Source organism: Parasteatoda tepidariorum, chromosome 5 (genome assembly GCF_982258835.1).
Source record: "Parasteatoda tepidariorum strain Cologne lab strain chromosome 5, Ptep-v5.0, whole genome shotgun sequence".
NCBI classification, from domain to species: Eukaryota; Metazoa; Arthropoda; class Arachnida; order Araneae; family Theridiidae; genus Parasteatoda; species Parasteatoda tepidariorum.
In genome coordinates, this window is record NC_141759.1 from 70783809 (window position 1) to 70986516 (window position 202708).

At 27.3% G+C, this 202708-nt stretch overlaps 5 protein-coding genes and 1 long non-coding RNA gene across 11 annotated transcripts; 3 read left to right on the forward strand and 3 right to left on the reverse strand.

Moving 5' to 3' along the window:
- Positions 1–15061: 15061 nt before the first annotated feature.
- LOC107442316 (uncharacterized) lies at positions 15062–31627 on the reverse strand. Its single transcript, XM_016055850.5, has 4 exons — positions 31345–31627; positions 29968–30071; positions 20266–20513; positions 15062–19457 (listed from the first exon to the last, which is right to left on the reverse strand). Exons 1-4 carry the CDS (start codon positions 31465–31467, stop codon positions 15637–15639), a joined length of 4296 nt encoding a protein of 1431 aa, XP_015911336.4. The 5' UTR covers positions 31468–31627; the 3' UTR covers positions 15062–15636.
- Positions 31628–33655: 2028 nt separating this feature from the next.
- LOC107442317 (low density lipoprotein receptor adapter protein 1) lies at positions 33656–47039 on the reverse strand. Its single transcript, XM_016055852.4, has 7 exons — positions 46898–47039; positions 44421–44566; positions 41920–42032; positions 38718–38925; positions 36998–37144; positions 34876–34916; positions 33656–34752 (listed from the first exon to the last, which is right to left on the reverse strand). Exons 1-7 carry the CDS (start codon positions 46962–46964, stop codon positions 34602–34604), a joined length of 873 nt encoding a protein of 290 aa, XP_015911338.1. The 5' UTR covers positions 46965–47039; the 3' UTR covers positions 33656–34601.
- Positions 47040–47204: 165 nt separating this feature from the next.
- On the forward strand, positions 47205–155483 carry LOC107442312 (serine-protein kinase ATM). 3 transcript variants are annotated; one of them, XM_043051168.3, is made up of 60 exons: positions 47205–47553; positions 50489–50573; positions 52103–52267; positions 53204–53330; positions 55089–55253; positions 56527–56692; positions 57484–57646; positions 58416–58597; positions 60510–60710; positions 62069–62176; positions 62828–62947; positions 63275–63387; positions 64098–64385; positions 66521–66732; positions 68412–68537; positions 69510–69752; positions 70586–70721; positions 71283–71494; positions 73432–73511; positions 73593–73745; positions 76636–76711; positions 85066–85287; positions 85808–85963; positions 86067–86227; positions 87489–87705; positions 91232–91317; positions 91548–91671; positions 93497–93696; positions 111143–111233; positions 112855–112929; positions 113308–113466; positions 114325–114451; positions 115300–115397; positions 115899–116062; positions 116857–117001; positions 119521–119706; positions 121046–121205; positions 124474–124561; positions 127304–127438; positions 128368–128656; positions 129415–129557; positions 130968–131063; positions 131146–131265; positions 132133–132361; positions 132662–132820; positions 134128–134250; positions 135238–135449; positions 136093–136309; positions 138332–138439; positions 141088–141234; positions 143755–143893; positions 145717–145793; positions 145951–146091; positions 147190–147306; positions 149084–149230; positions 150816–150984; positions 151316–151402; positions 151972–152086; positions 153048–153205; positions 155236–155483. In XM_043051168.3, the coding sequence occupies exons 2-60, from the start codon at positions 50499–50501 to the stop codon at positions 155403–155405; spliced, it is 8868 nt and encodes a 2955-aa protein (XP_042907102.2). In that variant the 5' UTR covers positions 47205–47553; positions 50489–50498; the 3' UTR covers positions 155406–155483. The 3 variants fall into 3 exon arrangements, with proteins under 3 accessions (XP_042907102.2, XP_042907104.2, XP_042907103.2); XM_043051170.3 differs by having other exon boundaries at positions 69510–69746; XM_043051169.3 differs by having other exon boundaries at positions 47395–47553; positions 50463–50573.
- Positions 104027–108561, forward strand: LOC147809493 (uncharacterized). Its single transcript, XR_015433779.1, has 4 exons — positions 104027–104168; positions 105723–105760; positions 106418–106494; positions 108450–108561. It is a non-coding gene; the product is annotated as an uncharacterized LOC147809493 (long non-coding RNA).
- A 3600-nt stretch (positions 155484–159083) lies between the features above and the next one.
- Positions 159084–168293, reverse strand: Sod2 (superoxide dismutase 2). Its single transcript, XM_087164189.1, has 5 exons — positions 168136–168293; positions 167605–167801; positions 166402–166515; positions 165626–165805; positions 159084–159411 (listed from the first exon to the last, which is right to left on the reverse strand). Exons 1-5 carry the CDS (start codon positions 168168–168170, stop codon positions 159266–159268), a joined length of 672 nt encoding a protein of 223 aa, XP_087020315.1. The 5' UTR covers positions 168171–168293; the 3' UTR covers positions 159084–159265.
- A 193-nt stretch (positions 168294–168486) lies between these two features.
- Positions 168487–200622, forward strand: fl(2)d (Pre-mRNA-splicing regulator female-lethal(2)D). Of its 4 annotated transcripts, none has more exons than XM_087164182.1 (9): positions 168487–168579; positions 169104–169800; positions 175484–175522; positions 177264–177319; positions 179492–179556; positions 179645–179769; positions 182142–182320; positions 198187–198341; positions 199257–200622. In XM_087164182.1, the coding sequence occupies exons 3-9, from the start codon at positions 175493–175495 to the stop codon at positions 200210–200212; spliced, it is 1566 nt and encodes a 521-aa protein (XP_087020308.1). In that variant the 5' UTR covers positions 168487–168579; positions 169104–169800; positions 175484–175492; the 3' UTR covers positions 200213–200622. The 4 variants fall into 4 exon arrangements, with proteins under 4 accessions (XP_087020308.1, XP_015911330.2, XP_087020306.1 ...); XM_016055844.4 differs by having other exon boundaries at positions 169104–169645; XM_087164180.1 differs by lacking the exon at positions 169104–169800.
- Positions 200623–202708: the final 2086 nt, after the last annotated feature.

Genomic DNA, 202708 nt, shown 5'->3' on the forward strand with positions numbered 1-202708 from the left:
TTCCCAAGTGATTTAAATTAAATCAAAACATTAACATTACTTTTTTTAGAATAAATTCAATTATGTTAAATTATCATAAAGAATACCTTTCTTTTTTGAATGTAAATACTAGATTTAGGAAAAACAATTTATGAAAAATGAAGGGAGAAAACTAAATTATAAAAATTAACGAATTTGTCTTAAAATTAGAAATTTAATAAAATAAGCTATATTTTAAAAGTTGAATAAAATTCTCTTTTTAAGCAGGGTGCATTATTTCCTATCTGAAATTGATCTGTTAACATTTCTCTTTAGTATCTCATCTACAAATTAATTTTTTTTGAAAAGATAGGACCCTTTTATTTCATAAAATTGCTTACTATGTATAAAAATTCTTGTATATTTTATTTAATAATGTCTCTTTCATCTGTAAATATTTTTTCTGGTAGAATAATAAATGTGATTAGAGATAATAGTAAACTTATACATAATTATTCATTTAAATTATGCTGCATATAATTTATTTAGAATCTCATGTTTTGAGAATGTCAATGATTTAAATTTATAAAGATATTAATTTTTTGAAATGCATCAAGAAATTTCCTGGATTTTTGAGTTGGGCTCATAATCATCCCTGATCTTTGAATATGTAAATCTTCTTTAATTTTTTATTTGACTCAGGATTTATTTGAAATATAATAAATGGGTTTTTGTATTTGCAAAAATTTTAAAAGAAATTTCATTGTTGTTTGCCCAAGGGTGTCTAAAAGTTTTTTTTTTTCTGTAATGTTTTTTTTTCCTTCTCCCTCACATGCCATTGCTTGTTTTCTGCCAAAACTTAATGATAATTTTTCGCAGAATCAATATGAAAATCTTCCCTTTTTAGATTTCTTTTTCTTCTTGTTGAACAGTCTTGCAGTTCAGTTGATTTAGGTTGGCAGGAACATGTACCAATATGGAAATATTACCCTCAATGTGCAGGTTTCTAAAAAAAAAGAAATTGAGTTCATGTATTTTACTGGAATTGATATATATTGCCCTCAATGTGCTGAATTGTTTCTACAAAAAAGAAATTGAGTTCATATATTGTACTTAAAATTATATTACTTTTTACTGTATTACTTTTCACTTAAAAAATTAAGTAATTTAGCAGTTATGCATAACTAATTATTTTATGACTGTTTAAAATTATCCTGACATAATTTGGCATGTGTCAAAGTGAAGTACTCATATTCGTTCCTGGGTGTAGGATGCAATGGCACTGTGATCTCTAAAACATTTTCATTATTCAGCAAATTTCGCTTGGCCATTTGGCATATTTATAAAAATCCCATTTTGTCTCTCTTTATTTAGAAAACCTAAAAAAACTATAAACTTTTCTAAAGCAAGAGAACAACAAATTAGAAATGAGAATTTAGTCAAAACTTGTATTTCCAAAAAAAATAACTGATTTTTTTCTGAAAACATTTAAAAGACTTTTGATTTTTATCTTTTTCTTGTGAATTTATAATTTAGTAATCAAAGATTGTAATCGCTTGATCTTGACATGGGGTCTAATAGAAATTATTTTTTATAAAAAAATAAAAACTAGACATTTTCTGGTATAGTGTTTTAAAATGTTTGTACAGTAACAGTAATATAGCTTCTTAACAGAAGCATGACAAAATATTGCCTACAAAAACTTTCTAGTTTAATGTTTTTGTCGCAAATTTTTTCTTTAACAAATTGAGCTTAACCATCTAGTAGGTTTGCATGTAAAATGTTGTAATTTTTTATCCTTCTAAATGATAGTGCATGTGAAAAACCCCACTCCATTTTTTACCTACAAAATGTTCTATTCAAAGATAAAACCTCAGATATTTTTGTGCCGAAATACCCACCCCTCTAGAGTTAGATAGGAGGCTATTTAAAATTCAATAGCAGTAAAATGGCCCTTCATCACACAGTTTTCTGATTAGACGGCAAGAGGAATTTGCCGGAATCAAAGATGTATAGAAAAAAAGTGTGAACATTTGGTAGCAGTAAAAATGAAAATGTCAAAACCATTAGTGAGTTAAACAAACCTTGGGAAAAAAATTACCATTCAAAAATTTTAGAACTAAATGTGTGTATATACCAGTATTAAATTAAAAATGCTTCATAGTTATGTAAAATACTATGTGCAAAATTTGAGGTTTCAAAAATGTTGAGCAACTGAATTATTTGAACTTGTAAGTTTAAAATTTAACAAACATTTTTATTCAAGTGAAATCAATTTAAAATAATAATAAAAAAATTTAAATGTGGTGGGGAATATATTTTGACTTGTTTTATTACTGTCTTTAATAGTATTAAGCACTTATTTTAGTTGTATGGTTTAACATATAACTAGAATTTTAACCTGTTCAGCTGCGAATTAACTTTTGTTCAACTCGTTTCACAATAGGGACTATTTTTTCCTAGTCATAAGTAATATCACACCTCAAAAAATTTCCATGACAAAAGTTGTTGCCATGCCCATGGCAGTTGTAAATTTTGCATGAAAAAATATTTCTTCATACTCAGTTATCAAAGATCAGTTACACATTTTTAATTAAAAACGTAAGAACTATTAGATTTTTTTAAAGCTACAGGGACTCATCTCAATTTATAGTATAGTTCATAGATTTTTTCTAATAAAAAGAAACAGGTACATAGTTTAAACATTGTCATTCTACAACTTGAAACATAACATGATTAAAACTGTTATGATAAAATTATGTATGTGAAATAAGTTATTTTTTGTGTTCCAGTAGAAAAGATAGGTGTTAATTTTTTAGACTAAGGCAACGAACTCTTTTTTTTTTTTTTCCAGTAATGAAAAAGTATTTTAAAAAAAGAAGAAAAAAGCAAGTTTGTAATGAAGTCTTTTTGTAATTACTTTGAATATATGAATTAAATGAAACACAAATTTTGCAAGCAACAGTTTACTGGGAATATTAAAAATTTGTATTCTTAATATATGTTTAATAAGCTCTGGTTTTACTTGCTTTGAAACAGGTACAATCAGACTTTTGTTTTGAGCAATTTCGTTTTTCCTGTATTATGATACTAGAACATGGTGCATAGCGTTTTTAAAAAATGCTTGAAGGTACTTATTTTCGATTTTGAAAGTGCTGAATTTGTTCCTATAAGTGCGAATTTTTTCTCTACGCCACATATTATGTAAAAGAGCGCTTTTCACATTGTTCTATTCAACCTTTTAACACTTCCTTCGACCACAATCCATTTTGGCTTACATTCAGTCCGTAATGTTTAAAAGTGCCAATCATTTTGCATGTTTGATAAAATACTTTGGATTCCACAGCTGCATCTACTGAGCTGGGTTGGGTGAGATTATTGCACTCATATGGGCAAAACAGCTGCATTTTGTAAGATATTCTCAATTTCAGGCTTCATTTTCCATCCTCTGAAATCGAACCGATAAATTTCTCCATTTTATAATGGCTAATATAAAAAAAAAAGAAGTGTTCTTTAGTTATTTTATCATGATCATGTAAAGTTTTTGAAAATTATTTAGCATATTGTTAATGTATATAGTGCTTAAAAGGTGCTTATTTTTTGTTGAGAAATTTGGCTATTCACCTTGTAGAATCAATAAACAGATAAGGTTATTATTTTATGTAATTTTTTTTCTGCTATTTATTTTTATGATTCTTTGCTTGCAGATACCTGTAGATTATCTATGGATGCCTGCAATCTAGCTACTTTGTTTTTAACAAAATAATTTCTTTAAAAAAAAAAAAAAAAAAATTAATGCTACTGGCAAACTAGGAGCGTGACCTTGTTTAGAAGTTAAATCTTTGGATATAAATCTCTTATTTAATTTAGGCCACATTCTTTCTGCAATTATTTCTTGCACTTTTCACTGTTGATCATTTATTCAAGTAGACCTAGTGAAACTCACCCAAAACATTTATTTTCCGAAGTTGGAAAGGCTAACAATTTTCTCGATTTAATTAATATGCTGACCACTATATATATTTAACTAAATTTAGTGATTACTGGTACCAATTATTGCATTGATTCTTTTGTTCACTTCATTTCTTTTGTGATGATTGACTGCTACTGAATTATATAATCTTAATTATCTTGGGTTAAAAAAAAAAAAATAAAAACATGTTTTGAAATTATATTTAATTTAGTCATAGATTGTTACTCTAACTACTTATTGTTTTACTCCAACACCGTTTTTTTCCTTTTTGTTTATTTAGTTCAACACCACTGAGATTCTAATCATTAGGTGTTGTGCATTGTAGTAGGTTAACTGTGTTTATTTTTTAAATTTAAGACTGTTATCTCTCAAATTAAAACATAGAGAAATCCAGCATTGCAAATTAAATTAGCTTTCAAACATCCAAACACTGAAATTATTGTTGTAGAACAGTGGTTGGCAAACTATGTGACAAAATTTCCTCGCCTCTGGTTAGTCTAAATGCAAGCCCTTATCAAAATAACTAAATATCACAAGTGGCAAAAATATCATAATTTATAATCAAGAAAATATTGACAATCTGCTAGTCATACAACAATTTTCTCAAAAATGTTACTTTTTTTTTATTTTACAATTTTTTTTAATAAAAAAAGGCATTTAAACAATTTTAAGGATCTGATGCTACAGCAATAGATTGCAAGTTGAGCCGAATTGGGGAAATTTCTGCATCAGTATCTATTTGTGCCAACAACAATCACTATGATGTCAAAGGAATTGTGAAGGAAACTTAATTTTAAAAAAAATATATGTAGAAGTTTGCTTGCTGGTGGCTATGAGTGGGTCCTCTTGTGATTTTTTTTTTTTTTTTTAAGTTTCTTGTAGATTTCTGCCCAGAAGTCTCCAAAACTGGGTTACCATTTTGGCGAAGGTACCGATACAGAAATCTTCCAATACTTGTAAACCATTTTTTTTGCATGCATATTTTTCTTAAAGAAAAAAATATAGATTCAATTCCTAAACATTACTTTGACAGTAGAATAGAAAAAAAAAACCCATTAAAATATCATTAACTCAGGGCCGGTTACCCATTAGGCCAGACTAGGCCATGGCCTGGGGTCCCCAATGATTAGAAGCCCCCTTAAAAAAATTTTTTTTGAAAATAAATTTACAAAAATTAGGAAAAACAATGATTTTTTTAAAAAAAAAAATCAATTTCAAATATATATTAATAAAATATGATAATTTTTTTAGTTCTAATTTAACAAAATAAAGTAAAATTTAATTTATTATTAAATTTGCTTTCTTAAATGAAAAGATATATAAATACTTTTATAGTTGAATAAATAAAAAAAATAAGAGAAAAAAAATTTCATCTAAGGGCCTCAAAAATTTGAATGGCCTAGGCCTTAATCCGGCCCTGCATTAACTATTGTCTTAAATCCTCTATGATGGTCATAATATTTGATTCTTTGCATATTATGTTATTGTGTTCGGTTGGTGATTGAATCAATCAATCATAATGCTTAGATACTCATCCATCCATGTTTTTTTTTTATCCATTTATACAACTGGATTTTACTTATTTCTTATACTAGAGTTCTAATTTTAAAAAAATGGACTAACAATTAATAAAAGCTACTTTTAATAGGCATATCACACAATGAACACAGTTGGCATTTAATTTATGTTACATATGTACAATGATATCACTTGTGAAGTCTTATTTAAAATGTTTTGAAATAATGAACAATGAATATTGCCTTATTTAGCATTTATAAAATGAAACAATAAAAAATAAGTTTTTTACAAAAATGATAATACAATAAGACTAAGTGAATATTATTTTCTAAGAAAATATATACATATTAAACATAAATAATACAAATAACATGTACAATTATATAAAACACCTAATAATAGTGTCTTTGTCTTCCGAATTTCTTGAACTAATCTTTTTTTTTTTTTTTTGTATATTGATTGTTAGAAATTATTTAGATGTGCATGTTTGCCTTAGCCAGTTGAATCTTATGCAGCCTGTAGTTCTGTAGATTAAGCCTAGAATATGAAACAAAAATAAAATTTTTAAAAGATAATTTGAACAATTATTACAATTTGTTGTAATTTTTATAATTAATTGAATAAAACCTTGCTTAACTTGATCATTATTAGTTAATTGACTGAGAAAAAAAAACTATAAGTAATAAACAGGTCTATTCAAGAAGAAATCTTTCTGTGATAAGTAGTATGAAAATGACTAAACACATAGGTAAAATGTTATAAATTTTAGGTACCTACGATATCATTTTTATCTTTATCATTATATTAATCTTAACATTGAACATTAGAAAATCGAAATTATATGGATCATTCGCCAGAAAATGTGACATTAGTGTCCCTTGCCTTTATTCAATTTATTTTTTTTATTAATAATTTTTCTATGTTTAAAAAGTTATCCAATTACATATTTTAAAAGGAAAAAATTTATTATATGATTAACAGCTCAAATTGAATGTGTTAAATGTCGCTTCTTTCCCCAGTTCTTAAACTTATAGTCAGATAATCAAGGTAAATTTCCAATATAAATTCAAGATCAATCAATCAATATATATATTGTGCATGTTTTTGTAGTCATAAATTATGGTTACTAGAAATTATATAATATATTTTTCACTCGCCATTTTATGATCCCTCAATTTGTCATAAAACCATCCCTAGTTTACTTGTTACAACTGTTCCCCACTATAAAAATAATTGCATTGGCCTCTAAAATGCCATATATTTGAACTAAATAGAAATTAATTATTTGTATAACTCCTTATTCTTCATGTATGGGAAAAATATTTTGGAGTTAAATTTTTGGAATATAAGTTAATGATTTTTACATCCAAATCAGTTAAAAAATAAAATATTTTCATTAGTTATTACCACAGTCCCACTCCTATATTTTATTTTTATAATTCAGTTTTTAAATTACTACTAACAGCCCTTCAAAATGCTATTTTCAAAAAATATTTAAAGATGTTATTGATCTAAACTAGGCTTAGGAAAAATACTATTTTTCAACGTTTGGTCACATTTGCCCCTGTCATAACAGTCCCGTTTTTTTTTTTTTTTTTTAATAGTATAGATACAATGCAAGAGAGACATTAACATCAATTGGTAATTTTTTCTGATTTTTTTTTATATGAAACATTTTCTAAATGAAAATAAATTTAGAAGGCAAGTAAAATTGAGTATTTTATGTATATTTTGTTGTATGATGAGGCACATTATATGAATTGTTTTGTAAATACAATGAAAGTTTTTTTTTTATGTGTATTGCTACAGAACTGTGCAACAGTTTCGGTTTGTACCACAGGTTACCCATCCAATTCTTCTAATTTAAATTTGGATGAGATGAAGGTTGAAACATCAGTTACTGACATATTTGATAATTTGGGGTATCCAGGACTTAAAAAATTAACGAGGATAAACTAATAAATTTTATTAGTAGTTCTGGAAAGAGATTTTCTTTGCCCTTATAGTCAAACAAACAAGTTGCCTTTCATGCAAAATTTTTTCATTGCCCTGTCTCAACCAGATATTTTTAAACAGAGTATTTTGAATTAATGAAACCTGTGCAAGTTTTTTTATTAGAATAAAAATTTACAATGTATCATTAACAATGTAACTTGAAAATTCAATTACTTTTTTAATTAGCTCCTAGGTCACACCTGTTCCTCTTTTCCTCAGTAGTCACTAGCACTATTCCTTAATCAATGAAAAATTAAATATATGATTTTTATTTATTAAAAACCTACACTAAAAACTTTTTAAAAAAAATTTGCTTTATATGTTATTTGAGATAATGAATAAATTTATTAAATAACACCTTTTAAATAAATAAATTTCAATAAAGTATAAAATTTTTTCAGTATGTGTTTGAAAAATTTGTTATACTATTAATACTGCAAATATTTTGAAAGGTGAACTGCTGAATATTTTTGCATTGTCGAATTTTATTTTGAAAGAATTTATCCAACAAATAATAAAGAATTACTAGAGATGAAAGTAGTGACATTATTTTTTCCCCAAAGCTAACACAATTAATTGTTTCATCAAATATATGTAGGAGTATGTAGATTAATTTTATTAATAATTAGTATTTAAAATAATACTTCAAAAATTATGTTAACCACTCCTCTTGAATGTCACACTTTCTGAAGAATCACTAATGTAAACATGAAATTCGATTTCACTCACATAATACTAGTAAAAATTAAGAAACTTTTGAATTAATATATTGCTAAGTATTATTATATAATTCAGATCTATTCAAATATTTAAGAGTTTGAATAAATATTATAAATATCATAATCAAAATAACTTCATATTTTACCACTTTGTTATTATTTCCTTTCAGGATTCACAAGAAGCATCATCAAAACTGTAATTCATTGAAGATAAGATGTTTTCAGAATAATATTTAGAATTTGGCTTCTTCTGACGATTTGATAATCTTTTAGATGGTGAGGTATCAGCATCTATGAAAAATATGTAATTGACTTTATTGCAAACTATTATTTATTGCAATTTGAACAATAAATCAACTGCGTTATTTGTCAATGGCAATAACTGTAAAAAAAAATTCACCAGCTGAAATGTAACTACTATATTAAATTTTGCTTTAATTTTTGTATAATTAACTTTTAAATTACAGGGAGTAGATTTTGAATCATGAATGTAAAAAAAATCACAAGATTACCAGGTGGGCATTGGCATTATCATGAGTAACTTAAATCAACATGCTCAAACTATTTTAAACATTATTTTTTAATGAGGCTTAGAACTAATCTATTTTTGTTACCATAATGATGTGTTGGTGAATTGAGTAAAAGGTACATAATTTACAAAATAAGCTAACCACAATATTACAACTTTGTGATCAAAGCTGTGACAAATTTCTATTTAGTGTTTGGTTGCTATAAAAAGTACTTTTATATCACATAGAATAAAATTCCAATTTATTCACTGAAGGTTGACTTTTAAGCTGGGATCCCAGCTGTAAAATTGCTGCAAATGTTTAAACATTAGCATAATCATTTAATATGTTCTGTATGTCCATTCATTTTTAGAACAAACTCAAAACTAGCAGCTGTTAATACGGTTTTGGATTGAGCTAAGACTGGTAAAAATATTTGTTCATTTAGATAGACATATATCAACACCATCTTCAGTAGATACAGTTAATAATTATGAAAAAAATCTGATAAATTAAAAAAAAAGAAATTAAACAATATACTAAATTTTATTTTTATAAAGATCAAAATACTTGTAAAATATTATAAACATTTACATTTTTGTGCATTTTTATTTATATGAAATTCATTCTGTAAAATTGCATCCCATCATTATTAAATTTTTTTTAATAGGGAATTTTAATATATAAAAAGAAATAAAAAATTTTTAAGTTTAATTGTTCACAAATTTTAACAGGTAGCAATTATTTTTCAGATTAATTTAAATAATGGTAAAATAGACAATACTTAAAAATGTAAACAAAAAAATAAATACAAAATATGTTTTGTTAATATCATAGGTTTCTGATTATCCGGCCGTTTAAAAAAATTTTTGGAAGGGGGAGGCACAAATGAAGAATGCTAAATTGGTCGCCAGTACATTTTGACTCTTCCTTATCATAAACATTCTTTTTTTTTTTTGCACTTTATTAATAAACTTAAGAGAATTTTTTCTGTTAGCTAATTAGCTTAATATTATTATCTAATTAAAAGTGGATAGAAAGTGGAAATTTGTTCTATCCGGCTATTTTGTTTCCCAGCAACCCTTATGCTTAATTAAACTAGTCTGAAGCCTACTGTATTTCTTATTGTAATAATAATTTAATAGCTTAGTTACATTTGATTTTTCTTTTTTTACATAAGATATTTTTTATTTATGTCTTTATCAACTAAATATTTCCCCAACATAAAATTAATTTTTTTCTTCAGTTTTAATATTTTTATTATATTTGATTTTAAAACATGTGCATTTTTTTATTTAATTAAAATAATGCACAAAAAAAGACTTTTAAAGTTTTAATGAAATTTTAACAATTCCATATTTTGTTTTCTAACAAAAAGTAATCATTTTTTATTTACTAAGCAAAATTTTTTAAAAATATTTTACCAGTTTATTTAAAAAAAAAAAACTTAATCAAAGTTAGCTTTAGTTTCATGTGCCACTAGTTCTGGAGGAAAACTGTAAATGACGCTTTCAACTCTTGTTTCTTCTTTTTGTGTTACATGATACTTATACAGATGGCAGCACAAAAGACATAAATAATTTAAAATAAAACCTATATAAATAAATTAAAAAAATCAGTCTTACATATGATTTAAGCTCTTACATTTGGTACGCATAACGTACCACAACTAAATGTTTAATTGGCTGGAATACAAATCACGATGCTTATAGTGCGGCTTTCAGGAGAACTCCTCCAGACAACTGCGAGAATGGTTACGAGAAAAAGACACTTCAAATAGGGTTGTAGGGTGAATAATTTTATCTTCACCTTGGCATAGGTTGTCATGAGTAACTCCATTTCACCCCCATTAGAAATGTGCTCTTACTTGTTACCATAGTAGCAGACAGTCCCAAACTTTTAGTCTGGAGGAGTTCTCCTCAAAGCCGCGCTATACATACGTAAGTCGCAAAAATACAACCGCGATGTTTGGTTAGCAAAACGCAATAATGTGATTTCAAATAATGATGGAATAAATCATAATATATGATTCGTTAACAAGACTGCGGTTAGTGACTTTGCAAATCATCCGATTCTGATCACAATCAGATAAATGTAAAAATCAGAATATGAATTGCGATTTGAAAATCAAGTCATTCACCGTCGGTCGGAAGTGCGTGCATTTAGTTGGATTTTTTTTTTTAAGTGTTTCTATGATTTAATTTCCAGGCATTTGTTAATATTATTTCTCCTTATTAATTATAATTTCTAAAGCTCAATAGATGGCGCTCTGCGCAGTAATGTAAAATCATTAGTTTCTAATCAGTTTCCTCCATAACACTGTACCATTATCATCATCTTTTTGTTATTAAATATATATTATGTTAAAAGGCATTTGTTATGATTGAAAACCCTGAGATCAGAGATCATATCACCGTATTTAATAGCATTCATATTCTAAATAATGTAAAAACATTGTAATAATATAAAATGTTACTTTTGGAAGAAAAATTAATAAAATTCTACAGAATTGTGATTTTTTAAACTCAGCAAAGACTTTAGTTTATAAACAACAGCTTAAACTAAATTTGGACTTTCAAACAATTTGATACTTTAAAATCCGATTTCATGGTTAAAGATCACAAATATTCTGCTTATTTTCAGCAATTAGTTTATTTCCAAACTAATTAAAATTATGTGTTTTATATTCCAAAATATAAAAGTTAAGTTTTCAGATTTGCGTTTCAGTAAGTAAATAACACGTATTCGGGATAAAAGATTTACAGAGGATGAAAATCGTACTTTCGCGTAAATGCGATATGCAAATCAATAAATTTTTTGTGCTCGATTGATCGGTACCAAAAATACGTATTTAATGCAACAATTTATGCGTTCAATTTGGGGACTAGCAGCATTTATTTAATTCAACAACAGATGCGTTGAATTTGAGGATAAACAACATTTATGCAACACATAAAATGCATTTGTGATTACTCCAAAATTTGCAGAAATTCAATTTATTGGTTGCAAACTCAAATTCTGAGCACGATTCAATCGTTCAAATATTTGCATAATTTGTGAATCGTATAGTGGGAGGTAAAAAATCACATTTTGTGATTCAGAATATATTGTCTATTTTCCCACAGTAAATTAAAAATATACACTACTCAGGTTTAAAAATATATGTTCCCAGCAAACTTGCAAACATATTTAGCATGGATTTTAACAAAATAATTTTGCCAAGCAAACTACTATTTCATTGGAAACAGTTAATTTAAAATTCGTTACCATAGTAAAGTTTTCACTTACATAAAAATGAATTTAAAGAATATAGTTGGATTTTCTTTTTTAAATGATCCGAATTTTTAAAATTATTTTTTGCTTTCTAACAGAATCACAATCCCCTTTTCAGGGACATCTAAACAAAGAGTTTGCCTGATGCATCCACATATCTCAGTGTTTTCACTACAGCGCGAGAATCTCACATATTTTTTTCTTTTCTCGCAATAAAAAATTATTAACGTAAGAAGTTTGCGCACTCTATTAATCAATTTCAAAATGCATGAGTTTTGGAAAAAATTTCGCCTTTTGCCATTTTGAATAAAATGCGTTTCACTTTTCTTCCTTGATCTTTCATTATTTTGAACATCAGTCCTTGTTATCTAGCTTCCCTATTCATCAGTATTGTTCAGAACCGGTGCGAACAGCAGAACACCCCCCCCGAACCCCTTTCTCTGCAACCACGTGTTCACCGTAGGTAAGGTTTCTTCATGTAAGACGTTTACATTTTTTGTGCATGAATGTAAGATGGACAAATACCTTGTTAAGGCGAAATCTTCTACTCCGTAACAGACAAATGAAAATTAAACAAATGTCAGTAGAAACGGTCAAAATGAAACAAATGTCGGTAGAAATGGTCAAAACGAAACAAATACGGATATTTTTCAGCAAAATAAATATAATAGCCGATGAAAAAGTAGATATAGAACATTTTCCATATGATGATGCAGCGAAAATATTCAATTAGAAGATGGGAAAAATGTATTATAATTAAAGAAATAATTTTTTTCCAAGTCTATTCCTGTTTTTGAAATTTTTAAAAATCTCATTTAACTTTTTGAAATCTCACCCTGTTTTTGAGAAAGGGTGAGAAATTCTCCCATTTTTTTTTTCTGTAATGAATACACTGTATCTGTACCACTGAAATCTATACTGTACAGTGATCTGCACACGTCACTCACTGAATAGTAAAGAGAAGGTATTGATTTATTTCTAAATAACTTAAATGCAGAACTTCATAAATCACAAGCTTAAAGTTGGGTATTTTAAAAAAATTTTAGAATAACATTTGACTGTTTTTAACTCATGAGACTTGTTTGAGTTCTATTATAGTTCTCTCCATTCTGCTTTTTATTATTATAATCTCTCTCTTTTTTTTTAAAGATTTTTATTTGCACTATCTAAATTAAAAATCAGACTTAAAATTACTGAAGTTATAATTTTGAAAGAAAAAAAGGCATTGAAAGTTTACCCAGGTCCATATATAGAGAATTTTTGATTAATTATTTCTTTTCTACCATAACATAGTTTTCAAGATAAATATTTTTAAATAATGAGAAATAAATAGAATTTTTTTTTTTAATCTTGAAAATTTTGTTTTTGAAAAAGTTCTAGAAACAGTCATATTTGACTTTTTTAGTGTGTTTTTAAACAGTTAATAATGAAGGGTACTCAGATATAGAAAGATCTTGTATCTTCCATAATGCATATGCGCTGTATTACTATTAGAGAAGTTTTACATTTTTTAATACACGCTCTGATCTATCTTCTGATCAGAACCAACACCGCAGGAGCTATGTCTTGGAAACAGTTGTGGTTGCACTGTATTGTTCTATTTAAGACAAAAGAAAAGCGAAGAGGGTAAAAAAATTTTGAAAATTTTATCATAATAATTTTTCATTATATGATATTTTTTAAAGAAAAAAAAAACACTCTTCAGTGAATGATTAATCATATTGTTGCTGCTTATTCTTGCTTTCCTCATTTATTTTAACAGTTTCAGTGACAATAATTAGAAAAACTGCATGTTAATGCTTACGTGGTAGGGTGATTTATCAATTAAATAGAAGAAAGATGTAAATTCATAGACATTTTCTAACTTCGAATAAAAATACTAAAAATTTTGGGAACAAGCAAAAATTTAAATATTTTTTAGTTGTACTCTAACCATGTAAGAAATAGAAATTTACCCATAAACAGAATAAAACAAAATTACGGCTTGTCAGGCATTTTTTTAATAACCTTGCCTTATTTATTTCATTATTTTGTTATCTGACATTTCATTGATTGGCCAATAGTTAAACCCTGAATTTGAAAGCACACGGACCTTCGTCTGAATTTAAAAGCAATTGTATACATATTCAGATTTCTCTCATTAATTATATATTTTAGAATTATACCTAATTTCTGACAGTTAAAAATTTAGCACTTGAAAATATCTGCTGCTTGTATAAATAAAAGATTATTACTTGATACTTTAATACAAAACATTATGCAACTACATTTTTACATGAATTTGATTATCTATTCTTGCATAAACCATTTAAAATGGGAAACATTTTGTTTTTTCAAACATACAATTGGCCAAATAGTTTCACATTCGACCAACGGAGCTAAACTGAAGTAGTGGATATTGGCAATGGTCTAGGAAACATCACTAAGGATGATCCGAAAACATGCCATGACAACGTTGATCATCTGCTGAGGGGATGCCTCCCCTTCTTTGGTCGCCTGAAGACCTGCGTGTGAAGTAAAGCATTTAATGGTATATTACAGTTTAACAATGACCTACGCTGTGACCCCTCTGTTCCTTTTTTAAATTTACTGGACACAGAGTCTTAAGACCAGTCCAGAGTGAAACAGAGTCAAACGGAAAGGAAACCAAATATTCTATGCTTTTCTATTGTAAAAATTTTATTAAATTATTTTTTGTATTAGTAGATTTTTATAGTAATAGATTTTTTTTAAGAATTAAAATATAATTTTTTTTAAAAATGAATTAGCACCTATTTACCCACAATTCTATTGAAATGAAACTGAAATTTTTCAAAAACATTTGCTATATTTTCAAGTTATCAATTTTAACGAAACTAAAATATTTAAGTGGTAGACACATTATTTATGAACAAACATATTAAATTTCAAGGTTTAAAAATTGTCTAATGACTTGTGTTGCAAATAGTTTTCATTATAGTATTTAAACATAAAAATGACTAAAAAATTTAATTCATGGCCCAATTTGCAGATTACATGAATATAGCATTAATAGATAATACATTATATGTAATTATAATGTAATTTAATATAATATAATTAAATTAATAGATAAGCATAAAGACAGTAGAGAAAAAAGCAAAAATATTTTTTTATTCCTTGGAAATAGCTATTAAATTCTAAAAACACATAGCAAATTTTAGATGTATGTATATAACAAATGAATTATCACTAATTTAAACATGATTTTTAAAATAAATTTTTATAATATGATGCACAGAAAGAATATTTGTAATTAAGCATTCAGAGAAAAATGTTAAATAAATATATACAGAGGTAATTTAATATACATGTCAGTAAAAAAGAGAGAGAGAGAGAGAAACAGATTTTTAATGAAATTTTTTTAGTTGAATGTAATCTTTTATAATTGTTTTACGTACAGAGTATCAAATAAAGAACATTATATTCATTTGATTTGGCTAAAAAATGACATTAATAACAACTAAATGGAGTTTATAACATTTTCAAAAGTGTAATTATAAAAAATCAAATTTTTTATTGAAATATAAAATTATCTTAAAATCAGTGTTAAATTTTTTTTAATCACGTATCATATCATTATCACATCATTTTATCATGAAGTTTTTTATTGATCATAATCTTTATTTATGAGCTTGGCCTTTTTAACACAAATTTATTAATTACACTTTCTCTAAGAATAAAGTATATCTTTATACAAATTTTTAAAAGAATGAAGCCACGTCCGGTTATAGTTGCAATCAGTTTCTAATTTTAAGTCAGAATGAAAAATCTTTGCTTGATTCCTCAACATAGGACCAGAAACAGAAATACCTTCTCTGGTACATTGTTGAACCCATTCAATGAGTGACTTATCAACAGAATGGTTTGGTGTCATTATCTCGCTTTGTTTAGTACCTTCCACGCAATATTTTCTTGCTTCTTTTCTTCGCTGTTTCATGTCATAAATAGTGGATCGACCCACACCATATTGCAAAGAGAGGCTTTTTGCAGAAATACCCATATCAATTTTTTTAAAAATTTCAAGCTTGTCAGAAGCAGATAAAACCCGTTTAGGTCTAACGGGATCTTTGTCAGTTAATTTTGAACTATCACATTCACTCAAAGTATTGATTTCATGAGTATCTTTACTTGGATCATAAACTTCTGTATTTTTGAATATCGTAGCTTTTTCATTTGTATTTCCTAAAACAGTACTGCTGACTAAATTGATTGGGAAACATACTTCTTCAATACTTTTCTTTTCTAATAAATCAGAGGATGGTAATTCTACTTTAACATTTTCAGAAAGACTTTCTACAGATAAAATCTGAGGTAGGTTGTCATTGATGGATGTTTCTTCAGGATCCAGATTATTCACACATTTTTGTGACTTTTTAAAGAAATGTCTTTCTAAAGCAGGAATTTCACATAATATTTGTCTATACTTATTTTTAAAATGTTGAAGCCATGTCTTATTTAAATGCTTACAACTAGTCTTTAGTTTCAACTGAGAATGGAGCAATTTTGCTTGTTTTATTAACATAGCACCAGAAATAGAAACTCCTTCACCACCACACTTCTGGCACCATTCAATGAGCGCTTTATCCACAGAAATGTTTGACGATGACAAATTTTCTTCAGTCACTTCTGTCTTAATTTTGCCATAATACTTTCGTACCTTAGCTCTCCGTTGTTTCATATCATAAATTGTAGACGTACCAACACCATACTGCATAGAAAGGTTTTTCACAGAAATACCCATGTCAATTTTTTTCAAAATATCAAGCTTATCATATACAGATAAAATACTATGTCTACGTTTAATAGAATCTTCATCAGTTAATTTCAAATTGTCACATTTAAGTAAAGTATTGATTTCATGAGTATTTTTGTTTATATCAAGATCATCTGTACTCTTGGATAGTAGAGTTTCTTTATTTCTATTGTCTAAAATTTCACTGCTTACTAAATCATATGGAGATAAGTTTTCAACATATAAAATCTGAGGTTCCAATTTTGTTTTGCTGTTATTAATGGTCGTTTCTTCAGTAGCAAAAACCAAATTATTCCTGCATTGTTCTGATTTTTTAAAGAATAGCCTTTCTAAAGCCGGAATTTTGGATAATATATTTCTATATTGATATTTAAAATGAGGAAGCCATTTTTTCTTTGTATATTTACAAACTGTTCCTAGTTTTAATTGGGAATGAAGTAACTTTGCTTGTTTCACTAACATAGCACCAGAGATAGAAATTCCTTCTTCACCACATTGTTCACACCATTCAATAAGTGCTTTATCCACAGTATGGTTTGATAATTTTAATACACTTTCTTTAACCATCATTCGATTAGAACATTTACTTAAATATTTTTTTGCATTTACCCTCTGTATTTTCATATCATATATTGTAGAGAATCCCACACCATATTGTTCACAAAGAGTTTTGACTGCTATGCCTTCATCAAGCTTTTTAAAAATTTCAAGCTTTTGAGAAATACTCAAAATTTTATGCTTACGTTTACCAGTTTTCTTTTCATTAGATGGACTCGTATTTTTTCCTGTAGCATTTTCAGGAATTTCATTTTCGGCTAAACCATCTGAAGAATATGCTATGTTTGTTTCCTGAAATTGTAAAACCGAATTTTCACAAAGGTTTTCTACAGAGGATATTTGCGGCAAACACTCCATTTTGTGGCCATCAATAATAGTCTGTTTTATATTGGAGACAATATTGTTTTTATCTTTCTTAGAATTAAATAAAGTCATTACGTCTATAAGCCTAACTTCACATTTCATTAAAGATTCTTTAAGCTTACTATTCTTTGCATAATCTTCTTCATCACATTTTTCAATCTTATTTTCATTATCCTCTTTTAGTGTAGATGCTTTATGCTTTGGGACATGCTTCTGTGTTAAATTAAGCAAAATTTTATTTTGACGTTTAAAACAAAATAGCCATTTGTTGTTATATTTGGGCTCAGTCTTCAGTTTTAATTGAGAATGAAGTAATTTTGCTTGTTTGATCCACATATGTCTAGATACAAAGATATTATATTTTCTACATTGGTTAAACCACTCTATAAGGGCCTTATCAAAAGCTGGGTTCGTTCTCTTTTGCATAGCTTTTTTAGCTATCATTCCTTCAGGAAATTCACTATAATATTTTCTTAGTTCTTCTTTTTGCTTTATTATATTATATATTGACCATTCTTTAATGGCATATTCTTTAGAAAGAGCCTTTACAGAAATACCAGAATCGAGTTTTTCCAAAATTTCTATCTTATATGCAATCGGTACAGTAACATACTTTTTTTTAATATTTGATTGCATCATTGTTTTTGTTTGAACAACTGCAGTCAAAGGTGGTCCTACCTCTAATTCCTTTAAAGGTGTTTTGTCTGAAAAAGGAAGTTCACATTCAATTAATGATTCATTAGATTCACTAATTTTTCTATCACATTCTTTATCATATCTTTGAGTTTCCACATTATTTTCTAAAAATTTATCATGTTCAAGGACCAATTCTTGGATAGGATGGAAGAAGATTCTATTTAGGTCCTTGAAACGAAAAAGCCATTTATCATCATATTTGCACTCAGTTTTTAACTTTAATTGAGAATGAAGTAATTCTGCTTGTTTCATCCACATATGATTAGATACAACAATGCCATCTTTGTTACATTGCTTAAACCACTCTATAAGTGCCTTATCTAAAGCAGGACTTGTTCTTTTGCGCATGAATTTCCTAACTATCATTCCATCAGGAAATTCACTATAATATTTTCTAAGTTTTTCTTTATGTTTTTTCATATCATATATTGTACGCTCTCCGATGTTATATTCTTCAGCAAGGGTTTTTACAGAAATACCATTATCATATTTTCTCAAAATTTCTATCTTATCTGCAATAGGTAGAGTAATACGACTGTTATTACCATTACATTTTTCAAATTTAAAAGTTTTTTTATCGAATTTTCTTTCATCCAAATATTTTTTTGCCATTCCTATATGATTTGAGATATCTGTAAAACTAAACAAAGCTCTATTTCGTCTTTTGAAGTGACGAAGCCATAGATTGTTATATCTGCAGACCCTTTTCAATTTTAATTGAGAATGAAGTAAATTTGCCTTTTTTATCCACATATGATTGGATACAAAAATACCTTTCTTCCTGCACTCTTTAAACCATTTTATTAGAGCATTATCCAAAGCAAGAGTCATTTTTTTATGCATAAACTTTCTAACTGTTACTCCTTCAGGGTATTCACTGTAACATTTTCTTATCTCTTCCTTTTGCTTTTTTATATCATATATTGTACGCTCACCAATGTTATATTCTTTAGCAAGAGTTTTCACGGAAATACCATTCTCATATTTTTTTAAAATTTCTATCTTATCTGCAATAGGTAGAATAACATACTTGTTTTTAACATTAGATTGCACTGTTGACTTGGATTGAATATCTGCAGTCAAATGTGATCCTACTTTTGATTCCTTCAAAGAGGTTTCACCTGAAATAGGAAGTTTAGAATCAACCAATTTTTTAGGTTTACAAATTTTTCCATCACTATTTTCTTCACATTTTGTTTCATTCATATTCACATATTTTTATGCTATTCCTATATGATTCGGGATATGTTTCTCTGCACAGTTCAACAAAGTTTTATTTCGACCTTTAAAATGACGAAACCATATACTGTTATAACTGCAAACCTTTTTTAATTTTAGTTGAGAATGAAGTAAATTTGCTTTTTTTTTAATCCACATATGCTTAGGTGTACAAAAATACTTCTTTCCTGCACTTTTATATCATTCGATAAGTGCATAATCAAAAGCAAGATATTTTTTCATGCATTAACTTTCCAAGCGTTTTTCCTCCAGGATATTCACTGTATTGTTTTCTTATCTTTTGCTTTTTTATATCATATATAGTACTTTCTCCAATTTTATATACTTTTGCAAGAGTCTTCACAGAAATACCATTCTCATATTTTTTCAAAATTTCTATCTTATCAGCAATAGGTAGAATTTAATTAAAATTTTACCAAATCTTTAAATTTTAATCTAAAAAAATTACATTAACAAAATTACTCATTGTTTAATTTAAGTATCAACTTGTCTTTATTATTATAAGGAGCAGATTTTTAACAATATGATTTTTTTTATGCCTTATTGTGCGTAAAAATATAAAATTAGCGAAAAATTTGAGCATGTAACTGCAATGTTGAACATTTAAAACTAATGTGAATACATAATATTGTTATATACAAATTATTAGAGAAAAAATTTTATGATTAAATATTGGGAAACAAAATTTACCTGTATTTCCCTCAATACATCTTTTTCTGTTTCTCTTATTTGGAGTTGAAGAGTAAATAATGTGAGATCCATTTTGCTTAGACAAAGAAGTTTCAGAATATTTCATTTCTTCATTATCAGAAATTTTCATCTCTAATTCTTCAATAACAGCTTTTGAGGTAGCATATATATCATTTTGAAGAGCAAGAAGTTTCTCATGAAGTGTTTTAGTTAAAGTAGAAGCTATGCAGTCAGATAAATATCCAACACTGAAAAAATAAATTAATAATAAATAAACAAATAAATGAAACATTGTAGAAAACTGAAAACATATTAAAAACTTTGAGCTTCTGCCTTCTTAAACAAAACAAACTTAAGACATTTAATTAAAAAAAATCAAGTTATGTTTTACCAATAAATAGTAGTACTTGGAAGAAAAAAAAAAAATTTTTTTTAACCATTCCATTAGCTAATTTTCAAGGTTAAATTGAAACTGCTTAGTCAACTGAAGTTGCTGAAAAGTGATGAAACCAAAACTAATAAATGCATTTTAGCAATACTGTTTCAAAAATAGCAGCACTGCGAAATAAAATGTTAAATATAGAAAGGTTCAATTGATTCTATTCTTTAATTCAAAAAAATATTAAATCTTAATGGTAGCCATATGAAACAGGTTATTTTGCTTGCTTTTGAATATTACTGATGATGTACAGTCAGCAAAAAAAAAAGATATCACCCTGAATAACTTTTGTTCTAATGATCGGATTTTCACGATCTAAGTGTCAATCTTAATGGTTCCCGGGGGTGACCTCAAATATGCTAATTAATTAGTGCTAACTATTAATTAAGTTACGAAATCAGACACAAAAACGTACTTTCTCTGAATAAACATGTATTTTTTTTTTACATATTTGGATTCCTGACCTTCAAAATATAGGGGGTAGCCGCAATCTGGGAAATGTGGTCCCCATAGTTTGGTCAGGAGAGCGATCCAAAGTTCGTACCCCTTAATGTTAATTTCGCTTTTTGCGTTTTCAGTCATATTTTCAAAACTAATGAAGCAATTCAAAAAAAAATTTCACCCACTCATAAAACTCATTTACCCAAAGATAATTTCATGAAAAAAATAATTTTTAATATTTATTTATTATTTTTTATTATTTAATTAAAGTGAGGATGAAAAAATATTGAATTATAAAGTATGAATTTTTTTATACCATAATAATCTACATATTTTTCAATAGAAAAATCTAAAGTTTCAACTGTTTTTATTTATTAGAATCTGAAAAAAATTAAAATTAATTATTTTTAAAAAAATAATTTGGCGACAATAAAAAAATGATTAAATGGGGCGATTAATATTAAAATGTGATAAACTTGCGAGGAACTTGACTTCGCGCGCGTAGTGTAAAATTTCATTCATATTTTTTTCGCTAATAATCGTTTGCTAATCTTTTTATTTTTATTTCTTTCAAACTATAAAATACGATGTTTCTTTTTAGTCATTTAATAATTTATTTGTAATTCAGTAAAGAAATTATGAATAAAACATTTTGAATAAAAAACACTTTATTCAACGAATGTCTAGTTTTATAAAGGCGTGCATCTGATAGAATATGATTATGCACCAGATTGTGCTTACTTAATGTAATTATTTTTTAATTTTTGATTTTCTTTTTCAATAACTGATACAATTTCAATAATATACATACGTATGCATAGATTTGGAATAATATATTTATCAATTTCTTGAATATATATTTTATAATTATTAATACGAATGCGTAGTCAACATTTTTAATCATCTTAAAACTTCGCCCGGTGGCTGAGCGGTAGCGCTTCGCGATGTCATTCCTCGGACCGGGCAAGGCTGACTCAGCCTTTCATCCCTTCAGTGGGTCGATAAATAAATACCAAGCATGATTGGGAACTAAACACTGGGGGTTCCGCGTTCGGCTGACCACCTGACCGGAACATCTGCTCCTGCACCCCAGAGCCCTAGGTCCAGAAAACTGAGGTGGGCACAGTAGGCCTTGGCCCTCCATGGGCTGTCGTGCAGCTGAGTTTAGAGTAGAGTTTTTTAAAACTTCTTTACATCTTATATATCGCCTTAATCTTAAAATAAATTTGTAAATTACCTGTCTGTGCGTGTTTCGCAGAATTATTTTTCTAACTTTTTTATTGAATTTTAATGCAATTTTTTTTAAATTCTATTATGTATATTTTTTTCCAATAATATACTAATCAATCATTTAAGTACTTTAATTTATGTTTTTCTTTAAAATAAAATTACTTTTTAAATTATTGCTAAGTTCTTATTGAAAGAAAACTTAGAATTATTGCCAGCTATCTGAGAATTAAATCTTGTTAAGAAATTAAAAATATTATACTGATCACACACAATATCATTCGAAGCAGAACAGCTGACTATTTACTAAAAATACTATTGTTTACGAAAAATGAAGATAAATTATTAATTTTATTTTTTTTTATTGCTTCTTATTTATTCGAGTAATGAAAAGTAAATGCGTATGTGCGCACAGGGGAAAAATTTAACAGATTGTTTTGTTTTTTAAATGAACAAAAAACTATGGGCATGCAATTTTAATTCAACATTCAAAGTTAATCTTGTGCGCTAACCCTTTAAGTTACCCTTTTGTCTTAAAAAGTTGAAAATATTTTCTTTAAAAGTTGTTTGTATGATTTCTCAACTTTTGCACAGTTCAAAAAAATATTGCTATATCAGGAAAATGTTCGATATGCCTTGTTTTGTTAAACAACTACTAAAATAAAAAATTGTAAAAAGATTTGAAAAACGTGCTATTTTTAGAATCATCATCTCAAAAATTGTTCTTTTACTCCATTTGACTTTTTTCTTCTTAAATAACTTATAATCATAGTTTTAACACACGTTTTGAAGAAATTATGTATACAAATTTCTCCTAATATTTCGTAATAAAAAAACTAAAATATTAATGATTTATTTATACAGTGAAACCTGCCAAGTTGACCACACTTGTAAGTTTTACACCTGAATAAGTTGACCTCAATTATCAAGAACGGAAATTTTCCTACATAATAAAGAAGCAAAACCTTTGTAACTTGACCACCTGTCTATCTTGTATGTTGACCACTGAAATAAGTTAATTTTGTCTAGGAGTATTATGAAATTCTATTCTAAAACCCTCATAAGTTGACCAGAAAAAAAAATTCAGAAAATTTTCTGTCATTTTGCAATGTATGTTAATATTTCACTTGTTTGGTGAAATAGTGTAAAAAGCTAATCTAAACCTTTTTGTGAGTTGACCATCTGGGGAAACTGTAGGGAGTCAGCTTTTGACCATTTCTTTCATTCATTCATTGAAAACAGGTGTGTTAGTTGAAAAGTTGCTCTTCCAGTTGCAATAGTGAGCAAATAGGCTTGTATGTGTAGTAATAACAGAATAAATTTTAAAGCGTTAAAATAATTTTGTTTTGTTAAAATTTTCAATGTTTTCGTGTTCTGATATTTTAAGAAATTATTTTTATTAAACACTTCACATGCATAACTACCAAAATAATTTTTTTTAAAAAGTTAGTTAAATATTAAAATTATTTCTGTGTAACAAATTGAAGTTCGTTTAGGTTTAAACACATTTCTTGAGATATTCATTTGGCCATTTGCTAAATCAAATTTTTAAGTCAAGTAAAAAAAAAATTTAAATGTATAGCAACATGTAGGAAGCGAAAAAGTAAGCAATGTCCCACCCCTTCTATAAGTTGACCACTTGTCTACGTTGGCCACTAAAACAATGCACATGAAGTGGTCAACTTACACAAGTTTTACTGTAATTGTTTCATTGAACCAGAGTAGTTAATTGTTTTCGTAATAATCGGCCTTACAACTATTTAACTTATATTCTTTGGACTATGCGTCACTTCATGCATGTCTTTCGAGATTGAAATTTCAAAGATAAAATGTAAAAATTACAAGAATACGTAAGCTGGTTTCAACTAACAAAAAAAAGGGACAAAATCGTTGGCAAAAGAAGTTATCTCATGAAAAGAGTGTCAGAGTTGAAAAAGTATTGAAAAAAATTGTAACAATTGTTACTCTTGTTTAATTAAGGGTATTATAAACCTAATTTTCGTTTAATCATGTTTTTTTAAAGAACTAACGAAAGGAGTGTGTAAATAACATCAACTCTTTTTACTGCAAACTAAGTTTACTTAATATCATTTGCAAATATTAAGAAGTACAAATTCTTGACTTGCTCCTTAAAATAAAGTTTTATTTTAATCGTAGTTGAAGAAGTACGGATATAGTTAAGGGAGGTATGCGACATTCGGAAAAAAAAAGTCGTGTGATAGAGATAGTTATCGTTCTAGTTCATCACTTTTAATTTATGATCTAGTTTATCGCTTTCAACAGTTATAGCTATTTTAAATAAGTATTTAATATGAAACTTTATTTATCCAAAAAACAAATCGAAAAACCAGGTTCGAAATTTGATTAAAAACAATAGATTCCTAACTAAAGTAATAAAATTTGTTATATAATATCATTGAGTTAATCGTATATTATTGTAGATATATTTACCAAAATATTTCTTTGTTAATTTATATAATTTTTTCCCGCGCAAATCCATGTCGGGCAAATCTGTGGCTAAAATTATGTGCGAAACAGGCAATTCATGTTTCTTTCTCCTCTCTATTTTTTTCTCTTAAATAAATATTAATTTTTTAAATTTATTAATTGTTAACTTCTTTAAATTATCCAGCATAATAAATATTTCCTTGCTCACATCCATTTTCGGGCCCATCCTTGGTAACTAACAAATCAAACGCACTACAACACTGCAGTAAGAATGCACTTTAATACAAAACCCCTCTATTTAAGCTTTTAGCTCTATTTCCGCTTTTGGTTTCATATTTTGTAATGTGGCTATCTTTTTCGAAAATATTTTAAATCATTCTTTAAAAATTTCACGTTCATGTAATAAGTTCATTTGAATTCGCAGCTCGCTTTATAGATTTCGTTTCATGTTTTATTCTGTTTCTTCTTTATACTTAATTTTCTGATTTCGCTTGATATTTTTACTTATTGTGTTCCATTACGTTTGTAATTTTTTTGTAAAATTTTTTTGAGTGCTTCTAAAACTATTGCATTGATATATTTTACTTTGGCTATATTGATACAATAATAGAAAGTGCTATTTTTTTGCTGATATAATCGTGTAAGCTGATGAAAAGATTATATCTTTTATTTTCCGGATATTTTTAGAAATTTTTTTCCTTTTTTCGGAATTTTTTTTCCGGTTTCTTGCAGTTTTATTTTTTATTATTATTTTTCTTCCCCCCTTTTTTATTGTTCTGTAATTTTTCCCAAGTTTTTTCTACATTTTGAACTTATTTACTTATTTTATGAGTTCTATTTACTTGCAGCTTATGCGCAATAAATAAAACTTATTATTTTTCGTAATTTTCTTCGTGTTTTTTTTTGTTTTTACTAAGTTTTACAATTTTATCGAAAATAAATACCGTGATTTCTATAAAATTTTGCGATTATGCATCAGAATAGCTATCTTTTTTCAGGTCCACCTTTGCTTGATCGCTTTTTTTTTTCTTTCCTAAGAAACTCGAAGTGAGGGGCAAAAGCATTTAACCCTACAACTCTCAGGGATGAGAGTAGTCAGAAAGTAAAAAAGAGGAAATCCAAAAAAACAAAAAAGAAGAAGAAAAAAAAAGGAAAAAAAAATATATATATATATATAAACAAAAATTTGACAAAAAAGTGCGATTTTTAAACTTGTAAACCATGTGAATATAAATTCCGATATGAGACTTTTAAATCACGTAAATATGAAACTCTACATCGAATTTAAAAAATGCGAAAATACAAATCATGATTTTTTAATTTTTTGATCCCGATGCATAATTTTTAAATCGCGCGATATTACAACCACAAAAACGAATCACGATATTGGATTTTAAGCTCACGTGAATACGAATTGCTACATAGGGCTTTAAAAGCTCGTAAATACAAATCGCGATATTGATTTTTTAAATCTCGTAAGTAAGAATCGCACTGTACAATATTTAAATCGCCTGAATAAGAATCGCAACGTTCAACTTTTAAATCAGGTAAATACGAAAATCGAGATTTGATAATAAAATCGAGATTTTAAAAATGCATAAATACAAAACACGATATTGGATTTTTAAATGTCGTAAATAAGAATCATAATATACGATATTTAAATAGCGTAAATAAGAATCGCAATGTGCAACTTTTAAATCAGGTAAATACGAAAATCGATGATTGATATTAAAATCGCGTGAATAAAAATCGAGATCTGAATTACGAAAATACGAGCTATCCAGCCGACGGATAAAAAATACGGAAAATCTTATTTTCTGTGCTTGAAATCGGAGAAAATAGCTAAAATAAGTAAAAATGCGGAAGGGTTAGCAGCTAGGTCGTAGATTGAATTTTCTGTTTATCTTTGAAAATCGTAAATAAATATAATTATTTTACTTCAATGACTGAATTTAAAAAAAACGGGATATTTATTTAAAAAAACGAAACTTTTAGAGAATCGGAGTTTTTGATAAAAAGGCTGAAATTCGAGAGACAAAAAAAAATCTCATCCCTGTATAAAGGTCAACCAGTTTTATCCCAAGGAAATGATTTTTAGAGAAACTTCAGAGGGAGGAAAAGGGACTTCAACAATTTCCCTCCGCGGAAAATTAAATTCCTCATAAAACTTGGCATCCACTTGGCAAAAAAAAATTTCAGCGGAAATTAGCGGGAAAAATGGAAAAATCTGAAAAAAAGCGGAAATCCGCGAATCCGCGGAAGAATCTCATCCCTGAACTCTTCATAAATTTATGATAACTTATGAAAATTTGGTTTTAATTCAAAACTGTCATACAAATTACATTAAAACAGCTTTAAAAAAATAAATAATGTCAGATAAAAATTCAAAGATTCTGTAATCTTGGAGAATCAAAAATAATTTATTAATTTATTTAAATTTCCTTTTTAAAGGAGATTTAAAAAAAAAAAAAAAAAAGCCCAGAAAGCAACGCGAAAATTTTTTTTGGTTGCTTAGCAACGAGAAGCACTATCTATTCCCATCTTGTCATTCATTCAGTTTCTTTATGGTTGTTATAAATTATTTCCCCTTCTATGGCGAGGTAATTTGGCATATTTTTAAACCATCGCCAGATATATAAATCCTTATTGCCACCTAATTTACAACCCATTTTTTTCGAAATTTTGTCTATTTTGAAGGTCAGGAATCCAAATATGTAAAAAAAAATACATGTTTATTCAGAGAAAGTACGTTTTTGTGTCTGATTTCGTAACTTAATTAATAGTTAGCACTAATTAATTAGCATATTTGAGGTCACCCCCGGAAACCATTAAGATTGACACTTAGATCGTGAAAATCCGATCATTAGAACAAAAGTTATTCAGGGTGATATCTTTTTTTTTTTGCGGACTGTACATAATATTCTAAATCAGTTATGCAGGTACAAAGTGAATGATGCATTGAAGTTATCTACAGAACTCTTTCACATTTCTAAGCCCATTTAATTGGTTAATTAAAAAAATGCTTTAAAAAATAAATAGATATAGAATAAAAAAAATTTAGATCACCAGGCTCCCTTCTCTGTCTGAACATGAAGGAGAACACAAGACAAAATGTCATTACAAAGCAAAAAATTATTTTCTATAGGAGAGGGTGGCTCCCCTTGGGACATTTTTATTTTTGGTCTTATATTTCAAATTATCTTTTAGCTTTTTTAGATTCAGATATATGTCAGTATCACCTAACCTTGGAACATATTTTGAATTTATTGATTAGGCAGGTAAGAATTTATTCGAATTTTTATTTTTCGAAGCATGTTTATTCATTTTTATATAAAAGTTAAATTAGTTGTAGAAATAAATTTTAATAAAAATTTTTTTAATAATGGGTAATATAATGAAGTATAAAGCTTTTCCTTTAGAAGTTATCAAATTTAATTGTTCCAATGCTAAGCCTAAAAGTATGATATTTTAAAATATCCTATTAGGTATGTAGTGCACCTTGGGACACTAAATATGCATAATTAATCCTTATTAAAAATAGATTTTTAACAAAAAGACATTGTGCATGCAAAGTATTTTTTAATTTATTTAATCTGTGTTTATTAAATAGTTATTATTTCTTATTTTAGGAACTTATTAGACTTAACTAATCACAAGAATTGGAAGCAAAAAGTATAAAAATAATCCAGCAATTTGTGCTAACAATGTTGAAAAAGCAGCTGAAAATTTTATCAAGGGAAATGACTTGAAAGAAAGCTGTGGAATTCTACAGTATTAGTAAGACCACTCTGAACCGCAATTTTATTTCCTTTAAAAAAATAGAGAGCAGCAAAATTCTAAATTTATATATATTTTAAATATACTGAGTCGCAAAATATTCACAGATGAGGAAGAAACAAATTTCGTACACTATATGTTACAAGCCTCCAAGTACCATTCAGGATGAACAATATGTGATGCACATGCACTTATATATGAGTGTGGTTCGCCAAACCAAATGAACATTCCTCCAAACTGGGAGAATGTAAAAAAAAAATCTGGGAATATGAGGATTTAATGCTCTCAGAATTAGTGAGAAATACATCCAGAAGAAAACTAGTAATTAGTGATTTATGCAATAATAACAGTGATGATGATGATTGCAGCTTAAATGAAATGAACATTGAAAGTGACAACAAAATATTTTTCACAATAAGAAAAAAGTACATCTAGAAAAAGTAATGAAACAAGATTACATATTGGAGATTTTGCTCACATCAAATTAGCTGGTAAAAGATCTGTTTTTTGCCTTCGTAGGATGCGTTGAAAGAGTTGATGTAGATGAGTAAGAGTTATCAGTTTTTAGATGAGTGAATCAATCTGCAACATTTATTTGTCTCAAAAAAGAAGACAACTCTTACATAGATTCAAATTATATTTTGCTAAAACTTAAGCAGAGCAAAGCTTTGAACGTTCTTTAGGTTTGTTATTTGATTCTGAACAGTTGGATTGGCATACAAGAAGTTGAAACTAACAGAATAAAACTTTATTAACAAAATTAAAAAATTTAAATTTATTTAGTTATACTTATTTAGTTTTGTTAGAGAATTTCTACTTAACTTTTCACATCTTTTTAACTGTCCCAAGGTGCACCATTGGGAGGTACACCTCGGGATAAATAACAAGGTCACTAAAAAAATTTAAAAAATTTTTTTATGACAGATACAAAATCAAAACCTAGTTAAAAATCTTTTCAAATGTTATCATTTTCATTCAAATGTTATCATTTCAAATGTTATCATTCAAATGTTATCTTTTCAAATGTTATCATCACAACATTATCATTTTCTTTAATTCAAGAATAAAAAATGCCATTGCAAAGGCAAAAAATTATATTTATCAATCGATGTGAAAGATTAAAAGAGAGAAGAACTAAAAACTGTTCAGATAGTTTATCTCTAAATTGCACCAGTAAATAACAACAGTGATATTTAAAAATAGAATCATTTTGTTTTTATTTACGAATTACTACCTTTAAATTCAGGGTGAATATTTATGTTCTCAATGTAGCAAGGTCAGCCTCGTGTTCTTAGCTAGTTTGAGATGAGTTAATGGAATCTACTGTAAAAGTAAATAATGTTATAGGAAGAAAAAAAAATACTTACTCATAAGTTTGTTTCTTTTTTCTTTCAATAGGTTCATCATTTTTACCAGTCTCAATAGATGCAAAATGACAAATAGCAATTTCTTTTAAATCTGTATAAGCCGTCTAAAACCGAAACACATTAATTAGTTCATAATTAAACAAACAATAATGAACAATTATTAATGCAGTGCAACATCGAGAAGTTTGATTAAAAAAATTATGCTCTATTAGTTGACACTTTCTTATTTAAGACTTGAATACCCCCCAAAATTTAAACGTATACAGTGTTCTCACTACAGCGCGAGAATCTTGCATATTTTTTTCTTTCCTCGCATTAAAAAATTATTAACGCGAGATGTTCGCGCACCCTATCAATTTCAAAATGCGTGAATCTCGCGAATTTTGGAAAAAATTTCGTCTTCCGCCATTTCGAATGAAATCCGCTTCGTTTTTCTTTCTTGATCTTTCATTATTTTCAATATCGGTCCTTGATATTTAGCTTCCCCATTTACCAGTATTGTTCAGAAACAGAACACCCCCCCAAACCCCTTTCAGAACACATTTTTCTGCAACCATGTTTTCACCGTAAGTAATGTTTCTTCATGTGAAACGTTTAAATTTTTTGTGCCTGAATGTAAGATGGACAAATACATTGTTAAGACAAATGTCGGTAGAAAAGGTAAAAACGAAACAAATACAGATATTCAAAGTGTGTGCACAATGCTACAAATTTACTTAATGTTTTTGAATAATTCAGCATCTGTTGCAAGGTCATTTAGCACCCAAAACCGGATTAAGACAAAATATCATAACAGATTGACTGATAAGCATTTCAGCAACCTAATGAGAATAGCTGATGTAAAAGTAGATATAGAACATTCTTCACATGATGATGCAGCAAAAATATTGAATGCTTTAAAAATTAGAAAAAATGTATTATAATTAAAGAAATATTTTTTCCCCAAGTCTATTCGTTTTTTGTTGAAATTTTTAGAAATCTCATGTAATTTTTTGAAATTTCACCCTGTTTTTTAGAAAGGGTGAGAAAATCTCACCCATTTTTTTTCTGTAATGAAAACACTGGTATATGAGTTTGTTCTATGTGATGTATTATTTTAGAAACTCCACTGCTACTGTCCAGAACTCTACCACTATAATTCTAGGTCCTCAAAAAAAAACTGTTCGCCACACACCTTTGCTAATAACACAGTTACTAATATGAGAATCTAATTAGAAAAAAATACCATTAAAATTCGCATTTTTAACAAAAAATTGTTAGACTTTTATAAATATTCAAATTTTTTCTCCCTCTTTAAAAACCAAAAGCATTCCCCCCCCCTTTTTTTTCCTAACACCTGAAAGTAAAGAAAATAAAAAAACTTGTTAATATAATTACAGAATTTTTTATATCTTGTAACATTCCATTGAGTAATTTATCAACAAATTTTCGGGATTCCAGCACTTCATATACATCAATAGGATTTATTTCAGTCAGCGATACAGAACTCTCGGGTTCCATTTTCGAATCTGTAAAACAATAACCTAAGCACGAATTGAAAACTCGAATTATATAAAATTATTATAAACAAAAACTGAACTCATAATTTTGTTTAAATATAGTTAAAAAAAGCTTTTTCTTATTTAGTTAAGTAAGTTCTTACTGCTTATTTCTACCTGACAATAGGCAAAAATTTTTAATTTTTCGAGTTTTAAAATTTAAGGAGGATTGTCACCGTCTAAAATTTAACATGAAATCACACGCAAAAGCAGTGCACACGCGTCTGGTGCAATCGAATGAATTGAAATTGACCTTATGGGCCGTTCAGACTGTACTCATTTGAACTAGTTGCTTATGAACTAGTTGCACTGGCTACGGTCAGTGTGCGGGTGGGTGACCACTTGGATCAGTCTGCGTAGGGACCGAGGGTGTGCGGTATTGGTCCTCGTTAAACTGTGCTACCGTAAATTGCTCGACTTCGCGCGCAGGTCGACGGGCTACCGAAGCGGAGGTGTCATCGTCTCTGCAGTAGATCAAAATTGTGATGGCATGTCTTCGGATCATCCACAAGGATGTTTCCCAAACCGTCGCCAATAGCCCATTGTGCAGCTCTAGTGCGACGTAAATTAACAACAACAACAACAATAAACAACATTTTGTATTTTAAGAGCAAATGAGAAAGGAAAAAATCATGAACCAGCTCAATGCTCCCTTTAGTAAACCTGCAATCTTCGGCACCATTGCTATTGATCGGTAAAGTCTTCATCAACTATGGTTTGCACCGGGGTTCGAATCCCGTGCTTCGAATAGAGCCTTTGATCGAAATGCACTTTCTCTGATCGTATGTTAGTGGTTCAAGATCCACTTTATCGTAATCCTCGGTTCTTTCAAGTAACACGGTCCGAAAGCTGGAAAATTAGGAGCAAACCATCATCTGCCCTCCAATTTAAATTTTGAGAAAATTGTGCTTCCATGCGACGGTATTGTCCTTGTCTTCAAATCATCAAAGCTGTCAGCCAATCATCGAAGTAGAATTAAAGCTGCTTTATAAATGAATGATAATAAATATGATTATAATAATTGTATCCACATGGTAAAAAAAGTTAAAATTTTGACTCAATTAAGAAAATTTACATGGAGTTGGTGTGGATTAGTTCACAGCAATATTAAAATCGTATTTCAGGCTTACGATTTCCTTTAAAAAAAAAATTTTTTTTTTTATAAAATTAACGAAATGAGTCAACCACGTATTACTACGAGGATCTTTGTGTATATTTTTGCTGAAAATGAATAAAATAATTTGCATTATAGTTTTTTTTAAAAAAACAAACTGTTCTTAATGTTACCAATAGTTCTAAGAGAAACGTAATTCCCTATTCTTGAACTTTTTATTTTACTTAGAATCGAAAAGCTTCATGAGAAATAAATGTTAAATCTTTTATAAATTATATCTTTTTCATAATTTATTCTATACAGTGTTATTGAAAATATTGGTTTAAAACTTAGCAAATTATTTTTAACTCTTTGAAGCAGATGGGACACCAATATCTCTTTAATATATTCTTTTTCTGACGCTTTAATTACAAACAAAAATATATTTTGGGTGTTTTTTAATTATAAAAAAGACTCAGTTACTAAAAATAATCTGTTAGACTATCGGAATTATATTCGCACTAAAATATAAAATCCCCCCCCCCCCCAAAAAAAAATCAGAACAAACTTTTTTATTTGCTGTGCTTCTACTTATACTTAAATTAATTCTTTGGCCTTCAAATTACTTATGCAGTTAATTGAGGATGCATTTCCCTAATATAGTTAAATTTTTAAATTCTAAAAAAATTTAAAAAATACATTTACGATATGGTGTTGGTGACAACTTATAGTTCTTACTTTAATTTTAAAAATTCACGCCAAAACTATCAAACAAGTCGTGTACATTTTCACTACACATTATTTTGCTTTTACTGGGCCCAAAATTTATTAATTTTGCTATCACCTTTTCATGATAAAAACAGTGGTTCATCACTGTCTCATACTTGATGAGATAGTGAAAATTGGTCAGTATGTACTTCTTATTTATATTAAAATAACAAATGCAAATTATATTTCTGAAATTCAGTAAGAAATTTAGAAATACTAGTTATTTATTTCTTAATAATAGATGCAATAAATAAGTTTATTAAAAAAAAAAAAAATACACACACAAAGATTAAGAAATTGCACTATAAAATTTATTGGTACAGCAATATGTTGTAAACAGGTTTTCATTATGAGCAAAGATATGTACAAGTGTACATGAATACTTGAAAACACATTCAACAGGTATAGAATTTTCAAAAGAACAAGCATATAGTACAAAAGGTGTAAATATTATTTAACAAAAAAACTAACAGATATTCACACAAATGCTAAGCGAAAAATTAAATTACAGTGAGATTCAACAAGTTAGATATTTTGGCAAAAGTTTTCAACAGTTAAAAGAATGACTTAGATACGCTACTCAATATACAGTATACATATGTTCAATGTAATATGACAATTTCAATCATATAACTTTAAGCTTTGAAAAGATGCTTATCCAAAATATAAAAGCTAATCTTGTGCAAATACATTTTACTCTTAAAAATATTTGTTTTTTTAATATAAAATTTATTTTTTAAAAAGACATTTAGGTTGCAACATACTGAGCCACCTATTCTGAGAAAATAGATTTCATATAGTTGTTGCAAATTTAAAATGAATACCAATACTTTTTTGAGTAACATACATAATGCAAATGTAGACTTTAAAAACAATGAAGTAAAAAAAAAAGTAGATTAGAACAAATTAATAAGATAAAAAATGCATAACATTAAAAATAGTTAATTTATATTAATTTCTGGTAAAACATTAAAAAGAAAACTTGGAAAAATGTCTATTTAAAAGATCAGTTAAGTGAAAACATAAACACTATCATACAGTTTCGTAGCAGACATTGCATAACATTGAATCTCATATACTTGGAACAAACATGAAAGCCCAAGTCAAAATAATATAATAACCCAAAAAACAATTTTTCCACTTTGAAGTTCCAGCCAATTTTTTTTAAAATATCTTTTTTGTTTTAAAAACAATACAAAAACTTCAATTCATCATCAAAATAATATTGAACTTGATTACAATAAAAGATATTCATCAAATTGATCATCAAAGAAACACTCTTTCTCAGAAACTTGTCTTTGATTATTAACAAACTGCTGGATACTTTCAAGCTCTTCCGCTTTCAACGCATATCCAAACATAGGATGCTTTCTTGAATGAGCTAATCTAAAAAATATTAGTATAGGAATGAATAAAATTTGAAGTAATTTTCATTTTTATAAAGTTCCTTAGCTTGAAAATAAATCCACGATTAGATATTTAAAAAGAGAAAAGTATAAATTTACTTACTTTGAAAAGCTGTCATCTAAATTTTGATCATTTTCAAACCCCTAAAAATGAAAAAAATATAGTTAATAAAATAACAAAAATAAGAGCTCTCCATAATCTTTTAAATCTAAAATAAATATTATAAAATCGAAAGTCTGCATACAAATATATGACAACTCAAGAATGTCTGTGCATACGAGTCTTTTTGTTAACAAATATTCCATAACACTGGAGTGGTTAATGTATAATTGCCTTTTTCAGCAAACAAGTAAAGCAGCAAAGAGTAGTTTTAGTACAATGTATAAAAAATGACGCAAATTTAACTTTTCTAATTATAGAATGTCTTCACTGACTGATGTAGCATTCTTTTCTTACCAACTAGCTCACAACTTTTTCCTGTTACATTAAATTGCAATATTTAAAAGACATGTTTTTATTTCAAAAAGTAAAGTTAAAGAAAGAGCATTTTTACAAGATGCATTATAAAAAGAAGCAGAGAAATCCTACAAAAAAACTGAAGTATTAGATTAGAACTCTCTAAACTCAAAGATCAATTTTGATATTTTCAAAAATTTAAAATGCAAATTTTACCCTTTTTTTTTTTTTTTTTAAAAGATTTGGATAAGGAAATCACATTTTAATAGCCTCAATGATTACAGATGTGGGAAATATATGCTAAGATAGTTAAAAGCTTTTCCCTTTATTCAATTTTAAAATGTATACAAAAATAAGATTTTTTTGTCCAGGCTTTAGATTTTTTTTAAAAATTTATGGCAAAAAACTATACTGAAAAAAAAAAAAAAAAATGAAAAAATTGATTAGTGAATGATTTGAAAAAATTAAATCATTAAAGCTAGTATTCCAGTTGACGTATATAAGTTGCCATATCCAGTTGACGTCCTAATATTCCAGTTGAGAAAAGAGTATCACTACTGAACATTTTTATGGATTAAAAAATTAGTGATTTTTTTGCAAGATGGAAATTTATTGTAGTTTGGAAGATTGGCTCCCTTGAGCTCTAAGCAATCACTTCATCCTCAGCTGTAAACATTAAAGTGATTGCCTTAAAAAAATATTTTTTCCTTCAGAAAAAATTGTCCAAAATTAAGTTTTAAACACACAAATTTTTTACTTACTGTTGATAACAAATAATTGAGAATCTGCAGTATACACAATATACTTTTTATGTTATACAAAACAATTTATAGCTTAATCTTTTAACACAAGGAATGTTTTGAGAAATGAACTTTGGTTAACAGAAACCTTTCAAATAAGTAAGATTTTAAGAGCAGTAGTATGTTCAACATAACTTTAATTGTTTTGCATCAAAAGTTTAATAAATCATCAATCGAATATTTTAAAGAGAGTTGAGAATTTAAAAAAAATTTTTTTTTTGCATCCTATAAAGTAATAAGAAAATACTAGGATATACACCCTTGTGCAAATTAATGGAAAGAATGTTTTTTTCTCGTGTTTTTTAAAGAAGATGTTTCGGGGTTGTTTCGGTTACAATGGGGTTGGACCTTTGCAGCCTATTGACGGTATGATGCGTTCTGAGCAGTACATTACTATTCTGGGTAAAAAAGTTGCTCTAGAGTTGAAGAAACGATACCATGATGGAACAGGGATTTTTCAACAGGGTTTAGCTCCTTGCCATATGTCCAAAATTGTCAAGAAATTCATGTCTGAGAATCAAATTGGGACATTGGAATGGAAAGGGAAATCTCCGGATATCAACCCAAATGAGAATCTCTGGGCCATATGCAAGAACCGCCTATTAAATCTGGACTGTACAACTATGGAGAAGCTAATCACGGCGTTAATTCATGTGTGGTACAAGGACACAAATATTATAAATGACTGTAAAAAATTAGTGGAATCCATGCCAAATCGTGTCCAAATGTTAATAAAGTGTCGTGGAGATCATATTATGAACTAAAAATTTTTCAGTTTGTATAAATTTAAATAAAATAGCATTTTCTCTCAGTTTTCTGAATTTATTGAGTTTGTTTCAATTAATTTGCACAAGGGTGTATGACTGTAAATTAAAAAAAAAATTATACAGTTAAAAATAACTTGATAATCAGTTAAAACATGTCACTTAATATGATGGTTGAAGTTAATATTGAAATGAGTGTATTACCCATTTTTTCATTGTTTGAGATGCAGTATGACCATCCATACTAAGGTCTATTAGAGCTCCTTGATCTTCTGAACAGGAATTTCCATTATTACTGTTATTGTTACTGCATAATTTTATATTATCATCCACTTTCATGTTAATCCTTTCCTGTTAAAAAAGAAAAAAAACTGCCATTTTATTACAAATATCAAATTCTGCCAAAAAATTAAATCAGCTTACAATACTTTTTAAATATCCCAAAAATACTACTCAGTCGTAAAAATATATAATCATAATTTTTTTAAAAATAAAGTAAAGCATTCTCACAACAGCGCTTTGTGGACCAGGTAGAAGGTCATGTAGATTAAGGCTCCATAATTTTGTGACCAACAGCATAATTGTGGTAATGTGGTCAGCATTGTGCACAGGCCATCTTTACTTCCCAGAGAAGCAAGTACTCATACATATGAAGCTGGAAGGGGCTTCAAGATGCCACTGGAGATCGAACTCTAGTTCTTCCCAATGATAGTTCATTAACTACTGAATTATTACTGAATATATATATAACAGAATTTTTAATAAGAAGAAACTGTGCTATGTAAAAAACTAAATAAAAAAAATTTGAGGAAATTTTTTCAGCGTAATTCTTTTGATGAAAGTTAATTTAATTGATCTAGGTATGAATTTGATTAGAAGAAAACACTGATCCATATTATAGGCTAAGATACATATATACTATATATATATGGGTGATTCTCACGAAATATGACAATTTACAGTCTCCAAGATCTAATACTATACTACTAAAACAACTTTTTTTAATAAATAGCATTTCTGTTAGTATTTTAAAATGACCTTGTAATAGGATTGACTGTTTTGCATATTTAAAAAATTTAATTGAATTTCAAAATGTCATTTTCCTGGTATGTCACAAACAATATTTCCAATGATAACTAGCTTCAAAACTTCCCATAAATTTTTAAATATCCAATTTTTTTTCCATCTCAACTGCTGTAAGCATTTCTAGAATAATATATGCAGATAATATTCACAAAAACTTCGTTAAATTTTTTTTTCTTCCCCCGTCAATAATTTGTTTGCCACAAGAAAATCTGCCATTTTCCTGGCTACTTTTATTTAGTGATTTATTATCAAAATAGATAGTGCCAGCAATCAAAATCTTATGTTAATAGATTGATTAGAATAGCATCTTATCTGAACATGTCTTGCTGCAGGAATAAAGAACTAACATTATGGTTCAAAACCTATTTCAAAAATTTTTTCAAGGTGAGCAGGTTTTTATGTTGTCATTTTCCAGTCTTCTTGATTAATAATATAAACTACAGAGATTTACCTGAGTTATTTCAAGAGATCCTGTTGTTTTCTGCGGATTATAAACATCTTAGGCAGAAATGTTAAATTAAAGTAAAGTTAAATGCTATATAAAGGCAAATTGTTATTTTCCTGGCTTATGAATGCCAAGATATTGAAACAGTTACCAGAAAATTTTTTAAGCAGTTGAATGTAAAGAGAGAAAGCAAATATTAACCTAGCTGTAGAGAGCAGGGTTGGCGAGCTGTAGAGAGCAGGGGGCAGAGCCCTCTAGTATATATATATTTGCAGATTTGTTTTTATCATATATTTCGTTTTTGATATAATATCCTATTGTTATAACTTACATTACAGCAATATAATTGTACCAGAAGATTGTGTCAGTTATAACTAAAGTAAGCACACTTACATCCTCATTCTGACTAGATTTTTCTTCTTTGGAAAGTTCCCACAGTTCATATGCTATATTGAAAGCTTGTGATATTGTTAATGCTGCAGCCTGTGCAACTTTGCGCTTAGAACACAAAAATGCATGGCACTCTAAAGTTTCATTTTTATTTGTTCCTATAAATGCTACAACTCTATCATAATTTGCATCTGCAGAACAAAAGGAGATCCTAAAATATGTAAAGCAAAAATATAGAATTTGATAAAATAAAGATAATATAAAAACAACCATCAGAAAAATTTGAAAGTTAATACATATTATTCTTAACTATGCATTAAATAGATTTTTGTATTTAAACATAGAGTTCAAAAAATTAATTAGTTTTAAGCTATTAAGGGGCTTGGTGCAAAAAACAAGGCACACTCAGATTTGCAAAATTTTGGTGAGAAGCACATGAAATAAAAAAAACAATAGATTTATGAAGTTCAGCACACATTTTTAGCCACCCTACTATACCTAACAAGCACTCCAACTTAATCAAATGTTCTCCTCACCAAGCAATTTCTAACATATTTGAACAGGCTATCAATGCCAAATAAAAGTTTCACTACCTGTACTTGCACAAATTTTTTTTATCATAGTTATCAAGGTCAAATTAAAAGATTGCTTTGTCGGAAAACTAAGACAACATGGAGGAGATTGGCTGGAGAAAAAGAATGGGGAAATAAGTAATGGAAAGACAAAGGGTTTTGGATACTACGAATCATTCAAGATAATGAGGAAACTTGTTCAGCATAAGGGCATATACCTATGTTCTCATTTTCATAAAAGAAAGTGAGGATGGCTTGTTTCTTTTGGTAAACCAAGAAACCATGAATCTTAATGCTCAGTGGTTAAGGCATTAATATCAAAACCCTGAAAAGTCATGAAATAAAATTTAATAATATATTTTTTCTTAATTTTATTTGTTTATTGTTAATTATTTGGTCAAAGTTGCAATTGTGCTGATATCTGTCCTAAGAACAAAAAGATAAGAAATGCAGTTATTAAAAGGTATCTAAGATAAAATATATTTCAGAAACCTATTTTTGTAATTAATTCCTAAAATCTATTTAATTAAATTATTTGGTTTCATTTCTTGTTTATCTTTCTGATGATTAAGATCATTAATATTTTCAATCAACATCATGTTAAACATGTTGATTTTGTAATATTACCAATTTTAATTGTGTTAAATTAGTACATACTTGTTTAACCTACCCCACAAAAACGAACATTTTCAACTAAATTTGGGGGCAATATAATTATTATTTTGTGGTACACAGGCAGGGTTCGTTGATTTAAATCAGCTTGATTTAAATCATGATTAAAATCAAATGATTTTTTTTAAAAAATCATTGATTTAAATCAACTGATTTTTATATATATATTATATTGATTTTAAAAGTTGAAAAACAGTGCTTTAAATTATTGATACTTTTATTATTTTCTTTTCTTAGTTTTAAAATTTATTTTAAATAAATTGCTGCATTAATTAATTTTAGTTAACGAAATTACTTTCTTTCTTGGAGTGTGTTAAACACATTTAAAATTACATGTTTAAAAATCTTTTGATTCTTAACATTGAAAGTACAGATTAAAGTAAATATTTAATACTGTCTTAATATAGACTTGCATAGCTGTAGAAAGTAAATAAACATGCTTTTTTTTTTCAAAAAGCAAATGTTAATTAAAATTCTACCTTTTGATTAAAAAAGCATGAAATTCAAATCTACATTATAGTTTATTGATGGAAATTTCTATATTTCTAAAGCTTGAGGTTATATTAAAAAGAAATTACCTTAATATTCCAAAAGTAGAAAAAAAAAAAAAAAAAAAAAAAAAAAAAGCTGAGTTCACATATTTTTTTCCTGATATAGTGTCATTCTTCCCTATCAAAGTCTATTTGAAGCAGTAGGGTTATTAACTGGTTTTTATTTTTCTTCTCATAATATGCTTACGGTATCTTTGAAATTATCAGATTTTCTTTTGTGAAAAAAAATTCCAATGATACATAGATTTTTTTAAAAATGTTTTTTAGCTTAACTTATATATTTTGATAAAGGATTAAAAATGAATATTTCAACATAAAAATATATAGATTGAGTATTTATTTTTTGATGAATAACAACATTTATAAACACATTCTGTTGCATTTATTTTGCAATTTTATAAATCATGAGAAAAAAAAGAGATCACAATTTTAAATTAAAATTATGCTGTGCTAATTGAAACTTTGTGTTATTAGTTAAAGTAGTATTCTTTAAATTATCTATTTTATCTTGTCTTTTAATTTCAATCATGCCTTTGTATCAAAATGGTCGCTATGCATTATAATGAAAAATTATTTTAGTAAGTTAGAGCTTCTAAAATATTGTTATAATATAGTTTTAATATTAATTTAATTTTGATTAAACATTTATAAAGTTTTTTTGATCATAAATTAAAGCTCTTATAGTGTATTTAAATAAAAATAAAAAAAATCTGAATTTTATTAAATCTGATTTAAATAAAAAAAATCCGATTTAAATCAAAATAATCCGATTTTTTTGATTTTTTTAGAAAAAATCACGAACCCTGTACACAGGAGAGGACTGACTTTATATTTTGACCTAGTTCTTGCTCAAATTGAAGCAGCTGCTATGCCCTAAGTTAAAAAAAAAATTTTTCTTCTTCAAAAATTGGCCTAACTTCGTTTTTACACTGGGTCCCACAATTATATACATAAATTCATATGAATATTTTGCAATTATTTTTAAAAAATATACAGAGGAAATTCTATACATATTTGAAAGTCATAATTGTAAGCAAGTATTTTTTTTATACAGCATACAGATTTTTTTTAAAGAAATTAAAGAAAATATTCTCTGCAATGATGCTTTCGTCTACTTAGAGAATTTTTTCAAATTTCACTTTACTATAGCAACCAAAGAGAAAGTGTTCTTAAGTGCTTGCAATAAATGAATTTTGAATTAAGTTTTAGTAAAAAAATAAAAATCACCTGTTTGAATTAGTTTGCGATAAATTTTCCAATCAATTGAAAAATAAAAAGCTATAATGTTAAGATAAATTTAATAAAATGTTTTTATATAAGGTATGTCAAGAATACAACAAAAAATATTTTTAAATAAATTAAAAAAACAACAATAAAATGTAGATAAAAGTAGTTCTGTACTATACAAACCTATAAATTGAAAAATCTAAATGCTTTTCACCAGTACTAAGATCTCTTGTTAGAATTCCTTTTGGATTCACCATAAGAGCAACTCTTGGTAATTTCTTAGCATTGGATTTAGCCTTAAAATGGAAAAAAATCAATAAATAAAAGTTTTTCCATGCATACTTTTTCATTACAAAAAAATAGTATACAAGAAAGACTGCAAAATTATAGTTGTAGTAAAAATTATTTATTAAATATTAACGTTTATGGAATCCCATAATTTTTAAAATATAATGAAATCTACTGCAAAAAAATATAATTATTACAGAACAGCATAATCATTTCATATCCCGTGAATTAGCACGTAAAAGCAAATTAAAAAAAAAATTCTTATTTATTTTACAGCTGTTTAAAATAATTTAAAAGTTTGTTAAACTATTTGTTCCACAAATAACCTGAGAAACTTAAACAAATAACAGAAATTGCTAAGTAAAATTTATATCTTTAAAAATAATCGACACAAGGCCTATAAAATTAAGTCTTCATAGCAATTAGTTGGAAAATTTTTCTTAAGACTATCAGAAGAATAGTATGAATTTATAGGAGGTATAGTGTGTATGCCCTTCAGGCTAGAGATTAAAAAAAAAAAAAAAAAAAAAAAGATATGAAATTACTTTGTTACTACTTTAAAGAATTAAGCAGACTATTTAATATAAAGCAAATTTATTAATTAATGATACTTTTGTTCAATTTTTTTTGTTATATTTGTTGCTTTGAAAGAGTCAAAATTATCAGATTTAATTACTACATTACAATTTATAGCAAGTTTTTTTTTAAAATTATTTATTAGAAATAGATGAACAGCAAAAAGAAATTAAATAAGATTAAATTAAAATTTAAAACTAAAAATATATTCATGAAAGAATTGACCACACAACAAATTTTATTAACATGACTTAGTACCATGCCAAGATGGGGTTTTGGGGTGTTAAAACCATTCTGAAAAATGAAATTTAAGTTTGAAATCATTTGCTAATTGATCAGAAAAGAAATTTGATTCCCAAGAAGATGCTCATGATTATAAGAAATGTGATAAAGTAAAAATAAATACATATAAAAATTTTCTTCAAACTTTCAGTAATAAAAAAAGAAAAAAAATTGTTAATGTTTACAAAGCTTTTTACTTAAATCCTCATGTATCAAGTGGTATTAGTAGTATCAATTAAGAAGTGCAGCAGTACAGAACAGAAAGAGCAGTAGCAAATTTTTTTTTTAAACAAAAGAGCATTATTTCCAATTACATTAGAAAATGCAATAAGCTTTAGAAAAAAAAAAAGGTATAAAGCTGATAAAAGAAAAAAAAAAGGACAAAAGTTAAAAGGGTTAAGATATTTAAGCAAGATGAAGATAAAAATTCAAATTTTGATTAAAAAAAAGTACTAGATATATTCAAAACTGATCTACTCATTTGTTTCATATTAATTTATAAAAGTTATTCTGTAATTTTAGTTAAAAGCTGTTCACTGTTTAAGTTTTCTACTTAAATTATTCTATATTGAAAATTTAGACATTAAAACTAGCAATTTCAATACTCCATCCAAAACAATTTGCTGGATGGGCCACTAACATAACATAAATTACAAAAATAAATAAATAAATAAATAATAATAATCTGTAAAAGGCTACTAAGCAACATAAAAAAAAATCTAGTTTGCAAAACAAAAAACTATATTTTTCATTTTATTAACAGATTTCAGAAAACATTCTATAATTGGTCCTGGTATTTTAAATAGAAAATTTCATAACAGATACAGAAATTGTGTGGTGTTTAATGATGTGGATGACTACAGTTTTTGCCTTTTACTATAACCACGTTTTAAATGAACATAATTTGTAGCTAATTTTAGCCAATACACAAGCATTATTATACGAAATCATAATAAACAGATAAAAATGAACAACTAATTAATCTTCACTAATCATAATTTGAATTAATAAAACCCAACACTCCTTTCTCTACAACTGTTTATCTTCGGATATTCAGCCAAAAGGACTTTCTATCTCCAGCTATAGTCATCACTTCAGGGCAAGTAATACTTTGAGGCTCTGGCTAGGTACATGACTAATCTTTTATTTCTGCTTGAATTAATAGAGTTGAAATGTGACACAAGTTATACTTTTTAATTTTACATTTTTAATGGCAATTGTTTATGTATCATTTATTGCAAATAAATTGAGGTGCATAAGTTTAACTATATACAAATCAGTACCGTAACTAGACTCTCGAGTGTTACAGAACAAACATACAAAATCCTTCTATCCTTGGAAATATGACACGTAATGAAATATCTTGTAAACTAGAAAGTATTTTAAGGGCTGTGCCATTTATCACAAAGGTAACTATGTTCCTGATAAAAACAATCAATAAAATTTTTAATGGTAAAATTTTTTAATTTTGGTCCATAAAATTTTTTAAATAAAATATACAGTCTAAATACATGAAATTTATTATAATTTTTTTATACCATTGTAATAACTGATTTGATAGCATCGGCTGTTGCTTGCTGATCATTAGGCTCATCCACTAACGTACTCCCAAGATATTTCACATAAAATGTAATTCCATCTAACACAGGTTCTTTAATAGAATCATCCCACTGCTCTGGTAGCTCTAAAAGTAAATTTAAGCCACAAATTAGGACATAGAATTGTAATTTTCAAAAAATCCAGAACATATTAGTAATCATAAATATTATTTATATTTAGTATGTTCAAAGAATCTTTATACACTACTCCACATTCTTTTTATGCTTACTCAACTTTTAATAAACTTATACAAAAAAGAAAAAAAATAAACTAACTAAAAATAAACTAAACTTAGTGGGCTGTCGCGCCACTGAGTTAATTTTTTTAAAGTAATTAATTAACTTATTATAAGATTAAAAGCCTTTTCTATTGGGAAAGAACTAAGAGTGTAATTTATAAAGCTTTAAAGAAATTTACTCAACATGACTAAAAACTTGTAATAACTATTAACTAGTCCTGAATTTTTGGCAGCCCTGGACGGTTGTCTAGTTAGCCTATCTCTAAGCACTGCTTTTGATTCAGTACTACGAAGACTTCAAATGAAAAAATATAAAGTTTTCCAGAAAACTAGATTTTCTATCGATTCATTATGAAATAAGAATTAAATTAATAAGTGACAAAATAAAGTGCCCCCGACAGATTTATTTATAACTCAATTTTAGTCTTATTAAAAAATAAATAAAATTAATACATCTCCTAATGTAAATCTATTTTACATAATCCTTGTTTCTTTTTGAAAATGCTTTACATAATTTTGAGAATCTACATGGTAGGATTCAATGATGAGCATTCCAGAAAACATTTTTTTCGAAAACCCCTACTCTACTTAAAACGCCTACAAGATAATATAATAGAAAAAAATGAGATTAAAAAATATACACTCTAATTCAGTAATTCATACTAAAAAAGTGACTTCTTCAATAAAAGATGAAATAGTTTTTATCATTATTGTCCATATAAATTAGATCATTTGACATAAAAATTAATTCTAGAAAAATTTTAATACATACATACTTGAGCAAAAATTACAACTTTAGTATCAGATTGCTAATTGATCTCTTTATTATAAGCTTATAAAGTTAAAAGAAATTTTTATAGTAAAAAGAAAAAATAAATAAACTTTTACAATAAAAACTAATATGTCTAGATAATTTAGAAAAAATCATTTACATAACAGACTGCAATGTAAATGATAATGTGTATAGATGCACTGTTATTAACAGTGCATGTATACACATTATTGGGGACATTTCTGTATCGTGATCTGTGGCGCTAACAGCTATCGCCAAGGAGCTAAATAGACTTTAAACTTGCAATTGTTTTTTTTTAAAAAAACATGTAGACTTTTGCCCGGGGGTGGTTATTAGTTATACCTTTAGAGTTGGTCCTTTTTTGTGATGTTTTTTTAAATTTCTCTCGGGCCGCCACCCGGAAGTTGCCAAGACTTGGTGATATTCTGCCACAGATCACCATACAGAAATCTTCCCACATTTTTTACAAGGTATGAAGACAAGAAATAGAAAAACTAATTTTTTCTTAGATGGATTTAACCAACATTGAAGACAACCACAAGGTTCGGCTGAAAATAAGGTGCTTGATGATTAAGAGGTTGTGGCTATTTCTACTCTATTCCAGCATCACAAGGCTCTTGACTTTTTAAGAGTGTTTGAATCAATCTAAATTAATCAAGAAGAGTTTTTTAATCAATTAAATCAAAAATTTACTTAATCCAAAAATGACAGAAGAGTTTAAAATAAAATCAAATTATAAAATTTATTTAAATTTTTTGAAAGAGACCCTAAAGATTTTCTGAACATTAAACATTGTCACTTGAGCATTTTCTCTGCATTTAAGAAATAATGCAGATCACTGGTATAACTCTCATAGAAAACTTTTTGTTTATATATTTATAATACTTATGCAACTGTTCCTATTTTTCGAAGTCAATTAAAACAATAATATTTGCCTATTTAGCATAGACTTCATCATATCCAATAAGAAGTTTATTTAAAAATTTTTTTGCTGAGTTTTAAATGATTAAGAGAGAATTTCAAAGTATACTAAAGCAATATATCACAATATTAGAATTAAAATATTTTTTAAGACGTAAACATTTTTATGTCTTAAGATGCTAATACTTCAGCCCATACATAAAATCATATGTATGGCATTATTTTTGCACATGCTTAATTGCATATGTATAAATGTTATAAATAAAGGGATAAATTTACCGCAATGTTCAAGTATTACGAGAAAATTTACATTATTACACAAACATATATGCAGAATAAAGAAAATTGACTACTGTTACACCAATAATAAGCTAGAATATAGTGGATAAGATACACATTCAATTTCAAAGAAACTGAATATGTAATGAAAAAATTCAATTCTAGTAATATAAGAATAAAATTACTTTTATGCTTTAAACGTCCAAAAAGTCCAGATGAACCAACACGCACTGCTTTTAACAAAGATGCCATAGTATTTCCTTAAGCAAGATTGATACTAAAATTTCAAACAAGAAACTTTTATGCCACAATACCGGTACAACACTGCTTTAAAATTATATTATAGCTTCAAAGCGGCTCATCAAAACTCAATAAAGTCTAAATTTCCTATAAAAAGCATGCTATTATGATTAGCGCCCTCTTTGAAAATTTTAATTACTTTTCGGAGGTTAAGGTTTTATGATGAAATCTCCAACTGGTTTTAAACAACGGTACAAAAAAGTGAATGCATTATTTGAGTGCGTCATAGATTCATAAAATATGATAAGGAAATTGTTTGTCTTTTTATAATTTTTTTTTTCGATACGGAAAGAGAGGATGGGACGAGGTTCAGTTCTTGTTTCGGTTTCTCACTGTTTAGAATTGCATTTTGAAAGATGGCAACGAAATAAGAGAAAAATATAAACAAATGAATCCAAATTATTTGTTCAGGCGGGAGCCTGTTGTTCATTTAAAAAAATATTTTTGTTTTGAAATTAGAATTGTTTTTTATTGAAAACTTTATATAAATTGCCATGCCGTCAAACACATTTGTTTCCAAATTATCATAGAGGTGGAATCTGTAAGTTAACATTGTCTTTTATTAAGTTTTTTATTCGTATTAGTATCTTACTTGTCAAGCTAGTTTTGCTTAAAACTGAAGTTCTTTAATACTGTCATTTAGATGTACGATTTTTCTTTTATCCATTCAATATATTTCTATTAAAAACACTTGATAAATTGTCTTCTTACTTATTAAGAAAATTAATTGCGTCATGTTTTAAATTCAGGATTGATTTGAATTAAACCTTTAGGCTCTCCATAAAAAACTTCCTGTTCTAAAAGTAAAATCAGTTTATCTACATAATGCATTGTAATAGCTTTTGCTATTCATATATCTGTTTTTAAATCTCTTATTCCCTATTTATTGATTTGCTAAATTTTTTTAAAAAAAATATTGAAACTATTTGTGGTATGTATACTTTCGTATCAGTATCAGGAGATTTCCGTATTGTGATCTGTGGCAGAATAATCTCCAAGTCTTGGCAACTTCTGGGCAGTGGCCTGCGAGAAACTAAAAAACTCTCTTTTTAAATCTCTTATTCCCTATTTATTGATTTGCTAAATTTTTTTTTTTTAAAATATTGAAACTATTTGTGGTATGTATACTTTCGTATCAGTATCAGGAGATTTCCGTATCGTGATCTGTGGCAGAATAATCTCCAAGTCTTGGCAACTTCCGGCCAGTGGCCTGCTAGAAACTAAAAAAAACAACAGAAAGGGACCAACTCGAAATGTATAACTCGTAGCCATCCTGTTGCAAACATCTACATGTTTTTTTTAAAAAACATGTAATTTTGCAAGTTTAAAATCTATTTGGCACCTTTGCGATTGTAGTTGGCGCGACAGATCACGATATGGTGGTTTCCCCGGTTCAGTACCTTAGCCAAAATAATCATCTAACTCTGTCGTGTCTGTGACACGCCAGAAACTAAAAAAAGCCCATCACAGATACAGATATAATAGACGGGTATGACTTTATCTCCAGGCAAAACCTCTTTATTTTTTTAAAAAGTTTTTGTAATTTTAAAATTATTTTGGGCATCTTATCGATTGTAATTGGTGTGCACAGGTGCCAATGTGAAAGTTTCACCATCACGAAGGCATCTTTTCCGTTTCTTACGGGAAGATTTTTGTGTCAGCATCAGAATATGCGCCAACTTTTAGAGACTTCAGGGCAGTGACATGGAGTAATTCTAAAACACCACTGAATGAGACCAACTTGTAGTATGTGACTCTCAATTACCCTGGTCAAACCACAATGTATTTTTTATTTTTACTTCTAAAACCCTTTGGATGCTATTGATTTCATGAACAGAGGTAATAAAACAGAAATATCTATTTCCTCATAACTGTAGAGGTTTAAATATATTTCTTATTTAGGGGATATTTTCATATTAGTATCTTTTCGTGAAAGTTTCAATCACGAAGGCACCAAAGAATTTTTGTATTTGCTAAAAATTTTAAGAAATGTGTAATGTAATAGCTTTTCTATTTTACTATCCGGTTAAGGACAAAACTCAGTACATGTACCAATACTGGTGCATGTACCAATACTGTAATCTTTTCTTAATTTTTTTATTACAATTGAAAATTTCTTACTGAAAATATGTTTGGAAAAATTGAATTTTCATTCTTCATTGATTTATATGAAATGAACTTTAAATTTAAAAAAAGAATATCTTACACCACTGTTATTCAGTTTGACTATAGTCATTTTCAAAAGGGTAGTGAAAAAAAAAAGCAACTTGACTGATCAAATTGTAAAAGTGTATCGAAACTTTAAAAAAAGAAATATTAATATAAATATATATGCTTTTTATACAGTTTATCAAATTTTTTTATTTTTAAAGCTCATTGAAATATATATATTTTTTAATTTCTATAATACTTTAGTAAAATAATTTTTAAAATATTTATCATCATTAAACATGTTATGGGGTTTTAAAAATTTCTAATATAGGCATAATCATTGATAAAAAAATTAGTTTAAGCTCTGTTGAATAATAGGGTTTTAAACTATAAATAAATGATTAAATGTTTTTAAAAAGTAAAATTTTAAATTCATTAATTTAAAGTATTTTTTATTGATTTTTTAATGTTAACCCATGGTTGCAACTCTTTAGTCCTGGGGACTGAAATCAGTTTTGAGAAAAAAATCAGTAGACTAAATTTAATTAATTAATATAATTTTCCCATTTGTATTTATTTAAATATTTTTTTATTATTTATTTTTAATTTTTTTATTTAATTATTTTTTATATTTATTTTTGCTTGCTGTAAAAAAAAAGGAGTTTTTTTTAATTACATAAATTAAAAAATTCCGAGTTGATTATGGTATATGAGCCGTTATACAGGTATATTTTGAAATCAGTGAGCTATAAATTTAGAAAAATTCTGGTAAACAACGCTAGACCTAATTAATTGGTAAAATAATAAGTTCAGTCTTGAAATTTTTTTAGAGTGGCACCCATGTGTTAACCTTTATATGAGAAATCTATATTTGGGATATAAGTAATGTAATATAATAGTGTAGATAAAATACATTAAGCTTGAATAGTCTATGATGTAGAAAGTGTGCAAATCTACTGGATGTATATCAAAACAATTCAAGTCTTGACAGTACAGTTTATGTTTGGAGCAGGTGCTGGTGATAATTGCCTTCTAATACCAATGTAGAATTCCTCCTAAAATTGTAAATCCCACAAATAACCTGCAAACTTCCTGGCTTTTGAGATAAGTATCTTACCCCTAGGTAGCAATTAAAAGAAATTACCTATTATTTGTGCAAATCACATTATAATGCTAATTATACCTATTATCTCAAATTTTAAAAAAAGTGCTTTTATCTTGATGACTTAGTTTACATTAGTTTAAAATTTTCTGTCTTGATATTAGTTTGTCTTTTTTGATTACTATTTTTTATTGCAGTTTTTTATAAAGTTAGAATCTTACAGATTTCTCAGCATGGGAGATTTTATTGAAGTAAAGTTGCGAGATTGTCTTCAGCAGCTGATAAATGGTAAAGCAACAGATCGTAAAGTAAGTAAAACACTGCTTTTTGCCACTTTTTATCATGACTTTTCCAGTTTTTTTTAAATATATCTGTATCTTATTTTTTTAAATTAAAAATTTATTATAGATTTAAACCAAAAAAAACTTGTCTTTATGTGAGGAAGATAAATTTTGCTAAGTCTAGGAGTTTTAGTCTTTCCCCCAGATATCCATTTAACCAAAGCATAAAAAAGGCACAGAATGATTGACTGAATTAAGTGTTATAGCTCTAAATTCTAGTAGCTGCTGTAATTCTAACTTTTACTAAATTTGATCGATAGATTTAGATTTTGTACTTGATTTATTTAAATATTGAATTACAATGGAACATTAAAATACTAAATTAATTATTGATATTGTACTCACCTATATTTTAAAGTTTACAAATTAAAAGGAATTTTTCTTTTCCCTTGGTATTATCTTCCTTATTTGTGTTATACAATAAACAAAATAAGAAATTTGTACCCTAAAATACTTTTTTAATAAAAATATTAAAATTTCATTTACAAATTTCGCATTCTGGGAGTTAACCTTAAATATGTTATTTAATTAACACAGGAATTAATTACAAAATGAGAAATAAAACTGTTTTTTTTGTTTGTTTAAAATAAACATATTTGTTGGGACAGATTCAGATTTCTGATCCTGTTAAATATGAAAGAAAGTTCTTATCTGTAGTTAGGAACCTAATTAATTTAGATAGGTATGTTATCTTTTTTGGTTTGTGCGATTTGTTCCTTTTAGCCATATTTTTACTTTAATGTGCGCAGTTTCATTAATAGACTCTACCAGTTGCACCTATAAACAAACTTTACTATCCAAAATTAAATTCATTTTGGGTTTTATTTTAGGTTTTAACTTAACCTGTTTGGGTGAGCATGCGGTCTGCCGCACTACTGAACAGGGTTATCGAATACTGCATCATTCTGTGTGTTTGTAAGCCATGACTTAGAATTTGCACATATTTTTTAATCAGATGTAATCATAATGGTTTACTTTTTGTTAAGTTGTGTTGTTATTATGTAAATTATGTGACAGTTTAAAATAGAATCTTCTTCAGTGTTTATGCTCATTGGAAAATGTTTGTGTTTCTAATACTGTTTTTTTTCCCCAATCGTCTTTAACATATCATCATTTTTATTTTATGTGTTACCCGTTTGATATTCCCCATTTCTATTTTGCGTGGTATTTATCATTGAAGCAATGGTTGCATCATCATACGCATCTGAGTTTTGATTTATGTACAGTTCAGCTGGCCCTTAGCATGAACCATGCATAAACCTCACTGTTACTGTGTTGTTTTGGTTATTCTTTTTTCCCATGTTTTTGATGAAAGTGGCAAGGCAGAAACCCAGTTAATTAGGTGTATTCCGTGTAACAGGGTTTTGCTAAAGAGAGAGTGGTCAATGTTTTGTTTTGTTATTTTTTGCAAATATATTTTGCATGTAAACCGTAATTCATTTTTATGTCTTTATATTAGTGCTATCAATAGATTATTTTATTCTTTTTCATTTTAGAAACAAGTTGATGCCCTGAAAAATTATTTAACACAAGCTGCATACACACAATATTTAACTAGAAGTTCCACCTTGAAAAGAAATGCTCCTAATCAACCCCATCATGGTTCCATTCTTATTACTTGGAAGATAGTATTTCATAAAATTAAGTCATACCTAGAACAAGTAAGTTTTAGCTGGGCTACCGATAATGGGAGGATTTTTGTATCAGTAGCTATGCTAAAGTAATCACCAAATTTTGGTGAATTCCGGATGTTGGCTCGCTAGAAACTAAAAAAAAAAAATAATTACGATATGAGTCCAACTAAAAAAGAATAATTCGTAGTTATCTCCAAAGCAGTACAGAATTCTTTTTACGAGTTTAAAAGCCCTTTGATGCCACAGCAATTGTAGTTAATGCCAACGGGTCCAGATACAGAAATATTCCTTCTATAATCTATTTACAGGGTGACAAGAAATGAAATATTGAAATATTTTTATTAAAACATATTGCAATGAAGATATGAATATGTTAAATGAAATATTTTTATCAAAACATATTGCAACTAATTTTGAAAGAAATTGTGTTTCTTTAGTTACAAAGTTCTTTAAAAACCAAAAAATAGATCATCCAATAAGGTTCAGCTTTAACACACAGAGGTAAAAGCATTCAAGAGTGAAGCAAGATCTTATTTTCTAATTTCCGTTGAGCACAATAATAACTATCTTTTTTACCAGACTTGGATCCAACGTATTTTTTGGTTTGGTCTATCTTGGAGGTAAAAGTTAATGCTGAATTAAATAAGGCTTTGGCATGTCTAAAAAAATCATTTTACGTGAAATGCAAAATATTTGCATATAGCTGTGTCCCATGGTAGAAAAATTTGTGGTATGTTTATAGCTGTGCATAAAATTGGTCATTTTGAAAATTTGTAAATATGTTATGGATTAGAATGTTTATCATATTATTTTAATAAGTTAAGTTGGGATGTCTTAATGAGCTTTTAAATAATGATGCAACTGTTAATGCATCCTTATTCTGTATTTTATTGCAGTATTTGTTTAAAAATTGCTAGTCTCTGTGTAAAACTTTAGAATTTGAAAACAATGATATCTTTATAGGAATGCAGACAACTGCAAGAAAGAGAGAACTCCAGCTCTCTATCTGATGCTGTGCGAAATAATATAAACAAAGAAAAAGGAAAGTGTTTGAGCTTGTTTCGTACTTTCATTAGAGCATTACACTCAAGTAAGTACAACTAAAGTTTTATTTGTGTTTATTTGTTGCAAACAATATGCAATTTATGTGATATTATGAGGAAGTTTTTACTCTTTCTTTTATTTTTTATTGAATAAATAAACAAATATTGTAATTAATTTTATCAAAATATTTAAAATTTTTTTAATCATTTATAAAATGATTGCTTTTTTTACCTAACTAGTTATGATAATGTGCAAGTCATTTTTTTGAATATTGTTGATCAGACCATACTTAGGGAGTGGTGAACTGAATGATTAATAAAGAAAAGGGGGTGCTTAGAACTTAAAAAATGCCGTTCAGTTCTTGAGTTTAAGTTGATTAAATATTGAAAAATGGAAGAATTTGTAATATTTTACTATACTATTACATTACAATCTAATTTTTATGTTATTATTATAATTGTATTTCATGAACATTAATATAACAAATTTAAAATATTTTATGTTTGTAATATATATTTCTTTATAGAAATTCCAGGGTATTTTGTAACAAACCATGTGAAGATTCAGTTAATCTATTTTGTTTTGTCCAAGGCTGCCAAAACCCTTATATATTTTCAAAAAAGCAATATTTTTTAAGTTTTGTTTCTCAGAAACTATTTGACAGATTTTGTTTAAATTTTGTATTTACATAATTTAAAATTGCATTTACATTAAAATTACAAAAAACTACATAATTTTCAATGATGTAAAAATTTTTATGATCTATATGTCAAATTTTTTTTTACCATAATTGAAAAAAGTATTAAATAATTATTAATAATAATTTTTTATATTGATATCTTTGGCTAAAGGAAGTTTTAAAATTGTGAATAAAAAGTTTTATAATCAGCTTAAAATGCTTTGATATATGGCAAAATATTTAAAAAGTGAAATTAACAATAAGGGGCCCACATTTTCAACAGTTTTCCAGGCAAAAATAATGGAACCACTTTTTTCAGATTGGAGTTTCTTTTTTTACTCTGATAGTTAAATATCCAAATATGTTAAAATTAAAAGAGATGTTTATTGACAAGAACTTTTTGTGCGTGATTTTGTAATTTAATTATTAATTAATACAATTTAATTAGCATATTTAAGGCTAATCTTTTAAACTGTTAAGACTGACTTTTGATATGCAAAAATCCTATTATAACAAAAAAATTTCTGTTTAATATTTGTCTTTTTTGGCTTAATATGTATTTTTATAACTAAATTTATTTGTTTTCTTTCATTGATTCATCTCTTGGATGATCTATCTTTCAATTAATGTCATGTTCTCTCTTTTATCTTAATATGATAGTTTTTGAAAAAATATATTAATTATATCTCATTACAAATATAAAACTGTATTTTTTCTTGGGACATAAAACTAACTAATCACTAATTTCTTAGAATTTTTCATTCTAATTATTAATTAAACTAATTAAAACTATTTATTTCTCTATTGCTTTTCTCTATTGCTTTTCTCCCTTAATGATACAAATATTTCACCTGTTCAGTACAAAAAAAAAAAAAAAATTCTTTTAGAAATATTTAGGAAAAATAAAATATTTTTTTTAATTATCTGAAATGATTTGATATTTATCTACTGAAACAATTTCTTTGTTTTGATAATATTTGTTTAGAATTTACTTGCTTAATTTTATGGCACTATTTTCATGTTAGTTTTGTAAGGTTTGTTTTCTACCTGTACAATTCATAATCTTTCTGTACAATTCACAATCTTTATATATTGATTGCCCAATCTTTTTGGTTTTTATTACAGATAAGCAGTATGATATGGCTCAACCTATAATGGACCACATGTTGTCAATCTTTCAAGAACACTTTACTAAAGTTTCTTTTGGGTTAGAATATTCAAACATGTTATTAAAGTATATTTTGACTGATCCTTTTATGTGTCAACAAATTCCCGCTACAACTTTTGATGGTATGATTTTATGCATTGAAATTGTGAATATTTTTTACACTCATATACCTACATTGTTTTTCTTCCATAAACATTTTGCTATTGTCCTAGAGGTGGTGGGTAAAAAAAGTTTAACTGTATAATTTTTTTATACTAATTAAAATGGCAACTTTATTTATAAAAAAAACTTTACCAGCCTCTTAACAAATTAACTGCTGTGTTTTACCATATGTGCTCTTAATATTTATATCCTTTATATTGTTTAAATTATTGTTCCAGCAGGGTTTGGAGCAGCAGCTCGAATTGCTCCAAAATGAAATTTCTGCTCCAGCCTGTACCAAAATGTCATTTTTTCCCCAAAGTAATAACATTTTGTGTTGCATGTAGTTAAAAATATTACAAAATAGGAAATCACCTAAAAATATCTAAAAAAAAAGAAAAAAAAAAAGATTGAGAATTGATGGACTTTTACGATGGGGGTTAATACAGCTGTTCAAAAAGTGATAATTGAAATTTTGTGGTCAAAGCTCTTTGGAGAAATATTTTTCCAATTCTTTCTTATCCTAAATTTAATTCTAAATTTGAAAATTTTTCTAATTTAAATTTTTTTTGAAAATAAAGAGATTTTAATATCTTATGTAAGGATTGCTCCCCCATGTCCTCTCTCCTTGTCAGCAAAAATAAGCAAGTCAAAAAGCTCCCCTTCTTAAATGCTTACATAATATTTGAATGGCCCCTTAGAAATATTTAAAATTAATTTTTTCTAGAATATTCTTACTTAAATCTATCAAAATACTAACAATAATATTAAAGTACAAAAGCATTGTATTAGAAGCATGGGCTTAGGTAATTAATAAATAGATACAAGGTTAGGCAAAAGTGTAGAAGTAATTAAATATCTAAATATGGAACAAAAAGCATTTTTAATAGGAGAATAATTATGAAAACTATAATAAAAAATCATACTAGTTTTTTTTGTATGTATCTAATCTTGCTTGATATTTAAAGTCTTTAAAAATGTTACTTTGGAAATTGATTTCTTTACTTGAAGATATTAAAAGTGTTTATTATAAATAATTTATCAGGAGATTCTCATTAAAAATTTAATATGCTTTATAGATCTTTGTATTCTAAACCATAAACTTTATACAACTTTATAAGTCAAGAATATGAATTAGAATAATATAACTTTCATTAAGTTATGAATTTGAGAATTTAAGGAAATTAATTTTGTAGTTTTTTTTACTTCTCTGCAATTTTAATATTTTTTAATGTTCTGTTTTTATTTTTATAGATGCCATATGGATTTATTGCAAAGTTATAAAAAATCCCCCATCAGGATGGGATAGGACGTCTCTCACACAAGTTTTATTCCATTTATTAAATACAAAGTTAAATATAGGGATTTCTAACTTTTCCAAGCTTTTTAGGTTCTTCTCTTCAGTATTTGAAGCTGTAAGGTAATTACGTTTATTTATAGTTCTTTTTAATAAATTTTGCAATATATTGTTGCTAATATACTCTAGTGTAGTTATAGATGTTTTAATGGTATTTGAAAATACATAAATCCAATGTAATTCATAGAAAAACAAAAGTTTCATTATATGAATCTCTTTTAAGATCAATTTTAGCATGTGCTTGTGAAACCTGGACCATATCTTGTACGGATGAAGTTATCTTGGGTACCTTTGAGAAAAAGGTCTTGAGAAGTATTTTTTGGAGTAATTTAAAAAAAATGGTTTGAGGCTTAGAAGAACAAATTTAGAGCTTTATCACTCATATAATGAACCATACCACAAAGAGAGTTTTCAATGCCAGACCAATTAGTTTGCAAAAAAGAGGCATACTGAATTTGAGATGGATAGATGGCCTAGAAGAAGACCTTTTGATCTTAAGAACTGGAAAACGCTAGTAGGAAAAAGGTTAACCTGAAAAATACTTCTTGAGAAGGCTGAGGCCTATCCTGGGCTGTCGACACATTGATGAAGATGATGAATATACTCTAGTATACTGTATTTACTGTTTGTATTTTTTATTAGTCTGTTGAGGATATCTGGGTATCGTGTAAAATAAGTATTGTAAATATTTTTGACTTCTGTCAGTTTTAAACTGTTTCATCAAACGGGTCTCATCAAAAGTTCGGCATAATAAAAACCTGTGTCGAAAACTGTTAAGAGCCTAAGGGTTTGCATGAGTGTTAATCTTTTATTTTGTAGACTATTTTTAAAATATTGTGAATTTTACTTGCTAGGTCTGAACGAGCGTGTGGGCACCATGAGAATCTTCTTAAATGTTTAATGTTGTTTTGCCGAAGTTTAAATAATGACCATCGCTTACAGCTTTGTGAACTTGGGGAGACTATATTGCCACCCATAATGCAATTGTGGAAAACCCGTCCTTCTGACTCTAGTCAAGTAAGCCCATTGAAGTTTATGTTTATTTTAATTGTTTGTAATAAAAAAGTATTTTTCTTTCTAATTGTATTATAGGCTTTCTTTTAATGCGATATTTGCTTGTGCAATAGAATTTTCTGTTTTGAATGCTTCATTTTTATGATTTAAATTGGAATGTTGTTTGATTAAAGATTTAAAAATGAAATTATCTTTCATACCATGTTCATTAGTTTCAAGTAATTTGTTTGAATGAATATTTGTTCTTAATATATCCTTAAGAGAAAGTGGTTGCCATTGTTAGAAAGCAGGTCCCTTTCATGACTTTGAAGTATCACCTTAATTTTTCATTTTTTTTATACTCTGTTCTGATTCTCATTTTTGTCTTCCTTTTTTAATAGAAAATGTTTTAGCATGTTTTCTTTTATTTTTAGCAACCACATTTTCATACTAAAAAATTAATAAAACCATCATGTAACTCAGTAGGAACAACACTATTAAAAAGAAATAGTAATTAAAATTTATAAAAATATTATTTTAATCTTTGAGGCTTATACGAAATTCTATTGTATAGATAAATAACATGAAATTTACTTTTGGCTTCAAAACTTCTTGTTATTTATTTAACTTTAAGGAATAATTTAAGCAAAAATTTTTTTATTTTTTTTTTTGAATTATTTTACATAACTTTCATTGAGAAGTTACTTTATATTTTAGTTTTATTTTATTAAATTGTGAAGATTGATAGATTCTTTAACATTAATGCTTAATGCAATTGTTTTTCCTCCTTCAGGAATTAATGTTGGAATTCATAAGTTTTCAATTAACTTTACATCACCCAAAAGGACATGCCACTGAAGACAAAGGTGCTGTAGCTCATGAATGGTCTTGTTGGAAGAATCTACTGTTAAATCTTTATAAGTTAATCATTACTGAAATAATGGAGATCTGTGAGAAAAATAAGTATTCTTCCAGGTTTGTATAATTTGATGTTTTTAGCACAGTTTATGCTCTATGGTATGACCCTCCCTAAAAAAGCCACCCTTCTGTAATAATGACTGATTCATAAACTTGAGTTTCTTTTTCTTACGTTTATTTTTAAAAATTGTTTTCATTTGCTATTCCATTGAAGCATTGTTATTTTAATGTCCATTAGAACTTCTGTACTAAACTCTTTATTCGCTTGTGGTAACTATAATTTAGTAAGTTGGTTTTAAAAAAGTTATAAAAAAATTATTTAAATCATTATTTCCTTTGATATTACCACACAATCGGGAATTTAAGGCTTGACACATCCTCCACAGGAGTGGGGTGCATCACCATGATGTTGATTTCTGTAACATTCAGTTTTTTTTTACGAGACTGGTTTGTTGACCCTGTGCTCAACCCCCTAACTTGGAGGACTGGAGTGTTACAGTTCGTCTGGAGCCTTGTGGGTCACCTGTTGGTCTTTGGGAGGCCCTACCAGTAACATAACTCAAGCAAGTCCTAAGTCCACTCTAACCCCTTCACCATGGCACAATCCCTAAATTCCTCCTCTAAGCCTTAAGTAGTTTATGGTATTAATTTATAGTCATTCATAATTCGTGCAACTTTCTTTTCTAAGGATACAATGAATTTATCGTTATCAATCATACTTTTCTTATTTTGAAATTATATTCACTCTACTTGAGAAATGTCTATCCCTTTGTGTGGTTTATTTTCAAGTTAAAACATGTGGTCTTTGTAGTTATCTTGATATATATTATATATCAAAAATGGCTGCCCTCAACCAGCATATTATTTTTTAACTTATGAAGTGATGTTTTAAAGGGTACTTTTACGTATCTATTAATATAGAAATAAAGTTGCATTATTTCCAATTTTTTTGTTAGTTATTGAATTTTTATCAAGGAAAAGTATTGCTTTGTTAAAATTTGAACTGTATTTTTTAGCTATGAGGTAATATTTGCAGCATTCTCAATATAATGACCTCTCATTTTGACATCTGTTTTCACACAGGCCATGAAGGTTCTTATATCCAGCGTCGACAGTGTTATAAAATTTGCATTTTAATTTCTGTGGATTCCTAATGATTCAATTTATAAAAATTTTTAATATTTTTTTTATGTACTTTATCTTATTAAAACTTTCTTACTGATGTCTTGTTGGAGCTTAAAGTTTTTTTTACCTTGATTGAGATTGATGATTTCCATGGCAGTTATAAAAATAAGTTATAAATGGAGATGAAACTGGCTTAACGGGGTGCAGCAGGGATTTAGGTGCATCATGAAATTTTTTTGCACTTTCTTTCTTTTTTCAAAATAACAGATACTTAATATTAATATTTGATATTAAGTATCTGTTAATATCAAATAATTAATTATGTAATTAATATGTGTAATTAATATTTGAATTGAAATACTAGCCAACTTGAAATCATGAAGTTAGGAATTATCAAGTTATTTATATAAATGAGAATTAATTCATTTTTATGAAATATTTTAGGGTTATTACATCAAATTTTCACTGTGCTTCATGTTAAAAAGATAAATAGAGCACTTAAAAAAGGACACCTTTAAGTATCCTTGCTAACTTGTGAAATTTTATTTTAAAAGTTTTATATTCACATTAATTAGCTATTATAATTAAAAAAATTTTTTTTTTAGTTTCAGTAAAAATTAAGCAAAAAAAAAAAAAAAAAAAAACGGTTTTAATGTTGAATTTATGTTTATGTATTTAAATATTTTTATGGAATTGAGTTTATTTTAAAAAATTCAAAGCACTTTTATAATATTTTTTACTTTTTGATAGCATTAATTAATTAATTTAACTCAAAGGAACTAAATGTAATTTCTTTATATGTTGATTAAAATATTTTAAAGTGTGATGTTTTCTTTTCTTTTAGTAAGGAGACCATTTTAAAACCAGTTTTCATTTCCGTAACTATTGAAATTTGTGCTCAAGTGTTTGATGATTCTGTTGGTGCTTTAGATGTAACACAATCTTCTTTCCTCAATGATGGATCTTTGCCATCTAAAAAACGGCGAATCGATGTCTGTTTTCGCACTTTGATTGAAAGTTTATCATCATCAAAAATTGTTCCCTGGTAAAAATTTTGTTTTATTGTAAAATATTTCTTCTTTATTTAATTTTTTGTATTATACACATAATATCTGTTTTGAAGTTCTAAATACAGTAGTAAACTTTGTAATTTTTTTTTCTTTTTTTATAACTGTTTGTATTTTTACAAAAATATTCAGATTTGTTAATTATATTTTGGCAGCATTCTTTGATATATATCAATGAATATATATCTAGATATATATCATATCTACCCAATATTTATATTAAAATAAGTATCTGATATTTGCAAGTTCAAAATATTTCTATGTTTTTCACAGTTTTTCATTATACACTGTACAAACACATGCTGTCATTCTTTACGGATAAATACTTGTTTTAGACTGCAGCAGTTCCCATCCCTTACTTACTTAGAGAAATACATTCTTAGATTGTACATTCGCCCCTAATTTTAACTAAGGTAATGAAGCTGCCTCTTAATGAGAAAGATGTCAAACTAGATCTAACCAATAGTCTCAATTCAGTGTACAGGTATTGCCAACTAGTATTTGAATCTGTATTGTGCAGAGATTTTTTTTCCAGCTGTCCCTGTGTCTTGTAAGATAAATTTATTATATGTCTTAAATTTTAAAATAAAAGATTAAAAAAAAATCATGCCAAAAATTATCATACAGGATGACTTTCTGAATGTGGAACCTTCAGTTTTGGGAAAAACTGTTAAGTTAGAACACAAATTGAAAGATAAAACAACTAATCTTTTTAACCTATTAGTAACTGACTCTTCTATGACAGCTGAGTTAGAAAGAATATGTTCTAGCTTTGGATTTGTTCAATCCAAGCTGCGTATGTGCTTACTTTTATGTTTAAATATTTTAACAAAAAGAAATAAAGAGAGAATTTATATTTTAAAATTTTTGTGAAATAAAAATGTCTTTACACTTGAAGTGGAATATAATACTTCTGTGACAAGCATTTAATTATTGAGAACTTTGAATAAAGTTTCGTTTTATAAAGTTTTGTTGAATGTAAAAAGGAATTTAAAACATATTATGAACATAAATAAAGTGGATTTTTTTATGTTCCAATTTTGATATGTCTTAAAATATTTATCAACAGTAATATTAACTATTTTATTGTACCAAAATATTGAACCAAAATATCGTATAAGTATCAAAATATCAGATACATATTGAAATATATGATAAATATCAAAATGTGGGATATATATCAAAAAATCAGATATTTTTAATATTTTCTGAAATGTCATATTTACAATCCCTGTATTTTAGTTCTAGTGTAAAATATTTTTAAAAACTTCTTGACTGCCTTAAATTGTAAGACTATTAAACTTTTTAATGAAGTTTCGTTTTCTTTTTATTGCAGGTTACAAATTATATCTGCATTTTTGCTGAAATACTCTGATGTGCTTTCCAAAATTGAAGCTGAACAGCTGTTTGATACTTTAATTGACATAAATTTATCTTGTAATCAGTAAGTCAAATTTTTCTTTTAATTACCTATTATTTTCAAAACAATTTATATTTTATAAGTATTATTATTGCAGTAGCTTTTTTTAATCTGGCCATTAGAAGTAAAAAAAATAAAAACATTTTACTTGCAGTTATAACTTAAGTAAATTTTTAATTTCTTTAATTTTTTTTTCTTTGATAAAGCAAAGCGAGTTCTTTACTATAAGTGCTCGCATTGCTTGATTACATTTGTTTTACTTTAGCTTGTTTTGGTAGGTTAGAGCAAAGTAGGGTAATTTGTACTTAGCAGATTAAGATAAAGTCTATAGATGTTTCAAAATTTTTATTTATTTTATTTTATCCAGCATTTGATTCAAATTAACCATGCCAATAATCTTATATTATTAAATAAAAGAATAAATGAACAATTATATCAATCATTGTTTTTTTTTGATACACATCAATTTTAAAATTAATAATTTCAAATGTAAATATAAAAATTTATGTATGTACCAGAAATTTTAAATAAAGTAAAAATCTTGATATACTTACCATTAAAGTATCTCTTGCCATAACAACTATATGCATGTGTTACAAACCATAAATTATTAAATAAATGCAATATAAATAGGTATCAATGTTCTTAACAAATTCTATTTTTATTTCATTTCAGGTTTGAAACAAAAAATTATTTACTAAATTGTTTTCAGTCTTTTGTTCAAGCATTTGGAGCTAAATCTAAATATTCAAAATCACAATTTAATTGGCAGAAGTTTTGGGATATTGGAATCAAGTGAGTGTACTAATTTTATGTTATGAAACTTCTGTAACAATAAAGAGGGTGTTCAGCAGAAGACTGGCTGATTTTAAAATTAAAAATCTCCGCAACAAAAGATACTAGAGAATCTTCTAGAGATATATGTAGAACCTTCTTTTTTATCTCCTGACATTTAGTATTTTTTAATTTTAGGTCAAATACTGTTATAAGTCAATGTCATTCTGCAGGACCCTTATAGCTATATATTACTTAAACTATATTTCTTAAATCAAATTTAATGTTATAAATGTAATTCTTTTTTTTTGGTTTTCATCTTCTGACATTTAATATTCTTTATTTTAGGTCAATAGCTCTTATGAGTCAATGTCATTCTGCAGGTCATAAGCTGCTTCAAGTTCTCTTAATGCATGAGCTTGTTGTTCCTAAAAATGATTTTCTTGCTTTATACACTTTAGGTAAGATGCCATAGGTAATTACTTCAGGTAATTTTTTTGTACAGTTAAAAAGCTGTGATATGTGAAGTAATAATGGTGTCTTTGCTTTAAATCATTTATTCTTATTCACTCTGAAGTATGCTTCTTTTAGAAATCATTAAAGAAAGTTATAAAATATGAGTAGATGTGACTTATATTTTATAGAATGTTTGGTTTTTATTTGCTTATAGATTTGCATTGAAAGAAATTACGTGAAATGATTTGAAAAAATTTCTGCATTTTGAACTGCGAAATTGAAGTGCCTAATTTATGTTTTTCTTTTCTTATTGTTGAAATTTTCAAATCTGTTAATATTGTACTTTATAAATTTGGTTATTGGCAGTTTAGTCTGAAAACAAATATTGAATGACAACCCTGCAGCATTTATTTTGAATGAAATATTTGAGCTTCTATAATCTTTATTTTTTTCTTTTATATTTTTGATGCTGCTGAATTCTTTCTTTTCATCGATAAAATTTGAACTAATATCAATAAAAAAAATAAAGAAGTGCTTTAACACAAAAAGTACATTTACAGGTAACATTTTCTGATCATTTTGCGGTTTATGCATAAAATTTTCTTATTTGTGATTGTTTCTGCCAAATTTTGTATATAATCGCATAACCACTCAATTCTGCTTATAATTTTGATCTTAGTTAGTAAGTTAGTAAATTTGAACTATTTTGTTACAGGTTGTAGTAATCGAGTGTCTCATGCATCTTTAAAATCTCTGGAAATATTTTTGAAGTCATTTGCTTCTTCTATTTCAAATAATAACTTAGGACTAAAAAATTCTGTTGGTCATGAATCAAGAATTCTGGAATGGCTTTTTTCTAAAAAATCAGAAGATAATGCGGTGTTTCAAATTCTCTCTGATGATCTTGATATCAATGTTTTTGAAGTATTTGCAGAGGTAGCTGCTTCTCTCCTTTTGCAGTATAATGAAAATTATGAATGTTTTGTAAAAGATGAAATGCCAGGTAAACTTTTTTTCTTTGATCAATAACCTAAATGTTACAAATTATTAAAAATTCTCATTTTTCCATGTTATTTGTTTTAATTAATGTATTTTTATTGTTATTTTTTAATGTAATAATAGAACATAATTTGTTAATGAGGATATCAATTAACATAGGGACTTTAAATCCCATTTTTAAAATATAAATGAAACCATATTTATTTCAGCTCTTTCCCTCTATGACAAATTAAATTTTTTTTATTTAATTCTTTAGAAGTTAAAAAGTAACTAAAACTTTTCTTTATTGTGACAAAGTATTTTCACTTCTAGTTTGTCATTTTTTTTTTCTTTTTTCCAGCAATTTATAATTGTATGTTCATTATTTATGACAGTTTCAGCTCTATTTTTTTAGTGGGTTCTAATGGGTTTATTGCAGAGATGTACAGAGCTCTTACTTTTGCCAGGTGCCTAGGGAAATTTAATTTTTTACTCAGCCGGTTTTGGGGAGTCATCAAAAATTTTATTTGTTACTAGGCTGGTTTTGGGTACCCGATATAATTTGGAGTTATTACATGGCGTAGATAGATATAGTTTTAAGAAATTTATTGTGTGCCTATATAAATAAAAACAAATTTTATTTTTATACTTCGTTAAAATAAATTTCAAAAAATATTTCAATGAAATCTGGATTGACTATCCAGATGTAAAATGATGAACCTTGCTATAAAGTTTGTTTCAGTGCTAATAAATATTTATTTAACCTAACAAGCAAGTAAAATTATTGTTTTCACTACAAAATTAGTTAAATAATCTATCACTCAGTATATTGTTTTAAACTTCCGTAGCTGCTTTACTAAATACAGTGCACCAAAAGAAAAAAAACTGATAATCCTGAATAACTTTTGATCTAAGGATCGGATCTTCATGTTCTAGGAAACATTCATAACGGCTCAAGGGGAACTAATAACAAAATTTGCAGACGATTTTAAGTTACAAAATCAGACACAAAAACATACCTTCACTAACTAAACATATTCTTTTTTCATCGAATTTCAATTCCCGACTCTCAAAATATATGGGGTAGCCGCAACCTGAGAAATATTTTCCCCCTTTTGAAAATTTTGAAGCCCTTAATGTTAATTTTACTTTTTGCTGTTTTTATTTTTTTAATTTTTTTATTTTATTTTTTAATTGAGAAATTGATTTTTAAATATTTGACTTTTTTGAAATTCAGTTTCTCAGGAACTATTAGACTGATATCGCTCAAGTTTTGTATTTTGTCATGACTGCTACGCTCAAGTTTTGTATTTTGCCATGACTGATATCGCTCAAGTTTTGTATTTTGTCATGACTGATATCGCTCAAGTTTTGTATTTTGCCATATAAAATTGCATTATTTGAAATGATATAAAAATTGTTTACCTTTGAATTAAATTTTTTTTGACCATTCTTAAATAAAATAATACGAAATAATTATTAACAAAAAGTTATTTTTTGCATTGAATTATTTTTGGATAAACGAATTTTAAAATTATGTGCAAAGATTTTTCAATTTGACATAGCGAAATACACAAAAAGTAAAATTAACATTAAGAAGTACAAACTTTGGAGTGCTCTCCTGTCTAAACTATTTTGACCATATTTCCGAAATTGCGGCATATTTAGGGGATCAAAAATCCGAATCTGTTGAAAATAAGACATGTTTATTCAGAGAAAGTACGTTTTTGTGTCTGATTTCGTAATTTAAAATATCATCTGCACTTATTAATTAGCATATTTGAGGTCACCCCCTCTAGCCATTTAGATTGAGTCCTAGAACGGGAAATTCTGATCGTTATACCAAAAGTTATTCAGGGTAATTCCGTTTTTTTTGGCGCACTTAACAGGTTATAATGCAGAGTTAAAAATTTAAATAATTGTTTGATACAAAACCAGAAAATGTATTCATTTTATCCTTTTTATAATAGTATTTCATTCTGTAAATTAATTCAATTTCATCGAGGGCTCCAACCCTTCATAATTAGCTATGATCATGCTTAGCAACTCATGGAAAATTTCAGCCATTACTGAAGGATGGTATTATCTACTTTAGGAATCTAAATTTACAAAGAAGCATTTAAATTTGTAAAAATATCTACCCTTACTTATCTTTTTTAGACCATCTCCAGTGGATAAGTAAAATGGAAGATGAATTACTTCAATTAACATTTAATTTACCAGTTCAAGAGTTTAAGACTCCAAGTTGTAAAACACAGCTTACCCAATCTTCATTTTCTTCTATAAAAAATTCAGCTATGAAGGAAAAAGTTCTTAGTTGCTTTATTGAGGCCACTAGTACTTTATTTGAAGAAAAAAACTATAATTCTCAAGTAAGTTTTTCTTAAAATATTTTGCACTATTTTTTTCATAAAATTACTAATTAGTTATTCAAGGAAGTGTTCTAAATTCTTTTTTATTTATTAAAATTTAAACAAATATATATTTCGTTATTAAATTTTAGTATTCGATTTATTTTCTGTTTTAGTGAAATTTTGATTTATAAAATATAGTTTTAAGATATCCTAGAATAGTCTGAAATTATTTTATATAATGATGCATAGAGTTTTTATGCATGATAATAATAGCCTGAAAAACAATAAATTTTTTAAAAAAGATTACTTTCGCACAGTCGGAAATTGTTTTTATTAATCGTTATACAGTGTCCCTTTTTATAAAGTGATTACTTTAGTATTTGAAGATTTTGATTGCAATAACGGGGTGAGTTTACTAACAGAATATCTTCTGAAAAATTTGATAGCATTTTCTCAGTATCGTATATATTAGTATTCAGTAACGTTATTTCACTTATATGTAATGTAAGTGTTATAAGTTTAATTTCTAATAGAAAATTTTGAATGATTAAGATAAACTGTATTATTGAAATTTAATGTAAATAAAGCTGAAGTTAAACAAATTAAAGTTCTCTTCATTGAATAAAAATTAACAAAAACCTTTGTCATTCAAAAGTTAGACATTTAAAAAGTAAGCATTCTAATGCTGAAAATAAACCTGATAAGCCTTATTTTTCTAAAGTGATTAAAAATAGTTATTTAAGTGAAAGTGAATAAAAATATGATATTCCTGTGAACAGATGATTTCTTTGAAAACAGACTCAAAATATTGCTGCTGGACAATTCCTAACTCTCCAAATCAATCACTCTTTTTCACTTTTAGTTATATTTCTATGAATGACCAAATTGCTTTGGTTCAAGTTTATGGTATTTATAATTCTGATTCTGAAGAAATTCAGTGTTATTGTATATAAATGATTCGATGAGCAGCTGATGCCACCAACCAGTGAGTTAACAAACTGACACTCTGTAGTCTTATTTATTCATATTAAAAAGCTATAAAATGAGCTGTTTTAATTTTTTTACTTGTCCAAATGTTATCGCTTAGTATAAAACTGTATGATAAATATATACATTCTTGAGATTTTAATTGATGGAGAAGGTTGCAGTCATTTGAAGTAAGGGGAGATTTATTATTTTTAATGTAATTACTATTTTTAATCTAATTATTATTTTTAATTATAATTTTATTTATTATTTTTTGCAACATATTAATTTTATTGTAATTTTCTAACATTATGCATTCTTTTAGATGGTATTTTTATGTATATATTAACATAAAAAGAACAAGTTTTGTTATCAGTTTCCTAATTCCCATTAAAGTCATGCCATTCAATTTCAATATTTTACAGATATTTATATTGTTAACAATTTAAAAAAACTAACTTCCCAACGTCTATTTTTGTTTTCAAAGTTGCACAAAAACTCTATATATATTTAAATTTTGATGCCACAGTGTTGAAAATTAAATTATTTCAATTTTATGTTATAACATATTTATATATAAATGCTTCTCTTAAATGTAATAGTTCAGCAATAGATATTATTTAAAAGGGACTTAATTATAGTGTTTTTAAAATTGGCAACTAATTGGCCTTAATATATTTTTTAAATAATTTTTTTTCAAAGTATAAAGGTTGATTTCCTTCTGTTTTTAGGTTTGTTTCACTCCTATTTTTGTGAAATATGCTCTCTTACTGTTTGAAATGCTCCAAACTTTTTACTTTAAAGGTGTTTTAAAAGTAGAAGATTTACAATCCAACCTTTTTATTTCTCATTTCAAAGTAAGTAAACTATTTGACATTTAATATGTTTTTTTCACAAAAAATTACTTCGCAAAATTTAATATATAACTTCAAAACTTACCGAAAATAACCTTCTACATTGGTATTGTAATATTTGGTAGCCTTTTTCTGTGTGCTTTATTCTCTATTCTGGATTCATTTTGTGCCTGCCCTTTGATGAATTTTAAACTGTGATTAAAGAAAAAGGAACACAAAGAAATTTAATTACATCTATAATTTTTATTTTATTTTATAACCAGTGTTGAAAAGATGCCCCATTTCTGGTGTAAATTATTTACTGTTTCTATAAGAACTGTAGCCACACATGCTTCATGCCAGTTTCCACATCTCTGTTAAAAATGCTTGATTCTTTCTCATATACCCTGTGCTTCAGGCCAGTCTGTGGAGGTAAAAATGGTAAAAGGAGGTTAAAGTTAAAAATTATAAATCACTGTTATGAAGCACTGTTTGGGGGGTCCCTGATGAAGAATTATAAAATACTGATGTGTCCTCAATGTGACGTGTCACTCAGATTCTTTCTTTTTTTTGTAAAATACGAAAATACATATGATAATCACAAAATATACTTTGCAATAAAATTTTTTTTTTCTATTAAAATGAAACATGTATTATATAGTTATTTTTACAGTTGAATACAGTTACAGAATAGATTTTTACTGTTGAATATTGAGTATGAGTTGTATTGAAAATCTGGGGTACAGACTTTATGTTTTAAATCCTCTATAGAAGGAATAGAAAGTTTTATAATCTTAAAGATGTTAAGCACACCTAGTGTAATATTATTTTCCTCTAAGCTCTTATCAGATCTTAAGTTTTACTGAAAATGAAGGTAAACTTTATACCTATATTTCAATGCTTAGTTTATATTGGAAAGTAATACAGTTGAATGGAATATACTTAATTTAAATAAATAATATATTCCTAACTTATGAGTATATTTTTATATTTTAGAAAGTTTTCCTTGCTGCTTTTGAACTAAATCTAAAAGAAGAACGAAAACATCCTGGAAATAGCATTGTTGTTCTCTTCAAAAGAACCATTGAACGTATTGTTTCAGTTTTCAAAAATAAAAGGGACTCTCTTGAAATTGAAGCTTTTGATAAATTCATTTTTGCTGTTGCCAGTGTGATACCTTCTGACATTTTACAACTTCTTCTAAGTTTTAGTTTAGAGAAAATTAGCGATTCAGTAAGCGTAAGTTGTTCTCTTTCCTATCGTTATAAAATATAGTTAAACCTCAATACTATAAACTTAAAGAAAAAAGAAAAAAAAACTGAAATATCAAAAATTTATCATAAACCATAGATTATTAACAGGTAAATAAAGAAGAAAAGCTTTATTTACTTATTTTTATAGAAAGTGATTCATTTTTTTATTTACATAAGGATTCCAGTGCTGTTTCCTTAAGAGAAAAATGAGATATTTTATCACAATGACACTTTCTAATTGGACAAAAGTATCTCTACTTTTTCTAGAACTTTTTAGAATAAAGGAGATCATAAAAGGATGGTTGGTCTTCATATATGTATGTCAATTAAATGAAAAGAGATAAGGAAACAATAAACAAGGTAGTTCCTTCCCCTCTTGTGATCTTCTTGCACATTTTTGTGGTGTAATGCAGAAATGTAATGATTTCAGATTGTGAATGTCTGCGATCATTGCAGTTCTGCGCTTCAAATTTTCTGCACGATTTTCCTCCTGATATATTTTCAAATAGCATTTCATTTTTTTAAAATTTCCTTTTTTCCAGAATTTTATTTTTTATCTTTAAATTTATTTTTATTTACTACTTTTGAAAAGAAATTCAAGTTATCGAGAGAAGAGGAAATAAAATTCATCGAAGCAGGATTTTCTGTTCATTGAGTCCTTGGAAAATTTGAAGCAACATTCGTAAGAAAGAGGTTTAATTTAGTGAGGTTTAACTATACGTGTAATGTACGCATTTAATAATAAGGTTTTAATCAATTGTGTTGTAGAGTTTTCTTTAGCTTTTTAAAGATATTTTATGTGCTTTTTTTTTTAAATAGAACTCATCATGTGTTCCTACTGAAGTTCCTGGAGAAAATGGTAATGGTTTTATACGTAAGAAAAATAGATATGCTATTGTAGATGAAAACTTAGATGATGAAAGTGAAACTTTTGAACCCAACTTGAAATTTATAGGTACTTTAAAACTAACCAAAACTCAAATTGTATTGTATTTTGTGTTTTTAAGTTTTTATGATTTTTCTGTCTTCCTATTTTCTTAAACAAGAATGTTCTACTTAAGTTATTAAGTGACTTATTTAGGTCTTAAGGCCTGTATTTATTATTTTTATATTATTATTGCTATTGGCTTTATATTTAAATATAAAATTATATGAAGTATTTAAATGTAACTAAATATTGTTTTTAAAATTTGTATCATCAAATATTGTATTAATGGAAAAGGAATTATCAATCTGGTAATCTGTTGAAATATCTAAACCAAACCTTTCTTTTTGTTGCAATTTTTCTTTAACACTGCAATTCAAATCACATAAAGATTATTTTTATTATTTATGCTTTTAAGTTATTTTTTCTTATTTGTCCCTTATATTTTAATGAAATGCATCTAATTATATTTAAAATATTTAAAAAAATGGATTTAAATTGAAAGTTTCATATAAAAAAAAAATCATTTTAGCTTTGAATGTTAATGTATATTATAATATTTTCCATAGTTCAATTGATGCTTAATTTTAGATGCTGCTGGATTATTTGATTGGGATAGTTTATCTGAAAATTTTAAACAGCAGATTCAGTGTCTTGAAATTCTTGGTGAATACTGCAGTTTCATCACTGCTAATACAGCTTATAAAGTTCAAGGCAGCCTACCAGAACAATTATTACAGAAACTGTTACCCCTTGTTAAAGAAAAAAGTCAAAATGTTAAGACTGTTTACGATATTCATTTAGTAAGTAATTTTTTATATTTGCGTAGGTGTTTTGAATTTTTCTTTAGCTTTAAGTTTATCTTGCTCCTTTAACTTAGTTTTTGTTATTTCCTTTGACTTGTGAATTGCTATTTCTTTTATTATTACTTTATCTCATATGTTTCTCATAGTGGTTATGTTACAGTTAGTAATTTTTGCATTTCATTTTGTATATTGATCTATGTTTTATAAACTAATTCTAGAAAAATGTGTTATTTAACAAATATACTAACAATTTAAAAAGCTTAAAAAATGTTTAATCCTTTAAGCGTTTTTTTTAAAGCCTTATTGACAATCCTGAATTGAGCTTAGGATAGGATTGAGTTATTATTATAATTTTTTTGCACTGAACAGAGGCTTTTTTCCATGTTACTCATTATTATTCATTATATTTCCATACTAATTAAAGAAATTTTGCTAGCCATGAAAATTTCTGTAAATTCGTATCATGCAGTTCTATAAATTTTAGCATCATGGGGCATGCCAATTAACAAGGTAAAGACAATATATTTCATGCTTTTATGCTTAAAATCTATTTATGTTTAAAAAAAAAATGCAACTTGCTCATTTTCATGTGTACATGCTGTAAAGCATTATTTGCATTAAATTTTTTATCAATATTTATTAACTTTTTTTATTTATCTTAGATATATAAAGCAATGCTTTGATGAATTAGAATGTGTGTAATTACCAAAATTAGTCATCCATGTGCATTTAAATAATATTTACAGAAATATGCTAGCTGTACCAATTACCCTACATGAGTCACGTCTAACAGCATAACTGTTATTTTTCTTAGTAAATTACACCAATCACTGTTCTTCATTTTGAATCACAAATTTATTTTTAAAAGAAATTTACCAACTAGCTTTAAAGCAAATTTTTAACGAAATCCATTCGAACTTACTTTAAGAGCAAATTTTTGTTTTCCTAAAGCAAAAAGTATAAGTATGGTTAAAGTTATTTATGTCTGTTTTTTTGAAAATAGAGAGAACAATAGCTTAAAACAGCTCTAAATTTGTAATAATTCCTGTGTTCTAAATTATTTTGAAGCACAGCTCTAAACTGCTTCAAAATACCAAGCATCTAATCAAAGCACTGCATTGATATCAAAAAAGCTCATAAGACTGGAATATGAGTGTATAACCTGTGACCTGGAAGTCAAATAAGATCCTCAAATTGTTTATATTCATCCCTATTTATTAGCTAAAAAATAAGTATATTTTATCGCATATTTTTGAATGCATTTTATAAAATTTGTTAATATTTTTAATAAACTCTGAGAAAACATCTAAACTGTTAAAAAAGAACACTTATTAAATTAATAAATTAGTAACATTTCAGAAAAAAACAAATGTTGTCTAAATTTTAAGAATTTAAGATTGAGTTTATCCATAACCAAAATTATAAAAAAATTTTCTTATTAGATGTTTAAAATTGGTATTAAAAAACAATCTCTGCAAACCTTGAATATTTTTACAGTATGATATTTATAAATGTTTATCAGGTTCTTATTAATTTAAGTTGATTAATACTGATAATAATTAAGTTGATGATAATAATTAGGTTGATTAGGGTATATTTTTTAATTAGGTAAAAAGTTCAGATAATTTTAAGCATTGAAAAAATTAAAACAAATGAAATTGCTTTTATTTTTTTTGTATTGCAATATTTTTATTGTATTGTTGGAGGCCTATAGTTTAGCTCAGTTGTCCTCCATTCAAAAAGCCTATGCACTAGTAGAATAGAAAATTTCTATTTATTGGGGTGCAAGAAATCAAGGACAAAATATATTTTTGGATTCATTATTGAGGAAATAACATAGCTATTAACTTTTTTGTACTCAATGCATTTCAAACTAGCATAATTTGTATAAGCATAATAAGAAGAATTTCAATAAATTATGTTTTTTTTTACAGGCATTATCATCTTTGAAATGTATTTTGCTTATGAAATATTTGGAGGATGATGTTGTGGAATCTGTATTAAATGCTGTGAAGTAATTAAATGTCATACAGTTTCAATTTTTCCCCTTTATCTTTTATAATTGTTTAATTTTGGTTTCCTGTTTTTTTTTTAGATTTCTATTGAACCAATTCAGTGGAATGCAAAATCTTTGCTCATCTATTCTAAATATCTTTCCTTATCTCCATTGTCATATTTTTCAGTCTTCCTCTTCTGTGAAACAGCAACGCAATAAATCCCGCTTTCTTTTTTTGATTAAAATATTATGGTAAGGTACTAAAAATTTTGTATAAAAACTTTCTTTTCTACTTCTATTCAGTTATTTAATTTAGTAGATGATCTTTCTATAGATGTTTCTAATGCAAATGAAATGTGAAGATTTTCATTTCATAGAAGTTTCGTGTCATTTCGCATATCATTAAATTTACTTATCGACTGTTTGATGCAGAATCTTTATAAAATATATTTTTCACACTTTTTTTTATTAAGTGTTAATATAGGTGAAATAAATAAATAAATAATGTTATATTCAGCATTCTAATAATTTCTAGTTATGAAATACTACATGATGAAGCATCAATGTATTTTCTGTGTTAATAGTAAAATCTTCAAAACATGCCTCACTTCTAAACAATAATTTTTCAAATTCGCAGTTATTTAAACCTAAGAGAAGCAGTTATTCATCATTGAAAATTTTTTAATTTGCAAAATCAATTATTGATAAATTTTTGAATATGAATGGAAAAAAAAATTCTAGCTACTTTTTTTTAGATTTTATGTTTTAGTACATATATATTTCCAATAATGTAACATATTTTTTTAGTAACTATTAGACTGTTTTTTATAATTGAAAAATATCAAAATCTATTTTTGTTTGCAATTAGAGCGTGAGAAAAAATATATACTTAAAAAGAACACCTGTGCCGAAGTGTTAAGCATCATGATAAAAATATCTGAAGCAGATCAATATTTAAGTGTTCTGAAATAATTTTTCGAGTGTTCAGAATTCATTATATAGATCTTTTTTTAAATACTGAATGCAATACAATATCATCTAAAACTTTAAAACGCTTTTCCTGAAAACTATGTTTAAATTAATTGGATTAACTGATAACTAGAAAAATTCTAAGTCATACTTAATTTTTTTCGTATTGTCAAAGTCAAGGAAATGTTTGCAATAGACGTCAATAAAGCTTTTGTGATGGAATTCTAATTATCTTTATAAATGCATGAGCTTGTTTAAGCTTGAGCTTAACGTTGAAAATGTTTAGCTTGAAGCTGCGCAGAAAAATTTCGCGTATATAGCAATAATTGATTATGAAAACATAATGTAATATTTAAAAATATGAAAATATTTTTTATGCTATAGTAATGTAATTTGGAATTTAAATAATAGTTAATTTGTAGTACAATTTTTAATGCTTTATTTTTCTTACTTAATGATTTTTGCAATTAGAATGATTTTGCATTGATTCAAAATTTAATACAGTGGCTTTTTTTCATTTGAACATGGGTTTTTCAAATTATTGTATTGTTGAGATTAAAATTAATTCCTTTATATTTCCTATTGATAATAAAAAGTGCTTTTTGTTTGGTTAAAAATATTTTTTTTTAATTTAGAGTTTTTAAACAGAAAACTTAGAAAAATTTTTTGACACCTAATGTTCAATAACTTCACAACTAATTAGAAACACAATTTAATTTAGTAAATATTTTTTAAGAATACACTAATGATGTATGTTTCTAAGGGTCAGCAAGGATTGAACTGACTTCTTCTCCCTTCAAAGTAATCTTCATTGTGACTACCCAGTGCCTTGACACTGTTCCTTTAGAGCTTGGAATATCACACTAATGATCCATTTATATAAGTAAACTAGAGTTTAAAAGTAAACTTAATCATCACACTAGCTTGCAATTTGCATTGTTTTAATTATATAAATTTTTTATTGAAGGATTAGAGATTTTTTACCGAAGAAAGCTAAGGTTCTTCATCATTAACAGAAAATTTATATATAAATTATTCCAACTAAAAATACTGTTAAAAAAAGTACCAAAACAAATACCTCTTTACTGTTAAAGGAAAATACCAAAACAAGTATCAATAATAAAAAAATTTCTTACATACATTTCTATAGAGCAATCGAAACTATACTTTCTACTTTATTAAAGTTCTTAACTTTCATTTCATGAATTTCATAGTATGTCCAACAATATTTTTGATACCAGTAGTAATAAATTATTCTAATCATATTTACAATATGACTTTTGATACTTTATCTAACGGGCTTCTTTACATACATTCTTTAATCGTATATTATATCTTCAGTTATTTTGGATCAGATTTCATTTAAATTTTATTAACCCTTTGATGCAAAAAATTTAATAAACATATGTTTACTACTTTTTTCCATTATTTTGTATTAAATTTAGGTCAAAATAAGTGAAAAATATTATATTTAGCATTTTAATAGTTTATGGTTTGAAATACAGCTTGAAACACTGGTGTCTTTCTCTGTATTAAAGGTAAAATTTTCTAAATGTTGCTCACTTCCAAACAATAATTTTTCAAATTTGCAGTTATTTAGATTGAAGAAAAACATGCTATTCGTTATTTAAATTTCTTTAATTTATAAAATCAATTATTGATTTTATAAAATCAGTTATGTATAAAATACATTTTTGAATATGGATAAATATTTTATTTTCAAGCTACTTTTTTTGTATATTTATTATATTGTAGTACAAATATTATTCCGATAATCTATCAAATTTTTAGTTAATATTAGATTGTTTTTTATAATTTAAAAAATACCAAAATATTTTTTTGCTTGTTTTTAGAGCATTAGGAAAAAATAAATAAAAGGGACACCGGTGTCCCAGCTGCGCCAAAGAGTTAATTCTAATGCTTGTATTTATTTCATAATTTCTATCACATTATCAAGTATTTAACAGTAACAAAGTTTTCAAGTTTTTAGTAACAAAGTTTTAAATATATTCAATTTAATTTTCAATTTTTAAACTAGAGTAGCTTATTAGTTTCTATAAGCAAAATGTTTTTTATTTTGCTATGATTTATTGCCAGTAGAGCTGCTGCATTTGAAGTGATTGATTTTATAATATTATTTAATATTATTAACTCAATAATTTTCAATTTATAGCCAAAATGAACTGGAAGAAAGTAAATCGCCTTCTATTTCTCTTCTTGTCACCAAGAATTTACATTCTATATTAAAGGTATGCTTTTATGTTATGAAATTGTTTTTATCTATATAAAATGAAACATTTGTGTTGGTACAATATGAAACTCAAGTAACAGGTAATAATTAACTTTAATTTCTTTTATAGCTCATGTGAATAAATTATATAAGCTTTTGAACTTAAAACTTAATTATTTTTCTTGTTATGTTATTCTTTAAAAACATTCTGGATGACTCCTTCCTTCCTCACTGGCTCGACAGCCCAGGATGGGCCTTGGCCTTCTCCAGTAGTTTTTTCCAAGCTGTCCTTCTTTTGGCAATGGACTTCCAATTCTTTATTTTTAATATAGATAAATCTTTCTCCAGGGTATCTAGCCATCTGAGATTTGGCCTGCCCCTTCTACGTGTTCCTGTCGGCCGGGCATCAAAAATCTTTTTCACAATACGGTCTTCTTCCATTCTTACTAAGTGGCCTGCCCATTTTATCTTTTGGACCTTAATGAATCTTATGATGTCTGGTTCATTATATGATCGATAGAGTTCTAAATTTGATCTTCTTAGCCACTGACCGTTTTTATTAATTCCTCCAAAAATGCACCGTAATATCTTTCTCTCAAATATGCTCAGCATTTCTTCATCTGCACGAGTCAATGTCCATGTTTCACAAGCATATGTTAAAACTGACCTAATGAGGCCTTTAAATAATAACAGCTTTGTTTTTCTCTTGATTACATTTGATCTTAAAAACTTTCTTAATCCATAAAGGCACCTATTTGCTGCTCTGATTCTCTTTCGTATTTCTGCAGTTACATCGTTCCTATTATTTATTTCAGAGCCTAAATACGTGAAGCTGTCCACTACCTCGAATGAATGTCCCCCAATTTTTAGATGGGTACTCCTGTGGGCTGTTTTAGTACAAGGCATATATTTAGTTTTATTTTCATTTATTTTTAGACCCATCTTCAGGGCCTCTTTCTCTAAAGAAATAAAGGCCTCTTCAAGTGCTCTTGGTGTTCGAGCAATAATTCCTATATCGTCAGCAAAAGCCAACAATTGTATTGACTTATTAAATATAGTTCCTCTGTTATTGATTTTTGAATCTCTTATTACCTTTTCTAATGCTAGATTAAAGAGGAGACAGGCTAAAGAATCTCCCTGTCGCACACCATTTTTTATTTCTAATGGCTCTGATAAACAATTCTGTATTTTTACCATAATTTTAGTTTCACTTAGTGTTAGGTTAATCAATCTCACCAATTTTTCTGGTATTTTAAATTCTCTCATTGCCATGATCAGAGCTTTTCTGTTAATACTATCATAGGCGGTTTTAAAGTCAATGAACAGGTTGTGCAAATCAATTCCAAATTCTCTCGTTTTCTCCAATATCTGCCGAATGGTAAAAATTTGCTCAGTAGTTGATCTTCCCCTTCTAAAACCACTTTGATACTCTCCTATTATTCCCTCTGAAAACATAGTAAGTCTATTGAATAAAATATTTGAGAATACCTTATAGCTCGTGCAAAGTAAGTTAATTCCTCGATAGTTTGTGTAATAAATTGAAATTTATTATAAGTTTTTTTTTGTAATACTTTTAAAGATAGATTATTTGTCTGTAGATGGCACCACTACGGTAAAGTTTAAATTCAATCATAATGATATTTTCTTTAGAAATTTTGAATTAGTCTTTTAAAAAGGGATTTTTTTGGGTAAAATCTATGTAACTAAATTTATTAATATTTATTGAAGATGGTATTATAACTTGTATAGGGTATTAGTGGATTCATGACGGTTTTTCTCAGGGATCTTTTTTTTTGGTTCTGACGTCCGCCGGATGCGGGATGACTCTGGACGTGGTAAACAGGTCAGTCTGGATTCTTTCGCCTTGTTGACGGGAGGATAAAAGAGAAGCGATGAATGTGGCTAGTAGCAGTTGCAGTACCAGTAGTAAGCAGTTAATCAGAGCAGTATCCTGGGGATACGGAGTTTGTCCGCTGAAGGAGTGGTTCGTGACAGTATCTCGGAGATGGTGGATCGTAACCTTAGGGAAAGCTAAACTGAAGTCTCTAGCGGGAAGGACTACCGGGATTAGCCAAAAGCCGATATCTTTGAGACGATGGGCCAAGTCCGAAGGAATCTATGCTGGACGTCCGGTGTCCCCCTTCTACATGCCTAAGTCGCTTGAAATTAGAATAGCTGGAGAAATTTCGAGATCCTAGCCGAGGAGTTTGTCCATGAGTTCATCTACCTTTCCGGTGGGCGGTTCCAGAGTGAAAGCAGTAAATTCCGTAGGGTACTTATAAAACTTTAAATTTTATTTCGTTAACATTTTAGAGGAATCATTTACCGAAAATTCTGAACTGTTATGTTGTGTTTTTTTTGTGTAGGAGAACAATCAGCATTTAAGTGTAATTTATAGATATCATAAACCAAGTCTGGGTTTTTAGAAATGTTAAATGAAGTTTTTATTTTATAAATGTCTTTTTTTTGAACTGTAGAAGTTGAAGGTTATGCTTGAGTGTTTTAAGGTTGCAATTTTGTTTTAATTAATGTATAAATGTTTATTCCCATGTTGGCATTTGGAAATGTGTGAAATTATGTTTTTGAAGATTTAGAGGTGCAATAAAAATGAGTTTTAAATGTTGAAAGTTTTCTGTAATTCATTAGATATTTGTCTACTAAATAACCTGGGTAACCGTTACTAAATTTAAATTTTGAGATCACAGCCAAAGGGGTAACGGTACAAATTGGTGCCGTGACCAGGATAGGCAAATTTAATAGATAGGGCCTAAATTGGTGCTGCAATCTTTTGCATTTCCAGATGCTAACATTTGACTTTTTATGTGTTTTAAAGTTGTATCATATTTGAGTGTATTCATGTATTCCCAGTTTTTGAAATAGACGTAAACAAGTTAAGATTTACTCAATTAATAGTGTGCTTGTGAAATTTGAATTGTAATCGAATATGTGTCTTAAAGATAAGCCCTCGCCACAGGATGGTCAAACGGGTGTGTTTATACCTGGCCATTTTTTTCTTTTGGCGTTGCAAGTACTCCGGCACTGTTAACATATGGTAGGGAATTAACTTTACAGTTGGAATTTCGTAGAAACCATGAACCTTTCTCTTACGCGAGTGCTGAGGACTGTGCCAAAGATTTACTTGGTAAATTGCATAGTACTTAGGCATTAGCGAGGGAAAATCTAGAATATTCTGCAGAAAATAGAAAAGCTCGTAGAGACCAAAACATCAAACAATATAGTTTCCAAGCAGGGGATGAGGTATACTGGTTCAATCCTGTGTTAAAGAAAAACCAGTGCAAGAAATTTGCTAAATTTAATGAGGGCCCTTTCAGGGTGGTTGAAGTCTTATCTCCGGTCACTTTGAAAATCCAACATACAAAAAATTTTGGCTATACTAGGGTTGTTCATGTGGAGAATGTGGCAAAGGCGGAGCAAAGATTGGAAGTTTTGCGATCCAGAGATAGTGGGTTCGGTGACCAAATCAGTGGCAGTATAGATAGGGAAAGAGTAGAAACACCTGCTCCAGAAAATATACTGTATGAGACAGGTAAATTCGTGCCTTTTCCGCAACCTCGTTATAACTTAAGACAACGAGTAAATGGACGGGTTATAAGAAATTAGAATTTGTAAGAAAAGTGTAACTAAATTTTTCTTGTTTTAAATTGGGTTATAAATGTTTTGGGGTGGAATGTCAAATGTTCTCCAAATATGGAGGAGGAGTTTATATCTGGCGGTGCATATTTTGGTTACATAAGCCGGAATGTAGTAGGTCGGTGGAGACTGTTTTTTGTTTTCAGGTGGACCACGGTCCTTTTATGTACATAAGTGTGAAGTGTAGGTCTCCACCGGCAATTGTAATGATGTATGTAATCAGTCAAAACTGGGTTTGTCCCATTTTTGTTTTTTTTAATGTTATTTTGAAAATGCAGATTATGAATCTTTAGATGTTTAAAATTTGAAAGCTGAAGATTGATAACGTTGCTGTACAATCTTTTCCTGACCCCCTATGGGCCGCTGGAAAAGGTATTGCTAAGTGTAAATCTGAGTTATAATGTTTTTTAAAGTTAAGTGTAGTTTAAACTACTTTGGCGCATATTTGATTCCTCTTTTCTGTTTCCTTGCAAGGTGCACATTGTTAGGGTCAGATTTGATTTTAGTGATAAAGATCTAAAAGTAGGTTTAAAGCCGCGTGGTGCTTTTAGAGATTTTGAACTTTAAGTAGGAATTATTTATGAACAGCTTAGAGAAAAGGAAAAAACGGAATTTTTTATGTGAAACCAATAATTTAGTTTTCTTGATTTCTTGATAGTGTTCCAGGTCATTTTAACATAGTGCTATAGTGTTTCAAAAAATTAAAAGTATTTTAATTTTTTTCGGTGAGGCGATGGTATTGTAATAAATTGAAATTTATTATAAGTTTTTTTTTGTAATACTTTTAAAGATAGATTATTTGTCTGTAGATGGCACCACTACGGTAAAGTTTAAATTCAATCATAATGATATTTTCTTTAGAAATTTTGAATTAGTCTTTTAAAAAGGGATTTTTTTGGGTAAAATCTATGTAACTAAATTTATTAATATTTATTGAAGATGGTATTATAACTTGTATAGGGTATTAGTGGATTCATGACGGTTTTTCTCAGGGATCTTTTTTTTTGGTTCTGACGTCCGCCGGATGCGGGATGACTCTGGACGTGGTAAACAGGTCAGTCTGGATTCTTTCGCCTTGTTGACGGGAGGATAAAAGAGAAGCGATGAATGTGGCTAGTAGCAGTTGCAGTACCAGTAGTAAGCAGTTAATCAGAGCAGTATCCTGGGGATACGGAGTTTGTCCGCTGAAGGAGTGGTTCGTGACAGTATCTCGGAGATGGTGGATCGTAACCTTAGGGAAAGCTAAACTGAAGTCTCTAGCGGGAAGGACTACCGGGATTAGCCAAAAGCCGATATCTTTGAGACGATGGGCCAAGTCCGAAGGAATCTATGCTGGACGTCCGGTGTCCCCCTTCTACATGCCTAAGTCGCTTGAAATTAGAATAGCTGGAGAAATTTCGAGATCCTAGCCGAGGAGTTTGTCCATGAGTTCATCTACCTTTCCGGTGGGCGGTTCCAGAGTGAAAGCAGTAAATTCCGTAGGGTACTTATAAAACTTTAAATTTTATTTCGTTAACATTTTAGAGGAATCATTTACCGAAAATTCTGAACTGTTATGTTGTGTTTTTTTTGTGTAGGAGAACAATCAGCATTTAAGTGTAATTTATAGATATCATAAACCAAGTCTGGGTTTTTAGAAATGTTAAATGAAGTTTTTATTTTATAAATGTCTTTTTTTTGAACTGTAGAAGTTGAAGGTTATGCTTGAGTGTTTTAAGGTTGCAATTTTGTTTTAATTAATGTATAAATGTTTATTCCCATGTTGGCATTTGGAAATGTGTGAAATTATGTTTTTGAAGATTTAGAGGTGCAATAAAAATGAGTTTTAAATGTTGAAAGTTTTCTGTAATTCATTAGATATTTGTCTACTAAATAACCTGGGTAACCGTTACTAAATTTAAATTTTGAGATCACAGCCAAAGGGGTAACGGTACATTTGAGCATTCAAGAACATCTCCCTTTTTATGAATTACACAAGTCAAACTGATTTTCCAATCCTCTGGGATTACTTCCCGTTCCCATATAATTAGTAATAGATCATATATTTTCTTCGCAACCTCCATTCCCCCACCTTTTATTAATTCAGATGGTATGGTGTCAGGGCCAGGAGCTTTATTGTTTTTTAATTTGTCAATTCCCATGATGACCTCTTCCAACGTTGGAGGTGTAACCATTTCTTGGTTATGCATCTGTAAATTGTCTATTGCTATCTCGTCTTCTTCCTCATCACCATTCAACAGATGGTCAAAGTGTTCATTCCATCTGTTCAGCACCTCTTCTCTATCGCTTAAGATCGTTCCTTCCCTGCTTCTGCAAGAGTTTGTTCTTGGCTTGAATTCCTTGCGACCCAAGTTTATTTCTCGAAAGAAAGCTCTGCTTTCCCTTGATCCCCTTAAATGTTCAACATTTTCAAAAAGATCTTCGAAAAATAATCTCTTTTTTTTCTTTATGGATCTTCTTCTCTTCTCTTCTTGCTTCTTTATAAGCATTTTCAGCATTTCTTGCATGCCTTGAACTTATCATTCTTTTATAAGCCTCATTCTTTTTATAAGTTGCCATAAAACAATCATTGTCAAACCAGTCCTTTCTTCCGGTTCTCTCGATCTTTTCCACAACCTGGTCTCCTGTTTCGATAAGAGCTCTCTTAATAACATTCCATTCCCTGTTAACATCATCCCTTTCTGAAGAATCATCAGTCACTTCAAGCCTCCTTTCAATTTGTTCCTGGAACTTTTTTCTTGTAGTCTCTTTTTTTAGCTGTTCACCATCATATTTTTTCAGACGTTCTCCGCGAGCTTTACGAATATTTGATATTCTGGCTCTAACCTCTGCCAGAACTAGAAAATGATCGGAATCTATGTTTGCCCCACGATAAGATCTTACGTCCAGTATATCCGATTTGTATCTTGAATCAATTAAAATATGGTCAATCTGGTTGTAAGTATTTCCATTAGGAGATTTCCAAGTCATTTTATGAATTCTTTTATGTTGGAACATTGTACTTGGTATGACCATATTATGATCTGTAGCAAAATCTATGAGTCTTTTTCCTTTGTCATTTGAAATATCATGAAGACTATACCCTCCAATCACTGGCCTGAACTCTTTTTCCACTACAATTTTTGCATTTGCATCCCCTAGAAAGATTTTAACGTCATTTTTAGGACATGAATTATATAATCTATGTAGCTCCTCGTAGAAAAGCTCCTTTTCCGCGCCATCTTTGTCCTCTGTAGGAGCATGAAAGTTGATAAAACTGTAGTTAAAGAAAATGCCCTTTATCCTTATTTTGCATAGTCTAGGTGTCCTGCAATCAAAATCAATCAGAAGTGGTCTTATTCTCTTACTCAATATGAAACCAGTACCAAACATGTGTTTTTCTCTATCACAGCTATAGACAACTGTATGATTTTTCTTTTCAATAATTCCCTCTCCTGTCCATCGAATTTCTTGCACAGCCAACAAATCAATTCTATAGCTGTCAACTTGTTCAATCAGCATTTGCAACCTCTTATTTCTATACAATGATCGAACATTCCACGATCCAATTCTCATATGCCTCAAACCATTTCCAGTCCGTTTCCTTAAAGTCAGCCCGGGTTTATTTTCTACTTGAGATTTCGTAACATGGAGTTTTTTACAGGGTGGGGTTGTTGGCCCCACGCCCAACCCCCAACCTGGAGGACCAGGGTGTTCCTCTTCGTCTGGTGTCTCCCCTCCGACCAGTCCGGCTTGGGTGACCCTGCCAGGAGCCGAAGCTCCCGCCGGCATAGCTCTCGGGATCAACAACACACACAAACCACAACACCACGTTAAGGTGGGAACATTTCTGGATGACTAAGTTAAGTAAATATTTAATGCAAGGTTGCCACAGGCGACTAAAACGCGACTATTTGCAACTATTTTCGACTTGAGGCAACTATGGCAACTATTTTTGACTGAAAAGGCTAAAAAAGCAACTGTTTTCGGGAAAAAGAGACTATTGGGAGACTTTTCTGTGCTTCTCGCGGTGTTTTTTTTATATAGCATAAATTGGGTTGACAACCTGCAGCCCGCGGTAGCTTCTGAACATAATGAATTATTTTTCGTGAAAAATAAAAAAATTTTGAATTGTAAATTTGACTCATCACTTTTTAATGAGCTCAATTTGCACAGATTCTAATGTGAATCTATTTTGTTTCTCAGTCGCCTTTTCAACAGTTATTATATTGCTACGAAATTCTGCACGATTTTAAAAAACCCTATCTTCAATACAATATTATGATGCGTGAATTTCGAATTTTAGTAATAATTTTTCAGTATATATATATTTGCTAAATCAATTATTGATAAAAGGGAAAATTTTTTAGAAGGAGTATGTTTTTCTTTAACAAAAAATTATTTTTCTGAATTAATTCTAGTATTTAAAAGTATTTAATTTTCTGCTAATATACTAATTTTTTTATGTAAAAATTTAGTGCTGGAACACTAACGTTTATTTTAAAATTATCATATTGACCATTAACTTGACTAATGGATCATGGTATATTACAATGAAGTCATTTAATAAAATTTTAGTAATATTGATATATTTTTGTTCTTATTTAGGCACCTATTTTCATAATTTTAGGCGACTATTTTCATGCTTTAGGCTACTAAAAGCAACTATTTTGTTTATTTTTTTCTGTGGCAACCCTGTTAATATGATCTTTTTCTTTTTAAAGAAAGGTAATATTTTTGTAGGTAGAACCCACTGCAACTTGGCCAAGTGACGATAAAGGACTAAATGGCAGCTTTAGTGATAACAATACCATTTTGATGTCTTTTTCTAAATTTTTGAACAGTTCCTATGTTTCTGTGCGTTTATATGTTTCTACTGAAATAAACCATTCAATTCCCGTGACTTCCTTAGAAGCTATTTATGAATTTGCTTGTTGTGAAATCTTCAACTATTTACAAAAACAGGTGAGTTATGCTTTTCACTTGAAATACAATATAGAGTTTGTGATTATTTTCTTTAGAAACAAATTCTCAGTTAATTTGAAAATACTGTTATAAAACCTGGAGCTCTGTGAAAAAAACATAGTCACTCTTAGATATTCTCGGAGTATTAGCAGTATAATGTATTAGCAGTATATTGATCGAACAAAAAGCTATTATCATTGTGTTATAATTTTTTATCAGGCATTAAAATTATTTTATCCAATCAACAATAACTAATCATATATTTCTAAATTTATCCTATGGTTTTGTTATTTTTACTTTCTACTAGAAATTTCTTGTTAAATTTTAAATTACCTTTCTAAAAATATTATAATTGTAATAATTTATTCCTTGCTAAAGTTTTTAATCAAATTTAAAATGTTGTTCGATTCAAATTAAATTTGATTTCTCATTAGATTCTCTCAACTGATTTTGTTCAAATTTTGTATTTTGACATATAAAATTTCATAATCTGAAGCTTTTATTTATCCCCCCCCCATAGGATAAACATCCGGATGATTACTTAAACAGAATTAGTACCTTTTTTCACTATTTAAGTCAGTTAATGTTGGAGTTTCCTTGTTTTACTAAAGAATCTTTATTCATGATATGTAAAGTGGCTCACACAAAAAAAGTTGACCAAGGATTAGTATATAAGGTAAGATTTAAACATTCCAAATTTAAAAATTGATTGTGGTAAAAAACTTAAGAATTTTCATTTTTAAAATGTAATTGTGTCTTTTCTTGTGTGTTTGTTTTAGGTTATAATGCAGCTATCATCTGTGTTCGGTTACGATTCTCCAAGAAATTTTATTGAAACACACCTGGAGTATATCTTTCATCGATGGATCATGGCTAAATACAGTTTGCTTGAATTTCCCTTTGCTATTCTTGAGGATGTGAACTGCAATGAATTTTTAATGTATGGAAGTTAACTAAATTAATTTAGACATAAATTTTAGATAGAGATAATAAATAACAGGTCAGAGGTTATTCCATGTAATTTATTCAAAGAAACTCAAACGTTTGTATCATCTTGACATTAGATATACAATGCTGTGTTTCTTAAAAGTCTTTGGTTGCTGTTTAGGTCATTTGTACAGCACGCTTGTTCTAGTCTAATTTGTAATAATTTGAAAGCTTTTTCTCTGAAAAGGTATATCATAAAATGTAAATAATTTATAACTTATTATGGTATCATGAGAAGAAATCATATGAAATACTAATAAATTTTCTTTATATATTTTTGAGTGATCCATATATTTGTTGTCAAGGTTAAATCTTCCTAGGACTTTCAAACATTAAATGTTTGAAATTCCTAGGAAGATGTAACACTAACTAGTGCTCTAGTCCCATGCTGACTTAAATAATTAATTTTATAATTTCTTGTGATGCTATTAAAGTAACAAAAAAATCTTTTGTTCTATGATTTTGTGGATTAAAAGAAAAAATATCAACAAGCAAACACATAAAAGTTATCAGACTTATACACTTGACATTACTAGACGAGACAAATAGATGGAATCAACTGACCATTCTTAGGTTACGCTAGACAATGCATAGCAAACAGCTTTAGCAGAGCCATCTATTATTAATATTTTACACAACTTCATTGTTTGTATGAAATTAGTGTTGCTGTAGTGTTTTTTTAAGCTCATTAAAAATTGGAAAGTTCCATGGAGACAGACATGGACTAAGGAGTCACAATTCAGGATCACTATTTAAATTTTGATAGAAATTGCTTCATTGTCTTGTCTTAGTGTTGTTTTGCAGTAGTAGTATACATTGGAAAGTTTAAAGCGTCACATTTAATTGGTGATCAAATCTTGGGTAACATTTTCAAGTACTGCTGATCATTGACTTAAGCTTCATAGCTCCAAAAAATCAACAAGAATTTGTCTTTTTTTTTCATTTGTCTCTCCATTACACATTTATTTTAGAAACAAAATGAGTGGACTGCCAGATATCTGAATTATCATCCTTTTATCATTACTTGCATGACAAGCACTGTCATTCATTGAGTCTAAAGAATGAATCCTTTTTGTCACACCAGCAACTACATTTCAAGCATGTTTTTGTTTTTCTAAATAATATAGTTTTAGCTTAATGGCCTTTGTTTAGTTATTTATTGACCCTCCAATATTGTTGACATGAAATTAATTTTCTTAACTTCTTTATTTTAGAAATTGTTATACAGTTATAGTGCCTATTCTATTCTTCAATGATGATATGTCATCAATTTCTGGAATCGCTGATAGACTCAAACTGAGTACCTCAGAAATAATTTATGCAAGTTTGCCAAAGATACAAGCTAGAATCCTATCTTTTTGGCCACAGTCTAATCTTAGGAATAAAGCAACTAAAGCTAAAGCACTCCTAGATTCTGTTGTGCCTGTTGAAGTATGTAATTAGATTATTACAATAATTTTTTCTTTTAAGGAATTTAATATTTTTGATTTTTGTTATAATTTTGCTTTAATCACATTTTGCCATTTTTTTTACCTGCATTACATTAATGCACCAATTTTTCTATTTATTTTGTATCTTTACATTTATTATACACTACCGGTCAAAAGTTTGCAAAAATTTTGAAATTCACAAAGAAAAGATCTAAATTCAAATGTTCATAGAACTGCGAAAAATCATTCAAATTGCATGAAAATTTGATATGTTCTAAAGTGAGTCCTCTATAGTTAGTTACATATGATTAAATTGCTATACTTTGTTTTTTGCGAACTGAATCCAGCTTTTCATCACTGGTTGTTTTTATGGTGAAAAATTTTTCTAAATTTGAACACTTGCCAAACTTGCAAAAAACATTTTTTGTACTTTCTCTTAATGGATAATAGTTATTTGAACCGTTCTATGTAAGCCCTCAAAATTTAAGATCGATTTGATTTTTTTTTGTGACGAAGTTATAGAATTTTGAAAAACATGTGTACTTTTCTTGATTTTTGAGCATTCCACATATGCAGTCTTTTGGTCTATACATCTTCAACCAAAGAACTTTTTAATTTTAATGTTTTCTATATTTTCAAATAATTCATATTTATTATAAAACAAATATTCTTATTCATTATTGTAATTATTGTTATTACAAGGAACTTATTATGAATATAATTATAACTTTTATGGGATCATTTGGATCGACAAATTCGATGCTCTGATATTTCGAATCGAAATCAGTTAGGGGACATTTTACAACAGGAATGGAACTCTATATCACTTGAACTGATTGTTAGAACGAATTTCACGCATATGTAAGGTTATAATAAAAGCAAAAGGTGGATGGTTTGAGGAATCTAAGATTTAAATGTTAATCTATTTAATTACAAAATACGAACAAGAATATGTTAAATATTTGACCTGTTGTATATAAAATAGTTTAGTAGAAGTAAAAAATTTTTATATTGTTATTATTTTTTTAGAATTATTTTTTCAGAATTATTTATGTAATTATTGTTATAACTTTTTACTTTAATTTAATGTAAAGTAAAAATATCACAACAAAACTAATACATATAAGCAATAAATATAAACACTAATAATAACAATAATGAATAAGAATATTCATTTTATAATAAATATTAATTATTTGAAAATGTAGAAAACATTGAAATTAAAAAGTTCTTTGGTAGAAGATGTATAGACCAAAAGACTGCATGTGTGGAATGCTCAAAAATGGAGAAAAGTACACATGTTTTTCAAAATTCTATAACTTCGTCAAAAAATATCAAATCGATCTGAAATTTTGAGTGCTTACATAGAACGGTTCAAATAACTATTTTCCATTAACAGAAAGTACAAAAATGTTTTTTTGCAAGTTTGGCAAGTGTTCAAACTTAAAAAATGTTTTCACCATAAAAGCAACCCATGATGAAAAGCTGGATTCAGTTCGCTGTAGAGGGTTCACTTTAAAACATATAAAATTTTCATGCAATTTGAAGGATTTTTCGCAGTTCTGTGAACATTTGAATTTAGACTTTTTCTTTGTGTGTTTCAAAATTTTTGCAAACTTTTGACCGGTAGTGTATACAGTCCTACTTGTGGCATATATGGTTTGAATGTTTATATTTGCTTTAAAGATGACTTAATTTCAAGAAAGTTAAAGTAGAAATTAAAGAGCTAGGTATCATTCAGAATTTATATATTAAATATTTAACTTTACAATCGTGGAGCCTCAGGGTTAAATTGAACTGAAATTTTCCTACTACACTCTACTGTCCTATGAATAACATGGGGAAGACTAATTTTTTGACACAGGAAAGCCATCAACTTTAATATTTGAAAAAGACGTGAAATTACTCAGGAGGTTAAAATATAACACTGTTTTTAAGCATAAACCTTAACCGAATGTGCAAAATTTATTTTTAATTCAAGAAACATTGGAATTTTTATCCAAATTTTCTTAGTTAATTTATTTTTAAATAGTTTATTATTTTTATTTGGAATTAAGAGCTTAAGTAACAACTTTAATAACTATAAAATATATTTTATTATTTGTCTGAGCTTATTTTAAGGTTGGGGTAAAAGTAGTAATACAAATTTTTATGTATTTGTTTTTTTTAAAAAAAGTATTTAGTCTGTATAAAATTATATAATTTAATGAAATCCTTGTATAGAAAAAATAGAAAATACAAATATTTATTAAAGTTCCAAGTTGTGTCTATACTAGATAACTCTTCTTTGATGTTAAGTAAAGTCCCTGACATAGTTAGATAGTTATGACATGACAATAAGCAACTTCAAAATTGTATGGAAGAAAAAAATGGTTTAACTTGATACGGTTTCTCTCCAATTTGCCTTTTTACTCCATATCAAAATCATGTCAACTATATCGAGCTATATTTCGTTTTATACCAGTTGAAGTACGCCAAAATTGTGTAAATTACTGATTGCCTAATTAAGCTCTTTAATGAAGCTCTTTATGAATTTTAATTTTAGTTTATGTGCAACATTTTCTAAAGTAGCTTTAAAAAATCAAAAAAAATCAAAAAATGAATTATTTACTTAGCTTAAATAACTTGATCAGAATGCCCATTGTAATTATTGTAATTCTTAGAAAAGTAATTAATCCACAAAATTTATGGTTATTTAACATTATTTTACATAATATAGATACTTTGAGTAGTTGAAATCTATTGTTTTAAGCAACAACAACAAAAAAAAAATACATGCCTGTAATTTTGAAATTCTGTTAGATGAGATGCCTTGTCGATTCCTTTATGTTAAGCCTAGAAGAAAGTTTTTATTTAGTCTCTTTTCGATAAGTTTTAACTCTCAGCCAATCATAAATTGTTAAACATATGTCTCAACTCTGACTCGGTTAGATTGAGGATTCTAATATTAAGGGAGTCATATGATTCTAAATTGACTGAATCTCTCTCGTGACTTATTATATTAAGGTGAAAGGAATGCTTCTGTCTTTTAATCTTATACCTTAATGGCACCTTAATGAATTCCAGCAATTAATAAATCAGTCATGGCACAGTTGTTAAGAGACTGAGCTATCATTTTGAAGAAATGATGCTCTATCCCCGAAGGTAGCTTGAAGCCCACTCAGTTGCTGATCAATTGGTCTTAATTGATCAATTGCAGACCAGCTTGTCTGTGAACCAAAGACGACTGGTGCATAATCTTGTTCACATTGTTACCATTGCCATCTTTAGACACCAAATTGTGTAACTTTAACCTCTATGACCTTCCTGTCCCTCGGTGGGCTGTTGCAGGTGTGTTTTATTTTATTTTTTAAAATTAGTTTATCGATTATTCCATCTGTGCTATGAATTTCAAAATTTAGACTATAAAAAAGATGGTTCTTAATTGTCTACAATATTTCTAACAATTTTTTTAAAACATATGTACTGCCAACAGCTACACAGTATACACAGCTGCCAAATAATTTAATATAAATGTTTTGATTTAGGTTAGTGAAGCAACTTTTCATAGCAAGCTAGATTTGTTTTTTATATCTTTACTCTCAATGTTGAAGGATAGAGAAACTTCTCATTTGTAAGTGAAAAATTACTTTAACTATTTTCGTATATTTGTATGTTAGTAATATTTTAGCATTAAAATTTGAGATTGATTGTAAAATTTAAATTTAAGACACTGTAGTCATAAATATACTTTATTCTGAAGTTTTGCATTTATTTATTTATTTGAAAATTCTGAAATATATTTTTTATTCAGAATTAACTATAGTAGTTTTTATGTTATATTAAATTTTCATTTGATTATAGACCAAAATGTCAATTGACTGAACCATATTCCTTAACCTATGAAGACCTATTAGGAACTATTTCTTATATTATGTCCAATCAAGAGTTTAATGGATCATTCATTGCATTTTTGAACATGCAAAAGGTAAGATTTCTATCTTTTTTATAATTTTCTTATTTAGAAAATGAGTTTATTAGAAGTATTAAAATATGCATTGCCAAAAAGAAAAAAGGAGAAATTAATATGAGGTGAAATTTTTATACAAAGTCTTGATTTGACTTGAGTAGGTAAAAGTAAAATTAGTAGCAGTAATAAACACCTAACCAAAAAAAGTAAGTTATAAATTTTAAAATTTATAATAGTCATAAACCTTTTTTTTTGTTAAGTTTAAAAAAATATCACCAAGCAGGTATTTTTTATTTTACAACCATTGTTGAACAGCCAACCCAATTTTTGGGTTTACGACTACTGATATTTGACTTTGTTGCCTTGTACTCAATCCAGAAGACAAGGGAACTTCTAGATCAAGTATTGGGAGAAATTTTGTCTTCATGGTGGACTTTTTGATGGAACTAACCTGCATTTGCGTTGCATGGCGAGGAAGACCATGAGAACCTTCCAAGGTTAGCTTAACGGCAAAAGGACTCTAACCCGTGATCCATCTACCACTGAGGATATTTCACGCCAGCACTGTGGTCGATGCAAGATGGGTGAAGATTCGTATTGACCAGCTATCGCTGGGTCCCGGTTCAGCTAATTGGAACGCGGACGTTCTGTCCCCTGAGCCATTGCGGCTCACCAAACCGGTATAAGCTTGATTAGTTGAGAATTGTGTGCTTGACATAATTACTTTGTTGAGCTTTAAAACAGGCACTTGAATGAATAGTCAGCTATGCTGATCACTGTATCACTATGGCCATTAATCCCTAACATTAGTTCCCAACCAGTTTTTAACCATGTACAGTCTGCAAGTGCTGCAAATTTTTGTACATCTCTTTGGGTAAAAAATTGAAGTATATTTTTTGTGAGTATATTTATGTAATTAAGTGATATTTTGATTGTAAAATGTTCTGATTGTCTTTCAAAAAATTTCCATTAAGTATTTGAAAGTAAGTTCGGTTCTAGTGACTTACAGCTCTGAAAGCAGGGAATTTCATTAGTCTTATCCAATTGAAAGTGGTGTTTGCGTTTTTAACTTATATATTCGTAAGTTTTTTTAATATATTCAAAGCATTTCTTATTCTTTTAACCGATAACAAGAGTTCTTAATACCATCAAGAGTTTTTAAAATTACATATTTATTGCTATAAATACTCTTTCTAAGTGTTACATTTTAATAAAAGTATGATATTTCTAAATATTTTTCATTGTTTTTTCAAACATAAATTCCTGATTAAAATTACGAAATATCTATGTTCCTATATACACTTGAGATACACTTACAATCTGCTTTATAATTTTTCCATTCAAATACTATGAATGCTTGATATAACAAGTCAGGTACATTGCGACAAGTCAGCTATTATTACAAGTTTCCAACTCAGCATCAAAATGCTAATTTTATTGATACAAAAATTGTATGTTTATAATGAGTTAATTTTCAGCTTTCTATTTATATGAGAATTTTTTTGACAATATTACATTTTTTTGTTGTTTTAGTTAGCAATATTATACAAAAAAGGCCAAAATAAGTGAAAGTTTTTATTTCTAGTATCAATTATAGGTAGGAGAAAAACGAACTTTATATCACCTTATTTCTTTCTTACAATTTTAATAGTTTATATTTTTGAAGACAACATGCATAGGCAATCACGAATATGTTTTTTCTTGATCAAATATCTACCATGTTTCCTCATGTCTCTTCTTTTAGTTTACAATTGAAAATCTGCTATATAACTTCCATAATTGCTTTCAATTATTGTTATAATGGACTTTTACTGTAAATTGATAACATTTTTTTTATGTTTAGGATCGTATTCAGAATATTTTATTGTCTTTGGCCATAAAACTTTGCAATGCAGTTACAGCACATCAAGAAGGACATATTTTGTTCATGTATCTCAGTTTCATAGAGCTGCTTGCCCCCGAAATCAATGATATTTGTAATTGCAACATATTTGTTATAAAAGAAACTGTGTCTACTATAATTAACTTCATGAATGAAAAACAGTAAGTATAAAACATTTAAAAAAATAGTTATAACTTAATAAGTAATAAGAATTCTTTTAATTTTAACTATTGGATCTAAGTGTAAAGCCTGTTTTAATAGTAAAATACACTTTCAACATTCTAAATAATATTCATAGTAAATAATCGGTAGCTGCATTTTTACATGGTGGTAATATTGTGTATTATTGAAGAGGTACAGATATTACCCAGTAAGCACACACCTCACGGCAAACGTAAGGCCGTAAGCTGGCATTCTAGGTAGGATAACGGCAAAAGGCAAGTACAATAGGGTCCTTTATCGTTTGTTTTGAGGCATTTCAGGAAGAGGCGGAATAACTCCTCACTTATACAAGTCCGAAAAATAAAACCGCTGTTTGGCCTCTTACACTAAATTAGTTACAGGACCTTTATTGTATACCGCTGTTTGGCCTCTTACACTTAATTAGTTACAGGACCTTTACTGTATACCGTTAATTAAATGTAATGTTACAATTGATTAATAATGAATAGATGCAGAGTTGGTAAAAAATGTGCTTTTAACTCAAAACTTTGAAAAAAATCAGGAGAGAAAGGAAAAAAATTCATAAAACATTAACCGTATTTTTTGAGAGGAAAAAAACAGTTTTTATTATTCTTTGAAAACTGCTAATTTTTTAAATAGAATATTAAAAACTAGAATTTTATTATTTTATTATAATCTAAATATACTTTCTGTGGCATTACCTATTATATTTTTAAAAAAAGTAATTTTAATAAAAAAATAATCATTTTAAATTTGATTACAATTTTTAAATAAATATATATAATTATTTTTTTTTTAATTTTTTCTTTTTGAAATCATTTTCTGAAGTATAATTTTTAACTCGAAATATAGTATATTTGTTACTTTCAAGAAAAATTGAATACATATTCCCTTAAAAATAAGAATAAATATTAATACTTATAACTAGAACAATGAAATTAACCAAATGAAATTAACATGAATTTTTTTCAGACTATGATTCTTTTTTTAAACATTCTTTAAAACAAAAATGAATTGGTAAGTTCAAAATTCATGTAAATAAAAAAATCCATTTATAGAAAATAAATAGAAAAAAATATTGTAAATTGCTTATATCCTCCTTGAAATTATAAATATCTTGAATTTAAAGCAAGGATTTTTAATGAAATATGCTTTTTTATTACATTAATTTACTAACTTTTATTACAATTTAAGTATTTTGTAATAATGAATGTATACCATTTAAAAAAGTAAACTTTTCATTTATATAAACTGCTTTTTATTTTTTTTATTTTAATTTTCATTTTAAACTTAATATCTTAGTTTAATCACTTACTTCTTAAAAACTGGATTCAAAATAGTTTAAATGGTCTTAGGAATTTTGAATTTTAAAAAAATCGTGTTTAAATTTTCTGATTGGTTATAGCAAACGTCTAGTCCAATAAAGTAAGTAACTTTTTTTTCCGTAAACTTTTAAGCAATACTTGAAGGTAATAATTGCTTAGGAAATTTTATTCTTCAAAATATGTTTTTAAATAATAAAAATACATTTGGATATTTTTATTAATTAAACTTCAAAATATTAAGCAAATAATTTTTTCTCTAAGCTTATAATACAGAATATAGATAAAAATAAAAATTATACTTTCAAAATGTTAATTATATTTATTTTTTATTCGCATAACAAAAATATTTTTTCATGCAGTATTATATTTATTTTTAAAATAGTTTATATACATTAAGGAAAAAAAACTGTTTTGAATGCAATACACAGATGGCGCTGTTTTTTTATTTTTTACTTTAGACGTGTTTTCGATTCCTTGCCGATAGATGGCAGAAAATATAAAGTGTCGGGTCTTGTAGGGTTGCCTTTCTTTTAACTTTGATAGAATTTCGCCAATTTGCACAGAATGACAGTCGGTACGGCTTCTGTCCTGGCTGAGGCATAACCCCCCGCGGACTCTGCGGAAACCATATCCCTCCCCCACCCAAGGACAACCCTTCAACAAAAGTTTCTGCTTACTAAAAAAAAGCAAATCTATCATTCATGTGTGGCAAGAGTCTGCACTATTTATTCTAGCATAAAATGTGACATAAATAAAAAAATGTTCTACTGCATATTGCCTTTACCAATTAAATAGCGGAATAGTTATTTAAAACCAGAATTGCGTTATTGAGTTTTATTTTAAAACTCAATTCTTTTAATAGCAAATTAGACAAAATTAAACATTAAATTTCTCTGTTTCAATCTTTCTTTACACTTACATTCATCACATACTTCAATTCAAGTGTTAATCAAAATAGATTCGTATTTAAAGCTGGAAAAAATACAAAAGTTATAGCATGATTTAAAAAAAGTTACCGATTTTTTCTTCTATGAAGTCGATATAAGATTTAAATAAAAATGCATTGTGTGAAAAATTACTCATTCTCCAATAATGTTCCCTAGTTGTAGAAAAATGAAAGAAACATGACAATACAAAATAATAAACGCACATTTATCCATTTTCAAACGTCATTTGCAAAATGTTTCCTATACATGAGTTAAAAACATTGTTTTTTCTCACAAGGGGTTTTGGGGTTAACAAATATTAAAATTGTGCTGTGTTTTAAATCTTAGGAAACAATGGCAGAAATATGGCTGAAATATGAAAATAACGGTAAGAGAACCGAAATTTTATTTGTTTGCCCAATTAAACTGTTGGTATAGTTTTAAATTTACGGTCAATTTGCAAATCAATATTTTAGAAAAGGCATAACTATTTAGACAAAATTGAATGATTATGTAATTAGAACTAAGTGGAGCTCTTTTAACTTTTAACCATAAACTGGCGAAAAATGAAATAGTATTTCATGCTGCCGAATCGACTTGGCAATTTTCATAGTACAAAACGAATCCAATTTTCATACCTATTTTTTAAAGAGTGCAGTTCTTTCAGAATTTATTTATTAAAATCCGGTTAAAGTTTGAGGTTAATTTAAAAAAAAATCAAAAACAGATCATAGTTCGTAAACATGCAAATATTTAAATATATTAAATGTTTTTCAGATTGTGACGATAATTTATACCTTGACTGCAGCAGATAAATTTTTATCAATTGATCAGCTTCTACAGTCCCTTTTTAGAGGCGATTTTAAATATTAATCATACGCTTACTGATAATAGTTGTTCGACACAATTTATTTTTATGTATCCTTGTTTTCTACATGGAGGCACCGTCACCTGTTCGCTACGCTCGATAATCCCTGTAGTTGATTCTCGTTCATCAAGTTTGAAATAATTGAAGATCAAGTACAAATCGTTTTCTTCTACTTTTTTAAATAAAAATTACGATTGGATTGCCAGCAGTTGTATTTTAAGGATTACTAAGTTTTGACAAATGAAAAATAAGGAAAAACGGTCTCGCCGAGAGTTATTACGCATTGAAGATGTTCTATGAAAAAAGCAGTTTATGCCCACGCGCAAAATCGTTTTTTTTTTCTCTCAGAACTAGAGGCATTGGGTACAAACCTTTCTCAAGAATGTTCTTAAAAGTTTTTTTTTTCCTGAAAAGTCGATTAAAATTTATTTGTTTAATATAAAATTATTATACTTTTATTTAAGTTCATTATATTAACTTGTTAATTTTAACAAAATAAAAAAGATAGCTGGATTTGAATAATAAATAAGTGTGCTTAAAAATATTACATTTAGAAAGGCAGAATGCGAGACACAATAAGAATTAATAAATTAGAAGTAATTTTTTCTTGTTAACAGATCATATAGGAAACAATTCTTATTTCTCTTTATTCTACATATATTTTCAAATATCGGTATGAAATGTCGAAGTTTTATATTTGGCAACACCTAATCTTTTTCTATATATATTTTTTTCTTTATTTTTATTATTTTTAATAAAGTCAAGAGGGATATTATGAAAATCGCGTAAATGAAAAATTTTTCCACAACAATCGATAAATATTTATTAGTTAAAGAAAAAATTAAAAAGAACCTTTTAAATTGTAATAACTTTCAGACAAATAAAAAGAGTTTCTAAGAGGAAATAAAGACTCTATGTTATGGTTATAAACTAAATTTGGCTCTTTCAGCATACCAAATTTAACTTCTGCAACTGAATGCTTGCGGCCATAGAGCGGCCCACGTGTTATTTTTCTAACAAGTTTAAGAATAAAAATAATCTTGACTTAATTTTAGAATTATTTTTTAATTCCATTGCAATTTGCGTTCAATCTCCTACATATCTGCGTAATGTGAAGTTTCTAAATCTAACAGTGTCTGATAAAGTGTAACGTTAAGTTGAAAACCCCAAAACAGTGGCGGTGTCAGGGACCTTTTCAGTCTTCTGACAGAGAAGGAAATTTATTAATATCTGCTCGTTTTACGTTAATTTAGCAATGCAGTTTATTTTTCCAACTTCATATAAAAAGAAAGTTTTAGGAATGATCAATGTTAATGTTATTATTCTAGGTTCTCATGCGTTCGCACTTCTCGTTTAGACCAATTTAATCGAAAACTTCAGCACTATTATCTTAAGTAAAGAATTCTAAGAGTCATGAAAAAAATCATGATAGCGTCTCGAAAATCAAAAAGCATCTCGAAATGTAATAATAAAAAATAAAGAAGACAATTTTTGAAATTCTTAGAATTCATTGTTTTACAGACTGAGTTTTTTCTTTTTATTTTCACCAGAGCGTATTTTTAATAGTGTTATATTAAATTACTTTAAAGCATTTTATAATCTTTTTATAGTTAACTTATACACAACTATTGTTCTCCTTTTAGGCAGCAATTATTATATAAATATTAATACTGAAGAAAGAAAAGAATTTTGTATTGTTCTACGAAACGTATATTGGCTGGAATTAATTATCAATTTGGCCCATTGACTGACAAAAGGATAAAAATTAATTTAGACACCTTTTGTAATTTATGACGACCTTATAAAAGATCTATCCAAGAAAAAAAATGATCAATGGGTATCCAGTGATTGGAATAGTGCATTTACAATTCTCTCATGTTATTAAACTAATAGTATTCTTTGACTTTCATTAATCATTTTATTAACAAAATTGTAATTGTAAAGTATATTTTTTCTCTCTTAATAACACATACTTTTTTTAATTTTTTATTTTAATAATCTTTTTAATTTGGATTAATTCGGTTTTTAGAAAACAGTTCAAACCAATCTTTCAATAAAATTTTATATCAATAATATCTGATATCTAGTAACTTATTCTTAGTTTATTTGCAGTTAAATATAATAAATTTCGCAATTATAGTAGGAATAACGAAGTTTACCTAATACGACATAGTTAAATTAAATTTTTACTCCTTATTTTGTAAAAAAAATTTTTTTTTTTGATATTCATATTTTTTGTAGAATATTTATTTTAAGGAACTTGTAATTCAACGTTGAGTAATTTACGCTGAGTAATTTTTTTGCCGTATTGACTTATTCATTCTTTATTTGACTTAGCTCAAATAAATATAATATCTCCCGAAATTGGTTATATGGGGTTTATATCAAATAAACCCCATATAATCAATTTCGAGCAGTCCAGTAAACATATCTTAATAGAAAATTAAAGGATTTAAGTTTCCAACTCAGAATTTTAACACCTTAATCTTTACACTACTATAACAAACCTTAAATGAAAATATTGTTTCGAATTATTTTCGTTAAAACAAAAACAAAGTTTACTCACTGTCCCTTCCTTACACAGGGGGGTTGCTCTCCCAGGAGCGACCCATCATAATAATTAATTATCGAATTAGTGCTGTTTTAAATAGTTTTCGATAAAATTATAATAATTTGAATTATTATTATTAATGATTGCACTAAAATTAGTAGTTTGTAATGCAAGCACTTTTGTACGTTGTAAGAACTAGCGCTTTTTTTTCTGCATATATTAAATGTAAAGTCAATATCAAAAAGAGAATCATAAGAATTTTAATGATCAATTTTATGCAATAGAATTTCAGGAATAAAAAGGAGTTTGTAAGTGTATTTGTGTGCCCTTCATGATATTAAAATATTTGTTAGTAAAAGAAGTAAAGACCTTTATTTTAGAATTAAGAAGTTAAAGTTTACTTTGAGGGGGACGAGTAGGTAGGTGATGGAATGTAGCTGTTTCAAAAAGAGATCCTTTTCCTCTCTTTGTTAGTGTATGGTAACTTGAGAAGTTAACGATGTCCGGTTATGCGTTTCTCACATCCCACCCTGTTGGGGGTCAGAGTTCTTGAGAAACTTCAGACTTTTCCAATATTTTGTTATTTTTTTATGTTTTGAATCGATCTCCCCTATCATCAATTTCAGTTTTAATTTCTTTCCTTATATTGCTGACGATTATTATTATTTAACATTTTCATAAGACCACTATTATGTTCAATTGTTCGTAATAAGTTTTTCATTGAACTGTTTATTTTTTTTCCTAAAAAAATAAATAAGCAAAAATATAACAGAAAAACGCAAAATTCTCATATTTCGCAGATTGCGAAAAGCAATACACCGTAAAAGTCATTTACAGATCAAAATTGTGTTTCTAAAATGTATCTAACAAAAATCTTTCAACCATTTGTGGGAAATTAGAAAAGTAAATGAAAAATAAATATATAAATGAACTCTAATTTTTAAAAAAAATATTTTTTGATTTAATATCAAGGTCTTATTTGATTAGTAATATAACTTGTTAAAAATGGAGAGGGTCTCGCTTTTTATGCTTTATAAGTACAACAAAGCATCATAATTCTTTGCACTTTTTTGGATTTTTAAACTCCTTGTATCTGAACAGTCCAGAGCTTGTAAATGATTCAAATAAATCAAATTCATTCTCATTCATGTGTTTTAAAATTAACATTATTCAAATTAAAATTAACATTAAAATATTATAAAGCGAGAAATCAGTTACAACCTGTCATAATTCTAACAATTGATATAATAAATCGGTAACTTACTTAATTAACTATATTTCGTGGTTCGTGCAATAATGAAGAAAGCTAAAATATAAAAAGAAAACTGTAAAAGAAAAATTAACGGTAACTAAATTGTTAAATCTTCTTATTTCGCATCTTCATAAATTATTAAAATTCAATTCTTCTCTCATCTGGACACAAATGCATTTAAAATTAGATCTTTTGAAATTCATGCATTTAAATTTTTTACTGTCTTAATATTTATGAGTTAACTCAGAAACTTCTAACCGTATTTCATTTCTTAAATTAGCAAAAAAGTTCAGAAGGAAAAAATAATTAATGTACTCTGTTTTCATTTAATTTTGAACCAATACAGAAAAATTTATGAACGGGCAATGTTTAGGGAGGAAAACTCCTTAATTCTTTGAGTAGAGAAATAATAATACGTTACAATACCATGCGTTTCTTTCTAAATTAAAAATTCGTTAGGGCGTAGCCAACGGAGTTAAATTATTGCCGTATGCGCCATTGATAACTTCAATCTACGTTTTATTGTCTGTATTTTATTTGTAGAGCAAAAACTGCAAGATTTAGAAAAATCAAATTACAATGGACTGTAGAGAAGTGTACAGGGATTACGATGGAATGAAGAAAATGTATGATCGATAATTTGTTTGAGAATTATTAACTCCTACACTCAGTGATAAAAAATATCGTATGAGCCGCTCTGCTGGACACAAAAATTCCTCTACAGAAATGAAATTTTGTTTTTCTGAGCAAAAACAACAAGATTTTAAAATTTGAAATTACTATGGTTTATAGAAAGAAATACAGAGAAAATTTAACATTCGATAATAAGTATTATTAACTCTTATACTTGTAAAAAAAATACTATATATGGATGATCTGTAAGATGAGAAAATGTATGATCAAAACTACCAAAATATTGCTAAGTTTACCATAATTCTAGCTCTATGGAAACACCAAAAAACTCGATAATTTTTACCAAAGTGTTTGGGTAATGTTTTAGGTTGACAATAAGATGAAATTTTATAATGTTTGTTAAATTTTGGTAAAATATGGTAAATAATCATGTTAGCTAAGAGCATTTTCTTCTTATAAGCCTTTATTCAATAAAATTAACTGTTCTGTTTTGTATTTTCTACTAAATGTGTGGTAATAAGAACTATATTTGTGAAAACCAGAATTTCTGTTAAACCCTTACAATTTGAATAGAAAATTTATCAAATAAATGGTTTAAATGCAGGATATATTTTAATTTTATTACCCAAGTTATTTTTTTTTTTTTTTTAAACCAGAAATGTCAATACAGTTCCGTAATTTTACCGAATTGTTTTCTTCGTATTTTCCACTTAAATGTAATTATGCAGTTAAAATTCGATGAGCTAAAAAATCTTTTTTATATGTAAACCTAAAACGAATTTTCTTTCGAATTCCAATTTATTTGAAAGTCATTTCTAATTTAAGTGTTCATTCGTGATTTTTTTCAGGTATATTTTAAATATTGACTGTTTATTCATTTTTGCAGAAAATTTATTTTTTCGTCAGGAGATCTTTGTCTTTTTTTTAATTTTGTAAGCTCGGACTGAATTGTGAATTAAGAGTAGCGAAAGAGAGAGAGAGGGATTTGCATGTTGCAGGATATAAATCTTAACAGTTAAATTGACTTTTTTAAAAATAAATAAACCTAACAATAAAAAGTATTCTCAGTTTAAACTGTTAAAATTCTCGTCAACAAATAAAATAATTTCTCAGCAATTTTTCTTGTTTTATTATTGTAATACACAATCTGTATTCCTTAGGTCAAATCTTCTTTAAAGTGCAGATGATAATTTTCAAGTTGAGGTAGTCCTCGAAGTCGTTACGATTAGCATTTTAACAAAACATTCTTACATAACGCTACTTCACTTGTACATTTTAAAAGCAAAATATTCAGCGTTTCAGTTTAAAATATTGGTTTTTAAGGGAAGAAAATAAAACAAGGATTTAAGGGAAACAATTACGCGGATAGGTGATCGGAAACGGGGGGAGTCAGAGACTCCCTGTTTTTCTTTTTTTAATTTTCGCATGGAACAATTCCTTAACAGAAAGAGTTAATAATATTTATTAATAATACATATTAATCTTATAGAGAAACAGGATTTTATTTTTCTGCACAGGAAGTCAAAACATTCATGTAAGCATTATTTCCAAGTGTAGAAGTATAAAAGTTTTTCTGGAAAAAAAAGCATACAAATAAGTTTTGACATAATGCAATTATTTAATTTCGAGAGTTCATTTATCGTTGGTTATTAACTAAATGTTTTTGTTATTTAATTTATTTTTCCTTTATATCACCAGAAATTGTTTTTAATAATTTAAAAATAAATATTGATCTTAATTTGAGGACATCTTACTGTCTGAAATCACAGGACACGTATTTTTAAAAAGAATCATTTAAGTGACCTTGTTTCCAATCCTTCAAGTTAAGGGAAAAAGAGAGGGGAAAGCGAACGCTAAGCACTTTAAACCCCCTTCCCCGATTCTAAGAAATAATCTCTTCAACCAGGTGGTCCACTTACCCTAGACGCCAAAAGATTCAATGGTCGCCAAAAAATTTGGAAAAAAAAGGGGATAAATAATGGAAATGGTCAACTTCAAAAGAGGTCTCCTTTCTGTTTTATTGCAGGAATGCGATACTCAACAGCCTAAGAAGGACAAGTAAGTAAACTTTTATTCTTTAGCTCATGTTATATTTCCAGTACACTATTATTTATTAATTTTTCCCAAATAATTTGTTTTTATTTTCTTTATTTAGTTTTTAGTAATTATATTTTTTAATCGTTATATTCCCCCGTTTCCGATCACCTATCCGCGTAATTGTTTCCCTTAAATCCTTGTTTTATTTTCTTCCCTTAAAAACCAATATAGTGTAAGTTACCATTTTAGTTTTAAAATGAATTATAAGTTCCATTAATCCTAACAATAGAAAAATGATTTTCTATAGCTATTTAAATCAAATGCTTCTTTATTTTTTTAAAAAGTTTTTAATTTAATAATTATTTAAATTAATTTACTTACTTAGTTTAATTACCTTATTTAATTTATTAAAAAAATCGGTAGTCATTTTTTGCCAGGACCATGTATTGACAGCGCGTTTCACCTTTTGTTTCAAATAAAACTTCTGATCAGACCTAAAGGGTTTTCTTCAAATATGTTTCCGACCACTAAAAAAAAAAAAAAAAAAAAAAAAGAAATGGTATTAACATTTTCTAATTTTTTATTAGTTTATCGTATAATTTAAATTTAATAATTTTTTGATAAGAGTTTTTTAAATTAGAAACGTTTAACAATCTAAAACTCGTCTCACACTTGCTTTCAGCTCTTAATTTTTCAGAATAAATTAACTGGGAAAACTCTTTCTAAGTTTGCTTTTGTTGCTTTGTAATTGCTTTTTATTAATGTTATTTATTTAATTTTTTTTTTGCACGGATGGAAATACTGTAAGAAAAATCTTTTGGAAGAAAAAATCTTTTGGAAGAAAGGTCAAGATAAAAGGTAAGAACATCTCAAATCTTTATATTAAGGGTAAAATTTAGGATTAAATTTTTAATAATATTAGGAAATAACTTTACTGTTATTGAAGTATGTTTTTTAAAACATTTTTAAATTTTTTAAATAAATAACGCATAATTTAATCTGCAAAAGCATTTTCTTAAAATGTCTTTTAAAATTTTTTTCATATTTTTGAAAAACTTTATATTTATAACGAACGTTACATTTATAATGAATGGTAAAAAAAATTGTTTTGGCCCATATCTTTGTGTACAAAAGGGACAGGAAATTTGATTTTAAGTAAACAGAAATGCTGGAACTGTCAGGAACGATGTAATTTTCGGCCAAAACATGAAAAAAATCTTGCAATAAACGTGAAATATAATTCACTCTAAAATTCACGTTAACACTATGTAGCCAATGAGGTTAAAAGTAATTAAGATAAACATATACTTTATTATCCCATAAAAGAAATCTACTGCAACATATTTGCATTTTTTAAAATTATTTAAAATAAGAATATTTTTTGTAGAAATAAATTCAAAGTTCTTTTTAAGTATAGAAATATTTGCAGCATAATATTTTTTCTTTCTTCATAGAATTAAGTTTTCTGTTTCTAGCTCTTTTTCCAGTTCTTGTGCAAATTTTACTATTTATCTTTTTCTTAATTCATTCTCTATCTTAAGATTTATAGGGTTGTTTATTTTAAATCTCTTCCTGTTGAATTTTCACCTATTGAAATTTTATTTTTAAAAAAGCATTATGCTTGACATATTTTCCGTAAAAAAAAAGTGATTTTAATTGACTGTTGAATATATATATATTTCTGATGATTACTATGTAGTGCAAAAAATTAATCTAAATATTTTTTGAAATTATAGTGGAAGAGGCAAGGAATTTTATTTCTAAAATTAAGGGTAACCCGGACAAAAGTAATATATTGGACTATTTTAGTATCTATAATTTGAATAGACTTCTATGTCTGTTATGCCGGATTTTTTTTCCTTTCATATCTTATTCCTTTTCTAAATTTGAATTAGAGAACAAAATTTAAAAAAGAAAATTTTTCACTTTAATACTACGTCATGTTATAAAAGAACTATAAATTACTATTTTCTTAATGATTGTCATTTATAATATTTGATTGATTTGATAATGTAATTTTATTATAAATATTAGGCAGAATTTATCTAAACACACATTTTACCCCATTTTTGAAAAAGATGCATAATAAGTTAGGACTTTAAATTCGATTTTTTATTTTAGATATAAACTTGTCCTCTAAATTTACCCTTTCAATTCTGAACTATATTTTATAGCATTTGCCTAGTGTAATTATTTTAAAGGCAAGATCATCAGTAGTTAATACTAGTTTACGATAAGCATTGAGCATATTAAAAATAGATGGTAAATATTAAACTTATTGTCAGATATATTGTATTGTAAATAGTTAGAAGCAGTTTTTTTTTTCCTCAATTCATTGTTCTTACTTTGTTGATTTTTTGCTGTTTTTTCTATGGTTATATTCTTATTGTTTTCTTTTTCTTTCATGAAAAGTCTGGAGAGACTGAAAATGGCAGTCAACAGAAAAGAAGGTAAGAACATGTTAAAACTACATTTTAACTTAGTGGCATCCATTTTATATTCTATAATTTGTGGTATTCTTTGTATTATTGAAATACTTTATGATTATTAGTAAATAATTGTTTATAATTTTAAAGAAAATATTTTTTTGAATCCTTAACATTTTTTAATCAAAATACTTATTTCTGATTAGCAAAAGTACTTTCCTAAAAAATTTTCAAGTTTATTTTTGACTTTTGTAAATGTTGACCACATACTAGACTAACAAACATACCATACACATGCTAGACTAAAATTGAAAATTTTAAATATACTAGAATTTTTTTTGAGGTGGGAAACATTTTTTTCGTCAAATGATTTAATTTTATCATAACTTATCTAATTTTACCTAATTCTAAAAAAAATAATCTAAATTTCGCATTTCAATTTTGAACTATATTCTATAGTATTTGCCAATGGTAATTATTTTATAAGAAATATCTTCAGTAGTTAGTAATAATTTCCGATAAGCATTGTGCATGTACAAGATAGCTGGTAAACATAAACTTATTGTCTAGAAATGAGTTCTAAGCAGTTTTTTTTTTTTAATTTAATGTTTTTATTTTGTTGATTTATAACAGTTTTTTCCACGCTCATATTCTAATTATTTTTCTTTCTTTCATGAAAAGTCCAGAAATTCTGAGAATGTGAATGAAATAGAATGGTTGAGTACTAGAATTAGAATGAACGAGAATCAACAGAAAAGGTAAGAACATGATAAAACTACATTTTAACTCAGTAGCACCGATTTTATATTCTATAATTTGTGGAATCTATTTTACAAGTTCATAGCAAAATTAGAAAATCTACTTTATATTCTATATGTAGAACTGCAATTTTAATAATTTCTTCGACTGTAATTTGTATTAAAATATTTTCAGATTATCAATAAATAATTTTTTATGATTTTAAAGGAAAAATTTTATAAGGAAATATTTTTTTTTTAAATCGAAATTTTTTAATCAAAATACCTGTTCTTGATTTTCAAAAGTACTTTCCTAAACTCTTAGCTTTTTAGCCGCCTAAATTTATTACTTTTTTAAAAAAGTTTCAGCTCGTTTTTTTAAAAATTATGCCTATACTAGAATTACTTGTATTTGTTGAGAGAAATTTCTTTTTTAGTCAAATGATTTGATTTTATCATAGCTTACATGTCATCTTAAAGTAAATTTCTTTTCATAATTTTTAAATATTAAAAATTTAAAAGTAAAAATTTATTATAAAATAAATCTTAAAATTATTGCATAGCTGTTATTAAGTGCTATGTACTGTTATGATGTTTAATATATATATATATATATATTTCACTGGTTTTAAACTTTTTTTTTCAACTGGTTCTCTTCAAATTAAAATTTTTTATGTATAAAAAAAATTTAAATATTTTAAAAAACCGTTTAGTTTAAACCAACCTATCTTGATGGCATAAAATTTATATTCTTTAGTTAGTTTGTAAATTCATTACAAATTCAGAAAATCATTCCTCTTTATCGCATATCTTAATAACTTCTTCTATAATAATTGGTATATCATTTTTAAGTAATTAATACTTAATGGAGTATAATTTTGAACGATCATATATTCTTTTAATTGTTAGAAATTTTAATCAAATAACATATTTTCAGATTTTAAACGTACTATTTTAAAAAATTTTACATTATTATTTTTTGCATTTTTAAAAACCTTTAGTTTATTTATTTCCTTGAGGTTAAAATTTCTTTTAATTAAATAATTTAATTTTATATAAACTTAAAGTATTTTCACATATTAATTTAAAGTAAAAAATTCGTTCATAGTTCTTAATCGTAAAAAAGTTAAATTTTGTTTAAATATTAACATTACATCACATATTAATAGCTACAAACTATTTTGGTGAGAATGTATTCTTTCTAAATTAAAAAACATTAAAGCTTTGCTATCAAATTCTTTATTTAAAATGCATTTTTATGTTCAATTATTAAATAGATTGATCAGTAGTTACAAAATGCAATATATAAGCATTGTTAAGCGATATGTACCGCTTCAATTAGTCTTCTAACTTATGGAAGCATTTTAAAAGTTAACAGTTTATAACAGATGAGTTTAAAGTAATGAAGTTTGGTCACCACTTTTAACTTTTTTAAAGTCAATCATTGTTCTCTCTATATATAAACTAATTAATTGTTTCATAATACTGTAAAGAGAAGTTTTATCCAGGTTGTTTCGTTAATTCATAGGATATTATTCATAGTTCTTTTAATATTTGATGCTGCAATTTTTTTCCATCCAAATGAATCCGCTATTTTACACATTTTTTTTTAATTACGAGCTGGAATATTCATTTTGTGCTATTATTACCTTTTGTTACAATCAGCTTAAATTTATTTTTGTGACAATCAATGCTCGCTTGTAAGTAATAAAAAAAAACAGGTGGTTTGAGCAACTTTATTAAATTCTATAGCGTACTATATTTATAAGAGAAAAACAAAATTTTTGAAAATTATTGAACAGAATTTTTCTTCGAATATTTCCCTGGGATCAATAAAAGTATTTTGAATAGTTAGAATTAATTGATATTATAACTTAACCCAGAATTAAAATTCGTCAAAAATTAATTAGATATTTTGTTTCTGTACGTATTATTTAATAAATCTGTTGTAAAATAAATTGGTTACTTTTTTGCAGGAAAACTAGATTCATTGTGAAGGAGAATGCTTATAAAGAAGTTATTGTACAGTTATGTACTTGTTTGTATTTTGATTTGTTATATTGAAATAAAATAATATTCTTTTCTTAAGGTCATGTTTTATTTTAAATTTTATGCATTTTATTTTTATTAAAATTCCAGCTTTATTTATTTAAAATCACAGAAACTGATGTGTTATTTACAGGTGCCCAGTATATATATATTTTTAAAAATATTTATAATGTGTCTTATTTATCTAATATTGAATATGAATAATATTGAAAGAAAGTTATCCAATATTAAATATGAATAATATTGAAAACAAAAATAATGACTGGGTTGTGGCTTTGTTTCTATCAAAAAAAGCTAATTGTAGGTTTAATATATATAATTATTTTCAATTTTTTTTATAACTTAAATAACTTATACATTAATATATATAATTATTTTAATTTTTTTTCATAACTTAAATAACTTATACATTAAGTCGCAATATGTTTTTATCTTAGAATAAAATTTTTATTTAATTTTATTTAAAATCACAGAAACTGATGTGTTATTTACAGGTGCCCAGTATATATATATTTTTAAAAATATTTATAATGTGTCTTATTTATCTAATATTGAATATGAATAATATTGAAAGAAAGTTATCCAATATTAAATATGAATAATATTGAAAACAAAAATAATGACTGGGTTGTGGCTTTGTTTCTATCAAAAAAAGCTAATTGTAGGTTTAATATATATAATTATTTTCAATTTTTTTTATAACTTAAATAACTTATACATTAATATATATAATTATTTTAATTTTTTTTCATAACTTAAATAACTTATACATTAAGTCGCAATATGTTTTTATCTTAGAATAAAATTTTTATTTAATTTTACCTCATAATGTGTAAAAAAATGTGAACACTCAATTAAACACACAATGTTTTTATATGATTCTACTTTTAACTTATTGCATTTAAAATTGATTAAAATGAAATAAAAAAGAAATCTATTATATTATGTAAGAAGATTCATTGGATGATAATTTACCATAAATTAAGCAATTTTTTCCAACATTTTGCTTTTTATATTAGCATAAGTTTTTTGCATGTAATGGCAGTTATTGCTTTATTACAATATAAAAAGTTAAAATGCAATAAATTACTATAGCTGATATCAGCAGAGTAAGAGAAAACAATTTATGTTCCTTAAATAAGAATTGTTATCAACAACATGCAGTAAAAAGTCTTTGAAATTTAAGGAGAACTCTAATAAATAAGTAAGTGACAAAAAAAAAAAAAAAAATTGCCGATACACCTAACATAAAGGTGTGATACCGGCAAGGATGGCATTAAAGTTTTCTATTGAACCAAGTGTGAGGTGAGTTAAGGGTGGTATATCAGCAAATAAGGCAAAGAAGTTCGCCTAAACATCTGATATAAAGGTGTGATACCGGCAAGGACGGCATTAAAACTTTCTATTAAACTGAGTTTGAGGTGAGTTAAGGGTGGTGCGCCGGCAAATAAGGCAAAGAAGTTCGCCTAAGCACCTGAAATAAAGGTGCGATACGGGCGAAAACGGCATAGACGTTTTCTAATCAGCCAACAGTTAAGGTGCCTTAACGGCAAGTGAGGCAACGACGTGTGCCAGTGAACATATTCAGCTTTTGATAAAAAGGCAAAAAAGACATCATAAAGGTACAATAAAAGCCTTTACGGCAATTTTCTCTTTATTCTGTGAAAAAAATTTTTTTTCAGGTATTTAACAGGCAAAAATGGCAAAGTAATCCAGAGGCAACAAACTAGTTCCGGTCCTTTAACGATTGCCGTCGCTTTGCCTGAAATGCCATGCACTGGCCCTCATTCTGGCCCAGATTTCACTTTATTAACGGAACCGATACGGCAATGAAAAGCCCGCCGTAATGGCACTTTAGGTGAGCCGACATTGTCCCTTCACTAGCCCTAAAGTCGTGTGCTTGTTGGGTAAGTAGTCACAGCAGCTATCTATTTTAGAATATGTTTATAATAAAGATTATGACAGTTTTTTTCTCAAAATATATTGTGAATTAATTGCCGCTTCTAATTCTTATTGATATTTTAATCCAAATTGTGGATATATGTTCTTAAAAGTATATTTGATTTTAAGTGTTTAATAACTTGACACTTTTGTAACTTTTTAACTTGATGTATGTGTCGATGAGGTAATATTTAATATCTGGACTGCTGTAGCCTCTTCTACATTAACTATTTTTTTTCTTTATATTTCAAGAATCATAATTTGAAACAGTGAGACCAGGCAGGTACTGTGTACTGTTTGAATGAGGACATAGTTGATTTTTAAAAAAATAAACTTAATTTAGTATTTGTTTAATTTTAAAGACAGTAACAATCTATAACTTGTGATAAAAATGTGAAAATGTTTTGTAAAAGTTCTATTGATTAATAAGTAAGTCACATACTGGTTTCTTAATATTAAACGAGATTTCTTATGAAGTGGTTCTGATAATCTTTGTCAAAACAATGAAATAATATTTTTTTTTTATAATCATCAAAAAATGTTATATATTTTTTTGAAAAGTAGTTGTTAAGAGTTTAAAGCTTTTTCTTCTTAAACTTGATCTTGCAATTGTGGCTGAATTGATTATATTATTTTTTACAATGCCATTTTAAAATGAATGTTTTTTTTTTCTTTCTAGAAAGAAGCAGAAAAAATATGAAGCCTGTGTTAAAAATTGCTGTGATATTCTGTACTGTTTATTTAAAGCAACTATATCAAATTTTAAAGAGGTAATAAAAGTACATTAATCAGTCAGACATGAAAAATATGTTTTCAGAGCTCTTAATAATTAATAAAGGGAATAAAACTTCTAATTTTTTTCTATTCATTTTGATTTTCAAAAAAAATTTTCTACTTCATTATAATTAATTTCAATTGTGATTTACATACATAATACTTTTCCAGGTTACTACAACTAAATTGTATAAATGTTGTTCATGTTATTGTGATTAATTCACTCTGATACTAAGAAAATAAAATAATTTCTGAATGTCTATATTGTATTCTCAGTACTTAATGGTACAGTTTCTTTGAAGCTTATGGTTTTAAAAGGTTTTTATATTTAGCTAGCAGAAGATTCTTGATTCCCTGATTCTAGTTGTGATTTAAACAACATCTTAAAAAGAATTTATATAAAATTTTTGTATATATTTTATTAAAAGAGATATTTTTTTTGAATACTGGAAATAATTTAGTGCATGGTACATTTATCACATAACTTTTTATTTTAAGGATTTTTTTCTTGGTAACTAAAAATTTATTTTTTCATGTTATTTATTTATTTTTTTGTTTTATAAAGCAGATGCTAAGTTTTTAGATCTATTTAATTTTCATTTAAAAATTGAAGCGATTTTTCATTTTATTATTAGTAGATGGTTACTTTATTATTAATAGTTGCTTTTACTATCAGTATAGATGAAAAATTATTGTGATTACAACGTACATAATTTCTTTGATGCATATTTACATGAACTTTTTACATTCCGTGGGTGGGGCAGTTGTCATTTTCGGGATAATTATAGATTCCATGAACCTAAAGCATCCTATTCTGTGTCAGAATTAGTAAGACTGCTTTTATTTCAAACAAAATATATATGTTCTTTTGTGCCATTCAACCAAATATAATTCCATTTTTTGGCAAAAAAATTCTCTTTATTTTTGTTTAATGGGATACCTGCCAGTGATGTAGTGTGTGTACCTCAATCCTAATTAGTTGTTGAAACGTGGCATTTGTTTACGTTGTCGACTGTTCTTTCCATTCAATATTGAGTGAGCCAAGCCTGTCAAGTATCAATTTTATGTGGCACATTTTAATTCATTCACTAATATTTCTTTCTTAACACAAAGATAGGCTTGAAGCCACGTAGAACATAAACAAACTCACTTGCATCAAAGTTGCCAGGTACACAAACCGAAAATATATCACGGTTACAAAAATACATAAACAAATAATAAATCTAAGTTAGTTTAAATATGTTTGTAGTAGGGAAAGTATTATATTTCAATAAATTTGATGTGCAATGCGACGCTGTATTTAATTAAATTCAGGTTAATTAACATTCAAACTTATGTGGAGTAATTTATTTCAGCTTTAACACACCATTTTGTTTATAAACGATCAGCTGGAGCTGATGTCACAGGTCACATGTGTTGGTATCTGTGATAGTCTTCTTTTTGAAGTGCAGGTACCCAATTACAGATATTTGTAAATTATTTAAGTAAAATAACTTTAATTTTATATATATTTTGACTGGTCTTTTCTGTTACTTTATTTTTCAGAAATTGTATTTGTTAATTTTTGTATTACATTTCAATGAGTACAAAATTTTAATATGTAAATATATTTAACAGACCATTGGTGAGTTCCTACCTTTTATTGTAAATTGTTTGACTGCCTTTGTGAATGAAGGTGAAAGTGGAAAAAAAGTAAGTGCAATATTACAGATATTATAAATTTTACTACTTATTCTATTCTCTTTAGATAACAAAACCTTTCATTTTACAAATATTAGCTTCTGTCATCCTAGATACTTAATAGTTGTAACATAACTATTTTGTTTCCTCTATGGTTTTGGAGAAATAGTTAGTTTTTTGTTACAGTAAAACTAAATGATTCAGAATGTAGAATACTGCAATAATACAATGCAAAATTTTAAATTTTAAGCTATAGCAAAACAACTAATTTGTGCCAGCTTTAATGAAACTTTGGCTACCACTTTTTAATTTTCTACCTTGCAATATTTGTGTGAGCTAAAGTTACTTTTTTTAATCAATCCACTTTACAATATCTTTTTTTTTTATCAGGTGCTATCTTTGTTGTCATTTCTTGTTATTGAAAATTCTGACAATTTTTATGATTACATCCCATTTTTGGACCCTTTTCCAAATAATCCTGTATTTGAAAATCTTACATGCAAGTATAAGGATATCAAGTATAAAAATGGAAGTCTCTCTTTAGAAAAGGTAATTTGTGACTATTTTCTTCTACATACAGTTTTAAAAAGTACAGAATTTAAAATTGTTTAATACCAAATTGTCAAAAAAAAATTTTCTGTCATGCATTTTCAGAAATTTTTTCTGACGTAAAATAATCTATATATTATATATATATTTTCCCTTTGAAGCGAAAATTCCTGTTTCTTTTTTTAATGTTACTTTCTATCGATACGGTTATTTTATGTCATTATAAAAATTTTTGCCTTCATTGCTAACTTTACTCCTTGAAATCTGGTTAAAAATAAAAGATGTAACTTTTAATTTTTGTATTGTCTTTCTTATTTAAATGAAAAGGTCATAATTTAAAATATTATGCAAGACAAGAAGATTAAAAATTATATTTTTAATTCTTAGAATTTACATATTAAGAATTTTTAAATAAAATAAGTTTTTGATTTGTTGCCTGAACATAATTTTTGCAACAAGTCAATTTTTTTAATGAAATAAACATTTAAAAAAATGATTTTAGGTAAGAATCTAAGTTTTAATCCGTCTCTGTGTACAAAAATAATAGCTGAGCTTAAAGGCAATTGTTCGAGAGTAGAAGTAACCAACCACTTTAATATTTTACTCCGTTGCTGTTAGTGCATGTACAAACAACACAATCTAGTCATCCATTTTTTTCATGCATATCAAAGTTAGAAATATAATTTGTGTCAATCAGTACAATTTTCTAATTTGATTCAATGAAACTGATCTTTCTTTGCTTCTTCTTATAATTTTTAAAAAGATTTTGCCAAAGGTTAACTTTTATCAGTATTAATGCTCATAGATTTAATTTGTTAATGTTAAAAAATGAAATTTTTTTGCTCATCCACTATACAGGAAATTATAATTTTTCTGAAATCGTGTCAAATGATGGGAAAGGGCACTGTTGAAGGTCTTCAGCATTTAAATGAACAGTTGAAACTGCAGCAGACTGGACTGTTGAGAATGTTAAATTCTCTGAAAGGTAAAATTTAATCATGTTTTTTTCTCAATCTGCTGTTTAATCTTATTTTTTATAATGTGCGTGTTTTGTAATATTGAGCCAATGGAGTGTTGGCCGAATTTCTCAAACTTTCCAATTTTAAATATTTGCATGACTGGATATTTTAAGCACAATTTAGTTTTCAGTTTCCACATGATTTCATGACTCGAAGAATTGGCAGGAATTTTGTTTTTTGATTTGTAAAATGATACTGTAAAAAAAATCTAATTTAAACATTTATTGACTGCATATTTTTAGTACAATTTGGTTGTTAGTTTCCATATGATTTCATGATTCTTTATTTGGCAAGAATTTTGTTTTTTTGATTTGTAAAATTATTCTGTAAAAAATCTAAGCTAAATAAACTAAAAAAAGTTCACAATAAAATTTTACGAAAAAATAATCTTCAGCTCATAATTTCAGAAAGTTATTTCCACTTTAACAGTCAAATTGATGTACCTAAGTTTGTTCTGCTCTCTGGCATTTTAACTAGGTAAAGCTTTTCAGCTCTTAACATATTCAAACAGTTTGAACTTTTCTTCTCTGTTTTCTCAGAATTTTCCTTTTTAGAGAAAAGTTTGATTATAGTTCTTTTTTCACTGTGGGTAAACTAAATAATTTTTTCAGGTTTTATTATTATGATTAAAACTTTTTGCGAAGAGAAGAGTACTGAATTTTTAAAATAAACTTGAATAAATTCTTGAACTTTGCCCCTATGAAACTCTTAGTTTTCTGTAAAGGTGTCCCTAAAAACTTTTTATATAATAAACTGTGTATTATTCACTTTTATAATTTTCACTTATATTTTTGTAATCTTTCAAATTTTACAGAAAAGATTTTATTCTCTGAAAATGTGAAAGTTTGTATTCTACATCAGTTAGTTTGCCAACTGACGTCTCTTTGTGCATCTGATGACGCATCACAAAAGGTAATTGTCATCAACTTTTATTTCCCTACATTGCTTTTAAGTTAAATTTTATTGAGGTTATTTAATTTAGTAATTTAAAAAATTTACTTTTATAATTTTATTATTAAATGGTCTTAATGTCAAATGTTTTTTTTTTTTTTTTTGCCTTATTATGTCATTTGGCTAATAATAGAAAATTTTTCATAAAAAATTTATTATGACATCTTTCCTACTAAATCTAGTGAGTTATCCTTTTTCTTAGCAAAAATTATGTTTGATAATCAAAGATTTTGTAAGCCAAAGCATTTGATATCTAAAATTTGGATAATGATGAGGTCAATTAAAATTTGTTTTTAAATTTTGATTCTCCTCTGTTTATCTGAACTTGGGTTTATAGCATAAACTATTATTTTACCTTTTTTTTTCCAATTTTAAACAAAGTATTAAAAGTATGGAATTTATTTATTTTTAAGAATTGCTTAACTAGGTTCTATTTTTTGGACTTATATTTGAATTTTTTAGGTTCAAAAGGCAGCTAGTAATTGTCTTGGGGCTATAGGACCTGTAGCATTTTCATCTGTGGTTTTGCAACCATCTTCAAATGTGAATAGTAATGGGTTAAATACTATTCAGCAGAGCTATCTATCTGTCATTAATATTCTTATTGAATATTTGTTCCATAAAAGGTAGTTTTCTGGGTTTTTCTTTTCATGCTTGTATAATTAATGTCTGAAATTTATTAAGTTTAATTAAGTTATTTTTATCATAATTCCAATTATTATTCTCTTTATGATATTTTTTATTAAATAATTTAGGGAACTAATAATTTAAGGGGCAAGCTAAGTTTAAATTTTTATACTTATTTAAATGCATTTTTGACTGTGGATAATATAGCTGTATTTGAGTGCTAGAACCTAGCAGAAATGTAAAATCAGTCTTCTCTTGTGTGGGAAAAACTACACAAATATTTACATAAAACTGTTATCTTTTTGAATTTTATTTGGTTCTTGCAATCAATTTGTAAAACTAGTCTTGTCTTGTTACAAAACATTTAATTTTATTACTTGCTAAAGGTGGATTTGTATCAGTGTTTTTCATATTTTGTACTTGGAATTTCAAATCAGTTCTATTTGGGGCTGGCTTGATTTCTAAGCCAGTTCCTTTTTGATCAATTTTATGCAAATTTTTACAATATTCTATTTAAATTTTTGTGGCAGCTAGATAAATTATCGGAAAATAAGGCAGTTAAATTTTTTTTATTTAGTATTACATTTATTTCATTATTTAATTAGAATTATATGAATTTGTGTTATTATATCCTGTTTGTATCTGAGCACTTAATATATTTTTGTTATTTAATTAAAGGAAAAAATTTTTGTAAACAAAATATTTGAAGTTTTGAATGTAATTTAATATAATCGCTGTTTTATTTTCAGACCAAAATTTAATCGAATAAAATTGTTTTTAATTTTTATTGTAGAATTGATGTTAAGAAAACAGCATCTGAAGTACTTAAGAATCTATTGGGAACGAAAAATGGCTATTCATTTTTTGTAGAGTATAAAAAACACCACTCCACCAATAACATTCTAAATTATGCATCTCCATTTGTATATTCGCAGAATGTGAGCATATTTTATAATCCATTTTATTGTTATATTGAAATTTCTATTTCAATTAAGTTCTGCAATACTTATTGCAAATTTTCTTTTTTGTTATGTTCTGTATAATATTTATCTCAAATCTCATTCTGTCTATAATCTTAATATATTTCATACTCAGTCTTCATTATTTTATAAGAATTTATAAAGTTCGTATCTTTATTGAAACTGGGAATAAAGAACAAGATGGTAGAGTGAAATCCTGGTACAGAAAAACCACTTTACTTTCTTAGGTTTTTTTTTGGATTATCCACGATTTTTTTTATCCTTTGTCACTCAATTCTATGAATAATTGAGGCTGTATTGTACAGTGAACCTCTCGGGAGTGACCACTCTCTGTTCTGCAGTAAAATGGTAGCCAATGGAGAAGTTCGTTCTTTGGGGTTACTTCCATTGACTTCAAAGGGTTATCGAAGGTACATAATTTTCCACAAATGATTTTCACTTAAGTCAGCCTTGTTTTTTTCGTGCGGAAATGCCACTTATGTTGGCGTCATGAAAACTAGATTCCTGAATAAATTAAGCTTTAAAAAAAAAAATCCCTATTGATATAATTATGTGTAAAAACAAATTTACCTATAATGAAAGAGGGAACTATTTTAAATAAACAATTATGTTCTTTGTTTAAGTTTGCATTTAATTTTATATCATAAAAATTAGTTAGCTTTAAAGCTGTTTGTTTGAAATGTTTAATTTTTTCTAATTTAACTTTCAACTCTCAAAATATATCATCGTTTATAGTGCACTCTGACTGCAACAGGAAGTTATAGATCTTTTTCAGAGATCGTCAAATAGAGCTCTCTAAATAAGAGCATCATGCAAATATTTTGATTATATTTTTATCTACTTATTTGTTTTGTTTACATTTATGCTTTGATATTTCCTGTTTCCATAATTAAAATTTTTCTTATTTGGTGTGAAAGGATTTCCTGGTCTCTGGGAGAGGTTTAGCTGGTCTCTCCTGCAGCACTGAGTCCATGGAAAAAATCCGTTTTTCCCAAAAGTGTTTGTAAACAGAGGAGGTTGTTCATAGAGGTGGTCTTTTCTTTAGGTTTCACTGTATGTTAAAAAAGTTTTTTGAGCAATGTCAACTTATTAAAACCTAAATTTAACATTCTAATATATTATTTTTTAATATCACATTATAGAATAGATTTATAAGCATAAATAAATTTTGATGCTTACACCTGTCAAGTACTCTAACTGCATTAATATTAATGTGCAGTTATTTTCTTTTTGTTAGGGAAAAAAGGCCATAAAATCTCAATTTGAAATTTATGAATTTTAATTATTTTGTAGATTCTCATAAAGTATAAAATTTTGAATAAATAAACTTTTTTTTCATAGCAAAATTCCAAATTGTATATAGTGATTTTATAAATTAGTACTGTTTGGTGTTTCATACAAAAAATTCTTTGTAAAACTATAAAAAAAATTGAAATTTCTTTTTTGCAATTTCAGTCAATAAAAAGTTTGTTGTTTGATTAAACATTTATAATTGCTGTTTCTTTTTACTCGAAGTTTTACTTTTCATATTTTAAATAAATGTAGGATGCATTTTTTGCTAATTTTTAGGCAGCACTAAAGTAATTGGAAATTTTTAATCTATCGTATACCAACTTTGAAACTTGCCTTATTTTTGAATTAAAATAACTTTTTGTTTTTAAAATACAACTAGAATATTGATCATTAAGAAATTTTTAACTCAGAAAACAACATTGATTCGGATTCAATCAGAGCTCATATTAAAAATGAGTGAAATACGTACAGTTGTATAAATTATTCATTGATAAAGGTAATTTATGACAATATGTGATCTATAGAATGTGTGTTCTTTATTTTTTTAAAAAGTTGTTTTTATAATAAATTTAAGAAAAATATTAATTTTCAATTATAATTGCCAATAAATGTTGTTAGGCTGCTGTACCCCAGTGGTTAGAAAACCGGACTCTAATCTGGAGTGACCGGAGTTCGATCTTTGCCTCCGTGAAGACCGACTGAATACATGCCATATATGTACCCGTAAATTCTGTGAAATCGAAAGTCCTGCAATCAATCGCTGAGCACTACCATGGGTACAGGGATCTGGAGAAAGTTTCCTTCCCCTTTAGATTTATATCAAAATTGAGTAAATGGCCTCACAAATTGTGACGGAGTGTCCTCAGAGATGTTTCCCAGACTGTTGTCAATACCCCATTGTGCAGCTTTAGTGTGATGTAAATAAACTGCCTACTTACCTATCAAATAAAAGTGTTTTATAATAAAAATTTTATGTATGATAGTAAAGCTTAACTGTAAAATAAGTAATAAAATTTATGTCACCAGTTATAAAAATAAGGAAAATTCAATAAACTAAGTCTGGAAATTCAGGGTAAAGTCTAAGAATTTTTTTCTGAATGTTTGTGGTCACCCTGCATTAATATTACTATTTTAACTGTGTTGTACTTATGATTTATATTTTATTGCTTTTTTTTCTGTTATAGGCAAAAAATTTAAAATCAACTTCTCAGTTTGTTACCAATCTGGAAATAATTAATAATTTGGCTTTATGGATTCCTTTAGAAATGGATCATTCTGAGTGGATTACTACAATAGTTTGTTCTATTTTAGAAAGTGGACTGACTAAAAACAATTTCTATGAATGCCTCGTTCCTATGTGTAGAATCATGGTATGTACATTTTTAAAATATTAGATATCATAAATTTTAGAATTAGTTTTAAGCCAATAAGATTTTGTTTATGTTCATTTTTTCCCTTTTGTATAAAGATTGATTTCATTGAAATAATGTAAATAAATTTTTAAATAGATATTTTTGTCAAATTTAAAATGAAATTGAATGTTTAAGATCTCTAAACCTTTGTACTTTAATTTATCAAAGATTTGTAAATTCTAGCATGAACATTAATTTAAAAAAATTATAAAATATTATTAAAAATAGATAAATTTTACTAGACATTTAAATTGTAATAATAATGTACTGCACACTTAAATTTGTGAAAAAAAATTTGTAAGTCGGAGCTTTAATTGTTATGGCATAAATCAATTGCTACTTATGTCCATTTTTAAAGTGGTGCTTCAAAATATTTTGTTACCTTAGAGAGGAAAAACAAAGCTTAAACTTTAAAAAAATTATTTTAAATTTTTTTTATGAGATTGAGATCTTTTTTTAATGTTATAAAATAAACATTTCTAATCATTTGCTATGATATTAAACCTTACACATTGCTTGAAAGCTTTTATTTTTCTAAAAATAACTGGCAACAAGGAAAGAAGACTTTAGGAAGAAGAATGGCCTAATATGTATTGATACCATTGGCCATTAGAGTCCCTTTCTTAAATTCTGCATGCTGGAACTATAAGATTTTTTTTAAATGAATATTTTATACTCATTTTCATCTTCAAACAGATACTTTAAATTTTTCTTCTGAGCTGCAAATTATTATGGAAATGGCAGTCAAAAATAAGTGTTTCCTGTGGCAAAAAGGTGATCTTATGAGCATTAATACTATTAATGTTTAAAAACCCTTTTTAATTAAATTGCCTAACAGAATTTTTTATTTTTTGAAATCATTATTTTCTACTTGTGTCTATCTTTAAAAGGGTGCCTTAAAGTTTGTTTCTAAATTTATATTTTTCAAGAAATAGTTTTCAAAAATATGTCTTTACTTTGTTAAAAAACAGTGGCCTAAAATGTATTAATACTATAAACACTTAAATGCATATTTATCTATTTTTTTCACATCCTTTACTTTATTGTAATGAATATTTCCTACTCATATCCATCCTTGAAGTGGTAACTTACACTTTGCTTCTAAGGTGTAATTTTTTTTAAAAGTTGCCTGATATTTATTAATATTGTTGACATTTTGGTGCTTTAAAAAAACAAAAAATTATGACAACACATTATTTTTATGAAAGAATAACATATATTTTTTCTTCTTTTGAATAGTTCATCATTTAAACTGTTTCAACTTTAATGCATTAATATGTGTGATAAACATTTTCAGCCCAACTTCTGTGATGAAATTCTTCCACACATAATCTATGCCATAGTCTCACTTGGAGATGAGCCTACTCAAGTTATGATTTCCAATGGAATCAATGCCTTTTTTTCAAACTTTTCATCATGGTTCCAAGGCACATCTTTTAAAAATGGAATTTCTCCATGTATGTTCTCTAAATTTTATTCCATTTTAATGTGATTAAATATTTTCTTAATATTTTAAATATTTTTTTAATATTTTAAATATTTTTTTAATATTTTAATTATTTTTTTAATATTTTAAATATTTTTTTAATATTTTAAATATTTTTTAATATTTGTTTAAATTTGTGTCCTAGTTAGCTGTAATTAGAATTTGATCTACCAACAAATGTATAGGTTAAATTATTAATGTATGATTGTATAGGCTACCAACGTTTCATGGTTTGAATTTGCATCATTTTTACTGTAAAATGTTGACAAAAAGGGAAAAAAATGTAGCTAAATTGAGTGTTACACAAAAGAACCATACCTTTTCATTAAGGAGTAATATTTTGAACATTGATATACCCTTTCCTGTTCATGAATTTTTCTGCTTTGAGAATGAGAATTGGCTGGTGGGATAAGGCAATTTAGCAATGTTGGACTTTTTATCTTAATATGTTTAACATTTATGCCAACTAGTTCATGATTAGCTGTGCCTTGAAGAAGAAATGTAAATTTTCATGTAAATTTCTTTAGACGAATGTGTATAAACAACTGCATGTTGTGTACTTGAAAAATCAATAAAACTTTCACAATTTTTAATTCTAATAAACCCACTTCTTGCGGTAAATTTTGGTCATTTCTTTAGGATTCAGTTTTTAGAATTCTATCCATTATACCTTTTTCAATTTACCAATTTAAATTTTTTTTAAAATCAATGTATTTATAGCTTCTATATTTTAAATTCAAATTATTCTTTCAATTATTTTAATGCAGTGAATTATTTTGTAAATTTTTTCTTTACATTTGTGTTTTATCGGTAATTAGAAAATGATTCTCCTCTTTTACACTTTGACTTTTTCTTATATATTGAAGGGTTTAGTATTTGTATCAAAAAAGGGGAAAAAAGAAAAACGAATTAGCTATTGAAAGCATAAGAAAACTTTAGCTACTATTATATATACAAATGTGGTAGAATATTAATATTATGGAGTCTAAATACTAATATGCTGTTTAAAATAATGATTTAAGTTTGCTAACATGCTTATTATTATTGTTCTACAATTAATCAATTTTTATACTCCAACATGCCATAAATAATTAGTTTGTTAACATGCAATATTATTATTCTTGTTCTCCAATTATTCAATTTTTTATACTCCAATATGCAATAAATAATTAGTTTGCTTATCAGTAAACAGGGATGAGATTTTTCCCCTTTATAGCGGATTTCCGCTTTTTTTCACTTTTATTTCTTGAATTTCAGCTTTTTTTTTTTAATCAAAAATTCAGATTTTCTAAAAATTTCACTGTTTTTTTATAAGTATTCCGCTTTTTCAGAAAATTCCCCGATTTTCAAAGAGAAACAGAAAATTCAAACTACATAGCTGCCAATCCTTTCTTATTTTTACTTATTTTAGCTATTTTCTCCCCTTTTACACGCAGCAGATAAGATTTTCTGAATTTTTACCCCCCCCCCTCTCCAGATAGATCTGATTTTCGTAGTTCAAAGGTCTCTGCTTCTGACAATCCTTTTAGAGGTCCCAAGCCTGGAATCTGCTAATATCTCGATTCTTATTCACACAATTTTAATATCAAACATAGCTTTTCATATTTGCGTGTTGCGGTTTTTATTCACGCGATTTGAATATTGTACGTTGCGATTCTTATTTACGATATTTAAAAATCCGATATTGGGATTCATATTTACACAGTTTTAAAAACCTATGTAGCGATTCGTATTCACACAAGTTTGAAATTCAATGTCTTGATTTGCTCATGCAGTTTATAATATCAAACATTGATTTTCGTATTTATATGTGATTTTAAAATTAGGCATTGGGATTCGCATTCACTCGTTCTAAAAATTATGCATCATAATTCTTATTTATGCATTCTAAAAATTATGAATCGTGATTTGTATTTACGCGTTTTAAAAATTCTATATCCCAGTTTGTATTTTCTCATTTTCAAAATCGTATATCTAGTTTCATATTCATGTGATTTCAAAATTCTTAATTGTTATTCATATTCACGCAATTTTGAGATAAACTATCGCGATTCTTGTGAGAAGTAAATTTTTTTTAAAAATTAGTTACTATAAAGGTGACTGTTTTTCTAACGACGATTATTAGTATATGTAAGTGTTACAACATCAGAGAAACTGGAAGGGAATATATTTAAAACTTACATTCTGTGCTTGCAAAGAAGAAAAAATAGGATTTGTCACAAGATGTTTGAAGATGGACAAACTACTAAATATAGCAAACATAAAAGATATAGCAAACAAAAGCAATCACTTAAGAAAGGATTTAATTAAATATTATTATTTTTTTTCCCGGAAAAAGAGTTAATTAACTCATCATCAAAATTTTATTTATAATTGCTGTTATTTATGCTATAAAATGCAAAATTCTTATCAAATAAAAAAACAATTATCTAAACAGTTGCTGATTGTCATGTAATTTTTCAAACTAAAGTAGCAATTTTTGTATGTTAAGGAGTTACAATATATTTCTACTTCACTGTTATTGATATGTTTCAGAGGGCTCTAGTTAGATTAGACCATAATATGAACATAATGATTCGGTCCATTGTTAAAGTTTTTTTTTTCCAATATAATTTAAAAAGTAATATTACTGATATATTTGCTATAAATCACGTAACAGTATTTATTAAAAGAAATGAAATATTAATGTGTATTCTCAGTAGTTTTAATTTGCTAAACCAGGTAGTTTTTCAAGTAATAATTGTCTCTTATCTGAACTGAGGAAAAATATAATTTCCAGCTTTATTTTTTCAATAGGTAATTTTTATTTTTACTAAATGTTAAGTATCAATGTAATCATTTATATAATAATAGATTAGACCACAATTGTATGTCAACACATTATTTATTACCTTAAACTGTCTGTAATTTATTATTAAAGGGTTGCGCTTGCTTAAAATTTACTATCAGGGAAATTCAGCTTTTTTGGCTAATCTCATCCCTGAGTAAAGCAATCAGGACAGAATATGGTTTCCTACCCTTAGAAGATCTAGAAGGTTAGGTAAAGAAACATATCTAACTATTTTATTACAAACTCTAAATCTTTATATAAAACTTTAAATAATCATAAAGGTTTTTACAATTATTTTTAGAAACTATTATGTGCATTTTATAAAACATACTTAACATAGTGTATATTAACATACTTGAACATATAAATTAAGAATGTAAAATTCTATAACTTTTATTCTGTTTTATAGCACCAGCTGCAGATGTTAAATTTTCTAAGCAATCAGTGCGGACAATGTTGTCTGTACTACATTATCTGTGGTTGAACCCAAAACAACGGTGAGTATTACAGGCTATTGTTTATTAATGCTTAGGCAATTGTTTATTTTCGAAAATTTTTATCTACCTTTTGATGAATAAAATTGAACAGGAAAGTTCATTTGCACTTGTAATACTGCTTACTTATTATTATTTTGACAATAAACTATACGTTTAAAGCTATTTTGTATGCTGTAGACAATAGACAATATTTTTGAAGTTCATATTGTTAATTTCTAACAGAAACAACACTATGTTGACTACATTATGAAAACAACACTATGTAACAGAAAACAAAACTAAGGAGCATGTTACTATTGTAATATGCTCCACATAATTAAAATTTTTTATTGCAACGCCCCCCGTGGCAGAATAGCAGCGACACGGCGACATTGTCGCAGAACCTTACTGAGTTCTTGCAGAAAAACTTTTCTTTGGAAAAATAAAAAATTTCAGTTTTCTTTTCTACAAAAATTTACACATATTTGAATCATGCATTTAGATAATCACTTTTTGACAAGCTCAATGTACGCCGATAGTATCGTAAATCGATGTAATTTTTCGATTGTATTTTCGGCAGTTATTGATATTGATTTTCACGTTTATTTTTAATATCCCGATATATTTCAAACAATATGGAAAATTCAAATCGTGCATTTGAGTACTTTTTAAGGCTATAATTCTATCGAATTTCTGACTGTTATTGCTATTGATTTCTCCATAGTTTTTAAATCAGATATTATTTATACGATATTATTTGTTACAACAACCTAGTCTTGAAACGAAACACGTGTTTTAGGAGTCCGATTCACGCGATTTCGGCATCGATCTTTTTTACATTTATTATGGATTTCATGATTTTTTAATTGCTTTTTTTATTGTGATGATTATTTACAAAATTGAATAAATTGGAAAAGTTCACAAATAATTTGTGCATTTTTCTCCCAACAAAATGTAACAATATTATCTATAATATTAGAATAAAAAATTATTACTTATTCAATTTAAAAAAATTTTATATAGTCTTTTTTGTAAACAGAGCGTATTTGCTACTTTCAATTAGTAACATACATTTTTGTTATAATTAAAAGTATTTTGCAGAAAGGTATTTATGCTAGAGAGATTAGATTAGTCACAGATAGCTCGAAAAAATTTTGCTACTGGGGCAATGCCTATTGCCTATTAAACTCAGATTTGAACTGAGAATGTTCTATTTAATGATAGGTGATTTTGTGAACCGGAATGTCTAAACTTAGGAAACATTTTCTTAGTATAAATATAAAATCTACATTTAACATTTAAATTCATGAGCTAAATTTTTTATTTCAGAGGAGGGTTTAAAAATACTACCATGTTTGTCAGATTATCAAAAAAATTTGAGATGGTTTGAAAGTTAATAAGTTTTTATTGCTTTCAATATTTCCTTTTCTTTGCTGTAAAATTCATTTTAAAATCTAGCGCTTTTCTGTAATTGAGGATAGATTTACCTTACTGAATGAGTGATGATTATTGACATGATTAATAAGCATTCTATTGCCTTTTTAATGTATCAATAGTTTTCATTTAGATTCCTTTACACTCTTGGTTTCATAATTTTTTAACTCTCGCCCTTTAATTTACTTAAAAAATGTATTCTGCACCTGTAATTTTGTTCTTTTTGTTTGTAGAAAGCACAATGATATTTGTTATTTATATATTTCAAAACATGAATTAATAGAAAGAAAAAACATTGTCTGATTATTTCAATTATGTGGCCTGTAAAAATTTGATTTTAATAAACGATTATGATTCTATAAAATGAAAGGTTTAATTGTTATAATTATGTTTTTTCAGATTTGATTTTAAAAGGCGGCTGTTTTTGTAATCCAGTGATATTATTAGTGACGGCTCTGAAATAATCTATAAAACCTAATTGGATTAATTTATTCTTTCTTATTGCTGAATCGTTATTCACCTCTAATTTAAATTAACCAAAAAAATGTGTATGATGAAGTTTTTATATATGGAAAGAGTTTCAAAAGCTCATTTGGTTTCAACACTAGACAGTGGAGCTATCCCCAGCTTATATACAAAATAAAAAAATAAGTCATATAGTTTGTTTGGACTGTTATGAATAACAGCACTCGAATAATTTTTACTATTTAAAAATTGAAACGATTTTGAATGCCATCCACTTGCTCTGAGTTACAAAAATCACCCATTGTTTAATTTTTCTTAAAAAATTTCAATCAATTTCATTAATGCAATTTCAATAAATTTCGATTAATGCAGAAAGAAAAAGGATTTTTTGTATAAAAATTTGTACTACTATTTTTTTTTTTTTTTTTTTTTTTGGTAATTGAGAGCATAACAGTTCTTGAATGTTTTAAATTAGACGATTGCATGAATTTTTTACAGAAACAATGTATAAATTACTACTGAAATAGGCAAATTCACTTTCCCTTTCTTTAAGCTCTTTAAATATGTATTTTATGTGTTTATTCTTGTATTACTTTTATTTGCAAGTTTCATTTATTTGCTTGGAATAAAAATAAGAAAAATTTTAAATAGGCTGTATTTGAATGATTTATTTTGATAATTATCATTATTGAGTTAAGCTTTCTGTATGATCCAGCAATGATTATTTGAACAGTTATGTACTAATTGTTTTATTGTTTTCATTATAATAAGATTATTAATGGTGCAATTCAATGCGAAATGAAGCTTTTCCAGATTAAACTAATATTTAAAAATGTTTAAACGTATGTATGAATTTTTTTTTAGATCCAACTCAGAGCGTAATGTAATGAAGGATCTTTGGATAGAAATTAGCTTCTTAGAAGTGGCTCAAGCAGCTCAATATTGTTCAGCATATTTCACAGCAATACTTTATACTGAACTTTGGTGCAACTCAATGAGGTTCTTATCTTTTTATTTCTATACGCTGGAAAAATAAAATGCCCAATTTTAACTTGATTTCTTCCTCTTTTTTTGAAGTTAATTCTCTCCTTTCACATCTTGTTTTGATATTTATTTTTGTAAAACATATTTTGTTGTGTTTTACAAAAATAACATAAATTTGTCATTTTTAGTTTGTAGTTTTTTGGATACATGATTTATCATATATTTATAAACTGTATACTTATTGCTTCAAAATTACAAACTTTGTGACAAACAACTTTGCTTCAAAAAAAGCAAACTTTTAAAATTGTTACTATTTATTGCTTAAACTTATTGTTTGTTATGAAGGTTAATTTAAAAAATCAATGCTTTTAATATTTTTATTTGAAAAGGCTTTTCTTTTTTGTATAACATGTTTACAACGTTTAAAACTCAAAGCTTTTTAAAGATATATCTCGTTAGGTATCTGAGTTTTTTAATCATATTTTTCTTCAGCAATTATTTTGTCTTTAATTAAATTTTTGTAAGATAAGTATTCATTAAGTAATATACAATAATAGAATTTTATTGATTTTTCGTAGTTACTTATTGACTATTTTATTGCTTATTGATTATTTAGTTATCATTTTATAACTTTATGGTTTCTGACGTTTCTCTAACCTGAATTTATTTTCTGACAATTAAGATAGATCAAAAATAAAAGTGTAGTAAAAAAATTTAACAGTTACCACAACACTGTCCTGCACAGAATGATGTAAGGGAGCTTTCTGTTTTATGAACTCCAGACGTAAACCTGCTCATAAAATTAAGTTTCAGACTCCTTTGATGATTAGTGTAATTTCTTTATGAATACTAGATACCTGAATAATTTCTCATATTGATCATAACTAGGATTACTGTGTTATTTACAGTTTTTAAAAATCAATTTATTTTTCTCTTTATTCTAGGGAGAAAAATAGAAATTCTGAATCAGTTGACCACTCAGATTCGTCAGGAAGTTTAGAATTTTCCCCATTGTCTTACATTGGGTCTCAAGGGAAAGATAAAGCTCATCTAATCTATGATATATTGCTTGACACATATTCAAATATTGGAGATTCTGATGCCATTAGTGGTTGTGAAGTTGTTGCACATGATAGCCAAGCTATTTTGAAGCATAGTTATTTCGTAGAGAAAAATTTTGATGGACTGCTGAAAATTAGTGATATGAACTGTGCAAATTTAGAAGTTCTTCAGGTATGATATCTTTCACTTAGTTTTTTTTTCTTTTTTCAAAGCCTCCCTGGAGAATGACCTTTTGTCATACAGGCATCTGAAGGGCCGGTTTGTTGGCCACTCTAACAGAGGCTCCATATTAGGTGGGCGAACGTTGTTCCTACAGTTAGGACAGATAGTACAGAGAAAGAAAGAACATCCATGCCTTGCCCAGGATTTGAACTCTGAACCTTTCTGATGCAAGGCCAGTTCCCTGACTTACACAGGACGGTCGGCTCTTTCACTTAGTGAATTTTTGAATAATTTGGTACAATAAAATATAGGTTCTCAAATGGTGTTTCACAGTGAATTTATTACAGGTTTTAAAGGATAAGATTTTTTTTAAAAAAATCAATAATGATTTTTAAATCAATAATATTATTTAGGTCCTATCAGTAATCTATTATTTATTTAGTAATTCGAATTATTTTATAAAATTATTTTACTGCAATATTGTAAAAATAGAGCAAAATAATAGATAGAGATATAGCTATACATTTTTCCTAATAATAAAATTAAATGGAGATTTATATTCTGTGTTGTTGTGTTATAAAATCTTCCGTTGTATGTTTATGAGCTTTAATAGCGTATTATTTATTTTTGTGATAAATTCATAATGAATGTTCCAATGAAATTCCAAAGAAACTTCATATAATATTTTCTGAAAATTGCCTTTAAAAAAATTATTTTTTCTAACTGTTGTAAGTATAAATTTTTTGCTTTATAAAATTTATTTTTAGGCTTTGCAAAAAAGTCATTTGAATTCAGTTCTTCAGAATTGTATCCATTCTCTAAATTCAGAAGAAATTCCAGCTCAAGTAGTTGAATATCAAAGTGAAGCAGCATGGAGGATGGGGCAATGGAATTCACCAATTATTGAAAGGTAACTTGATTATGTATTTATACTGTACAATTTATATTAATGTTATAATCATTATATAATTATGCTGTACAACATGAACATTGTACTATAGATGAAAAATCTATACAGTTGAACTCACCATTAAAGAGCCATGAAAATTTGTTTAACATTTTGAAGACAACTGAATGTTAGTGATGAGCCATAAATCCAGCAAACCTTTGAACTTTTTTCAAGAGCAGGGCTACAAAGGACGATGTTTTTTGCACCATTAATTTTATGAAGAGCAATAGCACAACAAAAATATAATAGCTAGACTTGAGAGAAAAATACTGCAAAGCATTTTTGGTGGAATAAGTAAAAACGGTACCTGGTTTAGAAGATCAAACACTTTACAAAGCATGTAAAGAACCTGATGTCATTAAAGTAATCAAAATTCAAAGGATTAAATGAGCAGGCCACATTATGAGAATGGAGGATAGCAGGACAACCAAAAAAGTTTTCAGTGCCAGGCCAACAGGTACAAGAAAAAGAGGACGACCAAGCCTAAGATTTTTAGACTGCCTTGAAAAAGACCTACAGGTTTTAAAGATAATAAACTGGAGAATCTTGGCTAAGGGAAGAATGTCTTGGCATAGGCTTGTTGAGAAGGCCAAGGCCCATCCTGGGCTGTCATGCCAATGAGAAGAAGAAGAATAACAACAAAGAGACATTAAGACTGTTCAAAGCAAATTAACTAACTTCCTTTGTATTGTACAGAAATATTAAACAAATAAAGTAAGTGCTATATTTATAATTTAGTAACTTTGAATGAACCTTTAGGATTTTTTCATGAACCCGTTTCTTACAAACACTTGATTTTAATGAGATAATATTGCAATCCTTTTTTGCTTTGGTTGTTAGCAAATTTGACTGTTGGTAAATTTTTTAACTGAAAATGACGAATTTGTAAGTAGCTTTTTTATATCATGCACTAACCATTTACTCCAAAACCAACATTTTGGCTTGGCCACTTACTCTATTTTCGCAGCATGCAATAACAACTTAACAGGCAATTGAAAGACACTTTCATTGACAATGAAAACCATGACTAATTTTGCAATTATCACACTTCTATCTTTTCAAGGTTCTAGGTACCTTTGAAACCCAGAAATTCGAAAATTCACGAAAGCTAGGCGAGTTTTCTTCAAAAATGGTGCATGATGTGTTATTTTAATTTCGATAAATGTTTTTGTTTTTGTCAAATGTTGACTTTTAAATGTTGTTAATGTTAAAAGTGTTGTTAAATATGTTTTGTTTAAGCAGGATCATAAAGTTTCCTTTAAAGGAATAAAAACTGTTTGAATTTATTGTTTAGTGTCATTATAGTATTTTTGTTATCACAATTCTGTTTAATATTTATTAAAATATAATAATACAATTTTTTATTTTCAGTTCTTCACATGGTTTTCAAGAATATTTTTATAAAAGTCAACAGAATCTTGTTGTAGATAATATTAGTATGTTTGAGAACTTTATGGATTTAGCATTGTAAGTTTTGATTTTTTAGTTAATCACATACATTTTTATTCAATTAAAACTATAGCTTAGTTATTATTATTTTATTTTGCAGACAAACACAATTTGATTGCTTGAAACATACAAGTTTGGAAGCCACAAGAAATATTTTACCAGTCCTTAGCCATGTTCAGATGGTCTCTGTTTTAGAAGATTTTTCCAAAGCTCAATCAAAGTATGAATTGTTTTATTCTTTAATTAGTTCCATATTCAATTATAAAGATTTAATAAATTTCTATTATTCTTTCATATTAGCGACAGTTAATTTACTGTATAAATTTCAGAATTTGGGGAAAATTTTACTATGTATATTCGTTGAATTTGTATTCATTTAAGGTAGTATTTAATAGGAATTCATTTATTATATATTTCACGAAATTTCTTTTCACGAAAATTGAGAATGACTTAATTTGAAATTTATATGACTTTCCCCCCCTTTCTATTAAGTAAAATCTACTGAGTAAAATTATGATGAATTTGCCCACCCACTAAATACGAGAGTAACAAATGTTTTAACAGTTCAAAACTTTTCTTTGCCCAAAATTATTTACTGCAAAATTTAAGCTTTTATCAGTGTAATAATTATATCAGTGTAATTTATAAAAAATTTCTTATTTATCGAATTTTTTAATTGAATTGAAAACGTGAGCAAATTTTTTTCATGCCATAGCTTATTTTAATTTATTTAACTAATAGATAATTAAAGTAGTATTTAATAAGGATTCATTTTTTTTATATTTCACGAAATTTATGTCATGAAAACTGAAAATGACTTAAATCGAAATTTTTATGAATTCTCCCCCCCCTTCCATTAAGCTTTAAGTCACTGAGTAAAATTCCGAGGAATTTTCCACCTTCTGAATAAGAGAGTAACAAATGTTATTCCTGTTGTTACAAGTAACATAAAAATAAACCTTTGTTATACAGCAAAACCTCCAGCTAAAAAGGTGAAAAATTTCTCTTCTGATTCTTGAAAGATTAACTAAAATAATTTTATGTCAAATGAAAACATACTTCTCAATTATATATTTTTTCTTTTTAGTGTTGACTCTTTGAAGAACCTTCTTAAAATTTGGTCTTTACAAGATAGCATGCCATATGATTATTTTGAATTTGTGGAACCTGTTTCCTGGTTGAAATGCATACTTTTGAAACACCTTGTGGATGTAAACTTAGATAAACAGTTGCAAGGTCGAAATATTATAATATCGGAACTCAAGTCTCTTTTAGATGGTTATGTAGTCAGAGCTCGTGAAGAACGTCATCTCGAAGTATGTTTAAATTACATGCTCTTGAAAATTTAAATTTTGATTTTGAATTCTTAAAGTGTTATTTTTATTAAGTATTTAATAAGAAAATTATTATTTACTATTCATAAATCTAATAATTTTATCATAATTTTATTAATCATAAATCTTGAAGTAAAATAGTAGTTTTTTAAAGCTTTAGAATATTATTGAGTCTTTTACTATGTCTTTGATGTCTTTTACTATGTCTTAAATGATCTTATATTTTTCGTTTTAAATTGCTATTCCATAGTCAAAGTTTCAATATTTCACTTTGTCTTGCAGGTTGCTGCAAAAGCTATCAATATGCTTAGATGTCTTCCTGGATCAGACGAGGAAGAAATTTTGCAGTGGCAGGTAGAAGATGCAAAAACTGTTTGGACTAAAAAAGAATATAGTATTGCCAACAAAATTTTAAAATCTTCATTGAAATATATGGAAAAGGTATTTTATTAATGATTTAATTTCTAAAAAATTAAATTTATTGAAAAAAATTCAAATTTTTAATTTTTATTTTTATTTTTATAAATTATGTTTTTTCTAGTTATTAAACTTTTAACAGTTAAAAATTTTTCTTTACCCAAAATTATTTATTGCTAAGTTTAAGCTTATATCAGTGTATCTTATTATTTTTTTAATAAATGTCTTATTTATCAAATTTTTAATTGTAGTTAAAAACTTGAGCAAATTTTTTTTATTCCATAGCTTATTTTTATTTATTTAACTAATTGATTTTGTAAATTTTTATTTCATTTTACTCATTAAATTTTCTTTTACTTTCGATATTTTAAGGTTGTTTATGGGCTGTGAGGGCTCAAATGGTTAAAGGCATTGAATTGTCATTATCTTGGAGCTTACCCATCATTTGATCAATGGGTACCAGCTTGTCTGGTACCCATTGATCAAATGATAGGGTAAGCTCCAAGATTGTTTAGCTGGAAAGTAAAGGCATTCTGTGTGTAATGTTGCCATTAGTTACGAAATTGTGATGGCTTAACCTTAATGAGTCTCCTGGCCCAAAATGTGCTGTGTCCTGAATGGTGTTTTACTAATATGATTCTTTTGCTTGACTTCTTTGCCATAAACTGTATTGACTTGCTAGTCTTTTTAAATTCAATCATTGATTTGAAACATTAATTTTTTCTCAAACATTTCATCTTAGATTAATATGGCTTCCATGATCTTGTAGTGTTCTGATGCCCTGTGCTTTAAAATGTCTTTTTTTAAATAGAAAAACCTTATTTTCCATTAATAAGCAAATTTTTAAGGCAACAAAACTAAAAAGCAAAATAATTAAATATTTTTTGATCATGAATGTTTATTATGATTTTATTTAATTTACATTTGTATTGAGTCAAGGCTCAATTTTCACCTAGTCTTTATTTTGTTTAAAATACCTACCTTGAAAACTATTCTACATAATTTTATAACAGTTCCTGCTTATATTTGTTTATAACCAGAGATGCAAAATTGTTTTACTGCTTTTTGGAAATAACTAGGGTAAAATTATTGTATCAAATTTTTGATCAGATTAAATATCATCATACCTTTAATTATTTTTTAAAAATCTTTTAAATTTGTCTTAATGTCTTTGAGTTTGTTTAATCTTTAAAGTAGTTTGTTAACAAGCATTATTTGTAATGTATTTTATTATTATATATTTTTGTTTCGTCAAAAAAGCGTTTAGCAGGTTTTGTAGCTAACTTATATGCTGTTGTTAATAAAGTATTTAATAGTATTTCATCTTGCAGTTTGCCAAGGAAAATTCTGGTTTTGTTATGAGCTATGGTGAAGCTCTAACCTTACGAGGAAGATGGTTAGCTGAAACTTGCTGCGAAAATTCCTCTGTTATTATGAGAGATTATTTAGAAAAAGTAAAGTATAGTTTTTGTTTCATATTTTAAAGACCTATTTAAGGTTATGATCCATTTTCATCATTTAACAGAATAAAACAGATGGTTATTGAAGCATTTGTTGTTGAGACAGTAGCTAAAGACATGGATTTGACTACCCATGAAACTAATAAATTATTTCTAAATACAGTACAGAACCCGTTATCCGGAAATCAGAAAACCGGAAAACCAAAAAACTGGAACGAAATTCGATAAATTTTCCCGCCATTTTCGAAAAAAAAATTTTTTTTTTTCCTCATAGGATTTTTCTTTCTATTTTGAAAGAAGTATTTTACCTTACCATCATTTTGGAAATAATCATTAGTGTATTACTTCATCGTTTTTTCTTCTTTTTCAGATTATTTAAAAAAATTTTTTTTAGTTGTGCTTAACAGTAAAAAAACAGCTTTTTGTAGCGATTCAGAAAACTGGAAAAATCAGTTATCAGGAATAGCGATGGTCCCGATCGTTCCGGATAATCAATTCCCTACTGTATCTAAAGACCTATCGAGAATTTCTAGAAATAAGTGTGGAAAGTGTCTTTGTGGATGAACAAATTTTATAATTGCATGCAAAATGTTTTCAATTCATTTAAAAAGTTATCGATTTATGGCGAAATATGCAGAAAGTAAAATTAACATTAAGAGGTTCAAACTTTGGACCTCTCTCCTGATCAAACAATGGGGACCATATTACCCAGATTGCGGCTACCCCCTATACTTTAGGGGTCAGAGATCCCAATTTGTCGAAAAAAGTTAGTTACATTTTCTCTCAACATTAAATTATGTTTTATTTAATTTGCCATTATGTTGGTTTTATATTTTTCTAATTTTAGACACGTAAATTTGTGTAAGTTTTGTTTTAAAAAATAGTTGTGGATTTTTTATTTACTTTAATTTACTTTTGTTGTTAAATATTGATAGTAGTTAAATGCTTAATTGAATTATTTTGTTTCTGTTTTACTTATAGGCTGTTGATGTACTTCAGGAGGTGACTAATAAAAGTGACAAATATAATTCCACTTTATGTGATGCATACTTAGCAGTTGCTCGTTTCTCTGATGCTCAGTATCAAAGTATTATTAATTATCAAAAGTCAACGGCATATCAAACGAAACAGGAGTTGATGATTTCATCAAAAGAAAAAGCTAAAGAATTAAGATTAAGTGAAAATACTGAAGAGTAAGTTGTTTCTTTAAAAATGTCTCATAATTTTAACGGTCTTATTGTAGCATGACAAGAAACTATTTATCTCATTAAAATTAAAGTTCCACAATTGACTAAATGTCCATTATGTCATTACAATCCCTTCACATTTTCACCAGAGTAAAAATAATTTGTTTTAAAGCGCAACATAGTTAATTATTTATGTCATAAAAATCAAAGTTTTATGGTCAAAATTTTTAAATTACATTTTTTAAGTGTGTTTTATAACTTTAAAAGAATATACAATTTAAATTTAAAGCTTCACTTTAAAAAGGTAAACAAAGTTTATGGTGCTATTTTAAAGAGGGAGACTAGTAGAAACTTCTTATTTCATAAAAATGAAAATTACTCATTAAAATTTTGTAAAATTTATTTTTGTAGTGTCCACTGTATCATTACGTATTTGATCCATTCTTGCATTAAGATTTAATGCTATTTTTTGCATGTTTTGTTCTTTTCTACATACAAGGCTATCAATCGTTTTATCGTTTTTCATTTCTATTAAATTATGTATATGAAAAAAAAATTAAAATTTTTTATTCTATTTATTGGTTTATCATTTATTTTCTGTTTAAACTGTTTAGTTAATAATTTGTAACCTTTAATTTGTTTATTTCAGCCAACGAAAATTGCAATTAATATTTCTCAGACAAAATGAGATAGATCAAACTGAGATGAAAAGCATGGAGATGGATAAAAAGAGCTTTCTAGAGAAAGCTGTAATACATTATTTGAAGTGTTTGAAAGGTTCTGAAAAACATGACCTGTGGATCTTTCGTTTGATTTCTCTTTGGTTTCAAAACATAGAATCTGATTATATTAATCAAATTATAAAAGTATGTTAGTTTAAAAGTTTTATTTAAATATAAAATAGTTTAAAAATACATTTATTTAATGCTGTTTTTATAATTATTTTAACAGGTTCAATTTATAAAAACAATTGAAACTTTTTAAAAGGCTTATAAATAATGATTAATAGTGAATTTTATATCGTCGGTAAGTTTTAAAATCTGGACATAGTTCAAAATGTGTGTTTACGAAAAGGACACAGCAAAAAACGCCTTTTGAGTTGAATTTAAAAACAAATTGTTTAACCATTGGTCAAGAAATTATGAAGCCTTAACTTCCATGACCCCTGGCTCCCAATGGACTCTTGTGGGAATGTAAAAACAATTTTTGACTTTAAAGTCTTTTCAGTAAAAGGCTATATTAGTCAAATATTACAAGTGATTTGTCCAAATTGACGATATCACATTACACATTTATTTATATTCATTAGTTTATTATTTTAAGAAAGAAAAAGTACTTCTAAAAGAAGTTTGACAAACAAAATCAAATGGTATTTCTATTTTTGTAACTAGCAATATTAATTTCCGTTAACATGCATTTTGCATTGTGTTCGTTTTCGTAAACACGCATTTCAAGCTGTTTCCAGATTTAAAAACTCGCTGAGGATATACAATATTTTAGGTGATTACTAGACATCTTAAAAATTAATTAATTATTTTGCAATAACAGATTTGTTTTTATTTAAATATTTTATACTGATTAAGGAAAATTGTTTTATACATTTACACTCAAATATATATTTTTATTAGAAAAGAAAAACTGTTAATTTCTTTTGCGTATATAGTTGAAATTCTTGCTTCAGAAGCTTTTGTTTAGTTTCTTATGTTTACAAATCTAAATTCACTTTAATGAAATTGTCTAGTGTGTGAAAAATCTGAATTGCTCACTACACATTAAAAAAATCTAGCACAAAAGTTTAAAAAAAAGAAGTTGCATTGAACTTAAGACAAGGGCTGCAATGGCCATTGACTCTAAACTGTAATTAAAGAACATTAGGTCTTATAATAAGGAAAATAAATTTTGTACAATTTAGATAGATTTAATTTTTTTGTTATATAACTTTTAAAGCCAAACTTAAAAGCAGTTGAAAAAAAAACTGATTTAAGCCCAAATTAATCATATTTCTGATGCTTAATTTTTTTCTCTCTAAATGTCCCTTTCAAATTTTAAACCTGTCTTGGGAATGAAAAGTCAGAAATTTTACTACTCTAGTTTGATATTTTAATTGAAAATAATTCAAATTGAGCCTAGTGTAATCCCTATTTCTAGATAAAAATAATTAAGCAAATCTGTTAAAATCGACACTTAAATATCAAGACTGTTTAATAGTATAATTTATCCTAGTGTTATGGCTCCCAAAATACCTACTTTGTCTAAACTATAACTATGAAATTAATATCAAATAAATTAATGAACTTTATTAATTTAACACTTGTATTTAATTACAAGAGTTTCAATTGTTTTGTATCCTATTTATAATCAGTTATACTTTTTCTTAGATTTTAGAGTTGGTAAAAAATCCTAATTAAAAAAAAATATTGTGTCTGTGAAAAGTTTGTAAACCACTGCCCTAGTACTTAAATTTTTCGTTAATTTTTTTATTGGCTTTTATGTAAAACTCGTAATCAATTTTGTAGCTGCAATTTTTCTGTGTTTAGCATTATTTAATTAGTTATTAATTTTTATCAATTATTTTTTTAATATGATATTCATTATTTAATAATTATCAAAATGATTATTGTTTGATATTATGGATTGAAAAAATACCAGCTAGTAAAATACGTACATCACTTGTGTTTTTATATTGCTCTGATGCAGCTATCTATATTAAAGGTTAATCACATTATCATGTTAACATAATTTATAAGTCGTGAAAAATATTATTACTGTATTTACTGAATTGAAAAAATGTGATATTTATATATATATATTTTGAAAGATGTTTATATATTTCATTTTATGATTTATTTAATTCATTAATATTTTTATTTATATGCTTTATTTTTCAGCAAAATATTTATAATTTAGAGACGTATAAGTTTCTTCCTCTCATGTATCAACTTGCCGCTAGGATGGGTACTCAATCATCTGGCATTTTTCAAAATACTTTGACTCAGGTATATCATGAATTCTATTGATTGATAGCTACATTCTTAATTATATAAGGGGGGGGAGTAAAAATAAGTTTCCCCTGGTGATTGTGGACAGAGGTGTTTTGGAAGACTAAAAATATAATGATAAAGAAATACACTTTATTTTCCACTTAATTACTTAGTTTGTTGAGACATTTGTAACACTTAAATAAATAATCCATAGAAACTAAAGTAGTAAGAATACTTGTAATACTTGTCTATAAGTTTCAAAAAGCCCTTGTGGGCTCTGCATGCAGACAAAGCTTTAAATGGCTTATGTGACTTAACCATTGTTTCCAAAGTGACTTTGGCTGAGATTTTTCTTCAAAGCTGGAAATAGACGGAAGTAACTGGGTGCAAGGTTAGGAATATATGATGGATGGTCAAGGTGCTCCCAACCATGAGTTGCATTATGGTTTTTACATTGCCGTCGCGGAGTGAGTATAGTCTATCATTGTCATCTAACAGCAGAAGTAAGAAGAACTGTCAGTTTTTTTGTGAATATCCTCTTTCAATTTCCTCAAGGTGTAACAGTGCCCTTTAACATGGATGGCTTCATTCATTCTTTCATTCATCAACGGCTTGACAGCCCAGGGTGGGCCTTGGCTTTCTGAAGAAGTTTTTTCCAAGCTAACCGTTTTCCTGCTAGCGTTTTCCAGTTTTTAAGGCCAAGCAGTTTTTTTCTAGGCCATCTATCCATCTCAAATTTGGCCGGCTTCTTTTTCGTGTGCCAACTGGTCAGGCATTGAAAACTCTTTTTGTGGTGCGATCTTCATTCATTCTGATAACATGGCCTGCCCATTTTATTCATTGTCGTTTAATGAAATTAATGATGTCAGGTTCATTATATGAGTGTTAAAGCTCTAAATTTATTCTTCTAAGCCGCACACCATTTTTTTTAAAAAATTCATCCAAAAATTCTTCTCAAGATCTTTCTCTCAAAGGTATTTAACATAACCACATCCATACACAGATATGGTCCAAGTTTCACAAGCATTTGTTAAATTGATTTTAAAAGAGATTTATATAATAAATCTCTTTTAAGATCAATCGTTTTTCTATGAATTACATAAGGTTTTATGTATTTTTGAATTCCATTAAAACATCTATTTGTCTTTAGTAGTTCTCCTTTGTATTTCCATTGTAATATTGTTTTTGTTGTTGATTATGGAACCTAAGTAAATGTCAACAACCTCAAATTTATATTCTTACATGGTAGCTTCAGCCTCTTTAAAGTCGAGCAACAAAACTTCAAGACTACGGGTCTCGCATCCACTTAGCGCAGACACTGCGACAGTGCCACCTGCTTGGTCTAGTCAAGCGGTGCCCGATAATTTATGATAGTCTTTCATATTCAACTACTGTTTTGTTTACTCTTTTATTGCACTATTTCCCCAGGAAAATTAGAGGGGAAACTTGTTTTTGGACTATCCATCGTGTAAAGTTAATTTATTAATATTATTTGTTATTGGGGCAACAAGAGTCAAGTGTCATAACTTTAATTTAAATATTAGAGTTAGACATTGACTTAACTCAGTTTATGGCAAAAGTACATTAATGGTATTGTAATACGGTATTAAAAATATGTCAATGTACTTAGTTACATTTGAATTACACTTCTTCATAGAAATCTAATGCTTAAAAGTGTGTGAAATGATAGATTTTACTTTGATTGTAATAGTTAAAATTATATGCTTGCAAAATATTTACTGTTTTTATGTCAATTAACAAGATCGAACTAATCTGAGTTTGAACGAAGAATATCTTTTTTAAACTCAAGTGTTTTTAAAAGCTTTGAAAGTGTAAAGTAGTTTAAACAAATATTTAAGAAACAAAAGAATAAAAATCAAAATTAAAAACGTGCTTTCTGGTTATTAATTGAAAATATTATACGGTTTTGAATTATATATTATATATATTTTTGAATTTTAAAAATCTTGTAGAAAATGAGGAACACCTAAGCACCATAAATAATTAAAAGAATTACCAAGCATGGAAGCAAAATGATTTTACAATTTTATTTTCATCAGTTTTCTTTTAGAACAGTTTCTAGTAAGTGTGGTAGATTATGAAAAATAACAAAAAAAGTGAACCATATTGTAAAATGCTAGTCAATATAGGATAATAAATTAGCTTATAATAAAGAAGCAATAATGTGATATTATTTGAATGTGGTTATAATAATAAATAAAATAAGAAGTATTTGTTTTTTACTTATTTAAGCAGCCAAAAGCTGAAACATGTTATAAAAATATCCTGGCCAGTGAATTTTGTATTCCACTGTATGTATAGTGAACATTAAATATTGGAAATATAGAACTATAAAAATATTTGATGTAGCTAAATATCCAATGCCGCCAGATATGCTTGTTAGGTCCAGAATCCAGTAACTTTGAAAAACGTTTTTTGAAATTCTTTACTGTCTATTGTCTTAATAAAGTTTTATTGGGATAAGAAAGGCATTGTAATTAGCTTTAAGTTTGCTAAACCCATGTTGGTAACAAATTGAAGATTGGTTCAAATTATATTTCGTAAATAAGGTGCCAAAAATGTTTCCATTTGTCTTTTTTTATATGTAAATTTATTATCTGGGAAAAATAATTATCGAAATTTATATTTTTATAAATAAATAGCTAATAAAGAACATTGCCTTGGATCATCCCCATCATGCTTTGCCAGTTATATTAGCCTTGAGTAATGCAGACAAAGATCCTGTTGAAAAAAAGGAAGTCTCTGAGCAAACTGTGTATTTGCAACAAGCTGAAGTTCCAGCTGTGAAAGTAAGCATTTCAGTTACAAAGAAGAAAAAAACATTTTGCTTTTAAGTTTATCCCTGAAATATGTTAAATCAAGGGTTGACAAACTTTTTTGATCATCAACCCCAAAAAAACCCAATAATTCTTTTATTGACCCACTTCATAAAAAAATTATTTGAAAAAACATACGTTTCTTAATTGTTTTATTTTATTTTGAAAAAATTAAATTTTTATTTAAAACAAAGGGAAAGGAGGTGCTTGGCGCTTTGATAGATTAATTATGTTTGGCTATAAATGTGTTAGTTTCAGCCTTAAATCGCCACGGGGATCCACATTCAGTTTATTTTTCGGCTTTGTTAAAATAGAATTAACATAACTGAAGTCAGACTTAATCATATAGAAATTTTTATAATCGATTATACTATAATCTATTATTAAAACTTTTACGTACTATATTTTAATTATAAATGGCATTCCAGATGAAAATTGTAAATATTACATACTGTTAATAATTTTGCAATCGAATCGCATTAGTATACTGTATTTGCGCCCAGACGTTGATATCAGCCACTTTGCCAACACTTTTGTCAAATAAAGTAGTGCATAATTCATCATCCTTTAATTAAATTTGTTTGTTAAATTTATTTGTTTGATATTACAGTTGCCTCCTTTTTGAACAAATAGCTAAAATTATTTTAAGAAGTATAAAATTAAAAAATAACTATATTATATAGATAAAATTAAAAAAATGTTTAAGTGGCGTAAGGTTAAAATATGATAAGTCAGAATATTGAATAGGAAATAATACTCAGAATGAGATCTCTTTAGTTTTAATAATATATTTATAGTGTTTTGTCAATGTTCGAATTGTCATTCATTTTGAAGTTTCTCATGCTTTCATGCCCCCCCCCCCTTTTTAATGTAATTTTAAAATGTACTAGGCTAAACCCCATAATTTTGAGTTATGCTGTTTCTTCTATTTCTTTTTCACACAAATAGAGATTTTTTACTTTCCTTGTTGTGATATTCATTTCTTTAACATTCTACTGTAAGTTTCTCATTTAGATATTGTGGCTTTAAATTTTAATCCATAGAATAAAGCCAACCCCAAAGAATTTTCAAGTTTATGGGTATTAACCAGAGACTTTTGTTTCCAAAATTTGCACTATAGAGTCTGAATTTACATAAAAATTGAAAAATGAATCTTGTAGGATAGCGGATGTTCCCAAAACCTGATTTATAAAAAAATTCTAACTGCTTGAGTTTTCAATATAAAATCATGACAAAGAATTCACAAATTATATTATCTTTTAAAGTGAGTAAAGAATCACCCTGCAGAGGAAAAATTAAATTCTAATTGGGCAATAAAATTACTACCCATGTTCAAAATTATTTTAGTGTGTGGAATGAATTTTTTTTACTGTCTAGTTTCGCCACTAGTTTTTTATTCTACCTATTTAACACCTACATTATTTTACAACAAAAAATATTTACATTATATATATTTTACCAACCAAATTTATCTTTTGTTTAATTATTAAAGATCATTAGTTTTTTTAATACATAGTGTTTCCACTTATTTTTAAAAGGCGACAGAAGCCTCCATATATTTACACGTGACTGAAGTATTACCATCTATGATGGGGGGTGGTTAGTCCATTTTTAGTGTATAGTTGAGGCATAGAAGGCATATTCTTGGCCTAAGATACATTTGCTTTGGTTATAAAGGAGGGATATTTATCCCAGAAAAAATAAACGAATTCATTTGAGAAAAATTTATTTATCATTTAGAGAATATGGCCATACTAGAATTAATGAAATAAAGAAAGAAAGTCCCTCGAAGGGATCAAGAGATTCATTCTCCTAACATCGAGAATTTCTGTAAAAATAAAAATTAAACGGCTGACAGGCTGAAGCCCCCCCCCCCACAGTCCTAACACCATAAATTCACAATTAAAAGTCAAGTGAATTGTTCCCAACGGTCTGTTAGAAGCATGGGAAGAGATTCATGGTTCGCAATTTATCGAATGACGAAATAGCCAAAAACAAAGCCAACCCCTGTAATCATTATTAAATTTGAAATAATATAGCTATAGCTAATTGCCAAAAAGGATCGTGAGAATTAGTGTAACACTGTAACTGAAACATTTTTGTGGTAAGAGGAATAAAGAGTTAAAAATAGATTTTGATGTTGGATTCAGTTGCGACAGTGATTTCATATTTGTATTGAAATAAAAAGTTAGCCGTTACATTGATTGTTAGGTGAATAATAAAATATTTATATTAGCTTTTTATACAATGGAGTAAAAATTAAATAAATGGTTTAATTTATTTAAAATTCAAATAAGAATGATTAAAAGAAATGAAGGAAATTTTAAAAGCTGGAAAATATGTAATGCCTATTATGGCATCACATCATCTTAGAGAAATATCCCAGATTTTGATGTCAGGTATAACAAATAGTGTGCAACTTGTAAATTTATTGGATATCTAACTATTATTAACACGGCCAATTTTTTTTAAGAATTCTATTATTTTATTTAGGAAAGAATGAATGCTGCCAAAAAGGTTTTAACTTCTCTTCAAAGGTCCAAAATAAGTACCTTGCTCAAAAATTATGTGTCTCTTTGTGATGCTTACATATCTCTTGCATATCTCCCAGTTGACAAGAAGGTCAAAAGAGGTTGGTTATCTACATTTCAACTTAAAAAAAAATCTTTTTAAGTCAGTTCTACAAATTGCATTTTTTTTAAATTATGTAATTGACCTAATATCATAGCTTATATTTTCAAAAATTTTCCAAAAAGAAATACATGGTTGTTTAATTAAAGAATTTTAAATACAGAAAATTACATTTTTGTGTAATTTTGTATTTTTTAGTGCTCTTTTAAATATGTTTTTTATCTAGTTCCCACGTAATGTTCCATTTTTGTTAATTTACTTAAGTACTAGAAATAAACTTAAAATGAAGTTTGATTTTTATTCCAAATTTAGTTTAGTTGAAAATTAGGGATGTAACGAATATTCGGCCACTATTCGGTATTCGGCCCTTTTGCCGAATATTCGGCCGAATAATGAACAGTAGTAATGAGTTCTTACTTTAAATAATATATATAGATTACAAGTATAATTAGTTAAAATATGCTATTATTAATTATTTAGATTTGTGAAAGCCTTATTGTTGGCATCAAGATATTTAAAATTAAACAAGCTGTTAAATTTTTTTTAAAATATAGAAAGTTTAAAAAAGCAAATTTTTTAATATTTATTTCATTTTTAATTTAAAATTTGAAAAATTTTTAATTACAAAATTAAGATTTCAAAAGTGAAACTTTTTAAAAAGTTCTTAATTTTCTGGGTTTTAATAATTTTTCTGACAAAAAAGAAAGTTAAGAATATTAACAATAGTAATGAGTTCTTATTTTAAATAAAATAGCATATAAATTACAAGTATAACTATAACTGAAATATGCTATTGTTAATTATTTAGATTTATAAAAGCCATATTGCCTTGTTATTGGCATCAAGATATTTTAATTATTACAAAAAAGAAATCAAGTTATTAAAATTTTTTTAAATATACAAAGATTAAAAATGCAATTTTGTTAATATTTATTTCATTTTTAATTAAAAGTTTGAAAATTACTTTAATTAAAAAGTAAGTATTCGGCCCCATCACTATTCGTTACATCACTATAGAAAATGAAATGTTTGTTAAATGTAACCTACATAGCTGCCAACTCTACTGGATTTTCCAGTAGACTACTGGATTTTTCCAGTTTCTCCTGGTCTACTGGTTTTATAAAAATTCTCCTGGTTTTTGTACATTTTAGAAAACTCCCTAAAGTTGAGTCAGTTTCATAAAAATCCCTATTGAAATAGAATTTTTTTATAGATTATTGCTTGAATATTTAAATAAGTATTACTAATATATGATAAGGAAATCCTCATTTATAAAAATCAGTTTGAAACTTTTTTTGTTCTAAAATGTTCGGTTTATTTTTATTCAGAACTCCCTTTATTACATGTATTAAAACATCTTAATTATTTCGTATGAATTATATGCTTATTCAAAATTACAAGTAAACATAATTCACAACATTTCAAGCATATTTAACGCCAATTATGACTGGAAAAATTGCAGTTTTTCTATTTTGATGTCTATAAAAATCCCTAAAATTCCCTGTGTTTAAAATATTTAGCATATTTTGCTACAGTTATCATGAAATTTATATTATTTTGTAAAATCTACTGGATTTTTGTCTATCTATGTTGGCAGCTATGAACCTAGTTTTAGTTTTCGTTATTTTAAAATATTTTTTCTTTAATTATCAAGTTTTTATTCTGGTTTGATGCAAAATATATTTTTTTTTCCTTCTGCCACCCTTTAAATTCTTACAATTCTTTAATTTTCCTCCTTTTGTAAATAAAAACTGCTTCTAATGCAATGCTTAGATGAAATGCATTATTAGAAGCTGATGTATAATTATATTTTTATTCATTTAGGAACTATTCCTCAAAACCAACCAATACTTAAGTTCCGAAAGCAGGAAAATATTCCAATTATTACGGAAGAACTAAAAGTAAGCTGAACTAAAATTTTTATCTTTTTAAGTCTAGTTTTCAAAATCACTGTTCACACTTTGTCTTGTGAGTTTGAAATGCCCATTGTAATAAATTTAAATTACTTTATTTTTAATTAATGTTAATAACATATATAAATGTTTGCTTTTGTTTCAGATTGATCGAAAATGTGAATACAAAAATGTTGTCGGAATACACTCTTTTCATTCTGAATTCAGAATGTGTGGTGGTATCACTTTACCCAAAGTGATTAAATGCATTGGTACTGATGGTGTAGAAAGGGAACAATTAGTTAAGGTAAATTCATTAAAATATTCTCCATTATTAATCACGCTTTATCATAGTGTTTTCGTCAATTTTTTTTAAACTTTTGTTATTTGAAGCCTGATAAAAGGCATTTTATTTTTGTTAAATAAATTATTTATTGCAATAAGCTTGAACTAATATGCAATTTCGCAGTGGAACAGGAGGAACCAGAATTGCACAGTGGTTAAGGCGCTAAGCTGTCAATTTAAAAGACTGATGCTTTTTCTCTGTTGTGGTTTGAAAACTTAAATCAATTATTATTAGTGTGTCAGAGACGAAAAGGCATACTGTTGGTATGCCTTTCAATATGCCTGAGACAGAAAGGCATACTGATGGTTGGTTTGATACTGTTGACTAATGTAATAACTTGACCAAGTTGAATTTAATCAAGTTGGCCACTTTGTCACCATCATGCACTTCCTCTCAAAATTGTGGAGGCTTACTTTCTGTGACCCTGGGGCCAACAACCAGCTGTTGTGAGGGTACTTTATTTTATATACATTTAGTTCATATTTGGAGCTCAGCATTGTATCTTCTACAAAACTGACATTCTTCATTTTTTACCCTTTAGTACATGTTTCTTCTGTACCTCAATCTGGTTTTTCTTGCTTATACACCTGCTTTCCCATATTATTCAATAGTAGAGTGTTGTATAGATAGATTTTTCAATTTTAAAGATTAATTAGAACACTGTTCACACCTCTAGTTAAATAACAGAAGCCTAATTTTTTTCCCCTTTCAATCCTGTTGAAGATCTTTTTTGTATATGCAAATAGGTGCTCATTGATTCCCTTACATCTAGAGTTATTTTAGTGAACCATGACTCTTAAAAATTAATCCTTAAAAAAGGACTAGATGTGTGTGCAATAAAAGCATGAAACAAATAATTATGAATTAAATTTCATCGTAAGGATTATGAAATATAATTCATGCTTATTTTGAAATTTCAATTTTTCTATGTTTCTTCATTATATTAAAATTTGCTGTCAATGCTAAAAATAAATGTGGTTAACAGTTTTATGTTTTATATCTTGTAATAAATTGTATTTGTTTGCTTGTAATATGAGTTTAAAAGTTAATATTTTGTAGGGTCGAGATGATCTACGCCAGGATGCTGTTATGCAACAAGTATTTTTCCTGGTTAACTGTTTACTTAAACAAAAGATGGAAACTCAACAAAGGAAGCTTCATATCAGAACATATAAAGTAATTATACATTTATTTTCTTTCTTCCTTTCTATCAAAGAATAAGGAAAAAATAGTTTTATAATTTATTGATATAACTATTTTTTGTTTTTAATTTCTTCTAGAATTTTTTTCTTCGTTGTGTTTAGTTATACTGTTATCTAATATTAATTTCTTTTTTTAAAAGATACATTTCAATAAAAATCTTACGTAATTAAATAGTTCAGATAATATTTTTTAGTGTTTAATAAAAAAATGCAATATAAATTATTCAGAAAGTGTTAAGTATATATAAGTTTAAGAACTTTTTCAGAAAAACAACTTCCAATCCAAGATTTCACAACAATCTTTGCTTTTGTTTTGCTAATCATTCTTCTTGTGTTATTTGTGTTTTAAGATTTATTTGTGTCATAATATATATAGATTGCAGTCCAAACATATAGGTTATAGTATAACACATATGTATAATATTCTTCTCTTGAGTATATATTACTTATATATCTATAGTATAGTATATATATATATTGAATATAGTAATATAGCCACACTGAGCTCTTGTAAATAACTAAACAAAGTATTTTCATGAAATATGATAACAGCATTCAAAGTATTAAGGTCAAAATATTAAAGGTATATAACAGATCAACTGATAGATTGTTGAATCAGTAAATCTTTTTAATATGGTTTTCAGGAAACTTGTCTTATGTATCAGTAAAATTCAAATTAATTAATTTTAACAAACATTAATATTTTGCATTGTTATAGAAATGTGAAAGTTATTAAATTATATTATTAGGGCATTATTCATATTGGTTGTTTTTATATTTAGAGTTTGGTAAAGTTAATTTAAATTATCACCCTATGTTCTGGCAACTAATTCAATAAAACCTTAAAAAAAAGAAAAAATGAACATAATAGATTCTCAGGGGCGCCCATATGTTTGAATTTAGGGGTGGGGGGCTTATGAAAGAAAGCGGCAAATTAATGAATTAAAAAATTAATGAAAGGAAATTTTATCTATTTAAATATTTTTTACTTAATTAGCTGAATAACTAATTAATTTCACTTTTAATTATACATGATTAATCAAATATGCATATGTTTTATTAAGCATATATTTTCTAGGGAGGGGGGAGCCCCTTTGGCCCTCCCCTATGGGCACCCATGTAGATTCCACATGATACACTTTTGCTATCATAGCTGAAAATGTATAACTCTATTTTGAGACTTTTTAAAATCTTGAAATGACAAATGATATCTATTTACTTTGAACTCGTTTAAAAATCAGTGGTGTAATGTTTATTGACCATTATAGATTCCCGATGATACGCTATTGATATCAAGGCATAAAATGCATCACTTTATTTTGACAATTTTATCTCTTCAAGACCTTGATCACATTACATTATATAATAGAGCTGAAAATGTATCACTCTATTTTGACAATTTTAATCTCTTCAGGACTTTGATCCCATTTACATGATCAAGCAACTCTCCTTTCATAGTCCACGGTATCATATATGAAAGGAGCCTTTTATTCCAGCAGCCCAAAATCTTAAGGACTTGATCTCAATTTGGTATGATCTTAATCTTGATCTCAATTAGTATGTAATTGTACTTTTTATGAAATATACTTTCGAAATGTGCGGACCTGGAAAAACGTGTGTTTCTCTTCTCACTGGTCCTTAACAGGTAATATTTTGAAGTTACTAATGATATCTAGTTTGTTAACTGTGCACTTATTTAAAAATCAGTGGCATTATCTTAGAAAACATATTAACTCTGATTTACTTTTTAGGTTGTTCCTGTTTCTCGAAGAAGTGGTGTATTGCAGTGGTGTGAAGGTACACAAGTTCTTTCTCAGTATTTGATTGGAAGCAATGGTGCTCATACAAGATACTATCCAACAATGGCTACACCCTTGGAGTGTCGCAAAAAAATGGAGGTATGTGCTTATTTTTATTAAAAAGGATAAATATAACTTTTATTATATTTTTTTTGTACCAATGCATGTAAATTTTAATGATAAAATTTTTATGACGAGAATTAAAAGTATGTATTTGAATTAACAAATTTAACTTGTTTCCAATGCACTGTAATTAAAAAAAAATCTTTTTGCTCTAATATAAATAACTAACTTGTATTGTATGCATAAATTTAATAAAATTAAAGCTTGGTTAATCTTTCCTAAAATATTTATTTTAAATTTAAAAATTTTTTATGTCATTATTGCAAGATGTTTTGTAAATTTTGTATTTGTTTGTAGACATTCTCTTAATAAATTGCTTACAAATAACTTTCTGAGTTTTTTTCTTTAAACTATAGTCCCTCTGCCTGTCATATTACTTTCATATTTGCTTCATTAATGTTTGCTTACAGTAAACTTTGTTACCATTCAAAAGTTTAACTTTTATTGAACATTTTCTTGACCTTAATTTTACTTTTTAATCAGCAACAGGCTTCTTTTCTATTTAAATCATCAATTTTCCAAATGTTATTGGTTATTCTGTTATTTATGAAATCAGGAAAAAATTGTTAAAAAAATGTTAGTGTTAATTAATTAGCTTGCCTCTTTAAGAGTCAAGCTAATTATGCCAGAGTGTGACATCTCACTATTATTTGGAGTGCATTTTTTTTTGTCTTAGGTTACACTCTAATATGTTTTGTTAAGTGCAATTATGATTAGAGCACATTGTAATAATTCAATACAATTAGTAAAAATATTGCAACATAACTGATATATAAATAATTTTTTCTTGTGTTGAAATAGTAGACTGTGTTTCAAAATATTTACTTAAACTAAATTTGTTTTCTGTCTTTTTTAAAGTCATTGATATCTACATTTAGGGGGCATTACTGAGAGACTAGATATTAGCAATAATGTTATGCAAAATGTATTAACATTAAGTTTAATAGATCTTATGAGCATATTTATAAATTTTAAGTTGATTTACATATTATTTTAAAATAGTGTGTTTTGGTAGCCTTTTCTCTAATTAATCTAAGCTTGTGTTGTCTATGAAAACTAAAGTGAATTCTTTATTTGAAATTTTTTTGAATGAAAGCTGGTTCTGTTTGCATCTAATTGCTTGGATTCGAAGATCATTTAAAAATCATTACATTGAATAAGATTTATAACTTCATGCACATCTTAATCATATCAACTATTAATCTAACGTTTATTTTTTTATGGTTTAAAAAAATTTTCTTGCATTTTATCTATAGTTTTTGATTTTAATTATTAGCTCCTAATTAATTTTTTCATCCTCATGAAAATTTTGCTTTAAACTTTTCAAATATTCATAAGTATTATCTATTTTCATGTAAAGCACAATGAGTTTTAATGAATAAAATTCAATTTGTGGCATTTTGACATTAATATTTTTCAACATAAGCTTAAAAATTAGGTTAATCTTTAAGGCATTGCTAATAAAATAAATAATCTTTTAATCTTTTTGGAATTGCTAATGAAATAAATAAGTGAGCTACTAAACTTAACAAAAATAATAGTTGTTATTTGATATTTTTAGAGCATATCAAGTGTTTCGCAGTTGCCAAAGAAGAGACAAATATTTGATTCAATATGTGCTAGTTTCCCTCCTGTTTTCAGATACTTTTTCTTTGAAAATTTTCCTGAACCTTCAGCTTGGTTTGAGCGACGTCAATCATATACTAAAAGTGTTGCTGCTAGTTCAATCGGTAGGCCAAAATTTCAGATTTTTTTATATTCAACACTCAATGTTCATAAATACCTTAATATAATTCTCTTTGGTATAGAATTCTTTTTAACTATCAAGTATTTCTAATATAATTTTGAAAATTTATTTATATTGATTATGTTCTCAACAATGTTAATATTATTATAATTTGTTTTTAGGCCAGAATCATATAATACATTAAAATAGATTTCTATATTTTTTTTAAACTTTATATAATTATTTGTTTTTTATGCTTAATTATAAAATGTGAACAGTTTTTGGATAGTGATAGCTTAAAAATCTTTAATGTACTAATTTCTTTTTTTTTTCAGTTGGCTATATATTAGGACTTGGTGATAGACATGTAAATAATATTTTAATCGATAAAAATACAGCCGAAGTTGTCCATATAGATTTTGGTAAGTTTAAAGTTTATATAACTCTCTTTATATTTACAAATCAATTGTTGTATTATAGATACTTTTATATTTCTACACCTTTATATTACTTGCATTTATTACAAGAAAATAAATATGGTTCTGTTACATAAAATGTTTAATCCTATGCTTCAAATTCATTTCTTAAATGTCCAATTTGATTTAAAAATTGCTAATCTTGTTCAAATATATAATTGTTTATGAATTATATACAAGGATGATATGAAGGTATTGAAAAGGATAATAATGAGATATTCATATTAACCTTTTCCAATTAAGTAAAAAAATGCATTTGCAAAAGTTTAAGTTTTATTTTAATTCAATATACTACTCCCTTAACAATTTGAAAGATAAATCGTTATAAGTAAGTTAGTGAAATCTGTCCAATGGAGCTGAACATATGACCTGTTCAATTGATATAAGATGTCTAGTACTACTAGACAGATGAACCACAAACGGTTAATATTGTTTTTCTTCTGTACTTTATTATATTTTAATTACAATGTTAACCTTTAATATTGTGTAAATTAAAAATTAAATCCTTTTAATAGGTATTGCTTTTGAAAAAGGACGAATTTTGGCAACACCAGAAACTGTTCCTTTTCGCTTAACAAGGGATATTGTAGATGGCATGGGAATTAATGGAGTGGAGGGTACTTTCAAAAGGTATTATATTAAAAGTTACTCCTTTGCTTTCATTTAAGAACTTTTTATATTAATTTATTATAATTGATATATTTTTAATCTATAAAATTAGTATTATATAAAACTAGCATTTTGCAAAACTAGTATCACAAAAAGATAAAATTAAAAATTTTTTTTTATCATCATCCTTAATTATCAATGACTGACTTACATGTAATAATGTAGTACATGTATAATAAGTTTCTTTCTCTAAATGGTTATCTTAAAAGAAAATGATTATTTATGATTAAATTGTTGTACAAAATGCAATTGATATCTGTTCAAACACTTTATACCTTTTGCTCCCCATGCTTTTTTGGAATTTATAAGCTTTCATTCTTGTTTTATATACAGTAGAACTTTGATCGATTATTTTTCAAGGGACCATTTATTGTGAACGATAGATATGAGAAAACGATGATAGATATGAGAAACGAAACGTCAGCATAAAATAATGACTAGAAAATGCAGGAAAAGTAATAAAGAATTTTTAGACTGGAAAATTAATAAATTTACTATAAGTATAAAAAATTTTAATTGAAAAACATTGTAATTAATCTATATTTAGAGATGCAAAAAGAAAATAAATAAGCACATTTATTTATTTAAAAGATTAGGAAATTTTGGTTGCGAACACTCTCTTAATCTTTCCGTGATAACGGAAATAAAAATTTTCTACATTTGTAAAAAATTGCTGTTTTCTGTAAGAAGTTTGCTTGTATAGAGAAAGTTTCCCATAGTTCCAGTTTGCAGTGTTCATCAATACTACTCTTTTACTTCTTCAGTTTCTGTAGTCATTTCTTGAACCGACAGCATCACATTTCCATCAACTGATGAAAATGGAAAATGCCAGAACGATAGATCAAAGCTTGACTGTATTGCTTAACTTGTTATAGCTAAAAATTATTGGATTTTAGAAATAATTGCTCTTTTTTTTTGTAAGATGCTCAGAAAAAACATTAGAAGTTATGAGGAACTCTCAGGATGTACTTTTGACTATACTAGAGGTGCTTTTGCATGACCCTTTGTATGAATGGACTGTTCCTGCATCTAAGTCTTCTCAGAGATCTAATGGATCTTCCAGTAGCCAAAATAATCAAGGTAAAATATTTTATGCACTAATTTTAATAACTGTTTTCAAAGTAAAATCATATAGTTTTCTGAAGGGAGATAAGATTATATTACTTTAGTTATTTACGTTTATTTAATACAGCAAAGCTAGCACATTTTTATTTTGTTTGTTTAGAGTATTATGTTCCTCCATTTGTGCCTCAAGTTTTAGTTATTTTAAATTCAAATTTAATGACCTTAAAAATATCAGTAGCATAACAATCTGTCAGCCTTGCTTACCACCAGCAATTCTTGTAACCTTCATTATTAGCAGTTAAGTATAGATTTTTCTCATGTTATTTTAAAGAGAAAGGTACTCTTTCATAAATGCACCCATTTGAAAAAATTCAAGATTGTTAAAGAAAATATGGTTTCTTACCTGATAAAGGAAATAAAAAAAGGGGGGTGAAGGATCCATAGAAGCCTCTACCACAATTCCATGAGTGTGTTTCTACTTTTTTACTGTTAATGCTCATATTTTTATAGTTCATTATTTTTTTTGCTACTCCTTTCCCTGAAGTTTTCATATTCTTTGCATATTATGATGTTGAATTTTTTTTACAATTTAATACTCTAAATTTTATCATTTTGTCTTTATGCAAAGGTGGTAATGCCTCTTCAAAAGTATGATAGATAAAAAATATTGTATTTTCCTAAGAAAAGAATCTTCATCAATTAAATTCCAAAAAGACTGTTCTAACAAAAAAAATTATCTGCTTTTGACATTTCATAATCTATATGTGACAAAACAAATAATTACTCATGGATCAGGAAACATAATGGCATCTGTACTGTTTTTTTTAATCAATGTCAAGTCTTTATGCCGTTCTGGACCATAATGCTAAGCGACTTAACTTTAAACTTTTGGGAGAACGAATAAAAAGTGAGTGTTGTCAGAAAGATTTTTTAAACTAATAAATCTGATGTTGCAGTGATAGTTTTGATAATGTAAGGAAACTAAATAGCGTTTGACAATTTAATTTTTACCTTAAAAGTGGGGTTTTCAACTTATTGTGTGCGTGGGTCACAGCAATAAGATTTGGAAATTATGGGGACTGGAAGTAATAATATAGGTAAAAAAAGTTCAGAAGAAGGAAAGGATAATAATTTCAGTGTAAATTGCCAAGTTTTTTTACTTTTAAAATTAAAAAATTTAAATTAAAGTGATTCTTAGACCAGATGAAATAAACCACTTTTACAGTTATGTATCCATGATGAGTTTGAAAAAGTCTTGATGGATTATAAAAACTAAAAAAAATCTCGTTTTAGTATTTCCACATGCTATTGCATCAGATTTCAATAATGTTTAACGAAAATCATCCTTGATCTATTTACATTAATTTGCTTAAAAACAGCATGTATAAAAACATATCTTTGTGAAAGACATTTATAAGTAAACCTTAGTATGTTCAGATGCAACTTGTTTATTATTTCTTTTAGTCTCAATGAAAGATCAAATAGTATATTTAACCTTTTTTTATAACTATAATTATCAGTCTTTTTTATAGTATCTTCAAACTAATTTTTTCTGAATGAAATATTTCGGTGTGCCATCAAAATGTCATCGCCGGAACACGAGTAGATCTTACCTTAAAATAACAATTTTTGGAGTGAAAAAAATTATATGTTCCACTTCCAATTTTTCCACATACTAAATATAAAAAGATAGTTATTTATAGACTGATTATGGGATTTTTACACAAATAGCACATTTCTCATGTAAGTATGGGAGTGAAGATATTAAAAATATCATAAATAGAACAAAAGTTCAAAGTTAGGTTTTAATGATAAATATATTTTAAACAAAATTGGTTGAATAACTAATTCTTAAGCAACATAATTTTAAAAAAGTCAGATATTTTAAATTCTATTTTTTAGGAACTATTCATATTTTGCCATGGATGATTATTACACCATTTAAAATGATGTAAAAATTTTTATACCTTACAATTCTAAATTGTTTCGACTTTTTATTAAATAATACAAAATAATAGCTATAATTTGTTGTATATCTATTCCAGAAGTGAACACTCTTGCTGAAAGAGCTTTAATGAGACTGCAACAAAAATTACAAGGTCTTGAAGAAGGTGTTGCTATGAGTACAGAAGGACAAGTAAATTTGTTAATACAACAAGCAAGAGACCCCAATAATCTGTGTCGATTATACGTTGGATGGCAGCCATTTCTGTGATAATAAATTGCATGTTATAAAGAAAGTCAGTCACTTGTAAATATTTTGTATGTAATAAAAGTACTATTTTTTTCTACATAGTTTCCTTTTACTTCAACATGTATAAATAGCATCCTAATTTCCCATATTAAATAAATATTTTTTTTAAAGAAAACTCATAAATTATTTAATAATCACTAACTTCTAATATACAATTAACTACAGTAATTGCACAGTGTACAAAAAAAGGGGAAACATCCAAACCTGGATAACTTTTTATCAAATAGCCATTTACTAAGAATGCTGTTTTATTGGTGTATGCATTTATAGAATGGCATAAAGAGAGCTTAATATTTGTGGCAATAAAGTTAAAAGAATGTATTGGGCGGTTCACATTGCCAGAATGAAACAAAAAAACTATCTATAGGGAATTTTTTATGCCCAACCCTTCAAAGAGAGAATCCCAAACAACAATCGCTCGATTCTGTGGAATCGGGTTTTAAAGTTGCTGGGATAGAAGATACAGCCTAGGGAAGAAATGGTTGTCCTAGAGTGAATTTTTAGCAGAAAGTCTTGGTCCTCCCTGAGCTGTCATGCCAAGTACACTATGCAGAAAATTTATTTATAGTATTTTTATTTAAACTCTGCTTCATTGAATGTAAAGTATAAATTTGTATACTATACAGTAACAAGTTGTTTAGTCTTTTAACTAAGATTTGATATATCCTATCACAAGTCAGAATTATTTGGTGCATAAAAATATGATTATAGAAATGAAAGATTTAGATAGAAAAACTGATCATAGAAATCTGTTTGTTAAAACCCTCAACTTTTCAAGTTAATTTGTGAAAATGCCTCAGTATGCCACATTAAAATTGCCATGGCTTGATCTGAGTTTTTATCAAACTATGAATTTAAAATTTTATTTGATTAGATATTATGCATTGAAAAGTGCACCACAAAATAATGTGTATTTTTGAATGTTCATAAAATACAATACAAAAAAATCAGATCGAGGAAGATTCTTATACCTGACCCAACGTAAGTATGCAAATTAATTAGTGCAGCTAATGTTTTAAGTTTGAGAACAAACATAAATTTCTCAACGTGAAGCTACCTTTAACTTCAACAAATTTAAATTTTTGATTTTCAAAGTATGGGTGGTCTAGATTGTGGCTATATAACTTGTTCATCCAAAAATTATATGTAAAAATATATAAATTGATTAATGTATGAATTAAGAGATGCTTGTGCAAAACAAAATATTCTAATTGTGTATGAACAGTCAGTGTTTTCACTACAGCGCGAGAATCTTGCCTATTTTTTTCTTTTCTCTCAATAAAAAACGATTAACGCGAGAAGTTCGCGCACTCTATTAATCAATTTCAAAATGCACGAATTTTTGAAAAAAATTCGTCTTTTGCCATTTTGAATAAAATCCGTTTCACTTTTCTTCCTTGATCTTTCATTATTTCGAACATCGGTCTTTGTCATCTAGCTTCCCTATTTATCAGTATTGTTCAGAACCGGTGCTAACAGCAGAGCACCCCCCCCCCCCGAACCACAGAACCCCTTTCAGATCACATTTCTCTGCAACCACGTGTTCACCGTAGGTAAGGTTTTTTCATGTAAGACGTTTACATTTTTCGTGCATGAATGTAAGATGGACAAATACCTTGTTAAGGCGACATCTTCTACTCCATAACGGACAAATGAAAATGAAACAAATGTCGATAAAACGAAACAAATACGGATATTTTTCAGCCAAATAAATATAATAGCCGATGAAAAAGTAGATATAGAACATTTTCCATATGATGATGCAGCAAAAATATTCAATTAGAAGATGTGAAAAATGTATTATAATTAAAGAAATAATTTTTTTTTCCAAGTCAATTCGTGTTTTTTTAATTTTTAGAAATCTCGCTTAACTTTTTGAAATCTCACCCTGTTTTTGAGAAAGGGTGAGAAATTCTCTCCCATTATTTTTCTGTAATGAATACACTGACAGTGATATTTTTACAATCTAGTCTGGAGAGGTAAAATTTATATAAAAATTGTAGATCAGTACATTAAATTTTTGAGACAAACCAAATAAAAATTAGCTATATGAGAGCTCTTACTTATTTAGCTATTTTCCTTAACTTTTGTGATTTGAGTTCTCTATTGATTTTTGTTTATTTGGCTGGTTGCTAGCTGGATGACAGTTTGTAAGTAAATCTGCATAAAGTAGAAATACCCGGAAATTACGATTTCCTTATCAATTACAGACTTTGTTTTTTAGACTATTTAATTAACTATTATTAAATAGGTGCACCTATTAAATTGATTGTGATGTAAAATTGCACTTAGTGCATTTATCATCATTTTTGTATTAGTGAAGATTCTTGTATTAATACACTTAAAGTTGTTTTCATTAATTTAACTTATTCTTATGCTTAACGTCTTATGATTAAATTCGTATTATACATCAGGGGTAATTGTGAGCCCAACTCAAAAATCCTGAAAATTTCTTGAATAAAATCATTAATGACGCATTTCAAAAAATTAATGTCTTCATAAATTTAAATCATTGATATTTTCACAACATGAAATTCTAAATAAATTATATGCAGCATAATTTTAATGAATAATTATTCATAAGTATACTTTTATCTCTAACCACATTTGTTATTCTACCAGATAAAATATTTACAAATGAAAGAGATGCCAAGTATAAATTCTAGTTCTAACATTTTTAAATAAAATATACAAGAATTTTTACACAGAAATGTGATTGATGATTTCTTGAAACTTCTGAACCTTGGATTTCCGGATCGCAATCAGCGAAAACTCTGGAAATTCAGATTTTTTCTGGAGCACAATCCTTACTGTAGACCTCAAGGGTTAAGTACAAAGTAGAAAAATCACAAAAAAGAAAAAAAAACGTATCTATGCTCAATAATGCAGCAGCTTGAAAAAGGCCGTTCTGCCGAATGTGATACAGTTATAAGAGAATGAAGAAAAATTTAGACTGACTCTTTCCTCCATAGGCAAGTTACAGAGTTAAAAAAAAAAAAAAAAAAAAAAAAAAAAAAAAAAAAAAAAAAAAAGAATGACCTCTGACCATCATTCATTGGTCCTATTCCCATGACATAACTCATCCCTAGCCAATCCATGTTTGAATACACAAGCGGGCGACCACAGTTGCACTGATGAAGGTTGCCTTTTGAGCATCCGAAACAGCTGTCTGTATTTTATAAATATTTTTGTGCTCTTTAACGTTGTTTGCCTTAGTTTGCAATCCATGTTTATTAAGGAAATTCTTGTATTCCTAAGGGATTTCTCAATAGAGAATTTAGTTAAAATATTGCAATCCAGCTGGCAAATAGCCAAATGAAAACATATAAAATGTTATAAATTTAAAAGAATTTTAATTAAATACAATCAACTTTGGTCGGTGATATCCTAATTTTTTAGACATTTAATTCTTTGACCGCAAAATTTTAGATATAACGATTTAAAAATCGAAAATACAATGATTTCATCAAAATTATAAATACTAACAAATAATCTAGTTTAAGTAAATATTAACAAAGGTGTTTTTTCAGTTTCTTAAGAACAAATTTCTTTTGGTTCCAAAAGACTCGTATAAATGCTTTTAAGATTAATTAAATGTTAATTCACACTCCAGATAGTTGGATGAAATAAGTACACAACTTTTTAAGAGTATATGCTATATATTGAAGAAAAATAACATGTTTTGATAATACATTAAAATTCATATTTAACAGAATGCTTTTAAACACTGATATACAACATCTTTATTCATATGTAGTTATATAATGGAACTAAATACAAATCAATATAACTTTGGGTAAGGAACTTGTAGCAAGCAGTATTTAATTTTTGGCTTTAGAATATCTGTCACTAATATCTTTCCAATTGGCTACTTTCCAAATAGCTTTAACATAGTCTGGTCTAACATTCTTGTACTGTAAATAATAAGCATGCTCCCAAACATCAATACCAAATAGGGGAATTAGACCTGGGAGAAAAAAAGTAATACATTAATACTAATTTACATGAATCCTCAACTCACATATTATAAAATATAATTTATACATGCTTGTTTTTAATGCAGATTTTAATATGACACATAACATTTTTTAATGAACTAAAAGTATCAATCTTCGGATACTCATAGTACACTTATGTAACCGAAGAAATACCAGTAAATTAAGTTTATAGTTCAGTTACCGATATTTCTCATTATGACATTTAAAAGACTATATATACACCGTTGTAGAAACTTTTTCATGGCTGTTTTACCTTCATTGGTACAGTACAGAACCCGTTATCCGGAAATCAGAAAACCAAAAAACCGGAACAAAATTCAATAAATTTTCTCACCATTTTTTTTTAAAAAAAAAACAATTTTTTTTCCTCATAAGATTTCACGATTTTTCTTTCTTTTTTTAAAGATGTTTACCTTACCATCATTTTGGAAACAATCATTAGTGTATTACTTCATCGTTTTTTCTTATTTTTAAGATTATTTCCAATTTTTTTTTTTTTTTAGTCGGGTTTAACAATTAAAAAAAAACGGCTTTGTTATATCGCTGGGCTTTGCTTTAAAAGCCAGACATCATAAAGTATGTGAATGTATAATCAAGTATTTTGGAAATGAAGAAAAACTATGTATTATATTAGGGTATTAAATCTCTGGAAGCAGGTTAAGGTATTATTTCAACCTGGAGCAGGTAATGTTTGTTTTCCCTAAATCCCTTTCATTAATTATTTATTCCCTGTTTTCAAGTTCTCTTTTTCCCGCTCTGACGTACGAGCGAACCACCAATAGGTAGTAGCTATAGCTGTGACGAAATAATGTCGTCATCGAACCTGTGCAGCGTGGACGGTGTGGCGCGCGATCGACGAAGGAAGAGTTTTTTTTTTCTCTCTCTCTTAGCTTCCCGAGGTGATGGTCGTGACTGGCGCCTGCAGGGTCCGAATCAAGTTAACGCGTCCCTATCTCCCGATGGACATCACGATAAGTTTTCCTATTTCTTTTCATATTGCTTCGTTTAACGCTAAATTTAAATAAACTAATTTTTTTTTTTTTATTTATTAAATCCGTAGGATCCTATCAAATACGTAATTCTAATAATTAAACTTAACTTCGTGGTAGCTGTGCCACGTGCTCGCGCTAATTTAACTTAATATGAAATGAAAACTTAATATTTTTTTTTTATCATCCCCTGCTCCAGAGAATCTTTTTTTTATTGTATTAAAATGATTAGTAATGATTTTCATTGTCATGTTTAAATTAGAATGTTAAACCACATGAGGAATGTTATACTTAATTGTTTTAGAATGTTAAACCACATGAGTAATGTTATACTTAATTGTTTGAGCTGAACATGATTAATATGATTTTCAATAAATATTGTAATTTTATATAAACTTAACTCTCATTTATTAGCAGTTATTAATTGATTCACTTTAGGCAGTTATTGTGATTTTAGTAGCTTTTAGTTATATATTTGAATATTTTCCTGACAGGCTCGAACCTGATTTTAGATTAGCTTAAATAATTTATTCGGAGGAAAATGCTTGAATTACTTTGATTGCATAAAAATAATAAAATATTAAATCAAGATAAATAATTTTATTAAGAAATCTAAGCCTAGATGCAATTAGATTTAAGTATTAGTGAAGCACGTGTCGATCTACACGTGTTGATTTAGACTTGAACTAGAATAGTAAATTGTTAATTCTAATTTTTTCTTAATTAATTTCATAATTAAATTAATGAAACGGTTCGATAGTGATGAGTAATTATCAAGGAATATTAATTATTTTTCTCCACTAACTAGTTATTCAAATTCACAACGCAATTCAAATTAATGAGAGACACATTCTTAGGTACTGTTATATGTCCCCATAAAGTAAATATAACAAATGGTGCCGAGACACCTGTTAGGAAAAATTTTATTTCAGTAAATAGTAATATTTAGAAAAAAAAAAAAAACTTTTTTTTAACGTCATGTTCAGCAAATGATTTTGAATTTGATGCATATTATTTTCATTTGTGTGTTATTTTGTTATTAGTATTACTGGTATTAAGGTATATTTATGTGAATGTGTGATATATTCCCCTGATGAGATTAATATTAGTGGTTACAAAGTTAATTAGATTAATGCTTTCGGAATAGCAATTATTTTTAGGTAAACTTTCACTAAGACAAAAAATTTTAGTTTACATATTTTTTTTGAGTGTTGGTTTTTCCGTTCTTTAACTAGACATGACCGATAACCAGTTAGAAGGTCTTTCTACAAACTCTACGGGAGTAAAAACAATAGACATTATTCCAGTAGTTAAAAGTCACACAGTTTCTGAGTTCTTACCCGTGATCCCATCGTTTGACGGAAATTCTAATTTCTCTGCTTTTATAGATAAATTTAATTCGATTGCTGACTATTGTAAATGGGATGATAATGACAAAATTTTGGCTCTTTCGTTACGCCTTATCGGCGAAGCTCAGGAATTCGTATCCACTCAGCGAGAGTTAAGGTACACTAAGGATTTTAAATTGTTAGTTAAATCGTTAAGGGAAAGATTTGAAACTAAATCGAATATGGCTTTGTATATAACCAAATTAACACAGGCATATCAGCTGCCTTGTGAAAATGCACGCCAGTTTTTCAGCCGTTTAGAAGGGATATCATATAACTGTATTCCAAGTAATGGCGGTGAAGAGTTTGAAAGTTATAGAGAACAACTTTTGTTATCCGCTGCTAAGCAAGGTTTAAGGGTTGAATTGTTAAGAGGAATTGCATCGACCGCACTAGATAGTTATAATGAATTTAAAAAACATACTCTTACGTTTGAGGAAAATTTTAAGTTAATTGAGCCAATGCAATTAGCGGCAGCAATTCAAGCTAAATCGGAAGATAATACAGCAGCCAAAATAGATGATCTAAATACAAAAATCGAACAGCTTACACTAACAATTTCTAAAATGCAAACAAAACTCGATACCGAACAAAACAATCGGGAATATAGAGAGAAGCCGCGTCAAACACATAGTGCTAGAAATCGTTATCAGAATCAGTCTGAAAAGAAATGTTTTAACTGTAAAAAATTGGGACATTTAGCAAAGAATTGCCCAGTTCCATATTGTAATTACTGCAAACGTATAGGTCATTCAGTAGAGAATTGTTTTAAGAAAAACAAAGATTTAAACTAACTAGGGATGAGGTTTCAAACAACTTTGAGACTGCTGTAAAAGTGTTGGACTCTAAAAAAGACAACACGCATGGTTATAACTTAAGGTCAAAACAAATAAGGTTTAAAAAAAAAGAAAAAAAAAAAAAAAAAGAAAAAAAAAAAAAAAGAAACATAAATTTTTGTACGAATGTTTTTATGTATGTGTGTTAAAAATGTTAATTTGGGTGTTTGGGTTTTTCTGAGCTTGGAATTGTATCTTTTGAGGATAAGTTCTTCCATTTTCCCCTCACCGTTCCCTTCACAACAGAAATTCTTGAGAAATCTTGTTGAAAGCTCCAAATAGAAAGAACTCTTGATAGGACTGTCAAACATGATGAATCACCTTAAGAAATTCTTCATAACACAAACTTTAACTCAGATAATCTAGTTGACTATTTTGTGGTCCAACTGCAAAAGAAGTAAGACCAGACAGAGACCTGAAACGAAAGGAAATTCCTATCTACTGCTCTCGTAGCCTGATCAACTGTGAGGCAAAGGAGAGAATTTACCTTACAAGACAACTTCCCCTTCAGTGCTAAACGTGATGAAATGTTGAAATCCCCGGATTGGCCACTCGAGGAATAAATAGTTGATTACCAAAGCAATGATGATGGAAAAAGGCTTCCATGGCGCCTGGAACCCTCAACACACACCGAACTAGTACTCAAAAACCAAAAACATGATGGAAGATTGGCAGACGTATTTGACTCTGAATCCCGGATTTTTTTTTTCCTTTCCTGAAAAACCATTAAATCCAGGAACCCTCAGTGAATCCTCGAAAGATGACAGATACATTCCAAGCAGGTGAAATGCTAAACAGAAGAGGATCTTTTGTGAACACTTAATAAAAAAAATTCATCCTCAATGACAAAGTTTCGTTAGCTAAGACAATTTCCAGAATTTGTCCTCTTGGGTGCAATTCCTCCCCTCAGATCCCCGAACTCCCCTCTCTAAGGTTATGTCATATTTACTGTATTTGTTATGATATGTTATCTATGATGTTTGGTAATAAGGCAGATTCAAATTATAATATGTGACGTCAGTCTGAAAGTTTAAAAAAAAAAAAAAAAAAATTTTTTTTTGAAAAAGTCTTCTTTTGCTTAAAAATATATATATGTATGTCTGTGTACATAATATATATATTTTTTCCCTTACCCGGTTGGTATGTTATATCGCTGGGCTTTGCTTTAAAAGCCAGACATCATAAAGTATGTGAATGTATAATCAAGTATTTTGGAAATGAAGAAAAACTATGTATTATATTAGGGTATTAAATCTCTGGAAGCAGGTTAAGGTATTATTTCAACCTGGAGCAGGTAATGTTTGTTTTCCCTAAATCCCTTTCATTAATTATTTATTCCCTGTTTTCAAGTTCTCTTTTTCCCGCTCTGACGTACGAGCGAACCACCAATAGGTAGTAGCTATAGCTGTGACGAAATAATGTCGTCATCGAACCTGTGCAGCGTGGACGGTGTGGCGCGCGATCGACGAAGGAAGAGTTTTTTTTTTCTCTCTCTCTTAGCTTCCCGAGGTGATGGTCGTGACTGGCGCCTGCAGGGTCCGAATCAAGTTAACGCGTCCCTATCTCCCGATGGACATCACGATAAGTTTTCCTATTTCTTTTCATATTGCTTCGTTTAACGCTAAATTTAAATAAACTAATTTTTTTTTTTTATTTATTAAATCCGTAGGATCCTATCAAATACGTAATTCTAATAATTAAACTTAACTTCGTGGTAGCTGTGCCACGTGCTCGCGCTAATTTAACTTAATATGAAATGAAAACTTAATATTTTTTTTTTATCATCCCCTGCTCCAGAGAATCTTTTTTTTATTGTATTAAAATGATTAGTAATGATTTTCATTGTCATGTTTAAATTAGAATGTTAAACCACATGAGGAATGTTATACTTAATTGTTTTAGAATGTTAAACCACATGAGTAATGTTATACTTAATTGTTTGAGCTGAACATGATTAATATGATTTTCAATAAATATTGTAATTTTATATAAACTTAACTCTCATTTATTAGCAGTTATTAATTGATTCACTTTAGGCAGTTATTGTGATTTTAGTAGCTTTTAGTTATATATTTGAATATTTTCCTGACAGGCTCGAACCTGATTTTAGATTAGCTTAAATAATTTATTTGGAGGAAAATGCTTGAATTACTTTGATTGCATAAAAATAATAAAATATTAAATCAAGATAAATAATTTTATTAAGAAATCTAAGCCTAGATGCAATTAGATTTAAGTATTAGTGAAGCACGTGTCGATCCACACGTGTTGATTTAGACTTGAACTAGAATAGTAAATTGTTAATTCTAATTTTTTCTTAATTAATTTCATAATTAAATTAATGAAACGGTTCGATAGTGATGAGTAATTATCAAGGAATATTAATTATTTTTCTCCACTAACTAGTTATTCAAATTCACAACGCAATTCAAATTAATGAGAGACACATTCTTAGGTACTGTTATATGTCCCCATAAAGTAAATATAACAGCTTTTTGTAGCGATTCAGAAAACCGGAAAAATCAGTTATGCGGAATAGCGATGATCCCGACCGTTCCGGATAATCGGTACCCTACTGCAAGTTTAGAGAACAGTATATATATACATGTGTCTGATATAAAATTGAATCTCTGAAAAAAAAATTCGGAGGCAGGGAGGAGGTATAAGTTTCTCTCAAAACTTCCGCTACGTTCCTGGTAAAACTGCCACATTTTTTTAAGAAATCTTGCAGCTTTTGAATTTTTAGGGTTCCTTCTAGATTTATCTGAACTCACATTTTTACACTTTAAATTTTAATTACTTACATAAGTAAAAGAATTCGCCATGAACAGTTTCTCCCACACTATAGAGTCCTCTTAAGTAATAAGGCTATTTTTATAAATGTGTGCAGTATTTTACAAGTTCTTTTTTCTTTCTTTCTTTATGACAATAAATTAAACATTCATGAATAAATTGTAAAACATTTTCTACCTGTTGTTGCTTGTAATGGATCTTGATTTGGGCATGTAGCTATCTGTAATTTCTTTGATGTAGGATTAAATCCCAACCAGGCCCAGCCAGACCCTTGAACACTAACTGCAGCGGCACTCAAGAGAGTTTGTAAATTTTCCAGATTATTAAAGTCAGATTTTATGGCAGACAGTAACTCACCTAAAAGACAAAATTGATATAAACTGTTGGTATTAAGTTATTCAAAATTCAAATGTGCATTGAAATTGTAGTTATGGATTATTTTAAACACTAAATTTAAATTAACAATGTATTATATTTATTTGTTAGAGATCTGTAGCAAAATAAAAATTTATTTTTTCATTAACTTTTAGCAAACAAGTTATAATTTTAAATTTAAATACATTGTTCCCTAGGCTAATGATGAGAGTTGAATCATTAAAGACCTGTCACATATTTAAAAAAATGTGTTATTATTTAACTTCTCTCAACTATTTGTTACTAAATAGATTTGCATATTTAAAAATAACTTTGGATTTAAGACATTAGTGAAGTTAACCATAGATAAACCAGTTAAATAATTTTGCCATTTTATGTGAAATATTTCATGCAATAAAAAAATCTACAAAAAGTTATATAAGCTTTTTTTTTCTCCTTTCTTTTATGTTTTCTTTTTATGGTACTTAAATTTTCAAATATTGCTACATAAATATACATTCTAAATCTTTAAAACTGATTTATTGAAATATTTATGTAAAATGGCACATAAATCTCAATCTCATTATCAAATTATTTACCTTGAGGTTCTCCTCCAGAAGGACTTAAATTGTTCCAAAATATTGAGTGATTGAGGTGTCCACCTCCATTAAATTTTAAAGCAGGACCTAAAGCAATAGCTGTAGAAACATCTCCTAAAAAGTTTTTAAAAATTCAAGAATTATTTAAATATTTTCTTCTTCAGTTTGTCTGTACACAAAAATTATAGAATAAAATAAAAAGTTTTTTTTTTAATAAATAAAATATAAACAAGGAAAACCTTTTAAAAAAAGTAATTTTAAGCAGACAATCGTTGTGGTTGAATTGCTGCAGAAATACTCCATCTTAACTAAAAACTTTTCAGTGCACAAACAAAAAGATGAAGGTAGGTAATCAATTTTTGTGCAATAGATAAATTGGGATACACAGTAAATTTTATGAAAATTTATGTCATGCTAATGTTTGCATACATTTGGATTGATATTTATTAATACAACCTTAGGTATGTAAATAAAAGTTTTTTAGTATGTCTTTGTCTACAAGATGAGATTAATAAATTTTTTGTGCAATAAATATATTGAGATACTCAGAAAATTTTTTGAAAATTCATGCCATACTATTGTTCACTTATATTTGAATTGACATTCATTAATACAAACAACCTTAGGTAATTTTAAATAAAAGATTTTTCGTATATCCATGTGCATATTTTCTTAGATTAGTATACATCCTCGATTCTATTAAAATATACCATTTTATTATAAAACTTTAGTGAAATTAATTTAGAGGACAATTGAGAAAGATTTGACGCCAACAATTTTGCAGAAAGTAAATGTTTTTATGACTCTTTTTCCAACTAGCTTAACCATGGTAGAAATTCTATGACCACATCATAAAGTTTCATAAATTTTATGACAAAAAAAAAAAAACTACTTAAGAGTTCCAAGGCTCACTTTGCACCTGCCAACTTGCTATGGTTGAACAAATTTTTCAATAAAAAGTTTTTTTTATAAAATATACAAATTCAAAATTAAATTAAATAAGACAGAATATATCCATAACCAGTCATTATGGAAAGAAAAAGGAATCCCTTAGGTGACTGTAGTTAGTGCAAACAAATAATGATACAGAAATACCCTCTAATAAACTCTTATCCTGAATTTGAAGTTAAATAAATGTTTTCAAAATTCTCTTATTGTGTAAAGAGCAATTTATACAATGTATTCAATTGAGATCCCACTAACCTTTTGCAACGGCTTCAGCCAATTTCTCTTCAGCAATATTCAAATTATTTACATAGGTAGCATGATGCTTTGAATGATGGAGTTGCATAATTTCAGCAGAGATTGTAGGCTCCAAAGCACCATAATCATACGCTAAATCAGGCAAAGTATGTTTAGACAAAGCCTGATTAGCTAATGGGAGAGTAGCTTTAAAACTTCTATAGAAAATAAAGAAATAATTAAACATTGGCAACATTAATACAAACAAAGTGGTAAAATAAAAGCATTCCAAAACTAACAAGACTTTGTTTACTTTCAATAATTTGAAAGTGTCAAAAGGTAAATATAAAATACAGTGCATTTTAATAGCGTTTGGAATTTAAATATTTTCTTCATAATTACAAGAAATCCCTCATAGCTATAAGAAGGTTAAAGAGGAAAGTGTAAATGACACAAAGAATTTTTATGTTCCCGCAAATTGATAAAATTCTAAAAAGAACAACGGTTCGATAGCTATTGAGAATATTGTATTAACTAGTTAAATAAACCAACCTTTTAAATATGATGGATATTTTATTAGAAAACATTATCAAAGGTTAGGAGACTATAAAAAGAAAACACTTCAATGTTTAAAAATAATAATCGGTAAGTTGCATAAGATCTGGATTCGCATAGAATAATCACATACGCTTCCGGCTGACTATTTCTGTAAGCAGAAGCTTTTCAGAACCTTGAAAAATAATATAAAGTAAAGAAACAAACTATTATAGGAATTAAATGCGAGGAAAATTAGACTTAGAATTTTGATTCAATTTTTCATTAAAATGAAAAACACTTCTTTCAAAATAAAATGCTTATAAAAATAATTTAAGGATAATTATGAGATGGCAACTTTAAAAATTGTTGATTTTGTGAAATCGATGATTTGATCTGCTTGGGGGATATTCCCTTTGAAATATTTAACTTATCTATAATATTTTTATTATGTGGAATTGAGTAAGTTATCATTTTTTACCTTTTGTTTAATAAATTGATAAACATTAATTTCTTAATTAGTTAAGAAGTGATATATACTGTGGATGTTTCTGTTTCGACAAAATGGCGCCTTTTGACCTCTTGTTAGGGAATATTAACAATTGCTTTTTCTTAGATTAAAATTGCTTACTGAAAACAGATATGTTGATTTCTATTTAAATTTTCTCTGTTTTGTGAGCGGTAAAATTATCTATTTCTTAATATTTTTTTTTTTACATTGTTCTTTATTGAATGTTTGTACTTAACCTTCTCATTCCACTATCCAATAGTTAAAGCTAATTTATGTGATTATGATTTAAAATTTCCTTCCTAATTTTATTAAAAAAATATGTTTAAAAGTAGTGAAATTTAAATGTTTGCTGATTGCCATTTGTAATAATATTGTTGGTTTCTTGTAGGATTTTTACAATGAAAATTGGTTGTATTTATTTAGTTTAAAATGTATCATTGTTTCATATTAATCATAATTTGCACTTAATTTCCAGAAACTGCGGTTATGCGAAGGGTGGCTATGATGACCATACCTTCTTTGACTAAATCATGGCTACTTCTGCTCTGTGCAGAAATTGTGTGGCATAAGGAACAAAAGAATAATTAACAAGCTGTGTTCTGCATCGGCCATATCTTCATGTTTTAGTTATTACTCATAGTGCTGTGATGATTTTTGTTTTACATGCAACCTTAAAAATTAACCCTTCAAATGTTGATGATGACTGCAATGCAACCATTTAACCAAATATAAAGCACATATTTTCTACTTGCGCTCTCTTGCTTGAAATCAACCACTAATTGGGATTTTCAGGATATTAATTGATAGATGCGCATTGAATTTTCACAATATTTCTTAGTGATAATGATTATAAAATCAGCTGTTACACCGTAGTTGAAGGAAAGTGAAGTATTGACAAATCAAGATTGTGTGAAGTGTGACAAGTGTTTTAACAAGGCCATATCTTTTTGAACTTTTTCCAGCAGCTCACAAGCCATTTCAATTCAAGTTCTTATGAAGTCTGAATTGAAAATTGATGTATGTTGTAAATCAAATTTTTCCTAATAATAATATGTGATAGTTCAAGTGTATCGTATTATCAATTTTAGCATAGTAATTTACTTGCCTACTGATCTTTTATCAGTTAAGCTAATACGCAATGGCTGAAGAAAAAAAGGAGCAACCATCAATCAGTAAGATAGCATGACATGTAGCTGGAACCCTTATATAAAACATACTTATTAAGTGTTTTGTTTATCCATGTGTTGTTATCATGTAATTAAATTATCATAAACTATATTATTCTGCTAATTGCAACATTTATTCACTGGAATTCATATAAAAAAATTTTATTAAGTTTCAAAATATCATTTACAAGAAAGATTATTTTAAATATTGATCTTGCAATGTGTGGTATTTTTATTTGCTCAAAGTTTACATTGATGAAAACAAATTTTGGATGCCGTGGAACTATTACAATAGTTTTCTAACTATAAAAAATTCAATGATGAAAATTTGATTTTAATTATTTTTTTTAATATGGCGTTGTTAGATATTTTTAGAGTATGTCTTTATCAGTACAGCATTCAATCAGTGGTTTAAAAACTAGAGGCAAGTTTAGGATTGACAAAAAATTTAAATAGTGTGGTAAATAAGAGAACTATAATGTAAATTTATGGGCTAAAGTAAACTGTACAATATTTTCAGATTTTTAAAGAGAAAATTGTAAAAAAAGAAACAAAAACTAAACTACGAAAAAAAAATCTATCCAGGCAAAAATTGTTGTGCCGTTTTGCATCCTTTTAACACAATTAAAACTCTAAGAAACAACTTTTTCTGAAAATTCAAAATCTATAAAGCTGACCCTTTACCTAATTTAAAGTCTAAAAAAACCCCATAACAAAATTCAAATTCATAAAAATGGCCTCTTCACAAATTTTCACTTTGTAGATAGCTTCCATGACTGATCTTTAGGGAGAAAAAAAAAACAGTTTGAAAATTACACTATTTTACCACAGCATCAAATCATAGATACCAAAACTAAAATTCAAATATAGTGGAATTAATTGGGCAGCCTAAGAAAGAAAGATTTTTAAAGAATGATTGCTACAGCTGTTTTTTTTTTATTTAAAAATCTTTTCTAAAAAATGAAACCTCAGTGTTTAACTTAATTGAAGGGCATCCTGCCCCTTGATCTCTATAGACCCTTCTTGCCCTGTTTGTAAAAATAGGCAGCTATCCCTTAAAATCATAACCTTTTTATTCATTTATTTTTCTTCTTCTGAACTACCTGTTTTAGTAAGCAGTCCATTTCTAATTTATTATCCATAATTATAAAATTTTTATTTTTAAATTCATAACTTCATTTTAGTAAGATTTTACTTATGCTGTCCAGTTATATAACTGAAATTCGCTTCAGATTCGGCCTCTGGGATATTCACATCTTTTATTTAAGAGGGTATATATATGAATTTTTTAAATGATTTTTAAGTTTTACCCAGGGCTCGAAAAAACTCAGAAATTTTACCCGTCCCCGAGGACGGCTTGTCCAACAATGTACCCGTCCTCCTTTGAAACTAACCCGCCGCTTCTAAATAAATAAAAATAAAAAATTTTCTTATTTATTAGTAACAATTATATAAATTGCACAATGAATTAGTAGTTACTAGGATTACAAATTCTAGGTTACTAATAGTAAAACCTAGTATTTCTTTAATGAAATAATTTATTTCTTTAATGAAATAATTTAAGTAACATAGGTCAAGTTACCTGTCAATTTATCTGATGGTACTGCGTTTTTTAAATGAATCAAATACAACGTTTGCTAGTTCCACAATCAAGCCAATGATTTACAGAGGTTTCTGCACAGAAATCTGAAAGAGGTTTTTCATTTAGGTAGATGTTCATAATTGCGGTTGACGCTTCTTGTTTAAGACCAGTACGTAATGTGTTTTTTTGTAAGTTTATTGCTGAAAAGCCCCTTTCAACCGCTACAATACTCCCAGACAGAGAAAACAACAATTCCACCATGCGCAGTATGTTGCTGTATTTCGAGATTAGAGGGCCATTTTAGAAGTGAGGAGATAGATTCTTGTAAGATAACGAAAATTGAAAATATATCACGAAAAATAACGAGAAAATGGCCGTCCGCGCGCATGTTGGATTCGAGAAATTTGTTGTCCGCGGGGAATTTTTGACCACCGAGGACGGCCGGTTTTTCAAGCCCTGGTTTTACCATATTTTTTTTTTAATAAATACCATTTCAACATTTATTTTCTTGTAATTTTCAGTTTAAAATGTGAATAAATTTGTTCATCACTTAATCCTCTTATTTTAGTTTACTTTTTTTGAAGAAAATTTATGCGCAGAGATTATCTTTTAGCTTGCCTTTAATTATTTTTTAAAAGCTTTGTGTTATTTTGATGTCTGTTTTCTGTTATTTTGATAATTGTGAGAATTACTTTGTGAAATGTATACATAAAATAGTATAAAAGGGTGATTTCAAAATTGAGGATCAAATTCAGTTATATAATATTACATATTTTGATAAATTTTAATTGTGTTATGTGAGTGCTCTTCCAAAACTTTAAGTGCCTTTTTCTGTGAGTAAGTGCCCTACTCTTTTTTTTTTTTTATGCCTAGGAAAAACTCTGAAACCTGGACTGACTCCTGGTTAATAAACTGTATTATTTAATAAAATTAAAATGGGGAAGGAAGCTTACAGAATAATAACGAGACATTTAGTGTATTTATTAGTTAAAATAAAATAGTGCTTTATAAGCATTTTAATTTTGATATAAATTGTATTCCTTTGTAATTTTTTTCATAAAATGAAATTGACAATAAGAGTTATGACCTTTCTAGTTATCAAATTATTAAGACCATATTCTTAATATTGTGTCTACCTCCTATATTTTTAAGGTTAAGAATCCAAATAGGTAAAAAAAATAATAATAAAGACATTAAGAACTTTTTGTGCCAATACTGTGTAAGATGATATTTAAAGTTATGAAATTAATTTTAAAACTTTAAATATAGTCTCTTCTAATTGCATATTTAAGATTAGGCCTTTGAATGTAAGGCAAAATTAAGAAATTTTTTTATCAGCCATTCCAGTTGTTGTATTTTTAATGGTGAACACGTTTTATGAACTGAAAAATCTTAACTATCAAAGAAACAAATGATGTTAAAATAAAAACTTTTTTTTAAATTTTGGTAAATACTACCAGGTTCATTTCTAAAATTAGGATAATTTTCCCTGATCTTTGTAAGTAATTTTATATAAAATATGAGCCTTGTGGCAACATTGTCTCAGAAAATTACAGATTTCTTGCAGACAGATTTTTTATTTGGGAAGCAAAAATGTTCGATTTTTTTCATCAGAATTTTGGTAAGACTTTTTTTCCTGCAAAACTTTTTCAAGAAATGACTTTTTTGAATATCAGAAATGGAAGAAACGTTCCTGTTTTTTTTTTTTTTTTTTTTAAATTTTTTATGTTCCTTTGAAAATAAAAAAATTTTTCACAATGGCTGATTAATATTATAAAAAGTAATTTCCTAATCAATAAAATTTTAAAAAAAGTTAACTATACAAATATTTTTTAGAACAAGAAAATATCACCAATAATATCAGAATCTGTGTTTTTATATATGTATATTTAAAAAAAAATTGCATACTGTTCTATTCTATACATTAAGACTTTTTTTAATTTTTTTTTTTTGTTAACAGTAAACTTTTCTGATACTTGAAATTAATAATATATATATTTATGCCTCTATTCAAAATGTCCTTCAGAAAGGTATTAATACTAGAGAGAATTGTTGCAGAGAGCTCGAAAATATTCTGCCACCTGGGTTATAAGCATTGTATTTTTAACTAATAAAATTTAGGTTTGAGTTTTTAAACAAATAATGCTGTCTGCAATTTTCTGTTATAAGTAAGGATAAAATGTAATTTGTAATAAAATAAATCTGAAATAATTATAATAATAATGATGGAATTAGATTTCTTTTAAATATTTTCCGTCGTAAACTAACGAAGTAATATGAAATTAAATTGAACAAAAATGAGCTTATCTGTTAAGAGAAGAAATGTTTGAATCAGATGCAAATTAAAAAATGAAATGTTTAACTACTTATAGTGGCCAGATTATTGCATACTTATTAGTAATCATAATTGTACAATAAGTTATCACTAGATATTTAAATTCTTTAGAATAAAGGATATTTTGTATTAAAATCAGTCATGAAAAAACTTTTTCTGAGTAAATTTTTTTTTATATGGATTCTTCGCCTTCAAAACTTTTGAAGGTAGTTGGAAATGATCTTTTTTTTGTCTAATATATTTGGGAAAAAAATTCACTCCATTTTTTATGTAGATTACTTTGTCATGAAATTTGTTTGCATTATTTTCTGTCTAATTTAGATTTAGTAATCTATAATGCTGTTATATGCTTCAAATTCCTGTAAATGTTCATTATCTATTAATCTCCTAGCAATCCAAATGAATGTTCTTAAAAGCTACGTAAAATTATAAGTGAAAACTGCTTATATGACCTACTGGTAAAACTTTATTGAAAATAAAATTAATAAGAGTATAATTCAATTTTGACATTTTTTCTTGGTCAATTATTATTTATCATAAACTATTTTTCTTTTATTAAATTAATGATTCTAAAATTGAGGAGATAATGGATTTTAATTTCATTTAATAAACAATCATTAAAATCCTTCAATATAATTATATTTTTCTGAAATATTGAAGGGAAAAATATTTTTTTAAGTATTTTAATACCTAAAAAGATTAAATTTTTAAAATTAAATTCGATTTTCATTTATGTACTTAAAAAAATTTCTTAAGAACTCTTTTTAAAATTATGTAATAATCAGTGTAATTATTTATAAGAAATAAATTTGTTCGTGAACGATAAAATTTGACATAGGAGCATAACATTGAGTAATAACTTGTAGTTAAAAAAAAATTCATGCATTTTTAAACACGTAAAAATTTATGTTTGCTTTAAGAAATGTTTAAATATCACAACCAACATTATAATTGCTTTAGATATTCAATTACTAATCTTTGTGAAAAATGCTGATGAAGCATTTTTCAAAATATACCAGTGACCTTATTGAAAAATTCTTTTACCATACCTAGTATGATTATATAAATATAACTTTAAAACATTTTACATTGGATATCTATTCACGTATTCAACTTAGCTGAAACAGTTTTAAATTTTAAAAAAAATAGAAAATTGCTTTGAATTGCTAGTGAAACAAACTACAGTTACTTTACAAAAGTAGCTGTAGTTTTGTAGATTTTTTAAAGCTAAAAAAACTTACAAATTTGATGTACTGTTTTTATTTTACGTAAACTAATGTTTAAAAATAATTTATGTTTGTAATATGTATGTTTTACTGGTTATAGATTTATTATGTGTCTACAACATTTTCCTTACTAAACTTAACCTGAAATTTCGCCAATTTTTTATGCAATTGTTTTAATAACCAAATCACAAATATTTTTTTTTCTATTCACCATCCAAAGGCTAACACCATTTGATAAATTTATTCATAGTGAGTAATGTTAAAATGGAGCTTTTTTTGCCTCTTGTGTCATTAAACACATTTCTTTCAGTTCTTTTTTCCAGTACAGAACATTACATCTCTCAATCTGATCCATGGTTTCATGACTTATTTTTAGACAAAAATTTTCCAATATTGTGTGATGTTTCAAAATTGTTTTATGGCGGTTTTATCTAAGCAAGTTAACAATTATATATAACCCAAAACTGGCTGTAGACATATAACAAATCAGTTGTCCATGCAGTATTGAAATTGTTGAAAACTTTAAAAGTTTCATTTGTTTTTCAGGATTTTATAATGGCGGCAAAAAAGCAGACTATAACAAGAGTAAGTATTACTTATGTAAATATTTCTGTGCCTACTTAGTAAAATCAATTTGAAATTGAAAAGCTACAATATTCGAGAGACGCAAACAGCAGTTTTAGAAATTTGTTTAAGGACTTGCTAACTCTTAAATAGTTTTAAACAGTTATGAAATGTTATGTTCATAACTGTTACATTAACAAGTTATGTTCCTTTTTAGCAAAATAGTTTCTCGCTCATTTTTGTTTGTATTTTTACATAATGAGTTGATTGGTATTTCCCAACAGTTTGTTCTTTTCCTACTCTCTTGCCTGTAGAAAGTAATAAATTAAATGAGGATTTAAAAAAAATCATAGTTTTTTTTAAATAAAAAAAATCATATTTTTTATTGTTTGAAACAGTTTTTTAGATTTAAATTATATTTTCTTTATATTAAATGATAAGAAACTTTCTAAGAATATTTTAATTTTTGTGAGGCATAATTCATGCAAATTAATAAATATATAAAAAAATAAATTTTAATGTTTTTATAAATGCTTAATACGAATGTAATATTTGAGTATAATTTTGAATATTGAATAAAATCTTTGAAATAAAATATCGTTTGAATATATTTATATTGAAACTATTTACATATCACATTTTAAAACTATTTCACATCACATTTTAACTATTTGGTAAATTGAATTATAGTTCAAGTTATGATAATCTGTTCAAATTTATCAGTTTTCTATTTATTACAAGTTTAAGACACTTATATTCAGGGAAAAAGATACATAATGAAATAAGTTAAATTATACTACTAAAAAGTATATTTTTTACCACCAAAAAGATTTTTTTTTCTGAAAACAGCTCAAATATGCTTTTGTAATATTGAGTAAAAGTAATGAAGACTTCAAAGCTGAAACCATCAAACACGTTTGAAAATAGTATAATATTTCTAAATATTGAATACAGGTGTTGGAAAAAAATTATGGAACATTTCTATACAACTAATTTTTTCATGTTTCTCAAGAAATACTCAGAGAATTATTTTAAAACTTTAGAAATATTTAGGTCATGCATATCAATAAAATATAAAGCTTTGAGAGATTCATAGGACCGGCAATAAATTACGAACAAAAAATAGTGACTTTGATCATCCTATGCCAACAAATACAACAGTAACCTTATGACTTGTATTAATTGCTCTGATTATCATATGCAATAGCTGTATAAAAGTTCCTAAATGTCCTAGTAAATATTCATAGAAATAGTCATTTTTATAAAAACTAATTTTTTTCTTTACATGTTCTTACTGTAACTGCAGAAATATATGATAAAGTTAAACAAAATGTAATTAATATTTAGTGTTTTAATTAATTACAGAAATATCATTTTAAAATTTGCAAAAAATTTGTTACAAATTGCATAAGATTTTAAAGATATTTAAGACATTTAAAGATATAGACATGTGCAAAAAGCATTAAAATTTTCAACAAACAAGGCATTAACAAAAACATTATAAGTTTATATGTCCTAATAGTTGTTGTGAAAGTAGTGCAATATAAAATAAGTCACAAAATGAATCAGTTTTTTTTAATATCAACTTTAGTTTTTGTTCTCTCATAACTTATTTTAAAAAATAATAGTAACTGGCTTTTAATTTCAGTTATTGTAAGTGGTTTCATAAAATATGTCTCGTAATTTTTTTTAAACATCTGTTTTCAACTTGTATAATTGGAGTTATATTTAATAATTTATTAATCTTTATTTAATTTTAAAGGTCCGCATTGCACGTGAAGAGCTTGAAAAAATGACTAGAGAAGATCTCCAAAAATGGTATACAGTTCTCCATATTTTAATGGCTTTCTGCTTAGCATTGATTCCCAGGAATTTTTTTTTTTTTTGTACTTATTTCTTATATTTAAAATTGAAATAACAAAACATTACTTAACTTATAAGTATGAGCCTCATATGAATAATAATTTCTTGAAAGAATTCTTTTTTGATTTCTTCTTGTTCTTTTCTTAAGTCTACTCTGCTATTCAGAATTCATTTATATCATTTTATTTCTTTATTACAATATTTTCATTTCTCATTACATTTATGCTTTTATTTATTTGTGAAGATTAAAAGTTTTACCAAAATTTTGTGGAATTGCATTTGGATTACTTAGCTAGCTGAGAAATCTTTTATTATTATATTATAAACATTCAGTCATACAATGGTAATAATTAATTAATTAATTAATTTTTTTATAAAAATATTGCCTGAAACCAAAACAAATACAAATAAAATTAATAATTAAGACTGCAAAGAAGTATTAACAGGGTGCGTAGCGTTTGTAAAAAGTACTTAAAGGTGCTTTTGGGGGGATTTTGTTTTTAAAAGCTTTTAAATGTGCTTTTTTCAGCTGGTGTTTTTAAAAAGTGCTTTTTTCCACAAATAATTTATTATTACTTATTAAACTTATTAAATATTACTTATAACTTATTAAATGTTTTTCTTTTTAATTTATTTTAATTTTATTCTTCTTAATTTTATTTTACTTCTAACACTTTTTTGACGTAGGGGGTAAGGGTACTTTTGTTCTGAGTTCAGGGTCAAGTTGAATTCACTCGGTGATGTGGGAAAGTACTGATTGTTTTGATTTACGTCCGTTTCTTTTTGGGTTTTTTTTAACGCTAAAACTGTTTATAAAAAGTTTTTGTTTTTCAATAATATCATTGATTTAATATGAATTTTTTGAGTGCTTGAAAATTTTTTAACCTTCCGTTAGTCGCGCACTTGTTTCCGACGCGGTTAATCGCCTTGCACCTATGAGGTGTTTCTGATTTTTTGAAAGCCAAATGAAATTTAGTCTAGTTTAAATAGTTAATTGTTACCAATTGAAGACTCTTTAGAGAGATAAATATCAAAAAACTTATTTGGCGAAGTACCGAAGATAAATTTTTCTTGCTCCCGCGTCGGATCTCTTCATCCATCACAAGATGTTCAACCAATTGACGCAAGAAGGTTCTAGCGGTTTTTTACTCCGTAACCATTTTCTGTGTATATAACTTGACCATTTATACCTGCTACGTTGAGTAGGACAGAAAATGAGATAAAATATATATATTTAATTCATAAAAATATTATATCCATAATACTTGCGTCAATGGTCGCGCTGCACCAGAGGGGTGATTTGAGCTGTACCAACTCTCCATCGACATGTTCTAAGGTCGGTTTTACACGGACATTTGAGTAATCCAAAGTTAGGAACATAACATTAGGCTCGACCCCCAGAAAAATCTATTGACGGCAAAGGAGGTGGAAGTGCAGTAGGGATGCACCTGTGAGGTGCGCGCGACTAACGGAAGGTTAAAAAGTGCTTATTTTTGATTCAAAGATTTGGCTACGCACCCTGATTAAACATCAATAGTTTTGCGCTTTTATTTTATAAATGATGAAAAACATTAAACATGTTTCTAGACTAATCAAAGTTTTGTGGATAATGTGGTACATGGAGTTGTATTTGGGAACTGTATTTTTTGCAATGACCTACTTGAAAATCAAATTATGTACCACAGTTTAATTAACCAATTTTTTTATTGTTACAAATTACTATTAGATCTTTGTGTCAATTTTAAAGAAGTGATAGGAAAATGTATTCACTAAGAAATCCTTGTAAAATTATAAAGCAAATCTTAAAGTGATTTCGATATGAGCAAATAGAAGAGAATAATTTATGTTATTTTAAGTGAAATATTTCAGATCTTAAACTAATTTATATTGTGTCTAGAAACAATAGTGATTGAAAAGCAATCATTTGAGTTGATGTGCCAATAGCAAACAGAGGAGTGCTACTTAAGTCTAAACATATATTTATGAATTAGTTCACTTTTAGGCAGTAACTTTAACCTAAACATACATCAATAAGCAGTTTGATTTACTGCTGAATATTGAATTTGTTTGATTAAAATTTATTTTCTTTTTTAAAAATTGAAAATTTTTTTTTATATATATTTGAAGCTGGAACCTACAGGATCAGTATGTTGATCTTCTTGAAACAAAGTTGAGCAGTAATAGTGAACATAGTAAGTTTTTTTTAATTGATTATTTTTTATTTTTTTAATATTTTGCCTTACCCATTGATTTAAAAAAAGATTTTTTTTTAATATTCAGCTGAATTAATGAGCTTGAGAGAATCTGAAGAAAAATTAAAACAACAACAATTAGATGCAAGTCGAAGAGAAAATATCCTTGTAATGAGACTGACTACAAAAGAGCATGAAATGCAAGAATTCGCTGTAAGTAGAATTTTACTTTTTTTCTTTCGGTTTTAAGAAAATGAGTTAAATAAGTAATTACCTATGAAGAATTACGAATGTGGTGGAATAATTGTTTCTTACTTCTTTTGAGTCAAATTTCTTTTTGACATACATGCCTCTGTTTAATAGACCATAGATGCCTCATGTGATATACATGCCTCTGTTGTTTAAGGGTAAAATCAATTGTCAATCAAAGTTCATTCCAAACCTTTAAAAGAGCAGGGAAGGCATGTTTCATAAATTGTGTGGCTCTTAAAATAACCATTATAAATTCCCTAGATAAATTCCTATTTTCTATATATATTGATTTTAAACTAAATGAAAGTCTTTAACTTTAATAATGTTATATTGAAAACATCAGATTATGGATTTACAAAATTATGTTGATTCTGTCAAAAGAAATATATATAATTCTAAAAACTGCTGAAAAGTAACATGAGCTTTCGTTGGAATTGTACTAATCAAGCTTGTCAAAAGATTATCCTTAAATTGGAAATAAGCGTGTCTTTTATAACTTTGTGTTTAAAATATTGTAATTAGGAAAGGTAAGTGAAAATGGCTGATTCAGAATTTAAAAAGCCATGTGTAAAGGACTGAAAAATAATAACTTCCTAAGTAGCTACACCTTCTGAAATTATGATGGAAACGTCACGAGTTGAATTTGCCAAAGAGTGATGACACAAAATCAAAATTTTCACAGCACTTTTAAAATATCTGAGCTAGAAAAACTATTTGAAAGGAGACGAAGAAACATAAATGACTTCTGAAAAAAATATAAAATAATGTGAAATCACAATGGAGTTGCCACAAATTGAATCCGTCAAAAGTGATTGCTTGAATTTAAAATTCGCATGTAGTAACAATGTATTAAATATGTCAGGTATTGTATTAAATTGAAAAACCATAGGAAAGCAACTGAAAAACAATCCAAGAAACGAGTGAATATTTACGAAAAAAAACTAAATGAAAAATAGTGATTGCTGAAGCAATGCTTTTCATTAAAAAAAATTTCCATAATAACTTCCATTTTTTCCTAAAAATATTTTTTTCACAAAAGTCTTGCCAAAAAAAATAAAACCCGAATCGACCCCTGCATTAAAAATAATATTCGAATTTGAAAAACTATGTGGAAGTGTCCAAAAATATCAAAAAAACATATAGATTTACTGGAAAGTTGGCATAAAGGGATGTTTTAATGATATAAATTGAGGTGCGTAATCAGTTTGAAAGAGCATGTAGGGCAGAAATTTTTCATCGAAGAAGCAAATGAGGTAACATGCCCTGCAGGTTCCTCCCAGTATGAACCCTGATTGTAGTTTCATGTAGACAGTTACTTTATAATTGTGCATGAAAAAAAATTTTCTCTTCTTATTAACATGATGTATACAGAAAAATATAAATATTATGGATTAATGTCTGATAACATGAAACTAAAGCTCACAAGAAAATTTTATTAGGACTGTTAGACAAAAATACAGGGTGACCCAAACTGACTGCAACAAACATTTTTTAACATAAGTTTGTTAAGCAAAAGAAATTCAACAGCATAACAATGACAAATATAAGCATTTTTCAAGTAGTGTTATTTAGTGGTAATTTGCAGCATAAAATGCTTATTGAATTGTTCATTAACGGGCAACAGGTTCTCAAATAACATTCACTTCCATTTCTCTAGCAAAGATTGCTTGATGCATTAGATACATTTAAAATAGACCCTGCCTTCCAAAGTCCATTGTGCATTTACAAAACAATGCTAAATTGACATCAGTGTATTCTATTGTTATGAGGAAATCAAGAAATGAACTTAGTAACACTTTTGCCTTGTGCACCTGAACTGAGTCTTTTTGAATCATTCAATTGTACCAGTACATAAAAGAGTAGAGAATTTGTAAAGATCACTGTTTCCAGAAAATTAAATACTTTCAAAATAAATTTTCAGTTTTAGATTAGTTTCTATCTCCCATAGGATTACACTTTCATAAAAGTTTATTTCGGGTATAAATTTCATTAAAGTTTACCTTTACCAGAAAATGTAAATTATTTTCTTTAAATAACTTAAAAGTTATTACTTAAAAGGAAGTTCTAGAAAAAGATAAGCAATCTAACCTGAACGCAATTATCACCCTGAGTGAACACTCTTGGCGGATATTAAAATTAAAAATTTATCACAAAAAATTAGTGAAATTTTTAAAATAGGAAATTTATGTATAAAATTAATTACATAGAATTAGCCATTGTCTTAATCTTCTATTTACCTCAATTTCAAGCATGTAGCATATTTAATTTTTCATTTCATGAATGCATTTATTCTTCATGTTATGTTTTCACTGATAAATTATTAACTTCCCTAGGGACAAATTCAAGAACTGAAGCAAGCACAAATTCCTACCATTGCTCAACTTCGATCTGCTCTATTGGATCCAGCTGTGAACTTATTATTTGAGCGAATGAGAAAAGAAATGGACTCCCTTAAAGCTCGTTTGGAAGAAACACAGAATGAACTCAGCGCATGGAAATTCACTCCTGACAGGTGCGACACAGAAAAGTCTTCCATCGAATATTATAATTGCTTGGCACTGAACTTAATGCATTTGATAAAACTTGTAAGAACCGTAACTTTAAATGATTTTACTCTTTCGGTGCCTCCTGGTCGATCGTGATGTCAAAACTATTGACAATACCGACTTCCCAAGTTTACAGGGTGGAGAGGCTTTATAAATATTTTGCCTGATGGAAATATAAGTGTGCAATATGTAACTTCAGTACTTATTTTATTCATGTTTTAAGTGAAGAATCTAGTCATTTTTTTAGGACAACTCTTTAGTCATCAAACATTAGATATACAATTTCTGATTTCTTCAAAAACTTCCAAGAAACTTAACTAATTTTTTTCTGCAAAACTATTCCATGGGAAACATTGACAAAAATTTAGAATGTATGTTTGCACTTAAAATATATTTTGATGACTTTTACTTTAAATTTTTGCAGTATAACTGCAAAGTCTGAAGTCTTTATTAATTACTGTATTTTTAAAAACGCTCTTGATCTGTCAAACGCTGAAAATCATTATTTATGGGTGAGAAATTTCAAAGAATTGGCCTTTTTGATTTTTCAAATGTGATGTGATAGAAATTGATTGTTAACTGCATTGAGACAATTTTCTAAGTGTTGTCTGGAATGCATTAACTTTTTACTCTCAATTCTATGGCTTATAACAGAACAGAAGTTGAAAGCTGGGTATTTAGGGATTTTGAAAGGACAGAAGTAAAGTTGATGCTTTGTGACTCTAATTGATTTATTTATTTAGTGACTATTAAAACTTTTTATCAGGTAAGTTTTAGTTGACTATTCCTGAAATTATGTCCAAATCTTTCCGTCAGAGTATATTGTCGTGAAAGGTCTGTTATTTGATGCTAAAAATTTTTAATTTGTTAATCTTATTTAAAGTTATTTGTTAATATATTTTTGTGTTAATATTCTTCTTCTATTAATTAAAAACATTTATATATATATTTTGCAGTTGTTTTTTTAAAGAAAAGACAAAATCTATGAACTGAATCTATTAGTAAAAATTATTTCATTTCATGCTGTTACAAATTATTTCAGTAATATTATTATTAAATAAATACGGGTTATTAGGTCTGCAGGTTGCGAGCAATTCAAAAGTTTTTAATAATTCAGTCCAAGTGACTGCATTAATTTATAGTTTCAAAAAATAGTTTGAACTTCAAGATTTTTTCTATCAGATTGCTGCGAGTTTTCCAGTTACTTTATTTAACGGTGATTTTATTCTTTGGTGGATTAAGAAAAGACCTATGTTGAATTGCATCCTTAAATTGAGTGCCAAGTACAATTTTTAAATTCAAATGTAAGGTTAATCACACATGGAAAAAAAATTTCCTATTTAGATTTAAAAAAAAAAAATGTATTTAGAAAGAATGCCTGCGTGAAATAAATGAACATTTTGGACATTATCTGTATGACTATTGCTGAATTTTTATAAATGAATTTTAAGAAAAGATATTAAAAATTAAAACATCTATTATATGAAAAGAAATTTTGCTTTGATTCACTAATAAGAATCTCCATAATTTTCACAACTTGAAGTTCATGAAAGTTAATGCTCTCATTACAACATTCCACCAGCTATCGTGTTTAGATTCTCCACGTGCTCTTTTGCTATTACTGCATTGTGCAAACTTTGGCCTCTAAGCGGCATGTTATCAGGGATGAGATTTTTCCGCTTTTTAGCGGATTTCCACCTTTTTCACCTTTGTCTCGAATTTCAGCCTTTTTATCAAAAACTTAGATTCTCTAAAAGTTGGAAGTTTTTTTACTAAAAATATTCAGCTTTTTCTGCAAATTCAGCCGTTGAAATAAAATAATAATATTTATTTCCGATTTGATATATATATAGATATAATGTATCGAAGGATATATAGAAAATTGCCAACCCTTCCACATATCTACTTATTTTAGCTTTTACGAGCAGAACATAAGATTTTCCTCATTTTTACCTGACCGCTAAATAGCTCGTATTTTCGTATTTACCTGGTTTAAAAGTTGCACATTGCAATTCCTATTCTCTCGATTTCAATATTATTCATTGCAATTCTTATTTACGAAATTTAAAAATCCAATACCGCGATTTGTATACAGGCATTTTTAAAATTCTATGTAACGATTCGTATTCACACGAGTTTATCCATTGTCGTGATTCATTTTTGCCATTGTAATGTCCAACATCTATTTTCATATTTACATGTGATTTAAAAATTAGGCCTTGATTTCGTATTCGCGCCAATTAGAAAATATGCATCGTAATTCGTATTTATGCAATCTGAAAGTTACGCATCATGATTTGTATTTTCCATTTTTGAAATCCAATATCGAGTTTCATTCACGTAATTTATATTCACGCAATTTTAAATTCCTTTATCGCGATTCTTGTAAAAAGTAAGTTTTTTTCTTGAATTAGTTACTATAAATGTGGCAGTTTTTCTGTCGACGATTATTGCTATATATAGGCATTACAATATCAGCGAAACTGGATGAGAATATGTTACTGATATTTTTGCTATAGATCACGTAAGATTTACTTTCGCGAAAATTCAGTTTTTTTGCCTTTTGGTCAATCTCATCCCTGATGTTATGTGAGAGTACACAATCTCTCTATTGTATTTTGATTATAATACATAGATTGTGATTTGAAGTGATTCCTACTAATATAAAAACATCATATTAATAACTTTAATGTTTTTGAAGGAAAGATTTTTTTTCTCTCTGCAACAGAATGCTAAAAAAAAATTTTTTTTAATTAGAACTGCACAAGCATAATTTTTTTACTCGAAATCCAGGGCTTTAGAAAAAACAGGTTTTTTTATTAATAAAACATCTTAAAAACTTCAAATCTTATTTTAAATCTTTACCTTCTTAATTTAAATATATTTCATTGTAGTTCTAAGACACACAAAACATAATTATAGCTGAATAATTCACAATCTTTAATTTTGGTGTATAAAAAAACATAGCAACACTTACTATAAATTATTTTTAATACTTGTACATACCCTCCAACTTATGAGGATTTTGAAAATAATTCTTTCTAGTGGTAGCGAACCAAAGTAGAAATTTTTAAAGCAAATGGATCTCTCATAAAACTTTTATCAGAACTTAAGAATCTAGCCATATGGCCTGCATTTTTATAAGAATAGTGGACAAGTTACGCTAAAAAAATTTTTTTTTTTTTAAATATTAAGACATTAATTTTGCTACCGTCTGAAAAGAAGATTTCTGAAACTGGAAATTCCGCAGCAGTTAGGTATGCTTGTATTAATCTTCAAAATACTATAAATTAATTTTAATATTTATATTAATCTTAAAAAAATTATCAGAATAACAACTGAATGATCAAATGAACGTTAAGTAAAAATAAATGTGGGAACAGTACTAAATTTTGTGAAATTCTGTCACTAAAATTCATCTGACACTAAATGTTTTATTTACAACATTCTGGATTATAATTAGCATCATAAAACTATAATAATTTTTATTCTTTGGTCACAATTTTATTCAAAAACATTTCATTTATCAAGTATTCTTATTTGCTATTTATTATCCTTATTGTTATGGGTTCTGACTATTAAATTTTTGTGTTAATTCATTAAATGACTAAATATGTCGAGTGGAAGTGTTTTTTTTTTTCTTTCTTTAATAACTGTCACTATTCTTTAAAATCTGTAAAACCCCTATAACTTTGTTAATTTTTACTATGGAAGAATTTTTTATATATTTTACTTGGATTTATAAGGATAAATTATTCATTTCAATCTCTAGTCAAATATGGCTATCATTTGTTACTAAGATGGCTTCCGATAACTATGAAAATTGACAAAATTCATGTAAGAACCTATTAGCTTTTACCATGGAACTATTATTTTTATATCTTAGTTTTATAGATGAAGAACGTTGTTCATTTTTAACAATGCAGGAGAAATGTCAATTTTTACCTTAATGAACACCAATATTTAGTTTTTTCTATTGTCGTTACTGATATTGCACTCTTTTTTTCTCTCTTTATTTTTCAATTTAATTTTTAAAAATATATTTCCAAAAAAATTAAATAGAGAAAGAAAATAATGTCATGACTGCACAACATGCCGACTGTTGATGTATGGCCCGTAAGATCTTCTAAACACAATAACATCAACAAAGAAAATTTGAAAAATAAAGCAGTGTCAAAATTTTTGGATCGAACATTTGCATCATCAATATTTAATTTGTTGCAATCAATTTGCACAGATTGTAATGCAAATCTGTTGTTCCTTTATCGCTTTTCCAATGGTAATTGCTTTGAAATTCAACATGATTGTTAAAAAACTAAATCTTTTTAATATGATACTGCGATATGCCAGTTTCGAATTTGAATATATCTTTAAGATCCTCTTTATTTTTGCCAATTTTTTCATTAATTCACTTGTTTTTCAAAAAAAAATCTATAATTTTTTAAATTTTTTTTTATGTTACAACTGCTAATTTACATGTGCTTTTTAAAATCTTGCTACATTTAATATGATATGATAAATCGTGAGTAATTTCATATGATGTAATTTAATTTTTTGTGAATATTAATCGCTCATTTAATTGATACTTTTTGACGTTATTTTCGCCAATTGTTGCTACGCTTTTTCACATACTTTTAAAAATCCAATATTTTTATCAACAGATTATTAGGATACTAGAGTTTCTAACAGCACATTTAAATTATCACTTTTTGATGTGCATTGTTTGTGTTGATTTCATCTTAATTTTCAACGTGATTTTTATGATCCAGCTTTTTAAGAAGGATGTTATTAAAACACGTGAGTTTCTAAGCACGCTTTTAGGTGATCACTTTTTAAGAAAACTTTATGCCCATTACATAGTAAATCCAATTTATTTTCCCACCATTTTTTAGTCAGTTAGCACCTTGCATTTCCATGTGATATGTAGAATCCTGTTATTTTAATATGTTATTGCAACATGGAAAGTGGGAATTTTCAGGCTGCTCACTAATTCTAATTTATTTTAAATTTTTTGTAGCTTAGGAGTTTTTTTTAAGAAAAAACTGAAGAGAAAATGTTTCTTATTTAAAATTCATGAAATCTCTATTAATTCAAAAAACTGAAAGTATAATGCCAAATAAATATGTTTTTTTTTTATTATTATTATTACAATTTATGTAACTCATTTCAAATATGTATTGATTTATTTTTATGTGCTTTCATTCTACAAGCCTTGCAGTTTTTTTATTTTTTGTTAGAATTTATTTTTAATTGAACTTTTGGAAATGATTTTAAAAAAATAATTTCTCTTTCCCCAAAAAAAGGGAAGGAGCATTTTTTTAAAAAAGTATCTGTTTTTTTGTCATAATTAAAAGTATTTAATTTTTTGTAAATATGTTACCAATCTAATTAAAAAAATTTAGTCTTTGAAACACTAATGTTTTTAATAAAAATTATCATATTTGTCATCATCATGTCTAAATATGCATGCGGCCCTTCGTTGTTCAACCTGCTGTGCAAGTATCCCTTCACTCAAAAAGGTTATGTAATATATTCTAAAAAGCGCACTTCATGTTTTTTTTAAAAAATGTGCACTGATAGAGGGATTTATACATTATCGATAAGTCCTCAACATTTTCCTGCTGTTTCTAGTAAGATTTGTCACAACCCTGTAAGTGTCTCTTTAGCTTCTGAGAGATGTCGTGACTGCTAATATGATGATCAACTTCAATCATTGTGGTGATTTTATCAATATTTTCGACGACCCGCCTACCTGTGTGATGTGCATCTTTTAACTTCCAAAATAACAGCAGAATCGAAGAAACCGAAATTGCACATAATTTACTGTTACAGTATCGGAACCATAAACATCATTAACAATTTCAGACGCCTGATTTGCATCATCTTTATCAAAGAAAAACTTTAAACTAACTGAAAAACTTCTATTTTTAACACCCCTATAACTCAACTGAATGATCCATACAAAAAAAATCAAAAATTTAGTGAAATGTCGCCTTATCAACAAACAGAAATCTGAAGTCATTATTTTAAGAAATATCAATCACTACAGCCATCTGCAGAAAAAGTTATGGATTTCTTTTTTCTCAACCTAATATTATACAAAATTTTAAAAAAGACAGGCGAATTATATATTTTACTTTGATTAGAAAGGAAATAAACCTTACTTAGCCCCTTTTGCAGGAAACGATTTAGTATTTGTTCAACGATGGCGAACCCCACCTTTGCTCGAAATTGGATTAGAATTAATTATATTGTAAAATACTGTTACCTATAGTTGAATAATTACAACCAGCAACTTCTTTGATGAAAAAAAAGAAAAATTTGAAAATTAATTCATTGTGCATAAGTGCCACGTATATATGTATAAAAAATCACTTCTTAAAAAAAGACTTCTAAGTACAGCAACGAATTCGGTCATCATCTTTGTGTTATTTTTCATATCTTCAAAATGAAAATTTTTGCCCAAATTTTTATGGATACGTTGAGAGACATTTTGTTATTAGTATAGTTATTATGTTACTTTATATGATTTTTGTAAAAACCTTTTATTATTTAATTTTTAACTAACTTTGTATAAATTTTTTTTAAAAATATATGTTACAATACTCATTATTTTGGTTAAATTATAAAAGTATTTTGAATTATCGTCTTTTTGCCTCACAAGTGGAAGCTACGACTTGAGGTTCACTTTGGGTTATTGGTAATATACTTTAAGAATGTTCTCCACTTAGAATAACAAAGTGCACTATCTAGCCAACTTTGGGAAGAAAAAAAAATGAATTTAACATTAAAAATAATAAAAAATGACACTTTATATACTAGCTAAATTTTCAATTTATTAGCATCACAGTATCTTAGTCATAGGCTAGATGCTTGTCTACTAGACTCTTGGAGTTCGATTCATGCTGTGGATTCTCACTTTATTTCCTTTCATCTTTCTTTTTTATAAAGATTTTTTTTCTGTTTTTAAATTGGTCTAATTAATCAAAATTTTTATATAGTATCTCTTTCGCTTATTGTATCTTTTTATTATCAATATTTTTTGTGATTGAATTGCATTGATAATTTAATATTACAATAAAATAACAATGCTTTAATTATATTTATAAGTAGTGTTTGTAACTGTTCAAAAATTAGATTAAATTAATCTTCATTTATATTTTATTAACAGTAATGTAGATGATAATTATGGGGGGGATTGGAATCTTTCACTGCATAGTTAATAAAAAATTATTGTTAACTTATTTTTATAGTATTTATTATTAATATAGTACTTATTTTTATAGTATTTTTTATTAATAGTATTTTTTAATTTATTTCAGGAAAATATATTTCTTTAACATTCTAAACTATTCTATCTTCTGAAATTTTAGAAACGTACATGTCTTTTTATTGAAAATGGGCCAGAAACTGTTTGTATTTTAATGTCTAGTCTTCGCGTGAATTTATTTTTTTATTTTATTCATATAAATTTGCTAAATTCTGTAAACGCTTTAGTAAATTTTTTACCTGCCTATAAAAATAAATGTTGCGAGATCATACTGGACTAATAGATTTTGGTGGAATCTCTTTTAATAAACTTTTTAGTTCTTATAATCACTGATTATGAATATTATTTTTGAGCATTATTATTTTATTAAACGATTGAATTATTACTGTAATTTAAATATTGAGTAATAAGTTACAACTTTTAGTTGTAACTTATAATAAACTTTTAATAATATTAAATAATTTATTTTTAAATTAATACTATTTCTAAACTCCCCCAAAAAATAATACTGTAATTTGAATATCAAGTGATATTTAATAATTAAAACATGAAAAAATCCTTATAAAAAGAGTAGGAGAGAAGAAAACTAAGCTTATAGTTCTGTACATACCCTACCACTAGACCACTTTGTCCATAACAAAATGAAAATTTAACTATAGTCACAGTGAAGTTAACCTATCTATAAGCATTACCAAGGTTGCAATTATCTGTTAATGAAATTTTCTAATGGTTACCGAAAGACATTTTTTATCTCTTAAATTTGGCATCTTTTGAAAGATAAATATAATTTTTGTTCGATATACTTGATTATAACACTTTTTCTGAATAATTGTCTAATATAAATCAATATTCACCACTTAGATTTATATCAATGCACTAAATTTCCAGGTAAATGAAGAATATATTGATAAGTATCTAGAGAACATAAGCTACAATTACTATCTATTTTAAAAATAACATTCCATAGTTTAAACTGTAAGAAGTAAATTTTTTCCACCCAGAACCTCTTCTCCATCATTCCGATACCATATCAACCTAGATAAAGCATAAAACAGTAATAATCAAAATAATTTCTCATTAATGGTCTGCTACAAGACATTTGGGAAAGTTAAAAATAATTATTAAATATTTACGAGTTAATTTACAAACTAGGATGAGATTTACCATAGTTATTATATATTTTTACTCTATCTTAATTGTTTAACCTCTTAACTTGTGCACTCAAGTTAATTCGAGCACGCTAAATTAAACAGGCCAAACTGTGCACACTCAAGATAATTGGGGCGACATTGTATTTTATGCTGCTATAATTTTTCTCACTCTAATATAATCGAGAATTGAAAATGTGTTTTTTTACATTAAAAAAAAAAGATTTTTTTTGGCCGGTTTTTTTTCTCTAAAAAATTTGCCTTAAGGGGTTGAAAAAATAGAAATGTGAATTAGGCAAAAACAATTGTGTTGGAACTTATAAAAAATTTATATTCACAAGAACGTAGTTTATTATTCAAAAGTATCTGCTATACAAAATTTTATTTGTATACATTGCAAAAAAAATTATATGTATAATTTTTTTTAATAATAATCTGAATTTGATTCTAGAAACGTTTCTATTTATCCACTTAAATTATGAACTTTCCTTTTTAAATATTCTCATTTTATTCGTTTTAAACTGTTTGACACTTCTATGTCGAATCCTCTGTACTCTTTATTTATTTTATTTTTTTTTTGGTGATACCCACAAAAACATACCATGTTGAGAGGCCAACATGAATGAGGTAAAATTGTAAAATGTAATATGTATTTAGATTCTCATTGATAATTATAACATTAGTGCAAATATAGGTTACATACTACTGCGTATATAAATTATACGTTGTAGTATCTAAAATTAGTAAGCTGTTTTATTTATCTGTAAGAACATAGCCTTAACTCATTGACCTTCATTTTCCTGCAAGCTCATAGCCTTAAATAAAACTTAAAAAACATATTGATTGCAATCAAGTTTAGACTAGCTCTATGATAAGGAGTAAATAAAAGAGCAAGATGACCGATAAAAAATGTATTTTTTCCAAGGCAGAAAAATAAAGACTCTCTTCTTTTTAAAAAGTATTTTTTCTTTCAATCATTTTCATTGATATTTAAAACTCTCTTGTGGGCCTGGTTGAGCCCATAGGTTGTAAGATGCTCATCCTTTTACTACAGTCTGATAGTAATGGACTCATGACTTTGTAAAAGGATATAAAATATGGAGAAAATAGATATTTTTTTATCTATATCTGCCACTGAAATAAGAGTTAATTTATTTTAAATAAATTGAAGGTCAAGCAAGCGAAGGTTTCTGAATACAATTGCAGGAATGGGATTTAGATCTTGCATTTGAAAAGTAACTGCATTTTTCACTCAAAAAACAAGAATTTTTTTTCATTGCTTTGCTACTGAGCTCGCATTAATGATAACATATCAAGGAAGGTATCCAAAATGTTGTTTGCCATTTACATTTTTTATAAATGATTCCATTCTAATATTAAAAAATGGTATTTAAGAAGTTTTTCTTATCTCATGGCTTATGGAAATTTTGGATTTCAAAAAGTTCTATTTTTGGATTAACAAATCAACCAATTTCTTTTTATGTTGTATGGAATTGCATTTGTTGATATTTATTTAAATAATTTAATTATCATTCCGTTGATTGAAATTATTTTATGCAAAGTTTGATATTTCAAATGATTTATTGACTTTCAAGAATTCACTCAAATCTGTATTTTTGAAAACGAATATTTTGTCTTCCGAATTGAATAAACAAAAGTTTCTTGAAGTTATTTGTGAAAGCATCTTATTCTGCCATATACATCACCATACTAAAATAATGCTCTCAACTTGACTACGATACACGTCCTTATCTTTTTAACTAAGTTTAGATATAGTGCACTGTTCTGAAAAGACCCTTCTGATGCAAAAGTACAGAAATGAACATAGCTCACTGTTTTGTCGCGAAGAAAGATTTTTTTAACTGAATTTTTAATTAAGTATTTTTATATTTAATCTTCTTACTTTACTATCTAGTATATTGTGTAATTTGTTTGCTCATCTTGGCTAAGGTATATTGTCCATGGCCATCTATTTTAGAAACAAAAAATACAGTGTTTCTTTTAAATATTTGTAATGACTTCTGAGGAAATGTAAATGTATTTTTTTATATATATATTTATGTAATAAATAACCCAGCCATATGTTGATTTAAAGCAATAAAAATTTCTCCATGTCTGTTATTTTGAACCGAATTGGAAGACAGAGAAACTTCGAAGTCAAAAGCTTATGCAAAGGACTTGGTGAATGAAAATTACACACATTTGTGTTATATGAAGAAAAAAACTTTTCATGTCAAGAAAACATGATTCATTAGACTTGTTTATATCTAGTCTGAGTTGCCTGGAAAATTTAAAGTAAAATAGGTTACATATCAAATCACTAAGAAAGGAGAGAGCCAAAAAGTTGTGTTCAAAAGTAATAATATAATAAAACTGTATTACAAAATATGTATTAATATGCAAAACATTTATTGCATATTCATAATTGGCAAATAACATTTTGGATACCTTTTTTTCCTTCTAAAATTTTATTAAACCGTTCAAATGAATGTATGTCATGTGGATCGATTTTCAGATTTACATTTAAAAATATATTTTCAAAAAAATGAAACTTCTTTTAATCAACTTGGTGAAATAAAACTTGCTGTTTTTTTATTATTATTATTATTTTAAATTCATTCATTCAAAGAAGAGATATAAAACTTCAGAAATCTATTTGTAAATAACTTAATTTCCAAAACTTTTCAATGCTGCACTCACATGACTTTTGAATCATGCAAATGCAATAGGAATTTTAAGTAATGCTAAAGATTTTCTTAGCAAAATAATATTTATATCTGAACATCACATTAAATTTCCTCATTTTATTATCAAAATCATGAAGAGAATATTACTGCTGGTAAATAATAGGTAGGCACCTGGTGGCTGAAAAACTAACGCTCCACATTTTCATGTATCAGATCCGGAGTTCTGTCCTCGAACTTTGGCAAGGTTAACTCAGCCTTCCATCCCTTCAGTGGATTGATAAAATAAAAACTAAGCATACTTAAAGATTAAACGTCTGGGGCTCCTATTTTGGCTGACCACCCAACCAGAACATCTGAGCTAGTTTGAAATAATAGCTAACATGTAAAAATGATTATGCTGTGTGATAAATTTACAAATTTGAATCTTTTTTTATTAAAAAACGTGACTTGCTTGTCCAATAAAAATACTGCTTAATATTAATACCTTAATGAATTTTTGTAATATAGTTAGATATATTAATATATAAACCCACACTTACATTTGCACTGATATAAAAGATTGTGTTATAGCTATTAGAAACTATCTTTGCTGAAAAAAGTAGATTGAAATAAGCCTTTTTTGATGAAGTGATTAAAATAAATTTGTATATGTAGTACTTAAACTGTATTGATTAGTTTTGTATTGGCATACTGGCAGACAAACCCAGGTCAATTTAAATTAATGCTAATTATACGTAAAAATCTGGTTCCTTTTAAATAACTATTTCATTGTAAGTAAATTTAGTTTTTATTAAGCATTATGACGTTTATTTTGGTTTTTACTTTTTTGAGAGGAGAGAAGATAAACAACTTAAGCATTGAAAAGTAACATCTATTTCCAACTTCCAGTCTGGCCTTTATCTCTGGGTTTAATTTATATTTTAAAATTCTATTACCCTTTCAAAAGTAGGTTCAGTATTTACTGAACTTGCAGTTGATCATTTCCCTCTGTACAATATATCTAGTTTTTTCCCTCTTAACTGAAAGTCTTTGCCATCCTTTTTAAAATGTTTACTCAAGAAATCTCAATTCTTTGTTGATAATGTTTATATTTTTATCAATTTTGTTATTTCATACCTTTCTTCAGAAAATCAAAATTATTGGATTTCCATTCACATTAGCCAACCATTTATGCATCCATTCGCCATGGCTATTTCCTTTATTTTACTTATTGTTTTATACTTAGAAAGGAATCTCTGTCAAAATACTCTTGATATCCAAGTGCTCCCCAATTTTATATATGTATATATATTTAAATGTCAAGTTAAAGGATCTTGTTGGGCAGAATTCCATTAGCTTTAAAAATAATGGCTGGTTATTACTTATGTTATATATTTGACTTTTATTCAGTTTGATAAAAAAAGAAATTACAGTGTAATTAATTTATAAATCTATTGTAAAAAAATTTTATACAAGCTAGAAAAACTTTTATCACTTGCATTGGTTACTTTTGACTTTGACAGTTTTCATCTAACTCCACTTGCAAATTTTATTTATCATCAACATCAGTGCTCCTCAACCTTTTAATCTCTGCAGACTGATAAACGTTTGATAATTTCACTGATCAACATGAATGATACATTTACAGAGTTTAAAAGGAGTTCAAATTTTAATTCCATGTCAAATTTTATTTTGGGAATACTGAAAGAAACTATTTTATTTATGCTTTTTAATTGATGCAAGGGAAAAAGAATCTAAGTACTGAAAGTTCATTAATATCAAATTCTTAGTACAAAGTATTTCAATGTGAAGTTTGTCATCTAGTTTTGAAAATTGTTTGTGTGCCTAAATTTTGAAAATCTAATGCATAGCTGCCAACTCTACTGGATTTTTCCAGTTTCTCCTGGTCTACTGGTTTTATAAAAATTCTCCTGGTTTTTGTACATTTTAGAAAACTCCCTAAAATTGAGTCAGTTTCATAAAAATCCCTATTGAAATAGAATTTTTTTATAGATTATTGCTTGAATATTTGGAAATCCTCATTTATAAAAATCAGTTTGAAGCTTTTTTTGTTCTAAAATGTTCAGTTTATTTTTATTCAGAACTCCCTTTATTACATGTATTAAAACATCTTAATTATTTTGTATGAATTATATGCTTATTCAAAATTACAAGTAAACATAATTCACAACATTTCAAGCATATTTAACGCCAATTGTGACTGGAAAAATTGCAGTTTTTCTATTTTGATGTCTCTAAAATTCCCTGTGTTTAAAATATTTAGCACATTTTGCTACAGTTATCATGAAATTTATATTATTTTGTAAAATCTACTGGATTTTTGTCTATCTATGTTGGCAGCTATGCTAATGGTTAAGAGCTGAAATCTATAATACTGTGATCTTTCATTTTTTTTCTTTCTTTTTGATGATCACCTTACCTAGAGTTGATATTCTTTAGTTTTAGCATAGTTTAGTGGAGTTTTGCTCTTACATTCTTATTCAATTCAATTTTGTGTCAGTTCGGCAGCAATGTATAAAATTGTTTAAAAGCAATATTTCTTAAAACTTCCTAACAGAATTGTTTGTGGTTTTTCAACTTAATTGGGGAGAATGTATTAAATTACAAGAATAAATTAATTTTAAAGGTTTATTTTATGTTGTAAAATATGCTTAATTTATGTGTTTTACAATTCTCTCTTTATAAATTAAAATGCATCATATCGTAGAGGACACTTCAAAGGTAGATTAATATTTTTCTAATTGTATAAATAATATTCTGCGAAAACTTTTTGTCCCTTATTACAAATAAAATTTTCTTGTGACTCAAAAACAACACCCATATTTTTGCCTATCTAACTCCCATGCTTCCTTTTAAAATTCCTATTTTTTTTATATTGATTGTTTGTTTTTTTTATAAATTGGAAAAAAATTTTAGACACTATTTTGTTATAAATTTTGTCAATGCTCACTGCATAAAAACAATACTATATTTATACTCTTTCTTATGCTAGATTTTCTTGTTCATTCAGAATATCACTTGAAAATTTCAGATTTGATAAGTGTGTATGCTTTTATTTATTTACCAATATGTCCGATAAATATTTATTATTCTTAAATTTTTGTGATGTTCAAAAGTTAAAATTATGAAGAAAGCACTTGTTCTACTATCTTTTATTGCAATCAACATAAAAGGGTGAAACAGCGAGCATAAAATCGCTATTTTGTATTTAAAGTTGTTAGCTCATTATGAAAATTGATGATTGCATCATTATGAACAGTGCTTTTATACTGTTTTAATTTTATTTTTTAAGAAAAAGGAACTTTAGTCACAAATTGACAATATTTGAAAGAAAGCTATAAAACTTCCAGGTTTCTAAATTTTTTTTAATTCGCAAAAAGTCATAGCCTTTTTAACTATATTGGTAAAGTATTCATTTGAAAAAATATTTATTTACTTAAAAGCAACCATCTGGAATTTTAAACTTGTTAAGTTATTTAGCATAATATTATATTAGTACATTATGTAAAACAGCAAGTTAAATATCATTATTTTGCTTTTTATAACAGTAGATATTAATGTTTTTCTTGTACATCACATTTAGAACTATAATATTTTAGGGTTTAATTTATTTATATTGTTTTCTAATTAGAATTTAAAATGTGGATGTAAGAAATAAATAAATCATGTTCCAATGATATATTTATAAAATAATATAAATATATTTATAAAAATAAATATTTCCTTGAAACTTAATTTTTTATTAGGGAAATGCAACAGTCTCTTATTGGTAAATGATAGATATGGCTGATTTTAATTGAAAAATCTTTACATTAGGACAAAGAGCTTTTAATATAGAAAATTAGTAAACCTTAAATATGTTGTGTAACTTTCCTATTAAGATAGGGATTGTTTAAAGGTCTTGCTGTGTAGAAACGGTTGTCAATCAAGAAGAAAATCTTCGATCAGCCTTAAACTGGATAAAATTCAAAGTATGAAATAAATATTGCTCCATTTATCAACAAACATGTTTAGTAGAAGAAATGTTACTTTTTTTAATTGTTTTCATATGTGTGTAATAAGATTTAAAATACAGAAAAGCATTTCTTTTCAAATAAAATAAAAGAGCAGAGTATTTTTTAAAATGTATTTTTATCACTACTTAATCCAATATCATAACAAATAGTGTAGCTTTCCTGTCATTTTCCTAACCAAGTGAATGCAAAATTATGAAAAAATTTCTCTTGAATTATTTAGGACATAGAGATTTCTTCCATAGAGAGCATTCCATAGAGACATAGAGAGCATTTCTTCCCTCAATTAAGCAAATTTATGTTTGTTTTAACACAATTCACGTTTGCCTCTGCTTCCACAAATAGTATTTCTAAATTTTTCTATTGAATATTAAAAAAAGGTTTCAGGTATCCTTATTTTCATACAGTTTCAAAAATAGTTTTAGAATTCTCGGGGTAAAATTTTTATCATGCTTTGTTAAAAAAAAAATTTAATATTGTCTTAGAAATTATTTTTATAAATTGGCAAAAATAATTCCAATTGCAAGCAAAGAAAAGCTGTTCATAATAGAGAGATTTCCTTGGTCCGCTACTATCAGCATAATTAGTTAATAAATAATTCATGTCAATATATATATTTTATCTGAGAAATATGAGCATTTACGGTAATAATTTGCTTGTACTTTGAAAATAATATGTGTAACGAACTATAAGAAATCATAATTTCTTTTTTAGCAATACTGGCAAGAGGTTAATGGCAAAGTGTCGACTTTTATACCAAGAGAATGAGGAACTTGGTAAAATGATATCATCAGGAAAAACTGCTAAACTTGAAGGAGATCTTGCATTGCAAAAAAGTTTCAGTGAAGAAATGAAAAAGAGTCAGTCAGGTAATCTAAGATGAGTTAGAAATGTTTAACTTATATGCTGAAATACCAAGGAATTAGAGATTGACAATGTTATACAAATTGTGTGACATTACACATTATTCATGGGTAGATTATTGCAGTGACTGCATATATAGCTAGTTTGTTGTTACTCCATCGTTTTAATTGCAGGTAGTGGTTGAAACTTTTAATTTAGACATCTTTGATCATGAACCAAAAGTAGGTGTGAAAGCCACAAATAATATTACTCATTTTAAGTTGGGAAAAAATAAATGGCCTTCACACAAGCGGCAAACAAAAACAAAACAAAAATTTTAAATATATATATATATATATATATTAACTATTCTATTTGATTATTTACATAGAAACTGCTTCTTTCGCTAGCTAATTTAAACAAAAATCTTTCTGTTCTCTTTGTTGCCACTCAATACAAAATAAAAGTGAATAATTACATTTTATAACTCTCTATAGATGGCATACAACATTCTCTTCTCTTGAATTTTATAGCAATTTGGGGACAAAAACTGTACAAAATGTATACATTAAAAAAATATCATAAAATAAAAAAGTGTAACTATAGTATAATTTAAAAGAAATTAAAATGCAAGCTGCTTTTTATCTATTCTACCAATTAAGACAACATCACAAACTCTGATTTGGTCAAGATTTTTGGGAATGTTTTTAAAATACATTTTAATGAATAAAATGAAGCAAAGAAAACTATTTCTAAATATTAATTAGTGACTTAATAAATTGAAGTCCATATAATTCTTTATAGATTAATATAGGATAGAGAGGGGGGGGGAGTTAAATTTGACTCCAAGACAACTGCAACTGTCTTGTGCATGTTAAAACTAAAAAAGCTTTGTGTTTCCTAATTAAATTATAATTTAAATTTTTATCTTTTCTTTTTAGAACTTGATGAATTTCTTTTGGAACTGGATGAAGATGTAGAGGGAATGCAAAGTACTATATATTATTTGCAACAGCAATTACGAGAGGCTAAAGAACAAATCAGCCAACTTCAAAAGGATAAAACTGGGTCCACAGATCTTTCTAATTCTTCTCCTCTCAGCTTAAGCCAGCTAGAAAACACTGAAAATGGTTATAAAACACCAGAGCCTAACTTCATTTCTAATTCAGATACTATGCCAGACTCTTTATCAAATGATATTAATGAACTTTCAATTGAATCTAAGGTAAAAACTGAACCCCATTCACCTTATGAGAAAAATCTATCTGATTCTGAAGAACTTAATGATGGAAAAGCTTCACCAGGTACTAACATTCCTATGCAGACAGTCATTGTTAAAAATGAAAGGACCCTTGAGTCACCTGTTAGTATTTTGGACAAAGATTTTAAATCTGTAATAAAAAATAAAGAAATTATTAACCATGATAAAAATGTTCCTGAAGAAAAAATAAATGAACTAAATTCTGCTATGGATACCTCAGAAACTGCGCTTGTAATTACGAACGATCATAATTCAGAACATAATAAAGGAGAAAATCTTTCTAATAACTCTAAGCTCACTGAATCGCAAAACAAAGCTACAACAAACTCTAGTAAAAAGGCGCCAGAAACTGGAAAAGGGCGCAAGAGGACTAGACCGCGTACACCTGTAGAATCGGAAATTATCAAAGATGAATCTTCTTTACCAGTGAGGAAAAGGACTCGACGTCGGGAAGCAGAACGCCTTCAAGCTCTAGAAGAAAAGCCATTGACTGTTGAAATAAACACGGATGCTGAATTTCAGGCAGCACATACTTTAGCGTCATGGGCATCAAAACAAGAAAGGACAGAACCTGACACAGCATGTAGTACTCTTGGAAATGGTGAGCTAAAAAAAGAGGATAGTGATATTAAGTGAAGTATGGTTTTATATACTAGCTATGGTTGTGTTAATGTGTGTTGATTTTAGAATAAGACACATTGCCCAGTCAATAGCTTCAAAATCAAATTTATGTTTTCAATTTTTTTCTCCTTTTTTAGTCTCAATTTAATGGATGTGTCCTCTCAAAGTTGCATAATGTCATATTTTTCATTTTTATATTTTTGAAAAATTTCATTATATTTTAAGTACATACATTGTGTAATACTTAACTGTAAAGTTAAATGCAAAATTTAGCTTTCCATTCACTTTGTCGATTTAAGATTTTTTTTTCTTCTCCCCCATAAATGAGTGTATGTCTGTTTTCATTTTGTGAAGACTATAAGAACGTCATTTGTTGCATTAAAATTTTATATGAAACAAATAAAAAAAATTAGTTCTTTTGCCTAGCTTACTTTTTCATGTTTATTTAATCATAATTTGTTTTATGCATATTTTGTTTAGTTATATGAAGGAAAAAAAAGGAATAGTTATATGAAAGGCACAGTCCAAGTAATGATTTTATTTTTTATTAAAGAATGTAATTAGCACAAATTAAATTGGAGGAAAGTGAATCACTATATGAGGAGGTTGCAGTTTTTTAAACTTGTACTTCTCTGTATATTGTTAGAACTCGATAATGTTGTTTATGGCTCATTATGTGAAATTCACAAAGAAAATAATTGTATTATGGGTGCTATTCAAAGAAAAATTCTAACTTTTTGATGATATTTCCTCCACTTAAATTGATAGATATATTTCCAGTAGGTATGTAGCAATGTTTTCATTGCTTGGATAAATTTCATGGAGAGGTCTACATGACATACTTTTGTTTCTTAAAAGAGCTTAGATAAATGAGGATAGATAATAAAAAATATATATATATATTAATAGTAGTACGGTGAAACCTCCAGGAAAGACCACCTCTATATAGCGACCACTTATTTGAGGTACGGAATTTTTCTTTAGATTTTGTGGAGAAGAAAACCTTAGGGAGAGACCATTGAAATCTCTCCCAGCAACCTGGCAAACATCTGCGGAAAAGGTTGAATAAGGAAGCACAAAAAATATCAAAAAATTTAACAGAACAAATAAGTATATTAAAATGCATTCAAAATATTTGTGTGACACTCTATCTTGAGCACTCTTTTTGAAAATACAACCTCAGGTTTCAGTCAGAGTGCACTAAAGACGATGCAATCAATGATTTACTTCAGTGTAAAAAGTTTTAGAAAGAAATGTTATTTTGGAAAAAACAACCATCTCAAACAAACAAACCTCTTATCTTTTAAAACTAATTTTTATGATATTAATTTAAATGCAAACTAAAACAAAAAAAAAATTTTTTTTATTTATTTAAAATAGCATAAGCATTCATAATTGGTAAATTTGTTCTTACACATAATTTTATCAGTTGGGATAATTTTTATAGATGCTAAATTTTATTCATTGATCCGCCTTTTCACAACGCCAATGAAACTGCATGGTGCATAGCGTTTTTAAAAGGTGCTTATTTTTTAAAAGCCCTTAAAGGTGCTTTTAAAAAGTGCTTAATTTTCCAAAATCAGATATTTTTCTAGTCAACGTTTTCACAATTCATTCAACAACAGTCTGTTTCGGCATACCATCGGTCCGTAACATATGATAGCGCCAATCATGTTACATGCTTGATCAAATACTTGGGAGTCTATAGTCAATGGAGGTAACCTCTAAGAAGACCATTTTACTCTGGAACGGAGAGAGTGGGGGCTTCCAAGAGATTTCACTTTAAATTAAAAATAAAAAATGTTTATTGAACCATATCCGCAGCTATTTCATAGATGTCACATTGGCCTAATTTTTGAGGGGGGAAATTACAGCAAAACCTCGCAACAATACAAATCAATATAATGTTGTAAAGGGATATATTGTTATGTCTAGAGCCTACATACTTTGGGGACACAATAAGATTTTTTTAAAATTTAAATATTATATATGTATTAACTATGAATATATCTATATATTATATAAAAAATTAATTTTCTGAGTGTTAAATATTAAAAAAAATGGAAATAAATTAAAGAAAATAAGATCGTAAACATACCTGAAAAACATTTTTATTGAAAATAATCTGATATTTTTGTTTGTTTATTCATTTTTTTTACTGTCAAGTCAACCAACACAGTATGCATTGATGTCAAAGCACTAAAATGATTTTCGTTTGTGAGTGGTGCTCCAACCACCCTCCATTGAAAAAATTTTCTTTCAGTTGTTAATGTGATGCTTGTGGTCATTTGTGACTCATGATCAGCTTTTAACATGGAAATTAAATCAGATAGGAATGTTACATCTGGGACTTAATACTAAGAATGGAAGCTCTTGGGGTGGTCAGCACTGTGTCTTCTCTTGTCAGAAAAGATGATAAAATAAGATTCTTTTTTTACAGTACGTATTTGAAAACCAATAATAAATGGAGAAATTAAGGTTGTAATTTGGAACAAAAATCGTTTTACATGG

Bases quoted from the DNA above. Each gene is read 5' to 3' on its own strand.
- LOC107442316 (XM_016055850.5), bottom strand. From the start codon at position 31,467: ATGGAACCCGAGAGTTCTGTATCGCTGACTGAAATAAATCCTATTGAT. The intron at 20,514-29,967 runs GTAAGTATTTTT...TTATTTTTTCAG, and splicing joins AAAAAGAAACAAACTTATGA to TGTTGGATATTTATCTGACT. The intron at 19,458-20,265 runs GTAAATTTTGTT...TTCCTATTTCAG, and splicing joins ATGTATTGAGGGAAATACAG to GTGAAACCTCTTTGAAGGAA.
- LOC107442317 (XM_016055852.4), bottom strand. From the start codon at position 46,964: ATGGCATCTTTGTTAAAAGCAGTGCGTGTTGGTTCATCTGGACTTTTT. The intron at 37,145-38,717 runs GTAAGTGTGCTT...CTTTTTTAACAG, and splicing joins AATCTAGTCAGAATGAGGAT to GAAAGGATTAACATGAAAGT. The intron at 34,753-34,875 runs GTAAGTAAATTT...AATATTTTTTAG, and splicing joins TTAGATGACAGCTTTTCAAA to ATTAGCTCATTCAAGAAAGC.
- LOC107442312 (XM_043051168.3), top strand. From the start codon at position 50,499: ATGGGAGATTTTATTGAAGTAAAGTTGCGAGATTGTCTTCAGCAGCTG. The intron at 124,562-127,303 runs GTGAGTATTACA...ATTTTTTTTTAG, and splicing joins TGGTTGAACCCAAAACAACG to ATCCAACTCAGAGCGTAATG. The intron at 152,087-153,047 runs GTATTATATTAA...TTTTTTTGTAAG, and splicing joins GTGGAGGGTACTTTCAAAAG to ATGCTCAGAAAAAACATTAG.
- Sod2 (XM_087164189.1), bottom strand. From the start codon at position 168,170: ATGTTTTCTAATAAAATATCCATCATATTTAAAAG. The intron at 166,516-167,604 runs GTTAGTGGGATC...AAAACTTTTTAG, and splicing joins GGCTGAAGCCGTTGCAAAAG to GAGATGTTTCTACAGCTATT. The intron at 165,806-166,401 runs GTAAATAATTTG...TTTGTCTTTTAG, and splicing joins TTCTGGAGGAGAACCTCAAG to GTGAGTTACTGTCTGCCATA.